The sequence below is a fragment of the Musa acuminata genome, chromosome BXJ3-1, assembly GCF_036884655.1.
Source record: "Musa acuminata AAA Group cultivar baxijiao chromosome BXJ3-1, Cavendish_Baxijiao_AAA, whole genome shotgun sequence".
NCBI lineage: Eukaryota > Viridiplantae > Streptophyta > Magnoliopsida > Zingiberales > Musaceae > Musa > Musa acuminata.
Genome location: NC_088349.1, coordinates 1,219,547 through 1,500,508, shown reverse-complemented (window position 1 = coordinate 1,500,508; position 280,962 = coordinate 1,219,547). Strand labels below are relative to the sequence as shown.

The 280,962-nt window shown below is 39.9% G+C and overlaps 33 protein-coding genes and 1 long non-coding RNA gene across 50 annotated transcripts in view; 19 read left to right on the top strand and 15 right to left on the bottom strand.

Annotated features, from left to right (window-relative positions):
• Positions 1–5,832: 5,832 nt before the first annotated feature.
• Positions 5,833–6,974, top strand: LOC135628601 (squamosa promoter-binding protein 1-like). The gene is made up of 2 exons (XM_065135353.1): positions 5,833–6,296; positions 6,498–6,974. The coding sequence occupies exons 1-2, from the start codon at positions 5,941–5,943 to the stop codon at positions 6,697–6,699; spliced, it is 558 nt and encodes a 185-aa protein (XP_064991425.1). The 5' UTR covers positions 5,833–5,940; the 3' UTR covers positions 6,700–6,974.
• Positions 6,975–7,823: 849 nt separating this feature from the next.
• On the bottom strand, positions 7,824–11,993 carry LOC135628560 (probable sodium/metabolite cotransporter BASS1, chloroplastic). The gene is made up of 8 exons (XM_065135306.1): positions 11,232–11,993; positions 11,068–11,156; positions 9,158–9,251; positions 9,039–9,072; positions 8,902–8,956; positions 8,729–8,812; positions 8,365–8,652; positions 7,824–8,285 (listed from the first exon to the last, which is right to left on the bottom strand). Exons 1-8 carry the CDS (start codon positions 11,797–11,799, stop codon positions 8,130–8,132), a joined length of 1,368 nt encoding a protein of 455 aa, XP_064991378.1. The 5' UTR covers positions 11,800–11,993; the 3' UTR covers positions 7,824–8,129.
• A 3-nt stretch (positions 11,994–11,996) lies between these two features.
• Positions 11,997–41,535, top strand: LOC135628559 (transmembrane E3 ubiquitin-protein ligase FLY2-like). 2 transcript variants are annotated; one of them, XM_065135304.1, is made up of 16 exons: positions 11,997–12,084; positions 12,251–12,422; positions 12,952–13,024; positions 15,494–15,621; positions 17,711–17,826; positions 21,955–22,015; positions 24,053–24,116; positions 24,199–24,276; positions 26,646–26,803; positions 26,894–26,953; positions 27,083–27,176; positions 34,819–34,986; positions 36,333–36,661; positions 40,716–40,829; positions 40,928–41,045; positions 41,159–41,535. In XM_065135304.1, exons 2-15 carry the CDS (start codon positions 12,282–12,284, stop codon positions 41,027–41,029), a joined length of 1,686 nt encoding a protein of 561 aa, XP_064991376.1. In that variant the 5' UTR covers positions 11,997–12,084; positions 12,251–12,281; the 3' UTR covers positions 41,030–41,045; positions 41,159–41,535. The 2 variants fall into 2 exon arrangements, with proteins under 2 accessions (XP_064991376.1, XP_064991377.1); XM_065135305.1 differs by having other exon boundaries at positions 12,037–12,422; positions 12,955–13,024.
• Positions 41,536–42,161: 626 nt separating this feature from the next.
• On the top strand, positions 42,162–47,519 carry LOC135628561 (GTPase activating protein 1-like). The gene is made up of 3 exons (XM_065135308.1): positions 42,162–42,374; positions 44,520–44,615; positions 47,052–47,519. The coding sequence occupies exons 1-3, from the start codon at positions 42,234–42,236 to the stop codon at positions 47,364–47,366; spliced, it is 552 nt and encodes a 183-aa protein (XP_064991380.1). The 5' UTR covers positions 42,162–42,233; the 3' UTR covers positions 47,367–47,519.
• Positions 47,520–48,399: 880 nt separating this feature from the next.
• On the top strand, positions 48,400–49,086 carry LOC135628296 (uncharacterized). The gene has a single exon (XM_065134899.1). The coding sequence runs from the start codon at positions 48,400–48,402 to the stop codon at positions 49,084–49,086; it is 687 nt and encodes a 228-aa protein (XP_064990971.1).
• Positions 49,087–52,534: 3,448 nt separating this feature from the next.
• Positions 52,535–54,337, top strand: LOC135628573 (organic cation/carnitine transporter 2-like). Its single transcript, XM_065135320.1, has one exon. It carries the CDS (start codon positions 52,639–52,641, stop codon positions 54,172–54,174), a length of 1,536 nt encoding a protein of 511 aa, XP_064991392.1. The 5' UTR covers positions 52,535–52,638; the 3' UTR covers positions 54,175–54,337.
• Positions 54,338–57,729: 3,392 nt separating this feature from the next.
• On the top strand, positions 57,730–58,567 carry LOC135629051 (copper transporter 6-like). Its single transcript, XM_065136188.1, has one exon. It carries the CDS (start codon positions 57,754–57,756, stop codon positions 58,336–58,338), a length of 585 nt encoding a protein of 194 aa, XP_064992260.1. The 5' UTR covers positions 57,730–57,753; the 3' UTR covers positions 58,339–58,567.
• Positions 58,568–59,545: 978 nt separating this feature from the next.
• Positions 59,546–63,929, bottom strand: LOC135629052 (sulfiredoxin, chloroplastic/mitochondrial-like). The gene is made up of 5 exons (XM_065136189.1): positions 63,751–63,929; positions 63,485–63,639; positions 60,049–60,082; positions 59,881–59,974; positions 59,546–59,776 (listed from the first exon to the last, which is right to left on the bottom strand). The coding sequence occupies exons 1-5, from the start codon at positions 63,824–63,826 to the stop codon at positions 59,761–59,763; spliced, it is 375 nt and encodes a 124-aa protein (XP_064992261.1). The 5' UTR covers positions 63,827–63,929; the 3' UTR covers positions 59,546–59,760.
• Positions 63,930–64,084: 155 nt separating this feature from the next.
• On the top strand, positions 64,085–66,323 carry LOC135629050 (F-box protein SKIP23-like). Its single transcript, XM_065136184.1, has one exon. It carries the CDS (start codon positions 64,773–64,775, stop codon positions 66,009–66,011), a length of 1,239 nt encoding a protein of 412 aa, XP_064992256.1. The 5' UTR covers positions 64,085–64,772; the 3' UTR covers positions 66,012–66,323.
• A 1,508-nt stretch (positions 66,324–67,831) lies between these two features.
• On the top strand, positions 67,832–77,603 carry LOC103978733 (uncharacterized). Of its 4 annotated transcripts, none has more exons than XM_065136187.1 (9): positions 67,832–68,029; positions 68,221–68,278; positions 70,030–70,135; positions 71,863–72,042; positions 75,647–76,126; positions 76,228–76,311; positions 76,409–76,501; positions 76,751–76,858; positions 77,098–77,603. In XM_065136187.1, the coding sequence occupies exons 2-7, from the start codon at positions 68,231–68,233 to the stop codon at positions 76,471–76,473; spliced, it is 963 nt and encodes a 320-aa protein (XP_064992259.1). In that variant the 5' UTR covers positions 67,832–68,029; positions 68,221–68,230; the 3' UTR covers positions 76,474–76,501; positions 76,751–76,858; positions 77,098–77,603. The 4 variants fall into 4 exon arrangements, with proteins under 4 accessions (XP_064992259.1, XP_064992258.1, XP_064992257.1 ...); XM_065136185.1 differs by having other exon boundaries at positions 67,834–68,029; positions 68,115–68,278; XM_065136186.1 differs by lacking the exon at positions 76,751–76,858 and having other exon boundaries at positions 67,833–68,029; positions 68,115–68,278.
• A 2,792-nt stretch (positions 77,604–80,395) lies between these two features.
• Positions 80,396–99,513, bottom strand: LOC103978755 (uncharacterized). Of its 2 annotated transcripts, XR_010493322.1 has the most exons (17): positions 99,373–99,513; positions 97,680–98,088; positions 97,342–97,567; positions 96,993–97,241; positions 96,776–96,891; positions 96,344–96,439; positions 96,174–96,261; positions 88,364–88,593; positions 86,772–86,956; positions 86,352–86,551; positions 84,068–84,400; positions 83,784–83,885; positions 82,490–82,787; positions 81,864–82,012; positions 81,693–81,794; positions 81,510–81,607; positions 80,788–80,926 (listed from the first exon to the last, which is right to left on the bottom strand). XR_010493322.1 is itself a non-coding variant. In XM_009394676.3 (16 exons), the coding sequence occupies exons 2-16, from the start codon at positions 98,021–98,023 to the stop codon at positions 80,732–80,734; spliced, it is 3,096 nt and encodes a 1,031-aa protein (XP_009392951.2). In that variant the 5' UTR covers positions 98,024–98,088; positions 99,373–99,513; the 3' UTR covers positions 80,396–80,731. The 2 variants fall into 2 exon arrangements, 1 of the variants encoding a protein (XP_009392951.2); XM_009394676.3 differs by having other exon boundaries at positions 80,396–80,926; positions 81,510–81,794.
• Positions 99,514–104,755: 5,242 nt separating this feature from the next.
• On the top strand, positions 104,756–108,263 carry LOC135628656 (outer envelope pore protein 24, chloroplastic-like). Its single transcript, XM_065135461.1, has 3 exons — positions 104,756–105,024; positions 105,109–105,471; positions 108,049–108,263. The coding sequence occupies exons 1-3, from the start codon at positions 104,827–104,829 to the stop codon at positions 108,127–108,129; spliced, it is 642 nt and encodes a 213-aa protein (XP_064991533.1). The 5' UTR covers positions 104,756–104,826; the 3' UTR covers positions 108,130–108,263.
• Positions 108,264–111,812: 3,549 nt separating this feature from the next.
• Positions 111,813–117,732, bottom strand: LOC135629704 (uncharacterized). 2 transcript variants are annotated; one of them, XM_065137504.1, is made up of 5 exons: positions 117,489–117,732; positions 117,104–117,257; positions 113,948–114,571; positions 112,753–112,928; positions 111,813–112,619 (listed from the first exon to the last, which is right to left on the bottom strand). In XM_065137504.1, the coding sequence occupies exons 2-5, from the start codon at positions 117,115–117,117 to the stop codon at positions 111,997–111,999; spliced, it is 1,437 nt and encodes a 478-aa protein (XP_064993576.1). In that variant the 5' UTR covers positions 117,118–117,257; positions 117,489–117,732; the 3' UTR covers positions 111,813–111,996. The 2 variants fall into 2 exon arrangements, with proteins under 2 accessions (XP_064993576.1, XP_064993575.1); XM_065137503.1 differs by lacking the exon at positions 117,104–117,257.
• A 3,651-nt stretch (positions 117,733–121,383) lies between these two features.
• On the bottom strand, positions 121,384–123,460 carry LOC103978792 (AT-hook motif nuclear-localized protein 22-like). Its single transcript, XM_009394727.3, has one exon. It carries the CDS (start codon positions 122,822–122,824, stop codon positions 121,901–121,903), a length of 924 nt encoding a protein of 307 aa, XP_009393002.2. The 5' UTR covers positions 122,825–123,460; the 3' UTR covers positions 121,384–121,900.
• An 8,586-nt stretch (positions 123,461–132,046) lies between these two features.
• On the top strand, positions 132,047–135,119 carry LOC135628461 (ACT domain-containing protein ACR8-like). The gene is made up of 6 exons (XM_065135104.1): positions 132,047–133,019; positions 133,164–133,209; positions 133,325–133,507; positions 133,595–134,173; positions 134,272–134,376; positions 134,459–135,119. Exons 1-6 carry the CDS (start codon positions 132,925–132,927, stop codon positions 134,831–134,833), a joined length of 1,383 nt encoding a protein of 460 aa, XP_064991176.1. The 5' UTR covers positions 132,047–132,924; the 3' UTR covers positions 134,834–135,119.
• A 1,340-nt stretch (positions 135,120–136,459) lies between these two features.
• LOC135628162 (enolase-like) lies at positions 136,460–142,512 on the bottom strand. The gene is made up of 17 exons (XM_065134688.1): positions 142,356–142,512; positions 142,072–142,135; positions 141,257–141,321; positions 140,112–140,159; positions 139,916–140,002; positions 139,724–139,804; positions 139,548–139,649; positions 139,395–139,475; positions 139,241–139,315; positions 138,411–138,473; positions 138,239–138,319; positions 137,849–138,043; positions 137,720–137,770; positions 137,419–137,507; positions 137,302–137,353; positions 137,138–137,194; positions 136,460–136,790 (listed from the first exon to the last, which is right to left on the bottom strand). Exons 1-17 carry the CDS (start codon positions 142,419–142,421, stop codon positions 136,710–136,712), a joined length of 1,338 nt encoding a protein of 445 aa, XP_064990760.1. The 5' UTR covers positions 142,422–142,512; the 3' UTR covers positions 136,460–136,709.
• A 3,847-nt stretch (positions 142,513–146,359) lies between these two features.
• Positions 146,360–152,562, top strand: LOC135628533 (ATP-dependent Clp protease proteolytic subunit-related protein 2, chloroplastic-like). The gene is made up of 9 exons (XM_065135256.1): positions 146,360–146,514; positions 146,638–146,681; positions 146,776–146,848; positions 148,773–148,893; positions 148,999–149,136; positions 150,415–150,531; positions 150,646–150,714; positions 151,458–151,553; positions 152,202–152,562. Exons 1-9 carry the CDS (start codon positions 146,450–146,452, stop codon positions 152,340–152,342), a joined length of 864 nt encoding a protein of 287 aa, XP_064991328.1. The 5' UTR covers positions 146,360–146,449; the 3' UTR covers positions 152,343–152,562.
• Positions 152,563–154,314: 1,752 nt separating this feature from the next.
• LOC103978826 (cysteine--tRNA ligase, chloroplastic/mitochondrial) lies at positions 154,315–161,826 on the top strand. The gene is made up of 9 exons (XM_009394773.3): positions 154,315–154,568; positions 156,097–156,160; positions 158,991–159,152; positions 159,872–160,048; positions 160,142–160,423; positions 160,510–160,635; positions 160,757–160,960; positions 161,172–161,276; positions 161,353–161,826. The coding sequence occupies exons 1-9, from the start codon at positions 154,402–154,404 to the stop codon at positions 161,560–161,562; spliced, it is 1,497 nt and encodes a 498-aa protein (XP_009393048.2). The 5' UTR covers positions 154,315–154,401; the 3' UTR covers positions 161,563–161,826.
• Positions 161,827–162,601: 775 nt separating this feature from the next.
• LOC135628159 (uncharacterized) lies at positions 162,602–169,406 on the top strand. Its single transcript, XM_065134685.1, has 7 exons — positions 162,602–162,789; positions 163,228–163,653; positions 163,763–163,926; positions 164,043–164,123; positions 164,244–164,319; positions 164,400–164,483; positions 169,075–169,406. Exons 2-7 carry the CDS (start codon positions 163,245–163,247, stop codon positions 169,194–169,196), a joined length of 936 nt encoding a protein of 311 aa, XP_064990757.1. The 5' UTR covers positions 162,602–162,789; positions 163,228–163,244; the 3' UTR covers positions 169,197–169,406.
• Positions 169,407–169,950: 544 nt separating this feature from the next.
• LOC135628158 (auxin response factor 6-like) lies at positions 169,951–174,336 on the top strand. The gene is made up of 12 exons (XM_065134684.1): positions 169,951–170,572; positions 171,011–171,099; positions 171,158–171,253; positions 171,337–171,393; positions 171,479–171,628; positions 171,728–171,812; positions 172,508–172,598; positions 172,685–172,828; positions 172,924–173,046; positions 173,138–173,213; positions 173,289–173,436; positions 173,511–174,336. The coding sequence occupies exons 1-12, from the start codon at positions 170,092–170,094 to the stop codon at positions 174,209–174,211; spliced, it is 2,241 nt and encodes a 746-aa protein (XP_064990756.1). The 5' UTR covers positions 169,951–170,091; the 3' UTR covers positions 174,212–174,336.
• Positions 174,337–177,247: 2,911 nt separating this feature from the next.
• On the bottom strand, positions 177,248–179,195 carry LOC135628160 (protein LPA2-like). The gene is made up of 2 exons (XM_065134686.1): positions 178,680–179,195; positions 177,248–177,507 (listed from the first exon to the last, which is right to left on the bottom strand). The coding sequence occupies exons 1-2, from the start codon at positions 179,161–179,163 to the stop codon at positions 177,368–177,370; spliced, it is 624 nt and encodes a 207-aa protein (XP_064990758.1). The 5' UTR covers positions 179,164–179,195; the 3' UTR covers positions 177,248–177,367.
• Positions 179,196–179,890: 695 nt separating this feature from the next.
• Positions 179,891–185,139, bottom strand: LOC135628161 (ER membrane protein complex subunit 8/9 homolog). Its single transcript, XM_065134687.1, has 5 exons — positions 184,842–185,139; positions 184,583–184,729; positions 184,416–184,475; positions 180,236–180,402; positions 179,891–180,122 (listed from the first exon to the last, which is right to left on the bottom strand). Exons 1-5 carry the CDS (start codon positions 185,055–185,057, stop codon positions 180,092–180,094), a joined length of 621 nt encoding a protein of 206 aa, XP_064990759.1. The 5' UTR covers positions 185,058–185,139; the 3' UTR covers positions 179,891–180,091.
• Positions 185,140–186,273: 1,134 nt separating this feature from the next.
• Positions 186,274–191,370, bottom strand: LOC135629565 (granule-bound starch synthase 1, chloroplastic/amyloplastic-like). Of its 2 annotated transcripts, none has more exons than XM_065137105.1 (14): positions 191,286–191,370; positions 190,288–190,660; positions 190,052–190,132; positions 189,853–189,951; positions 189,645–189,734; positions 188,849–188,912; positions 188,661–188,761; positions 188,452–188,561; positions 188,110–188,353; positions 187,860–188,036; positions 187,580–187,771; positions 186,936–187,022; positions 186,727–186,855; positions 186,274–186,575 (listed from the first exon to the last, which is right to left on the bottom strand). In XM_065137105.1, exons 2-14 carry the CDS (start codon positions 190,645–190,647, stop codon positions 186,459–186,461), a joined length of 1,851 nt encoding a protein of 616 aa, XP_064993177.1. In that variant the 5' UTR covers positions 190,648–190,660; positions 191,286–191,370; the 3' UTR covers positions 186,274–186,458. The 2 variants fall into 2 exon arrangements, with proteins under 2 accessions (XP_064993177.1, XP_064993178.1); XM_065137106.1 differs by having other exon boundaries at positions 191,244–191,346.
• A 1,336-nt stretch (positions 191,371–192,706) lies between these two features.
• Positions 192,707–199,051, top strand: LOC135628216 (polyadenylate-binding protein-interacting protein 12-like). 2 transcript variants are annotated; one of them, XM_065134779.1, is made up of 10 exons: positions 192,707–193,453; positions 193,545–193,655; positions 195,637–195,681; positions 195,758–195,830; positions 195,922–196,034; positions 196,165–196,224; positions 196,329–196,376; positions 196,509–196,577; positions 198,558–198,619; positions 198,726–199,051. In XM_065134779.1, exons 1-10 carry the CDS (start codon positions 192,998–193,000, stop codon positions 198,781–198,783), a joined length of 1,095 nt encoding a protein of 364 aa, XP_064990851.1. In that variant the 5' UTR covers positions 192,707–192,997; the 3' UTR covers positions 198,784–199,051. The 2 variants fall into 2 exon arrangements, with proteins under 2 accessions (XP_064990851.1, XP_064990852.1); XM_065134780.1 differs by having other exon boundaries at positions 192,708–193,453; positions 193,548–193,655.
• A 500-nt stretch (positions 199,052–199,551) lies between these two features.
• Positions 199,552–201,835, bottom strand: LOC135628981 (endoglucanase 1-like). Its single transcript, XM_065136032.1, has 8 exons — positions 201,573–201,835; positions 201,286–201,495; positions 201,011–201,211; positions 200,834–200,926; positions 200,585–200,746; positions 200,383–200,494; positions 200,141–200,304; positions 199,552–200,049 (listed from the first exon to the last, which is right to left on the bottom strand). The coding sequence occupies exons 1-8, from the start codon at positions 201,774–201,776 to the stop codon at positions 199,723–199,725; spliced, it is 1,473 nt and encodes a 490-aa protein (XP_064992104.1). The 5' UTR covers positions 201,777–201,835; the 3' UTR covers positions 199,552–199,722.
• A 1,320-nt stretch (positions 201,836–203,155) lies between these two features.
• Positions 203,156–206,504, bottom strand: LOC135629363 (uncharacterized). Its single transcript, XM_065136607.1, has 2 exons — positions 206,314–206,504; positions 203,156–203,541 (listed from the first exon to the last, which is right to left on the bottom strand). Exons 1-2 carry the CDS (start codon positions 206,434–206,436, stop codon positions 203,425–203,427), a joined length of 240 nt encoding a protein of 79 aa, XP_064992679.1. The 5' UTR covers positions 206,437–206,504; the 3' UTR covers positions 203,156–203,424.
• On the top strand, positions 206,494–214,438 carry LOC135629365 (uncharacterized). Of its 3 annotated transcripts, none has more exons than XR_010493212.1 (6): positions 206,549–206,609; positions 207,588–207,811; positions 212,538–212,649; positions 212,748–212,879; positions 212,984–213,127; positions 213,917–214,438. It is a non-coding gene; the product is annotated as an uncharacterized LOC135629365 (long non-coding RNA). The 3 variants fall into 3 exon arrangements; XR_010493211.1 differs by having other exon boundaries at positions 207,588–207,852; XR_010493210.1 differs by lacking the exon at positions 207,588–207,811 and having other exon boundaries at positions 206,494–206,609.
• A 729-nt stretch (positions 214,439–215,167) lies between these two features.
• Positions 215,168–226,699, bottom strand: LOC135629362 (uncharacterized). 2 transcript variants are annotated; one of them, XM_065136606.1, is made up of 9 exons: positions 226,351–226,691; positions 226,067–226,211; positions 222,963–223,131; positions 222,632–222,887; positions 221,280–221,368; positions 220,112–220,294; positions 219,930–220,015; positions 219,781–219,865; positions 215,168–219,660 (listed from the first exon to the last, which is right to left on the bottom strand). In XM_065136606.1, exons 1-9 carry the CDS (start codon positions 226,565–226,567, stop codon positions 219,526–219,528), a joined length of 1,365 nt encoding a protein of 454 aa, XP_064992678.1. In that variant the 5' UTR covers positions 226,568–226,691; the 3' UTR covers positions 215,168–219,525. The 2 variants fall into 2 exon arrangements, 1 of the variants encoding a protein (XP_064992678.1); XR_010493209.1 differs by having other exon boundaries at positions 219,521–219,660; positions 219,781–219,869; positions 226,351–226,699.
• Positions 226,700–230,633: 3,934 nt separating this feature from the next.
• LOC135628430 (transcription factor MYC1-like) lies at positions 230,634–232,071 on the bottom strand. Its single transcript, XM_065135065.1, has one exon. It carries the CDS (start codon positions 232,019–232,021, stop codon positions 230,753–230,755), a length of 1,269 nt encoding a protein of 422 aa, XP_064991137.1. The 5' UTR covers positions 232,022–232,071; the 3' UTR covers positions 230,634–230,752.
• A 1,632-nt stretch (positions 232,072–233,703) lies between these two features.
• Positions 233,704–241,808, bottom strand: LOC135628774 (uncharacterized). The gene is made up of 10 exons (XM_065135679.1): positions 241,631–241,808; positions 239,024–239,061; positions 237,964–238,041; positions 236,153–236,177; positions 236,018–236,050; positions 235,785–235,906; positions 235,548–235,678; positions 235,209–235,432; positions 234,225–234,481; positions 233,704–234,003 (listed from the first exon to the last, which is right to left on the bottom strand). Exons 1-10 carry the CDS (start codon positions 241,764–241,766, stop codon positions 233,911–233,913), a joined length of 1,137 nt encoding a protein of 378 aa, XP_064991751.1. The 5' UTR covers positions 241,767–241,808; the 3' UTR covers positions 233,704–233,910.
• Positions 241,809–245,219: 3,411 nt separating this feature from the next.
• LOC103978949 (arginine decarboxylase) lies at positions 245,220–248,091 on the top strand. Its single transcript, XM_009394926.3, has 2 exons — positions 245,220–247,830; positions 247,931–248,091. The coding sequence occupies exon 1, from the start codon at positions 245,643–245,645 to the stop codon at positions 247,809–247,811; it is 2,169 nt and encodes a 722-aa protein (XP_009393201.2). The 5' UTR covers positions 245,220–245,642; the 3' UTR covers positions 247,812–247,830; positions 247,931–248,091.
• Positions 248,092–252,595: 4,504 nt separating this feature from the next.
• LOC135629687 (aldehyde oxidase GLOX-like) lies at positions 252,596–254,717 on the top strand. Its single transcript, XM_065137463.1, has one exon. It carries the CDS (start codon positions 252,596–252,598, stop codon positions 254,222–254,224), a length of 1,629 nt encoding a protein of 542 aa, XP_064993535.1. The 3' UTR covers positions 254,225–254,717.
• Positions 254,718–256,593: 1,876 nt separating this feature from the next.
• Positions 256,594–273,068, bottom strand: LOC103978970 (bZIP transcription factor 29). The gene is made up of 4 exons (XM_009394949.3): positions 271,772–273,068; positions 271,552–271,684; positions 271,362–271,446; positions 256,594–256,993 (listed from the first exon to the last, which is right to left on the bottom strand). The coding sequence occupies exons 1-4, from the start codon at positions 272,827–272,829 to the stop codon at positions 256,746–256,748; spliced, it is 1,524 nt and encodes a 507-aa protein (XP_009393224.2). The 5' UTR covers positions 272,830–273,068; the 3' UTR covers positions 256,594–256,745.
• A 6,344-nt stretch (positions 273,069–279,412) lies between these two features.
• Positions 279,413–280,962, top strand: part of LOC135628926 (protein TPX2-like) — a 10,561-nt gene continuing 9,011 nt past the window's right edge. For all 6 annotated transcript variants that reach the window (XM_065135929.1, XM_065135927.1, XM_065135926.1 and 3 more), the window contains exon 1: positions 279,413–279,785. In XM_065135929.1, coding sequence (XP_064992001.1) covers positions 279,614–279,785 — 172 coding nt within the window. In that variant the 5' untranslated portion in view covers positions 279,413–279,613. The remainder of the gene's footprint in view (positions 279,786–280,962) is intronic.

Sequence of the window (280,962 nt, the reverse complement as noted above, 5' to 3'; positions counted from 1 at the left end):
GGTTCGTCAATTTATTAAGCTCAAATCATTAATTAAAAAATATTTAAATTTAAACTACTAATAAAATTATTAATTTTTCTCGCTTTCTATACGAGATTATAATTTTTATAGACATTTTCGTCAAATACAAGTAGCTTAATATTGTCTCTAGTCTCGTTAATGAATGATTTTTTATTCAAATCTCTATCGATACTAAGTTGACTCTAATATAATTTGTTATGATTCGATAGAATGATGAACTAAATAATTAATTGATCCTAAATCATTAATCTAAAATTAATTGTATATACATAACTTTTCACCACCAACTACAGAATTAATAAATTCAGTCAAATATCATTATATTCATGATGGTCAAATATTGGCTTTGTAATTCGGGAAGATATCACAATGAATGGATCCAATCAATGATAAAAGAACAAAACTAAAAATCAAATCGGAAGAACTTCATGATCTACTAAATTTATGGTCACATTAATCGATTTGATAAATGCATCAAATGCCACCATTACTCTCTCTCTCTCTCTCTCTCTCTCACACACACACACACACAAATGCCACCATTACTCTCTTTCTCTCTCTCTCTCTCTCTCTCACACACACACACACCAATCCCACTCACTTTTGTACCTTTCATGGACCACTCGACAGTGCCTTCTTCCCTTCTCTTAGCTCTTAGAGAGAGATTGTGATCTCACAATGACATATGACACTTAAAACAACATGCTTTTGATCCCCAATAGGATGAAGCACACTTACAATGACTAAAATGTAATGTCTTCATCGCAAACCACAGTAGCCGAACGACTAATGATTCATGTGATCAAAGTAATTAGGTAATCCATCACAATGCCGCTCACAACCCAAGTAGAGAATGAATTCTACTTGCTCTCCTGAAAGCGAAAGAAGTTGAAGACTCTTCTGTCCAAAGAAAAACCAAATGTGAGAATGATCGGTCGCATGCACTATTTTCTCTTCAAAATAAAAATCACTTTGGTTAAAATAGAGAAAATTTTATTCTTTTTTTTGGTGCATGAAAAAAAAAGGTAATCCATCTTAAACTCCGCTCGAACTGAATTATCGAGTCTCGATCGCCTTTCTCATGCTTACAAACAACTATTAACGTGACACAGAATCAAATTCTAGCAATGATAAGTTCATGTTCTACTCGACAAAAAAATTATCTGAATTCTAATATTTAATATTAAGTCAACTTTGGTATCACTTACCGGTACCCATAATCGACTTATGTAAGTCTTCAACTTTCAATATTACAATACATGTCGAAGAGACGATAGATTAAGAAGGATGGTGTCACTTATAATAATGTAGTTGTTGGATCTATCAGCTTCCGATAGATTGATGAATCATTACAATTCGTAGGAGATGGTTCTGGAGGAGGATTGTGGTACTTTTAAAGAGAGAGAGAGAGAGAGAGAGAGAGAGAGAGAGAGATACGAGGAGAGTGGTCCTAAGATCATCTTCACCAACACATTGGGTTGATCCATCAATTCCACGGTCCCTCGCCGACTGATCACAAAAGCATCGGCCTTCATCTTCATGTTACGTTGTCTGCTCTCGTACTAGCAACTATTCATTTGGACTCCATCCAACGATCTTATTCGTATACGTCGTATGATCTTCCAATTCATCCTCTTCAATTCTCTACATGTGTCTTTGTCGGAGAAATGGTTAAGAACAATACAATATTATCCTTCCATCATCCATTGAGAACATAATTAAGCACTAAATTGTATGGATTAATTAACACCGAGTGATTAATCAATATTATTTATTTTATTTTTTTCCAAAAGAGAAAGATGGTATATTGTTGACTATATAAGCATCAAAAGCTATAATAATAATAATAATAATAATAATAATAATAATAATAATAAATTACATTCAAAAAATTCCAAGATGGAGGACTGGATTGAGTTTGCAGCTTGTAATCGGAGCATCATGCGACAGGATACTTCTTCTTCCCAAGGAACATATGGAATGAGCTCTCTCATTTGTAGTAAGTAATAAGAGCACTTAAAAATCTCAAACTCTACATAATACGAGGAGAAATCTCAATCTACTTACTAATAAAGTTGAAAGCAAAGCTTAAGGTTCACAATCGAACACATCACTCGAAAGCAATTCCCTCTCTACACGGCACTCACTCTATGGGTTCATGAAACGAAGGTACTGCATCTCTCCAGGACATGTTGGCCAACTCCATGGACCCACAGAGTTTGATGCACTCGATGAACTCTTCAGTAACTCCATGTTGGCTAATTATGCGAGTTCGCATGGATTTCTAATGCTATCTTTCTAATTTTATGTTATGTTTAGGGGAAATGAGATTTATGACTGTCGATCAAATCGAAGAAAAGATAAGCGATGAAGATGAGATTTGATTCCAAAATTTTATTATTGATAAAGTATATTTTGGGTGAAAGAAACGTCACAATCGATAGTTATTGATCAACACCTCGTCGCGAGGGTCCGGCCTATCTCGACATCTAACTCAATCAACAAAAGACTCTCGACATCGACCCGTTAATCAAGTCGTGATGACTCATCAGTCACGACACATCTGTTCACCAACGGTTATGATACCAAAAATACTAAATAATAGTCACAAATTTGTATCTATTTTTTATGATATTATGTATGGATTAAATATTTTATGATCCAATTTCTTAGAAGATAAGTGAGATTAAGGATTTATAGAAAATAAGAAAATATTTATATAAAAAATTATGAGATGAGAAATTGAGCATTAGTGATAACAAAATCATCAAATTATGTATGGTATAATCGAAGGAAAATAAATGGAGAGCACATTACTGGAAATAGATTGCAGCTAAAAGGCTTTTTGGAGAAGACCGACGCGACTTCACTTCACTTCATCATCACATAAACCATCGGCAACACTGAATGAATGAATGAATGACACGAGTCGGTAACGAAAAGATGATCTCGTCGTCCTGCATGAGACGTAGCCGTCGTCCCCGCAGAGTAATACGCATCGCCCTCGTCCGCTTCTCATGGGGGGTACGTCGTCGAGGCCCACACGGTTCCTGTGTGCCCGACGCCAACCCGTCACGCCGGATAAGCTGCCAAACTCCATTCACTGACCAGGGACAAGGAAGTGGGACAAATCCTCAAGAGCGTGCAGCTCAGCTTCAACAGCGGACTCTGTGTGTGTGCGAGAGAGAGAGAGAGAGAGAGAGAGAGAGAAGCGGCGCGGAGTCGGTCCTCGTACGCCATCGACGCCCTCCGCACATGATCGGATCGCGTGCGGTGCAGCTGTCGCGGTCCTGCTGTCGTGGGTGGCTTAGAGGAGGAGGAGAGCGGCGGAGACGGGGTAAAGAGACGTTTCGAGGGGACGACGGGCCCCGCGACGCGTGCGCTCGGCGGTGGAGTTAACGATTCATCACGGTCGCGTCCGACCCGGTGGTCCCCGGCGGTGCCACTCACCGCCCCCCCTCCCATTATTTCCACCCTTTTCCTCAGCCCCACCCATACCTTCTCCTTCTCATCCTAATACTAATAATAATAATAATAATAATAATAATAATTAATATGAATAATATTTTGGATCATTATTAGTCAGCCAAACTCATCCATGTAGCCTAAACTAAAGAGAAAAATAATTTTTTATTATATTTTACGATTCTAAATAGAAAAAACTCATCGACAATATCAAATATACTTTGGATGCTAGTTTTATAGATGATACTTATGATCATAAAAACTTAACTTGAGAGAGACACGATGATCTAATAATAACATTAATAATTATTTTTATTAATCTCATAAAATAAATAATAATAATAATAATAATAATAATCATCGTCATCATCATCATCAATTTTTTTTTTTACCCTGGGATAGCAAACAAGCATCGAAAGTTTAGGGTAGGAAGGAGAGTGGTCCAATTTGACTTCATTAGGCATCATATATTCTAATCTTTCATTGCTAAATTGTTGGATGTGACAATAAAACTACGAGATCACTAAGGAGAGCATCTAAAAAATCAACGGTTCAAATTAAAGAAAATAAAATAAAATAAATTATTAAAATGATCACTATTGAATCGATAATGTCCTATAGACGATTAGTTCATGTTCCACTGGAAGTTATTAAAAAGTAGCCTTATCCTTATATTATGCATATCGAATTTGATATATTTCTCATTAACTTATATATATATATATATATATATATATATATATATATATTAGATTTTTAACATAATTTTATCATAAAGCGCATCTCATAGATATTTGAGTAGCCTCCAAATCTATCACCTTCAATTCTAGAATTAATGGTTTTGATACTACTAAATTTGGATTCGAATTATATATTTTGATTGATACAAAAATTAAATTACTATACCAAGATTCAAACCCATTCATTTGATTTGTTAACCACTACATCATGAAATTTATTTATATATTAATTTTTTTATCGAATCGTCATATCGATTTATTGATTGCATTTCATTTCAATTTAGAATAGTCGATCAATTGATCAAAGAACTATAAATATATAATTTTTGCAGTAGATGCAAATAAAAGTTATTAGATGAAACAATTATATGGTTATAATTAAAAATATTACTAATAATATAAAAAAAGACATATGTACAATTGAGGTAAGACAAAAAAAAAGACATATGTACATTGCACAACCCATTTGAAGAAAAGTTGTACCTTTTAGTCTTATCTTCATTATAAAATATCAAATAAGTTTAATTAGCCTTATCTCAATATATACAATCAAATCATAATATAATGAGTCACATTTGATACTTAACTCTAAAGTAAATGGCCAACATAAACATAATTGAGTTTATAATATTATCATCAATATAACTCATCAAATTTGATACTTAGCCATTGAGGAAGAATCAAAAGTCCTCAATTGACAAGCCCAATAAGAAAGAAAATTCCCAACTTATATAGACTTATATTCTCTTCATTAAAGTGACAATCCCTCCCCAAGGAAAGATGCTTTTGTGTTGCCTCTTGCAAATGGGCCAACCCCTCTCGCTATCTTTATCACTTATTCTTCACCTCTCCATCACTCTTCTCTCTCTCTCTCTCTTGATTTCCTTTCTCACGTCTTCCTAACTCTCACCCTATTCACATTCACTCCATCCATCGGTTTCAATGGACCAAAAAATACCCAAGCAAGAAGTATATTTTTCCTTAATTGTATTGCAAATTGTTGTGCTAAAGGTGGAAATTTAATCCTCGAAAAAGGGTAGATTAATCAATTATATTATCAATATGTTAGATGGTGTGGTGTAAAATATGGTAAATAATTTTGCAAAGATATGGATTTTCCTTTTTTACTTTATATTTTATATAATAATTACTTTTTCTTTATTTATATTATACTTTACACACATATTACCTATTTAATTATAATTAAAATATAAAATAGCATTTGTTTTTTATTTAGAAGATAAAGTAAATCTTTTTTTCTATTTTTATGAAAAATTTAGAGGATAGTTTTGTTGATATATTACCATATACTAAAATCTAATTTTTATTAAAATAAGTGATGTAGATAGGATTAATTTTTTCTTTAAAAAGTAGGTGATTATGAGTTAAAAAACATTTATTATTATTATTATTATTGAATATTTATGTTTGTTTCACCTTCAATTATTTTATGAACGTAAAATATTATATATATATATATATATATATATATATATATATTAAATAGGACCCACCAATAATTATTCTAAAATGTGAAAATTGAGTATGTAAATATCCCACAAAATAAAGGTTGGGTTATTGTGGTCCTCACAACCCTCCGACTACCTTTTCTCCTCTCCTTTTTTGCCTTTTTCTTCCTCTCCATCTCTTCTTCCCCTCTCAACAATCCCACTAATTCTCCCTCCTCCTCCTCCTCCCTCTACCTCTTGCTCTCATGGAGCACCGGAGGCCGTCGACCGAGCCCTCAAGGAAGAGCACGAAGGAGAAGACGAGGAAGGACACGGCGGTCGCCACGGGCAACGACGAGGACGAGGAGGAGCAGGAGGAAGCCGCGGCGGAGGCGGACAAGAAGCGAAGGCCGCCCTCCTCCTCCTCAGCTGCTCGCAGAGGAGTGAGCGGCGGCGGCGGAGGAGGAGCGCCGCAACCCTGCTGTCAGGCCGAGAATTGCACCGCTGACCTCACCGAGGCGAAGCGCTACCACCGCCGGCACAAGGTCTGCGAGGCCCACTCCAAGGCCGCCGTCGTCATGGTCGCCGGCCTCCGCCAGAGGTTCTGCCAGCAATGCAGCAGGTAAAAGAATACACGACATCAGACGCACAGCACTCGTAGTCGACGATTTGAAGGGGAAAGGAGACTCACTTCAGACGAGCAACGAGTGGAATCCGCTTGTGCTTGTTCGGATCGACGAGTTAACGACTCTCGAGTCTTCGCGGAAGGCTTTGTTCTGCCTCTCCGTTTCTTGCTCCTCGTCCGCTGACATGCTCCGTGCAGGTTCCACGAGCTAGCCGAGTTCGACGACTCCAAGCGGAGCTGCCGCCGCCGCCTGGCCGGCCACAACGAGCGGCGCCGGAAGAGCTCCTCCGACGCGCAGGCCGGCGAAGGCTCGAACCGGTGCAGGCAGGCAGATCAAGACGGGAGGATGCAGATAAGCCTCCCCGGGAAGCCCACGTACAAGCACTTCCAGATCAGATGAGATGGTTGCCATCCCCATCGAAACATGCTCTCTCTCTTCTGTCACGCCATGCCTTTCTTCCTTCCTTCCTTCCGCACCGAGTAATGTCAAACTTTCTCTACCATGTATTATGTCAAAGACGTGTATTCAAGCCGTGCGTTGTTAGTGTTATGGTTTGAGGGGTAAATGTAAATGCAGATTGCCACATATGGCTGCTTCGATACTCTTTTTCTTAGCACTTTGTTCTTGGAGCTCTGTGAAGGGTATTTTATTATTACTGCTTATTTGTACTGCGATCTTAAGCTTCCATGTCATGTGACCATTGTGCAGTTTATTTGCAGATACTGGAATTATATTTCAATTTAATCAGTCAAAAAATCAAATTTGTACTTTATTCTTCTGCCTTAATATATATATATATATATATATATAGGGTTTGTCTGCCATTGAATAATAGATATGATTTGTTAGTAGTAGTCATTCACGCTACTGTTCTATCAGAGAATTCAGGATAAGCAGTTACCCTTTTCGTTGATTATTTATTATTATTATTATTATTGTTTGGATGAGTACAATATTTAATTAGCTGTGATTATTGATTGAAAGCACATTTCTTTTTATCCAATGATTTGAATTTTCACGGTACAATTAATTCTTCTCCCTCAACAAATAAATTCTTTCTTTTTTTTTAATAAAAAAATAAAAAAAATATATATTTAACTATTTACCAATGGTTTTTATATTAATATAAACAGCAAAATAATTGTATAAATTACACATTAAAGTTAATAAATGGACAAATGATGTTAAATGGTCTTAAATTTTCTGACACAATTTTTTTGCAAGTGGAGCAAAAGGCAAACAGCTAGCATTTAATAGCTTTAAATGAAGTAAATTAAAATTATTTTCTTCTTCAATACTATGCCCATAGTAACTCTTGGGATGGATGGTCCTCTTTTACACTTCCCCTGGGATCACATAGAACACATGCAGCCCTAGAAATGCAAGAAGCCTAACGACCACTAAAATGTCAAAACCCATTTAGTTTATTTTTTCTATAAAATATAATAAAAACCAGATTTAAACTGATAAGTGTTTTAGAACCTCAACCAGCAATTAGGAAAGCTGCAAAAAGAAAAAAAAAGTCAAAGTGGGCATTCAGGTCAACTTTGCTCAGGGAAATTAGAGGAGCACATTACATCAACGTTACTAAGACTTAATGGTCTTTCACAAAAAAGAAGTTTCTTTTGGTACAAGACCGCATCAAAAAGCTGCTAAGAGAAAAATGATTCCAGTTCAGACAACATGCAAAAGTTCTTAATGTTTTTTCACTATGACTAAATAGCCTTTGCGGAAAAGAATTTTCCTTTGGGAATGCATTGACTTCTAGGGCTACAACATAAGTTGGTACAACATGCATGACTTCCTAATTTTTTTTGGGCATAGAAAAGTTAATCCTTCGCTTGGGTCGTGGGAGTCATCCGACGCCAGATTCCAGCTAATATACTGCCGTAGACTGACTGGCAGATGCTAGAAACGGCACAAGGAACTGAAGTCAAGGGATTGGCAAAATGCTGACCAGCAAGCACTACTCCAAGCACTGAATTCTACATGTTGAAAAAGGGATGTCAAACTTGTTGCTGTGAAAAGGATGCAGAGGCTAATCATAAGCGTTAACCAGATTACCTGCATCCCAACCTCGATGGAGATGGTGCGGGAAGAAGACACATCGATTCCCAGCATCCTTGATAATACATAACCGAAGAAAAAGCCCGAGCCATGAAGACAACAAACGGATATCACCACTTGCAATCCAGATGAAAGGATAGCAGAGGCATTGTGGGCGATTGCACTACCACAAAGCAGTGCAACACTTCCAACAGCAACTAATGGCATCAAGGGGGAAACAAACTCGACCAGACTGTTGCAATACTGGTTCAGAAGAGCACCCAGTAGTACAGGGGCAAGAACAACCTGTAACGACAAGGTGTAAAGTGATTCAAACGGTCGGAACGTGTCGAGCAAGTTAAAGAAATGACTGCAGATGTACCTGGACAGTAGACAAGAAGAGCCCAACTGGATCAACTGCAACAAATTGTCCAGCAAGTTTGGACGTAAGAAAAGGTGTCATTATCTGCAATCAACAAACCTTAGGAGGTCAACTACGAGATGGAAGCCATTAAGCATTAAAAAACAAGGGTGAAATGGAGAAGGTTTCATTACCATGGCAGTAAAGGTGCTTGCCGCCGTCATCAACACTGAGAGGGCAACGTTTCCCCTGGAGCACAACAAAATCATTTAAGCAACTTTCTTTACACTAATGAAGATGCGCGATGAGGTTCCATTCCCTAGTTATCTACCTTGCAAGATAAGTAACAATGTTACTTGCTGTGCCTGCAGAAACAGTGGTACATACTTAGCTTTAACAATTGAACAGAAACAGATTACAGATAAGGAAGCGGAGAACGTGTAGGCACACCTCCAGGGCAGCAAGCAACCAATATCAAACCAGCAGCATAATGAGAAGGCAAATCTAACAGCTTGCTGACAAAAAACCCTGACAAAGGCATCACCTACAGCAAATCACACAAGATGACTAGGTTTGTTTCTGATAACTTCTAAATAAACGAAAGCAAAGTATTAAGTTTGGGCATAGGAGAATAGAACTGAATCATGGACTTCTGTGTTATAAAAAACCTGAAAGATAGAAGAATCTATCCACATAAGACTTGACAATCATAATTTACATGTATCGAAAGCCATATTCCATTATAGAGAGTATTACAGAGGGTGTTATCATGCATATATAAATGACCATCCAGAAGTGTTTCATCCAGGACAAAAAAAATGCACTAGCAAAAGAATGTTGACCGCATGCATTATAGAATAATCTTAATAGTATTTGTGAAACAAGTACAACTAGAAAAAAATTGGAACAAACAAGGGACACAGGATCATGTGACTTGCATGACAGAGATGGTTATGTATAGTGGTACATTATACATGAATTATGACTGTGCAGAACCTGTCGATATGTAGTCTCAGTATCTTATGGTTGAATCTAGCATTGATCAGAAGAAAATTTTACATACTATGTGAAAAACAAGGATGTCAGCTAGATATCATCATCAACTATTTCAGTAGAATGTCATTTGACATTCAAAACATAATTCTGTAATTGGAATTATCCAGCCTTTGTGTATAAATTCAACTTACAAGTATCTGAATTTAGGCTTAAATACCACAGAGTAAATATTTGAGAAAATCATACAAATGTTTCTTTATTGATAGCAAAGATCCACCAAATATAGCATGTAATGGAAACGAAAAAAGACATTTTTCACAACCCAGCCAGATCTGGACAGTCTTCTATTTGTAACTTTCATATATAAGTTGACAACAGAGAACAAAGGTTTAGGTTACAAATGGTCAGGCCTGACTAAATCTTCAATTACTTATCAGAGGAATACAACACATTTAATGTTGGACAGACTACATTTCACTCTTCAAGTTACTTGTTTACTTCACAAAGCAGGACCTTTGTGTTACCGTCCTTAGATAGATCATAACTCCACAGAAACAAGGCAAGAGCCGGAGGCTAATGCTTTTACCAGCCTTTTTGACGGCTACTAATCTAGAATCTCTCTGCATATGCTATGCACCTCTATGGTCAAATCGCCCATAATTAATACTTGGAATTTGGAAACAAGTTTTCTAAAGATTGTCGAATTTGAAAAATAATTTATTGCTCTATGTTGCTGCTCCATATATTATGTAGAAAGGAGCCTCACTAATTAGGAAGCTGTTGTTCGCTGCCATAATAATTTCTGTTCAGATTTAATAACAGAGAATAACAAAGTTTTAGATGAAAGATAAAGAACTGATTTAGAAGGTCTGTTCAGTGGTATAGTTATTTTCATCCTCAAGTTAGTTATTTGGTCCAATGAATTCCATGCTTACAACTAAAAGTAAGGTAACAAGATCGATTGTGACATCCTTTGTGAAACAAGGAAATATCTGAAAAGCCTAACAGAAATATATCCACACGAGACCTAATATAGGTTTATTAATTATCTCAAAGTTCATCCAACAAACAAAATTGTAATGTGTAGTTAATGCATAAATTAAGTGCAATTGCATCGAAGGGGAGTCTGTTTGTGGCAGGCAACGAATCCAAACTGCACTTAGCTAGAAAGTGGTAGCTTCTGGGGGCAAAACTAGCAGAAAAATATTGTCAAAGACCAACAAATTAACATACAGCAGTAGAAAGGAGGAGCTGCAGAAATTAGAAGAAAGGAACTGATCTAAATTCGATCGTACTACCAAAAACCGACAAAGCGAAATAAACTAGCTAAGGATAGCTAAGAAGAGAGGGGTAGCAATGGAGACCGTGTATTGGAGAACGAAACCCGCAGCCAACTCCTTGGGCATCAGTAGCGCACCTCTCAGATCTTGGAGCGTCAGCGTCATGCCCATACCTGCACGAACCCAACCAACAAAAAAAATTAATCCACCATCTCCCTCGAACTACAAAATGATGAACAGAGAGAGACCGAGCATGGTGAGGGTGAGGCCGAGGATCTGCCAGTTCTTGTGCGCCCAGAGGAACGATGACGGCTTCCAGAGGGCAAGGACGCACGCAGACCCCACCCACAAAGGGAAAGCCAACGACAGCACTTCTCCAGCTCGTACGATGACCTCTCGCAGGCTACGCTCGCTTTCTCCATCGGCGCCGCTGTCCGCGAGAGGATTGCTCGCGGCACGGGCGGGAGCCAACAGCCGCTTCGCCGCCGCCGCCATCGTTGACCTTCTCCTGCATCTCTCGAAGCCGCGTTCGTCGACATCGTCGGGTCTCCGCGGGCCACTGCCGCATGGGCGTGTGAAGAGGGCGATGCGGCGGCGGGAGAGTAGGACGGTTGGATCGGTATAGAAGGGCCGGACCGTTCGGCATTGGGGAGGAGAGAGGGCGGCAGACGGCGAACACGGCGGCGAGCGGAGGATCGTCATTGTCGTCTCCCCTCCCGCCCTAGAATGCAGTCTTCCGGGTAGTCTTGGTATCGAGGCGGAGGAGGTTCGGGACTGATACAACCCGGGCAAGAGTTCATCACCGGGCCTATTCATGGATTGGGTCGTGGGATGGAACTCACGGACGGTGGTGATCAGTTTTGGGCCGAGACTTGGGCTTCATGGAACAAACAACTCATCCATGTGAATGACCAACAACTCATACTATAAGTTCGAGCTTACAACTCATTTGGACCGTAGATTCTCTAACATGCGTATGCATAGACGTTTCCGCACTTAATTCCCAATATATAGTCGTCTTAGTATACTTTTCCACGCTGCTTCTCTCTTTTGACCCCCGCAACCACGAGCCCCGCATGGTGGCCATCCTTTTCTCCACAGGTAGATTGCCATCTCGTGTGGTTTCAGCTATAACGCTTTGACGACGATGACTTGTGCTCTTCTGGAACCCGGTTTGACGCCACTTCGTCTTCGATCGGACTGTTTTGAGGTGTAATCTAGGAGGTATCATCTGTGTTTTTTGATCTTGACTACCTTGGGGATTAAGTTATTTTGGCTAGTCTGGTGCGGCGGCTGCCATGGTGAGGAGGGGAGGACGAAAGGGGCTTCTCTGGGGTACTGCGGTGTTCTTGCTGCTTCTTGGGTTTGTGAGACCCTTCGTGGCTCTGAGGCCTCTCAAGGAGAGGGTTTCGTCTGCCGCCGATTCTTGGGGTGAAGAGGTTTGTGTTTTTGCTCTCTCCGGACTTTTTATTTCTTGAACTTGAAATTATAGTTGGATTGTATCTGTGGGAGAACCCTAGGTGATGATCTTTCAGATCACAGGACACTTGTAGCTACGTGGCAATGTTGTCAATCTTTAACGACCGCTGGTTCTACCTAATTATCTTAAGTTGTTTCTTGGAACTTGGTTGAAAAACTGGTTCTTGGTTTAGGTTTTTTCGTGATGTAGAACTTTTTTTGGAATATCCAACCCTAGATGGATTACTCAATGATGTTGGTCCTTTAGAGGAATGGGATAACTGTGCCAGAAACCTGTTCTATTTCTTTTATTTGGTTGTACTAGAGGAGTGAGATTACTTCTATGTCCATGCTGATTTTTCCTTTTTCAAATTTGTGCATTATTTCTGGAGTTATACTTCATAATTGCTTTTGGGTGCTATAACTTGGTGTCATTGTTACCTTTCTTAATACAATTATCAGTTGTTTGGTGTTTTTTTTTTTTTTGACATTAATGGTTTCTCCATACAGCAGCTTTTCCTTAGGAGAGATGAAAATGATTTGATTTCCTATTCTGCCTGGAATATTACTGGGACTTATAGAGGTTTGTTCCTACCATTTTTTTTCCCAGTTAAATTAGTAATTCGTAAAATCAAGCAGGAAATTATTTGTTATTTCAAGTTTTTTCCTTCTCAGTTTAGTTGACTTCTTGGGATTATTTCAAGTTAGCATACATTTTCTTATGTTCCTTTTTGTTTTTGTTTCTTGTAAATTTATCTGTTTAGTTGACTTCTTGGGATTATTTTAATAGCAAAAATATGTTATTATCTAGATATTTGATCTCTCCATTTCATTCTTTTATTTTATTTTTTGTTAATACCATTTTATTCTGAGTCACTGTCGTGTGGCATGATCAAATACCCAATAATTGTGGATACTGTTAAATACCAGAACTACTATTTTAACTCGACGTCACAATATCTTTAATTAGGACACTATAATAGTTCCTGTGAGAAGGTTTATGCATTCTATACAAATGTAATTAGCTTGAAGATATAAGTTGATAAAAAAGTTACTGACTTATACATCGAAGGTCAGCATTCCTGCTAGAAAGAATATGGTTTAAATAATTTATGTGAACTTAAATTTTTTTATAAATATTTGGAAAGGGTGCTGGAAGGTGGTCCTTATGCAGCAAGAGGACACCACTGGCAACATTTTCAACTTCTCCTCTCCCATGAATAAAATATACAAGAAAAAGAAAGATAATGAAACTAATCCCTGCTTTTATAATGTTCCTTTGAAGTTTAACAATCATCCTTGCTTTTTTGTACTAAAAGGCAAATACTTTTCATGCTTTATTATTTAGTATGATGTTTAAACAGGTTACAAAATTCTTTTCGTGAACTACATGGGAAACCCATGAATCTCAAATCTTAGTTCCATTGAAAAACCGACACATTCGTGGAGTTGGTTAAATGCCCTTAAGCTACTTTATGGTTTAGTCAAGGAACTTAGTGAAATTATTAGCATAATATGTTGTGAAGTTTGATATTTATTTGTACAAGTGACTTAGATGATGTCTTCTGTATTGTTTTAATTTTCTTTTAAATCTACCATTTGGTAGATTGAACCAATAAATTACCAATATCAACCAATCTTGAGCTTTAGAATATGTTGTTGAACATTTGTTTTAGTAATAATTGAATTCTGTCTATTTGTTCAAGGTTTGAACTTTGAGTTGAAGACCCATTGTCATACGCCTGCTATTACTCTATTTAATTGACCAAATAGGTTAATATGCTCAATGGTTTATTTCTTAGCTGACCATGCTTGATTAGTAGTGGAGTTATTAATTATTATTATATAGGAAGTTCGTAATTGAGTTAATCTAGGATCGAAACCTGTAAATCTTCCTACAAGTATATTGTGAGATGTTGTTGCATGTGGTAGTTGTTGATGGACAATAGAGGTCATGAGAAGGTTGTTGATGTATGCCGATGATTGAGAGTGAGATTATTAATAAGCTCTGGGGACTGCTGACAATGACTGGTGGGCATCATCTAGATTGTCATTTCTCAGATTTGGAAATCTAGTGGAGATGTGGTACCTCCTAATTATGAGACAGTCAATTGTATCCTTTGTTTCCTGCACTGTAGATCCTCTGGGTGGGCACAAAATTGGATGGTGGTGTCATGAATTAATTGTAGATCGAGAAGAAGAAAGTGGTGGAAAATGAACTATACCCAATATGACCCCAACTCTTATAACTGAGACACATCAATGTCAAACATGAACTATTTCCAATTAGGAGAATTGTACAATCATGTTAAAGGGAAGAAGAATGTGAATAATTGGCTGGTTTCTTTGAGGAATCCTACCTCACTTGCTTTCCAAGTCCAAGAGATACAGTCAAGATGGCACTCTTTGATCGTTGTTGGCTATCTCCAGCACTTATCGATGACTCATTCCCTTTCCATGACATTCTATAATGGCCTCTCCTGTGACCATTGTTGTCCTTCAATGAATCTTGCAAAGGAGAAGAAATAAAGAGGGAGAAATGAGGATTGGAGTGGGTTCAACATCATGGGATTAGGCGAGATTTTTTAGGTTCTAAAATCAAACTTGCAGTATTTTCTACATTTGAATTTGAATGTTTACACCAAAAGTTAAAAATAATCATTTCCTCCTATTATTCAAGAAGTTTAGATATACAGTCAATGTGAACGTATATACTCTGATTGTTGACCTAATCTTTCCATGTTTGTTTCATGGAAGAAGAACTTGAAGCTATATATAGTTGTGTAATTTACATGTATTCTATTTCAGATGGTATTGTTGCAATATTATGCCAGTATTTCCTAAACCCCCATCATATGCTAAAGCTTATTTCTTGAATCTTAGATGAGTAGAAAGTGCACAAAAGTGACCATTTTGTATGAAGTTAAATTGAAGATACCATTTTAGCATGTGTTGTTTCTAATTAAACCAATGAAGGAAGAAATTCATTTACTAAATATGTTTTTCTGATGAGAAAGGTACCTGAAGTTATGTGCTGATTTTTGGTTTGTAGGAAGGTGGAGCTTTTTAGATGCTACAAATGGTTCCACTAGATTTCTAGATTTTGGTAAGTCTAGTGGTGTATCAGTTGTGGAGTTGGTGAGTAGTCCAACAAGAATACATGGTGTACATTACATTCAGGTATGGGTGAAGATCCTTCTAATTTATTCGTCATTATATAAATGTTCAGTATCAAGTTTTAGAAATTTCATAAAATTATTTTGTTGTTTGATCATTGATGTATAATATTAACATCCTACTCTGCTCTACTTTTTGGCAATGTAGTAAAAAGTGCTAGGCATCAAAAGACACCATGGTACAAAATGACCGAGTTGGTTGCCTAGGCGCTAGCCTGAGTATAGTGAGGCCCTCTTGAATATTATAATTTAAAAATTATATATTATGATTAATAAAAATAAACAGTTGCTGTTAATTATTATAAACAGGGTTGCTCAAGCCCCACTAGAGAGCTCCCAGGTAACTTAACCTGGAGGTAGTTGTTGTTCTCACAAACTTAGACAAACAGCAAAGCAGGCAACTTGTCTTTCAAACTTAGACAAAAATAATCAATTTTGATTTATCTAAAAATTGAAACATAGCTGTAAAAAAATGACAAACAGCAAAGAAGGCAGCAGTGAACGGGGAATGGGGAAGAGCGACTGAGGAAGGGGGGCCTACGAGGCCTGGGGGGTGGGGGGGGAGATGGGGGATTGTGGTGAACGGGGCAAAGGTTAGGAGGGAGGGGAAGATGATGTCATAGTTGCCATCATTCGTCGATGGGAAGAACTCTGTCGCCATGCAGAAACGCAGTGTGAAAGAGGGATTCCTGCGTTAGAGCACGACTCGCGCATGGAAAAGAGGGATTTCTAGGTCAGATAACTGGTTCAATCAAACTAGATATTATTGTTTTGATCTGGCTCAGGCTCGACCTGCCTAAGTTGAACCAGGTGGGCTCCCGGCCTGCCCAGCACTTGGGCCCAAGCGAGCGCCTTGGTCGTGCCTAAGTGAACTCGCCCACCCAGCCCAATAGGCAGGCACTTGGGCCTTACCTCGCCTGGGTGCTTTATGACTTCCACTGCTCTTCGGAAATAAATATATTATGCATTCCTCAGCCACATTTACTTTTAGATTTAATCATTGAGCTTCCTTTCCTATATGATCTAGCAAATGATATGCTTTTAAATATAAACCTATCCTAATCATGACATAAGCCATATTGATAGGCTTTCATGTTTTACCTATTGGCTTTTTGAATAGAAACTGTACCATTTCAGGCGGTACAGCAATCCCTGCTCCTGACAACTTAATTTTTATAATGTCTTGCTTAATTTTTTGAGTTTAGAAAATAATGCACTAAATAGCTTAACTATTTAGGTTTTACGCGTAAAAAACCTTTATAGTTAAACATTTGTCCAATCAAACAGGCTTGACTGTTTCTAATTTTTATATATATTTGCAAAAGTTGTTAATTCTGGTTCAAAATTAATCGAAATTTTAGAGTAGTGCTTGTCAACATTCAATTTACAAGTTTAGGCTGGGATCACTTCTTCCACTGGAAGACACTGAATTAGTTGAAACTAATTACATAGTTTGAAGAAAGGGGAAAAAGAAAAGAAAAGACTGTTGAAACTCTAGTAATATTTCATCTTTAGCAAAAACCATCACTTTTTGGCTGAAGAATCAAATCTTGTTTGCTGCACATTGGAGAAGCTGATGACCACTGTTGCCTTTTGTATGGTCATTTCAGGATATCATTATCTTTGTAATACACATCGTAGTGATTGTAGTCTTTATTTTATGTCGGCTCCAATAGTTTATGAAAAGGGGGACGAAACTAGTAAGCTATTGTTTAATCCCAAACTTTGCAATAGTTGTATCATTCATTGATATAATCACATTTCTGAAATTGGGAGAAATTATTCTCTTAGAATTTTTTATGGCTTCATTTTGTAGAAGCTTATATTTACATTATGAAATAAATTAAAATGTTCTATTTTGAGATAACCTTAATATTCTTAGTGTAAAATGTCAGTTTTTGATTTAAATGTGCAATAGCTTTTTATAATTCTTAGTAGTAAATGTCCATGAAACAAGAGCAAATTGTATCATTTAGTACTATTTTTGTCTATATGATAGTTCTTTCTATTGAATTTTTTCCTTTTTGCTATCTTAATGTTCTAATTTGACATCTTATCTTCTCAAAAAATATTGACATCTTTCCTCTTGACAGGGAGCAGTTACATTCCATGATGTATTTGACAATGAGCATGATCATGGAGTTGCTCAGATGAGACTTGAAGGTGTATATATTTGGCCTTTTCAAAAGCTTCGGATGGTAGCAAACAGGTAAAAGTCCCTAGCTTCTGTCTTTTATTTTTTTCTGGCCATGTTATTTGCTTTGCATATTTATATTGCTATAAAATCGTTTGGTTTATTTATGATTGGTACATGCTATATAGGATTATGAATATTGATTATGGTTGTTTCTATTTAATTTTTTGTTTCTCTTATTTACAATGTTTTAAAAAACGCTAGGCGTCAAAAGGCGTCAAGGTCCGAAAATGCCCAAGGCGCCAGGTGCTCGCTTGAGCAAAGCGAGACACTATGAAATATTAAAATATAAAAATATATAACACAATTAATAAATATGATTATACAAATAAAAATATGATAAATTGAAAAGATCTAAAGTACCAAGTTATATTATCCATCTTCTAATAACAAAAAAGTCAAAAGACTCAAAATAAATAGAGATTAATAGTTCTAAATAAATAGAGATTAGTAATGCTAAATAGGGACTATTATATGGTAACAATAGTTAACACTTTAACAGTAATTTTAATATTATTTAAGGATTAACAATCTACCGTTAACTTATTTAATCCACTGTTAACAGTAGTTAGATGAGAGAAAGAGTCACCGATGGTGGAAAGTGGGGAAGGAGAGGACGGCGGTGATGGAGGAACTTTCAGACAATAGTGGTAGCGGAGGAAGCTGTAGTCCTCTCTCTTGACGGTGGAAGGAGCTGAACACGGAAGCATCGACGGCGGAGGGAACTGCTACGAAAGCTAGACCTTCGGACGTGTTCGTCGACGACAGAGGAAGCATTGATCCTGTGCTCGGCGATGGAGCCAACGATTGCGCATGAAGTGGGGTTGGTTTATGGGTTGAGGTCGTGTAGGGAGGGGGAGGGGGAGGGGCGGGGGGTTGCGCAGCTTTAGTAAAACTATTTAGCTTAGTTGGTTCAATTGAACCAACTAAGCTACTGTTCAACCAAACCAGATTATCAAGTTTGGTTCAGATGCTTTGCTTCAACCCGGCGCTTGCCTGAGCAAGCCTTGAGGCGCTCGGGCCTCGCCTCAGCTGAGCGCCTAGGCGAGCGCCCGGGCACCTATTTAAAGTTTTAAACCATTGCTTATTCATGTATAATTTTGTTAATTCACAAGTTTTCCATCTGTTCAGTGCTGAAGAGTTGAAATCTGCATTAATTGCTGCTGGAATTGCCAAATATATGTTTCTGATTTTTAATCTGAAGATGATAGTGCATCTCTTATTTTTATGGGAACTTTTATTTGCTGCAAGGTCATTGCTGCTGGAATTGTCAAATATATGTTTCTGATTTTTAATCTGAAGATGATAGTGCATCTCTTATTTTTATTGGAATTGTTGTTGCAATACTTTTATAATCTTCATTAAAAAGATGTTTTATATAAACCACATACCTTCTGTCAGACACTGACTTGAGTTGATTTTTTTTGTTTTGTCATTCTGTCCAGCACTTGTTTCTTGATAGTTTTGTCCTAGATAACTCATGACAGTAAAAGATGGTAATTCTGCTGTTACCACTGTGCTTATCATGTGCATGCTATGGGAGAATTAGGATCTATCACTACTGAGTTGTAAATAGTATCTAAGTATCTTATATTATTCTTTAATAGTAGGCATTGTAGTGAGTTAGGAGCTAATCTACTTTTGGGGTTGGCAAGCAAATATAAAATCATTGTTGAAAGTAAAGTATATTGGAATGTTTACTGAGGAAAGGACATAAATCTGTGGTCTTATTTTATCAAGAGAGTGAAACACAAATAAAGGGTGGAGTAGAGAAAAAGAAACAATAAGGAAGAAAAGAAAAGGGAAGAATGGAAAAAAAGGGAAACAACACTTAATCTCTCTAACTAGGAAAGGGAAAAAGAAAAGGGTTTATGAAGTCCTTAATGATGAGCTAATTAATCCTGATTTCAAGAGGAAAAAATCTTCTAATAGTGCTTATCGGCATATCGGAGACACCAAATGGACATCTGTTTCTTTCTTTCCATAAGCTCCATGTTAAAATGAATAATCCATCTCAATACTAGATTACCTTTATCTTCAGTAAAAGATTTCTCCAATTAATCATACCTTTGGGATTAAGTTCGGAGAACCTTTCAATTAGAGGAAACATGGCACCAGGCGTGCCTAGCAAAATTCTTCGTATTAGAAACTAGAAAGAATTCAATTGTTATGATCTGACTGCTGCAGAGATTTTTAAGAATAATCTGAAATCCACCCTTTAAAGAATTTCTCTATTGTCTTTTTTCTGAAGCTAGCCACATGAACAACTTTGCTTTAGGAATGCTTGGATGTTGTGTCAAATTAAAGTACCTGCAGATACATTCAAGATTGTCAAATTTTAAAAACATAGAAAGTAGAAAGATTTACTTGAAGCCCATCTTCTTGATTATGAGTTTTTCATTGCTTGGAGGTTAACAAGTCTATCTTTATTAAAAATCATCGACAAATCGAGGTGCTGAATAGTACATGGGGCCAATCTTTGCTAGCAGAATTCAATAGGTTATTAACTCCACTACCCAGAAGAAAGACAGAGACTCTTGAGGCGTTTTATGTTGTTAAACAGGTGAGGCGAAGTAGCATCTAGTGGACATTGGTAAGCAATGAATCTTTCCTGAATCTGACATTTTCATCTCATCAGTCATGTATTCTGATGACTATCAACACTCCCCCACTTAACAAAATTTCTCTGCAGATAGGTGGTCGTTTCTTTTTTCTTTTTTCTGTTTCATGGGGAATGTTTCATGGGGAATTCTTCATAAATACTTGAAGAAAGGTAAGCCTCATGTAAAAGGTATATCTGCTGAAATAACTCTCCAATGACCTTGTTGAGTATGGCTTGATTAAAATCCTTCAAATTAATGACTCCACCATCCACATGGTGTTTGACACTAAACGAGCTAACCAAGCAAGCTCCATCCCCCTTCATCATACATGGTAATGCTGACATCATATTCTTCATTATTTAATTGGCCATTTTGGTCAATGAGACACCAATAGGACGTGTAATGGGAGACCAGTTAAAACTGCATTGATCAGCATTCCTTTTTGTAAAAGAAAGGGATTTGTTCTTAATTCAAGTCAAAATCTCTGGATTATATGGTAGGAAGCAAATTAGAATGTGCGAGGTGGGTAAGTCTAAGAGGGAGACTGAGATACTCTGCATAGGAGACTTCAGGAGAGTATAATTAAGTATCCAGGTACACTTTTTTTCCCTTTAGCTCTATGTTGACCCATATAAATCACTTTACTTTTTGGGAACATTAATAGAGTACATGAAGGACATTTGATCAAGGTATGCAATTTCGAATAATACCATCTGATATGGGCGATACGTACTATGGGCGATACGTACTGGTCCGTCAGCTAATCGGTACACGGACCGTCCGTTATCGGACGGAACAGAATATATATATATATATTTTTATTTATATATAAATATTTTTATAAAAGGCAACACGATGTCAACGTCGCTTTTTATAAGAATATTTATATATAAATATATAATCTTTTATATATATATATATACCGAGCGGTATACCGTTTGGTATACCGCTCGGTGTACAGTATCGTACCGTACCGAGCGAGCATCGAAACTCCGATACGATAAGGTATGATATTTCAATTCTTGTGTTTGATTGTCAAATGTGGATGGTGACACCAACCAAACAGCTGGTATGTGCCTTTTGGTTGTTGCCTATTTATTTTATTTATGTCCAAAGCAGCAAATACATTCCCCTTCTCTTCTTTCAGTACACACAATTGGATTCTATTGAGCAGATAAATGTTGAAAATTTTCTCCCTTGGGCTTCAGAAATATGTGAATAATTTTTAGTTTTGCTTCTAATACTGAATACAACATCTTATTTGATTTAGATTTTGTCACCAACTCATCATATTTGCTGCCTGATCTGTTGTGTGGTATCTTATTTTGAATTTTCTTCATCCTTTTTAAATTATAATCCTTACCATAATAAGTTGGCAATACTATCTAAATATTGCCATACTCTGATTATGTTTTACCTTGTATTCCCATTGTTGTGTGTAAACTGGAAAAAGCTAACATATATCTGTATTATGCCGTATTGAGGGTTTTTCAGTCACTCTTGTACAAAAACTAATACAGTTTAACTTCGTGTCCTGTAGTGTTGCAAATGATGAATCAATTCAAGAGGAAGATTACTTCTTCTCCAATCCATATAATCTGGTAAGCAATTAGCAACGTATATAGTTGACCTTATTCTGCTTCTTTTAGATTCTATTGAGTTCCGTTTTGTATGCTTTGAGGGACTTTATGTGGCTCGAATCTTATCTACCGTCAAACTGTGTTTTGGGTAATAGGTTTATGATCAATCACTAAATTTGAACTTACATGGAAGCACTAATCTGGTGCTATCTACATTATGTTGAGCTAGATATAGTGTATGATGTTCAACTAAACAATCCATATTCAGTTCAATGATCATGACATGTGAGATGCAATTGCCTAATGCTTCTTAACGGCTTTGCTTCATTGACATTTGTGGTTCACATATATAGTGCAAATTTCCTGTTATGTACTTAAATAATTACATTATCAACTTGGCATAACCTCGTTGATTTGATGGTTACACTTGCTGACCATTATTCATTTCATATATTTTTGGGCTGAATGGACTGGAACCTATGAGACTGAGATTTAAAGAGAAATTTAAGTGTTGGAGTAGAATAAGAACAGAAGCTGGGTATTTCTCAAATATAACTGCCTTGAATTTCATCCTTTTTATCAGTCATACATATGCTTTATAAGTATATCAGAATTATTATCCACATGCATGTTACTTAGGATGACAACTATAAGGGAAAAAGGAGGAGAAGAAATAGATATACAGCTACTTATCACTTAACCAATTTAGAATAATCAGGAGTTGTTTCAGTCTTCTGACGAGACTTTTATACTTCCAGGCAATTTCCCTTTTATTTCAATAGTCAGACATCAGTTACACCCTTCTATTGGCTCTTTGGTGGCGGACAATTGTCTGACTGTTTGAGTAAAATACTTAAATGATAACGACCACTTGATTTTTCCAAATTGGATTCTTATGGATACTCAATTACCAACCTGTAGCGTACAATCTTGATGTATGATTAATTCCGTAAAACTCTAATTTCTGTCCCATGCCCTTGTTTGACAGAGAACTGGTTGAAGGTCCCCAAATGTGATTGTCTAAAAAGAGAATGAGCTCAGTGGACTACTGAACAATATTTGTTGGGACTTTTCTAGGATTTGTAGCATCTGATGGAAGCATTTATATTGACAAACAATCACAGCCTTAATCACATCAACATCCTAAAACTCGATTAGAATACATTATTTAACATCTGTATCAGGTGCTACATATCGCTTGACTGAGGACTATGTTGTGGATTGCCTGGCTTCCACCACTATCATATAACATAACTGAACTATCTTAATTGGATAGTCTTGGTTGACATTTAAAGTTTCAGCAGGCTCACATTTTGAAACTCAAATGAATTGATGAATAAAATAAAGTCAGTCAGCAAGCAAGCTCAAGGCTGCAAGTAACTTCTTGATCTTTTGTGACTTTTGAAGGAAATCCGAGGTGGTTCACTGATACTGATTCTGGAATTTTTATATTTTCAATACTGTAGGCACAATTTAGCTTCATAAGCCAAGACAAGATATTTTTAGAACAGAGGTTAAAAATGTAAAAACCTTTTGGATATCAAGAACCATGATGCTTTGTGAAACTAGCTCCATTAATGTCGCTTGCTAAGCTGTTGCTGATGTTCTGGAGAACTTTTGTCAAGACAAACTCGCTATATTTTTAAGTTAAATCATAGGGTTCATCTTGCTATATTTTTCAAAGGAGCTTAATAATTGTGCACTTGAGCGTTAGTGTTATGAGTTATTGCTTTTACTGAACTCTGTGTTGCATGAATTTTGTTTTCATTAATCATTCTCCTTTTTCTCATCTGAGAAATGGTTTTTTGCATCATCAGTTTCTGTTTACAAAATGACACTCTACTCCTGATACACATTTGCATAAAGACTACAATTTGAATGAAACCCACTTTTTAGCTAGAAATCTGGAAAATGGAATTGTGTCGCCATATTTGATTGTCACTTGGTCAACATAAAATTGTATACTCAAATTCTCAATTCTCCAATATAGATATAGGCATAGTTACTCTTCAGTTCATGGTGATTAGCTTAGTTTTATATTGTGGCTTTCCCTGACAGCTTGGAGTCTTCTCTTCACAAGTTTTTCAAGAATCTACTCGAGATAAAATCCGAAGAAATAAATGTAAGATTACTTTTAGTTTTTCTAATCTGCTTCAATTTTTGGATTGAAAAATCTTTGTCACACTGTTATCTTATCTTATCAGCTCTCACTTATGACATGGAGAAGCACTGTCACGTAGAGATAGCTGCCCAGGTTTCACGTATATCGTCTAACCAAAATGGTATCTTAATTCAATGATATCTTCTATTACTATTCATGATATTGTTTCAAGTTTGTTACTTATAAGGTGTGAGGTTTTTGTGCAAATGAAAAACTATCGTGCTTGAATTATTTTTTAAAACAATAATGTTGGTGGTGATCCACCAGCTAGTGAATTAATTTTACTGTATCTCAAGGACAGGTCATTCTGTTCTCTTGAGACTAAACATGCCCTTAAATTGTTAGCTCTCCAATTTCAAGACAAAGGATACCTATCGAAGAACAATTTGAAAAGCTCTAGGATGGGTTAAGAACACAATTGTCTTCCCAACATTTACCTCAATAAACTAACATTTCTTTATACACTCTTGTTTTGGTCTCTATATTTTCTAATAATCATTTAGTGACTCTTATACTTGCAAGGTTCGCCTTATCGGTCCACACCGGTGTACCGACTGGCTAGCGATATGGTACGTACCGCTCCATACCGATGTACCATGTGTCAGTATAACGAGGCATATTGACGACATGAAAAATTGATCGAAAATAGCTCTAAAATTTTTTTTAAAATAGGAAAAAATTAGATTACGGTTTTTAAGTTGAAAATAAATATAAATTTAGTATAATTTTTCCAAAAATAATCTAAATTAGGAAAGAGGCACATGTCTTTTCCTAACTTTGAGGAGATCCTTTGTGGTATGTTTCAAATCGTCCTTCTGTTGATATTGAATTATGTACAAAGAAATGATTTGAGTTGTTAGATTATTTGTTAAATAACTTAAACTTTAAGATCCAAATGAATCAAGTAATTGATCAATGGATATACTTAGTTCTATCACAAAAAAGAACAACGGGACTCCACGAGCGATGGATCGGGGTTCTCGATCCTATGTATTCATATATCAATTTGATATGTTTGTCATACCCAATTTTGAAATTGATCTCACGATATAATATACTGATACATCTTATGCTATTGGTGCATTAATATGGTGATGGTCATAGTCTGATCGTTGTGAACCAGACACATCTAAGGTGGCTCCTGAGGCAAGTATGATTGTAGCGTATATTGGTGGGAGAATGTTGGAACTTCTATTTTCGTCATTGATCTGCTGCTCTATATCATAAGATCGATCACCGTACTATTGCTTGGAGAATAATGTCCAACTATCACGTCGAGTTTTATGGTCTGAATCTTGGGTGGCATGCGTAAAAAACTACTCATCAGTCCATGCACCACCCTCAAATTGTGTAGACAAGGCCATCGACTCTCCGACGTCGTTACCATCATCGGTCGAGGCACTATTGTTCACATCGTTGCCATGTCTCCGAACCGAGCGGGTTGCTAAATGCGATTGCGAAATTGTCTACATACCTTTGAATAGAGACCTCTTCCTTTAACTTAGGTATTAATCCTCTCTAATTAGCCTCCCTAGCTTGATCCAATCTACAAATGGTAGCCTTGTGGAGTTCACGAGAGTGCAAATGAGATAATGAGATAACTACGTGATTGAGAGAGTAAATGAGTTAGAGAGAGTGAAAGGGAAGAGAATGAAGGGGTAAAAAGGGTTTTAAAAACCCTTAGATCTGGTTCAAATGGCCAAATGGACCGTTTGAATTCAACAAATCCCAGCCATTGATCGGTATCAGTCGAAATCCGATCGTTATCGATTGGTATAGGTTAGTATGATCGGATTTCGACCATTCCGACCTATATAGACCCCGTATTGGACGATATAGTGTCCCTTGTTATGGACCGCTCAGTACAAGGTGGTCCGCGTGCCGATCTCCTATCGAACTGATACGTACCGCCCGGTGTAGGTCGGCACGACGAACCATGTGTCCATTGTAAGGTTGCTCCCCCATGACTTGGATGACTGGTTCGACTCACAGAAATAGGTTTTTTGCATATTCAGATTATGTTGGTGACACAAGAAGGCTTCATAGTTGATGTTGGTGGCACGTAAGTGTTTGCTTGGGCAAATCAGATCCCACCTGTGGGTGGTTGATTGTCACTCAGGATGAAGGAGCAACATGCCCATAAGATACCATATCAAGGATTAGTTTGAACCCTCAATCTGTGGGAAAGGGACCTGATCACAATTCACATGCCACCAGACTAGCTGGTTGGTTTGCTTCCATGTACTGTTTGAAAAGCTTGTTTGGAGTATTAAATTTTGCGAACAAGGAGTTCTTATCTTAACAAATTTATAATAGTTAAAAACTATATTTCATTTGTCTTTCTGAAGCATATGGATATGCTTTTTTTTTCTTTTTATGAAAGTTACCAGTACTTTTCCTGCATATGATCTTGGTCTATCTTCTTGTTTTCGAATAATATGCTTAAGAGGCATACCAGCTATCACTTATAAGCAAATTTTTTGCTATTAGATGGGAATCATGATCTTTACCATCTAGAGGGGTTAATGGAGGGTCCAGCAACAGATGGTGATGGAGAGTGCTTCTCCTCCATTTTGTTAAATGCAACTTCTGTGAATATTGAGGTCTACTACAACAAAGCAGTTAACTATACATTGATGGTTACTTTTGTATCCTATTATTAAATAATAACTCATATTCTTATCCATCTTTTATTTCATTATACTTTTCTTGGAATCCTTAATGTATTAATACACCAGATATCATTTCTCCAAGTTCTTCTGCTGATTAGACAAATGGAGCATAGCAATACTCAATCTGTGAGTTTTTGTTTTGTTTTGTTCTATTTACAGAGAAGTCTTATATCATCTCTAGATTTAGGAAGTAAATCAAAATATGCTTGTATTTCTTTTAATATTTCTTCTGAGTAGATTTTTTTTTTCCCATAGGGTGCTGCTAAAGTTTCTATTATAATGATTGGACAACAAGCTGTTATGGATGCATATCTGTGCCTTCTGAATTTAACTGCTGGAATATTAGTAGGTATGTCTTATATGTAGTTTCTATTCTTGCCTTCAGCTTTGTATTTCTGGATGAACAAGGGAATATTCTGCTGTTGGAAAATTCTCTTGCCCTGTGCTAGGAGCAACTTTTAGGAATGCCATGATGTGAAGTTTATAGGCAAATTTTCTTAAGTTAGTGTTTCATGAGCAAAATTTGTCATAATATTTATTATGTATCCTTGATGCAAAGCTGTATCATATGATGCAATATCATTTTCGTCATCAAATTATTTGAAATTTTATGGTAAACTATGTTAATCTTCATTATTCCCCTAAAGGATATGGCATCATTTTTGTTAGCAGACTCAATCCTAGTACCTCTAAACATGTAACTTATGCAGCTCTGCCTGATACTTACCCTCCTACGGTATTGTTTGCAATTTGTACCTGCTGATTGATCTTTGTCAATTGTATATCTTCTTTGTTTGATTCATGTATCTGGTGATTATGTTGTTACACATCCACCTTTGCTTTCCTAATTTTTCCAGATGTTGCCTTAAAATATCATCTCTACCATTTCCTTTTTTTTATGCTTCTCATTGCTCAACAGATCCTTTGCAATGTGGTTATCATCTGGAATCATTTGCAATCAAATTTTGTTTATGGCCTTGTTGTTTTCTTGAAGTAGATAACAGCCATCTTGCATTATAAATGCTTACTCTAAAGTCTTTATGTTAGTTTCTTCTTATTTTATGTAAGACCACTTGCAAATAACTAACTCCTGTTACTGCTTGAAATGCATCAGTTATGATGGTTATAATGATGTGCTGTCTGGTAGATTTTGTCCATGCTTTAAACCTCAAGGGACTGTATTCAATGAAAGTAGTAGAAGAATCAACTTTACAGCAACCTGTGTGTGATTCGGAGGGGCCTGTCAGATATAAAATTTGTTCTGCAACATTAATAATAAGATTCTTTAGTATGTTTTACAGGACATTTTTGTATTAAAGTTTATACTTATTACAGATATGGAGTATAAATCATAGTGAAAATTTTAGATGGTTTGCTTTGTCACGTCCAAAGGCTGAAAGTCTCATTTGGGTGTCCATACCAGTTGGTGGCCTGACTGGTATTTGCTTTGTCACGTCCAAAGGCTTAAAGTCTCATTTGGGTGTCCATACCAGTTGGTGGCCTGACTGGTATGGTTTCGATACAGCCTGATGTACCAACATTCAGGAGGAGAGAGGAGGAGGAGAAGGAAGCGGATAATCAGTGGAGGAGAAGGCAAAAGAGGAGAATTGGTGGAACAAGGGATAGAAGAGGAAGAGGAGATGGTTTCAATACAGCCTGATGTACCAACATTCAGGAGGAGAGAGGAGGAGGAGAAGGAAGCGGATAATTAGTGGAGGAGAAGGCAAAAGAGGAAAAGAGGAGAATTGGTGGAACAAGGGGTGGAAGAGGAAGAGGAGACAGTGGTGATGCGGCAGGGTGGAGGTGTTTGTGGCGACATGGTGAGAAAGAGGAAGAGGTGGCAATTGGAGGAGGGGGATGGAGAGAATGCATGAGAAAAAGAGAACGAGATAGCATGACGGGGGGATCTGGGAAAAAGGAAAAAAGATACAGCTGGCCTGTCAATACAACTAGTAAAAATTTAGAAAAAAATACATGTACTGGTGGGAGGCTTGCCACTCGGTATTGACCTACACAAAGCTATTTACGCTCAGTAAACCTTACTGAGCAGTACAGGCCATATCAGACTGAACCGGACGAAATTGCTTTGCTCATGTCCTAATGACTGTTGGACTGATAAACTCCAGACCATACCAACTGGTACTGGTGGTGTTTGATACCTTGGTTATAACTATTATTCATACAAGAATCAAGTATTAGTTAGAACTGAATTGAGACACTTTAGCGCTAAGCTTGGTTCTATTTGGTTTAGATCTAGCATTATAATTGTATATTTCTCTGTTTTCACTATTGTTGTTGAATTTTTATCATATCCTGAAGAGATCAATTTGAGGATCAATTTGTATTCAGAGTTCAGACAGCCCCCAGTCTAATAATATTTTAGTTGGAAATTACAGCTTTGTTGATGTTGTGTTGTAGTCATACAAGGTGGTACAAGTTGGTATATTGAACAACGTATTGGGTACCATCCCAATCCTACAAGGTGTTGAAATCAGTAGCAGATCGAGATTTTAAACCTTGATATGAAAGATTTCTTCAAGGCTTCTTATTAAGCCTAATGTACAAAATGATACATCCAGTGAAATGGTAAACACACAAGAAGTTCTCAAAGGCCTAGACTACAAAAGAGATTAGAAGGGTCAAGTAGATGGAAAGATGGCAACCAAACAAGGATGATTGTATTATTTTGATAATTTGCTTATTTGCTTGAGCACAATAGTTCTACTTATGTTTTCATGCCCTCTCTCTACTTGAGCTCTGTTGTATTATCACGGACAAACTTCTAAACAAGGTGTTTGATGTAATGCTTATATCTGTCCGTGTCTGTTGGCATGTTCATGCCTTGTACAGCATGTAAAGGGGCGGCCGAAGGCTTAATAGTCTCATTTTAGTTGGGTTGGTGGCCTCTTTAGGCTTGTAAATAAAGGTTGTGTCATGTGGACACGTGCGAGAGATTTTCGGTCTATAATGGACCATTTTACCCTTTGTTGTGCCACTGTTCAGAGCTTGTAAAGTCTGTTTGTAATTTGCATTGTCTATGAAGTGTTTTTCGGACATATTTGCTTGTGGATCCCGATTGAGGCGTTCTCTTTAACCCGTTCTCTCTTTTGTTGGTCCTAAGGGACAATGGGAGGCTTCTGGGAGGCTGACCTTTGCGGACGGACGCGCGAGGGTGCCGCACGACTTAGGCAAAACCAGCTAAGTCCGTGACACATGGTATCAGAGCCGGACAAGCACTCATAGAAACACTTGACATGCAAACGTGGGGGACCTAGCGGGGCTGCGTTGAGGGCAGTCAGCAACGCGCGACCGTTTAAGGGAAAACGGGCATGGAGATGTAGGGAAAAGAGTCGCTCAGAGGAGCGAGCATCTAACATTGGTATTCAGAGGAATGGCCAACCCTTCGCACAAGAGGCACCACGAGAACAGACAAGCTTGGAAGAATGCGGAGCGCACAAAGGTTGGGATGGCTGAGTTTGAGCTACGGCTCAACGTTGACAACTTTACTTGATGATGCTCAAGGCAAGCGAGGCGCTTGGCAAAGGACGAGACCATGCAAAGTGGAATGAGTTGCTCAGCGACCGAAAGAGTTGTGCAAAGCTCACAGAGGTGAGGGGAATTGCTAACTCGAAGAATTCGGTACTCATGCATGGGCTTGTATGCGGACGATGGAATGTTCGTGGCCATCCCAAGGCGGCCGAGACTCGGTGCCATGGAGCATTGAAACTTTCTCTTCGGCATGCAAAGGATACGTCCGGAGGAAGTTGAAGTGTGCAACGAGTTCAGCATGTTGCTAGGCCTTGAGGGGTGCAGCGGTGGCTGTATTGACGTGGAGGCGCAATCCAGCAAGTGCGTTTGCAAGAGGCAGAACAATTTACAGTTTGTTCAGCAGATCGGAGTAGTCCAAGGGGATGGTGGTCTCCGAAACGAAGAGAGATGTTTCTCCAACGGGACAGTTGTCCAGGAGGGATAAGTCTCGGCTCTCCAGAGGGAGAATCATGTGAGACGGACTTCACATGTTGAGGAGGAGTACCTCACAAACAACAACTCAACGAAGCTCAATGGACTGAGCAAGCAGCGAGGAGTTGTCGCATGATCTCGCTCGAGAGAATGCATTGGTGGATGCATTGCGAGATCAAGTGGGGGAGCGACCTGAAGCAACTTAAATGAAGGTACACTGAGAACAATTTACAGTTTGTTCAGCAGATCGGAGTAGTCCAAGGGGATGGTGGTCTCCGAAACGAAGAGAGATGTTGCTCCAACGGGACAGTTGTCCAGGAGGGATAAGTCTCGGCTCTCCAGAGGGAGAATCATGTGAGACGGACTTCACATGTTGAGGAGGAGTACCTCACAAACAACAACTCAACGAAGCTCAATGGACTGAGCAAGCAGCGAGGAGTTGTCGCATGATCTCGCTCGAGAGAATGCATTGGTGGATGCATTGCGAGATCAAGTGGGGGAGCGACCTGAAGCAACTTAAATGAAGGTACACTTAGAGTCGATATGGAGATCGGACTCAAGGGAGGGCTGACCCGTGGAATGGTGGGCACGAGGGCCACCATCGACTCAATGCGAAAACGAGGAGCGGAGCAACTTGGGTGTAACTTGGCGAAGTACCAAAGCCGCATGAAGGGAACCAGCAAAGAAGTTGGAACATAGAGCAGAAGCACAGTGCTTTCCTTAGACAGAGGTCAAAGACATGAACTCTTGCAGAGGCAAGGGTAGGATCATGTTGTTCCATGGGTCCTTCATTCTGACGGAGCGGACTCATCTTGCATGGTGCCAAAGACGAAGGGAGCTTCTGGGCACATGCACCTTATCTCGGAGGAGCATTTGATGGAGGAACTAAGGCGACTCAATTTGCGGAGGTGAAGTTGGGTTCAGAAGGCCTTAGCACGGGGCAAGAGGACGCAGAGGCGGGTACTCTTGAAGAATATGCCACAGTGTTGCCATTCAAGTTGCCATGAAGGAAGCGGTGCGCAGCGGAGATTGTGCTGGTAGGGGCAGAGGCCCAGGATCCAGGCAATGGTGCACAATTTACAGCGAAGTCTGTGGACTTCGGGAGCTACTAGGCGACGGACTGTCCTAGAGCGGTGCTTCATCTAGGTGTGACCCAAGAGTGGGTGGATGAAGGTCGATTGTCAAAGGAGCGAACAAAATCGAAGGTGGAAGAGACCCTGCGATGTATTGGCAGAGGCCACACATGGAGGGTTCACAATTCAAGTTTATTCCACAAGGATCAGAATGCAATGGAGATGTCACCAGGAGGCGACATGGTGCAGCGGATCGTGGTGGAACAGTTCGTAGCAATGCGATACACACGACTGTCCCGGGAGGGACTTGATCATATGGAGGTATGATCGGGAGCTACTGGAAGCTCCACTTCGGTGAACAACACGACGGCAAGAAGGGCTATGGATTCAAGGAGCGAAGGCCATGGTACCGCAGAGGCGGGTCTTCCGGGCGTGCATCGAATTTTGCATCGGATGAAAACCTTGGTCATCAGCATATAGGGGCTGTGTTCCACCAAGGGAAAAGTTCGAATGCAAGTACCAGTGAGTTCCATGGGAGGAATTTGATCATGCAGAGGTATGATCGAAGCAGCTGGAGAGTTGGACTGCTCCAGAGCTCATATTCGCTTAAGGGAGCCCGGCAAGTCAGAGGACAAGGCCGAGTAAGCGAACGTTGCTACCAAGGAAGCTAAGGAGAACAAAATCGGTGCAAACCCTACAACGTGATGGCAGAGGCCATGCATGGGAGTTGCAATCTGTCTTTCCATCGACCAAACGGACTGCTTGGAGAACACAGAGGTGTTGAAGCAGGGGGTCGAAAGGGGCGAGGAAGCGACGACGAGTCCACAGGGACTTAGCTACCCAAAATCAAGCATCAGTTAGAATGGAGGTGAACTCAGAGGAGTGCCACGGAGACATTTCTACTGATCGTGAAGAAAAGGGATGTAGATGCGAGGCAACGGATAGTAGGGCCATGGGCATGGCAGCGCCATGGTATCGCTGAGGCGGGACTTCCGTGAAAGTCATTGATCCCTTGCTCTCATGGAGGGAGAGCGCTTGGTCGTAAAAGTGGCCGAGGAGGTGGAGCATACAGAGGCAATCTCCAAGTACCGAGACAAGGCTGAAGGGCAGAGGCCGAGGAACTTCGTAAGACCGGTGTCAACAAGTTTCTCATCAAGATAGCTGTAAGTGAAGGACTTCGGGTCATGCAAGAGTGCACGACCAAGGAACGAAGCAAGCAGTACGCGGTGTTGTACCTTTGCTACTCAGTGGAGTAGGCGGCAGGGTTGATGGAGAAAACGGTACAATCCCAGAGGCGACCTCATCTATCAGAGAATTACTCCAAGTTTGGGTGAAAACTTCCCGCATTCCAGAAGTTCGATGGCATTGAGAAGGTGAATCACAGTAGCTAACTCAACGCAAGGAGTGCAAACACTTCAAGTGCTTCAGAAGTGTGAGCAAAGAGCAGGCGAAGGCCAGTAACCAGCTCGATGCATGAAGTACAACCTCGAGGAGGCGGGCGAAGTCAAGTAACCTTTGCCTTCTCAACTCTTAAGAGGATGGGCGAAACCGAGTACCCCAATTCTCTTATCTATCTAGCAGAGGAGCTCTGCACAAGTTCAAAGACCCTTCGAAGATAATGGAAGACAATAGTTGTCAAATCCTCACCAACGGTGATCAGTGCTACTGAGAGTAGATTGTCCGCTTCATTTCCCAACGAAATGCCAATCAAAAGCGGAAGTGATGCGAACCTACTTGGATGTGACAACTAACTGAAAGAAGAGTCAATGAGCAGATTTTGTGGAGGAAGGACCCAAAACTTCAGAAGTTTGCGAGACGATGCTCGTTAAAGCTCCAACAAGCATCCACCCAGTTCAAGCAGCATGTGGAATTTCTGAGAGACTGGCGCAGTAAGGATGGTTTTTTCCTTCATCTAAGAGATCCGCAGGAATCAACAAGGATCAACACAACTCAGCCAACCCCACACCAGAGTCAGAGTCATTGGCGAGTTGAAGCAGCATGGCGGATCAAAGGTTCGACTACTCAAAAACAGCAGCGGAGAGCAGCTGGGAGCCAGGAGGCGCATTGCAGCTGGAGCGGAAGATTGAAGACTCAGCAAAGGTAAGGAGTTGCAGTGTCGGCAAAGGCTTCGACGAGGACGTCGAAGGAATAAGTGGGGGAGAATGTCACGGACAAACTTCTAAACAAGGTGTTTGATGTAATGCTTATGTATGTCCGTGTCTTTTGACATGTTCATGCCTTGTACAACATATAGAGGGGCGGCCGAAGGCATAATAGTCCCATTTTAGTTGGGTTGGTGGCCTCTTTAGGCTTGTAAATAAAGGTTGTGTCATGTGGACACGTGCGAGAGCTTTTCGTCTGTAATGGACCATTTTACCCTTTGTTGTGCCACTGTTCAAAGCTTGTAAAGTCTGTTTGTAATTTGCATTGTCTATGAAGTGTTTTTCGGACATGTTTGCTTGTGGATCCCGATTGAGGCGTTTTCTTTAACCCGTCCTCTCTTTTGTTGGTCCTAAGGGCCAATGGGAGGCTTCGAGGAGGCTGACCTTTGCGGACGGACGCGCGAGGGTGCCGCACGACTTAGGCAAAACCAGCTAAGTCCGTGACAGTATGGTATAATGCCAGGCAACAATCTGTCATACATCTAGCATTAGGAAATACATGACTCACGGATGAAGTTTTCGCGACCCCTCCATGAATTTATGTTGCATTTCTGTTTCTTTAGGACTGATATTAACTAGTCAATACTCTCTATATCTTGAGTTGTCACTCGATGGCGCAATCAAACATTGTTAATTATTTTGACATTTATATGTTGATAATTTCTGTTGTTACCGTTTTCATTTATTTTTTGAACAAATAAAATAAACTGAAGGATCTTTGTGAATCTATGACTACATTATCGAACCACTGAATGTCGTAGTCTTATTTGGAATTTGGGATGCTTTTTTGTTGCAGAGTCCCTATTCAATGCTTTTGCGACAGCAGCTTTCTTCAAGTTTGTTGTTTTTTCGATTTTCGAGATGAGATATCTTCTTGCTATATGGAAGGCGAGTAGACCTATGCATAATGGTGAAAACTGGGAAACTATGAGGCGTGAGCTATCTGTTCTTTATAGCCGTTTCTGTAAGTTCTCAGTATGCACTTTTTTTGTCGATGGTTATTAGCAATTGAAATATACATTCAGATTTTCCTTGATTGTGCTCATGCAGATGCTTGCATAACAATGTGCCTCTATTCATTTCTTCTTTCATATTCACTATGATTGAATCATAACATTATGCTGTTTAATATTGAGACGTTTTAGGTATTTCTTTTTCCCTTTCAAAGAGCTGAAGAAGAAAAGTAACTTGTTTGTAGTCTGCTGTGCTCTCTGGAGACTTTCCTGTGTTATTGACCCAGTACCACATTGAAACCAAGTAAAACTATCATTCTTCTACTTTCGGTTCTAATAATTATCTGTGGGACTGGATTTTTTTCCTTTCGAAATGTCTCAGAAAATTGAAAATTTTGTATTCCATGGAGAAGACTTTCCTTCTCTTCTCCTAGGTAAAAGTTATCCTATTTTCCATTTTCTATGGATTTCTTCCATTGATGTGGCGATAAGCAAACACATATGTTGAATATCACACAAGACAACCAAGATTGATGTTAATATTGTCTGGAAAAAACTGATAACTAATATACATAATTTTGTAAATTTTGAAAACCTATCTGACAAAGAATTATTAAAAGAACATATTCAGGTTTGTCAGTTTTGTGCTTGCAATCTGGAGTTCCCTATATACCATGATATGCAAGTGTCACATTGCCCCTCCTGAATGGCCCATGGTGACGTAAAGCATTTTACTCTTGGATCTTGTGTGAAAATAAGGGGATGAGCCTAGTGCACCAGACTCTTACAGTCTTACCAATGTGGGGTCTGTGGAGGGTCAACACATGTAGCCTCACCCTTACAATTAAAGAGACTATTCTCATGACTTAAATCCTGATTACCCAAGCCATAAAAAGGGAAACCTACCATTGTACCAAGGCTTGCCCCTTATCTTGGATTCAATGTGGTACTGAATAATTTGATAAATTTATCAGGCTGATGTATGGTCATAATAATTTGATGTATTGATTATAATGTGTCTGATGACTATCTTATATAAGATATTCAAGTTTTTTTTTCTATTAGTGCCTTGGTTAAATTTGTGATATTACTTAAGTAAGCAGCTTTTCCCAGTTTTTTTTCTTTTGCACAAAATAATGGCAGTTATGTGGATACATAAACTTAAGAGATTAAGGGCCTTCTTTCTTCTAATATTTCAATTTTAGTCTCGGTACTAAATTTATTGATGTGGATTTATCTGATGTGTATTACTGAATTCTCTCATAGAAGTTCTACTCTTGCAGATATTTACTATGAACTTAATATTCAGGTGTATTTTATTCTCATACGCGCCTAACCAAATTTTGCTACTTTGCAGATGGCATTCTTTTAGGAGGCATTCTGGTACTATACCAAATGCACAATTTCTTGCGTCCTATTCTCCTCATTATGTATTCATTTTGGATACCACAAATAGTAACTAATGTTATTCGGGATACAAGAAAACCCCTGCACCCACATTATATAGTCGGGATGACTCTCACTCGCCTTGCTATACCATTGTACATATTTGGTTGCCCAAGCAACTTTTTGCGTATTGAGGTTGATGAATATTGGTGCATATATTTGGGAGTATTTATGGGTTTGCAAGCATCAGTTCTACTACTGCAGCATTATCTTGGATCTCGATGCTTCATTCCTCGACAGGTTTGAGTTCTCTATCTTTCATTATATTCACAAGAAGACAAGACAAAACAGGATTCTTTTTGTTCTTGCATGATAGTTTTTTCAAATAATTGTTAATATGAATGCTCAGTAAACTTCATCACTATTGGCAAATACTTCATCTAAAGGAAAATAATTAGGTTTTGAGACAGGAACTATGTTATTAACTTTTGGATATAGTAAGCAGTTAAGTACATGAAAAAGGGTTTGAAACATCAAAATGTCAAGAGGATAGATGACTTGTGTCTCTTACACCTCACAGATAGATGTAAATGAAGATATTACATTAACATTTAATCTGCTTTTTATGTTGAATTCTTCTTAGTTTCAGTTTTCTATTTCTGTAAGTACAAGAAATTCTCCTTTTCATCACAGTTGATGGAAAGTTAACATGATTAACTTTTATTTCGTGTTTTGTCGAGTGTTGGACCATGCTGCCTGTAGTTGTGTAGTTTCTGTATCGGTTTCTCAAATATTCCTTTTTGCATAAGTACATATATTCTTGTTATTTACTTCAATCCCTAAGTTCTTGTTAACTTGTGCACATCTGTCCTTTTGGTTAATATCAGTAAATTATTTTGCAAATTTGCTAGAAACAGCATTAGTTCACTGCTAGCAGAAAATATTGGGACACTCCTTGTTATGACCCTTTCCAACCTTTTTGCTCAATTCTAGTTACTAAGTGTTACCATTTTTCTTCTAGCGCTTCTCTCTTTACAAAGGTCAATGTTTAAAAAAGAGAATAGGCACCATCATGATGCTTTGTGTCGTCATGGCTTATTCTCTAAAACTTTCGTAGTCTCTTTAGTTTTTCCTTTCTTTTTTCCTGCTCAAGAATTATTCTATTGTCAGTGGTGCACTTGTGAATAATGTAGGGTACAATTTGATTGTACACTAAATACATGCAAATTTGTTGAAGAAAAGTCCATTGTATTTTTAGCACTAGAAGAAATTATCGCTATGCAGTATAGCATAAAAATTGAAGTTCAGAACTTGGTCAATATTTGATATGATCAAAGACAAGCAAATTGCAATCCGTTCCACAACAAGAACAATGAAGCAAAAATAAAGAAGACATGCTTGTAACAAGAGCAGAAGGATTGAATTAAACGACACAATACTAAAGAAATCAGTAGATCATTTTCTTAGCGATGTCTTTGTTCCATTTCCTTATTTTTTTTTGGAAACACAACCTTTCTTTCAGGCAATCAGAGAGAGGCCTCACTGAAATTGTTGCTTTAAAATTTGTTTGTTGGATAACTAATGCTTCTAAATAGAGTAAGTTTGACCATGTGAAACAATCCATGCAGAGCAACAAGATAAAAGATTGAAATTTAAATGAATTCAGCATGACAATTAATATAATGCCTTATGGTTAGATGCTAGGTCAGATGATCAATTCTCGTTTTGTATCTTTGAAAACTTGTTCTTGAAGTGTTTATAAAAAGTTGATCATGATTTATTCCAAAGTAGAATCTTGAAGGTAGAATATTTCTATGATTGTGATACCAATAAGCTTTTTTCTCTGATTTTAAGATGCCACTTTATGATCATTCAAAGCTATGAAACGGAGGAACTCATAGCTGTAGAATGTTACTAAATGGAATAACATAGATGACAAGTGGGGAACTGTAGGCCCCTTTTTTAAATCTCTAATTTTGTACCTGTAGTGGAAATATTCCCATGAGTTTAGTGACTATACACTTCCTCCCATCTGTCATATCAGTCAAAGGACAACTTGGACAAGAATCAAGGAAAATTTGAATGGCTTTGGGTGCTTGCTGATGATGTGGAGAGGGAGTTGCAAGCTAGCAACTGTACCTTTCTGATGAAATATCAGGAGGTTTCCAGCAGAGGAAATTAAGGGAAGAAGCAAAAACCTAGCTCCAAAATTCTAGGATTAGCCCAAGCTGAAGGGAACTGGTGGACACTTGGACTTCAGTTGGACTAATTCCAGACTTTCGTTCCTTAAAATTAACTGATTCAAGTTATAAAAATGTGTTGGACTAACATGCAAGATGAAAAAAGAATCAAGGGCAATCTTATGTATGACAAGAATAGATAACATATATACAACAGAAAGAAGATTGAAGCGATTAATAAACAAAAAGCCTTCCATCGTGGAGTATACTGGAGGAGATCCAGCATGACCTACCTTCAACTTGCAGAGAGTAAGTCACTTGTTAGATAATAGCATCTAAGACATCTAAGAAAAGCATTCATGTAACCATAGACAAAAAACTATTTGGACAAAAACTTTTACCTGAGATTAAAATTGTTTCAAACATTCAAAGATATATGTATAACAGATTGCTTTGTACAATTTCAGAAAGTAAATGGGTACTTAAGTATGTCCAAGGTGTTAATGGCTAATAACCCTTTAGAGTTTGTGAATGATTAGGTCTACAGATTGCACCATTCTACTCCTTGTTGACTACAGTGTCTAATGCTAACATGAACCTGTGCCATGACTCCACTCACCAGTTCATAATTGTTCAATACAGTTTTTTGTTTCATTGTCTAAGTTGGCAATGAGATGCAGCACTCATTTTTCCCCATTTAGCTACTGCCAGGATAAATCATGGTGAAAGCTCTTTTGTCTTTTTAATTTCTCCCTACCAATTGCTCTACTCACCACCACAATTTATCCTCTATGCGCCACTGCATGCTTGTGCTGTCACTGCAGCAGAATGGGCACATGGTGATGACAGTTATCGTGCTAGAAAGTAGCAATAATGCAGTCTTTTTGCTGAAGGTTTCAAGAAATGTTTGAATAGTTAAAAAATGTGGTAGCCAGTGAATTAGCATAAACAATAATTTAGGATCTTCAAGGGCATAGTTTTTGAACCTCATGCATAACCATTGATAAACAAATATTATCCAGCAAACCCGGACGTACCTATCATATCATTTACACTGCAAATAGACACCGTGTGTTCATTAATCTTGAAAACCGAAGCTTTAGGAAAGTTTGTGTTACAAATGAGAAATGCAAAAGATGAAAAACAAAGAGATTGTGTTATACATGACGATGTTTAATTTTGGAACTTTGAATTGGATAAATTCACATGCTTAAATTTTAATGCCCACAAGATGTCCAATAGTTGTAAGAGAAGTTCCTTTACACCTGAGATGGGTGTAATGATCACACAAGACTTTGTAGACAAGCGGACATGTCTGTCACTTGTATTTGCTCCCGGCATTGTGGTATGCACCATTGTGCAATATATCATTTACACTTTGGTTAATGGCAATCTGTGATTCTGTATTGGCTTTTGATAATCTAATACAATTATGAATATCTTCTTGATGTTTACCAGATGGACTTGGGATTATTTTTTTGGGAGAACGCACCAAGAAAATGGATAGCTTAATTTCATTTTGCATATTTAATTATTCTAAACACAATTAAAGTAGCATATTTTCTCATTTTTCACCTCTTCCTAAAGATTATATCTTTTCTGGATTGCTTTAATCACTGTCTTTTTATATAGATATTTTCTGTAATTTTTTATTCCCTTTAATCATTTTGATATCGGCTAAGTAGTAAATTTTTTTTTGTTTACCCTCTGCATATGGTCTAAAGGTTTTAATACCTTTTCTTGAAAGGAGTTTTGTCAATCAGATAGAAGGGCTATTATCTTCTTCAAGAAAACAAAAAATTCTGGAGAAAACCACATTTAAAGGTTTAAGACCTTAGATGAGTGTCCAAAGACCTTTTTATTTAAGATAAAGACAAGTGTATATATGGCATGCTTGATCCCAGTACTAAAAAACATGTCCTAGTTTTCTGGTATTTTTCTTGCAGATGTTGGCCTTTTATATTAGGAATAAATCATCAGATGCATCAGACTTAAGTATAATTAGTCTATTTAGCTTAGGAATGTTAGAAATTACTTTATTTAATATTCATGCAGCACTGGTAGCACAGATTCGTGCACTTATTACCTTTTATGCGAACAGTTTGCTTTTGGCTGACAGGTTATTACTACTAGTTAATCATTTTAAGTTCTTACGGTTGTTTGGTTATTGACAGATCCTCCCTGAAAAATATTGCTATTATAGAAAATTTGAGAATGCATCTCAAGAGACAGATTGTGTCATTTGCATGACTGCCATTGACTTCACACAGCATTTGAATGGCTATATGGTAATAATGAATATCTAGCCTGAGTTTTACTTTTGTACAAGATATAAAATCTATGGATTTGTTTTTTTATAAAAACTAATTATGACATGGTCCTGCAGGTGACACCTTGTGATCATTGCTTCCACTCTGGATGCTTACAGAGATGGATGGATATAAAGATGGAATGCCCAACTTGCAGGCGCTCTCTGCCCCCAGCATAGAACTCGCGCTGTTCAAGTTAGGACCAAATACATTGCTCAAGTTGCAAGGAACTTTATGATTTATGGTTGTAGATGTGGCAAAAGCTCCACTGTAAATGGTTTTCTTACCTGACGAAGTTTTTATTTCAGGTTCCATGAGTAACTCTCAGATCTTGCATGACATCATCCTGTGGACCAGTTGGCAAATGAGGCCTTCCTCCTGTATGTAACAATAAGAATGTGGAAAACAGAGCCATTATTTCCATTGGAAAAAGGAAAAAAAATTAAGAAATGTAGCAGTGTGTAGTCCAACTATAGAGCAGAGAGAGACAGAGAGACAGAGAGAGAGCTAAATTATATGTGCATTTATTTTCTAAAGTTTACTGTTGAAGACTTGGAAGATCAAGATTATGGTTAGCCCCCTGAAATGTACAGATCTTTCACCATGGTGTCAAAGATAATTGTATGACATCTTTTTTCCCTTGTCATCATGATATTGTTCAATTATATATACAACATTGCTCTGACTCCCTTTTAAAATTCAGTAAATTTACAACTTTTCGAAGGCCATTTACATCAAAGTCCAAAATTCTGGTTCAAATGCATAAGCATTATTTCCTCTTTAAGTATCAATTCAGGGAAATAGTCTTTCTTGTCGAGTGAGGTTGATAAGTCTTAACACGATGTCTTATGTCACTCGACTTGTCTCATTGTTTGGTGTTGGGGTCGAGACACGTCGCTTTTCTCTCATATCAAATCGGACCATGCCCTATAGGATCCGATTTGAGTATTTTAATTAAATTAATATTGGTTCTAGCTACGAAGGATCCGAACCCGATTTAAGTGGACCGAATAGATTAAAGGATGTCGTTCCATAAAAGGGGCACAGGTTAGACAAGTCACCATCATGGTGGGACAGGGAAGGATATTGATTGAAATCCAACCCGACCCGCTTCGAAGGATCCGATCCAAATCAAATTGAACTGGACCAGGATCTGGATCGGATCAAACCAACCCTTGGGTCGATCGATCCAGTTTGAATCAGATTGACTTGTTCTCATTAGGGTATTTTTGAAATTTTAAATAAAAGAGACATATATAAATTGGCCATGGAGTTACTCGATCCGTCTTCGTGTATATATACGATTGATGTGGCACTGTTGGGTGGACGCGGTAAGAGGTCGCTCCGTCTCTCCGATCGCTCCATCCCTCCGTGGTTGGAGAGATGGATTCGAGGAGGAGGAAAGCCGAAAGAGTGGAGCATCTACTGGGGCTTCTCAAGGTGCGCGTGCTACGTGGGGTCAACCTCGCCTATCGCGACGCCAGGGGCAGCGATCCTTACGTCGTCCTTCGCATGGGCTCCCAGGTCGTCGTCTTCCTTCTTCCTCCTCCTTTGATAACATTGCGATCGGTTGTTCGTGTTTCTTGAGGATCAATAGAATATGGCATATGTGAGAGTTGGAGATCGATCATGGAAAGAAAAAGAGACGAAAAGATCGAGCATCTGTTGGGGATCAAAGGAAGAAATGGATTGGTTGTCAACGTTTACTCATGAAATCCGATTAATTCAACGTGTCAAATTTGTTTATTAGTATCTAGAGGTGAAAAGATAGACCTTTTTAGTTATGATTTTGATTTACTTGTGGGCTGTTTGGACGCAGAGAAGCGGAGAGAAGAGAACCGAATCGGAGATGAGGGACCCGAATTCTCTTGTTTGGATACGATAATTAAACGACAGAAGTGGGAGATAGTAATTTTATCTTGAGAGAGAAGTGAAGATAATTGGGGAGAACAGATGATCCTTTCTCTTCTATCCTATTGATTAAAAAAATTGAAGGGAAAATAACATGTTATTTCTTTTCACCTAATCTTGACTTATTTTCCCTTTTCTTCCTTTGTCTTCTTTCTCTTACCTTCTACTGTTCCTCTTCCCTTGTGTATTTACCTTAGTGTCCAAAAATTATTGTCCTTTCTGCTGCATGACCACTAATTAGCTAGAATATCCTTCATGGCACACAGCAACGCTTTGGAAGGAACTGTAATATGTTCATGAGAGAGTTTCAATTTTGTTGCTCAATTTTTTTCTTTTCGGATCATCATCTTTTTTAATATTGAATTACACATCATTTTGGTGGATGAGAGGCTTCACTCTGGAGCATTCTTCCTGTTCCTGACCTGGAATTTTTCTGTTCTATTTCTAGTTTATATAATCACCACTATTGATGTGACATCTCCAAAAGCATTTTTTTAAAGTAAACATAGGAGCACTTCCGAGCAAAAACTTTGTGATTTTTTATATATCCTAAATCTTCACATAGTAATTTGTTTAACATTTGGATTGACCTAACATACCTGATGTTAAGTGAATTAGGCTTTCGTTTCTGTGTCCCAGTGTCTTTCAGTTGCTGAAGACTCATGAAGTTCTGTTTTATGTTACCAACTTTGGCTTTATAATTTCAGTTTTTTAATTATCTTAACTGAACGTGGACTTAATGAGCCATATTTGTGATTTATTAGAATCAGATATAGGCCCTATTGAGTGCTATGTTTATTAGTTAAGCTTATTGATTATGTGCTCAATCAGGAAAAACAATAAAGTCCTTTGATAATATAACGGGTCCTTCACCATCATTTCTACACAATATGATATCATGATTTCTGTAGAGTTCTTCAGATTACATTATGTCTTTGTTTTGTACGTTTATGTGAATTAAAATTATGTTGCCGAATTTAAGATACTATAAATATCATGTTATTGTACACTCAAACAGAATGATTGACCAACTAGTCGTATTGCAAAATGGCATCTGACACTTGCATGGTCATGGTTGTCTGGCACACTAACTGGATTGAATGAGCAAAACTAATTGTTTCTTCCTTAACAAGATGACACGTCATTTCCTAATGAGCTAGGTGCAAAATTCTGTTTCAGGGCAGGCCATTAGAGTGGTATAATATCAAGGCAAATTCAGAGAATAAGGAAATAAAGGGGTTACCAAAGAAAGCAGATGGGATTAATTAGACAGATGGGTACCTTTCTAGAGACTCATTTATTATGAAGGAAAATTAGACAGCTTCTCTCCAACCAATTTGAAGTTATTTAGTTTCAATTATTGGACTGATTCATTTGGTGCAATGAATCTTCTTACAATTTTAGCTGACCCCAAATAGTTGGGAATTACAGCTTTGTTGTTGTTGTTGTGTAATCTTCTTACAATTTCAAAATTTTCAAGTGGCAAAATTGTCAGGATCAAGTCTCTTTTGAGGCAAAACAGAGGTCAAAATAATTTTTTTTTGAAGTTCATCCAGTTCACAATAGAGACAGTAATGTATACATTTTCATGGGTATCTATATGAAGTTCCTTAGAAACAGAAATTCATCTAGCATCTCATCACCTCTTTGTTGAGGTTTCTATTTTAGATCTTTTATTAAACCTTTCATATTCTGATCTCGCATTAGTGACAAAAATTTAGTATTTAAGTGTTATGTTTTGTAATTCTTTCGTGCCAGAAAGTGAAGACTGGTGTGAAAAAGAAGAATGTCAATCCAGAGTGGAATGAGGAGTTGACTCTCTCTGTTTCAGATCATATTCAACCAATTAAGCTTGTAAGTTTTATCCTTCCTTATTTTAATAATGTAAATATCCACACCCAATAAGATCTCATAGTATTTATATATTTTCTTGTCTTAAACAAGGAATGAATGTAGAATAATCTCTTTTTTTTTCTAGACATACAAGTTAGACTTGTACGCAACATGTAATTGATTCTTATATTAGTGTCTGATAATCTAAGCTAAAGTCAACATAGAGAGGTAACAGTACAGATAGAGCATGTCTATGAATGACACCAAAGGTAAGTCTACCTAAATAGTGTCTGCTATCAGTCCTGTAACTGGTTTGTACTGTAAGACCCCAAATGCCAGTGAGATTCATGAGACTTGGTTCCTACTGTCAGTAGGATTTTCAGTATTTACAAATAACGAGTCAAGGCTACTTTTTTTAAGGATTGTTGCTTAATTAGCTGCATTTATTTTATCTTCTTTAAATTTTACTTGAATTTGTAATATCTGCAATTCTGTATTCTATGATAAGTGTTTTGAAAGCCTCGGAAATGTACAAGTCAATAGTTTGTGCACTTCAATTATGTTTCTTTAGTGATTCTTACTAATTCTTGGCCTCTTATCACATATATATTTTGTTGCCTCGCATATGGTTAATCTAATTAGAACAAGTTTCTGGCACTTAACGCCATCTATTGGCATATGTAGGTGCATCTATGTTGTTGCCTATTTCACACTGTCTATTGGCATATGTCTTTATTCAGGGCATATGGATCTCATAAACTAATCAAAGATCCAACTCTTGGACTTTTGAATCTGAAATAAATACCTGAGAAAAGATAGAGAAATCAAATTAAATGTAAAAAAATTTGCAGCAGATTAATATTTTTCAATCATTGACTTGAACCTGACCCAAGTCTGAACTTTTAGTTTCAGGTTTTCAGTAATCAATTATGTTGCATCTGTACATGTGTTTATGATCGTTCCAAATTAACTTGAGTCATCATGGTTGTGTGACAATAAGCGTTAGATACCATTGTTTAATCATCATGCTTATGATTGCAACATCACAGAGAACGGATCCTTTGCTTTTTGAATGTTGCATTTATAACCAACTGAATTAGTATATTTTATGTTAGATGGTGTTTTTTCTGCGATCTTTTTTTGCTAAACTTTCTGAAACAGCTTCAGTTTGGTGAAATGAATCTCCAATCATTATATTAGTGTGCTATGTTTTTTATTAAGTATTAAAAAATCTTCTAAATTGTTGTTTTCCCTTTTCTAGATTGGTAGAGCATCTCTCTCTTTAATGAGAGGTTAGAGGTTGGATCCTAGGTGTCCATCTTGCCTGCCATGGACATTCTCCAACCATTATGGTGGCTGATGTCCTATCAACTTTGGTGCTTCAGTTAGCTCTAACGAGTCTTGTACTATACTCTTGGTCTTGAGGCTTGTGGCCTATGATGCAGGATCTTATGTTGCTTCTAACATAAAAAAGAAAAGATAATAGTTTCTAAATCCTGCATTTTTTTGCGTCTTTTTACTCCAAGAACCTCTTCACATTCTTGATGTTTGGTAAACAACGAGTTCATTTGAGTCTCAACATTAGTATTCTTTTTCTCAAAGCAGAGAGATTGCTTTTCAAAATATTGGTTAGATGCGTTAAGATTTTTGGTTCACTCTTTATGTTGCAGTAACTTGTCACTATCAGCATGTATGACTGTACAGACAAAAGTCATCTGGTTCTGAAATGTTGTTTATGTTATTTATTTATTTCTCTGGTATCATAATAATAATTCATCGAGAGACACATTGAAAGTACACAGGTAAAGAAGAAATGTAAAAAGTGCGTCCATATGAAGCCACTAATATTTCACTGAAACATTCTTTCATGCCTTAGTTAATCCATAGGATTCTATATGTTAAATAGTCATATTAGATGGTAGAGACCCCAAATAGCTGGGACTTACGGTTTTATTGTTGTTGTTGCATATTAGATAATAGAGAAAAAAACACAAAGAACTCCAGCAGAAATCACTGACTGGAATAGGGAACTCATACCCACAAACCAAATCTTGACATCAGATCCAATAACTGGGATTTATTTTCTTAATTCTAGATCAATTTGAACTTGTACAGCCCTAACCAAAATTTACATGCGTCATATCATGTGATTATTGATTCATCTTGTTTACGGACACCGTGGGAAAGGACCTTATGCCCCTCAAACTACAACTGCCATCGAATGAACTCCAACAAGTCTGAAATTAAAACCAATCAGCCTAGTACTACTATATATTACTTTTTAGAAGTATCCTGATGTTTCACTTTTTGCTTATGCATGGTGCTGAATTTTTACCTGGTTAGCACTCCAGAATGCTATTTTGCCAGTAGCGAAAAACCATAGTTAACTTATCCAGTAATGCACAAATCGATACCATTGCTTAAATTTCCATATTACTTACATGATGCATTGCGCAGGAAGTTTATGACAAGGACACATTCAGTCGAGATGATCAAATGGGCGAGGCTGAGCTTGGCATCCTGCCACTTCTGGAGGCTGCCAAGATGGATTTGTCAGGTGTTCCAGACAGCAGCATTATAACGACTGTGAAGCCAGGCAGGCAAAATTGCTTGGTGGGTGAGAGCCATATCAAATGGATGGGTGGCAAGCTGGTGCAGGATATTATTCTCAGGCTCAGAAATGTGGAGTGCGGCGAAGTCGAACTGCAGCTGACATGGGTGAAAAATTCAGGTGGTTCAAGCTATGGGAATAAATCTTTTATGCACCAATAATTGCATACTTGTTGCATGAAGCATCATCATCATGTCTGCCCTCACGCTTGCTTCCTTTATGTAGTACACAATATATATTATGTAGCATGCTTCATGGTGTATGTATGTATATGAGTTGCATCCCCAATAAATATGCTTCAGGCTTTCTTCTCACTTTTAACACCACTGATCTGATCTTTTACCTGTTTCTTCCTGTAAGAGCAATTTAGTTGATTCATTAATAAAAATAAATTTGAGATATTTTTATATGTGTAATAAGTTGTAATATCAGCAGCATCTATTCAACAATGAGAAAAAGGAATATCAGGGAAAGATTATTTTTCAGATCAACTTAAAAATATTAGTTCTTTCATCATCCTATGTGTTTGATGTGATTTAATTCTTTCATCATCTACCTGTGAGACATTTATAAGTTGGCTTTATTTTTTTATGGAACTAATGCTAGGGTTGGACATTATTGAAACATCAGTATAGTCTTACCCTTAAATTTTGGGAAATTATTTGGGGTATCTTTTGTCTTTATTTTTCTGTGTGTTGAAGGAGTAATATTGCTGGTTTGTTCTTAACGAAAAATAAGAAAATATTTCAGACAAAGGTTATATAAAATGCAACATATTCACCAATAATTATTTGGTGTCTCCCACTCCACTACTAGATTTGCTGCTACTTTTCTGGATATTATTTTGACAGCAGATGATCCAATGACCTAAAATCCTTGTCATAGGAAGCGTATCTTATCTCGCTCGAGCAGCATTCGCATGTTTCTTTATTGCTTCTCTTTTTGTATTCGGTCATCGTTGCAGGCCAGTCATGGTGTTTTGTAGTGCTCGTGATACATCATTACGTTGGCGGAGGAGCGAGGAAGAACATGTAGAACACTACCTGTGCTTCGTGCTTGCAACGCGCTCTCCATAATAATCATATTCTACACCTTCAAATGCATTCAACCACCCCATCTTCTTCTCACCCATTTTGCCCGTGAAACCCACCGTGCCAGCGTGCAAAGACGAACGAGCCACAGGAGTCTCTCTCGATGCCCAAATCTCCCGAGTGTCTCAGCTGCAGCCTTCCATGTTCGACCACGAGCTGCAAGACTCGCCCAAACACACACGCCTCACCCTCGCACACAGTCTCCCTGAGCAACTGCGTGGGGCGACCTTGCGCGATCCAGCGGCAGCGTGACGATGGAGATCTCGTTGTCGACGATGTCGGCCACGGCGAGAGGTTCCGGTGTGGGTGCTTGTTCTTGCTTGCTTTATCCCACAAGAAGAAGCATGCATTGCCGCATGTCAGCCGATCACAAGTTGCAACGGAGGCCAACCAAGACGGACAAGAATCAACAGGCACTGCCTCGAGAGCAGCCTCTCTCGAGAAGTTCGAGTGCGAGTCGTGGTCTTCATCCGCCATACTGGATGGCGACGGCGACGACGTGCAGTCCTACTTCGACCTACCATTGGAGCTGATCAGGAGTAGCCGGAACGGGGCGAATTCGCCGGTCAAGGCGGCCTTCGTGTTCGAGAGCGACCGGAAGGGGTCGCTGAAGAGGAGCACGTCGAAGTTGGCCCCGCGGAAGTCGCACGAGCTGTCGAATCGCCATGTCAAGTTCTCTACGTCGCCGGCTTCGTATCCGGCGTCGCCATCCTCTTATTGCACCATCAGTCCGCGAATGCAGAAGGCCAGAGAGGAATTCCATGCGTTCTTGGAAGCACGCAATGCATAATAAATTCTCTACGCAACTCGTTTTCACGGACCATACGAGATGGTGTAGGATTTCTGCTGCTGCTTCTTCTTCTTGGGATACTGACACATTCTCACTGCATGTCTTTGGGTGCAACCAAAGTAGCAATTGCTTCCTCCTCTTGCAGAAAGGGATTTGAATGGATGCTTAGCTATGAAATATTTTGAATGTTTGATAAGTAATAGATAAATAGTATATTTTAAATATTTATTCAAAATTAAATATTTTTTATTTAAATTGGTAAGTAAATAAATAGAAATATGTAATCTTACAAAAAAAAATTGTATAGCCAAGATATAATAATAAATAAATAATATTAAAATATATATAATAAATATAATTTAAAAATAAATAAAAAAAGTGATAACTTTATAATTTTATATAATGTTATTGAGTATTTTGAAAAAAAATTTATTAGTATCCCACAAATGTTGAATGCAAAATGTTAATGCTACATCTAAATTTTGACGATTAAAAAAAAATATTAAACATCAATTTATCATCTTCATGTGTGCGAGATAAATAGAGATAAAGACTCAAAGAGGATAATCTCATATCCCTAAAAATTAAAATAATTAAATTATATATACTAAATTTGATCCATAAAGCTAGAGAGTTATTAATTCTAATCGATTTGACTAAAGCTCGTCGCTATTAGATATTGACAATATTGAAGATGAGATATCAGTAAAATATTTTTTATCATAGAGTAGAAGCAAATTGGAGAACACCTCAGTAATATGAAACTAATTTTGTGACCTTCTTTTAATCTTCAAAAATATAATGCGTTGAATCGATTGTCATCTCCCACCTTTCTTTTCTGCCATGGAAACTATGCAATTTAAAGTTAAGCCTGCTGATGACGACTCTTAAGGAACGCTTATCCATGTCCTGCCTTGGATCATGGAGAGACACGTCATCTTGATTGACCTCACGTTTGACACGACTAGAGTTGTGCCATGTGGCTGCTCTGAATCCAGTAAGACAATATCCCACGATGAGTTGATCGTTATGCACGCAATGGATAGATATCCTTTGGATACACAATGCTTGTTTAGTTAATGTGGTTCAGAACTAGCTGGATTCTGTGCAGGAATAGTCAGCATAATTCGGGAACCTTCTTCCCGGATGCTTCCATCATAACAATGTTTTATCGGACATGATATACTCACTCTATCTACTTGTCAATCGTATCCTAGTCAGCAAGTACAATTAGTCTTCGGGCACAACTGGTGCAGCTTATAGCCATCAACGCCAAGCTGTCCTCCCATCATTCTTATCCTATCTCGATTTCCACGTGCCATTACAGAGTGAGCCCGCAGGTTGGCGCTTCGGATCTCTCACTTATGTCCAAAATCCAAATCCCGTGACATCTAAGTGGTAACACAGCCACACCGAACCATGTGCAATCTAATGAGAATCTATAAACAGGATATTAGATTTTACTGCGCACAACGTGGTCTCACCAGCACGGATCCCCAAGACAGGAACATGCTCACTTATCACCCTGCATTTTTCATTGAACAGAAAGCAAGCTCATTGGCGACATCACAAGTCTTACCTCTTTGGTTTTGATGTAATGATCATATAGAATTTTCGACAAATAGAACATGAGCTCACTAAACACGTTGTGGCCATGAACATTATCAGGCATGGACTTTGGGTTTTGGAATCCATGGACATCCCCCAGACTCAAAGAAGGTATAGAGAGAGAGAGAGAGAGAGAGAGAGAGAGAGAGAGAGGGAGGGAGCCCATAGATGCATGCGGCGGAAAGAATGGATGGGGATCACGAGAGAGCGTCCGCGTGCATGGTCCCTCCTCCCACCTAATGCATTTTTTGTTGCCATGCAATAACGCGAGCAGCATACGACCGGGAAAGTAGTCAGCCTCGTACGTTGGTTCATGTGGGAGAACAGCCACAATGTTCTTTGTCTTTGGCAGGAATACATTAATGTCTGTAAATGCATGTCCTCCCAAAGACCGGGATGGTAATAACGATGGCCGAGTCTTCATGTGCATCTCACTGACAACCAAAGACCGTGCTTCTCACGCCACAACTCATCTCGATCATCTCCCAAGGCACCAGCTGTGTGTGATACGCAGGCAGTGACGACATGTTTTGCATCCCATCCCATCCCCAAAATCTACCTTGTCGACGTCTTCATACCCTGTCTTGTCATACTCTCATCTCCTTCGTGCTACTTTGTTTTCTTCTTCGAGTCGTGAACCCAATCGGAATCGAGCAATCGAATCGAATGGTATCATTATTATATTTGATGGGATACTAATTATGATAGGACTCGACTGACGTCAGATGACGTCTCACGTCTCGATCGACATGATAGTATCGGATCAAATAGACCATAACGTCGGTCGAGACACATTAACGTCTGCTCAGGCTCGGTTCTTCAAGTCACGCCAACACCAATGTCAGACGCTACCAGCCTGCCCCTGCAAGCGGGCACATCAAGAAACAGTAAGCTTCCCTATAAATACCCTCGCATTCCGAACAAGGTGGATGAAAAAAGGGACGTCTTCATCCGAATCCCCCTATATTAACTAACTTGATCGTCGGAGGGGTCGGGTCGAGCACCCCGACCCGACCTTTGTGCAGGAGCGAAGCCGAGAGTCCTCACGAGACGCGAAGACAAAGAGTTCTTACTCGGAGGAGACAACGACCACCGCACTCAACCACCTCGGTGGATTCGAAGACCGTCTTAGGAAGATCCCCCGTCATCCAGACCCGAATCGAGCTGCGTCGACCCCGAGGCCACGGCTCAAGGTTGTTCCCACGGCACTACCTAAAATGAGATTAACGAAAGTATAATAAAATGGTATCATTCATAAGATATTAGAACTGTCAACATGTTTTCTCTTTCTTATTCGAACTTTTTTCTCAGAAATTAAGTGGTAAATAGGAGTTTTAATCTACATCAGATGTGGTGGAAAAATTATTCCATTTATAATTTACACTGATATAATTCATGGAATTTATTTGGCATCACTCGAAAGCAAAGGCATTAACCCCACACATAAGGTGACAATCGGCCTACTATACATATGCAGCACATCTGTACCATACAAAAATGCATTAAAATTCGTGTTGATGGAAATACCGTCGCGATCACCACACATCCGTCCAGCGTCAGTCTGACATGGATATGCCAAGCCTCGTGACATAGCAAATCAACGACCTCATGAGGCCATATATCAATCCATCGAATGGCTGTCACTGTTCCTAATACGATGGGATGAACAAAAGGAATCTTTCCTTCCACGAGAGACAAAGCTGATGATAGATCTACGACAAAGATCGAACCACAGATGCCTCCGCGAGAAGCAGAGTAGATCTTGAGACCTCTTACTAAAGCGAAGATGGTTGATGGGTTAAAAGGTTGGAGCTGTGAATGTTGAATTGAGATTCTGCCACCACCATCTACCGCAGATGTCGCTTGTATAAATCCCGTCTTCTTGGTAGTCCTATCCTACCGACCTTCTGACTACTCTCTTCGATCCCTCGCTGCATCAGAACGATGGTTGACCCCGCACCACTTCTTCCTCACTATAGCCCTTCTGGAGCAGCAAGGAAGCCGCCGGCAACGTCGGTCGGCGACACCCTCGAGAGTTACATCGGCGGCAACTGCGTGCTCCAGCTTCTACAAGCGTTCTTCGTCTCCTTCGCTTGGTGTTTCGATGCGCAGCAGACGTTCATCAACGTCTTCACGGACGCAGAGCCCGCGTGGCACTGCACCGGCACCGACGACGCCGCGTGCGCCACGGCTTCCAGCCCCTGCGGCCTTGCTCCCGGCTCCTGGGCCTGGGACCTCCCCATGCACGCCTCGGTGGTGTCGGAGTGGAGCCTTCAGTGCTCGGGCCCGGCCGTCGTCGGCCTGCCAGCCTCGTCCTACTTCGCCGGCTGCCTCGCCGGGGGGTTGCTGCTCGCGACGCTCGCGGACTCCGTGCTCGGCCGGAAGAACATGCTCTTCCTCTCCTGCCTCACCATGTCTCTCTCCGCCACCCTGACGGTGGTGTCCCCTAACCTGTGGGCCTACTCGGTCTTGAGATTTCTCTGCGGGTTCGGTCGGGCCACAGTCGGCACCTCCTCCCTCGTCCTGTCGACCGAGCTCGTCGGCAAGAGATGGCGGGAAAAGATAAGCATCGTCGGCTTCTTTTGCTTCACCATGGGATTCTTATCTTTGCCCGCCATGGCCTACATCAACCGTGGATCATCTTGGAGGGCGCTCTATCTGTGGACCTCTGTTCCTTCCGCCTGCTATTCCGTTCTCCTCTTCTTCCTGATCAAAGAATCCCCGAGGTGGCTCCTGGTGCGCGGCCGGCGGGATGAGGCCATTCAGACGCTCAAGAGCATTGCATCGACGAACGACGACGTGATCAACTCAAGCTTCTCGAAACTGATCGTTGCAGAAGATACAGGGATTGTGGACATCTTCTCGGCGATGAAGATCCTCTGGCAGAAAAAGTGGGCGTTACGGCGGCTTATGGCGACCATGATAGCCGGATTCGGGATCGGCATGGTCTACTACGGGATGCCGCTGAACGTGGGGAACTTGGGATCCAACCTCTATCTGAGCGTCACATTCAACGCTTTGGCCGAGCTGCCCTCGTCGCTGATCACCCTCTTCCTCATCGGCAAGCTGAACCGGCGGTGCTCAACGCTCACGTTCACCACGATGGGCGGGGCGTTCAGCGTGCTGTGCGTGCTCGTGACCTCCAAGCTGTGGCAGATGGCGGCGGAGGTGGTCTCCTTCTTCAGCGCCTGCACCGCCTTCAACGTCCTGCTGATCTACAGCATCGAGCTGTTCCCGACGTGCGTGAGGAACTCAGCGATCTCGATGGTCAGGCAGGCGCTCGTCCTCGGCGGGGTCTTCGCCCCCGTGCTGGTGGCCGAGGGGCGGAAGCGGAGCTTCCTGTCGTTCGGCGTGTTCGGGTTCGTCATCGGCTGCTGCGGCCTGTTCATTGTCAGCCTGCCGGAGACCAGAGGGAGAAGCATATGCGACACCATGGAGGAAGAGGAAGTGAAGCAGAACGCATCGTCGGACACTCCCTGAGCGTGTGCATCCATTAGGTCGGCTCATAGGTCAATTAATCCGTGGGCTATTCACTCGCTGGCCGCGGAAGAGTCCACCGAGCACATATGGTTTCGTTCCTCTTTAGATCGATGAAAGTGATTCCAAGCAGCCTTAATCTTATTTAATGTGTGGTTTCTATGTAGTGGATCGTCTCGGTTCGACTGTAGCAGGTTCTGTGAACGCTGGTTGGGCTTGGTTTGTGCATCACCCCGTGACATCGAGCCATTCCGTACATGAAATGTGAGTGATTGGCCAAACTGAAGATGGCTAATTATATTATTTAATATGATAATTGGCACTAACGTGTTGCTTTTAAATGCCACGTGTGTAATCCTGAATCGAAACAAAACATTCCGGTGAATGGAGAAGGTTCAGAACCGCGGTGTCCAAATCAAGTTGTATACCTCTAGGCCACGTGTCTTAGATTTTATGGCTTATCTAGTTAGGTAAAAATATATTATAGATCCGATTAAATTTTAATCTTAGTAATTACTAATTAATAAAAAAAAATTATATATGATAAGATTGTTTTAGGAGATGAATTTGATAAGAGACACTTCTAATTATTTTTGTAAACTCTTTGTTTTCATCTATAAAATAATACGATCTCTTAGGGATGAACCATAAAAAAAAATTGAGATTATAGATCCGTTCTTAATTTTTTTTAGTTTTTATTCAATCACTCAGAGTGATCATGTAAAGGATAAAAATAGAGGAGAATGCGAGTCTAGTTATGCATCCGTATCACTTTAGTTTCCGAATTCGACAATAGATAAATATTTTTTTGAATGACATCTATGTAATCTTTATCTTGATATATTGTTATTTGATTTTGATTCTACATTAAAAATTTTTATATAATAATAATATAATTATAGTTTTTTATGCTTATAATTAGTATCAAAGTCATGGAATCAAATATCTTATATCATAAAATCTATTTTGTATGTAGATTTATTTATTAGCACTCTTCTCTTGTAAAAAAGGTATTATTCAGTTTTGATTATATGATGTTTAAACAATCCATATGTGTTGTTGATTTGCTTTATTATCTGGTCGTCGTATCGTTTGCTTGCGAGCGATGTGAGGTTTCTCATGTTTGATTAATAGACTATCATTGACAACTTGCTATTGATAATAGCATTATTAAGGATGATGACCTCCGGTGGTCGTCGGCCCTATCGTAGGCAACGACTACGTACAAGTGCTACTGTATATAGCGGAAGTGTAATGGGATGCAATAGTTGACGGCGATCACATGCATGATTGCCTACCTGCAGCAACCCTATAAAGACCAGCTTGCATTGGTCGCAGGCAACAATACATACAGTAGTGCCACTACTTATGATAGTTAAGACACTGCCTTTGACAAGTGGTTGTGACAATGTCGTTGTGGTGGTGTATACGGGTCATGATTAGCATCGCCTATATGTCGAAGGTCACGGTTCCAATAGTTGTGTGGCAGACAAGAACATCACAATCGCACATCATGATAACCATTGGGGTTGGCCGACGAGCCATGGCCATGGATGTGTTCCATTAGTGAGAAACCGGTGCACAGTGAGAATAGCCATATATGGGTGCAGCAGCACGATGCGACGACTGGTGGGGTCATCGATTAATAATGAGAGAACTGTTACACCACGACGACCATAGGAGGCACACAGGCAACAGTCACATGCATTGCGTAGCCGAGAAGAAAAGAAGAAGAAAAAAAAAGATTTCATCCATTAAAATTATAGTTTTACACTTATAAATCTTTTTAATTTCATTATGTGTCTCTTTGATAGTTCTACCCTTCACAAATCATATATTTATATTGTATATCGTGAGAAAAAATATAATTTTACCCTTCAGAAATTATTTTTTTTCTTGTCTTTAATCATATAATTAACTAATTTAATTTATTTTAATTAGATATTTTGATTGGACTTGATTATGATTGTATTTTGATTGCTGGATTTAGATTTGATCGATAATATTTTGATCAAATTCAGGAAAAATCACATTTTGATCAATTTTTTTTACTTTGGTCAACATTAATTTTGATTAATCTAATTGGATCAATGTTTAGCATAATTTTAAACTTACCTAATTAAATAAGATTGACTAATCTAATTCAATGTTCCATACAAAATTAAAAAATATAAATTATGATTTTTTTATAATTTTCTTATATGACATATTGATAAAATTTTTGTATGTGATAATTAAATTTTAATTATTATTCTCAGATATTTGTTTAGTTATTTACATGTTTATGTTTAAAACTACAAAATAATTTTTATTTTAACATAAAGTTATTATTTATATTTTATTATGATTATAGTTATCATATGAGTTTTTTTTCTTTTATATTAATTAATACTAATGATTATCATGGTTATTATTTTATTATTATTAAATTATTTCTGCATAAATTAGATCAAAATATATTTAGCGAATATTATTTATAATTTATATCCTTATATTTTATCCTTATATTATAATAAATATTTTTATCATTTATAATGTATACATATTATAGTTGAATATGATAATCAAAATATCTTAACAAAATAAATTATAAAGGTCATTATGGATTACATTAGAAAAAACTAATAGTGTTGTAGTATATAAAAGAAAGTATAACATACAACTGTTATGGCTCTTAGTAGTTAGATTTAATATAGTATTATTATACTTATTGACTTATTTTTAAAATCCAAATATAAAATACTTTTTAAAAAATTTAAAATCTAATTAAGTAAAATTATTTTTTAAAAAAATTTAATTTTATTTATTTTAATTTTAAATTTTTTTTATATCTTACTAATTAATGGGTCAAGTGAGAGAATATTAGATTATGTAATCCTATTTAATTAGGTAAGATATATTATATATTTGAATGGATTCTAAGTATGATTATCGATCAATAGAAAAAATATCCAATTATAATAAAATTTCTTAAAAAATAACCTTTGGGAGGAATTCTTTTAATTACCATCCTAAATCATTTGCTCTTGCTTATAAAAGGACATAATCTCCTAAGGACGATACATAAAAAATTAAAATTATAAATCTATTCTCAATCTCCCTTAATTCATATTTCATCGTCGAAAGATAGAAAAAGAGGATAAAACTGAGTCTAATTATCCTTACATATCGATATCGTTGCTACCTTTAGATCTTATCGACAGTATATTTATAAATTAGATAAATATTTTTTAAATAACATCGAAAGATATACTATCTTCATATTAATCTATTATTTTTTTTTATTTTGATTATGACATTAAAAATTTTCACATAATAATAACGCAATTATAATTTTTCATACTAACAACATATTCTTATCACAACCATATTCTATTAGCTAGATATTAATTGAATCTCTTTAGGAATGTTTAAGTAAATTATTAAATATGTTATAAGTTTTTATTGGTTGACGAAGAAAATTTCAGCTTGCCATTTTCTTGAACTAAATTGTATTGAAAAGACTCGACAAATTATTTCACATCATCTTGTTATAAATCTTCCACACGTAGAATGATACCAAAGTAGCCATTCTTTCCGGCAATGTACTATCAACGCCCGGTCTTTATCTGTACTGCATGCAAAGTACTCTTCTCTCGTCTTCCCGAGAGTGCACAAAGTCTTCCCTTCCTCCTCCGCTTCTCCTCAAACGCTGATACTTCCCAAGACAGGAACTCGGAGATGGATCACGGCGGGATGAGCGAGACGGGCATGAACGCCTCCTCCATGGCCGAGACGCACTACACCCACATGACCTTCTTCTGGGGCAAGAACTCGGAGATCCTCTTCACGGGCTGGCCCGGCACCAGGGGCGGCATGTACGCCCTCGCTCTCGTCGTCGTCTTCGCCTTCTCCTTCTTCCTCGAGTGGCTCCACCACTGCCGCCTCGTCAGGCCGGGAGCCGGCCGCATCGCCACGGGTCTCGCCCAGACGGCGCTACACGCGCTGCGCGTCGGCCTCGCCTACCTCGTGATGCTCGCGGTCATGTCGTTCAACGGCGGCGTGCTGATCGTCGCCGTCGCCGGGCACGCCCTCGGGTTCTTGCTCTTCGGCAGCGCGGCGTGTCGGAAGACGCCGCTGCAGCCGGCTTGCGCCGGCAAGGGCGATCTTCCGCCTATGGCTTGCTGATCGTTTTATGCGTGGTGTGAGTTTGAAGTCTCGTGTGAAGTCTTGCATCCTAATAAGCCTTACTTGTATAAGCTGTGACAGAAGGCATTTGAATTCACCTGTCAGAAATCTCTTTGCAACCATCATGCATTTGTGATGAAGAAGAATGGTTGGTGGCTTGTGACCAATCAAGACTGCAACAACATTCTTGCGTGATTCTGAAATAACACACAGGCTATTATTTATATTTTGTTGAAATCTGTAAATATTGCGATTGCTTTAGAATTAAACATTTTGCTACTGTTTGTCTGAAAAAACACACAAGGATGCTAATCTCCCTTTGGTTCACAGTAGATTCCTAACACTGGATGGATTATGTTCCATGTCCTGTAGTCCAATCAAGAGAAGTAGTCAATGTCACTTTCGAGATGATTCTATCACTCACTTTTTAGCTTTAACTGCGCATCGAACAAGCCAGGTTTTGTCTGTGGATTGCTTTTTGGTTTGTTAGAAGCTATTCTTAGGCTTAAAGTGAACTCAATGATCGAACACTTGTTAAAAGATTACACACCATGCATGATCTCTAAATTTCTCCTTGTGGAGGACTACATTTCAAGAACCAACCAGTAAGCTTGTTTAACAAAAAGCTAGCAGACTAACTTTATCTGGACCAATTACGTAACTCTCTGTTTCAGGTTCCAGTGAATGCTTCTGCCTGTAGAATACTTCTCATCAACATTGAAGTATACTGTTCCTACCATATCCATCAAAACCAGAATCAAAGAGCTGACTTCAAGCCTCTCTAACGTTACAGACGGTCTGAATCATGCCGATGGGTTGGTCAACTCCTTCAAGCACATCAACATGAATATAAAGAAAGATAGCTGATGCCAAAGACTATCCAAACAAATGAAGTCAACTTGATACAAATGTGTACTACCAGTTATATCTACATGGGAAGTACGACCAAGTATCTACTCACAGGTCTAAACCTGCTTTCATGTATGATATAGAATCACCATCACAGTCGCAGCATCTCACATGGAGAGGGCACAACATCGTGCTGATAGTTGCAGCTTCTCATCCCATAAAGCCTAGATTGCCATGGTCAGTAGTTACCACAACACAACCATAATAATTTTATTCAACCTCTCGACAAAGAACAATGTTGAAGAACATATCAATTGAATTCAGAGTTTTGCTCAGAGATTCACCTTCATAAGCAATATAGTAGCACAAAGATTGACTATATAAATATTGATATATACAACAATAACAAGTTGTAATATTCCAACAATTTGAGGCCAATAATATGAATTTTTTTCAGTCATTGAGCTTTGTGTAGATCAATATCTGTAGATTTGATGATTCAAGTACATTGAAGGAGTAGTTTATGACTTATCTTGAAAAATAAAGAGAAAAGCAGTGATTTGCCACAGATTCTCATCGCATGTGATGCCTGAAAGAGAAAGGCAAATGCAATCCAGTTCAAATTGTCATCGGGGGGGGGGGGGGGGTGGGTTGGGGGCATGGAAATAGCGTGATCGTGAAGGAGCAACTAACCTTAATGTTTCCTTTGTTCCTCGTCGGACTTTACAGCGAATTGTTGGGAGACCGAGGCGCTGATGAGCCTCGAAACGGTGACATCCAGAAAAACCTACAAACAGATTATCTCTTTTAGATATGCTGGAGTTATAGGAAGATCAGTATGTCTCTTGGTAGTATGAGTACCATAGTAAACTCCATCCACCTCCAGCACATCAATCTGCAAGTTTTCATGAATTCGATAAGCGAGCATTTAAGCATATGTGATAGTTGAATTATTTGTCTACAAAAACTGAAAGAAAATTGAACAAGAGGATTCATTTTGTGTAAAGCACCATCTGACATTGGATCAATATCTGTGCATTGAACATTCAGAAACTAGATGATTCATCTTACCATTCCAAGGAGAATTGTCACACTATATAGCTCCAAAATCCAAAGGAGGTTGATCCAATTTGCAAGTTCATTTATTCTTTGGAATCTTAAACCAAACATCACAAGGAACTTCATAATCATTTTAACAACCATAATGTTACAATCTTTTTAGAAGTATATATAAATTGGATATAAAGGGCCACGAGAAGGAAATTTCTTTTACAAATCTAAGCCTACTGAATATGATTGTGCAAGCAACAAACCTATGCTGAGTTGTGTTAGCGTTTATAGCTGACAAACTTTGGAGTTGAACATATTGTTGTGTCAACATCATAGCACATTCTTGAAAAATATAGGACTATTCGTGATAACGACCACGTTTGCCCCTTAAGAAATTTTCAGGATGCCACATATATGGAATCTACATATTGAATTATAGTAGACCACCTTTGCCTTACGTATGGAATCTTCAAAGTAATGCTAGCTATTTGCCATTTGTCAGTATATGCATCTCACCCAAAAAGAGGCTCTTGTCCTTAATGGATCATTTCATCTACTAAATTCTTTTTTTAGATTAAATATTTTTTTATTTTTTCTTCCCATCCTTTCTGAAGATTTTTGAAAGAATGAGCCAAACTCAAAAAACTTTTAATCAAATATAGGTCTGTCTCAGATTATTTATATTGAAATGCATACACGGATTTGTAAATTTATCTATATATACTTATGTATACGGAAATATATGCATATGTCCAGATATGTAATAGATATATATGAGACACCACTTGAACTGGGGTTACATAGCTATTTTCCTTATCACCCATGCTAGCGCTAATTTCATTCATCACTCGGCTGAATTCTTTGGCATATAATCACAAGGGATTACAAATTCCTAACGACATTGTCACAAGCATATTGTAATCATGAATCAGAAACTATTTTAAAAAAGCTGTATTGTAGATAAAAGTTATAAGATCTACAAAAGGTTGTGCTAGCACAATGATACGAAAATTTTGACATTTGCATTTCGTTTATGAAGTACAACATCATAAGGTATTGGTTCGCACCCAAAATTTTGGAGCACTATTAACTACTTTTTACAGCCATTCTTTTATATCTAGAATTTTCCCCACTAGATCCATATGCTAACAATCAATCATAGGCTGATTCCTGATTCCATATTATTTTAGAGCCATTTTTGTTGGTTTGGGACCATTGAACCTCTTTTGTCCATAAATTGGGTAAACCTTGATGGTGTCTTATGTTCAGTCCAGGAAGTTACTGGAACCCACTATAGAGAAAATGATGCTACAAGAGCATAGGTCTAGATTGTATAAAAACTTCTTATGATAAACACTTTCTATTTTGAAACTTGGGACCTTAACAAACAAGAAGAATCCTCTATGCTTCAAGGGACATCACTAGCATAGAAATTCAGACCTCATGTATGGCGTCATACAAATCTTGGAGAAAAGTAATTGAGCTGTCCATCCACTTCATTTTTAATCTCTCTTTTAGTTTTCCACTCTTAGGAGACTTAACTTCAGTGAAATCGTACTCAAAGTCCTGTTTGATTAGATTAAATATACTCAAATGTAAATCCCCCAAAAAACTAGATTATTTAGTAATAAGTTATAAGCAACACTATATCCTCTCCTAAACCGAAATCAAATTCACCGTTTTCTTGCTTGAGAAAACATAAAATCCTGGACCAGATGCATTCACACTTGCACCCTTCCAACCAGCTTCGTCTATTTTTAATAACAGTTTCATATTTCTGTTTAACTTTTTCTTTGTAGAGGATACTAATTTGCAAAAGATCAAATGCACTTCTATTAAATTTATACCCCAAGGAGGAGAAAGCTACCACAAATAATTTTTAGTCTGATTGCTTGGTACGTCCAATCATATCAATCTCCTAAATCCTTGCAAACAAAATCAAGGCCATTCTACATGAGGTCATTAACGGCAGTCAAAACAGTTTTTATCATAAAAGTCTCATCCTGAAGTATTACATGAGTGTAAATAATTTCCTAAATAGCGACATAAGAATGATAAACACGGAGCCATGCTTAAGCTTGATTTTGGAAAGAGATTTCATGTTATTGAGTGGGAAAACCTTGTTGGACATCCTAAAACATCCAGATTTTGGACTTAAATGGATGATCTGGGTCAAACACATGATCTGTGATGCTATAAAATCATATCCTGACTATTAATTTCATAGTAGGCACATCAAGGGTATGATCGAATGGATCTTTAAGCATGAAGTAGCAACCATTGCATCAAAGGATTGATTCAAAAATAATGAAGCATCCAAATTTTCCAGTATGCTAATGGCATAGTATTTACTATTCAGGATAAACAGATAAGGCATAAATGGTTAGGCTCAAGGTACTCCTAACTGGACTAAGATAAACTAAGCCAAAAGGACTTTTTTCTACAGTGATTCCAACTTCACCAAAGGTGAAATGATTGAATAGATCATCGGTAGCACCACACAAAGCCTACCCAAAGCCTATCATTCAAGCATCTCGGCCTTCTACTTCATATCATCAGATGACGACAAACAAAATGTGTTAGGATTAGTAAGTATTTTAGAAGTACTAATTAGATGCGAACTTCTTAGAGGATTAGGATTCGGACTAGGAATTCAAGTAGGAGAAAGAGTCATTAATGAATTAAGGTTTATTGATATAAATATGCTATGTATCTAAAGACCGAGAGGAAGAAACATAGAGAAAACAATTTGAATGTCTCGGGATTTTCTCTAGTGGATATAGGAGATTGAGATAAACGTGATGATGTACAAGAGATCCAAGGATTGGATTTGGGTTAACTCAAGACACATATTTTTTATATTTATTTTTCTCATATAGTAAAGAATTTGATTTTGTTGGGACTTACTGTTTTATTATCGTTGTAGTAGTAGTAAAGAATTTGATTTTCTCCGTGTATGTAAGTCTAGAGTGTCGAGCCATATAAATATTTTGATAGCTTTACGATTATTTATTTATTTATTGGTATCTGAGATTTCTATTTTGGTTCCGAAGTCTTCTCTCCCCCAACAAAATGGCTATACCTACAAGTTGAATTCAGTCTAGACCTTTGGAAAGTAAAGCAACTTAGAGGTTCCTTATATGCTTTACCAATTTGCATCAAGTAGCAAAAGAACAACAATTGATAATCCTAAAACAGTGCTTTTGAAGAAATATATATCTATAAGAACCGAAGGAAGTTTCCTTACAGGTTCCTGGAGCCCAATTTGTCTAATGCTCTCCATGAGCTCCTTCACCTTTTCGGGGTCGTTCGCCCGTGTCCGCATCAGCGGCCGCCGAATCTTGTTAAGAGGTAGCTCCAGAATCGCCGGTCCTCCAGATTTAGGCTTCGAGAATGGAACCCCTGAAATGAAATCCATACAGGAGCACGCTTAAAAGAAAAATAACGGTTCACAAAAAGCGAAACAATAGACGACGCTCTCGATCAAAGGAGCTGCAAGGGCAGAGAGGGAACCATTGGAGGAAGCTCTAATCGGACGCGAGGAGTAGCTGCAGAGGGCCGTATGGGTAAGCGACACTAGGTTCGCCATTTTTGGTTCTCTCCTCCTCACATCACACGAAAGAAGGAATTAGACGGGCTCGAGGAACTCGAAGCCCCCAAAAGAGCGATACTTTCACTAAATTTAGGCCCAAAAAATCTACCCACAAGCTTATTCGATGGATAGTACGGGTCATTGTGAGCCCCGATGTACACCATCTATATTCTTCAAGGTAAATGGACGAGTACTCTTTGGTCAGTGACACGTTTACTTTTAACCGGTTCATATTGATCGTCGTCCTTTTGGGGACGAAACCCTTTTACCCACTTGTTCGAGACGACGATCTACCCGCGATTTTATTGGATGAGGTACGTGGGTCATAGCGTTGCCCATCGAAGTTGTAGACGGGGTGGCGAAAAATAATTCCGCGGGCGTAAATGGACGGTTCTGTTGGACTCCGGTTGGGTAGTCTTGGCGGCATCAACGGTTCACACCGGTTCATCTTTTATGGTTCGGCCGCGAATGCGTGCGGCGATTGACTACTCCTTGAAGGAGATATCTTCCACATCGAATCGACATCTAGATCGATTTAGGTGATGCCACCTCTGCTGTCGCGTTTGAAGAGATTAAGGCAAGCCGCAACATCCGACGGTGGGCTGCGGCCGCGCACGCGGGACGTGGTCGCAATCTACTCCGCTTTTCCCTATTCCGCTGGCGACCCGCATCCTGTGTCGCGCTCCGCCGACCCTGAAATGGCACTGCCCCGCCGAGCACGTCGCCTCCTTTCCCCCGCAACAGTAAGCCGCACACGGGTCCACCCTGCAAAACATGTGGGCCGCAGCTGCTTCGCCCCCGTTACCTCCTTTATAAACCTCACAAGTCGGCGACACCCGCACCGGCTTCCGCAGACAACAGCTCGTTGTCTTCCAGCTTCCGCCAATTCCACCATCTCAACAAGACAACCTGTCGTTGTCTTCTGCTTGCTATCTGCGGGCCCATGAATGCTTGGTCCGACCTCCCGATGGAGCTTCTCGGCTCCATCCTCGAACGCCTCCCCGTTGCAGACCGAATCCGCTTCGCCGCCGTCTGCTCCTCTTGGCGCTCCGCCTCCGGCGCCCCCCTCGGCTGCCCGCCCCCGCCACAGTCCCCCTGGCTCATGCTCCCCTTCAACCCCACCTGCACTCCCACCGGCTCCGCCGCCGCCTTCTTCAGCATCGCTGACCGCAAGGCCTACAGGCTCCCCCTCCCCGACCCGCCCGTTTCCGACCGCCTCGTCGTCGGCTCCTCCCACGGTTGGCTCGTCACCGCCGACGCAGACTCCGAGCTCCAGCTCCTGAACCCATTGATGGGAGAGCAAGTCCGGCTCCCTTCCATCACCACCTTCCCCTTCGTCGACGCCGTCCGTGACGAGCGCGGCCGTGTCACCCGCTACTCACTCTGCTTCGGGGACGACATCCCGCCCGAGCCGTTCGAGCCGGACAGGCTGAGGTACTTCTTCTACGAGAAAGCCGTCCTCTCCTCACCTCCGTCTCGCTCCTCTTGCTCCTCTTCTTGGGGAGGCTACACCGTGATGCTAATTCACAACCCCCTGTTCGGGCTGGCCTTTGCGAGGGCCGGCGACGAGTCGTGGACGCTCATCGACACCCCGTCGCTATACTGGGTAGACGCCATCTGTTCTTCCAGCGGGCAGTTCCTGACGCTGGAGTCCATGGGCAGGGTCGAGACTTGGGAGCTGGACGGCGGACCCCTCCCCGCTTCCACCCTGGTCGCCCCCAGGTTGGGCATCTACGACTGCTCCAAGTACCTGGTGGAGCTGCCGCGGGGGCAGCTGTTGCAGGTCTACCGATGGAAGGACCCGGTGCAGTCCAATTGCAAGTGGGAGCCTCGCCCGCTCTACGTGGAGTGCGTCACTACCAGGGTGAAGGTGTTCAGGTTGAAGGTAGACGATGTCAAGGGATGCGTCTGGGTTGAGAACGAGGGCGAGAATTTGCAGGAATTCGCGTTGTTCTTGGGGAAGAACAGCTCGATGTGCGTCAAGGTGAGGGAGTGCCCTGAGCTGAGAGGGAACTGCATCTATCTCACGGATGATGGCTCGTGGTCGTATGAGAAGTGCCATGAAGTGCTTCCAGATGTGGGGGTGTTCGACCTGAAGGAGAAGAGCCTCAAGCCCTGTGGTGGCTATAATTTCCAGTGGATATGGCCTCCTCCCGCTTGGATAATTCCCACTGTGACCTAAAAAGAACATGATTAAGTAGTACCTTTATATTTCTTTCTTATGCAATTGGAAGTGTGACTGCAAGTTCAAGTGCAATTGGAAGGATTCCAAAATCATGTTCTGGTTGTTGATCTTCATCGCCGAGAACATGTCGACAGTCCCTGTATCTTCTGCACCGGGCTGGTCGACCGACGTTGTGTCGCCGGTGAGGCAATGTAGATCATGAGTCAAATACTCCATACCGTTCCTTACACATCAAGCTTTAGCTGAATACAATGTGGGATCATTGTAACCAATCATAGTAGCAATAAGATACAGGTGTTTTGACCTCTATTTGCAATGAATATAATGGATGGTATTTTATAATTGTAATTGATAGATAATAATGAAATCAGTAAATTATGTTATTATTTTTATTAGGTGCTTTTACATATACCTCTCTTAAAACAACATATTTTTCTTATAGAATGTAGCATATATGTTTATCTAAATATTAAGATCCTTATAGCTACCAATAATTTATTTTAGTTTAAAATCTATATATGAATATAAAATATCTAAAATACTTGTATTTCTTCTTACCATGACATCACAACAATTTTTAGTATAGTAAATTTAATTAGAACCATGGTATGCAATACCGAATGGTACCGCCCGATACGGACGGTACGTATCGGTCCGATGACATACCGCGGACCGCTCGGTACCGGATGGAATGTGCTATAGTGTTACACTGTAGCAGTGCTACAGTAATATATATATATATATATATATATATATAACTATTCGATACGTCCTGGTATACCGTATCGAGCCAACCTCGAAACATCGATACAATACGGTATTATATATCTTGATTAGTACTTCAACTAACAATTAACAAAGAATATATGGTTTTTAGGAATATATTCTGAACTAGAATTTAGAGAGATGAATACAAAATTAATGAATTTTAAGAAAATTTTGTCTTTTTTTTTTTGACAATTTCATGAATAAAAGTATATTATCATTATTTCTATGCCACCCATTATTGAGAATGCAATTATAATGTAAACATGAACTAGAACTCCTAATCAGTAATTAAGAGGTTTGGATTCACATTTTTGCTCAAGCTTGATCCTCATAGGCATTTTAGATGTCTTGGCTAAAGCTTCATCCTCTATGTTAAACTTAAAATTTTATGTTGCTCTCAAGTTCCTTTAATTTTATGGATTTTTTTCTTCTAATTATCAGTTGTTATCTAAATAACATATTCCTTGACACTATTTATGGTCACAAGATGTTTAGGTTTCAAGTTTCATGAGCTTCAATAGTTTTAATCTAAATCAAGTAATAAAGAGATTAATAAACATAACATAATATAAATATTTGATAAAAACATAGTTATCAGAATCAAATCGGAGATAAAAATTTAAAAATAGAATAAATTTACGTATTATGTTAAATAAACACTAAAAAAACATACAAATAATATAAATTTAAAAAATTTAAAAATATAATCGTTTAATTGATTTTATTATAAAATTGTTAAATAAAATAGCATAATATAAAACCAACAAAAACGTCAACAAAAACTATAATTACTAACTTAAATAACAAACATGGTCAATTCTTAGATGAAAATACGAGATTACCACAAGCCATTATTTGACCGTTCATACGTTACCCGTTTCTCTACCTACTCTCTTAGTGGAAACTTTCTGTGGGACTTACCTACGGTGCCATTGCTAATAGCAATGGCAAAGTGGGTAACGACGGTGGGAAGTCACAAAAGGGGATAATATGTTTTCAGGTACCTAAGTTGCTTACATCATCAGCCGTCGATCAAAACCGCTGTGTTTATCATCTTCCTCTTTTGGATGGGCACTCCCGACTCGGGAAGCTTCGTCCCACTTTCTCGCCTTCGCCGTTCCCCCTCTTCGTTCCACCGCTGCTAGAAGCCCTACACATTTCCGATTCCGACGCATATATCGTCGCCATGAATTCGAAGCCACAAATTGGCCGTGTTCACATGAAGAATTCCGCTCTTTCGCCCAGAGGTAAGGCGATGATCCCTCATGGATCACGCACCATGGTGTGTTTCATCTGCTATCTGATCATGTTCCTGCTTGATTCTTTCATTAGGTTGTCCTTCATGAACGATCATCCGAGTTAGCGATCGTGCGCATAGTGGGATAGTGTTAAGTTAGGAGGTTTTGAATTCCTGAAGCCGTTGGATTTTTCTGCGTAGGGGAGGGGATATGTCGAGTGGAGAAGTCAGGAAGGTCTCCCGTCAGGATATACAACTGGTAAGGAAGCTATTCTTGATTTTGTTCATCTTCTAATATGGGGTTCTCGGTTTCCTGTTATCTTAGTTTGTAGCTGTTAATGCTTATTCGAGCATTATTTGGTTATACGGTATTTAAATTGCTCCATCTGAATAATAATCCTAATTTTATAACCTGGTGCTATGTGAACTGCGGTTTCATTTAAACAGCAGATTATTGATTGTGTGCTGAAGTACTGCTTTTCATCGCATTCTTCTTATCGTCTGAATTATAAATGTGTTAGGTCAGATGACTTGATGTAGGACAAACATAAAATGTGCGTGTTTCACCTTTTGTTTGTTATTGTACTAAATTTCTACGCAATGTTTCTGTTTAAATTATTTTATCATTTGTGGATTGAAGGAGCTCTCAAATACTTAGGATTAGTGAATCCATCAACAGTAATTAACATTTGGAGCAGAACTTTGTATCCGCTGTCTCTGGACTAGTACAGTAGACTAGGGCGAAACACTTCTTTGGTATTAGCAGCCAAGCACTCGAGTCCTTTAAGACCATGTAAACTTGATAAAGCTTAAGATATATGATTGCAGTCAATTTGTCTTGATGGTTCAGCATTGTTATATCTTTTTAAAGCCATACAACTTTGGAGCTTCGAGGGATTGTTTGGTGCGAACAAGTGGTCTATGTAAAAAAGATCCTTTTGAGTTGCTTGTTGTATTTTTATTGAATGTGTTGTTGGACATGGTACTCATAAGATAATGGTAGGAAATATGTGGGATACTTCTCAAACTATCCTGATATTGTTAAAAATGATACTCTTAAGATATTTGGAGATGCTTTAGGATACTTCTTCAGAGAACTATGTTTCTAAAATGTTGATCTTTTGACTCTAGGCCAGAGTGTGAAAGAGAAAGCGTTGTCAGTTTGCTTTTGTTGGCGTGTGTTCGGAGTTTGTATTGGTAGAACAACACATATCACATACCCTTGTTCAATGTTACACATGCTTTGGAATGCTAAATACCAAGTTGTTCTCTATTTTTTTTTCCCATTAAAAAATCTGTATTAATGTTGAACTAAAGCACACAAGATCTAAGAGATCATCAGTGTCTCATATGCTTGGTTATGCTACGTGTTTCATGTGGAATTTGCCATTATCTATTCATGCTTGACTCACTATGTTGGAATTTGACTGCCTCGAGCAATATTTGCTAGTATCTGGGGCCAGGAACATGTCTTGCTAATATACTGTGGTTGATGTAAAAAGGTTATTTTAACCAAGCCTTGGCTGTGCTCCATCTCTCCGAGCATCACTGACATCACTACTTCTAATTAATGCCTCTCATCATATCGGTGCACTAGCATATCTTCTCCAGAAACATTCAAAACCACCATTAACCTGAGATTCTGAATAGAATTTTATGCTTCTCTATTAATCATCATCAGCAAATGTGATTTTGCTGGACTGCTATGATGCCATATGTGACTCTTATCCATCTTTTCTAGTGTTAGTTCATATACTTGATGCCCAAATGCATGAGTGTCATAATCTTTTAACTTTGTTTTGTTGGTTTTTTAAGTTCGTGTTGCATTTCTTCTTTTCTGTTTTTAAGATGATAAGGGCATTTAGCTCCTTATAGAAATATCTGCTTTAATTACAATAGGAATGCCAACATACCCTTTTAAGGGTTATTATGCTAGATAATCTATTGCCTGTTTATTTTTTACTGAAACAGGGACATAATATTCTTTCCAATGTTTTTATAAATTTTCAGGTTCAGAATCTTATTGAAAGGTGCCTGCAGCTGTATATGAACCAGAAAGAAGTAGTTGACACTTTGTCTTTCCAGGCAAAGATAGAGCCTAGTTTCACTGAACTTGGTAATTTCACAGCATATCATCTCTATCTATTGAGATTCACCACGTTGATAATTTCTTATTAAATCATCTTTATCTAATCCAAATTCTTTAATGTGGATTCAAAACAATATATTGAATATACAAGTATGCCATAGAAGTCAGTTGACTGACTCACAAGCAATCCAATATATATTGACATTTTATGTCCATGCAGACTTATCATACATATGCTCATAAGACATTAATTTACATTCTACATGCTCTCATGATTTTATATTAAGATCGGTGTTTCTAATATTTAAATCTTGTAAAGTTGCATGATTGTGTATTAGATTGCCCTTTTGGCTCTTGTTGGATGCATTAAGCTCTATGCTTCTCTCCTTTTTATTGCTCATGTTAACTACATCAACAAGAAAATCATGAAATGAGTTGAATATATATCTCTAGACATTTCAGGTGCATTAGATCACACTCAATGTTGCTTATTTTTCATTAAAGTTCTACTTTATTCAGGGTTAGAAAAAACCAGTCATACTGACCAGTATTTACTGGTTGACTGCCTACTCTGCTTTCTCCTCAGTCTCCTCCGCTTCTCTTTTTATCCTTCGCCTTCTCTTCCTCCTGCTCTTCCCCCCTTCTTTCCCTCTTTCTTTTTGGTCCTTGCTGACTGGTTCACTGATATAATCCTGTGTCTATGTGTTGGTATCTATAAGAAGCATACCGAGGACCGGTATGGGACTCAAATTGAAACTTGAAACTGTGACTATTTCTCTTGATTGGAATATATCTAGAGTAGAATGTTGAAAAAATTGTACCAACTCAATGATATATACCAAAAATGGTGGCATGTGAATATATGTTTCTTGGAAAACTATAATTTTGCATGCATAGCAAGTTGCCAATATGGTTGAATCAAGGTTTTAAATACTGACTTCAACAACTTATTGGACCAGTATGGTACTAAGATAATGAGCAGCATACCAGGAGGGTTATAGTTATACCACCTCATATCACTGGATGACATGATAAAGAAATTGTATAGCAAGATTTTTGAGTTATATGCTCCATTTTATATCGTGGGTCAATATTTTATAGTTTATGCCATGGGTCAATAAGTTGACTGATTCTTGTTAGGACCAATCTACAATCTTTGAACAAGAAGTAGAAATTTGGATGCTTAACAGAAAACCATGACCATTGTTAGGGGGTTGGATGTGGCTGCAGAAAAACTAATCAGATTAACTGCAACAGTTAGTTGTAATATTATATTTTCTGATTTTTCATTGTATTGCAAGTCTTTTCTTTCAATGCAAGGAAACTTTTAAGTCGTATGATATAATTCTGCATGCTGATCGCATTTCATCATACAGATTTTTAACCGCGAACTAATGGAATAAATTCTCATGACTTTGAAACTGCTTATTTTGATGAGTCTTTTTTTTTTTTTTTGACATTGTTAGTTGATAGCGCATTTGATGCATTTGCATGCTGGTATATGCTAGTATCTCTTAATCTTATATGACTAGATTAATATGCCTAATCAGAATTAACTAATTTATGAAGTGACCACTATGTTATACGTGTTCTGTAGATATTCCTCAAAATTTGCATACCAAACTGCTGGTAAGAAGAATTTTGAAATTACACCCAGGAAGCCTATGGATCTGTAGTCAAAAATCTTATTTACATTTTATTCAAATTTTAATAGTTATTCCTTCTAATGATTGTCATCTTTGGTTGTTTTACAGTTTGGCAAAAACTTGAGGAGGAGAACCGGGAATTTTTCAAAGCATATCATATTAGACTGATCCTTAAAAACCAAATACTGCTTTTTAATAAGCTCCTTGAGAAACAGGTTGAGCTTATGCAGAAAGCATGTCCATCTGGAGTTGCTATCTTACCAATTCCAAATGCCTCCCATTCTCCTTGTATGTGCATTTTAAAATTTTGCTGCCATTACCTTCATTTTATTAGTGTCCTTCAATTCTATTAATTATTGTCTGGATTTTGCTTATATTTCATAGGTATCATCGCTATATGCAATTAGATTATATAACTTTTTAAATACATGTTGAAAGCCAATATGTAACTTTAATAACATACTTTGTAACCTCGAGGCCTAGAAAACAATTTGATACTAGGTAAAATGGTACTGTTTATAATAATATTTAGGAAAAAGAATTATTTTATGCAGTGTTTTTAAAAACATTATGCGCTAGGTTCCCAAAACGCTCGAGACACTAGGCGCCTGCCCAAGTGAAGCGAGACGCTCCCAAATATTAAAAATTATATATATATATATATATATATATATATATATATATATATATACTGTTATGTTCTAAGCAATGTTTTAAAAGGGTGTGAAATTTGAGGTGGGTGATAACTGCCAAGTAGTGTTTTTTAACCATCGTTATATTCTAAGCATCGTTTTCATATTAATGTGATGTTCCTACCTAGATGAACTATCTCTTAAAAGTGCACCACCTCAAGTTGGTGTAGCAACTTAATCGATGAAAGACTATTCCTTATAAAATGAGAAAGAGAGGATTGAGGAGATGGAGAAGTAATCGACAAGGCTGTGGAGGAAGGTGGGCGATGAAGGTTTAGCGGCAAACTAAGTTGCAGATGGCGGCAGACGAGTGATAGGGTTTCTTTTGTTGCGTCTGGCATGTGTTTTAGTTGAACCTAGGCTCGAAGTTGACCCGAGTTGGCTCGGGCGCATGCCCAGGTGAAGCTTTATTGAAATGTCTTGTCCTGAGGTGTTGAAAGGCACTCAGGTCTCTCTTCATCCGAGCATCTTTTGAAAACACTGATTTTATGAACATATATCGATATGAATAGCAAAATATCCATTACCAGATTGGAATTTGATGTAGATTTCCATCTGTTGTTAGTTATATTTGTATCTTCCGAAACAGAATAGATATTGCAGTAGACATTTATTTTACTAACAAAATATGTTTGTGGTCATTACTCTATGAATAATCTTTTATTGCACCAACTCACTCATTAATAGCATATCCCAGATAGTGCTGACCAACCAGATTTATTGGTTGGTTACCCTCTCCATCTTGAATGGGTACTATGGTCCAGTAATATGGAGGTTTATGACCCACTATATGACCCATCAAATTGTCTAGGTGGGAGATTACCCTCGTAATTTTTCCCAAAACAAATATAAGATATGACCCTTCCATCAGCATGTTCTCCATTCTGAGGAAAAGGACCTCCCAAGGAAGAACAAAAGAGAATGAGGGACTATCTAATCTAGTCTGATTTATTAGGTATATCAAGTAGGATAATCAACCTTGAGTATAGTCTCTGGGACTTACAGTCTCATATATTTATAAGACTTTTAAGAAGCCTTGTGGAGGAATTCTGTTTTTTTGTTGAGAAATCTTGTTACTTCATAAAATTATATCTAAAAATACCTCTGGAAGTTTCAAAACAACTCCTAGTAGCCTAATGTCTTATTTAATGCTATTTATTAGTATCACCGTAAGTAGAACAATGAAACTCTAAAACAACATTTAGAAAAACAAGATAAAATGAAAAGAAAATATGGACCAAAATCATTAGAAAATAGAAAATCCAACTGAAAGATCCTTGTCTAGTGTTAGTCAAGGTGGGGCCTTTATGACAAGGGCTGGGGATTAGTTCTGTAATTCTCATAATCTGTCTTTTCTTCTGTGCACGCTGAGGTAGTGTGCATATTCACGATCATGGCTTTAAAATTGATGAAATCATCTTTGGTGCATAAATTATCAAATCCAAGTCTACAAAGTGGTTCATATAGGGATGAAAATCGACAAATCAATGTCTTTTTTGTGTAGTCAGTCTAATGAAAATATTTCAACTGTTGAAGATATTTTAGTGAGATGCCGATACAGTTGAACAAAATGCTGTTTTAAAGGCTATTCTTCACTAAGCTAAAATTTTCATCATACTTGAGAATTCTTCAGATTGATCTAGGGGTTGTTGGGGGCTTCAGGATATAATTAAGAGCAAGGAGAAGGTAGATGAATGGGCATTGATGCTTGTTTGAATGATGCAGAAAGGGCAGTTTGCTGATTGAGCAAATCGATTGAAGATTATTGCATGGTAGCGATGATGCATCAGGCTATCTCGAGCTTCTCAAGCTGCTCGTTGATTTTTCCAATTAATTGAGTCTGCTTTATGATGTTCCATGTATCTCTTCTAGGTATGTATTCTTCATCAATTTGGGCTACTGTAGAAGATGTTGGCGTCATGAATTGTCATTGGTCATTGGAATTGCCTCACTATGAGATGCAGGTTAGCGGACAGGTGCTACAATAAAGACTGATGGAGGAATGGAGTAGAGGTGTTATCATAGCAAAGAGGTGCCTTGAAAAATTGTGTTGCCATTGTCATAGAAAACAGTGATTTCAATAGGCGCTCGGGCGTGGCGAGGCAAGGCCCGAGCGCCTCGCTTCAAAGAGGCGCCGCGCCGTCGGAGCGCTCGCCCGAGCCCGGGCGCCAAGCGCTTTGGGCGAGTGCCTGGGTTAAACTAGGTGACCGAACCAGATTTTTAGGCCTGGTTGGTCTCCGATGCTTTAGTTGGTTCAATCGAACCAACTAAATCACCGATATCAGGCTCCCTCTCGCAATTTCCTTGACTTCCCCAACATTACACACCATTGACATTTATGTTAGTATAATACCTTTCCTCCAAAACTTTTAAATCCAAAGATTTATACCTGAGGTTTTTTCTTTGTTTGTGATCTTCTTCCTTTCATGAATGTTGATCTGTCTACCAATCCATTTTGAAAAGTTTTCAGTAATCCATCATCCAAACTTTTACATTTTAAAGCAGTTGGCTCTTCAAACTTTTCAAATTACATCTTGAAAGTACTTGTCTGATGAATGAAACAAGATTATTTAGTAGAAGAATAAGATTGAAACTTCATCATGGTCTGAAGAATTACAGGGGAATTAATGATTTAGGGTGGGTTTGGAAGTGAAATTAGGTTTTGCAAAAAATAAGGACCAAAAAGGACTAGAAGATTATTTTTTAAACTGTGTGTGTGAACTAATATGCATGTACCAGATATTTTAGAATATGAACGATCCTACCTCACATACTTTGGACTTTGGAGTTTAAACAGCAACCATGTACACTGAGTGTATGATAATACTCATGTATCAAGTTTCCATAGTGAATCTTATCCAATATTCATATCCATAGCCATTGTTATTCCAGATAGCAAACGCTGATTCAAATATGAACATGTGACAATAACTATGCAACTCGATTTGATACAAACGTGATTTCTAAAGGATGACTAATGCTACATAGTGGCATGAGAAACAAGTGCAATGCGGCTGTGTATAAGGGGATCATATACAGAACAGAAGTTAGATTATAATCTGACTTGAAGAGATTTTTCTATCCTCTTTCAAAATTTACATAATTTGTTAAACCATTTGGTTTTGTTGATGAGTATTGAACCATCAGTGTTATGATATTATATTCCTATAGATATATCTTACTGCTATAACCTGTTCCAGTGCTTCAAACTCCATCATGCTATATGTCTCAACATGCGTCCACATCTTCACGGCCAGATGGCATGTTTTATAATGGAGATTTTTCAAGTGCTCTTGTAAATGGTAGGTCATCAGAACATCAGGGGAACTATCTTGAAAGTGATTCATCAATTGTTGCTGGAATTATGCATGCTTCGACAAGTGTGTTATCTGCACATAACTCCAACATGGGAAGGATTTCTGGACTGAGTGAGACAATAATAAAGTCAGAGCCTAACTATTTAAACAATTCTGAGTTTCCATTCGTTAGTGATAACATCATCTTGGAAGCACACCGACCAATTGGAGATGCTTCAGGTGGATCCTTTAGTAACTCAGAATTGACTGGACAACCGGCAAACAGCACTCTCCCGGATGTTGATACACCTTCACTTGGATTTAGTCAGATTCCCCGAAATTTCAGCTTTTCAGATTTATCAGATGACTTTACTCACTGTGCTGGTCTGTTTTAGTCACCTGACTTCTAAGTGCAATCTTTTTGCGCTTTTTTGTGCTTTGTTTTTCTAAAGGTATATATTAATGTTGTATTCTTTTGTTCAAAGATATACTAGAGAATTATGATAAATCTCCTTATCTTCCACCTGATTCAATGAACTTTCTGGACTCTCCAGCAACAGAATTTAAAGGTATTACTTCGCTGTTCTTTTATCTGTCTCTTTGCCATATTTATTGAATTTTTCCATGTTGAATTGAGATTTCTATATTTTTCTTACACTTGTTTAGAGGACACTAGGAAACTAGACACTATATCTGAAGGGGTTAGTTATGACGGCTTTCGAAGTGACTAACCGAACATATAATGTGTTTTCCTCCAAGGTAACTTTCTACAGCCTTTGGTTTTTTCATCTCCTTTTCTTCTCTCTTTTTTTCTCAAAGAGGAGAGACAAAAAAGAGGCACTTTTATCACATCAATACTGCATGAAACTTCAGATAACTGCCTATGGTTTCATATTCTCTATCGTGTAACCACTGCAAATTTGTGGCGGTTCCCTTGTTAAAAAACAAAATTTATTTATATTGAGTGTATGGGACAAGCATCTGACTTTTCTGTGATTGATTATATAGGATTGCACAATGCTGGAGTCTACAGTCACAAATTACTATATCGTGGCTATATCTTCCTGTTCACGCTTGATTACATCATTTTAAATGACACTACCAATGTTGTTAGTGGTACCCTCTTTTCTCTCATATGCAGTATTGTGTGTTCCTATCAGATATACTGTTTCTCACAACATGCAAGTACATCTTATGGCAACAGTGAATTATTTAGAGTCCATGTATAATTAGGTCCGTCCCACGAGGATATATATTTAATCTAATGCTATTTGCTGATGTGACTATGATCATGGGATTATGTCAGGAGCTATACTGTATTTTAGTTCTTACACATTTGTCAAATTCTGCTGTAGGTTGACTGGGCATCTGTATATATGGGATTGACAGGCTCCTTATTCTTCAAATTTCAGTGGATCCTTCTCAAGTAGTTTACTTCACGCGTTTTGCACAGTCGCTAATGTTTTCTGCCATTGGAACTTTCTGTAATGATATTTGTAGTTGAGCAACAAGTTAATTTGTTTCATACACATCATGCTATCGATGCATTGTTCTGGTCCATAAGGGAGGCACTCTGATGTTGTCTTTGCATTGCGAAAGACCTGGGTGTTAATTTCCGTGTGACAACATATCGTGTGTCCTGTTTGTTTTATTTAAAATGCTCTATAAATCTCTGTAACACTGCTGCCACAGGGTAAAATTGCCAGAAAGAACAAGGCTGGTAGTCTCAGACTGGAAGACACTGGTATCACTACTGCATAAATCTCTGTAACCAGCCCTATTCGAGTAATCATCGCTTCTGACTTAGATTATTGTTTCTCATTCTTACCTACATTTCTAGTAAAATTGAAATTTGGATGAATGGTTAAATTTTCATTGGTTGATGCAATTTCATCGAGATATATTGGTCCTTCAGCTTTTACATTTTTTTTTCTGTATAATTGCCAACATGATGTCTTGACAGAAAATTCTATCTGTACTCTGTGTCTGCTTCATCCAATGACTTGATTATGGGGAAGATGGAATCCGAACTAGATCAACTCGAGCCGGTATTTGCGGAAGTTGGAAATGGAACTAGATTGACTCGAGGTGGTTTTGGTTTCAGTTATTTAACTGTTGGTTCGATAGTTCTGGTTCCTAATTGGAATTGATTTTTTTATTAATATTTAATATTGAATTTTCAATTTCCATCAAAGTTTATTTAAAACCAAATAAATTTTTATTACCTTCCGTTTGTTCATTTGTTCTGATTTGATTCAATCATCAATAAATGGATCTCAATTGGTTTAGGAGTTATGCATGAATTGGTTTCATCCAATATATATCAAAAAAAAAAAAAAGAGACAGACCAAAAGAAATGATTTGATAAATATTAAGATTGGAGTTCCAGCGATCGCTTAGGTCCTTTGTCCTTATAAGTCAAGGTATGTCGTATCGAAGCGTACCACCTGTATCGGGCGGTACGTACCGGTCCGACAGGTTACCGGTACGCGGATCGTCCGCTATCGGACGGTACGCCCCAAAAACCCCCGTATCGGACGATACGAGGTAAAATAAGGCGATAACGGTTGAAATTTTGATCGTTATTGTCCGGCACCACTCGGTAACAGTCGAATTCGACCGTTACCACACAGTAGTAGCGCTACAGTGTTCCAACGGTCAATTTGATCGTTGGAGCTTTTTCTCCTTCTATTTAAACCATTCTTCTCTCCCATATTTCATTATACTCTTTTAAACTCTCTCTCAAACTTTCTTTTTCTCTCCTAAACTCTATAAAACAATGATTTGTGAATTCAATCGAAGCTAATTTAGGAAGATTAAGAGGAAGATATGTATTCGTTTTTTTATAATTAGAGAGTAATTAAGACTATCCTAACTTTTCTAATCAAGAGGTATGTATTCGTTTTCTAATCAAGAAGTATGTATTTGTAACTTGACAACACTATCCTAATTTTTTTTTCTAATTTTCAGATATTTTGGAGGGATAAATCGATAAAATCAGGTGTATCGCTCGGTACACCTCGGTATACCGATCGGTACACCCGTACTGTACCGTACCGAGCCCGGGTCGAAACTCCAGTACGGTACGGTATGGCGGACCTTGCTTATAACAATAATTATTGTCCTCTATTAATTCGATCACATTCATCAACTTAATTCATAAATTAAGAATTGGGGAGCGATTGCCTATTATAAATGATACAATAATGATCATATTAGTTAATGAATGTTTTTCTAATTTTTCTCATTTTTCACTAATATCAATGTTTAAATATAAATAATCATAAGTACCCAATTAATCGTGTAAACTATCTACGAATACAAAAAAATAGAAACAAACAAGATAAATAGGTAGAATAAATTTAAAATAGTTAAGTTTCATATTCTTCATTACCCTAATAGTCAATTTAAAATAGGGAGATAAATAAACAGGTAGAATTATTTATTTTAAACATTTTAAAATAAGTAGGTAGTCTTCATTACCTTAATAGTTAACTTCAACTCATTATGGAGCGATGAAAGTATTGCTCGACAACTGCATTGGTGCTAATGCAAATGTAGAGTAATCCTTTTGTCGCTTGACAACTGTCAACGTCCAGTTGCCAAGCGACGAAAGAGCCACTCATAATGTTAGTGTCAACGAAAGCGCTGATATAGATGCCGAGTAGCCCTTTCGCTGCTCGACAACCGTATCGACGATGATGTAGTAAGCGATTCTTTCGTCGCTTTTTATTTATGTCAGCATTGACGCAGTTGTCGAGCGATGCTACTCTATATCTACGTCGATGTCAACGTACTTACCGAGCGATGTCACTCTGCATCTGCATCAGTGTCGACGTAGTTGTCAAGCGACGAAAGGGCCGCTCAGCATCTGCATCGATGCCAATGTAGTTACCGAGCAACACTACTCTATATATGCGTCAGTGTCAATGCAAATGTTGAGCAGCTCTTTCGCTACTTAGCAACTACATCGATCTTCTCTTATCGTAGCTTTTCTCATCTACAGAAGCCACCCGTGGCTCCAACAACGTTGTCATCCATCAACACCGATGTTGTTTGACACCACCAACTAGAATGTTGAAAATATCTTTTTGTCTATTGTTTTCGTGTTTCTGTCGATAAAACTAACAACATTAGGGTAAATGGATTTAGATACCAAGATACTAATTAGTCCACTTAGCCCACAAATAGTAATATGTTCCTCAAAAGACCAAATTAATTTTAACTTTTTTAAAAGAACTTTTGAACAGTGCATGGGTGAGAAGTTAGGGAACATGTTTCCAAGTAAGATTTAAATTATTTTGATAATAATAAACTAAACATAATTTTTTTTACCAAAATTGAAAGGGAGATATTCAATGGAAACAAATTTTACTAGCTGCTTTGTTTTTAAACAGAAAAATAAAATATTTAAAAAGTGTTTTTTAAAAAAAAATTCAAAACACCTTCCATCTAGTTATTATTTAACTATTAGAATCGATAAAATTATCTTTTCAAAAATTTATAATTTATTTTTTTATAATATTAAAGTTATGAAAATATCCTTTCTACCTTATTTTCAATAACAAATAGTTCAATAACAATAAATCATGCTCCACTTGGAGTTGTCAACGAGTAGTATTCCCCATCACGAACAATAAATCAAGTACAAAGGAGTCTCAAGCAGCGAGGAAATCGAATTTGCATCTAAAACATTTCCGAGTTCAATAATCAGTAACAAGAATTATCTATAAAGACTTCTTGTATCCTAATGCCTACTTACTAGGTCAGCTGGCTTAATGTTTGCACTTCCAAAAACAGAAATCAATTTGACAGGGAGGAATTCAGTCTGCCCATGGAGCAATCACGCTCACACAACAAGAATAGAAAAGAATGGAACAAGTGGTGTAAAACCCTGAATCATGTGAGCTCCAACCTATCTGGAAATTTACTATACAGTTGCCAATATGCAGGGGTATCAGCAAACAACTAATTGAGAAGATCAACAAGTCACATAGGCCGCCGAGGAGATTTATTTGGCTTGGTTCTTTCGATGACAAAATGATCGACCACCCTCACTGAGTTGATGGGTTCTGGGCCTGAGGCAGCTTTCCATTTGCTAGGAAACCGCCTGTGATGGCTGAGTTGTTGCGGCAGTCTCACTTCTGCATCCCATTCAGGATCCAGCTTCCAACTTTTCGGAACCTAATAATCCAAAATATGGTCATATGTCATTCTGAAATGCACATTGGATGGTGGCTCTTCATGCCCATCTAGAAAATAGGGAATTGAAATAATTTCTTTAGGAACATATAGAAGTATGCTAACTGCAGATATGGTAATGTGGAATGTAACCAAAATTTGATTATAATAAAGAACTATTCAGAGCGTGGTAATCTCAAAGGGAAGAAAAGTCTCATGAGAACACCGATGTAAAATGATTGCGAATCTTTATCATCATCTAGCTAGAAACATGCTGCAATATGCAGATAATGCAAATTTTGGTATGATAGAAAAGATCTCTTGGAAAGCAGAAATCAGATGTCCAGAATCTTACTATCTTGACCTGAACACACCATAAATTACTTTCTCAAAAAATCTGAGAGGTAATTTCCTTTTTTATATTTCGATGTTTTATTCTTTTGTGTGTGTTGGTTGAGTTTAGCAAAAGTAATTTAAGAATCAAGGCAAGATTTGATCCCAGGACTTCCTACACTTGATATTTTTATTACCATAGCTAGCCAACACCTTCATTCTATGTTATTATATGAGAGCCTGATTTAAATACCTTGTCAACTGCAAGGGTGAAGACCTCAAGATCGCCATCAACAGTAATGTGAAAGCGGGTGAATGCCTTGTAATTTGCTATCCGAAGTGAAGAAAAGGCTTCATCAAAGTGTATGTGGAACCAATTGATACAGATGTACAAATAGCTCCCAAATATAAGAGATACGACAGGAGTTGAAAATACCCAGAAATAAAGGAACACAGAAGCATAGTAGATGATGGCACTGCCACGGGACAAGGATTCCATACCACTATTGCATATGTTACCTCTAGTGACAGCCATAACCTGTAAAAATGGACAGCAAAATTATAATGATGAAGCATGAAAGGTGCCCTAGTAAATAATTGATATTACCTCCGGAATATCAAAGGCAGACATAAGGTACTTTACGCATGCAGGATACAAACCAAATGTCCATTTCTCCATGCGAGCACGAAGTCCAGTGGGATCTGGAAAGTGCTCAATTTCCATAGCCCGATACCATTCATAAAGTGTGTGATAACCTACAAGAAGGATGTTCAGAAAAGCCGATAGTTAAATAGACAACTCAAAGAATTGCATTACATGTCATTTCTCTCATCCTACATCGGCTGCCTGATTACTTGAATGGTTATTATGATAGAGACCACTATGCACACTGATTTTGAGAGCTTGCCAAAATTACCATAGTTAATCTTTAGGCAGAGAAATAATTAATAACTATGTTTTATTTGTAATAACAGCATTCAGGGACATTATATTTTGCAATCTGAAGGCCATAATGAATGTACTGAAAGGAGCAAGTGCTTCCGTCTGGCAACTGGTTACAACTTGTAGATCTTCGAATCATCACGCATTAATTTATAGGCCACTGTTTTTATAACAATATGGCTTCCCATCAACACTATGTTCATTTCATATATACACTTAATTTTTGTCAATCAAATGATTTATATATGGATGATGCTACTCGCAAAGAAAAGGAAAGAATATTTCGGCACCTGAAGTCGCTAGAAGATTATTACGAATACATATCTCGATTCCCAACTCTAACAGCAACATTAGGATAAATGAAGCAACCATATGTGCAAGAACATGAAGAACTCCAATTAGAGCACGTCTCTTTCGTGACAATTTTGAAGGAACAAATGAATATGATGACATCATCAATATCAAAGTTCCTGCTGAAGAAACATATGAATATTGCAACATGTAAACAAAAGCATCGCACAGTGTAGTCAAGAAGCTTTTCAGGCGACCCAGCCAAGAATCTTCTTGCAAGATCCGGATGACATTACACTGCAATGTGAAACATTGAACGATGAGTTCAAAAGATCTCATGTAGCTACTATGTTGATATGGTCAGTAGAAAATGCTGAATCTGGAAAATACAACTGCAAAGATCTGTACATATAAACAGACTAGAAGATCATGTGATGAATACGGATATATCATTCATAGCTCTCCAAAATTTCTTCAGGAACCTCACAACATAAGATTTTCTAAAACCTGTTTAAGAATTTTGCATACTTGCCTTTGGTACATGGAACTAAATAAATCTGACTAGATTTAACTTTCTACGATAGGCATATAACTGTGCAACCACAACTTTTTAATGTTTCATCATAACTTTTTTTCAGGTTACCTGCCACAGTGTGGGATGAGCTTAGATGTCAAAATATATTAGTGACATATAGTCCCATATCTTTAATCAGTAACAAGTTGCTATAAATTTTAGAAAGATAGTCTATGGTACAAAAAGAAATATTTTAACTCCAAGTCCAAGGAAAATAATCATAAACTATTATGAGCATACCAACTGCAAGATATTATTGAAATTACATGAAGCTGAACCGACTAAAGAAACAAATATTTGATGACAACTACTCATTATGAAATTCGAATTGTTGATTTCTTCACTCAAGTATACCGACTATCTGCTGAGATGATGAAACTGATGGTACTTTGTAGAGTCAAACATGTTCTGATTATTCAACAGAAATGGAAGACTAATTATTTTCATGCTGTTGATTACCATAAATTCAGTACCTGCACCAAGCATCTTCCATTAAGAAGATAAATCACTTGGTCATATTGCTTATTCAAATGCCGTAAGATAATTTTTAAAGAAAATCGCACGTCTTAAAGATGCCACTATCTCATTCGGTGTACAGGTTACTTTATGCAATCAACAGAGACGTAGTTGTGTGAAATATGCTGTTTGGAATAACAATGATAACAAGATTCACAATTCAATATTGCTCAAATTAAAAAAAGATAGCGAGACAACAGCACCTGTGGGAACATGGAGAAGACCAATACGAAATAGATAACACCACCAATTATATCAAATTGCCAATTCTTCTTGCGGAATTTTAAAATGTTACCCAGTGCTATCTGAAAACAGATAGTCAAGTAAATCACACAATACAGTTCCAAAGAAATAACATAATGTTCAAAAAAGACTGCAGCACAACAAGAGGCAACATACTGGCAAAGTGGCAATTGTATAAGGAGGGGAAGGTTGAAAATCTTTTGACAAAATAAATGTAAAAGCTAAAAGAAAATTTTTGTTTTACCTTACTGGAATCATCGAAAGATGGGTATGTAGCCTTGCTGTCATATGCTGCACCATGAAATTTGCTGAAATTTTTAAAAACATGTGTAGGATGCAAAAAGGCCCCACCACAACCATTTACAAGAAGGTGTTGCACATGAACAGGCTTCTCTGATGGCACGATAGAATGGCGCATGTAATGATGCAAGTCTCCTGCTATTCGAAGTTTACATCTTCCCTTCAGGTAGTCGCATATTAAATGAGAAGCATTATTCCCAGTAGTCTCATTCCAGTACCAATCAAGGAGCCAATTTGGTTCATGTGTCATGACAATAACAGAGTCATTCTCACCAATCTATGGAGACCTTGGCAGAAATAGAAGATCAAAAATAATAAATCAACTTTAATAAGCAGAAAATGTTTCATGTTCATAAAACAAATTATAGAAAGATCTTAAAGCAGCACTTCATCAGGAACACAAGTAGGCAAATTTGTAATATGGTTTTTGTTTGCATGATACAAACAGGTTAAGCATTTATAAAACTATTCAAGGTGACTTCAGCATGTCAAAAGAAGATTATTAAATGTATCAGTAAAAAGAGGAACAAATCTATAACACCCTGATTAGTCCCATATCGGAAGTGGGTAAGATTAAGATTGACTTATAAAGGTCTAATGAGTGTACTATTATCAACTTCAGCTTAAACAATTTGGTCAGTGGTTAAGGCCAAACAAAGTTGATAGGCCAGTTAGCCCATCAGACTCGAGTTGTGACATTTGATATCAAAGTCGACCTAATATTTGGGCATGGTGAGGAAGCTCAAGTAGAAAAGGGCTACCCATGGATGGAGTCAGAGGACTCGTTACGACATAGAGACACCATTGGGCTACACCTCACATACTTCATGCTAGGGTTTGATCTGGGATGTTGGGCTTGACGAGGGCGTCAAGTTCTTGAGTAGGGGAGATTATAACACCCCAATTAGTTCTATATCAAAAGTGGGCAAGATTAAGATTGGCTTATAAGGGTCTGATGAGTGTACTATTATCAATTTCAGTTTGAGCATTTTGGCCAGTAGTTTAAGCTAAATAAAGTTGGCCAATTAGCCTATCAAGTCCGGGTCATGACATTTGATGTCAGAGCCGATTAGGCATGGTAAGGGAATCAAATAGGAAAGGGCTACCAGTGGATCGATTCAGATGACTCATCATAATGTGGAGCCGCTATTGGGCTACGCTTCACATGCGCTATGATAAGATTTGATCTGGGCTATGTTGGGCCTTAACGAGGACATCAAGCCCTTGAGTGAGGGGATTGTAACACACTTGATTAGTCCCACATCGGAAATTGGCAAGACTAAGATTGACTTATAAAGGTCTGATGAGTGTACTACTATTAACCTCAGCTTAAGCATTTTGACCAGTGATTTAGGCCAAACAAAATTGCTAGGCTAGTTAGCCCATCAGGCACAAGTCGTGACATTTGGTATCAGAGCCAACCTGTATTTGAGCATGGTGAGGAGGCTCGAGTAAGAAAGGGCTACTCGTGCATGGAGTCAGAGGGCTCACCACAGTATGGAGCCACCACTGGGCTACGCCTCACATGCACCATGCTAGGTCTTGATATAGGCTATATTGGTTCTTGACGGGGACATCAAGCTCTTGAGTGAGAGAGATTATAATACCCCGATTAATCCCATATCGAAAGTGGACAAGATTAAGATTGGCTTATAAGGGTCTGATGAGTATACTACTATCAACTTCGGCTAGCCTATCAAAGTTGATAAGCCAGTTAACCTATCAGAGCCGAGTCATGACAAAATCAGCATAAAAACATATGTATATATGCATATATGTATATAACTTAACTAGTACCATTGGACTAGCAATTCCATGTTTAGTCCATTACACTACAGATAGCTTTCATTGGACTTGGCTGGTTGCAACCTAGATTAGATTAACCCCCAAGTCAAAATAGGAAAAATTTGTATATTTACACACCTAATAGTATGAGCCCAGGGACACAGGACAAAATGTAAGATTAAGGTAGCACATTATCCTTAGGTTTCCACCCACACAATCTCGTGTTTGTCATTGGTAGCTCTTGAGGTAGGAACAATGAGTAATTTCTTAAAACTAAAAAAATTGTTAGCTAACTAACTTCAATTGGAGTTTCTGCAAGCAAATCATACATCAAACCCTTTAGTAATTTTATATAAACCATTAAGTCCCACATGTAAGATATCATAACAGAAATGACAACAATAAAAAGTATACCATAGGTGAAAATTGGAAGAAAAATGCACCTTGTCTTTACACAGCTCTGCAAAAAACTTGAATTGGTACACATCAATGTCACAATGGAGAGCCAGATCAAGACCAAATATCCACCATCCCTTTGGAAGTTGCAAGGCAAAATAACTTTTCTTCTGAGGCAAAAGCCACCCACCTAACCAGCTCTTGTGACATATGTATCTCATGAAAGTATGCAGACCATCAAACCAGTCTGTAAAAAGAAATGTAAATCTAACATCAATTTTGGTGTCCCTTGGCAAGACGACATAGTGCTAAATAAGATGCATTTTTGGTAGCTAAATCAAAACCTCATGTGGAAATAAAATAACATTCCTATATGTTTTCTTATGAAATAACAAAATGCCAGATGTGAATGATGTTTAGCAATTTTTTTGGAACTCATGTGATATATGGTTTTATTTAAAAAGTACCATGATTTCCAGGAATTATGAAGCACTGAGGTCCATCATACTGATGCAAGTCTGTTATTCCAAAAGGAATCTCTGGCTTAATTAGTGCTATATGATCAGCCTTATACCAGGGTGGAGGCTGCAGAGCACTCTCGAATGGACAGAAAAAACGCTTCTCATATGTAAACATGGAAGGGTTAGGGTACCTGTACAATAACCAAATTAATTACACAAAGCTTGAAAAACTTAAAAAATTCTTGAAAACTGAAACCATTAGTAGGAACTAAATATTTTCAAAGATTCCAACCAATTAAGTGATCTACCTTTCAGCTTTTTTTTATCTCAGATACGGCTCTAATATTTACTCACTGGCATGAGAAATATTTATCAATGCAAATGCGACAATTATAAAGACAATAAGTATGGAGACATTCTTGTTCTATCATGAAAAGTTGGACAACCAACATTCTATGTGCTTTTCATGCACAGAAAATGGATATATTTTCCAAATCAGAGAAATTAGCATCAAGCATCCACCATAGCTCAACAGAATGATTATAACTTTGGATTCAGTATTGGTTTAATGCTTATAGTTTTTTTACTCTACAATTGTGATAAACAAAAAGAAATTTTATGCACATCACTACATGCAATGTAGTTAAAAAAATCATACGCAACATCTCTCAAGATGAGTCTATTTACAGCAGCATGAAGCTTCCAAGTCTGAAGCAAAGAGTGGCTCAAGTTTGATTATCACAATAGCACCAATCTTGGACTGAGGCTGCAATTTAAATCTTTTAACCATTAATTCTTATAATATTCTTCATCCATGGTATCATGACCAATAACAGTTTAACCACCGTTAAAACTGCATACTCAGGACCAAGAACATTGACATAAAAGTTGTTATTAACTTGTGTGGAATGGTGTGGGTGTACCACTAATTGTACTTAAAACTTCAAAGACAATAAAGGTGGCAATTATAACTAAAATAGAAAAGTTTTCCACTGTTAGTTTTTCTAACTTGACAATTCATTTCCATGTGGTGAAATGGTCCGCTTCATCTGCTACTCCCTTATACTCTGCAACTCGTGTATCATTTCTAGTTAAAAAAGTCACCCAGGACAATCGATGCAAAAGTTGTTGTTGCTGACTAACCTTAATTTTATTCATCACTGTGTAACACATCTATTATAGATGTTTTAACAGTCAGTTTTTAGCCACACAAACTGATTTGTATTCAGCATCAGAAGTTAATTCGAGTCACTGAAGAAACACAAATCATTACAAGTATGAATAATATATCAATATTCAAAAAAACTTTGACACTTCTATTGCTTAACTTTTGAGGCCAATATCAGACCATAATGTTTGCCTATTGCTTTCAAGTAGAAAATCCTGCTACAATTCGAAGAGTGCAAATGAACAACATAAGTTTGGGTATTTGATATAGAATTTCTGACAGGCTTTCGGGGTTCATAATACTAAAGTCATAATCTCTAAAATTTGTCTTCAGTTGATATTCAGATGGTTTCACTTAATAAGTGGATCTCTTCCGATAAATGGAAATTTTTTGACTTAAAGATCATAAGACAAAGATTAGACCAGCTTACGCTAAATCTCCTCCAATAAGAAGCAAGTCTCCACGTGGAAGAGCATACATGGGACTATCAGTCTTAAGCTGAATGGAAGGTTGGGCTAATAATCGAGCCACTGCATATGACGAATTTCCACCATCCCCTGTGTCTGCAACAAAATCAAACCATAGCTCATCTCTTTCATTAAGGTGGTCGTACAGCAGATCACCATCTTTAGCCTCATCAGGAACTTTGTTCATTGCAGCCTGGTTCCATCATAATGCATAAACTTGTGAGAAAGAAAAGAGTTTTAACAAGCACGGAGCTCAGATTCAAGAAGAACATTTTTAAAGGGAAAATTGCATACATACTAAATTAAAAAATAATGAACTAATCATGAGAAGTAGATTAAGACAAGAACAAAAAATTTGTGATGTCATAATCTGTTATAGAAGTTGTAGTTTACTTGAAACTTGGTCAAGTTGACCCAATTAGTTGATTCATATGAGTATATCCCATTGGACTCATTACCAACCCAATCAGTCTTTGCATTATACTATAAACATTGATCCCAGGAGTAGCAGTCAACTGCAAAACATAAAATAATGCACTTGACGTCACATCAATTTGAAAGTTGAAGAGTTATAAATTTCTCAAAAGTCAAACCTTAAAATGAAGACTGATAATTCAAATTAATGGATATGAGAGTATACTGCTCGATTATATTCTAGTAATTTGGTTTCCAATCACTTACTTGGTCACCTCTGTCATTTAATCTATCTGCAAAGGTTTAAACACTGATATCAAATTTGTTGTTTGCCGAAATAATTTTTCTGACATAGTTTTATGCATTATGTTACCCAATCTACATGCCACTGCTACACGTTTAAAAAAAATAGATGAATCGATGCACATGGCTTTCACCAATGCATTTAGCCGAGGTTTCTTCCGCAATTTCAAACTTTGCCACCCAGCTAGCAGTGGATATTTGCATCATGGTTCACCTTACCGGTCCGTACTAGTGTATCAACCAGAGCCATCGATATGGTAAATGTCGTACCGATATACCGATATATGACACGGTAGGACATACCAACAAACTGATATGTACTGCTCGTACCAATCTCTTATCGGACTGGTACATAACGCCCATACCGAGCTGTCACGACCTTAGCTGGAATTGCCTAAGGCGTGCGGCACCCTTACGGCCAAAGACGCGAACTTAGCTTGCGTTTCCTAAGTCGCGAGTCACTCTTGTGGCAAAGACGCGAACTTAGCTTGCGTTGCCTAAGTCGCGCTTCGCCCTTGCGATCTTGCTCCGCAAGGATCAGCCCACTTTGTAACCTCTCGCAGGTCCCGAAGGACCTGTAAAAGAGAAAGAAGTTAGTTCGAAAGAACGAGCAACGGACAAGTCCCGAAGTCTCGCGAAAAGGGAAGCTTTACAAGCAATTCGACGAACACCTTGTGTGCACAAGAGAAAAGAGGGAGAGGGAGAAAAACAAGGCTTTCAAGGATGAACGAACAGCTGCAAGCCCACAAACAGCCGCTCACCTGGTCCCGGGCGCAAAACCAAGTTCCCGTAAAGGTCACGTGCGAACTTGCGAAAGAGTGTTCAACGCCCGGTATATAACCGAAGCCCCATTCAGCCATGTGCCACCCGGGGGGTTCCTGGGGTCTGAGCTGGCTGACATTTTGGTGAGCGAAGGCAGCCTCCGCTCACCTCCCGCGGCACGCGAAAACGGAGCTGTTTTGGGCTATTTTGGGGTTGTTTTGCTCGGTTCGGTGAGCGGTCGCTTTGCAACGCTGCAGCTTGTTCGAACTTATATATTTACAAGCAAAATGACCCAAAACCATGAGAAAACATGCTGTCAAGCAGCTGTACATGCGGGTGTGAGCGACGAACGGTTCGTTGAACGGAGATGTTGCGGGCGCGCGACGACCGTTCGTGACATTCTCCCCCACTTAAACTGTCGACGCCCTCGTCGACGCTTGTTGATAGTTGTTGATGACTTCTTCTTCATGTCGCAGGGTGTCTTCAGGCTCCCAACTGGCTTCAGTTCGGGGAAGCTTTCGCCACTTCATCAAGTACTCTGTCTGCTCCGCTCCGCTAGGTAGCTTTATCTTACGATCCGCCAGAATGGTTTCCACTCGCTTCTCGTAGGAGGCTGTGATTGGAGGAAGCCGAGTTGGAACACTTCGAGAAGTATCTTGCGGATCCGAATGGTAGGCCTTCAGGTTGCTGGCGTGAAGAATGTTGTGAATTTTGAACCACGCCGGCAGCTACAACTTGTAAGACACATTGCCTACCCTGCTGATAATTGGGAAGGGCCCTTCATACTTACGCACCAATCCTTTGTGAACTCTGTTCCCGAAGAATTGGAGTGATGCTGGTTGGAGCTTTACCAACACCAAATCGCCAACTTTGAACTCTTGTGGTCGCCTTCCCAAGTCTGCCCACTTCTTCATCCGTTTTGCCGCCTTCTCCAAGTAAGCTCGCGCAATATCAGCATTTCGATGCCACTCCTTTGCGAAACGATAGGCTGATGGACTACTCCCAGTATACCCAATTGCCATTGTGTGCAGAGTCGACGGTTGATGTCCTGTGATAATTTCGAAGGGGCTCTTGTTGGATGCAGAGCTCCGCTGCAAGTTGTAGGAGAATTGGGCGATGTCCAACAGCTTCACCCAATCTCGTTGATTGGCACACACGTAGTGCCGGAGATACTGCTCCAAGAGCGAATTTATTCTTTCAGTCTGGCCATCCGTCTGGGGGTGGAGGCTTGTAGAGAAATATAACTTTGACCCCAACAATTTGAATAGCTCGGTCCAGAATCGTCCCAGGAACCGAGCGTCTCGATCACTAATGATATTGTGTGGGACTCCCCAATACTTCACTACGCCCTTCATCATCAGTCTGGCCGCCTCTTCAGCTGAACAGTGTAGGGGAGCAGCAATGAAAGTTGCATACTTTGAAAACCGATCGACCACCACGAGTATCGATCCAAGTCCCCCTACAGGTAGCAAGCTTGATATGAAGTCTAAGGAAATGCTCTCCCATGGCCTTTCTGGTACGGGCAACGGCTCCAAAAGTCCCACCGGCTTCCGCTGCTCCACCTTGTCTTGTTGGCAAGTAAGGCATGTTCGAACATACTCCTCCACATCAATCCCCATCTTTGGCCAGTAGAAGGCCCTCTCCACGAGAGCCAACGTTCTGTGAATGCCGGGGTGTCCAGCCCAAAGGGAATCGTGACACTCTTTTAAGAGTTCACGCCTTAAATTATCCACTCGGGGAACATAAACCCTATTCCCTTTTGTGTAAACAAGTCCCTCCTGGACCCAAAATCGTCGTGCCTTGCCTTCTTTGATGAGCTGCATCAGGATAACTGCCTGGGGATCACTATACAGTCCATCTCTGATTCGGGAAAGGAAGTTGGAGTGCAACTGACTTGCTTGGCCTCTGCCCTCCAGTTGTGCAGCATTCACGCATTCCACTTTCCGACTCAGCGCATCGGCCACGACATTCGCCTTCCCGGGCTTGTATTCCATTGCCATATCAAATTCAGCCAGGAAGTCCTGCCATCGTGCTTGCTTTGGGGAGAGCTTCTTCTGAGTTTGGAAATAACTCAGGGCGATGTTGTCTGTCCTCAGCACAAATCGCGACCCGAGAAGGTAGTGTCGCCAAACTCGTAGACAGTGGATCACTGCTGTCATCTCCTTCTCATGCACTGGATACCGCCTCTCGGTCTCGTTGAGTTTGCGGCTCTCGTAGGCCACCGGATGACCTTCCTGCATGAGTACTCCTCCAATAGCGAAGTCCGAAGCATCTGTGTGGACTTCAAAGGGCTCTCCATAGTTTGGCAATTTGAGCACTGGTTCTTCTAGGACAGCAGCCTTCAGGTCTTGGAATGCTATCTCACATTTGTCCGACCACTTCCAAGGCTGCTCCTTCTTCAGCAACTCCGTCAGTGGGGTTGCCCGCTTCGAATATCCGGCAATGAAGCGTCGAAAGTAGTTGACGAAACCAAGGAAGGATCTCAACTCTGGCACCTTCTTTGGAGTTCGCCATTCCGCAACTGCTTGCACCTTCGACTTATCCATCCGAATGGAGCCATCACCGATTCGATGCCCCAAGAATAGGATCTCAGTTTGAGCAAAGTAGCATTTCTCCCTTTTTACGAACAACGTGTTCTCCGTGAGAACCTTGAAAATCGTCCGAAGGTGCTTGACATGCTCCTCGAGCGTTTGGCTGTAGACGACGATATCGTCCAAGTAGACGACCACGAACTTATCCAAATACTCCTTGAATAGCTGGTTCATGAGAGTACAGAATGTGGCCGGAGCGTTGGTTAAGCCAAAAGGCATCACCAAGAACTCAAACGCTCCATATCTGGTCACACAAGTAGTCTTTGCTTCGTCGCCTTCAGCAATGCGCACCTGCCAATATCCCGACCGAAGGTCGAGTTTTGAGAAATACTTCGCCTTGCCCAATTGATCGAACAAATCCGCAATGAGCGGAATGGGATACTTGTTCTTCACTGTTACTTTGTTGAGGGCTCGGTAGTCGACGCACAATCGGAGGCTCCCATCTTGTTTCTTCTGGAAGAGAACTGGAGCTCCGAAAGATGCTTTTGAGCTGCGGTTGAGACCACCGCTTAGCAGTTCACCTAACTGCTTCCTGAGTTCGGCCAACTCTGGTGGAGGCATGCGGTAGGGTGGTCTTGCTGGAGGCTTCACTCCTGGCTCCAGCTCGATACTGTGATCCACGCCTCTGCGTGGTGGAAGAGTCTTCGGCAACTCGGGTGGCATAACGTCTTTGAACTCCTTCAGGACGTTCGCCACCACAGCAGGTTCTTGAATGGCCTCCTCGTTGAGTGGCTCTAGCTTCATAGCAGCCACGAATGTCAGTTCGCCTTTTCGCACCCCTTTCTTCAATTGTAATGCCGAAATATGTTGGGGCTCCTTGGTTCCTCTCCGAGAGACGGGAACCACGCAGGGGTCATCGCCTCCCATCATACATAGGGAGTTCAAGAACGGCATCGGCACCAACTTTGCCGCGTGCATAAACTCCATTCCAAGAATCACTTGGAAGTCGTCCAGTGGCACGGCCATCATGTTGGTGTTTCCGCTCCAAGTCCCGATTTTGATAGGAACACCCTTCGCCAACCCGGAGATTCGCCTGGCCTCCGAGTTCACCGCTTTCATTCGGCTTGGGCTCTTCTCCAAGGTCAACCCAAGTCGCTGTGCTTCGCGATCAGCTATGAAGTTGTGGGTAGCGCCCGTATCCACCATTGCACGGGTCGTTTGGCCATTTAGCTTGATGTCCACATGCATCAGCTCGCTACTTCCTGCTTTTTGAGCCTTCGTCTTCAGGTTCTCCCCCACTTGACCCCGCATAGCGTTCAACAAACGCATTACTCCCATTCGGGGTCCTTGCGACTCCTCATCGTCGCTGCTGGATTCTGAACTGCTCGAACTAAGAGCAACAGCTTTGCCCTTGTCCGATCGGGGAGGGTGGATGGAAGCCGTCAAGGCATTGAGTGCCTGTTTCTGTGGGCACTCCCTTACCATGTGCGGTCCTCCGCACAAGAAGCATCCTCCAGGTTTTGAGGCCTTGCCTTTCGAGTTCGGTCCTTTGTGAGAGCTCTTCTTCTTATGTTCGCCCCCGAGCTCCTTCCCTCGAGAATGTTTTGGAGGGCGATTGCCTGAAGATTGTTTCCTTCTCGCTGGGTCTTCCGAGGAAACAAAGTCAGTGAGACTTTCTGCAGCTGCAATTGCCCCGACCACATCGGTAACATTCCTTCGATTTAGCTCCTGTTGAGCCCATGGTTTCAAACTATCAAGGACGCTGAACAACTTGTCCTTCTCGGGCATGTCCTGTATGTCCAGCATTAGTGCAGAAAATTGCTTCACGTAGTCTCGGATGGTGGTACTTTGGCGGAGTTGTCTTAACTTCCTTCTTGCGACGAACTCTGTGTTCTCCGGTAGGAACTGAGTTCTCAACTCCCGCTTCAAGTCTTCCCATATGTCGACTCGACACCGACCTTGTTGGATCTCCTCCCAACGAGTTCGCCACCAAAGTTTCGCATCTCCGTTCAGATACATTGTTGCTATAGAAACTTTGGTATCTTCAGAATCGGGCCTCGTAGCTCGGAAGTATTGCTCCATGTCGAACAGAAAGTTCTCGAGCTCCTTGGCATCTCTAGCCCCTCCGTATCCATGGGGCTCAGGTGCCCTCAAGTTTTGTGGCGGTGCAACGCGGGTGTTGCCTCCTCCCGCATTTAGCGTTCTTGTGAGCATAGCCACCTTTGCCGTGAGTTCCGCCACAACATCCTGTAAGTGCTGCACGGAGTCCTTGGTGTCATCAGACAATCGGTCGACTAGGGCCTCGACCTTATCGATCCTGGACTCCGCTTCCTCTTGCGAGCTCTCTACCCCAACAAGTCTTTGTTGGCTATGGTAGAGTTCCTCCATGCTCGCTTCCAAAACATCCAGGCGGGTTTCCGCCGTCGTGAGTCTCTCCTTATGACTCTTTTTCCCAGTTAGCACACCAGATTGCGCTTCCTCCGCTCGCGGAGAGTTGCCAACTTCTCGCTCATCCTGTTCGCTGTCGCGATCCTCGTGAGCGGCTCCAACAGCATGAGAGCGAGTGTGCACATGCAGCCCACCTGCGGCTGCTTGGGGCAAGGTTCCGGCTTGCCCCGTCTTGCTTGATTCGCCACGATGCTTTGCCATGGAGAAGTTGCGAAGTTCGTTCGCTGTTCGATCGAAGAGCTTGCCCGCTCTGATACCACAATGTCACGACCTTAGCTGGAATTGCCTAAGGCGTGCGACACACTTGCGGCCAAAGACGCGAACTTAGCTTGCGTTGCCTAAGTCGCGAGTCACTCTTGTGGCAAAGACGCGAACTTAGCTTGCGTTGCCTAAGTCGCGCTTCGCCCTTGCGATCTTGCTCCGCAAGGATCAGCCCACTTTGTAACCTCTCGTAGGTCCCGAAGGACCTGTAAAAGAGAAAGAAGTTAGTTCGAAAGAACGAGCAACGGACAAGTCCCGAAGTCTCGCGAAAAGGGAAGCTTTACAAGCAATTCGACGAACACCTTGTGTGCACAAGAGAAAAGAGGGAGAGGGAGAAAAACAAGGCTTTCAAGGATGAACGAACAGCTGCAAGCCCACAAACAGCCGCTCACCTGGTCCCGGGCGCAAAACCAAGTTCCCGTAAAGGTCACGTGCGAACTTGCGAAAGAGTGTTCAACGCCCGGTATATAACCGAAGCCCCATCCAACCATGTGCCACCCGAGGGGTTCCTGGGGTCTGAGCTGGCTGACATTTTGGTGAGCGGAGGCAGCACTCCGCTCACCTCCCGCGGCACACGAAAACGGAGCTGTTTTGGGCTGTTTTGGGGCTGTTTTGCTCGGTTCGGTGAGCGATCGCTTTGCAACTCTGCAACTTGTTCGAACTTACATATTTACAAGCAAAATGACCCAAAACCATGAGAAAACATGCTGTCAAGCAGCTGTACATGCGGGTGTGAGCGACGAACGGTTCGTTGAACGGAGATGCTGCGGGCGCGCGACGACCGTTCGTGACAGAGCGGTATGCTGAGGTACAGCAAACATTGCTTTGCATATCATTTAACATTTTTCTTGGAAATGATGGCTTCAAATAAGTCAATACAACCACATGTGCTCCAAAGTTTCTTTTCTCAATTTTCAGACTGTGGTACAAAGTAAACTTAGTGAAGTATAGCATACCACATTTGGGAGAAACAGTAAAGGCCAAGTCTCATCTGAATCTAATAAATTTGGCAGAAAACAGATACTGTGAAATCATATATCACTTGTAAGCTAACCTGCATCATGCGCATATCAAATCGACCAACAAAAAGGGTTACAGATACCAATAGATCAAACATTGTCTTGAATAAATCTGCTGATGTCCTGTAAAATGCATCAATAACCAAGGTAACATCTTTGTTAGGATCTCAAATCGGAAAATCTTTCATATTTAAGAAAATCTCACCCTGAATACCAAGGAACCATATCCAAGAAATCAGGTTTCATCTGTTTTTTCAACCTTTCATACTCCGAAAGTGACAGAGGATGAGTTAAAGCCCATCTGTTAAGCATGGATGTTGTGTTAGTATAAGCTAAGAAAGAATAGTGAAACCAAAAAGGTAGCATCAACACTTAAGTAACAAAAGTTGTCCAGCATCAAATGGCCATGACAACCACCAGCTTAAGATAGTTTGATAAATATGGGTCAATGAGCACAATGACTAATGGAGATCAAGGAGTCAAGCAAGTTTCAATATACTCATTAGGCAATTCATATATTTCTGGATCAAGAGTAGACCTAATCTGAGAAAGATTCTATTAATGCAAGGCCAAGATCCTGTAGACTAAATTTGTTCCTCCAGAACTTTCTAGAGATAACAGATACATTAAGACATACCCAGTTGATCGCTCCACAACATAGTTAGCTATGTAGAGGCCAATGAATGTTGCCCATAAAGAATATAAAGGGGAAATTTCATCTGAGGGACCAGCACATGATCCACTGCAAACTAACTGGAGAAATGCATGATTAGTGCAATTGGAAGTTGAAACAACAGAAATATTTGAAGTTTGAACTAAAAGTTGAGCATATTTTTCACATAAAATCATTATACCTCCCCATAAATTACCCACTTCGATAGAAGAGGGTAATCACTGGCAGATCCAACTGGAGCAAACCAAGATGAGCATATTTGATCTTTTAACTCATATATATGGAGAAAGTTTGAAAGCCAGCTGTTCCCATCTTCACTTTTCATAAATAACATGGAATACAAAGAATTTCTTTGGTCCAAATATTTGTCTCTTTGAATAGCACGATTACCACAATGGCTATAAAAAACACAGCACGCGATACTTATAACCTGTACTAGGGAAAGAGGCAACACCAACCAAGTTTATGTCATGCAGAATTTTAAATAGAACACTTCACAAGTTGCTGACTAGAATATGAAAAGTACATACGGCACAGTTTTGGATAATGGTGAAAAATTCAGGTCTCTTTCCTGCTACACGAGCAACAATCCCAACATACCAAAGGCCAAGAAAAATAATATGGAAGGCAGTAAGGAATACAACTGATGAAACATATATTGTGAGAAATAAAGAGAGATTCATTCTCAAATCCACTCCCATAGACTGAAAACTAGGAAGATGGTAAAGAGCTGCAACAAATGTCCAAACAACATACCTGCAGCATGATTAGATTGCTAAAGTGTAAGACACTCGAATATATAAAGCTATGTTACAAATCAATCAAAAGATGAAAAGCAAATTTTGCCCAAGAAGAAAAAACTACATACCAACGGCTAAAGTTGGAGTAACTTGGTTTAATTGTCTTCCCAATAAATGGGGATGAAAAGAAATAGAAGAACCCAATCAAACAGAGGTACATAGACCACCACTTAACATTACTATCCAGTTTCTGTATGAGGGTATGCATGTTATCGGACGAGATGAAGAATAGACATCCCACAACTACTGCCATAATAGTATGCCTTGAATGTTCATGTGGATAAGGATATGCTGGATTCAAGATTGTACTAACTCTCTCCATTTTAAGTGTATCCAGCAATGGGCTCATAGATTGCTTATTATTTCCCATCAGATAATCATTTTGCACTTCAAATTTCTCCAAACACTTCATACATTTGCCAACAAATAAAGAGAATGCAACATCTTCCACAAAATCACCAAACAGCAAGTTTAGTCCTGTACAGAGAATACCCAAATAAATGATAAATACATGGCAACAAGGAAATAAACCAAGAAGTATAAACTCTATCTATTTCCTCCAGAAAATATAATTTTACCAACAAAATACTATTCCAAATAATAACAAATGCATAAGCATTTATGTCATAGAAGGTGAATTATTAAAAAAATAAAATCCTAATTTCTTGATGCATGTCAGACTGTTCTTAAGACCTGCACAATAAGCAGCTTCAGAATGTTTTGTATTCCACTGTTATACTGGTCATAACACGTTTCGGAAATGACAGTGGTTCAGTCAGCAATAAACAGCAAGCAAAACTGCCTTTGACCGATAGATGAAACCACATTTGCCAGAAACTGACAAAACTGCAGAATAACATGTCCTAAGGAGCACAGAACTCGAGCTATAAAAAGGAAAGTAAAGTATGAATTACAGAATCAAACACTGATGAGGAAACTGTTGATTGTACTTAGAGAGCATCAGTTTTGATTTCGTCACGATCTTACTGAGGGAGATAGAGCTTTCAACTCCTGTAGCATGCTCAATCGAGTGCCTTACACTCATGTTCTAAGATCAATAGACACCCTTACAACCATGAAGTATGCAACAAAACTATGATTTAAGGAAAGCTTCCAATTGAAGGTTTTCCATGCCAGGTGCTTCAGAGAACTAAAGGAAGCTTCTCTTTACTTGGGAGTTTTGGACATACACCAAAATCGTCAAAGAGAAAAATGGCCTGCAATCGAATCCAAGATGCACAATTCTTCAAAGACCATCTGCCACTAAATATATTATTCTAGCCTCCTAGACTACCAGAACAATGACTAACTTGCATCAGCAATAAGCAAGCACACTCCAAGCTCAACCAATCCAAGTGAGATGCATAAAAAAGAACACAAAATTTTTAACATGCTCCTCGATCTCCAAAATAAAAAGAGCATTCTGCCTCCTGACGCTAAACACGTTAAAAACTGCTTAACTAGATGATCTAATTGAATTTTGGCAAGAAAAGAACCAACCACCAAGATTAAGGAAAAGCAATCATGACTCTCTTGTTGAACGTAATGCCAAAACTCATCCAATAATAACAAATCCCTATAAAGAAGCGCGACGCCTTGCATCGTCTCATCCATAAAAAGAAAAATGCATGCGGAATGCGTCATCTACACGCTTGATCAAGAATACTAAACAGAAACCGATCGAGAATACAAGAATGACCCCAAAAAAAGCGAGAAAAGGGACAGATTCTAATTTTTGAGAGCAGGGGCAGGGAAGAATACCAGAGAGAAGGGAACGGAGATGGAGATGGAGACGGAGGAGGAGAGGCGGTGGGAACGAGAGGGCGTCCGGTTTGGGAATCACGCGAATAGTTGGGGGTGGGAGGGAACTGCAAGCGGCATATGCTCCAATACATACGCGGCCATAAAGTACCGATGCCTTATGCCAACCCAAACACCAGTCGCCGGTTCAAACCCCCCTTTTCCATTTCTATCCTCACACAAGCCTTGAAATACCATATCTGCCCTGTAACTTGTAATATTAACATTAAAAAATATCTCATGTAAATACCAACCCATCATAATTAAGTAATTTGATTTTTACTACTATAATAATAATAATTATTATTATTATTATAAGTCACAATGTTCTAATTATTTAATTATATAAAAATAAGGTTATTTAAATAATTTGAAATTTCCTAGTACAATACTAAAATATTCTTTAATAGTATCAACCAAAGTCTCTTATCAACTGGTGAAGTTTAATTGTCATTTAAATAATTTGGATTTTAATAGCATAACACTAAAATATTCTTTAATTGTAGTAACCAAAGTCTCAATTTTTAATTTTTTAAATTATTATATATATAATGTAAAATTCAGTAATTTGGAAGGGATATATAGATATATTCAATTTTATTGTTATTATTATTATTATTAATGAAAAGGAAGGGGGGAAACAGAAAAGGGTAACATGGTGCACATGTTCTGAGATCCATAACAAGAGCTTCTTGGACCAAGTCATCACATATCTCATCTCCTCTTTTATTTTCTCCCTTTTCCTCTCCTCTTTGTTTATTCACTATATTTATATTTATATATCATTTCATAAGTATCCATGCCTCTCATGGTGCCTATAGCTAGCAATACATAGATAGGGAATGATGAATTGCTCTCAAAACATGCAGTCAATAAATACCTTCTAAGGGAGATGGGTGTATCAAACTAATAATATCCATAACCAAAAAATGTGCATGGCAACAAGGAAAAGAAGCTGAAGAGTCTAAATCATCCTGACAAAATGAAGCCGGATTAGGTTACCCGACGCAACCAAATTAGTGGAAGTGGTCAGTTGATTTGATTTGATTGAAGACTCTGTGGCAGCAAGATATGTGTGGTTGGGCTTCAAAACGTGAGTTGTGTTGGTCTCGGATTCTTTACTTACATGGCCAAACCATGTACCAGAGTTGGATGAAACAATGGGTGCCGCTGTAAGGAGTAATAGTACTTACTGGGTTTGCAGGAGTGATCTCACTAAAAATACTTGTGTGACCACTTCAGTCCTCAGGAATATGTTCCTCGGAGAATGTGGCATTGAATGTGAACAAAGTGTTAATTTTAGAACAGATGAAGTTCTTAGTTGTCTAATGGATTTCTATATGAATCTATAAATATAAATTAAGTGAAGGATGAAAGAAATTATATGATAATTATATAATTTTTAATTAATGATAAGTATAAAATATTTATCTAAATCATTTCACATAATGGAAGATATCACGTTGAGATCATGATCCTTATTATTGATATAATCATGATAATATTTTATCATAATTTTTATGATTTAAATTTATTATAATATATTATCAAAATATCGAGAGGATCATGATAATCTTAGTATAATTTATTTTCCTCAATAATATCCTTCTTATTATGCTCCCGTAAGATTGTGCTATGATAAGGGAAATCGATTTTGGACCAAATAGAAGGAATTGCTGGTGAGATAAAGACTTGATAAGAGCATTTGTAATTTGATCAGATGAGATATGAGAGATATGTACCTCATCATTTTTGAATTTTGTCATGAATAAAATGAAAATCGATAGTTATGTGCTTCATTCGAAAGTGAAATACATGAGTAGCATATAGATATATTGTCCCGATATTATCACAATATATAGATAGAGGATCATAGAATATAACAAATAATTCATATGACAATGATTGAATCCAACAAAGTTCATCCATTATAAGAGCAACCGCTCGATATTTAACCTTTGCAGAAGATCTTGTAATAAAGCATTATTTCTTAAAACTCAAAGAGATTAGATTATGACTATGAAGTATAACATAAGCACTAGTTGATGTCTTGTTAACCTTAGTATCTGCCTATATAAAAATGCATGAAGCAACAAAAAAATCTTTCAAAGAAATAAGTCATGATCAATAATACTCTTTAAGTACCGGAGAAGATGTTTAACGGTTGTCCAATAGTTGATAATATGCTTTTATATAAATTGAGATAATTTATTTACTACATATGTAATGTTAGAATGAGTGAATATCAAATATTATAGACTATTAATAATTTGACGATACTCAGTGGCGTCATTGAGATTAACACTATTAGATAAGAGGAATACTTGTAAAGATTAGTATACAAATAGATTAGCTTTAGAATTTTGGGGCAAATATACTTTTGTTGGAAAAGAAAAAAAGACCATTTGTCATGTGGATGACTTGAATACCAAGAAAATAGATAAGAGATCCAAGATCTTTGATAAAAAAACACTTATTTTAAAATTATTATTAGTTTATTACTATTAATAATTAAGTCATCTACGTAAACTAATAGAAATATGATTATACTCTCATAAGAATAAATGAATTATTATATTAAGAAATAAAATCCAATTAAGACTAGTTACGAGATTAAATATGTTCAAAGTTTATGATATCAAGTACGAGGTGTCTACTTGAGACTATAAAGAGCCTTGCGTAATATTCTAATCAATAATTTGATGATGATACAAATTATTGTTTGAACTAAAAGTGTCATTGTACTCTAGGCCTTTAGATATTAATGAAATTCTTTTACAATAAGTCTTATTTTATATTTATTAATAGACCCATTAAGATTTCATTTGATATGAAAAAATCATTTGCATGATATAAAATTTTGACTTTGATGAGATGAGATTAAGTCTCATATATCATTTCGTAATAAAGCATTATATTTTTCAACCATTATTGCTCACTATTTTAAAATTTTTAAAGCTTGGTTGATTGTATAAGGCTCAAAAATAATATTTTGAGGCAATTTTATGAAAATAAAAAATATATATTTGATTTAAAGATTTAATTTTTTGGATCTAATAATCATCAAATTAATTGGTATAAAGTCAATGACATCTTTAGGATGTGTTGGACAACAAGAACTTAAAATATGAGATAGTAAAATCAAATTTTGCTATGAATTTTCTTGATATGTGACACTGTTAAGAGACAACCGAATAGATAAGGTAATATGTTGTTCATTATACACCATTAAGGAAGGACCGTTACAAAATTAACATAATGAGAAATAAAAATTCTTTTGGTTAATAGATCAAAATATTCAATGACACTTTGATTACTAGAATATCTAAGAAAAACACATGATTTGATCGGGCATTCAATTCATTTTGGGTATAAGGTTTTAACTATAGATAATATAGACACCCAAAAACATAAATTTCTATAACTATGAGTGAATCTAAATAATTTTTTAAATTATAAAACTATATAGAGAATTAGAGTAGGTTGTGATTAATAAGATAAGTTGATGTAACAAATGTAAAAGATTAAAATTGAAGAGTTAATGAAGCTTGAGTAAGGAGTGTATGACGATGTGCTAATGATGACATTCCACGGTTCTATTATTTTCAAATCCCTCCATGAGATGTGCTCCCGTGTTGATATCTTTTACAGTAAATAAAGAGGATAAGAATTTAATAAAAATATTATTAGAATAATATAATTTTAAGATAAATATTAGATTTTTCTTCATATTAGGAACACAAATAATATCATAGAGTAAAAAAGATTTTGATAAAAGGTTTGTAGAATCAGTATGAGTTATTTTGAGACATTTTCCGTCACATATCATTTAAACCATCATAATGTAAAAGAGAAGAAAGATTATTAAGTCAATCAGTATGACATGATAAGAAACCCCATAATCAACTGGCTAGTTTGATGAAGGTTGAAATGATTGAAGAGCAAATGACAATGGTAATAAAAACTGAGCATATAGTACGGTAGGATATATAGAATATGATAGGTGTAAAGGTTGAAACATTAATTGAATAGAAGCTTACAAACGATGATATTTCTTAGTAACATGGCCTTACATGTTACATATTTGATAATTAATTTTATTATTTAATTATGATATTGTTCATATCATCTCCATAATTATTGTTTAGATGATTGTTTTACTAGTTGTAGATTTTGTTTTTGTTGTTAGAATTAGTTTTGTTAATAGAATGTGATGACTTTCACTTAAGATTAAGATTCATAAAGCTTATTATTAAGTTGTTCAAAAGATACAGGACTATCATAAACACGAATTACATTCAAGATCTTCTTGTAATATGAATCAAGACCATTTTAATATATAAAAATAATATTTTTATTATCAAGATATCCATCAACCATAGCAAATATATCTATTTGAGTTTTAATAGTCTGCATATAGTCAAAAATAAATTTTATACCCTTAGAAATTTTTAAACTTGCATCACATCTTATGAGAGGCTTTCATAGAGGTTAAGTAGGAAATGATTTGAGAAGAGAAAGGTAATGATAATACTTCTAAGAAATTGATCTTGATGGATCCAAAAAAACACGTTAAGGATTGATAATTTTGAGATTATTCTCTCTGAACATTTATGAAAGATAAATGATGGTATCATCTATATAACCCATAAGATCATTAAAAGAGAATAAAATTGAGTATACGAAGGGATATAGTTTATGAGCATGAGTTTGAGATGATGTTGAACTTTTAAAGTTAATGGAGATAAAAATATTTTCAATAGCATACAAATTAAGAATGACATGACATGAGTGATTAATTAAAGAAGTATTACTAATCATGTCAAAAAAATATTAAAAAATCCAAAACAACTTTTTTAAAAAAATTTGATTTATTAGAGTATAAAGTTGGATGAATTGGTGCATAATGGTCCATTGTCGATTGAGATAATCTCTATTGTTCCTTGGATAGTTTTCAAAGAGAATACACTTAAAAGGACAATATCTATGCGCCTATATATATATATTTTAAGATGTTAAATAATTTAATCGGTAAAAACCTTATAGAAAGAACGGCAAAATCTTAATGAACACAAATTAATTATATACAATTTCAAAGAAATATTGTATACGACCTCGTGGTATCCACTGTGTGGTAATAGTCGTAGAGATCACCTGTCTCAGTCAAGGCGGGAAACAATGTTTTCGACTAGCGTGGTTGGACGCGTGCATCTAAATTTCGACTCCTGCACTGGGAGTGTGACGTGGATTTTGTTGGAGAGCGGTAAAATATCCTGGCGCCTGTCTTCCACGAGACATGCAAGCCCCACCAACCAATGTGTTGAGGGGAGAGCCCCGCCGCCGCCGTCGCCTCCTAATTCTTCTCCTTACATCTCGCAATCCCGATTTCCAGTTCCAGCAATAGATAGGGCAAAGATGAAGGCGACGGTGAAGGGCCGGTACGAGGTCGACAAGAGCGTCGCCACCGCCACCCTCGCCGTGCATGCCGGCGACGCCCGCCTCAAGACCTCCTTCACCGACGCCACCTTCGCCGGCGGCCCCTCCCTCGAAGGCCTCGTCCTCTCCGTCGAGAAGCCCGGCGCCTTCATCGTCGACTACAACGTCCCCAACAAGGCAACGACTCTCGCCCCCTCCGACGATTTAAGATCGCCATTTCTTGAACCTATTGACCGGATTTATGTTGCTTTCCCCGATCAGGATGTGAGGTTTCAGTTCATGAACTCGTTCAAGGCGGTCGACAAGACGGTGAACTTGACCTACACGCATGCGAGAGCGGCTAACCGGACGGCGCTGGACGGGTCGCTGGTGTTCGATCCGGCGAACAAGGTATCGATGAACTATGCGTTCGGGTCGGGGAACTGCAAGGTGAAATATTGGTACGCGCACGGCGAGCTGAGACGCTTGGTGTTGGAGCCGTGCTATGATGTGTCGAAGAACGCGTGGGATTTCGCCTTGACCAGGAAGTTCGAGGGTGGTGATTCCCTCAAGGCGACCTACCAGACCACGACTAAGAATCTCGGATTGGAGTGGAATAGGGACTCCAAGGACAGCTCATTCAAGGTAATCTATGACCAACTTACCAAGTTTTTATGCTGGTTTAGTTGTTCTTGGAAGTGGAATTGATAAATACATTTGATCTTTGCATAAACTAATTTGTATGATTCAAATGTTGCCATATTATCTGAATTATAGACCATACTTCTATGACATATTATATCTGCGTTGTTTGATCATTGTTGATGTCCTTTATCGTCACTAAAGCTTTAGCAGCTTCTTTGCTGGTGCCAAGCTCCCTTTCAAACCTGAATTCAGTAATTCAGTTAATACTGGATTTGAAATTTTATTTTACTTGTTGAAAAGACTAATCGAAACCTGAATTCAGTGCTTCAGTTAACACTGGATTTGAAATTTGATTTTACTCGTTGAAAAGACTAACCAAGATTATCAAATGGAGCTCTTTTTTTAATCCAGTAAAATTTAAACTAATTCCTTTATATTTCTTTGGTGCATCTAATTGTTTCCTTGTGAATTGACTTGTTTTTCAGCTTTATCAATAGGATTCATTAGCTTCAGAGCCTACTTATAGATCCACTCTGTCTTATTTCAACAAAGTTGTCATCATGCTTGTTTCAATCTTTGGTTCCCATCATCATAATTCTCATCCCTTTATGTGGGTGTTTGGTCTTCCTTGCTTTGTTTTTACGTCTGCTAATTTAAGCATTTGACCTTTTGCACCTTGTCTAACATGGATGATTGTAGTTTCCTTCTTAAGGGCTCCTTTCCTTGAAGAACAAATATGGGTGATATGTTGATTAACACTTAAACAATTTGATATTCTGAAGGGTTTTACATCAAAGAATCCCTGAGGGAATCTAGATTGATAGTAACAACAGATTTGTCTTTAGTTGAGGTCCTGAGGGAGGTGCTAATTGCAACCATTGGTTATGACTTCTTGTTTCAGTTCAACATAGGTAAAATTGGCAAGCTTTATAATCAGACAATGGTTCTTCAAGGGCTTTTAGTGGCATGTTCTAAAATACTCATGGTTTTCATTTCAGTTATACTGCTGCATACTTTTTGGCTCAACTTAACTTAGCATTTCTTCTATCCAATTTGTCGTCAGTCTTAATGCTTTGTGATTGATCTGGTCCAACATTCATATGTTTGTTTCACCAATTCATTTTAAATGTATAATTTCACCTATGCTTAGTACCTTGATGCGATATAATTAGCTTCATATGTTCTCAATTAAGTGTCAACTTGAAGATCTTCTCAACTAGGCTATATTATATATCACCTCTTTGTTATAACAAATGGTCAAAAAAATAGAAGTGTCTTTATAGCCAAACTGGTAATGATCAATTCCTCAAATATATTTTCATGTCAACACTGCATTACAACATGACCTTGACTTTGTTTCTTGCAATTTGCTTCACTAAATTATGGCCTGCTTCGGTCAGTTTTGCCTCAATAAAATGAAAGCCTGTTTAAGCACTAATGGAAATATTAATTACAGTAATATTGTACCTTATCATGGTCCCTTGTCCTTGATCCTAACCTTGGTCTTAGTCTTGACACCAACACTGATCAACCTTTGGTTGATTCTGACACATGTTGTTGGATGGTAAACTTTAAAACTTAGTATAGTTCTTTATGTTATTACTTTATAACATGAATTGTGTTCTCTCTTGTATTTTGAGTCTTGAGGCAGTTCTGAATTCAAAATCTTATGGTCATAGAAGGCTCTGTATATTGCTCTGTATGTGTCTATGATGTAGGCTCTGATACTGATATGATGTAGGAGGAAAGCATAGATGACAATGATAAAAAAATAACTATTAGATCCATTCTAGCTCAAGGATTAAATCTCATGGGTTAAAGGTGTTGCACCTTCATACGTTACACATGTACGATGAGCTCACACTATCAGGAATGTGATCTTTCTTATTGATATATTAAGTATATTAATTATTTCTTACATTCCTTTTCTGGGGTGTATTTTCATATTTGTCTTTTTAATTAATCTTTCTTATTGATAAGATATTTGATTGGTAGCCTTCATTTTTTGCAAATTCTTCAATTATGATAAGACTTTATTTTATGAATGGAACCTTTAAACAACCTTTGTGATCTCCAATTAAGCCTATGATTTGTCTCCTTTTTTTGTTTGTCTTCTTTTTTCTTCTCCATAGGCAATCACGGTAGCAAATGCAAAATCAAGAAGTTGTTTCCAATCAGCAACTTGTCACATTTGCAAAAGATAAGTTAAATTAGTTAAATTTATTAAAGAAAAAATAAATTAAAATGGTCTCGCATCAGTATTCTTTTTCACTTTTTTTTTTTATCTTGTATTACTGGTAGCTAAGCATTTGTTTATGGCAATAGTAATAGGATCAGAGATGGGTATAGCTATGGTCATAATTCAGAAAATCATTCAGTTGACTTGAAACTCAACTTGCTAAGATTTCTAGTTGACTCATGGTGAGACGATCAGCTTCTTGAGACTCGTCCAAGTAATCTATATTGGTTGAATGCATTAGAATTGCATCATGCAAGGGTTTTTCTTTTTCTTATTTATGTTTGAGGAGTAATATTTTTCTTTGATGCAATATTTCACTGTCATTTTTTTTCCTGCAGATTTCAGCATCATTCAATTTGGCAGAGCAACAGAAGTATCCAAAATTAATGGCTGAGAGCACATGGAATTATGAAATATGAGCTTGTAGCAGTGGTTTCTCTCGTGTCGTACTTTCTATTGTTTTTTACAGTCAAATAACAGTAGTTATACAACTCATTATGTTTAATTCTGTAACTTTATTTCGATCAGGTAACATTTGGATGAGCAATCAAAATTACTGCAACAATTCTGAAACTGGTAACAATCAATTTTTGTTACCAGTTTTGTTATCAATTGGTAAATTATCTTGTATATTGTCTATACTATAAAAAGTTATTAATGTTATTTACTTTCATAGGGTAAAAGCATTGCTATGGTTACTCAATCCCGGTAATATGTATGTTATTACTGTGGTTGAAGAACAGCAGCAATACATGGACTACTACTATGGTTGTCTTTTACAGGATAAAAATATTGAATAATTATATTAATAATTGAATTATTACTGTGATTTTTATTACTATGCTTAGTAATCAAGGTGATATATGAACTATTGTTGTGATTTTCATTTACGGGGAAAAACGTTTATTGTTGTGTTTTGTGTTATTGCAATAATATATATATATATATATATATATATATATATATATATATATATATATATATATATATATATATATATATATATATATATATATACTATGGGTATAAAATCTATAGTAATATCTTTTTGAGGTCTAATTATATTTTATTTCTTTTAGTTAGTTACCACTAGCATTTTGATTCTTATAATTAAAAAAATTACATCGGCATCTTTATAATTACGAAAGTAAAACATCTAGGTTCATTTATCGTAACGACATTAGTTTTATCGATGAAAATATGAAAACAGAGGGTAAAAAGATAATTTTAATGTTCGGTGACGGACGGTGTCGGAGGTGGTGGTGGACGATGGTGTCGTTGACACCAATGCAGATGGTGGTTGCATCGTTATTGACTCGTTAGGCAGATCCCAGCCTTAACCCAAAGTTGGGGTCGTTGGAGCTTCGGTCGCTCCCCTCACTATTGCATCAATTCCGGTATCACCTCTCATCGAGCGACTCTTTCGTTGTTTTGCATCTGTGTCGGTGCAGTTATCGAGCGACAAAAGGCCCGTTTGAAATTTGCATCAATATCGACACAAATGCAAAGCAGTACCACTCGACGACTACACTAGTGTCGACACAAATGAAGTGCCAACGCAGATGCAGATGTCAAGTGATGTCGCTCTATATCTACGTCGATGTTGATGCAGATGCCAAGCAGTCCTTTCGCTATTTAGCAATTACATCGACGAAAGCGTCACTCGGTATCTGCATCGACATCGACGCAGATGCAAAGGGGGAGGGGTCGAGGTTGGAATTTATCCAACAGGTTAGTGACAAGGTAGCCATCATCTTCGTCGTAAACACTGTGGTGGCCACCACCATCTGTGTCGACGTCGATGTAATTGTCGCTCGACAAATGCGTCGACACGCTCCTCGTGAATGCAAGTGGCATCACGGTGAGAGCAAACTTTATCATTATCGGAGGCAGTCATGCAACTATATCGACATCGACGTTGTCTGCCACCGTCGACGCCAGTGGTATGGTCGTCCATCACCATAATTTCTTTTCTTCATCATTGACATCTCATTTTCTCTTCTCCACACTGCCCAAAGATTCTCAGTTAATTCATGACATATTTCTTCTCCTACGAAGTAACCTAAAAGAATCTGTTTTGTCTATTTTTAGGGGAATTAAATAAATATTTTCTTATCTTAGATTAGGAATAAATATTTTCTTATCTTATATTTTGACTTCGAATTATCTATTTGTCTTGGGAAGACTTTCTTTGAGTATGTACGGTGAAGCAAGATCATGAACTACGATGATATATCTTACTTGAAAAGCGGAATAGGTCAAATCAAAATCGACATAAGATTGACCTCACGATAAAGGATATCGTCCACCCAGTAAAATCCCAGTGCAAAAATGAATCTGCGAATCCAAGATTCAGATTCTAGAGAAGATTGATTCAGAAGAAGAAGAAGAAGTAGTTTCAGACGACCAGTCTTAATAAGATCTCCCTCAAGCTTGACGAGATGAGCCCGGTAAACTACAATGATATATCTTACTTGGAAAGTGGATTAGGTTGGATCAAAATCGACCACACGAGAGGAAGGAGGATATCACTCATTCAATGCAATCTTACATCCCATGGAAAACAGAACCATTAAGTTCCAAAAAAATCCAAAAATAAATATGCGAATCCAAAGATTCAGATTCAGGTGAGCACTATGAAAACTTACTGCCTATCACTCGAATTAACATCAGAATAGATAAGAATTACTTTGATTGGACGGCAGTGCAATTTGTTCCCTTTTCTCGTGTTGATCGGACAGCAGTGCACTGAGCCCTTATTGGTGCGAATATGCAGCAATGTATGATGCCCTTGCGATAAGGCATCGACAGCACACGACAATTGATGGAATGAGTTGACTCAAGATTTGACTACAGAAGCGTGGATTCGGAAGCAAATCATTCATCGTACCACCATCATCACCATATCAGGGAAGAATCCACTGGGAATCCATAGAATAGTTTATTCCTTTGATTCATACGTACATTGATGCCTTGCTTACCGCAAGCGCAAGATATAAGCCTTCCATTTCGTGGAGAAACTCAGGCTCCGATCTCTGCAGCTGGTCATGGCATGGACACTGGAGGAGGAGGTGCGGCTGCTGCGGGCGGCGCTGGAGATCGCGGAGGAGCCGGTGGAGTCCTTCGACCCCTCGGTTTCGTTAGTGGGGAGGATCAGGAGGGCGGTGAAGAGGTCGTTCACCGACGACGAGATCCTCGCGAAGGTCAAGCAGCTGAGGAGGAGCTACGAGGAGCGCTGCTCCGTGATCCGGAGCGGGATGGCCGTCGGAGTTGGCGACGCGGCCGTGTTCGAGATCAGCGGCAGGATTTGGGGTGGAGCGCGCGACACGGCCGCGACGACGACGACGACTGTTGCGAAGAAGATGGTGACCAGCTCGATAGTGATGTATTATAGGAGGAGACTTAAGAAGCCGAACATGAAACAACAGTGTTGATGCTACGGTTTTCTCTCTCTCTCTTCCTTTCTCTCTCTCCGTAGTGATGAAGAAACTGGTGGAATTCTGTACGTATCAGAGAAGTTTTGGGCTCGGATTCAATCTCAGGCCATGGATTTCCTTGCAAACATGAAAATTTCATACTCATTTGGACTTCATCCTGCAACAAAATGCACACAGATTCAATTCAAAAGTTGAGAGTTTCACTTTCATTGATGTATCTATCTGTATCGGCATGGAAGAAGAAATGGAACAGCAATGTGTAGGGCGTAATCCATAAACATACAGCCTCTGTTATACAATTACAACTAAAGAATATTATTGCCCAGCTGAGGCTGTCCTAAGTCATCATGCCAAGATGATCAACCTGCTTAGAAGAGGATCAAAAATGTTGCGTGCAACATTTATGCTGGTCTGGATTCAATAATACAACACAGGATGAACAAATAAATACAAGAACCCACCGTTGAATTAACCATCTTTTACGACTCTCAAGATATGAAGCAACTAGTAGTCGGCAGTCACTCATTTGTTGGAAATGAGGGCCAAACATGGTGCTTTAGATGGTTGTTGTTTAAAATTTCTGATGCATGCATGAGAACCTGCAACTCAGATGAATGCATGATTACAACAATGGATCCAACTGAAGAATTCCCACGACATTTAAATGAGTTCACCGATAAGGGCAGCTTTCTTCAACAACAATCTCTATATGTTTAATAAGTTGATCTGAAGACAAGCAGAGAACATACATAAGTTGCTAGGTCGGATATTCTTCGTATCAAATAAACCCCCTACCAATATGCCAGACGCTATGCGTTCTACTTGCCACTATGCTATAAGTTGTGGCTATCACCTGCCTACAAAATCAATTTCTGATGATAGTTGTTGCTCCTTTGAAGAAACCAGTTTGGCGCTTTCTCGGTCTCGCCTAAATACAATGTAAAGGGGACTGTAAAACAAGCAGCACAAACCAAAAGGAACGATGGTCATCATAAATAGACCCCTCGAGAGTGCCAATGCTCCTTCAGCAGAGCCACCAACTGACTTGAGCGACTTTGAATCGTAGCCATAAATCTTCTCAGTAAGGATACCTACTGCTGGTGCTGCAAATGAGGAGAATGATCCTTCAAATGCACGGTCGAAAGCATAAATCATGGTACGGTGCTTCGGGGGGACAACCTCGGCAAACATGGGGTTGTTGGCACAGGAAGCACACCAGCTGATTGTGAGGCCCATGAGGAGTAGGGTGGCAGCAAAAGCGTTCCAGTTGTTCACAGATGGCCGGATCCCAGTAAGAAGAATCCATGAAAAGGGAATACCCATGAAGGCACTGAACTGAGCACACATAACTCGGCCTGAGTCTGGATAGTACTTCGACAATCGATCAGCTATCATCCCCCCAAGGAAGGAACCCATAGCACATCCAATGGCGAAAAGACTGTTTAAGGCAGCTGAGCTGTTATTATCAAACCCTGAAAGATAAGATTAAGATGTATAGGATTAGAAAGTAACAAGTTATCTTGTCAAAAATTCAAAATTCATATAGTCAACAAAGTTCTAAGGGATACTTAGAATAACAGATCATATGTAAATATTTTATTATACCTATCAGTTCAAACCACATTGTGAAAAAAACCATTGCTGTCCAAGGTAGTGAACCAACAATTCCCTGCAAGACAATGATTTGAAATGTCTTGACTTTCATTACAGATCTCATTGCCAACCAGGAATTGCTCCAGATCGAGGATGGAGGTACAGTACTTTTCATTACCAGGTTAGCCCTGGAAAAACGAGCATAGATTACACACAATTAGAAGATCAACTAGTAAACCAGTTTGATGCACTAGTTAAGTCCAGTGTATTTAGAATCACTAGTAATCATCAAAATGTTGGTAGAATTGGTGTGAAATATATGCAGATCATTCAGAAAATAATCACTACAATCTTAGATTCAAATGACAAGGAGACATAAACTAATCATAAAATTGATTATTAATACTCCAAGTGTGAACAATATATGAATATTATCAGAGAATGGGTCAAAAGATGGATCAACAAGAATTATGTTCTCAAATGTCTTAGGAACCAGGCAGAAGAACAGAAAAATATATATGAACCATGTTTAAATATTAAGGCAAATCACCTGTTTCAGGATCAGAAAAGGTCATATTTAAATTTAGGTTAGTTATTGAAGTAGTAGTAGCCCCTCCTATAAATGGGAATATAAATAAAAGTAATAACACCCTGTTTGTTTTAACTTTTTCACTTTACACCATTTTAACAGACTTTGCCCTCCTTAAACATGAGATATTTCTTAGGCTGTCCAGGCAGCATTAACTGTATTAGCACAGGACTGAAACACCATGTTTTGGTTGCAGACTTTATCCTTTATCCACATATTGATTTATCAGATCTTTAGGTTAACTCACAGCAGTCACTTTATATCTAGTTAAAATATGCCAAAAAAATTAGATGCTATTCAAGCTGGCTTCATGCCATGATTAAGGTCTCTAAAGTTGGCTCATGTTTTAAAATACAAGCACCCAAACAAAAATCTCATTAGTGACAGTGTGCAGAGAAAGCTTCAACAAAGATCCTTAACTGACTAAATTTATCTGCTGCATTATAATCATGCCTTGACTTGCATTGCACATAATGAATTGCAATTCTAAATTCTAATATATGATTGGACATAATAAAATCAGATAGTGAAGTGTAAACCACAACAAAATTTCAAGTCTAGAGGAATCAGAATAACAATATCTAAACACAATATTGAAGCCTGAAAAATGATAGTTACCTTTCGGTGTCATCATCAGCACCGACAGCAACTAAAGGGTCTCTCCTAGGGTCAACAACAAAAAGAAACACAAGAACTCCAATTAGCAAGCTCAATGATGCCATCATGATGAAAGCACAACGCCACCCTGGTATTCCCCAGTACTCATGTCCTGCCATGATTGTAGCCAAAACACCACCTCCAATGCCCCCTACCGAACCAATAAGATTTAGTAATCCAAATCCCGTACCACGCAAACCATCCATGTAACTATCTGCAATGAACGATTGGAGTGCAGGGATGACAATGGCCAAACCCAAGCCATTTATTGCTCTCCAGAAAGCAACCTGATTAAAATGCTGGCTTACACCAACTGCAGCTGTTGATAAAGCCCAGCATGCAGTACCCATAGCAAGAACTACAGGACGGTCATGATGAAGGGCTAGAACTCCTGCCATGGGTGATGATACTGATTGCACAAAGTTACGTATAAAGGTAAGATATCCAAGTTCGATGGGTCCAGCATTAAAGGCCTCGCTAACTTCTTTATAAACAGCTGGTAAGAGATTCTCATCAGCACGCTCCATTATAGAAGCCATGTTGATGAGAATAAGAGATAGAGAGAACCCAAATATTCTCCTTGATCTGTCAAAAGAAACAATAATAACTAGGCTCAAAAAACTGTTAATGTCATTCTATATTAATCTTGTGACATGCATATGACATCAAGAAACAGTCGATACAAGGAACAAGAATAACATGAATGGTTTGTACAAATTCATTTTTGAAAGTCATGCAACAAAATATTTTCCCCTGAAATGGCATTTTAACAATAAAGTGCAATAAGATATACCTCTGAGTATGAACGATCGTCAAAGAAAAGAAAGTCACTACAACCATCTTCTATCAGGTATATCACTACTATGGATGGCTACAATGCCTCTTAAACTTACTGTGTAAATAAATGACACATGAAAAAACATAAACTACCAAACCCTGGACTTTCTCATGTTGAAATAATGCTTCTAAAAGGTACTAACACAATAGCCAGGAGTCAGATTAAATGACTCTGTCCTATATAGATAGACCATTATATAGCACAAATGGAATATGATGCCAAAAGTTGCAATATGATGCTGGATACTGAAGCATACATGTACAGCAAGGGATTGGTGTGACACTGAGATGAATCGAGATGACATGTCCATTAAATACACACTGAAGTTTGAATATGGATCTATATAAATTATTCACAATGGATGATATTTAGAAATATTAATTCATAATCTGATTCTTGTACTGGTAGGAAGTAGGCATGTTATGACAAAGTACATGTTTGTGGTAAAGGCAGCAACTCAATATCAAACTACTAAGCAGAATTGGTGAACCAGCTATCAGGACAGTAGTCAATTGCGTCAACCACTCATCCCTGCAATTCTAAAAAGCCTCAAGCAATTCAACTTTGAGTTCAATAAAACCAATAAAAGTATGATCTTTTGAAACCACTAGCAGACAAATTCAGTCATTAAAATGCAAATAGAAGCCTGCTAGAAAACACACAATCATAGTTCCAAAAACAGGATTACACCAATCATAGACCTGCAAACATGAATTCTTTTACAATAAATTTAAGTAGCAAGATATGATATTCACATCACAACTAGTATATCATCTTCCGCTAACCAACTTATCTACTGTATAAAATCTAGTCTAAATTATTCAAGACTTCCAAGTTACATCCACCAGAGAGAGAGACGAGTAGTTGCTGACTTCATTTCATCTTAAATCAGCTGGTGAGAGGTGTGGATCCATTTTCTTTCGATGATAGTAAGTTCGGAGGACTTGGAATGAGTCTAAGATATCCATTCTTCTCACCTACTTCTTCATTCATCATACTCTAGCTTCCCTTTTCTGCTCTTTTACAAACATCTAAGCTCCATAAACTTAGAGTACAACTTATTTCATTTTATTATTCAACTTCACTTACACTCATTTTTTTAATATATGCCTCAACTTCTTTTAACAGTTTGTAGAACAAGTACAACTTCTACTACATTAGATGCAAATGGAGTAGCTATAGAAACCATTCAAATTCCAGGTACTTCTATATTTTGATTAGGCTTTAAATGTACTTCGATATCTTGTAAATGTTCTCCTACAAGTCAGGCATTCTTGAAACAAATTCGATTATGTTTTGTTCCGTTCAACTTATTCATTTTCCATATACCAATTAAATCTCATGTTCCCTTGTCCAGTGACAGTTAGAACATATAAGAGGGATTAGTTCCACATGGTGAAAAGATTAAATGGGCCCAGATATATTTGTAACATATTAGCTTAAGCTCTTAAGTTTAATCATGTTCACTTCCATATTGATGCCCTAACTTAATTGGCGCATTCCTCATTTTTAAATATAAATCTACCTGCCAGAGGTATTAGAGCACAGGGATGGGCTGATTTGATGAGTGGCAGACTACCATGAATATATAGGTTTGATATGTTTTTGTCACGTTATGCAGTTAAACCTCAATGCAATGCTTGCTAATGCTGGATAACCTGCAATTTAAAAGGCTAGCATGGACTAGCGAGAAGATGTGTTTGATTCTCGATCCAAGTTTGCAAGATTTAATTGATGCCATGTTGGTCTGTGTGGTTAATCGTGTAATAGCATGGTCGATTCATGGAGGAAGACTAGTTATTGGATGCGCTGTGGAACTCTTGTATAAGGCTGAGATTATTAAGACATGTGAGAGGTGTTAGCAGTACAAAGTGAAAAGATTAAAGAATATGGCTAGATATACTGGTGTTAACCAATAACTTATCATCTTAAAACTTTGGGATTGGATGAATGTCCAATTACCATACTGATGCACCAGTTAGTTCTCAGACACTTCCGACACAGTAAGATATCCCCGCAACACCTTTATAGGTTGTCCTACCTAGCCAGCCATATTGTTGAGTTCACCCAGATGTTTAACTCATATCATGGTTATAATATGGGCAACCTCGTTACACATTTCTATGTATTCCAAGATAAATGTGATCAAGGTCGGGTAGTTCATATCTTATTCTAGTCATCATGGAATATTTGATCAGAATCAAGATCAGAAAGAGAACCAATTTTTAGTACCATCAGAGTCTACTCCTACAATAAAGAAAACCGACGAAAACACTCACAAAATTCCAGCCATTCGAGTTTGCTTTGTTATGGGATCGGATATACGGTTAAAACCAGCCCAGTTGGTTCTTCTATCTCAGTTGTCCCAGTATGCATTTGCTTCCCTTCCTCAGACCACAAAGAAGGAAAGAGCAATATAGGAAAATAATCAAGCTGTAGATGGCATCAAAGAATAATATTTCAGCAGTAGTTACCAAATTTTATCAGAGAAATTACCACAAGCTTGTCATATCAAGGAAAGCCCCGAATCAATTAAACATTCTAATGTTTCGAACGCCAACCAAATCCTCAGCGCAAAAGAATATATAATGATAACAATAGAGCATCATAAACAAACTGAATCGGAAAAATAAGAGCAGATGGAGAAGATTTAGAGAAGCTTACCTCATTTTGCCTCGAGAAGTCAAGGAGGAGGTCCCATGAGGAGAGGAGGCGGCCCTGTGTCTCATAAGAAACAAATATAGCCCAGATGGAGGAGACGGAGACGAAGGCGAAGCCTAAACAACCGCTCTCCTAGATCTGCAATCTGTCCGCGTCAAGCGATTGGGACCTTGAGATCGGGGCGCGTCGGAGAAACCAGCGGACGAATTGAACCATTGACTCAGGAAAAGAAAAGTATTCGTGCAAGGGGAGAGCGTGCGGACGAAGGCAGGGCAACACGCTCTCGGCCCTCCAACTCTTAATTGCAGCAGTATTTCTACCCTGTCTGCCCAGTTCCCTACCGGCGATACCATTGGAGATTAGAGTCCCATCTGTGGAGCCCACGAACTAGTTTAGACTGAGGAACGGAGGGGTAGATGGCGTGCGTAGGTTGGGTTAGATGGAAAAGGAATCGCTATTATGGTGTGCGCTGCCGGTGAACCCGGTTGAATATACCCATGTGTTGATTGGATGATCGTCGTCTGATGCAAAAGGGACCCACAGCGTCGCGTATTCTATCATCAAGGAGTGGACGGTCCAGATCTGAGGCGGCCCCACCCCACCGGCCCGCAATAACTGGGACCCACGGGCGGCAGTTCGCGGAGAAAGGACGTGGCGCGGCCCCCTGGCCACGACTGACGAAGCGACTGGTCTATCGACGTCAGAATCGGGCGCGCGAAGTGCTGTGATCTCGAGTGCCCGTGACCGTGGACCGATTGGGATGGCTACATTTCCTGGACGGTGTCTCGGTCAACACAGGTGAGCCAAGGCCCACAACGATGGGACCCACCAATCTTCTCACAGACAGCTACGCTACCGGGAGATCGGAGACTTCGGGCGTGCGTGTAGGAGAATGAAGACTGCCGAAGCGACGTCAACGGTAAGGCGTCGAAGCAAGCCTGCATAACTACCGCGACGCTCCCAGAACCGGACCCACTTCCACAGCCAAAGAAAACGTGGGGCCCGGTTGAGTCAGAACCCATCAGACCGAGGTTTGTGACTGATGTTAATGAAACGATAGACAGAACTACCGAAGGATGATTGCAACCAAGACTCAGCTGCTTCTCATTGGCATACCTGATTGATCCGATCGATTCAAAAGGATGACACAGAATTCTGATGGAACCTCGTTTGGTATTAGACTTTGTTTTGCCTCATCAAAAGATTTCTCTAGTCACAATTGACCAAGTAGACAGCGGCCAAAAACATCCCTTGTGAATGGAGCCTCTCCCAGTAGGGTTCTCATGGATAACAACATCTGCCGAGCCTCAGCCTCCTTCACAGCAACTGTGTTCCAAGGTATTGCTGGGGAGGCTCTAACAATCTTGATTCCAAGGGAATCATGGTTTATAGAGGAATATGATCTCCACAGCAATCAGAAATAGGTAAGAGGGGAACATTTTGCTTCAAAAATTGTATGAGACTCCTAATTTCAAAGTGATAAAAAGGTTTTTTTTTGTTAAAACCTTCAAAAACCAAATAAAATAAAAAAATATCACATTCTCAATCATAAAAAAGAGTGACTATAAAGTATCTTCTCATGGTCTAAATTTAGTTTGTAATCCAAACCTTCTCCAGATGTAGGAGATACATCCAATAACATAGTCTTATGTTAATGACAGAATGATTTGTTTTTACACTCTATATAAATATATTCATCATTCCTGCAATTGTAACATATCTTTACCAATTAATTTGTCAATTCTCCAGGATAAAGTTGTCTACTGTTTTGTTGACTGCTTGATCCTAAATAGCTAAACTTCCAATCCATTACAGTGTCATAATTCTAACATATTTCAAGGTTTCCAGTAGCATTCATAAATATCTATTTAGATGAAGACAATATATCTTCCAATTTTCATTCATCATTTGAAGGTTATTTATTGTGTTTGAAGTTGAATTAGATTCTGTCTTATAAAAGCTTTTGTTAATTTACTCACTCTCTGGACACATTTATCTTTATTACTAATGCATCGTAAAGATTGGATGTCATTTGTATCTGAGTATAATTAATTATAACCATGCTATTCTTATGCATATATATTTTTTTTATCAAAAAAACTCTCCAAATAGTTTCAAATTATTTCCATAAACTTAATTCATTGATTAATTTTTTTATGCAGTATGACCCTTTTATATAGGCTCGAGTATACGAAAAAAATATAATTATATTTCAGTCTTAATTTGAAAAATAATCTTCCTCTTATAATGATTTTTTTGATTTGTAAGCTTCCATGGATGAAAATTTAATATTTCCAATCAAAATTTACAATGATCAATGAAAGATCAAATCTGACTTTTTCTTTCTGCATTTGTTTCCTTCTTAGTAAATATTGTTACATCACAACTTGTGATATATGCAAAATACCTCTAAACTAATTAAATTTATTCACTAAGAGATAAACTAAATTGGTTTCACATCAAAAACTGAACTTATGTTCATGATCTCATATTTTTTAGATAATCCACAACATAATATCCTTAAAACACTGAACTTGATAGTTGATAATTCTTCATCTTACTTTCCAACTGACATTTTCTTTTAATTTTCCTCCCCTTTAGAATCCAAAATATTTGACTTCATCTACAGCTTCAAGTGGCATATTTAATCCTTTGCTCTTCTGGTGTAACAATCTCTTAATTTTTAGGGTTTCTACTTTCTCTTACTCTCAGTTCTAATAGTATATGTTGTTCTGTCAGGTAATGGTGATGAGTTTTATTTTGTAAATGTTATGAACATAACCTCAAAGTAATGTCAGTCAACCAAATAACAAATGAAGTATATAAGCACTACAGATCAGAACATGTGAGAATTCAGTTCTACTTGCATTTGGTGTCCCATTGAAGAAGATGAAGCTTTTGCTCAGGTTGACTATTAAACCCTAAAATGTCCTAAGATCATATGCAACCCTCAAAGCTTCCACCTAGGAAAGTCATAAAAGATGTTTTCTTGTGAAGACCAAGGAGTTTAGTTAAAGTCAACACCCACCTAAGAATCATTCATCCTCAAAATCCCATACTCAAGAGAGTAGTATCTAAATCTTAATCTGATCCAAGTTATAGAACAGTTTGACATGGAAACTTCATCAAGCTAAACCCCCTAATAGATCCAACTCCTATCTCTCTTGCACTATATCCTTGCCTTCAAATCATTCATGGAAATTTCAAAGTCCATTATACACAAATAAATCCCCCAACTTTTGACTCGAGAAAATCTTAAAATGTGAAATTGTCATATCAGATGGGGACTTAAAAAAGTATAAAAAATGATCTAAATTCAACACAAGTTGCAACCTGAACGTAAATGATGATGAAGAAGACCTCTTAGTCATGGATGCAACCAAAAGAGAGGAAAACGAAATCCAAAATGGAGTAAAGCCTCCAAGGAAACGGCACGAAGAAAGAGGCTGCCACTGGGACTTGATGAGGACAAGAAGAGTAGTTAAACTAAGAGATCATCAGCTTTTCCTTCTCTCTCTCCACTCATTCTCCTACATTTCCTTCCGGGTGATGAGAAGCTCAAGACGCATAACGCCTGTCGTAGTTTTCGCTGCACTGTGAAGCTGTTGGCCTCGGGAAACAGCTTCCTCAGAACAGGACGACACCCCTCATTTACTCCCTCTCTTCGGGACTCAGCTCCGATTCCTCCGACTGTCTGCTTAAAGAGCTTACAGACCCGTAACTACAGGCTTCTGTCTGCGCCACGACCACCTTCTTCGTCACAACAGCACAAACAGACAGACTAACCAGAAAGAAAGAAGTGCACAAAGTAGTAAGATTCAGTGTTCCTTTTCTGAAAGAAAGACTGTAAGAATTTGGCAAGAGCATGTGTGCGTGATGATGGAGGACTCGAATCGAGTAATAGAATTAGTAGCTTTCAAGAAGATACTCATATTGGAGTAGCATACAAGAAACCTATGCAGCAGCATAATTATGATTCGAAGACTTCAAATTGACAATAAGAGTGGAAGTACATTGCTGAACCTCTTTTTCCGGGGTTAACTTGCAGATCTCCTCCTTCCTTCCCTTTCCCTTGCAAGCATACCAGATAAGAAGCGACGGCGCATCACTCTTTCGGTCTCTTCTTCCACCGTGCATGCATGCCTTTTGCACATAAGCTTATCTTCTGCCATCGAAGTCGAAACTCCGAGAACTCATGGTTTTGTACAACGCTTCTCCAAATCAGAAGAAAGATGAGGATGATGATCCTATGCCGAACCGAAATAAGGAAACGAAGAAAGCAGCAAAAGAAGATTAAGTTGAGAGAAAGAAGAGAGAGAAGAATTCCTGAATCTTCCGAATTGAGGCTAAAGCTGGCATCAGCATGAGCTCCTGCGGGGTTTCTTCACAAAGTGGGTGGTGAATTGCTGTTAGGATCAGAAGGAGGCGCGCCCTCCTGCGCCGGTGGCCCAGCTGTATGCATCGGCTGGCAACTGGAGATTATTGAGGAGGTTTGGCGGGAGGCCGTGGAGGAGCGGATTGTTGGGGTCGAGTAGCTGCTGCTGCTGGGGCTGCTGCGGTGGAGTCGACTGTCCTACCAGTCCAGGCGACCCGAGAGCACCCTGCTGAGCTTGTAGAGGTTCCTCCTCGTCGAGCGGCAGCCTCTCGTAAGCTGCGTTTCCGAAGGATGCGGCCATTATAATTACTGGTCCTGATGCTATTAGAGCCCCGACGACGCTACCCCCGACAATCTGGCCCTGCCCGCCGGCTAGGTATATGGTGAGGCCACTGGCGGCAGGTGGTGCAGGCGGCGGAAGAAAAGATCCGGAGAGAGAAAGAATCTCGAAGCGGCCACGAAGGTTGACGACAGCGCTGGAAGAGGCAGGCTGGCGCAGGTTGACGTTGGTGACGGTGCCGCTGCCGCTGAGGATGCAGACGCCCCGCTGCCGGCGGCAGGCAAAGCTGGCGACGCTCTCGACGATATCGCACCCGCCCGCGATCTCCATCACGTGCGACCGCAGCGCGTTGGCGCTGTCCCTGGTGATGATGATCGGCGGCTTCGGCTTGTTCTTGGACCCGGCTGGGCGGCCGCGCGGCCGGCGCATGATCTCCCCCTCTCCGCCGGCGGAGAAAGTTGCTGGAGCCAGCTCCTTGCCGTCGCCGCCGCTGGAATTGTTATTCTCGTCGTTGTTACTGTCGTCATGGTCGCGCTTCGTGCCACGGCGGAGGCCGCTGTGTTCTTCCTCGACCTTGAGCTGCTGCTGTTGCTGAAGGTGCTGAAAGTGGAGGGGATGGAACTCTTGGCCATGGAAGGGAGGAGGGAGATGGTGGCCATGCGTGGATGCTGAAATTGGATCCATCAATTCCTTAAACGCCGTTCCTCTCTCTTTTTTTATCCTTTGCTTATAAAAAACGAAACTAGCTGGTGTGCACCCTCAGGAAGTGCAACTGTGCGGATCAAACAAATAGGAGGTCTAGTTCTTGAAACCAAGATCGAAGGTGGACGCTTTGATGAGGAGTAGTAAAAGGTAATCTAGACGGGAAAAGGAAGGCGGCGGTCTGTCTCTCCTTCCTTGCTTTTCTAATACCAATCTTTCTAGGAATCGAAAGCTGCAAAAATGGAAGTGAAGAGCTCCATCAACCGATTCATCTTTCCCGCGGAGGGGAGGGGGTTGTTTTGGGGAGGAGGAAGGGGCGGAAGGGATTGCTTTAGGAGGCGCTTGGATTAGGGTTTGGGCAAGTCAAGGGGAGGGAGGGAGGAAGGAAGGAGAGAGTGGGGGGAAGGGATGGCTGTGGCCGGGGTTTGGTGTTGGCGGTGGGTGGGCCTCAACTCTTGATATGCTATTCTTTTTTGTTTCCCCTTTGTCCCCTCCCCACGTTCTTGAACTCATCTCCCCACTCCATTTCTTCTCCTCATTAATCTCTCCGTCAACAGCTCTCCCCATCCATATCCGCTGCCTCCTCTCTCTCTCTCTCTCTCTCTCTCTCTCTTCATTTCTCGATCTGATCTTCCCTCTGTATTGTTTGTTACAGTGGATCGAACCACGGCATTAATTATGCTTCTCTCTCAGAGCTCTCTTAGTCAAGGTCAGCTTAAATTTAGATGTAGTTGCTAAAGAAGACACTACCTTCGTAGTTATCCTTGTGATTACACTCTGCACAGAGTCACTGGAAACGACGGACCCAGTTCACTGAATCCCACCAATCATCGCCCATCATCGAACGGGATCGTGATGCCGATCGGTTGAGTTAGCTGGACCGCGCATGTTGCGGGACACCGGATCCGACACTACAGTGATTACCACCTCGATTTGGACTTTGGAGGAACAGCGTGGCTCCCACGTTATGGAATCCATCACGCATGACACAGTTGGGGGCAATAGCACGCCCACGCGTTGATTCTGTACTCGCTTGACTACCTGCCATGTGAGAGATTTCGCACACGTTGGGTCCCACTGCTATCACCCGCATTGCAAATCACAGGTTAGATTCGAAACGGGTAAGACAGAACGGGTCGAGAAACATGGAGCCACGTACAAGGGGTAAGAGAATCTAGTGAGGGTGCGTGTGTGTCTCTCTCTTCCATGTGGAGAAATATTTCCAGCGAGGTCAGAGGCTGTCGTGACAGAGCAGGAGAGGAGGGGAGGAGGGAAAGGGGCTCGAATCTCGAGGACGCATCGGTGACTGGGCGTCGACATGTGGCATTCGAGGACATCGCGCCCGGGTCCTAAGTCGTGGTCCCCGGCGTCTGACCAGCGTGCGGGCCCCATGACGGCCCCACTATCGACGTGATGTCTCGATCACAGCCGTCCGACAGCTCACAAGCGGAGAGGGCCGGCCGACGCGTCCCGGACTCACTCAGCTTCCGTATTCGTGGTGGTTGCGCCAACACTGGGACTCGCAGCACTGTTGGTTTATTCAGCGGGTCCCATTGTGGTTCCCACTTTTTTGTCCAATCGAGAAACAAGCTTTCCTGGACGGGGGAGCCTTGCACGGCGCCACCAACCCGTCCACGCAGCAGTAGAACCGTAGATGGGTGTCGTCGCGGGGCCTCGCGGGTTGGCCGGCCGCTGACCCACTGTGGCAATGGCGCCCACGCTCTCCGAGGCGGCCGTGCGCTCCATCTCCTCGTCGTCAACGTCACCTCACCACGGTAAGAGATCTTCCGTTTCCTCGATGGACGGGTGAAGTACGTCTGCCACTTCACTGCCTCTTCACCGAAAGAACGCACCCAGCTCAAGTTGATGTCAGCCATCTACATGATAGAGACGGGCAAATCAGAGAGAGAGAGAGAGAAGGGGCTGGATTACGTATACACTAAGCCATGCATGGAAGACTGGGAGAAAATACTGAATCGATTTGTCTTTTTGTCATCTATGAAGGGAGAAGAACGAGAACAAGGCAGTCGAAATCGATGATTGGATGTGTTGACATACTTCTGCAGTTTGAATGCGATCGGCAATGGCTGCTTCCCCCACCGAACTAAGCACGGAGACAAGGCAGCAATTAGAACAGGAACTAAAACGTGTTCTTTTGGTCGTCGGAGACGTGTTTAGTGTTCGACGTATATCGTTTTGATATCATTTATGGAGAGGGTTTAGTCGTTGCGTACACACATTCGCAGATCATCACACAGCTTGACTTGCATGTTCGTCAAGTTAATATAACAAATACGTTGGATTTCTTCATGAGATATTTGAATAATGGAGAAAATAATATAACAAATTCGAGTCATGCATTTCTTAGAGCATCAAATGTGATACTTTACGTATGGTGGACGCTTTCATCGATATCGATATAGGGTTCGATAAAGATTAGTTGAATGTGTTGGAATGCTTTATTCTTATTTTTGGCAAGCTTGTATGGCAACCAAAAGCTAGTTGTTGTTTATGGTCTTTGATTGAAGAATGTTTCCGAATATTTTTGTACAAATCTCGATTAGTGTGAATATTTTGATTAGTTTATGTAGCCAAAAGATCACTCTGAAGCATTATGATGTCTTGTGATTAATGGTTGATGGGCTATTTATTAGCTGTACCTACTAAAACATCTCTTGAGAGAGTTACTTACCACTCGCAAAGAAGGATCCCTAAAGGACAAAATCTAAGTGATTATATTAGTAAACCTTGTATTACTTGTTTAGCGAATGTACGTAGAAGGATAAGCATGCATTGACGCAGGCTGTCGGAGTCTCAATCATGATGACATTGGTTGGGTCATACGATTCATAGTCCTCCCAAAGCATCCCTTCTTTTTGTCCTTTGATGGAACTATTACCTTGTTTGCGAGTTTGGTACATTCCAAGAACTTATTCTGATCACTGTGTCTTACAGGAATAATTAGGATGCTATCGAATTTGATGTAGGTGATTGATCCGTCACATGGTTTTACAGTGCTAGAAATGCATGATAGTTTCGCTTCATCTCGCCACATTTGATGCATGTAGCTAAAAGAATGGAGTAAATTTTGATTTATTGTTTATTGTTTGGATATATTAGTAACCGATAATGACAAGTGCAGCATATGATTAACAATTTCGATACAATGAATAACTATATAATGCGAGACTTTGATCCAAAAATAGGATGTAATTATTGTGTTGCTTGAAATCATTTGTAAAGTTGGTATTATGGAAAAACAAAAAATTTGCCTCAAGAACAATTGCTCAAAAGCAATATGTAAGAAAACATCTAAATGCTACTTGACATCACCATAGATGGCCTAACGAAAAATTTAGGATAATTTTTTATTACATGGTTGATAAACTCTTCAAGCTGAATCAGATCCAATCTAATTTCTTTTTTAAGCCAAATCAAGACAATTTGATGGATGTGTCTGATCTAAAGATAATCTACATCACGTACTTTCGATAATATCCCTTCGATGCCTAAATCAATAGATCAATCAAACAAGTTAGATCTAAGTGCTCGGTGGTATGAGATATACCTATGAATCTTTTTTTATAGTGACGCTCGAAACGTTCGTCTAATGCATAGTCTATGTGATTGTGGGGCTGAAAAATCTAACCATAACTATCGCTAACCTACGATACTTTTCGGATTGCGTAGTTTTCAGACATATAGTATTGATCAAGCACATCCATCTATGTGTCGGTCACATAGAACCAAGATGTCAATAAGGCAACTCCTCCGTGTTGACCACATGGTGAAGAGGCATCGATGGGTCGACATATCAATCGCATAAAACTAAGGTGTCGAACACATTGAATCCACGTGTTGGATATATAGTGCTGACATATCGATCACATCAATATTTATTTATTTTTCATACCACACATAAAATCATTATATGTCGACACAAAGATCTCATAGAGGGCAAACTCAGCATGCAAAGCAAACGTGTAATCAAACACATGGGAGTGGCTGCTGACGAAGAAGCCAAAGGTTCGAAGTTTGACGCCACGATATGAGATCCTCGTCAAGTATACGACAGATTAGCAATTTTGAACCCTTAAAAGTTCTTGAAGCTTGTGCGGATGATGGAGGAGACTGACCACTTCTCCACCGGCGCTGTCGCCGAGAAATTCCCCCATGGACTTCGTTCCACCTCACCGAAGAACGATGAAGCTGTATTTGCCAACGAGTATAATCTCGGACGTGAATATAATCTGATGAATATTTTTATGTTTACAGAAGAATAGTCTCTATGTTTTTTGTATTTTTAATCTGAAAACTTTCTCCTTAGGAAATTATATATTTTTTTATAGTATTATATATTTATTTAACTAGTTTTTTCTCGAGAAGCATCTTTGATTCTCAAAGTGTCCTTTTTTTTAATCTAATATCTAAAATATGAATTGATTTTACTGTGTTATAATATTTTTCAATAATATCAAAAATTATTATAACATAATATAAGAATACTAAGTTACAGTATTTTTATAAAGATATTATATTTATAATATATTCAAAAATACTTATATAAGAGGCATGCATGGGCGAGCGGTCTCCCAGTTGTGCTTTGCCTGTGGATCCATTTGACCAGGGGAAGAGATCGAGGGGGTGGTGATGAAGAGAGGGCCTGCGTGCTGCAAGCTCTAAGAACGAAGAGCTCCGTGCTGACAGCAGCACGCCACGAGCCATTGCCGTAGCATCGGCCTCTTCGTGTTCCCCGAGAAGCTCCATCACGACGGACTGGCAGTGATCGCACACGCCCACATGCAGATGCCCCACTGTCGTGTACATTACGAGGCACTCTCGAGGACTTGGCGGCATGGCCGCCTCAGAAACTGCATGCACATGCGTTTGCATTGCTGCTCCACCCCTCACCCTCCTCTCTCTCTCGCTCGGTCGCTCTCTCTGTGTAGCCTTTTTGATTGATGTGTCGAAGAGATTCTTAGGGCGAGCATGGTGACTGACTGTGACTGCTTGCTGGAACTAGATAAACTTGAACTTGTATGAGAGAACGATCGGCATGTGTGCTTTAGGTGTGGCATTCTTGGATTACATGACAGCAGATGGAACTCATCAGACTCCACACTGCAGCAGCCTGTAGCTTTTATGAGCATACAAGTCGTGACTTCCAAAGTCATCAGCTTGATTGATTCCTCCCCCCTTCATTCACGTATATTATACTCTTCGCCAACTGATGATTAACATCTCCACTAAACATGTACATCATCCACGTCCATGTGACCGGCACTAACAGCTGCACCGCGTCGGTAAAACACCAAAGCTTTCGCTTTCATAGGAGTCCATTCTTTGAGCCAAGAGTAAGCAACGATAGGTGCTCCTCATCCTCCAGGAGAGGACTTGCACCGAGCCTAAACTAATGCTCATGGCAGCGAGCATCTTGGGGACTATTTTATTTGGTAATGCCGGCGCGGCCGACCAGAGAGAGAGAGAGAGAGAGAGAGAGAGAAAGAGCGTTCATGTGAGTGATGGCGATTGCTTTGGACTCGTCTGCTGTCCTCTTCCCACACTTGCTTGCATGTCCTCATCCCACGCGAAGTGGCATCACCATCCGTTTGTACAGCGTTAGCAAGCAGCTTTCATGCTCACCCATAAATGTCTGATGATTGTTATACACTAAAAGACCAATCAACTTTCTATGGTTATTTGAATGTATCTTTTTCGCAACACCAAATGTGTTTTCAGAACAAAGTGATATATAGTAAAAGAACATTTTTGTTTTTTTATTGTCCTAATCTTTGGTATAGATTTCTTTTTATGTTCCTCTTTCCTGTTAGTAGAGTATGGAACACCGAACAGTGTGCAATGGCTCACAGACAATGTGGCTTCAAGAGATAAGATCTCCACAATGGAAGTCAACCTGCAGAAACATGATCAAATGATTAATGAAAGGCCCTTTTGATTTGAACTTGTGGTAACTCTACAGAACATGAGAGAAATGGGCCAAAGGCCGGTCAATGTTGTCCGGCCCAATTAGGGCCCGTCTGCTGAACCGATTCGGTCCACATCACATCACCGGTGGACCAAAACGCTGTCTTCTTCTGCTGTATTCTTCGTCTATCACAAGGCTCGGTGGAGCCACCACCACTGTAACGCATACTTCATCGGACGTCCCCAAACAGGCTCATGAAACCAGCAGCTTGTCTCCACGGCTTCATCGCTTCCAACCAGTCTTCCTGTGGCCACTGATCTCCGCATCTGACACCTCCATCTTCCACTCCACCCCACCGTGATGCAACATGGTCTGCAGTTGAATCAACCAGGTCGGCAAAGAGCAGCCGATCCAGAAAGTTGAGGTTAGTAGCTCATCTTCCTTGCCACTGTGGAACATGTATTGTCTGTCTGTCGAAGCTGCAGAGTCCTTGGACTTGAGCACCATGTTGGCTCGCTCATCATTGCATCAAGTTTGTTTGGTAATCTCACTCGGAGATCTTCTTGTCGAGTAATTACTTGATTTGTTTGCATGGGGAAAGAAAGGGGAGAAACGTCCTAATTGATGCTTCGATTGACCTCAGTGTAGGCTAGCATGAAGGATTTATTGAGCACCACGGTGATGGCCAATGCAGATGGAGCTATGACTGCTCCAGATCACAAAGATTTAGGGGCCAGTGTGCCATGGCACATCCAGCAGCAGAGTTCTGTGCCCGGATGCAGTGGTCCTGAATGATCCAGTGCTGTGATTCTTATCAGTTCTTGTAATGACTCTCCGCTAGCTTTCATTATGACTGCGGCCAGAACTCTTCATCATCACCTTAATTTTTGTGAGGCTGAGACACTGAAATCTCGTGACGAAGGAGTGATCCTAAAGAACAGAGTGCAGGCCACTCACTGTGCCTACATATGATCTGAATCGACTGCCTTCCAACACTAAATTATCCAGCTTAGAAGAATAATAATTGATGCAACTGTCGTGAGCATTAATACCAGTCTCCCATATGGACCCAACACAGCAGTATCCAAGAACTGCTGAGTTGCAGCTCTCATGTGATTGGCAGGACCCATACCACCGATGGTCCCTTCTCACCAGATGCAAAATGGATGACAAGATTTATTGTACTGTTGTTGTTGGGGAATCTAAATTTGAAGATCGAAGACAAGACATGGGGTGGTTTCTAACAAGAACATCCTCCTCAAATTCATGGAGTCACCATTGCCTCCTCAACATGCTGTTCTCTGAAGCTACCATCTCCTCTGAAGCTACCGGAAAACCCGGGTCTGCTGGTTCGCCATTGATGAGGAGTTACTGGGACACCAAGCTGGCCATGGCTCATGCGAATGGCATGCGCAGGGGAGCGTCGACTACTCCTGCTACCGAGGGTTTTGTGGGACACCGGTGTGGAAGAAAGGGTTCCGAAAAAGGCTCCACCACTGTTTTGAATCGTGACACCTTCTCCGAGGAGGTCTTCTTCTCACCTGATCGCTCATCTCTTGCCTGCTAAGAAGATCTAAACACAAAGATCTGATATTTATGTTATGGTTATCTTTTGGCAGCACAAAATCCGCAAATTGGGACATGTACGTGCTTCACTGTTTCTCTGACCTCGAGAAACTCCAGATTTGAAAGCAGGACCACTCGGTGTATAAATCTCTTTGAATTTGGTGACACTGAACTTGCTTTTATTCTCAGGAAAACAACATAATTTAAGGGGGGGAAAAATCCAACTTTTCTAGCAGATTTGAGTCGCCTTGTGTATTCTCTGGCGTAGATTCTTAGTAACTATGAACAGATCATATGAGAAGGAAAACAAGAACGATTCAATACGATATACCGTAGCTTTTGGAAGTCAAGCAACGTATGCCGCATTGTGGCGAAAAGCTTGTGTTCATCGAATGGCAGCGACCGCACCTCCTCTGGTTTGCTGCGACTGTGACACGGCAATTAAGACAATGCCTCCGTGTCCGGTAGCTGTCTCCTCATGCGTTCATGGGATCAACACAATACAAAAGAAAGACGAGTAAAAGATTCAAAGCCATCGATTTGCTCGCCGCCTCCTCAGCTTTCTCTTCTTTTATTGAGCTTAGTTTGGGTTGGACGCAGTACACTACCGTTACTGACGTGGCAGGAACAGCGTGGCGAGCGGCAGACTTGGCGGGAACAAGCCCGCCACCGCTTTCCTTCGTTTCCCGCCATTCCCTTTCCCTCTCTTTCGTTTGACATCCGACTTTAGGGTTACGGTTTGCTGACAGAATCTCGGGATGGATTTGGTCGCGGTGATGACTCACTCCAAACTTATGTCTCTTTCTGTAACGGTTAATTATATATTATCCTCTATAATTATTTTTTTAATATTTTTATATTTTTAAAAGTTAGATTAAGATTTTTGTATTTATAAAAATAAACTATTTTTTCTCTCTTAATTTTTAATCCTGTAAAATTATCTTTTTAATTCTATACAAAAATTTTAATATTTGACTTTCGTACGTATGTATAAGGATCCCAATATAACTTAATTACATAGATAATTTATAATTAATCCATTTTATGATCAATTCTTAATGAAAACATGCTATGAAGATATTTTGCAACAGATATCGATAAATGTAACGATTTAAGGATACATTAATCTTCGAACATACAAATTATTTCCTATATTTTTATGTTATTTTAAGATTCCTTTCAGTTGATTAAATTAGGTTGTATGATCATCACAGAAGGGCATGAATCATGATTGATATTGTTTGGGTGAAATGAGCCATGTTTTAGAGCATGTTTAATCACATACACATCTCTATGCTAATTGTCTGATTGAGAAGTATCTGATCTACATTGGTAATCTATGCGCTGACTTTTGATGAACAGCTTGATATGTAACGGTTGACTTTTGATGCAGGCCTTGAGATTTAGCAGGCAAGTTTCAGCACGTCGCCCAGGGGTTGACCGATCATGCGGAGGTTTGATGCACAGCCGCTTCTCTCTCTCTCTCTCTCTCTCTCTCTACACATCATTGCCGACAAGGTGTGGCGCACGACGAAGGCATTGAATGCCTGCGTCTCCGACATGGCGAGGTCATGCGGGAAACACATGGAATCATGCATTACATCCACGCCAAACTACGTGACTTGAGCCGATATAATATCATAGCCGTGTTTTGTTGTGCTAATGGTTAGAGAAATCAGACTCGGTTACGGTAGAGGAAGAGAAAGGTAGGAGATGATGGAGAAGTCGTGGAGTGGCATGACCTTGCGATGACGCTCGTCGTCGTCTTTAATGGAGGACATGTGATCACAGTTTGCATGCTTTCTCCTTCCACCTGTGGCAGCTGTTCAACACGCATGCGGATGACCTAATCATTGTTTGTCTCGCTTCTACTGACAATGACCACAGTTAGCCATTAAAAAGCATGCAGAGTGAGTTGTGTTGGGATGCCTGCATGTCATCCAACCCATTTAACCTACGAATGTGCAACAGTAACGCCACAGCAAACAACAAATCTGCAGGATTGCTGATCTAAACAACACCCCCTTCGGCATAGATTTGTAGCAAACAGTAACATCCTACCAAAGAGAGAGAGAGAGAGAGAGACTGATGGGTGTAGCATTCTAAGATTTAGGGCGAGCGGCGGCAACCCACGTTCGACCACGGTGTCCCCGATCGGTGGTATCGGCACGCGAGGACCCGACACAGGCTTGTCCCCAAGGAAAGCGAAGATCCCGTCGACATGTCGCGGAGTGGGCCCCAGCGGCCGGTGAAGTGGAGGGTGGATGGGTTGTGAGGACCGTTCCGGTTTACCGTGACCCGCCGCGGGTTCCCGCTTTAAATATGCCGCTGCCGCGCACAGCCGTCGGCCTCCGCTGTCGTTTCTTGAAGTGGTAGAGACAGAGTCGAGAGAGAGAGAAGGGGGCGATTGGTTGCAGGAAAGAGCGGGGTTTGGACCAAAGCAATCATAGGCGAGTAAGAGAAGGCAGACCTTTGCTGCTGCGGCCTTTCTGTGTGAGGATCACAACAAAGATCAGAGGTGGAGGCAGGAAGGGCTGTGGGTGAGGGAGAAGAGCTCTGGCTCTGTGAGCTGAAGAGGTACTCAGCCGGAATGGAGCGAGGAGGCGCAGAGAAAGCGGCGGAGATGGAATGGCCGGCGTACTTGAATGAGTACGAGAAGCTCGTCATTCGGATGAACAACCCGAGGTGATTTGTAAGCTCTGCTTTAGTTAGGTTTAGCTTTGCCGCTTCAGATCTGTCGATTTTGTTCTGCCGGTATCGAGAGCTTTCCATCTTCTTCCTTTAGAAGCTCTGCCTGACGTTCCTCTGTTTTCTGGCTCTCTGTTGCAGGGTTGTCATCGACAATGCCGTCTGCCCCACCGCGACTCTCGTCAAGGTAAGCCAAAAGAAAGTTTTCGTTCCAAGCCGTCATTTTTTTTTTCTTTCTGTTCTATGGAGCGGAAAGAGTAACAGAGCTCTCCCTGACGGTGTGTTATGGCAATCAACCCAAGGTGGACAGTGCCAGGAAGCATGGAATCCTCCTCGAGGCCGTCCAGGTCCTCACCGACCTCAATCTTTCCGTCAAGAAGGCCTACATCTCCTCTGACGGCCGCTGGTTCATGGACGTCTTCCACGTCACCGATCAGTTTGGCCGCAAGCTCGCCGACGACAGCGTCATCTCCTACCTCGAACAGGTGCCGATCCATCTCTGTCTTGCGTGATTGACGCCAAAGATTTGCCCTTTCGGTTCGGCATTTGCTCACCCACTGCTATAAACGCAGTCTTTGGACACGGAGGACCATGGGCTCCACCGGTCCTGCGCCGAGGAGGGCCTCACCACCCTGGAGCTCACCGGCGCCGACCGCCCGGGCCTCCTTTCCGAGGTTTTCGCCGTGCTCGCCGATCTCGGGTGCGGGGTGGTGGAGGCCAAGGTGTGGACGCACAACGGCCGAATCGCCTGCCTCGTCTCCGTCAAGGACGAGCTCTCCGGCTCCCCCATCGACGCCGACGCGCGGCGGATTCACCACATCGAGTCCCGTCTCCGCCACGTCCTCAAGTGCGACCACGGCGTCTGCGGCGCCCGAACCGCTGTCTCCTCCATGGCCGTCGCCCAGACCGACCGCCGCCTCCACCAGATGATGTTCGCGGACCGCGACTACGAGCGGACGCCTCCATCGCCACCGGCGTCCACGCGGCCCTCCGTCTCGATCCAAAACTGGGTCGAAAGGGGGTACTCCGTCGTCACCGTACAGTGCCGCGACCGGCCCAAGCTGTTGTTCGACATCGTGTGCACTCTCACGGACATGGAATACGTCGTGTTCCACGGCACCATCGACACCGACGGCGATTTAGCTCATCAGGTTTGACCTTTTTCTCGCCAAGTTTCACCAGATTCCAAAAAGTTGCGATCTTTCTCTGTTTGCCGCCCTAATTTTTTCGATCTGTTGGATCAATTCAGGAGTTCTACGTGAGGCACAAAGATGGCAGCCCCGTCAGCTCAGAAGCAGAGAGACAAAGGGTGATCCAATGCTTGCAAGCAGCAATCGAGAGGAGATCATCAGAGGTAATCGATCGCAAAAGTTCCAATTAATTCCGCCATGGAAGAAGCATTCTTGTTCAGATTTTGACCCTGTAATCGACAACAGGGGATAAGATTAGAGCTCTGCATCGAGGACAGGCCAGGGCTCCTCTCGGAGGTGACGCGGACGTTCCGAGAGAACAGCCTGTTGGTCACGAGAGCCGAGGTCTCGACGAAGGGTGACATGGCCTCCAACGTGTTCTACGTGACCGACGCCGCCGGGCGACCGGCGGATCCCAAGGCGATCGACGCCGTCCGGCTGAGGATCGGCCCGGATTGTCTTACGGTGAAGGAGGAACAGCGGCCGCAGTTCCGCCGCAAGGCGGCCGCTCCCGACGACCAGGGTGGTGGTGGTGGTGCCGTTGGCATCGGCCTGTTCTACCTGGGAAATCTGTTCAGGAGAAACCTGTACAATCTGGGGTTGATCAAGTCCTGTTCTTGAGGTCTACCTCTGTGTCTGTGTATAGACACTAAACTCAAACTCTGCTTCCATTGCCTCCAAATTGTGTCTGTGTACATAACAGATGGCGGGAGGGAAAGGATATAGTGAAGCAATCGGAATAGATGTTACTGTGGGAGGGAGAAGAAGAAAGATAGTAGCGGCGGCGGTGGCGGTGTGTGATTGCCGGACTGTATTCATAGCTTTGTCTTTTGCAATGTTAGGGACACTTTTGTGTATATGGAATTGATGTTTAGTACGGACTTTTGACGACGGAAACTTTGGTCAATTGGCTTCCCACTTTGGTGAACTTTATGGTCTTTGTTGTTTGAAATTTCTACATCAACTATGGAGCTTTTTGTATCATTAAAGTGGATGATAGGTTAGATTCTCCTTTGTCCATTTCAGTTATTCTTTTCCTATTTAGGGCCAAAGATACTTGGAAAATGTTTAGATCTGAGGTTTAGGTTAGCTCAAGAGAAATTTTTTTTATTTATTACTCTTAATAAGAAATCTAAATTATATTATAAAATAATAATCTCAATAATATAATTATATTTTAAATTATAGTTTTATTATTTTTCTTATTTCTCATAAATAGTCATTAAAAATATTTAATTTAAGTACCAGATAAATATAATTGTATATATTTTCTGATATTAAATACAAGAATTTAATATTTAAAACTTCCTGATTTTTCCTTATAAAATTTAAATATATTATTCGAATTATATCATAAAATGAAGATAATATATCTTAATATTAAGATATGAGATGCGAGAGACATAAAAAATATTAAGAAAGTTACATCCAAGCTGATGAAGATAAAGTTTACATCCATAAATATAAGAAAAACTGCACCAACATATTTCACCCTTTATATCTTTCAATCAAATTTTCACCTTTAAATCTCCAATTACAATCAACATCTCACCCTCCTACACCAAAATTGATAGATGAAAATATTTAAAAAAGAGTTATGGTTTCATAATAGAAAACCATATGATTATATAAATAGGAATCTGATATATAATTAAAATGATTTTGAATGACTAAAATAATTATATAAATAAGTTCAAGATATTTATTATATTTCTTTTCCCATAAGAATTCAGAAATAATAAATTCTTGCATTATCTTATTTACTTCACAGAAAATAACACAATAAAAATATGTTAGTTTTCTTGCTTGATAACAGTGTTTGAATTAATAATACTGAGTGTTTTCTAGGTATTATGAATATATCAATTCCCACCAACAATTGTTAATCCCACGTTGCTAATGATCAGATAATAAATGTTGGGGACAGCCAATAACATAAGAGTATCAGTTATTGGATTGTGATGATATAATCTCTTTATATGGCAGATTTGTCATTTTGACTAAAAATACTTGAGATTTTGTAAAAATATTAATTGGATAAAAGTTTGATTAGAGTGAATCAAAATTTTGAAAAACAAAAAATCAAGTTAGTTATGATTATGTTAAATATATATGATCAGATATCCTCAAAAACAAAAAGACAAATCATATCTCCCCATCCCTCTCTCTCTCTCTCTCTCTCTCTCTCTCTCTCTCTCTCAGCAGTCAAACAGAAATCACAAATGGCACCAATATGCAAGCACGGTAGAAGGCAAATGACTCAGTAAATAAGATGTAATCTCTACGGAAAGAGAGATTTCTACAAACTTCAACTAGATGAGATACGATCAAAGTCCCAACCCACGATAACGCTGTCATTGTCGACCATATACCAAAACAATCACTTATTCTGCCAACTGCTAAAACACAGATGACATACTTCCGACATACCCACCCAAACTGGGACACACCAAAATCACAGAACTCAGCAACGAGTGTCTTAGTTTAGCAGCTCCATCTAATAAGGCTCCACGGGTGCCCTAAATTTGACCCCGGCATAGACTGCAGCATCGCCGAGCTCCTCTTCGATCCTAAGCAGCTGCATCCAGCAAAATACTGTTCAAATACTGCATACCTACCATAATCTTGCCACTTGTGTGATAAAACTGAATGCAAAATACTGAGACTAAAAAAATTCTGATATGTGCCGAAGAAGGATTTTGACAATAATGTTAAAAAAAATAGTTTAATAAAAAGAGCAAATAACAATTTCAGGATTAATAGTAATATCTTACTAAAAACATGGTTTTCATTCATCTCTAGTGGTCTTCTCTAGCTATCATACCAAAGATGAATCAAACTGCATCACTCCAGTGTTTCTCTAGTGTTCTTAAGAATATACAGCAAAACAAACTTAAATTTGCCCACATCATACAAGTGACTTGCCTGGTTATACTTGGCAAGGCGCTCTGAGCGGCATGGAGCTCCGGTCTTGATCTGTCCCTGTTAGGGTGGGAGATTAAGATGGGTTTAGTAGGACTAATGTCCGAAAGCTTAAATATTACAGTCATTTGAATGATACGCAACAAAAACAAGAAACAGAAACTTACAGTTGCTAAACCGACAGAGAGATCAGCAATAAATGTATCCTCTGTTTCACCACTGAAGTAGGTAAAAGAAAGTTAGATCAAAACCACATACAATCCAAATGCATCGCATGTCAGTACCTTCGGTGGCTTGCCATTACACCCCAGCCAGCACGCTTAGACATTTTCACAGCTTCTATACTCTCTGTAACAGTTCCTATTTGATTAACCTGTCCACAACGGGGATTAACCTCATCAGCAGTGGACTAAAACAAAAACCCTGAGAATTATGGGTACCACAATAAATATAACTATGACTTGGCACAAAATAAATCTCAAGCATAGCACTTGGTGAAGAAGTAGATCCCTAAACAACTGCAACCAATTTGAAGGATGGAGATTAATAATATGCTTTTGTAAAAGATAAGGAATCCAATACTACCTTCAAGAGAAGGGCATTGCATGCGTTTTCGTTGATTGCCTTGGACACCCTCTGAAACAGTTTATCAAAAGGCAAGGATTATAATCACAATCTTTAAAGCTGCAACTTGCATCACCTATCAAAATTTACCGTGGGGTTTGTGACAAGAAGATCATCCCCTACAATCTGGACCTGCTGCCCAATTTCTTCAGTCATCTTGGCATAATGGGTCCAATCATCCTGATCAAATGGATCTTCGATGGACACAATTGGATATTCGGATACGAAAGACTTGTAGACATCTTTCAATTTGTCGCCTGATATTTTTTGTGAACCATCATTGTTCTGCAGTGAAAAAATCTAGCCTTTGGTTGGTACTACTGGAGGCCCAGTGGCGTTCAAAAAATCTAATGTAACAAATCACTCTAAACATTAGAATCAAAAAATAAAACACAGCAAGACAAGGTCCACGTAGCCATCTCATCACAAATACCAATTTCAATTTAGTAGAGATCTCTCAGAAGCAAAACTAGACATTACCTCCTCCTTGAAGTTAAGGTCATAAGTCTTATCACCATCACTATAAAATTCTGAAGCAGCAACATCCATCCCAATAACAACCTGAAATCCCCAAGCAAAGTGTTTCCTTGAGCAGGCACAGACGTTGCTGAGAAAATCAAGAACTGCATGGAAATAAAGATACTTATGTTACCTTGCCAGTGTATCCAGCTTTCGCTATCGCAGTCTTCAAAAGTTCAAGGCCTTCTTTGTTTTCCTGTTAAATTCAGGAGGAAACAACATGCCCAGACCATTAAAGAAGCTGATCAAAATTCCATTACTTTAGACAAACAAGTTCCACTGATGACAGCATATTTTATCATTAGATTCATATTCTAACTGTAAACAATAATAGAAGAGGGGCAGGAAAAAACAAAGGTAGTGCAGTATGGATATTGCAATTATGAAGAGCAAGATTGTTATATGAAATGATATATTGTTTTATAATGGTTCTATCAGTGCCAATTTACCATGTCCGTGGTAGAGGTGTGTTTAATATAAAGATTGTAAAGTCTATCACAATGCAGTGTCTGCAGTTTGTATCAAAGTACATAGTGGGAGAATAACCAGCAAGCACTACGATGGAACACAGAACCTCAATCTTTCCAAAACTAGTACTTCTACTGAGTGTGATATTTCCTACTCTACCTATGATAATGGTAGCCATACAAAGCAAAAGATGCAAGTCAGCTAATAAAACAAGTCAGAGGTGTTGAAGCAAGGAAAAGAAATTGAAATATGATTTTAAGTTCTCGAGCATTTGCTTTAATTCATCTAATGCATTAATTTGAAGGAACTCCACTACTCTAATGTTCCCTGGCATATTTTAGGAACTATAAGGGTCTAAAGTTAAGTCAAAAATTGCATCCTGAAATTCGTTCAATAAAGGTACTTGTTTCAGAATTTGGGTAATGAACATGTGTGCCTATCAAAGAAGGCCAAGTTGCAATAGACATACTAATTTCCACTAATAATCGGTCCCACCTGAATGTTTGGAGCGAAGCCCCCTTCATCACCAACATTAGTAGCATCCTGTCCATACTTTTTCTTGATTACACCCTGAGGAACAAGAAAACAAATAATGATGCACCGAGAAAGAAAAGCAAAATCAAAGACCGTAAATCCATAATATCTTTACCTTCAAATTATGATAAACTTCCACACCCATTTTCATGGCCTCTTTAAATGAGGATGCCCCAATAGGAAGAATCATAAACTCCTAAAAGAAGCCAAGAATGAGAAAAAAGAGGACTGGCTGTTTACTCAACAACAGATGGCAATGGAGCATTACCTGCATGGCAAGCTTATTTCCAGCATGTGATCCACCATTAATAACATTAAAAGCTGGTACAGGCAACACCAAGTTCTTGTTTCCAGCAATGTTAGCAATATGCTGAAGTGAAATAATAGCATATATTAGAAATGGACATCAGTTTGCCAAGAACGATGAAACTAGGTTTCACAAACCTGGTAAAGAGGTATCTTCTTCACACTGGCTCCAGCTTTGCACACAGCAAGAGAAACAGCCAGTATAGCATTTGCCCCTAGCTGCAATATGCAACCAAAAATAAAGTCAGAATGTGAATCAAAGTAAAACAATGCATCCTTTTGCAGCACTATAGAAAAAATATGAAAGTTACTAACAAATTGTAATTGTACCTTTTGTTTGCACCAACCCCACTCATTTGAGGTTCCATCAAGCTGTTGGACCATGAAATTATCAATCTCAACCTGTTCTGTTGGATCCTGCAAGACAAATAGCAGAGGTCAAGTTTTTTAATAGTTTACAAAGTTAATCACTACTTTCCAAGACTGAATCCTACGCAGCTATCATGTAAAATCTTGTAGCACTCACCTTGCCAATAAGAGCAGGTCCTATGATAGCATTAACATTTGCAACAGCCTAAATCAGAAAATGCCAGATATATAATCAGTTAAATCATTTCAAGAAAATTAGTTAACAGAGAACCTTAAAAAAATATAATTGAAATTTGAAATAATGCATATCACTTGATATATTCAAAATCTTCTATGCAAAGAAGAAATGTCAAAGACCCGCACACTGAAAAACACTAAAACAAATAACAGTTCAGTTACATCTGATAACTAAAATGAATAAGAACGTTTGAAGAAAAGAAAACAAAGGAAGACATCTTTCACAGGCAATTCAGAATCAGTACATAATGCAGGAATTATATTGGAGAACAATCAAACTGATACTTAAATATGGAATAGTTCTGAAGTATCATACTGACAATAGAGGTAGAAGAGTATAAACCATTAAAAAATAACATATGAATCCAAAATACATCTAAAGGTGATCACAAAACTAGAAGTCTACTTAATTACATAGTGGGAAGATGTAAGATCATGAATCATCTCTTAGAATCAACATCTACTTGTCACTTAAGAAGAGCTGAAGCTCTGCCTTATTACAAAAAGTTAGTCAATGTTCAATATGAAGCATGGCCAATCAATACATAAGTTAGATTGAAAACTCAATAAATGCTTTAACAACAGAAGTGCTGTAAGACAAAAGAACAAAAAGATATGTGACCTTTATGCATGCATTTCGAGTGTTTCGGATGTTCAAAAGTTACATGATCTAGGCTCATGTTGATCAAAATTTCTATCCATCTTGTTTCCTACACATATTACGAGTGTAATATCCAATAACTGTTATATTTGAAACAACAAATATTAAATTTTCAGTGGAGAACCACAACTTGCTCATGGACATTTCACAAATAGTCAACTTCAGAAATTTTCACATCAACAGTTTACTTCCTAGTCCAAATTGATTGTTTATCTCCCATCTTGGAATATCAGACCATTCAAGTAAAAGTGTGCGTTTCTTCTGTCTATCATTGTTTGGCTAGTCTAGACATTTGCTATCACAAGAAGCAAAAAACAGAGCACACTTTTGTAAGAAGCCAACACGAGGAATGTTTAAAAAGGTAGTTAAACACATAAGCTAGAATAACAAAGATAGGTACTCACCTTGAGGACACCCTTCCCAAGATAATGTGATCCTCCATCTCTTAATTCTAGAGCTTCATATACACCTAAACAACCAATAAGGTACAGATGAAAGTTAGCATACAATAGGAATTAACAATGTAAATGCAACTAAGCATACGATAAATTACCATGAGAAGAAAATTAAATAAGCTGTATTTTCATGGTCACAAAAGCAATGACACGAACACTCTAAAAGGGTGCCATCATTTTGAAGTTAGTTTTTGCTTATAATATCGTTGCATTACTTTCTCCATGCTGAGTTCATGTAACCACTTACTCACATATGTCAACTTATGGAAGCCTGAACGGAACCAACTTCCATTACGATGGTTCGAAGTCGTACTCTCATAAAAAAGAAGTCCTCTTTGCAATTTTAAAAATCCACAAGAGAACAACAGTTAACAAATCTCCATTCACATATTTGTCCGCATCAGAAAGCCAATAGCATTACTTGATGGCTTATTAAAAAGATAAGAAATGAAAAAAAAATGACGTTCATACTGATAGATGATAGGAGAACCGGAAACCAAGCCAGAATCATTATTTTTTATCGCACGACAGCATGGAAATTAGCACAGCAAGCAAAACAAGGCATAATCCTCCAAGCTGTTTGGTGCTGGCTAAATGAAAATTAACCATATACCAAATTTTCATACAACATACATATATTGCACCAGAGGTTGGATCATCCACGAAGCAAGCATTTCAAGCTCAACATGTGAAAAATCAGAACAAGATGCGATGAACACAGATATAGAAACAACATTGTAGGTGAACGAATCGTCATCTTTTACCTGTTGAAGCACCGCTGGGGACAGCGGCCCTTGCGCACGTCCCATCAGTTAGGCAAACATCCACCTGAGGCAAATCATATATGCATTCAGAGATTACATCCTTCCATCATGTATCCACTGACCAATATTATATGAAAAGCAAACTAAATCATTATCCAAGAGAGACAAACCCTAATGCCGGAGGATCAGTGTGATCAACCAGCACAAGTGTTCATCTGGATCATCGTTTTGAACTAGTAATTGCCAGATCTACCAAAAAAAGGTCGATTCAATGGAAGAATCACCTCAACGGTGGGATTGCCACGGCTATCAAAGATCTGACGGGCCTTGACGCTAGCGATCGCCGCCATACCTCGCTGATCTCTCTCTCTCTCTCTCCCTCTACAACTGGACTAGAAATCCACTACCTGTTCGGCACCACCAAATGAGGTTGAAGTGTTTTTGTGGTGTATTTATAGGGCGGAGGAAGCCGTGGGTCATGGAAAACCAATCGCGGCCGTCGGATTCCTTAAGTGGGATCGAGAAACATTCGACGGTTTTCCCGTGGCCTTTCCCTCCCCTTCTTGGGCATCACGAAAAGAGCCAATGCTTTCTCTACGTACTGTACGTTACCCAATCTCACAACTGCCCTATGATTGGACTATATATGGGCCCCATGAGAACCCATTCGGCTCCTTCTCTGAGGTCGGCTATTTCTTGTAGTTCAAACAATCGGGCGGTCTCGAGGAAAGGTATCAACCGTAACCCCACCGTCACTAACCGGCCGACAAGCTTACCTTTGAGTCCATCTGGGGCCCGCAAGGAAAGTCAAAATCGATCCAATTAACGGACAAGTAGACGTAGTGGTACATCACGATCAGGTGTTGAAAGTACTTGTGTATTTAATTGTATATTTAATTGTACATCACATTATATATATATATATATATACCCCTAACAGTTGAAGCTGTAGTTTGTTATATCAAATTTAATTATGATGCTTAGGATATCAAGAATATTTTAAATATTGTTATGTAATTATAATTAAATTATTAATATTAATTATAATAGTAACTGATTCGCTTAGGTTTTCTAGATGAAATTTATTAACTTATTAATATAAACATAAATATTATACATGCAAAGCCCCTAATTAATTTATGGGATGCATGACATAAGTGGAGGTTGAAGAGGATAGCAATGATAAAAATATCATTGGGTTAGGTCAGAAGGTATAAGGGACATGAATTGCATCACTATTATAGAGTATTGATGCTTTCCTTAGCATTATATTAAGTGGAAAGACTCTTACTGAAGGGTTAAGAACACAAGAGTGCTTGTCTTTTGGACTCCTTAACGTAATATATCTTGCAAAAGAGGAATCTAAACCTAAAATATAATTCCTTTTTTGGTTTCCTTTTGTTAGAGAAGTGCAACTTTTCTTCTTCTTCTTCTTTACATGCAAATGGCAAGCAAGCAAGTGTAAGAATTCCAGTTAAACGGCAGACGAATGAATAGCTTCCATCATCTTCCATGCTCGATTGCCAGCAACATTGTGTTGGTGTTGGATAGATTAATGGTTCGGTATGTTTCCAATTATTACTTAACTAGGTCATGCTTAAGGGTATCAGCACGATTCATGCTTGATGGAACGGATTGAAGAACAACAATATTATTAATAAATAATATTTTTATATTAAAAATATATAAAATTATGTTGAGAGTCATAATCAAGGTGATAGAAGATGAGATTTTCCCAACTATATAAGAAAATCTTTTTTCCTAATTTATATAAATAGGAGATAAAACATATTAATATATTGAAGCATTTTTATTTCTTCAATAAATTTTTTTAATAATTATTCTTATCTTTTATTATTTTCTATACAAGGACGATCAACTCAAGTTTGAATCAAACTTCAAATCGATTTCGATCTAATCGGACTATATTCGATAACGAATGCGAGTTCAATGATCAGAAAAAGAAGAGATCGACTTCTTCAACTTCCAACAACCACAATAATCTCTCTCTCTCTTTTCCTTTTTCCACAGCAAGGAAAAATATGTAGCAACAGCTCGGACAGAAATTATATCTCTAGAAAAATCAAAGAAAAGTAATGTCGATTGAAAATAAATGAGAGGAAGAGAGAAAAGATCAACAAGTTGTGACTTCTTCGACTTATACTTATGCATAAGAAGTTTGATGTTGTTGCTTGAGAAACATCTAATTAGTTTTCTATTTTAGATATTTTATTTCTAATTAAAGTAGATCAATCTTTCTTTTCAAATTTTTGTTTATAGTAGTAAAAATATAACTCCTTTGCAAAGTCATAAATTCATTCGAGTTAAACGTCATACATACATACGTGTATATATATATATATATATATATATATATATATATATATATATATATATATATATATATATATCTTTATTATAGTATTAGTAGTAATAATAGTATGAGTTTAAATCATATATTTATCTCTTTTAGTTTTATATCTTTATTATAGTATTAGTAGTAATAATAGTATGAGTTTAAATCATATATTTATCTCTTTTAGTTTTCTATCCTTTCCTAATAGCTTAAACTAATAAGGTTTTTGATAATATATTTGAGAAAATTTATTAGCTTAAAATATATTTTATTATTTTATAATTTTCTAATATTTTATTGTTATTTATATAAATCCATTCTCTCGAATATTTAATTGGTGTATACCATGCACTTAAGTTTAATTTAAAATAAACATTATTTGCTTGTAAGTGGGGAAATGAGAACTTAATATATATTACATGTTACGTAATTTATTATGCGCTTAATTATTCAGAATTAATAGTCTTTTTGATACAAAATATCTATCAAAATATGACCATGATTATGGGAAATGATACCAATAATAATTTTTTTAAAGTAATTAATATATATTTTTAAATAATTTTTTATTTTTTTTATATAGTATTCATAATTCATAAAACTCCAAACTATCTCTCATTCTCCACTACCCCTCCATTGTCACATTGTCGCTAGTGGAGACGGAAGGAGGGGGAGAAAAGGATGAAGAGAGGGTAAGCAATAGAAAAGAATGAGAGAAAAATACAAGCGATAATGAAGGAGATGATAAGAGGAGGAGGAGAGAGTGAGGTAACAGAAGGAAGAAGAGAGAATGAGAGACTCGAAATAATGAAGAACGAGAAAAGATTGGACATTACGAAAGAAGGGGAGATGAGAAGGAAAAGAAGGATGAGTAAGAGGGGGGACGAAGGGTAAGGGAGAAAGAGGTGTTGTAGAGGAGACGAGGGAGACTGATATTTTTAGGAGTATTTAAATGATGAGCATTATTTAAGAAAAACAAAAATAGGATACTATTTGAAAATAACCTACATATAAGTATTTTTTAGGAAAATCACCATAATACTATATAAATATATATTTCAATTTATATCATTTATTTGTGTTAATCGTTACAAAAAATTCTATCTTAATCCACTACTTTTTTTATAATTAAACATTAATGAGCTTTCCTTAAATTATGTTTCTTCACTTAAACCTATTAACATATGAACTAATTTTAACATAAAATAATTTCAGATAAATAATTATGTAACAATAAACATGATTCTTTATGCTCCATATATATCTTCAAAATATTAAATAATTTTGAAATTTTCTATTTTCTCAATTTTAACACAAATAGTTAATCTTCTTATTATTTATTGATATCCATATGACTTATTTTTACACATTTGTTAATCATTTCCTCATTACATGTTAATCACAATCCTAACAACTCAATTAAACAGACATCCTTATCAATTTGGACCAAAAAAAAAATGATAAAAACAATTCTTTTCATATTTATATTCCAACTAACAAAAGATGGTATGCAAGTACATATTTTTTTGCTGAGAAATAATGTTCATTATCTTTCTTAATAATGGTGAAAGATGCTATAAAGAAAACAAATCAACATTGAAGAAAATTTCAGTGAATAAATCATAAAAATAAATTTATACTTTTAGCGGTTGAAAATTAATAAATATTTTTTATTCTTAGGATTTTTTGAAACATTGCAGAAAAAAAGTTATAATTCCCTATTTCGCTTTCAGTTTTGCATCTTGATCGTCGATCTTTCATTTTCTTCAATCTCATCCGTCCATTTCCACAACATTGCTCGTAGTGTGGTTGACGGTCGTGATGTGAGGACAAACGGGATGAAGGATGGAGAATGCGGAATTGGAAGGGAACTGGATCCATGCGACTTGGAGAGGATCCGACCTCCACGCCAAGTTACTCCGGTTGAGCTTTCCCTCTATCCATGCTTCGTCCGCCGCTTGGCCACTCCCAAACCGCTTCCAAACACTCGTCCACAACCGAGGGAGCGGAGCAACACCATCGATGGCGGTCTCCCTGCAATCCACCAGCCTACGCCCTCTAGCCCTCGATCCGAAACCTTCCCTCAGGTGAAACCCCCTCCCAATCCCTCACGTTTGGGTCGTCGTACTCGTGCTCGATTTGTCTGTCTTGATTCATCTCTGCTGTTAATCGGTTTATTTTTTGCCCCTTGTTCTTGTTATTCATGGCAGCTTAACTAGCAAGAGCTTTGTCGGGCTCAAGTCGCAGTCATCTGGTACGTATTCTCCCAATCGTTAGGGTTAGAATGATGGTTGGGTGGAGAATTGTGTCTGTTGGTCTTTTTCATTGGTTTCGATTCGATGGAGCAGGTGCTTTTGGGTATGGGCCGCCTAATGTCAGCGCTGGATTTCACTGTAGGGTTCATCAAAGCCTCTTTTTGAGGTAATCGTTGCTCATTATTCGCATCGGATTCTTTTCTTGTTCTTAGAGATTTTAAAATCTGTCCTTATGATCATGATTATTATTTTTTCAGCACCATTCATGATGTTTAATATAAACTTGTGTAGCAACTATGCACTAGTATTGTTGTTTTATTGCCATATATTCCAATTTGTCTTTCCAGAGCATTATGCTAACTTTGGGAGTAAAATTTAGTATTAAAATTAGACTAAAAAGAAATGATGTATATTGATTTCATTCGACACAAATTTCACTTACCTTACTACTAATTTTTTCTTTAATAAAAATGTTCTTCAGCAATGTTAAGTAAATTAATTGACTAAGAGTTATTCAACTTGTGGCTCTTTTTCTTCTTCTGACTGCTTCGCAATGTTAGGTTGGCACCAACAAGTATGCTGCTAACATCATATCTGTGGTCATTTCACTTTATTTGTTATGGAAAAAAAGGAGCGTGCAGTCCTCTCTCGATGAAGTAATTTAGTGGCAGTATCGACAGCTGACCTGCCGAGTGACGGACTGATGGAGAGTTCATTGGATTGGTAGTGAAGTGGGGGCAGAACAGTCATCAGCCTGTCTTCACCACTTCTTGCTGTCTGATAACCTCGACTCTTAATGGTGGATTAGCATTGAGAGAAGGGTAACATAAGAACCTTCTATGAAAAGACCAAGTTGCGAGATTTAAGATAGAAAACAAAAAAGAACTTGAAATGGCTTGATTATGGATTGGTTGATTCTCAGCTACAATTGTCCCTCTTTAAAGTGGCTCACATAAGCTTTGTTTGTCCTGAACAGTAATGAATGGTTTTGAAATATTATGTACTTTTAACTCATTCAAGTTGGGCATCCTTTATGATTCATGATTCTTTTGATAATTTTATCAAATGAATGATTCTTAGGATCTATGTTCTAATACACTCTTGATCTTCACAATATAAAACTCATTGCTATAACATAATCCTATGCAGTTTTGATGGAAATTTTTGGGCAACAAGAAGGATCAAAAGCAGTGCATTAACTGTAGCTGGGATCATAGACATCCCTTTTAAGTCCATAGAATATTGTGTAATGATCATTGAAAAACTTACTTCCAAGAGGGCGAACCTTGGCACAACACTAGGTTTGCTCTTTTAACCTGTGTGACTGAGCTTGAGTTTCAAAAAATGAAACCCTCTACTTGTAGGGATAAATTTGTACACGTTGACCTTCCCTAGATCATGTATTCGCGATAACCTAGTCCTAGACCACTCTTTTTAATAAACTTGTTAAATTGATGTATGTATGTGGATTAAAATGAATATGTCAGTGCAGAGAGGTATTTCCCAAGTCAGAACCTACATTTTGTTATCGAATCATGTAATGAAAATTTTCTTATTAGATATTGCTTAGTGGTGGGAAAAATTCCATATAGGTGGCCCTGAATAATTGCGACATGGTGGCTTCTTGTTATGATTGTTGTTGTTAAAGTTTTTTGTGTATCTTATAAATAAACTTTTCTGATACAAATAGTTTACAAATCTTTATATGACTTAACTAAGTTTAGCATTTGCATATTGATGAATTTTGAAGAGACGAATGTGGTAAAGATTTGCAAATTAAAAACAAGGAGCTTTCTTGCCTAGAGCTTTGTTAAGTTTTGATGTATTTCCTATATTTAGTATATCAAATTGAATCGCAATGATCTCTAAAGTGAATCTAGTTGATGCTTCAGAAGGAACATGTTATATTTTGTTTAGTTTTGATGACTGATGATCACAAAACTAATATAACTAGCTCTCTGATTGCATTCTAATATAACTAAAAAAACTTATTTACTTGGTTTTTTGCTATGTATTTAACTTTAAGCTCTTTTTTAATCATGTTATTCACATGTCAATTTTCTTTATTGTATCTTTCTGATGTACTTTAGGCATCGTACAAAAAGAGGTTCACAAGGACGCATATTTATGATGCCCATTGGTACTCCAAGAGTGCCATACAGAACTCCAGGTGAAGGAACTTGGCAATGGGTTGATCTGTGGAATGCTCTAGTAAGAAGAACAAGTCTATCTTGATTCATATATTCAATGTACTTGTCTTCCAACGAGTTCCATTATTGTATTACTATGAATTCAATCTAATTTATTAAATTGTAGTACCGAGAACGTGTTATCTTTATTGGGGAACATATAGATGAAGAATTCTGCAACCAAGTCTTGGCAACGATGTTATATCTTGACAGCATCGAGTCTTCCAAAAAGATGTACCTCTACATTAATGGCCCAGGTGGAGATGTGAGTACTTAATAGATTATTTGTTTCCTTTTTTGACTATGCACCTTACCCAAATCAAAGCTCTCTAGTTAATTTATTTAAAATTGTAATGTTCAATTGAATTACTTTTTACATATACAAATCTCACGCATATAAATTTGCGTATCTTTAATTTGAACAAGGATGTACTCTCTATTTCAAGGCTAAGAGAAGTAGGATTTTGTGGTATTTAGATCCAAGGTCACTTGAGCCATTGGAAACAGTGTAGTTTGGCATCAAGAAATATATACCTTACATATTGACTTTGTAACAGACATGTTTATATATATATATATATATATATATACACACACACACACACATATATATATATACATATATATATATATAATGTTTTAATGTGACATAGTCTTGTTGGTGGATGAATGTAATTTCTATTTAAGATGTTTGTATTTACTTGTAAAAATATTTTAATTATCAGTTTATTTTAGAAAAAGTCCTAGCTTAATCTTTCAATTCCAAGCTTATGGTAGATGTTTGACTTATCATTGTAATTCACATCAAACTCATATATTGTGCTTGCATCATTTTTTTGTCAATGCATTGGACACATTTGTCTTATCTTAGAGGTTTGAATACGTCCTCCTTGGTTTTGGTGTTTCGTATTTAAGACATCAAGGGATATTTAATTGGAACAAATTTCTAGTCAGCAAGGATTCTATGAGAGAGTGTAAACTTAAATACCTATTAACATACTATCACTAATATGACTTCAAATCTTAAGTTTGATATGTTTCTTCTTTTTAAATTTTCTTTGATGTTATTAGTATTTGAAGTTTTTGAACCAGGAAAAGGGCTAACTGGGAAACATCTGACAAGAGATTGTTTTACTACCATTACTTTTTTTTTAAAATGGTTGGCAATAGATTGTCAGTCTTTTGCTTCTTTGCTTGTTTCGTGACTAATATAACTTCATTAATATCATATTTATAGATAACTAACAGCAAATCTTGTCTGCTGTATAGAAGATTCTTGTGCAATAAGGATTTTTGGAGTCTCTTCTATTCGCCGAAATTTAAACTTTCTCATGTTTTATTATAGCCTACAATCTTCTGATATATCTTAGCAACATATCACTGCTTGAAACAGAAAAGAACCTAGCCCAGTGCATGTTGCTCATGCCGACATTGGTGTGGCAGCCTTGGCAAGTCTATCCGAGATAACTAGTCACAATTGCATATGTAACTGTTGTCATCTTCACTTCATTCTTACTTGCTTAATGACTAGCTTGTTTTGCAGCTTACTCCAAGCATGGCTATATATGACACTATGCAAAGCTTAAAAAGTCCAGTTGCGACACACTGTATAGGCCATGCATATAACATGGCAGGGTTTCTTCTTGCGGCTGGAGAGAAGGTTTGGCTGTTTTTCTTGGTTCATCTATGAGTAAATGATGCTATTGTGCTGTCATCACGGTTGTTTTTTGTCAACTTCTATTTGTATATTGTCAATTTCTTTGTTGTTATGTAGGGTAGCCGTGTTGGTATGCCTCTTTGTCGTGTTACCCTTCAACCACCTGCCGGAGCAGCTCGTGGCCAGGTCTTTATTCCTTTTAACAACTTTTAATGGAGCACAATTTTTTATGTTTAACCAACAAGGTTTTACATCATAATTTTTTTTTTGGTAATTTAATAATCATTTTATTTCTACAATCAAAATGATACAAATAACTCAGTGCCTTAAGCTTAAGCAAGAAAAGAAATGGTATAAGCATTTTACATTTAATCTACATCAGTAATCAAAGAAATCTGCTGACTCCAATACGAGAAACAATTAAATTTTACAACAAAAATACATCAGCATTAACAACTATCAAACAAACTTATACACACTGACCTATATTGTCCAGAATTGGTCCTTGGTAGGATCAGTAAATACCGGTCAATATACGTCGATCTGATTGGTATTTGACTCTTTTATCTGAAATACCAGGATTCAAGAAAATCATCTTTAGATTTTGAATTGTTCTGCATCTACAGATAATACACCTAATTCTTTCGAGTTTCTTGTTTATTATATACTCCTAGTTGCTGACTGCACCAAGTCAATCTGGTCTTTGAATATCAAATCATGCATGTTAATTTGCTTATGTAAGTCCCTATTAGTAAAGTGCTAAGTTTTAAATCCATACTATTGTCAGCATTGCCTGCTTTTTCTATTGGATTGAAATCTTAAAGAAGAATTGATGTCATGTGGCAAAAGACAATTGATCTCTGCCCTGTAGCTCCATTCTTTCAACTCCAGAATTAAAACCATAAATAATAAAATTATTTGTTTTGCAGGCTGATGATATTCGTAATGAAGCAAATGAACTCCTTCGAATTAGGGATTACCTATTCGGAGAATTGGCTAAAAAGACAGGGCAACCTGTTGAAAAGGTACGTGTTCCCTTTTGAATTTTACAGTGAATCTTTTTAGGATGCATGTAATATATTATTATCGAACCTATTGAACTTGATATGTATTGAGCTTTGTGGTGCGCAATTGTTGGACTTGAATACTCAAAAGTAGGTGGGGTTGTTTCAGACCAGATTGATTTCCACTTTCAAGAGAGTGAACGCATGTAACTGGTTTTGGTCGAATTTGACCTTCTAAGATTAGATTGTTTCTGGGCCATGTCACATCAGTTCTAGTTGATCTTTTAACAAAAGAAGTCTGTTATAAACCCCACCTGATCAGACTTGTTAATTCGTTGACTGAAAAGTGACTGACCCATAAACAAATGGTTGGATCCAGTACATGAAGATATGCATTGGATTACCGATTAACAATTGGTGACCATTTCTGAGGCTTGATGCATGATTTGGTCAAAAGCATGAAGATATGCATTGGATTACCGTTAATTTCATGGTAATTCAGTCATCTAGAAGCACACATGAAAGTAACTACTGGCTGCAATTTATTTCCGTTAGGAAATTTCTTTATTAGCTTTGTGGAACAGAGATAGAAATCTCATGTGGGAATGTCTGTTATCTGGTTTTTCTTTTCTACTTGTCTTTGATTGACATAGTATTTGACTTCTGCAGATTAACAAGGATCTGAGTTATGTGAAGCGCTTCAATGCCCAAGAAGCTCTGGAGTATGGACTCATCGACCGAATCCTCAGACCAGCACGTATCAAGGCTGATGCCCCTCGTAAAGAAACAGCACAGCAGGGTCAGGCCTAGGCTAAGTGCCTGCTGCTGCAGATTGCTCGTTCACTTGGACATGCAAAAACTTCTGGGAAAGTTGGATCCGAAAGATCAATTATTAGTTCCATTAGCTGCACCAAATAATTCTGAGTTACTTTACCAGACTGTGTGGAAATTGTTTAGTGTTCTTAGTTTCAGTTTAATTGTACCTAATAACTATTTCCGCAAAAGATCCAATCCAAATACTTATGATTTACGATTTTGTTGTTATTATTAAACTATTTTTCCTAAGAGAATACGGTCCAGCTATTGCAGTTTGTCAATGTGGGGTCTGAGCAGCCGTACTCTAAACATATTAATTTTTTCTGTCTCTTTAATTTTCTCATAAGATCAAGAAGAAAGAATCTCACTGACAGTATATTTAATGGAAACAAGAAATGTATTGTGTTTTTTGAATTAATGCAAAACAATCATAAAACAGTATTTGGTTTCTTCTTCTATTTTTTAACCTTCTGAAGTATCAGCATGATATTACTTCAGTTAGATAATTGAACAGCATTTCTATTTCATTTTGTATGTGAATGTGTAATTTAAATTTTCAGAAAAAAGATCAAAAACTTGGATAACATTTGAAATGGATCACATCCTGTAGCATATCAACCCGTGCATTTGCATTAGAATCCCAATCTTTATTATATCTTTGCATCATCTCTTTAACTCTGCACTCTCTTTTTCACAGTAGAGGATCCATTTGGCATGGAAGAATCCACACCCTGAAATTATAATACAAATTGCCACGGCTATTACGGATAGCGTCCATCGTCGCATGTTACATCAATACAATGGAAGCCAATGCACAAAGGCGTAGTCGTGCTTCCTTCGTACTATTATTGTTTCCTGCCTTGGCAATTTGTGTGATTGATTGATTACCTTCAATTGTAACAAAAGCCAATTCAAATATCGTGAGCTATTTTTACCTCAATTTTCTTTTTTCACGAAAAAAAAAGGAACAAAGTATATTGCTTTCAAATTTGAAAAATCCAAATCACAACTTTTCTCACCGATTTTTTTTGTCCTTTTTTCTAAACTAGTTTTTAACTATTACAGTGTTTTTATTTGACTTGTTTATAATATTTTTTTAACAATTTTTTTTATAATATTTAATTAATAAATTATAAAAAAAATACTGTAAGTGATATTATATTACTTATAGATTATTATATTATCATATTTTTAGATTTATAATTAGTTTAGTTAAGAATAAGAGTCTATTCAAATTATTTACAGTGATCTCAAATAAACTTTATAGTGTTTTTGTTGTGATGAACGCTCGATATAAAAAAAAAAAATAGAATGGAGGGTTTTTGTACAAAGAAAAAAAAAAGAAAGGGTGATTTTGCTAAAAAATATCCTCATTTTCGATATTTCTAATCTGTATCTCTCATTTTGCTTTTTTCCAAATAGTATTCCTTAACTATTAAAATATTTAAATTATACCTTCAAAATTTTTTCTTTTGTTATAGTGTTATGGTCCATTATGGTGTTCTTGACCTATTATAATAATGTTCTGACCATCACAATAAGAACATTGTAAAGTCTACTTAAAAATACTATAAGTGAACTAAACAAATTTTAATCTCAATCAAGCTAATTAGAAACTTAAAATATCTTATGTTATAATGATCTATAAATAATGATAACTAGAAACATGCAATAATATCACTTACAGTGTTTTTCAATAATGTTTTATCATTTTCAATACATAAATAAAATATTATAAATATTATTTATAAATTAAAAATATTATAACAATTAAAGATTAACAAAAAATGAGTAAATTTTACCAGAAAAACTGTTAAGGGATATTATATATATATATATATATATATATTAAATTAGGGATATTGCTTGAAAAAATAAAAAAAATAAAAGAGGAAGCATCTTTTGAAAAACATCTGAATATTTTATAGGGAAGAAATATAAGGAATATAAGGAACGCACACGCTGTTGTCGCCGTCGCCGTCGCCGTCGCCGTGAGTTAGGGTTTTTAGGTCCTTGGGAAGAGGGGAAAGAGACATCGAAAGGGGGGCGAAGGATGGGGAATCCGGAACTGGTGCTGTTCAATTCGATGTCGAAGCAGAAGGAGGTGTTCAAGACTCGCGTGGAAGGCCAGGTCTCCATGTACGTCTGCGGCGTCACGCCCTACGATTTCAGCCACATCGGCCACGCCCGTGCTTACGTCGCTTTCGACGTACTCTATAGGTCTGCCTCATTCCCTTTTTTCGTCCTTCGCTACTTGATTTTGTTTTCCGCTTCAAATTTGCGATTTGTTCGTAAATTTTCTGTCTTGGGATGCATATGATTTTGTCTTCTTTTTTATGCGTTTTGGGAATATGTGGGCGACCTGATGCTTCGCTGTTAATGTCGTTTAGTTGAAGGTATCGAAGTGATGCATGATGAAAGCTTGATTTTTCATTTTTTGGGGCGGGGGGCGGCGCGACGCTTCATTGAAGCGCATTGCTTGGCTTCTGTGCGAGGCGCTCGAGCGCCTGTGTGAGCGCCCAGGCGCCTTTTTAAATCACTGGGTCAAAAGGCTCGGATGATTATATGTGAAACCATTTAAACCTGATGATCACAGTCCATTTGCGTTGAATTTTAGGTCAGCTCAGTCCTTTAGATATATTCCTTGATTGGACATGTCTTTTTTGTATGAGAAGGCTGGTTTGACCTTATTTAATGAGTTGGCTTGGTTTGTAAAACATTATTGTCAAGTTTGATAGCAAGCGACAGTGTGCCACAGAAACAAGAAATCAACAAAAGAGGAAAGAAAACAATGAAAAACACAGAGCAAAAAAGGAAAATCTGTCTGATGATCTTCCAACCATTTTTTGTCACATCAAGTCTTACCTTTATCCTTCAATAATGAGGCCTGGAAGCGCGACCGTTGGTTTGAGAATTGCTAAACCAGTTAAAACCGATGGCCACTGACCCACTCTGCTTGATTTCTTGGGATGGTTCAGTCCTTTAGTTAATTTCTTATACTGGATTAGTTCGGTTTGTCTTATTGTGGAGAATGAAAAAGTGTAGAGAAGTAGTTAGTTTCTTGAATTGTTGGAGGAGAGACTGAAGATGATAAATTGGTTGAAGAATTGACAGGCATTGATATCTCTATTTTGTATATCTTGTTTTCTTATCTTCCCTGAATGTCTCTATTTTGGCAGTGGCTGCACTATCTATTCTGACTGCAGGTGCTTACCATTTACTAAGTTACACACGCAACTGTTGTGCAAAGAAAATCCTTGGTGGTTGATCCATGAACCAGAAAACTTAAAACCATTCAGATTGTTTTAAGTTGTCGATAACTGGCTTAACTTTTGAGTGTTCCAGAAACTTCTGTTGGTGGTGCTAGTTACATGATCTAGCTATCAATCATGTTGTTCTTGGTGATGGTCAGTCCAAGCCATCCATACATTTTGGGAGTACCATTGGCTAACCAGTTAACCATGAAGATTCTGAGATGTTCGAGACACCCTTTGAGCATATATCGGCAAATTTGTGTGAGCTAGAATCTAGTGAAAAATGTTAGATTCATAAGTTAGTAACATGTGTCTATGCTATTTACAAAATTTGACTGCTTTCATGTTGTGTAAATTATGATGCATGTAACATAGGTGTTTTGTTTCTTGACTGTATATTTCACTTTTGCAAGTATATTTCCATGAATTTTATGCAGATCTAATGCAATGAAAATATCTTGTCAAAACTTATGTATCAGTTTGTCAATTAGCAGGTACTTGAAACACTTGGGTTATGAAGTTAAATACGTGCGGAACTTCACCGACATTGATGATAAGGTTAGATGCTTTTTCACATTGAATAGTTGATGGCGGATAATTACATTCTTGAGATGTAGCAGATGATGGGTCTCTATAGTATGTCTAATTTTTACTTAAAGAGAGTTTTTTCTTTATCATATTACCTGTTTCATTGTTTTCAAACAGAGGTTTCTGTTCAGTTTTTTTATTTTATGTTTCTGTGATGAGAAAGATAAAATTGCCACTTAAAAGAAGCTTTGGTCATATAGTTTATCATAGATTTTGCATTCATGGGATACAAATACTGATCATTGACTTGGTGGATGACATTTCTTTTAGTTGTTGGCGTGTAGAAATTTCTACAACATTAATGCTTCTCCTTCAGTTAAAATTTGCTTTATAAAGCATTTCAGATTGGGGTTGACTTTCTTAAGAATGTCATAGTATAAAATTATGCGATAATTATTTGACTACTGTACAGCCATGTATGCCCTCTGGGAGCCTAACTTCTTGCCTCCATATATATTTTAGGTCAGTGGTCTTTGCACCCTTTCAACTTGGTGGTAAATCATGGACCATTGAGTAGCTCACATGCAAATTACATTCAGCTAATTTGCTGACTGTCCAATGATTTTAATCAATTAAAATACTTGACAGTGAATTTTCTATCATGGGAATCTGCAGTCTGTGAGAGTATGAAAATAGAAGCTTGTCAGAAGAGTTTTGGTCAAAGTCTAAGAGTTTAATCCTTTCAGTGATTGATTGTCAGTTCTTTAATATAATGGTGGCAAGGATGATCCAAATGGCAGATGATTTCTTCACTGATGTATGGTCTTACTAGTTTAAAAATAGTGACAGAAGTGGAAGATCTGTAAAAATAGTGACTGATGTATCGTCATTTTTCTAGGGTTTTATCCAAAACTCGTAAATTAAATGTTTGGTAATTTAGGGTGTATCTTTAGCCAAACTGAGTTTTGGAGCTCCAAAGGGAAAAAGGACTTACTATGAGCATAAGCACTCTAGAATGCTTGACACCCGTGTTAGACACCAAGACTTGTCAAACACTTCTTGATGCATGTTGGAACACTTATTGATGCTTGTTTGTAGTTCACAACATTTAGAAGTCTTGTACCATTAGCGCTTATTGTATTAAGTATGTGTATAACACTTAAAATTGTTCTTTTATAAGGCTTCTAGACATGTTTGAATATCAACAAATTTGTATGCCATTTGGCTTTTGATATATTTGTTAGTGTTACATATTGAAAGTACTTTTTGTGAGCAATTGGTAGTTGTATGTATGGTTAATATGTCTTCTAGAAGTTGTATATATGATAATCATAGATTGTTTATGTCATACAAAGTATTAAATTATAAGGCTTCTAGAGCACTTAAATTGTTTTTTATAAGGCTTCTAGCCATGTTGACTATCAACAAATATGTATGCCATTTGGATTTTGTTTTATTTATTAGTGTTACATATTGAAAGTATTTCTGTGAGCAATTGCTAGTTGTATGTATGATTTTTATGTCTTCTAGAAGTTGTACATATGATAATCATAGATTGTTTATGTTATACCAAGAATTAAATTAAAATAACATATGAAAATGTACAGTGTATAGTCCGTGTTGTGTTGTGCCCTAAACTTATAAGATTTGCCATGTTGTGTCCATAGCATATCACATCTATGACCATTCTTCACATCTGACATGAGATTAAGTTAATAAATATGCAATCTAGAACTGATTTTTCTCTCCTTATTTCTTCTTATTACATAGTTACTGTAAATGAATTTTATATTTTGCAAATCCCTAAACTTTGAGAAGTTATGCAATTTTGTCAGGACTTTGTGAGGGTTTACATTGAAACGCATCACAAATATCTTATCAAAATGTTGTTAGAACGATACTGCACATCATGCAGCCTAACAATTGTAAATCCATACTGTAGATTACTCTTTGAAGAAAAATCATAATAATTTAATCTTTTTTCATTTTTTTACTGATTTAGTGCCTAAGCTTGCAATTATTTTATTGTTTTCTTCAATTTTTTTTTTTGCTAAACTATCTACATTCAATAGAAGTCCATTTCTAGCTTATGCAAAATTGCAAGAACTGTAACTATTTAAAGGAAACCAGATTTATAACATTTTTAATTTCCATGTTGCTACACAAAGTGATGAACACTGTAATTTTTAGTACTTTTAAATGCTTTCACTTTCCATTCTTGTGTGCTGGTGGGTTGCTACCATCAGTGATCCAGGAAACACACATTTGAGGCCATGAATATTTTTGTTAGATTATACTTGCCTATAATTACAGCACTTGATGCTTCAACTCAAGTTAATTGGTGAATAGAGTTTCACTTTATAGATGACTTGTAATTAGCACTTGAATGGTTATTATTTTGTCAAAAGTTTCTATAATCAGAATAATCTAGTTGATTTCTCACCCAGAATGTTTGATCTTGCTACTTTGCATATCTCTTGAATTGTGTTGGGTACCCCAAATAGAAAAAGGATGACCCTTTGCACAGGGCTCCCACCAATGCTGGGCTTGAGGAGGATCAGACATCAAAATAGAGCTTAATAAGAACCTAAATAGAAATAAAACGTTAGTCACTTAAGTTTCTTTTTATCAATCTAGATTTTATTTCTCAAGTTGTTCATCTTTCATGATTTGTGTAAATTATAGCAAGGATACTGCAGAGAAAATATTGTAATAAACTATATTTCATGTTTCATTGGCACTTGATATTATTGTACATACAATCCAATTGGCCAAGATTTTTTTATTCTGCTGCCTCTGCCATTGATTTCTACATAGAAAGTAACATGTCAGTTATGTGATAATTCTATCCACTTTGCAGATAATTAAAAGAGCAAATGAATCAGGGGAAGATCCTTTAAGTTTGAGTCGTCGGTTCTCTGAAGCATTTTTGCATGATGTAGCTGAGCTTCAGTGCCTGCCTCCAACACTTGAACCACGTGTTTCTGATCATATAGAGCAGATAAAGGATATGATAACTAAGGTATTTGATGTAGTACTGTAAATATATGCTCGACTCAATTTGAAATTAAGAGATAAGTTTGTCTTTTGTCTTGTAGTTGATAAATCTGTCTTGTAGTTGATCTTGTTATGTCATTTGTGAATTATAGTTTTTAGTTCTTTATTGTTGGCACCATTGGAGGATTCCACATAAAAGATGCTAGCATTTAAAAGATTCCACATAAAAGACTTAGGTGCCCAATGACCTCTATTCTATAATAGCCTCTATTCTATAGATTTTGTGGCACCCCTAGAATGTTTCAATGCACTGAAATATAGTCCACCTTTATTCAGGACTTAAAAAAAAAAAAGTTATGGATCTTATAGTTTTTCTATTCATAAGCCATGAGAGAAGGAATCTTATACTATCTGAAGAGTGATGTTAAAGACTTGCAGAAGTATGCAGATATACTTGTGGCCTATGTTTGAAGCGTGAGCTCATACCCATTCTTTAAAATATCAAAGCAAAATACTGAACAAATACAGGCGTTATATAATGTAATTGTTTCATATTGTCTGAGCAGATGTCATAGACAAATGAAGTAAACTTTTGGGTACAATAATCATGTATGATACCTTGTTTTTGTTCTCTCCCTTATGTAATCTCAGATATTGAATTTAGACACTCAAGGACATCATTTGATAACATCCTAATTTTAATTTGATAAAAAACTTAACAGTTATTTATTTTTTTTATGTCAGATCATTGAGAATGGCTATGGCTATACCATAGAAGGAGATGTTTACTTTTCCATTGATAACTTTCCTGATTATTGCCAATTGTCTGGACGAAAGTTAGATGATAATCGTGCTGGTGGTGGTGGAAGAGTTTCTGTTGACTTGAGAAAGCGAAATCCAGGTGATTTTGCATTATGGAAGGTGAGGTCATGCGTTATCTAACTTTTCCTCACTGTCTTTCTAGACCTGGCCTTTGCTCATTCATCCATGCTCCAATTATTGTCTAATTTTCAGGCTGCTAAGCCTGGTGAACCAAGCTGGGAGAGTCCTTGGGGCCCTGGAAGACCAGGTTGGCATATTGAATGCAGCGCTATGAGTGCCCAATATTTAGGTGATGCTTTCGATATTCATGGTGGAGGAAAAGATTTGATTTTTCCTCATCATGAAAATGAGCTTGCTCAGAGCCGAGCTGCATGCCCAGAGCACAAAGTAAGCTATTGGATGCACAATGGCTTTGTGAACAAGGACAATCAGAAAATGTCAAAGTCTGATGACAATTTCTTCACGATCAGAGATGTAATGGTCAATGATGTCCTGTTTATTTTATTTCTTTTTGTTGTACCTTAATTTTCTATTATCTTATAATCAAACTTTTGCTATAGATTATTGCGAGGTATCATCCATTGGCTTTGAGGTTTTTCTTGATGCGTACACATTACCGTTCCGATGTCAATTATTCTGACAGGCAGCTTGAAACTGCATCTGATCGCGTCTTCTACATATATCAGGTGTTTACTTGTGACTTGTACATCTGTGATGGCTTTCTTTGTTATATATTATGATTATGCTTTCTATATGGTTTCTAAAGGCCACTTCCACTAATCTCATGGATTTGTTTGAAATGTGTAGACACTCTATGACTGCGAACAGGCTCTTTCTCCATTTCGTCAAGAAAATATCCAGGGCCAAGTCCCAGCTGATATCAAGGAATTAATTGACAAATTCCACTCAGATTTTTTAGCATCTATGTCGGATGATCTCCACACTGCTGTTGTATTAGATGATCTTATGGAGCCATTTAAGGCGATAAATAGCAACTTAAAGAAGTTCAAGGTATTCATAATATTTCTTTCCCCATCTGAATTCAGAAATAATGAATTCTTGCATTACCTTATTTACCTCGTAGAAAATAACACAGTAAGAATGTGCCGTCCTCAGGGTGAACATTTTTGTTCATTGTAAATGTTTTCTTGCTTCATAACCGTGTTTGAGTTAATCATACTGAGTTTTTTCTATGTAGTTTAATTTGCATTTATTTTTATAGGGAAAGAAGCAACAAAAGCCACTTATTCTTACTCTTTTTGCATTGGAGAAGGAAGTTAAGGATGTTCTTGGCATTTTGGGCCTCTTGGGTAGTTCTTGCGCCGAGGTAACCCAAGTTTTTTGTACCGTTGATTTGAACAGTTATTCACAGATTCAAGAACATTCTTTGTTTGCCTTGATAGGTTTTGCAGCAACTGAAGGATAAAGCGTTATCGAGGGCAGGGTTAATCGAGGAGCAAGTCCTGCAGCTGATTGAAGATAGGAACTTGGCAAGGAAAAATAAGGAGTATGAGAAATCAGACAAGATCAGAAAAGAGCTTTATGACAAGGGCATTGCTCTAATGGATGAACCAAAGGGGACTGTTTGGAGACCACGCGAGCCCCCTGAGTAGATTACAGAAGTCACCGATTCTAACACCGCCGATTGTCTATCACCTAATTTATGGGTGGTGAGATTTTGATAAAGAAACTTGCATATTATTGTGACATGTAAAAGTAATATATATTCGATAGATTGCTTGTATCATAATTTCGAAAGTATTGGACAAGAGGACAAGACTTTCCTCATTTAGCTGTCATACTCCATTTATGACATCAACTAGTTGATATCGAGCTTGAATTTAATCATGAGATTTGATATGATAAACCTTCCTCAATGTGTTGCTTTCCTTATAATTTTTCTTGTCAACAACATTGCAATTGACATCTACATTAATGTTTCTGATATGTTTTGCCCAGTGCTCATAGAACATAATCACAAGTTTCTCCCTGCATTGTTTTTGCATATTGAAGAGTTGAGAGCCAAGTTGGTCCAAAGCGATGCATCACTTCATATGCTCACCTACCTTCTCTTGTAGCTTTCATGCTCATAAATAGATATAGGTAGCTTGTTCATCTTAAAGAGCATTTGAAGTAGAAAGCATTTGTTGTATTAGCATATAATAGTATAATTAACATGGTCACATATTATGATGTAATAATTTAGCATATTATTAATTTCTATTATCATATTAACTAATTGTTGATGTTAATAAGATAAGTTGAAGGCATACTTAGTAAGATAAAATGATGGTAAAATTTATTGGTCATTTAAGTAATTATTCGAATTTAGTGAATCAGTATCAGACACTATAATGCAACAATGTGCGAATATCCACATATCAATTTTCATATATAACTAATCTAATAATAATAATATTATTATTATTATTATTTTATATTAATTTAATTAATATTAATATCATTATTAGTATTACTAATAATATATAATTATTAATAATATTAATGTACAATGTAAACCATGTTTTACTTGGTTAGGTTTGGTCAGCCGACCGACCCAAATGACGACGTGGAGGAGTCCTCTCTGGATGTTTCTACTCTATTCCCCATTATATTAAATATATGTGTGTGAAGGGGTATTCTCTCGGCGCTTCCATTGCGCGACTTTTGGGGAGTCCATCGTCCTCTGTCTTCTGCTCCTCTCTTGAGAAGAACCCTAGAAGAAGGCTTCGCCTCTTCGTCGTCCGTCGCCCCCAATTCTCCAGTTCGCACATCCGGCTCCTCCGATCGATTCGGCTGCCGCCGAGTCCACTGCTTCCCGGCTCGATCGCTCGTGTTCCGTAATTTTCTTGGATTTTTTTATTACTTTTTCTGCGCGCGTTTCCAGACGATTTTTGGATCCCGATGAATATGTTGATCGACGCTCTTACCCTCGATTTGGGACAGGGGGAGAGTTTTGTTACGATTGGGTGCCGCTACATGGGGTTTCTTGGCTGTTCTATTTCTGGCTAGAATTCGATTTGGTTTGGGGATTCAGTTTAGTTCTCTGTTGACGTGCTTGATTGGCGAGAAATGGGTTTGGTGAATTATATGTGGAGAATATCGATTGATTGGATACTTCCAGGAAAAAATTAAAACAATCCTTGCTTCATTTTTTTTTTTGTAATTACTGCGATTATTATTTTCTCGCTTTTGTGTAAGACATAGGATTTTTCTTGAACGGTAATTGGTTCTTACTGCTTGTTGATGCGTGATTAAGCTTTGATTGTCATGTACAGAGTTTTTTTCAGAGAAGATGCAGAGGGGAAGAGGCGGTAGAGATGACTTCTTTGGATTTGGGGATCCATTTGCTGGGTTTGGTGGCTTTGGCAGACCAGGGAGTCTGATTTCGAGCTTTTTTGGTGGGAGGGACCCCTTCGATGATCCTTTCTTCACGCAGCCATTTGGAAGCATGATGGGCCCGAGCATGCTTGGTCCCAGCATGTTTGCTGGTCGAGGAAGCCTCTTCGGAGAGACTAGCAATGCTGGGTTTTTGGAGCAGGCTCCCCCTGTCAATAAGTCGAAGGGTCCAATTATTCAGGAGCTCTCTGATGATGATGATGGAGGAGAAGGAGAAAAGGCTGACAAGGAGCTGAAAGAGAACCCAAGAAAACATTCTAGGACAACCAAAGAGCCATTTGTTCAGGATTCTGATGAAGTTGAAGGTGTAGATGCTGATCTGTTAGCTTCAGTATTTCATTATAGTTGGCACTGTGAACAACTTGATCGTTGTCAAGTGATGCAGGATTTCTTAGTTGGGTTGTATTTTTGCAGAAAAGAAGAGCAGGTACATGCAGTATAGGAACAATTATAACCAGTCTAATCCAATGCAACCACAAGGTCGTTCTTTTTCTTTCCAAAGCTCAACAGTCACTTATGGCGGTCCAAATGGAGCATATTACACTTCATCCACTGCAAGGAGAATGGGTGGTGACGGAGTGAGTAATCAGGATTGATGAACTAATGCACTTTTCTTAAAATAAAATGTTTAGAACATTACGTAAGTAATGATTGATGTTTGTCTTAATGCTATCACCCCATTTGTCTGTGACAGGTTATTATGGAGGAAAGCAAGGAGGCTGATACTACTACTGGTAGAGCTTCTCACAGGGTTTCTCGAGGGATCCGTGAGAAAGTATGTACTAACTTGATCATTTGTCCACATTAAATAATCTTTTAAGACTCTTAATTACATTTCAGTGGAATGTTTCGTGTACCTTGCTAATATTAGGCATCCTGGTCACTGTCTTTGTAGGGCCACTCAGTAACAAGAAAACTAAATTCTGATGGGAGAGTAGACACAGTGCAGATGTTACATAATCTGAATGAAGGTTTGTCACTTCATCGAGCTGAAACTTAGGATGATTTTTTTTTTAATTATTTCTTTTAACTGCAATTGGTTAAATATCAGATGAGATGCCTGTTTTTGAGGAAACTTGGAAAGGAAAGGCCAAACAACACTTACCTGGATGGAACCCGGGGCTTGATTTGCCTGGTAATGGCAAGTTTAGTTTGTTGTTATTTCTTTATTTAACACGATTTGAAACTGAACTATCTTCAATTGTGCATCTGCATTTATCTATATATCCAGCTATTACTGTGGAATGCTTTTTTCTAGATGGTTAATAATCATGGTGTATCCTTGCTAATAGCCTGCATAAAGTGGGGAGACAAGTATATTCACCTTTTATGTGAAAGTTTCCTCCTGAGTTATGTATCGGGTGCTATGTCGGATTGCATGACAAGTAACTAGTGCCCTCTAAGTTATTTTTGTTGAGTCGATAGCTATTCAGTTATGTTTGCGTACATATTTAACTTGTGCATTTGATACAAAGTGTTCTGTGTATCAATGATACATGTTATCAGAACCCGAAATTTTTGGAGATTGCCATGTAAGAAGTCTGAAAAACCAATAGTTCCTTTACATCTAGAAGTATGTGATGTAAAATTTTTTGCCAAGTATCTAACTAGCTCCTTTATATCTAGAAGTATGTGATGTAAATTTTTTTGCTAAGTATCTTACTAGCTAGGCGTGCAAACTGTTTCTTGTATGATTTTTAATCAGGCATTTGCATTGTTTGATTCGCTATTATATGGTGTTACTTGACAGTGTCCCTTTGGTTCCTTGAATTAGCATACCTTGGTTGAAGTCACAAATATAGTGTCTTTGCTTGTAGTTTTAAGGTTGCCTACACTGATCATATAGACCTCCATTGGAGGGAGACACATGCAATAGATTAGTGAGCTTAGGCTGAAGTCACAAAAATAGTGTCTTTGCTTGTAGGTGTAAGGTTGCATATGTTGACCATTCCTAGACTCTGCCTTGGAGGGAGCTACATGCAATATATTGCCTCTTTGTACCTTGGCTTCATAGGGTTTTGGCTACATAGCTTTTGTTTATATAAGAGGGATATCTTAAATGTAGTTGATATTCAATTAACTTCTAATACAAAATATCTTGATCAAGGCAACATTTATTATCAAGAAATAGTAGAAGTGGATAAGGAGAATAGTAGCGATAGCAGTAGTTGTAGTCAAAATTGAGAAAAATACAGGAAAGTAATGATATTAACCGATGAAAAGGGGGAACAGCAGTTGTAGGAAGAAGAGGAAGAACAAAAAAACAAAAAGAAAAGCAGATGCAGTGAAGACAAAATATGGTTTAGATTTATACCTAATTATTTGTAATGGAGACATAATTGTTTATGTTGATTTTTCCTACTTTCTATTGATTTAATATATTAAAAGGCCTTCGACATGCATCTTTATGTAGTTGGATGTCTTTCTCTAGTAGTATGACAAACTGTTCATCGAAGCCAACAAAAGTTATAATATTTGTCAGAAACTTGCTGAGACTTGTTGAAGAGATCAATATTTTAGTTCGCTACAAGTTTTCTCTTTCTAAATGGTAGTACTCCTAAGATTCTATTTGGTTACATTAGGAAAAATGGAAATATACTGTGGTAGATAAGTATAAATTGTTTGGATTGCAGTAAAATGGTTTGAAATTTGTTTTTGACTTAGTTTATTATTTGTGAAATATAGAACTTTCTTTCTTCTTTGAATGATGTTGAAAGTCACAGAAAGAAGAGTTTGAAAACAGTTGTATTTATTTTAGTTTTAATTAAATCAGAAAGAGAATTTGTAACGTGCGGTTGGTTGAAGGGAATAAAACTTCTTTTGTTTGATTGTCCTTTATAATGACTTTCTATGAATGCCATGCCTTTGGTTGTATAGAAGGGTTAATGTAATGAAGTTTTTGACGGAATTCATTTTAGGTCAAGTCCTCTTTGGGTGTGTATGCAGCTTATTTAACATTGAATCTCAATAGCATTTCTATGCCAAACTATGGAAAGATTGGTCTATCATAAACTAATAAGGCAAACATTCAATATGAATCTCATGTACACAACAGGTTTTTTAAATTGGTTTATACGTTTGCATTTTTTAGTACATCAAATTAACATATCTTGTTGACAATAATATAGCAATGCACATGGTTCATTGGTTTTGTTGAAGTGGGAATTACAGTATGTTCCACCATTAGTATGTGGTTTTAGTACCCTGTGCGTCAGTCAATGAATTACCACGTGAAATTCTGCCTACTATTTTTAGGTAATGTTGACCATAGAGGTCAATGCTGGACGTTAGAGATTTTAAACGAAGTAAAATGAACATTAAATTCCCAAAAGTAGATATTATAGGTTTCTAAGATGAGGTGGGTCGATTGTGAAATATGGGTGGAGGGCTAGAGAGTGAAGATTTGACCTGCTTTTAGTTTGAATAGTGAAATTGCACTAAATAAAGCTCCACAGCAAGTAATATACATGTAGTCAGTCTCAAATAGTTAGTTGGGATATTATAGCTTCTTGTTGTAGATTCTTGAAATGCATGTAGTCACTTAATAACAGCTTCTATAATTTGTTTTTAGGATGAAAAACTTCCTTTTGAGCAATGATTTAAATGGGCGCCCGGGTGCTCGCCTAGGCACTCGGGCGAGGCGAGGCAAGGCCCAAGCGCCTCAATAGTGACCCAGGCAACGCGCTTCAATGAGGTGTCACCTGGGCGCTCGCTCGAACCCAAGCGTTGGGCGACTCAGGTGAGCGCCCGGTTCAAATACTTGAACCGAACCACATTTTTTAAGTCTGGTTCGACCTCGAGCGATCCCCTTTCTTACTGGCAAAAGCCACCCCCGCACGCACACTCGACCTCGAGCGATCAACCCTAGCGAGCGCTCCTGCCTTCGCTGTCGACGCTTTCTGTCGTTGCCTCCGTCATAGACGTAGCGGGCCAAGGCCTCCTTTGTTGTCATCGAAGAGGTTCGACGGCTTAGCCTTCGTCCGTAGCTTCCTTCTGCCATCGCTGGTAGTTCCTTCTACTGTCGAGGGAGAGGATCGTAGCTTCCTCCGCGATTGATGTACACTTTGGAAGCTTCCTCCATCCATGACGTTGTTGTTCGTAGCTTCCGTCGGTGTCGCCAATGTCACTACTACTGTCTGTAGTTTACATCGCTCTCGCAGTTGTTGTCCGAAGCTTCCTCCGCTGTTGCGATTGTCATCCACAGCTTCCTCCATCACCGCTGGCTTCTCCTTCCCCACTGTCAACCATCAGTGACACTTTCCTCTTGGTTTTTTCACCCTCTGCTACTTTTAACGGTTTTTCCTTCCATCTTAACTATTGTTAACAATAAATAATATACTGTTAACAATAGATTGTTAAATCTTTAATCTTTATTGTCTTGAAATTATATATTAGGTTTTAGAATTAATAACAAGTGTACAAAGTAGTTTAACTCTTATATAGGTCTTCATAAACATGTTTAGCATATTTTTATTTAGTTGTATATTATTTTAATTATAATATTCGGGAGTGCCTCGTTTCGCTTGGGTAGACGCCTAGGCGAGTGCTTAGTGCCTTAGGCGTTGTGGGACTTTGGCGCCTTTTAGCGCTTAGTGCTTTTTAAATCACTGTTTTTGAGAATTATCTTGTATAGTGTTGAGGATGAACTTAGTTTAAATGGGAACGAGTTTGTTTAGGTTATGATGGCCTTTGCTTTCATGCATGTGGTGCAGGGAAGAGTCTATACAGTCTTGGTGTTGGAAGGTCGTATTTAGTTGATGTCTGATGGTTGATTGGTGGTTGTCCCATATGGTATCCTTACAATTTTGGTTTTGGTGAGAAAGTGACAGGCAATTAACAGTCAATAGTTTGTGTAATAAAATTTGTTGTTTCGTCATCATTGTGCCTAATATAGTTGTGTGTATGGTAATATCTCTATAGGCTTCCAATCAGGTGCTTGGGAAATGTATATGTGAGCCAAAGCCTCTTGTGCTGCACTAAGGCAAAGCCACTTTGTCCCTGCAGAGATAACAGTATTTAGGAACCATTAAAAACTAAATTCCCCTGGTAGACCATATGTGTCAAGCCATTCATCCGTTCTTGTTTCAAGCTCCAGAATATCCTATCCTGTACATGAGTAATAATTAACGGTCCATGATCTATTCCGTCACAGATTGCTTGCGGATGATTAATGGATAGCAACTTGGTTGACAAATAAGTTACGATTGACTAAATTTTCCTACTTTGTTTTACCCTTTAGTGTTCAGGATGCTAGTTGCTACCATTTTCCTCGGTAGCATCTCTAGCAGCTGCCACTACCAGTCTGGCCAACCATATGCAGTAGCTGCTCCTTTCTTTGCTGCAGCAGCAACTCTGCTTTAGCATGGTGACTGCTGTTGGTACTGCTCGTCTGGCCGTCAGCACGCCAAAATAGATCTCTTTTTCCCCTTCAATGTTTGAAAATATTACACCTCGCTTTGCAACAGTGGTCACCTTTCTTGTTGCCTCATGCATTCACGTGTATTGATTTGGAGACCTTGGATCAATGCAAATTCTACTCGTGACACATGACCCTTGGAAACTAACAATATCTTGTATATAATCTTCTTCTGTCGGTTTGCTTTTTAATGACAGGATAACAAGTTAATAATATTTTTCTGTGGTCTAGACTTGCATGACATGTTTGCGCTGCTCCCTTTTAACTTAATGCCATCTGACCTGACCCCCCCATGTTGTTGATTATGTAGGGAACCGGCAAGAGGAAACGAGAGGGTGGGCGCTTCCATCAACCCAGCAACCACACGAGTCGGGGAGGATGAGATCGCAGCCACGCACCAACCCTTTTAAGGCCGGAGGCTCCATGAAATGAGAACTTTGATAGGGCATCTGAGAGCTTTAAGTACATAACAAGCATGGTAGTTTGCCATCCTTGCACTAAATACAAGTTGGGCAGCCAGTCCCTATGATTTCTGTATGTGACATCACTAGGGCCATCGCTTTGGACCACCAATTTCATGTCACAAATATTATTACTATGGGTGTGCAGCATATTTTGGGTTCACGAACAATTTAGACTCTACTACTGCCTCGTTTAGGTTGCTAGCTTTGTGTCCAAGTGAACAGGTCTTGTGGGACAAGAAAATTTAACCTGGACTTGAGATCTAAGTTGTGGAGCAAAATAGGTGGCGTTTTCTCATGCGGTCCTGTCACTGTCTCTACTGCATGTTTGATGTGTCTTGCAACTTGTCCTTGCCATTTGCAGCCCGCAGGCATCTTGCGGTTCTTCATCTCCTTCCATTAATGCGGTGACCGGTGGCTCTACTCGTCGGGGGACCAATCTCGAGCCGAGCCGATCGATCCAATGTGGTCCTAAGAATTCCCTCACTCCCTGATTTAAAAGCTCAGACTTGTAAGTGTAAACGGCAAAGCTGCTCGTGTTCTCAAAACAGTCGGGTACGTTCTCGTCGCTTTTAAAGAGCTTGCAAGCTCACATCGCTTCTTCGAGTACAAGTGAGCGTGATGTGTTTGTGTCAAAAGCTTCGTTGCCTCTCTGACGAATGCTGACAACTACGTGCTATTATTATTTTCGTCTCACAGCCAGACCAGTCGAGAGCGTCGGGGTGGGAGTCAGGAATCCGGGCAAACTACAGTTGCTAGATCTTCTCTGTAGCCCATCTTCCCAGTAACCATCCAAAGCAGCAGCACCTAACCGCCATCAATAAGTATCTCACAAAAGAGTTTGCTGCACTGATGGGCACACCACAATGACAAGAACCCTAAAATCGATGTGGCAGGTCCCGTTACCGTCTCCACCTGCCGAAATTAGTCACGGATGGGTCCCGCCGGGGGACCCCTGTTTCCCTGCAGTCGCCTACTTGCCCGTTCAGGTGAGGGCGCCGAAACGGGTAAGGGTTGTAAGAAAAGAACTGCTCTTTACACGTATGCGACATTCCCTGCCCACAGTGAGACTGCAGCGAATCCTACGTGAAATAGAAGGTAGCTTTTCCTGTGCAGAGAGAAGAGAAGGTGGTGGTGCGGGTGCATTAACTCTCCGGGGGGGACGAATGGGAGCCAGGCGGTGCACCCTCGAAGCCGGTTTTAACTCCCTGCTCGCTCCCGTAGCTTCCGAGTCCGGTGATGATCTCCGTGAAATCGACTCCGAGAATCCCAATTGCTGTAATCTCTCTTGTGGAGACAAAAGGATGAGGCTCTCATCGTCCGGTCTCGGCCGTCTGCAGGAGGAAGGTGAGCTTTTCTTAGTCTGTTCAGCTCAACGATTTATTCCAACTCAAACCGCATCCCATCGGTTCTCTAATCTCCAACTTTCCATAACCGTGTTCGAGTTCCCCTCTGTCCAGCTTCTCCTTTTGCTTGTCCTTCCAAATCCATGAAACTTTGCTTGCTCGTTGCAAGAACCGGCCGCAGAGTCTTGGCTCACCAGCCATTCTTCTGCGGTGCAGGCATCTTAGAAGAATCTCCACCTGTCTTATGTTGGAACCTGCAGCTCGTTGATGTCAGGATAACAGCCAATACTCCAAACTATATTATTCGTTCCTGCAAATTCTTCACTTATCTCGAGTCTACCTGACGAGCCAATGCCTTACGAACATGATTAAGGCTCGATTTGCAATCTCCCATTTCTCTCATGTTGCTTCTCGTGATGAGCGTTGCGTCTGAATTCAGAGTTGTGGCATGCCTGCGCTGGACCGCTGGTGTCGTTGCCTCCTGTTGGAAGTCGGGTGGTGTACTTTCCGCAGGGCCACAGCGAGCTGGTAAGCTCTAATCCATTTGCTTTGAGCATTTGAGCTGCCACTTAGGTCGTCTCCGCAGGTGGCTGCATCAACCAACAGGGTGACCGGTTCCCTCCCCAGCTTCCCGAGCTTGCCTCCTCACCTGGTGTGTCAGCTGCATAATGTTACCATGCTTGTAAGTTCGTCCCAGACTTATCTCGTGATTGATCGATCATGTGCACACCCGCGAACACGAACGCTTGTTCTCTCTATCCACAGGCGGATGAAGAGACAGACGAAGTATATGCCCAGATGACACTGCAAGCCCTAAGTCCAGTAATGAACTCCATCTCTGCACTCTATTCCAACATTGTATATACGTGCATTTGATGGAGAAGTTTCCATGATTTGTAATGTGAAGCAAAACGACCTTCATCTGCCTACTGAACTGGGCACGCGAAGCAAACATCCGACCAATTACTTCCGCAAGACATTGACGGCAAGCGACACCAGCACGCACGGTTGCTGCTCCATTCCCCGTCGAGCCGCAGAGAAAGTGTTCCCTCCATTGGTATATATATAATATATATAATATGTTCAGCATTTGTTTCGAGGGGATGGGATGAGCAGCTCCATTCATTCTCTTTTACCTGTGCTGTTCTTCTTGCAGGATTTCTCACGGGACCCCCCTGTGCAGGAGCTGATCGCCAAGGACCTCCATGGCAATGAATGGAAGTTTCGGCACACCTTTCGAGGTACATTTCCCTTCTGCAGCATGGCATTGATCCCAACTCTCAGAGGCTAGTCGGAACAATCTTATGTTCTTGGTTAAACAGGAATTGAATTGCTTTGCTACTAAACTTAAAGCATCATCTTCTTTATGTTCATGTGAGAAATGATACAGTAACACCACCTCTCTTGTCCTTTGACAAAAGAAAGAGAAGAGTTTGGTGGTCCCTTTTTTTGTTTTCTTGGGAGGAAAAGCTTTTTTTATTATAACTCAAACTCATTTTGGTGGAAAAATAAGAAAGGAGAGATTGAGAAGAACTCAACCCAATTTGATAGAAAAATAAGAAAGGAAAGATTGAGATTGTGTGATGACAAAGAGGTAAGATTATTGTACATGGATGCTCTTTAGATCTTGCATTGATAGAAAATACACCATTTTTCATGCGTCATGATTTTTTTATGTACCATACTTTCAAACCAAATATATATAATATCTTTCTAGAAACATATCCCTTCTCAAGATATACTTACAAATTTGTGCATTGATGTTCTTACATTTCTGATGGGTTTCAATGTGTCTTGATCATTCATAAGGTGGGTTGAACAAAGTCATGTTTTTGGTTCATATGAAGTATAATCTCCCTTCATGGATCAATTTACATGTACTCATATTACATGCTAAAGTACGTGTAAGGAGGGGATGGTGTTTCTCCTGATACAGGCCAGCCAAAGAGGCATCTCCTCACCATAGGATGGACTCTCTTCGTGAACGCAAAGAGACTGGTCGCAGGAGACTCTGTGATCTTTATCTGGTATACATTACTGCACCTACGACTCGTCTGCCACTGTCAACTCGGCTTCGGCTTCTTCTTCGATCTCACTGGCTTTCTTTCAACAGGTACGGCTACAGTGAGTTGCTCCTGGGAGTTCGGCGCGCTCAGAGTCCGCAGCGAGTTGCTTCCGCCGACGCCGTGCACGTAGGCCTCGTCGCTGCTCATGCCGTTGCCACGAATAGCTCGTTCACCCTATCTTATTTCCCAAGGTGAAATGTGGGGCTTCACTCAAAGTGTTCGTTCCGATTCCTCAAAGAGAGAGAGATAGAGAGAGAGAGACTGATGTTTCATGGCATTCTTGCAGGGCGAGCCCATCTGAGTTCGTCATCCCACTGTCTAAGTACGTCAAAGCAGTCCTCCGCACGCGTTTGCTGGTGGGCATGCGCTTCCGGATGCTCTTCGAGACGTCAGAGTCAAGTGTTCGACGGTATGTCCGAGCTCGTTCCCTCAAACTCTTCGGTCCAACATCATGTAAGATTTCGACTCATGAAGGTTGCTCACTTCTTTGTTGGTGGTAGATACATGGGAAAGATTATAGGGATCGGTGATCTCGACCCTGTGCGTTGGCCCAACTCGCACTGGCGCTCCGTGAAGGTAACGAGTCTCTTTAGCTGTGCTTCTCTGCGTGCGCGTGTTGTTGTCTCAGTGACTTCTTGTGCACGGAGGCAGGTGAGTTGGGACGAGCACGCAGTTGGAGAGAGGCAGTTCAGGGTGTCACCATGGGAGATCGAGCCGCTGCCGACCTTTCCGATGTATCCATCTCCTTTTCCTTTGGGGATGAAGCACTCGTGGCCTACTGGAGTCCCCTGCCACCATGGTAACATCATCTACTTCGTCATCACTTGCTTTGTGTGTGATGTGTTCATCTTCCTGTGAGCTCCAAATGTTTAGGTGAAGATGACGATAACGTGGATTTGGCTTCACCGCTGATGTGCTTCCAGAACGGTGGAAACCTAGGGTTTCTATCACTGAATGCTCATAGCAGCGCTGCTGCACCGTGGATGCAGCCGAGGTTCGATGCTCCGATGCTGCAAGCGGAGATGTGGCCGATGACGGCGGCATCTGGGCTCCTGGAGAAGAGGGTTACCGATGCCGCAAAGCAGGCATCAGCTGCAACGCTGCAACCGCAGCAGACTCCAACACCGCTAGGTCAGAGTCTGGATCATGGTGGTCCACCTCAACCTCCACCTCCACCAGCCTTTCTTCAGATCGCTCAGCTGAATCTGGAGCAGATCCTGCATCAACAAGCACAACAGCGGTCGGCGGCCACCACCGCCGCAGTGGCTCCTCCGGTCCAGTCTCTTCTTCTTCCTCCTCCTCCTCCTCCAGTTGGATATGCTGACTTCAGCCCTAGTATTCCGCCACTGCAATCACCCTATGATACCTACACCATCTTGCACAACTCAACTGATGCCACTCTTCCTGCCTACTCTCTTACCTACCCTATCGATCTCACCTCGGAGGATATCCTTTCGCTGCACCCTTCCTTTCACTCCTCCTTGGAGTCTCTTCCGCCTCTTGAGGTTTGCATCCACCGTGACTCTGTTGGCGGCGAACTTATCACCAGAAATAACGAAAGATTCTTCTTTTAGATTCTCAAACCATTGATTTGCATATGATCCATCGTATGCATGCCGGTGGCAATCTTCGTAATCCATATTTAGTACGTCAGATCGAACATGAAACAAAGGATAATGTTCCCTCCGGAGAGTTGTATTGACAGTAGTACGTCGACGACTGATGCCTTTGATTTGTGTCATCATGTTAATCTAAGATGCTTTCTCCGTTGTAGCGATAGCAGATGGTCGCGCTCTTCATTAACAATATCAAAGGTAATTACATATTCCCCGTATAGTTAATTATGATTAGTATCTCAGTCCTTATACTTTAAAAAAAGTAGTATCGAGATTTCTACACTTACGAAAGTAAAATATTTAATCTCGATTATCCTTTCATCATTAACTTCTTCGACGAAAAAAATTACACGTGTTGTTACGTACAAAAAAGATAAAAATGTAATTTTATATAAACTTTTCACTGTAATCGATTTTTTTTCCTCCTCTTTCGAACCTACTCGCCTGTCGCTTGCCACACTATCTCACCTACCGATTTTGGTAAATGCCACATTTGTGTTGTTTTGAGCAATTGTGATAGAAATGCTGATGATGTCTTTTTTGTATTCAATCAAATTGATACAAAAATGTTTCGTGCTTGCAGCTTCCAAAGATCATAGAGTTAGTGGGACTTGGACACACTGATTGATTTGTATACCGCTACCTACTTTACAAGGTTAGGCTTAAGATCCAAATGTTCTCATCCATGTTCTTGTAAGACTCAAAACTTTCTTCATTAGATTTCTCAATTTCAGCCAGCATTAGTGAGTTGATGATCACAACTAGTAGAGATTAAGACATAGAAATGGATTCTTACTAAAACAAAATAGTCATAGGAATCATTTGTAGCAGCTGAAGTTTGAAGTATATGCACATTATCTCAACTTCGGTCTTTCCTTGAGAAGCTTCGCTTGTCATTCACAGGGATAGCAGAAAAGACTTTACCTCTTTTCAACCTGTTTGTTTGTCGTCTTATCTCGTCGTCGTAGTGAAACTTGTTACGTCTCTACTACTGCAAGAGTCGTGAAAAAAATGAAACCATTTCTACGTAAAACTTCCCTCTATGCCCTCAATCGCGACAGGCAAGTACGATCAAAAGCAGGTGCAACGAACGACAAGCAAAGGTTCGAAAGAGGAGAAGAAGAGAAAATCGATCAAAGCAAAAAGTTTATATAAAATTAATAATTTAAAAAATAATAAATTATGTTTTTATCATTACCATTTGCACTTGACATTTTTTTCGTCGACAAAATTAACGATGTAAGTATATTTAAAATTAAATATTTCACTTTTGTAAGTATAAGAATCGGAATGCTACTCTTTAAAATAGTAGTATGTAATTATCCCCCAATATCATCACAATTACTATTACCAATACCAACATCAACACCATTATGAACATCATTACCAATATAATATTAGTACTTATACTAAGACCTTTGCCAATATCAAATATCAATACGAATACCAGTGCTAGTGCTGATACAATACAAATACCAATAGCATTAACATTATTATTATCTTTACCAACACCAATACTATCACCAATATCAATATCATAGCCATTAACGATACCATTATCGTTGCCAATATCATTACCATTACTAACAGCATTACAAATTTCATTATAATTATCAATAATTTCCCATACAAATATCAATACCATTATCATTCAATATACCATTACCAATACCTTGTATTAATACCAATTTTGATACCAATACTGATATGAAAAATATTTATCCTCAATCTCTGCTCAACACGTGACAGTAAATTAGTAGGTGGAAACAAACCCAGTCAACAATTAAGCCACATAGATATCAGTTCAATATAAAATCTCAGAAGAATTATTTTGCTCATACCACATAATATTCCCTTGGGTCAAGCCCCGTATAAAAAAACCCATATGCCACAACGATTGAGTTATGTTATTGTTTACTCAAAACTCTCACTTTCTATCTCGAAATTAACTAGAGCTTCGGAGGGATCTCGTCGAGGACTTTACTAGACCTCATTCTTCATACAAGTTGGCAACTAAACGAATGCTCGAACCTTTCGTTTAACCAAGTCCGACTTCATGCGCATGTAGATCCAAACTGAGCCAAGTTGATCTGGACATAAACGAGATCCGCAACATCATTTTGGTACTCAAAGGAAGGCTCATGTTACAAGAACATCACTCCATCGACTCAATGAGCGCTTGGACGCTCCACCGTCGACAATGACATCCCTTGGCACTTCCATCTCGTTGCAAACCCCAATATTGTATTGACAGTTGTTCAACGACCCCGATTTCTCTCTACCATAGGGACCCCAACCCATATGGTGGTCTTGATCAAGGTCTTCTGAAACCTCACTAAGTAGGTTCAGACATTCATTGAGATGATGTAATTTATCATCTCCCTCCTCCCCTAGCTAGCTCAGTCGGTAGCAACACCAACCGTACAACAACCAACTGCTCCTCGAACACCTATCGAGGTGCCTTGACCAACCCCGACACCTATCACCTCAAAGCATCTATGATCGATAGGCGACCACTTGACGAATGGAATGTTGCCATTTCCCACAGTCGAGTTCAGCAAACTACATCGTCCACAATCAACGATACCTGAGTCAGAGGCCCAATCCATTGACTCTACCAGAGTACACCCTTAGAACAAAGCTGTAGTAGATGGACCAACACCTCAAGAACATGTGTTGAGAATTTTATATTGCTACTGGGGAGATTTAACTGACTTCGCCCCGACCAAATCCTTATTTATCTAGGCAATCCAAGATGAGCAAATCCCTGTGAGCCTTTGGCTACCAACCTAAGAGGTGTTTGATGGGGGCGCAAACCAGATGAAACATGTAGCAGCTTACTTTGTGCTAATGGTGCTATATGACATGACAAATGCCTCAATGTATTGCACCATCCTTAAAACACTGAGGGGTAGGCCCTGGCAGTGATCCACCCATCTTAAGCCACTCTCTGTTAGCTCCTTTGCTCATATGAAAAAGGAGTTTGAACACCTGTGGACATTGACTAAAATACATTGCAACAAAATTAACCAACAAGATCAGATGTAATAATCACAAATGACTCGTATGATACAACGACAGAACAACTCCCTGGTTTTACCATTTGTTCTCCACTTAGCTCTTCATTTTCTCAGCCTGAAAGTACTTGAAGACCCCATAAGCAACGGTACCACCAAGAAACAAGAGGACTGTTGGAGTGAAGGAAGGATAAATATATTTCACAAAAAAGCTATCCCACTCCTCTGGCAAGAAGCCTGCACGAGAGACAAGCAAAGGTCAATGTGGAATCAATCCAAGTATTTCTTATTGAGCTTTACAAGCTATGGAGAAGATGAAGTAGAGATAATATAACAAAAATTAAAGATGTAGCTAACTTTTATTTTAGGACGGAAGGTAGGAACTTAATTAATGCCAATTGACCAAGAAATTTCAGTGCTAAGCACAAATGCAACGCTGAACATTTCATAATGGTCCCAGCATGCCCTGTACAAGAAAATTAATGTAGTTGGATATGATCTGATAAGGAATCATAACTTGTCCAAGAATTATCGGAAGTTGACTCATTATGCACCAACCAAGATGGATGGAGTGATCATCTTCAGTAGAGAGATCAGAGATACCATATATGGCCTAGTGAAAAAGAACTGTCCATGAGTTAGGTTGCAAGTGACATCCACAGGAGATAGTGTGATGATAACCAGTAATTAAGAGTATGTATCGTTTTAAGCTCTCTTGCTTGGCTTACTAACAGATGATTAATTCACAATTAGTTCTGGCAATAACAAGAAGGGTCATTAATAGGTCAACAACTATAAAGACTAAAGCATCTTCCACAGCTTAAATCTCAAACATTTTAAACTTTCCATGCAGAGGCCGTAGAGAATCATTAGTCCCTCAAGTCTTGTAGCTACAGATAGACCAAGAAATAATGGCTGTGGTAGATGAACAATCAAATAATGCGATTGGAAACTTGCCATCAAATAAAGGCTTAAATGGACATTCAAACTCCACTTTCACCAGGGCCATAGAGAATGAATCCGATGTTAACAGAATTTTTATAATACCTTGGATCAGTCTAGGAGATTTGGATTGGTTTATAAGAATGAGATTAGTGATTCAAGCTCAACAAAACTAATAGGTCAACTATTCCATCAACATATTACTTTTCTTGGAACAACTAATTCGGGTCCTTTATTCAATTTTTTCCTCCAATTTTTCCATTAATTCATTTATGAATCAAAACTAAACCTCACAAAAATCCAATTTATCAGTTGTAATATCAGATAGTTTCAGAGGAAGAAAGAGCAAAAGAATCACCAGATCTTAGACTTGTAGCATTTGTTATTCATTGACTACTTAAGCACAAAAAGGGCTAGAAAGAACTGCTTAAGGAGCAACAACGTGAGCAGAAGCCACAGCGAAGTACCTGCCGCAGCCAACCCGAGGCCCTCAACGAGGATGATCACGCCCAGGCCCAACCAAGTGAGAAGGAAGGCACTCTCGTTCACAGCCGGCTGCTGCGACTGGTCCTCTTTACTCGCCGAATACACGAGAGAGCTCCTGTCTATGGGAGAGCGTCGAACAACCGAGCCCTTCTTCTTCCTCTTCTTCGATTCGGAAGCCGGCGATCCACCGAATCCGATCCCTTTTCCTTCGGGCTTTGTAGGTGTAGGAGATGGAGGCGGCGGAGAAGAGACGGGCAGAGGTGCTTCGCCGGCGCTCTGCCCGGTTCCGGCTTCTCGAGGTGGCAGCTCTGCTCGGGCGATAAGAGAGGATCCTCGGAGGTGGTAGGGGCGAGGAAGGAGGAGGACACATCTCCTGAGGCGGCGGTGGTGGTGCGGAAGAAGAGGTGGAGGACGAAGGCGAGAATGGCAGTGATGGTGGTTTCGGAGACGAAGTAGCGACGCCATTTCCCACCTTGTCTTTGTGATCCTATCGGCCATCGAACTTATCGGCGTCCACAACACTTTGCAGCACACGGTCGGCACGTGCGGATTGCAAGTACTGGTGAGGTAGGGTCTGTTTGGTCAACCTTCCTAATTGGGCCCTTAGTAGGCCGACTCAAGCTATCCGTACCCACCATTAAGCCCAATCATGTCGATTTTAATATGTAATTTACGTTATTGTTGGCATCTGTAAGCCTTAAAGCTCGCTAGTTTCTAATGCTTGGAAATTTTATCGCTATGGGTTCAAAGAAGGTTAATGCACAAATCCGATCACAAAAAAATGATATCTGAAGACTGCACGGACACTTACAGGTTACTACTAATTGCAATTTTGGCAATGGACGAGGCATATCCATCCACAATAAACAGAAGGTTACCAGAATAAACACCTAAGAAAGCATTTCACCATCAAAAAAGGACAGCACAGAATGCCAGAATAACAACTGAACGAACAAAGTGAACATAGGTTAATCTAGTTCGACAACCTAATGTGGCAGAAATGAAGCACAGGTCACAGGGACATCAGTGGGTTTGCAAATGTGCGATTAGATAGAGAAGCCTGTTTCTAGTTTCCATTTCTTCGATCTGAGTACCAACTACTAGAAGACTACAGTCAGTCCTTGGAGAAGAAGCAAGTAAAATGTCCATCACATGCAAAAATTACCAAGGTTTCAACAGCAACAGTGTCCCATATGAAGACATGACGGTCATGGCACTCGAGCTAGTTTAGTAAAAGCAGTTCTTTGTGCGTAAAGCAGAGCACGCATACATGTCTCAACAGCAGGAACCAATTTTTTTGGGGGGAAGATTAGCAAACAAAAATTTACTTTATGAAAATTGATGCTGGTGGTATGTCTAAAGATAACAAATAAGTAATAAATAACCACCCGAATTAATTGAACAAGCCCGGATTCAGCCAGTCCCTGCAAAACATTAAATGCAGATAATTTTAGGCTGAGTATGTTGTACCTTAGAAACAAAAGTAAAATTACTAAAACGAAATGGAATGCAGAACCTGACAAAATGATAATCTTACTTGCTAATATCATCAAGATGATCATCAAAGTCAACTATTTCTTGCCATTTTTCAGAGGAAATATAATCTAATAACACTACATTAGCTGCTGGCTCTTTCAAAGTCAACTGGTTACTTCCATCTGATCCAGTCTGACGCCAACTTTTTGATGAATCCCTTGTGTATAGCTGCATATAAGATGATAGTTAGCAATGAAGAATTAGGAAGTGTTAACTTCAGTACAATTGGTACATAATCAGTCCAGTTTGAGAATATAGTCAGGAGTCCATGGCTGCACTGATCTGAAGAGTCTATACTGCCAAGTTAATTGCCATGAAGGATCATTCTACTAAGTTATATTCATCATGAAGAATAAATAAATAATATAAACATAATCCTAATCATCTCCACTGTTGTTACTAAATGGATGTATACGAAGACAGCATACATGCATAAACAGGTCACACTGTAGTGATGCATGTGGTATATTGCTACTGACCTACTGTTATAAAACACTTGGCCCCACGTGATGGCTTCGTCACCCTCCCTCATCAAAAAATTTTGTCCATTCAACTAAAAAAAGTAACGTTTGGTCCACATGCAGCTATCTAGTACAAATAACCCATTTGCTGCATAAACATTTCTGCTGGCAATACAAAATATGCACAGTGCAAAATATCTTGTAATCAAATATATGGAATGAAAATTAAAACTGTATGTAGCTCTCACTTTCTGAAACTTGAAATTTGTATGTAATTTCCCTCTAAAACATAAAAAACAATCATAAATATCTCTCTTCCGATCAAATCATATATACCCATAAGGAAAATCAATTGACGATCTTTGAAATTTAGAAGGAGATACATATTTTTTTTAACTTTTCAATGGAGAAACATACAAACTTCATTCCTTGAAGGGACAAGAATAGTAGCTTGCCCCATAATAGAAAAGGTGTGTTCCCAAACCCAAACGGTAAGGCCATCAGATAAACTTCATCAACAAATGACAGGTACTGATACTGTTCATCCTAATCGATCTGAGCGCTTGTGAAACTGAAGAATCAGGAATCCAACTTATTAGAAAGGAACTGAGATCACTGTGACATTCCACCTAAACTATAGTGTTAAATGCTTAGACCCATCTCAACAGAAAAAACCAGTAAATCCTTTTCATTGCAACAAAAATATAAAGAATGCTCACATGGCATATCAATGACAAAAGTATGTGCAGTTTTGTTCTGGTCCGCAAGGACCAGGACAGCCCTATGTATAAGAATAAAATAGTATAGTAAGGCTTGAGGCAAAGCCTAACACACACTGATATACACCTACAAATGTGAACACAAGCCTAGCCACAATAAATCCTTGGTCGGTTCTGGGTCTTGAACTCTACTCAGCTTTTTAGTAGGTTCAAACCTATATTCTAACAACACACTATGCCGTTACAATTGTTAAAGCATATTTTGGTTGTCAAAGCTGGAAGCTGATTCAAATCCAACCTTGTTCTTCTTCGAACCAGTCTCAAAGTGAAACTCTTTGAGTTGGACATCTGAATCTTGCAAAACGGCATCGGAGGCGTTCCCAACAAGGCCCCTCCAGTACCTAAGTCAGTAATCTGGTCGAACAAGTCGGACTAAAATTATCTTGTGTGTAAACGTACCTGTGCACCCCCTTTTTATAGTGGGCATTCGACATTGTTACGCCCGCCCATTATGAGGTTCATGAAATAATGGGGATGTAATAACCACCATCCACTAGCGTTGGACCATTACACTTGCCTATCACACTCTCTGTGTAGTTATGGGAGCGCGAAGGTCGACCATAACCAATCTCTAGTTGGCGTCTACTGGATGCAACTACGTAATACTGAAGTGGTGACGAATAGTGGTCTAGGTGGCTTAGCCATGGCGACTACGCGAGGCTCATCGATTGGACACATGGATCTTGCCAGTAATACACGGGAAGTCGTGTCCTTTATGTGGATGGGCCCTCTGTGCCACCGCATCCGACCTTACCCTTTGTGCGTCATTGCGCCCGGCCTTACTGACCCTCTACACCACCACACCCGGTTATCGACTCTCTATGCGCCATCATGCCCAGCCTTACCAGCCCTCTACGTCACCGCACCCGATCTTACCGGCCCTTTGTGCGCCACCGCTCGACTTTACTAGCCCTCTACGCCACCACACTCAACCTTACCGGCCTTTTTGTGTGTCACCACGCTCGGCTTTACCAACCCTTCGCGCCACTGCACCCAACCTTACTGACCCTTTGTGCGCCGCTTAGCCTGACCTTATTTGCCCTTTGTGCGCTGCTGCGTCCAACCTTATCGGCCCTCTATGCCACCGCACCTGGCCATGTTGGCCCTTTATGCACAAGCACACCTGGCCGTGTCGGCCCATTGTGCGCCATCATATTTGGTAATAGTGTCAAACCACGATATACCATGTCAGCACTCGTTATGTTGGCCATTCTATTGCTTGTAACGTCGACAACAGAGATCGACCAAACAATACTTCTCGATCAGTTTCTGCTATACTCTCCGGCTCGGGAAGTTGGGGGCAGGGGTTATGGTACGAATGGTGTGGTTGACCTATTAGCATCACATATCGACCTATTAGCTCTATTTTTTGAGACCTTGGTTCCACATAAAAGACATAACGACTCCCTATGTACGACTGACAAGATCCACGTGTTAGCCCCGCATAGTCGCCATGGCCAAGCCACCTAGACCACCATTCGTCACCACGTTAGCATTACATAGCTACGTCTAGTAGATGCCAATTGGAGAATAGTTATGGCCGACCTTCGTGCTCCTATAATTGCATAGAGAGCATAATAGGCAAGTGGAACGATGCTAGTAGGCAGGTGTAATGGTTCTAATAGTAGGGTGTAACAGTCCAACGCTGGTGAATGGCAATTATGGCGCCCCCATTACTACACAAACCGCATAATGGGTGGGCGTAATGGTCTCAAATGCCCACCATAAAAAGGGGGCGCACAAGTACATTTACACACAAAAGTCAATTTTAGCCCGACTTGTCCAACTATATTACTAACTTAGGCATCGAAGAGGCCTTGTGAAGAATCCTCTCGACATCGTTTTACAATATTCAAATGTTCGACTCGAAGAGTTTCACTTTGAAATCAGCTTGAAGAAGAACAAGGTTGAATCCGAATCAACTTCCAGCTCGAACAACCAAGATATGATCTAACAACTACAATATCTAGTTAATTATATTGTAACATTTAACCCTGGCTTAGAGATAAACGCATTAAACAATTTGGTTTTACTTTTTAGGTCCAACCAAGCCTATTAGGCAAGAAAAGATTGCTCAAGCCCACCCAATAGACTATAATCTATGCAGAGTAAGGCAAGCTACCTAGCAATAACACCACACAACATACACCTGAGGCATTTGGAGGAACATGGTTCCAGATTGATGCACCAAGGAAAAATAAGCAGAACATTATTGATGAAGACAAATTAGAGTCCATTTCCAAAAATCAGGAACTCATGCCCCATATCCAGGAATATAACATCAAACATACAGCTTGTCACTCTCGTGACCTCATCCTTATGTTTGAGGGATATCATCTAGGCAATTAGTGAAATTGAGAACAAGGAACTGACATAACTCCCATCCTTGTGGGCTGTCTTATTTGTGTCATCTTCTGCCCTGATAAATTGCAGATGCTCAATAAATCTACCATTACAGCTAGAGGTGCAACTGGAATTAGGGGTAAAAATGATGAGATACTGCTCAGATATTGGAAAGAAAACATATTTGTAACTATACGGATATTAAACAGACAATAATACAGCTATATTTGTTTATAATAAATAAGAATATGACCCCAAAAGGCAATAAATAAAAAGGTGACATGGGCGAACTCAATGCATGAGGCTCCTGCCAATATGTAGTCTTGGAATTACCCCTATAAGTAAGAGGTTGTTTTCATAATTCCAACCCTCCTCACCCTTACTCTTGTACTAATACTCGTCCTTGAAATAGCATATGCAACAGATATGGACACAAAGATGAGGATCTGAATCCGATGTAATAGTAAATGTCACATTCAATGATCTTATAACACATTCACGAGTACAGATCATAGAGGAAAGCAAGAAACCTTCACACAGTCAATTATTATCATTTCATAAAACCTATACTAGACGGTGAAGATAAATGGGCGATTACCTGCACAACAGGGTCCCTGCCCTTCGATGATTGCAGCCTTTCCAGCTTCTTATTATCCAACTGGGCCATTTACATCAAAACATTGAAAACAATCAACATCCAGGAGGAAAGTAGAAAAAAAGCCAAGGACAACTTTAGAGGGATAAAAAATAGGGTATGAGACATGCCAGGAGAACGGCGGCCCGAGGGAAGTAACGGAAGATATGATCCCCGATCTTCTTGGCGGCGTTGCCGAGCTCCACGTCGTCGTGCCTCTCGTTGGCGTGGTAGTAACCGACCACGCTCAACCCCTGTGCCTCAAAATGCTCCTCGATCTACCCCAATCGGGCACGAACCGGCCAGATCACGGATGTAACAAACCCTAGATGAGAGAGAGAGAGAGAGAGATAGAGAGAGAAGTCAGTAGTTCCGTGGCGATCGGGGTACCTGGATGAGGGCGAGCTCGAGCGCGGGGAGGAGGCCGATCTGGGAGTGGGAGAGGGGGACGGTGTCGGCAATCTCGACCGTGGCGGTGGCGCCTCCGTCTTGGCGGAGGCGCCCGAGGAGGAGGCCGTTGACGGCGGAGGAACGGTGCTTGAGGGCGTGGAGGACGAGCTTTATGTAGGCGATCTGGGATACCTCGTAACAGCACTCCGCCCCCATCTCCGTCGCTCTCTCTCCCTCTCGCTCTGTAGCTCTCTTCGACACCTCGCCGGCTCGAGCGCGTGCTGTGACGACGAAGAGATGTCGGGAGAACGATAAATAGATCTGGGAAGATTGATCGGGCTGGGTTGGGGTTCGGTCAACTCGGGTCAGATTAACCTCAAGCCAAGTCAATTGCGGGTTGTGCTCGAGTGGGTCGATTAGGATAAGTGACTCGGATTTTTCCGGATGGCTTTGTCTAACCCGCCTCGCTTTACGGTTATTTTATCTTACCTATTAACAGACAGAGATTACTATTTACAATCTCTCCTAATTATTCTATTTTTTTAAAATATTAAAATATTATTTTTTATAAATAAATAGAGATATTTTCTCTCGTATTCTTTTTTCTCTTTTGTCATCTTTTCCTTTTTTTCTGAAAGGATGTTAATATCGAGGGGACGATGAGTGATGTTGGAGCGTAAGTTAGAAGATGACGATCGATGTTCGGAGGATGATGATTGATAACAAAGAGCATTTGACGATGATCATGAGATGTGAGGAAATAAGTAAAATAAAATAAATAATAAGCATGGATGATCATCAGATCGATTGACCTATTTAGGTCACATAAAATCAATAAAAATTTACCTATATTTCCTCAATAATTAAATTACATTAGCACACATAATTAAAATGTTGAAGAATGTATATTTTATATTTTATTATGCTTTGGAAAGTGAAAAATCATCTAAAATAAAGTTCATATATTTTGTGCCAAGAGGGTTGAAGCAAAGCATCATATTAGAGTTAATCAATGCAAATTGCTCTGAATTATTCTCTATGGACACTTTAATCACTCAGCTATGGATGCAATTAGTCTCATCTTTTGTCAATTATGAATTGAGTGCATTCAGCTCTGGAAATTAAAAGAGATCATCCATGGATCAAATTCAATTCATTAAGATTTTTACCCTTTTTTCTGTCAAGAACACTTCAAACTCTTTGACCTCCAATTTACCTATGTGATTCACAGGGTTCAACAAATAGTTTTGAATGATGATATCTTGAGGGAAATATCAGTGCATTTTTTTCTTTGAGATAAATATTATCACAAGTTTAGTCATTCAAGAATTAAAACCTCAGATCATAATGCATTGTATCACATGACATGGAAACAAACAGCAACAGAGAGAGTCAAAGCAGTAAATTGGACCTCCTCTCACATAAGCAATCGTTTAGAGTGAAATGTCATACTTTCTCTCAAGTAGCAGCACAAAACTATGTACAATAGTACTTCATTTACAATATTTATTCCTCGCTAGAGAGAAAACAGTCACTGACAGCACTAAACTTGGAGCATAATAGCAATTTATTCAGGAGGATCAAACTCAAACACTATAACATAGACAGTAGTCACTTTCAGGGAGTGGCCACATTTTCCTTTGCAAGAGGAGCTATTTCATCAGCATCGATGCCGGCTTCACTACCAGCAGCTCCTAAGCTTAGGAGAAATTGCTCCCACTTCTTAGCAGGTCCCTGGAGCATTATGTTAGTGTGAAGAAACATGAGTCTTGCAGTATTTGCATGCGGACGATACTGAAGAAAATGAAATTTTGCACTGCATTCTTCCGAACTTCCATATAACAGTGCACAACGAAATGGAACACTTCATTGTATTATGGCTTACCTTCCAGGAGAGGTCTTGAGTCATGCAGTTCTGTATCATCTCAGCAAATGCAGGTGTGCCGTAGACTTTAAGGGCCCTTTTCACTGTCTGAATGACTTTTTGTACATCATCTTTATCGACAACATCACACTAGAAAAAGAAACAGAACTGTTGCTCAGTCGAATGATATTAGTGCATCAAAGGGTGAGTTAATCAGAGAACATCCTTACATCAGCATTGAAGGGACCCATATGAAACCCTGTGATGCCTTCTATGACAGTGTCAGCAAGTCCACCAGTTGTTGCGCACATGGGGGGCTACAATACAATTTAGAAATGATTAGTTTTTCCCTTTGTAAGGGAATTAATGAGGACCTTAATTCTATTGCTATCTACAAATCAAAATGCTCATTTTTTTTCTCAGCGTACTAATACTAGAAGTTACTTCAAGTATTAGTATGCTGCTTCTCTGCTTCAAATACCAGCCAATACATACAGTGCCGCTTACGAGTCTGTCCATGGCACCATGCTGGTTCATGACAGGGCAGGTCAGAACATGCTATCTCATGAACTACACCTTTGGTCAGCTAGAAAAGGCTTCGTGTGAGAAAACTAAAACCTTGTATAAATGATAAACATGTGGAAACCAAGAAGAAGATAGTCCAGGTCAAAAAGTCCAGATAGCATGACCTTGTAAATGGTTCTAAACTGCAAATGAGTAAGTCGGGAGTTGGTGACTAAGGGAACAACAAAGAATTTGTTCCAGGACTAATAAAATATTTGCTGCTTCAATATGGGGACACTTTGATTATGGCAAAAGCTAAAGTCAAAGTTACTGATCAATATGATACTAAAGGGTGAAACAGAAGACATACAATTCCATATCGCATGCCCTGAAGCTGGATAAGGCCACAAGGTTCGAATCTGCTGGTAAGAGCAAGAAGATCTGCTCCAGCCATGATTTCATGAGCCAAAGGTGCATTAAACTTCATATGTGCTCTCACTTTATTGGGAAACATATCTTCAAGTTGTGCAAGCTGACGCTCCAGCAGCTTCTTCCCAGTACCCTGTAGATCAAACAAAGTAGAGTTTATGCTTTTCAAATAAATAATAGGTCAAACACAGCAAATTTTATTTGCAGATCTTCATACTTACAAGCACTATCACTTGAACATTTTCATCAATGAATTCAGGAATAGCTGCAGCGAGAATATCTGAGCCTTTCTGCTCTTCTAATCTCCCTATAAAGGCTATAACAGGGATGTTCCGGTCAACAGGCAAACCAAGTTCAGCTTGTAAGGCTTCCTTATTCAGAGGCTTTGCATCCATCACCTGAAATCATTTTTGATGAGTTTTATAATGAACACTGAATTAAGTAAGATAAAAAGTTTTGGAAGGTCCTCACATTTGTTGCATCATAATTGACAGAAATATATTTGTCGATCGAGGGATTCCACTCGTTAGTGTCCATCCCATTCACAATTCCAGTTATGCCTGTCATGCGCAGGGCATTCTCCAACTCAACCCCCCTTTCCACACCTGAAACAAGCTCTTGTGCATAATACGGACTCACTGTAACAACCCTATCTGATTCTATAATTCCTGCCTTCATCCAATTTATTTTCCTTCCTTTCACAGGCCTGTTAGACCTGCAAAATAAATTACATTTTCTTAGATTTTGCATCACCAGGATATTCATCTACATCCAGTTAATTGGTATGACTGTAAGAGAAACATGAGGGCATACCCATCAGTGAAATCAAATGAAGATTTAAATTTATCAGGGAGATTTAGCAGTGCAAAGTCTGAGAATGCAAAGCGGCCCTGGTAGGAAATGTTGTGAATGCAGAAAGCAACCTAACAATCAAGTCAAACCCTGTCTCAGTTATCACTTGCCTCCATCATTTGTAGTTCTTAGAGAAAGAAAAATGAAATTGAATTACACTGAGGTCTTACCCTGGCATTCTTGTATATCCCGTGAGATTGGTACATACTTTTTAAGTAGCATGGAAGAGGACCAGTGTGCCAATCATTCGCAACAAACACCACATCTTCCCCTGCTTGTAAGATAATGATGGTAACAGCATAATCACTGGTGTAAATGACCAAAGAAAGCCTGGGAAATTAATGAATGAAAATTGTACCATATGGTCCAGAATAGTATCTGCTGTTGTTAAGATCCAGAATCCTTGGAGCTTCCAAAGCTGCCTGGAAAATGGTGATCCATGGATTTGCATTGTTAAATTATGTTGTAGATGAAAACCCAAGAAGTAATTTCTGATTTAGCGCATAAGAAGGATAGATGATGATGACTAAGAAGTGGTGATATGGTGATAAAAAAAATCCATGTGTGCAGATTACTAATCTGACTGTGATATACTTCACACAATCTTGGAATTCCTTAAATCTTAGCTGTAAGTTAAGGATGCTCATGGGTTACATAGCAGGAGTTTTGCAAATGGTTAAGCACAGCAAGTAATCTTGCTTCAACCAGACCAGCAGATTGTTGGGCTACTCAAATTGAAATCCAGTAAGCATTAGAAAAGGCCTTTCTAATTCCTAATGGAGGATATCTGAGAACGTATACCATATTAGTGGTTATCAAATAAAGATAATCACTTGCAAGAATTCCATTGATTTAAGCAAGCACCAAATATAGCCTAAGCATTCATCAGAACTAATGACAAAACATGTAATGGTTAGACCACATTTGTCTCAGCAAAAAAGGATTGTCATATTAATTAGTTTCCATAGTGATAGATCAGAAAACAATAATATAGAAAACAGTGCAATACTGTTTCAGATATAGGGAGAAGACTTATGCCAAAAAAAAAAAAATCCTATGATTCATACAAACTTTTCATTCGAGTAACACAACAATAAAAATGTTATTGATCCAGAAAATAATCAAATTTCCCTGGCATTAGTAAAATCACTCACCTGGCACAAAAGGCTAAATCTTAGCTGGTTGTCTTCATAATCAGTTCCTGTGACAGGACCATATATCATTCCTCCAGTTTTTCCCCACACCTAATACATGCACATTCCCAGTGAGTTCTATGCCACTCAAACTGATAAGCCAAACAAAGTCTGCATCAGGAAAAAAAAAAAAGAGGGAAATGATCTCTATCATAGATATTAAACGAACCTTCTCAAGAAACAAAGGATGATCAATGAAAACCCTGTCAACTCCTCTTTTATAGCAGTGGAAGAAGCGGACTCTTTCAATTTCATTTCCAACTTTTAACTGCATATAACAACACACATCAATTATGATCTTCATAATATTGCCAAAAGCATTAACAAATGCAGCAGGATGAACCTGTGTCAATAACCTGGCAACATACCTCAGCCAGGACATTTGTATCCCACCCATCCTTGTACTGATCATAGCGTGGAGCTATAGTCATCACTCTGTGTCCATTTGCCTAAAGGAGGATCGAGGCCATCAAATTTAATCATAATACATGGAAATAAAAAAAAGATTACACAAGGTACCAAAAGAACATTATACACCAGAGCAGCATATGTAAAAACTTGCAAGAAAGAAACAATCTAATGGAGTATGGAATGAAAACTTTACAGCCATGGCCGGTGGCAGTCCTCCAAGAACATCACCGAGTCCTCCGGTTTTACTCCAGGGAGCCATCTCAGCGCCGACAAAGACTATGTTCATCCCTTTTCCACAAATGACAACAGCCCAAGGTCTACGACTAGGATTCTGAGTTCCCCTCACAGTTTTCCTTGAAATCACCTTGGCATTAGACGGCATCTGAATCAAATCAACCACATTTCGAGATCTCAATCCTTCGTAAGCGGTGGTTTGGTTCCTCAAGTGTAGAACCCTTCTGTTTAGGAAGGTCCTTGGCTCCGAGTCGACGACACCCCCATAGCCAGCGCATGAGCCTTTCGAGATGAATTGTGACTTTGTTACAGCAGCCATTGAGAATTGTCCACTGCAAAGAAAGATACTTTCAATCAGATAATTTCTGTATAATCTCAATAACATCTGCAATTCATTTTTCAAAAAAGAATCACTATATATAAACAACGGTATAGCTTAAGAAATTGTTTAACATCCACATGCATTGGACAATAGACCATTGAAGAATCCTCTGTGCAAACAATTATAAACCAACTGATCTATTCATTTGATACTTCACATTTAAATTCTGTTTAGGTTGATCGATAAAAATCATTGTTTATCTTTACTTCTTTTTTATTTTTCGAGGAAATCGTGGGAAGATGTAATCCATCTCCCTACCCAAAGACGTCACTGTATAACCTGAAGACAAATCATTCTTCGAAACAACACTACTACTTCGATCTATCGCCAACAAGAATTAAAGGTGAAACAAGAAGAAAAAAGAGGCCTTGAATTCTCGAATGTAGAAGAAGGAAAGGGATCTAACAACAGAGATCATGAAACAACCAACATGTAACACATATTACATGATTTCAACACGAAACCATGCAACCAAAGCCAGAGAGCCAAAACAAATCAGCTACCGCGGTAGCTCTTCTCGTAACAAAACTAACCAAAAATCACAAAGAAATTTCTCTCGATCTAATCGAAGTCACCTCACGTCACTTCAGCTATCTCTTTCCCTCACTCCCTCAGTTTGCAGTGGAGAGTCCTGGGAGAGAGCATGGGCGCATGGGTATTTGTACCCGGGGGCCTTGGAAGCTGCTCCGGGTGAGTTAATGGGCTGGTGTATGGGACCACGAGAAGGTGCGGGCCCCAGCTTCGGGGGTTCGCAGTGGTGGAAAAACCGGGTGGCATCCCGAGGGTGGCCGGAAGCATCCACTGCCCATCGTGCCACGTCACCGAACGATTCCTTTGGAGCCGTCGAGGACGACGACGACGAGGAACAGCCGTTGCCGCTCTGCCATCGCGACACGTGCCCATCCCTCGCCCAATAGCCAAAATTACTTTTCTACCCATAATCTCCGCCACGCTTGCGGTCAATCAGCGCTGCTTTTTCTGTGATCTAAGGGCATTTTAGTAATATCAAAAGTGAATAAAAAATCACAAGTGGACAAGTCTATTTGAACGAGTCAAGAAAAATGCAACGAGAAAACGAATCGTAATATTCATCGTATACACGTGGACAATTACTATAATCTTCCAATGGGATTGCAAGAATCGTAATATTCATCGTATACACGTTATTTTTATTGGGAGCAATTTACTTCTGGCAGTCAAAAAGAACACGAAAACGACACTGGGAATCAGGCTTTTTAACTGTCACTGGAAGAGATAATTGTGGAGTCGTTGAGGTTTTGGAGGCTGTAATCGCTGCTGTTTGTTGTGTGATGTTGACACCATGTCGAACTTAAGTAACCCGATATTAATCGCAATGCACATCATGATCACGTATAGGACATGTATCCATGAAAGCAGCGTCATTTATTGTAGACGCACGTAAAGTTACGAGATACGTTTCGAATTATCATTATGGTGGGTGGACCATATGATAGCCATTATTCCAGAGAGAAGTTTCGATGCATACGTGGAAATAAACGTTGGTTGTGTATTTGATTTAAATCGTAATAAATGAGTGTTTCTTGGCCAATATATTTGCACCATTTAACACGTGGCGCACATTCAACCCTCCTTCCTCCACGCGTCGCCCTTGGATACCGTCCTATGTCATCATCTCTTGCCCACACGACATCCTTGCATGCCATGGCATTCATTGCATAACCCAGAAGGAACAACTTTCCTTAGATCAACACGAAGCCTTACCCGCCTCTCTGGGCCTGAGTGGCGGTGGTGGCTCCTTGTGGGCCCAAAGTAGATTCTCCGATTGGTACTCCTACCCACGATTGCCGCCACGGTAGCTAAATTATTGCTTTTTTATCATAGGGCTTTTGGTGGTTGGACGCTACGGTAATGTACTCGGAAAGCTTCTCATCCGTCGGATTAAAGAGTTCGCGGATCCTAAAGCTTAATCCAACCGTCAATGTAAGACGGAAGCGAAAGAGAAAGAAGGTTGAGAGAGACTGTGGTGGTGGTAGGAGGAGAAGCAGAGTGAAGGGCCTGGAAAGGGAAGGGGGAAGAGGGATCCGGTGACCGCCCTGCTCCTCCTGTCTTACCAAAGAAAAGCCTTCTTCAGTCTCCCTTACCCGATCCCTCCTCGATGGGACTCATCCGATCCGATCGGTGAGGTTACCCTCCCCCTCCCTCCCCAGAACCCAACTACCTTCTCCTCTTCTCAGTATATAGTAAGCCAGAGCGGAAGGAGGAGATAAATATACAGAGAAGAAGCTGGTCGATCGGCATTGTGATCATGGCAGTGGTTGAGAACGCGAACGGCGTCGATCTGGCGGTCGCCGCGGGCCCCTCCATCACCGGCGGTGGAGCGGCGGACCCCCGCAGTGCCAAGGATCTGGTTTCCACTTCGGCCTCATCCGGACACCCCGCCTTCCGCCCCCACCGCGACCCTTCCGCGGCCGCCCCGGCGGCTTCCTCCTTCCACGCAAAGCCTCCGCTCGCCTTGGGACTGAATAGAGACGGACCGTCGGCCGCGGTGGTGGGGTCACAGGGGGAGGGGTTTAAGCGGGAGATGCGGGATTTGGAGGAGCTGCTCTCGAAGCTGAACCCGATGGCGGAGGAGTTCGTACCTCCGTCTCTCGCCGGGATGGGGAACAGGTACGGCGCCGCTGGTGGAGGGCTTTATGCGAGTGGTTTTGAGGTGAGCAACGGGGTTGGGGACGGCGGCGCTGTTGGGAATGGTGAGAGGCGGGTAAGGGTTTCGGATTAGAATCTATTTCCCCTCTCATTTCGATGTCTTACATTTTCGTTCTTTGCTGACACATTTTGGTGTTTCCAACTAGAAGAAGAACGGATATGGCCAGGGGAAGCGCAGGATGAACAGTCGGACGAGTTTGGCGCAGAGAGAGGAGGTGATAAGGAGAACCGTGTATGTCTCCGACATTGATCATCAGGTAAGGAGGATCATCCATTCATGTACTTTTGATTTGATATATGCCTTCTTTTACAGATGTGTGTTGTTCCATACTGTAAATGATCATACCATGTTTTTTTCATATCGTGATATCTTCTTTTTTTGCTGATGTGTTGATGGTCTTTAGGCATTCTGGTTTGGGGTGATTGTATATAGGCCAAGGCATAATATGATCAGCACGCATGTATATCATGTATTAATGTAATCTTAGATTGAAATGTTTGAATATGTGCCTACCTAAGACGGTGAAGAAAAGCAATGAACAGATGAATCATGCATGGTCGGCCATTTCAAATCACAGCTTTCTAAAGTCTTTGTGAGGATATTTTTCATATATTTCTTTGAGTCCATATACACATCTCAAACTTTTGTCTCTAGAGCTCTTCCCAATTCCGAAGAGCAAAAGGAAATATAGAGTGGTCCGCACCTCTGTGAGTGATGAGAGCTTCAGTGATGCAAAACTTTATTCTGTTCTTTGTTTCCACTAGTTTTCATCGTAGAAGATTATATTACTTTAAGGTGTCTTTTGTTTGCCCAGTTTTTGGTTTTACAATAATTGATTTAGTTTAATATTGATTGTGGGACTTAGTCAACTGACATGTCTAATGGAGTTATTATTATTGTTTTTTGGTTCAAGATAGTTTACTTTGCAACCCACTGGACTTTAACCTGATTTTAACTGTCAGATATTTAATTTATTTTTCAACTCACTTATCTATAACTTGATATTAACATTCGGAAACTCATGAATGACCATTATACATTTGTAGATAACTGATTGAAACTAAGAACTATTCTGTCACATGCATGTATGATTTCAATGTTGTAGAATGCAAAACATAAGTTTGATGGAGGGGATTAGTTAAGCTGGTTACAGGTGGAAGTCCACATTCTAGGCTTATTGAGCTGACATAGATATGGTTATTCTCACATTTATATAAATATTAGGTTCTTAAAAAGTGTACTTTGTTGTACAATGCCGTTTGGTGTTTGATTATGCAAAAGATATATTTTGAATCATTTTGGCATGTTGAACAACGATGATCATTTTCATAATACGAATGATTTATTTGTTTCTACATCTTAATAGGAAAAGGAAAAATATATATATGGTATTTGATTTTATAAATTTGGTAGCTCTTAAGGAATGATGACTTTCCAAATCTAATTGCACACAAAAATATAAATTTTCTAGGCAAAGACTGGTATTACCAAAGAATTTCTTTAGTTTCAGAATTGGATGCATGAACTTTTTTGATAATAGTTGTTTTCGTTGCCAAAAATTGGTAAATAAGAAAGTCTTCATGTTACAAGCTTTTGACACATAGTGCCACCTAAATTTGTTTTAAAAGTGAAGTTTATTTTTTCTTATTGTATTTGCAAATTCAACATTAAGATTCTTCAATAAATCTCTATATTTTGGTGGAATATTACCTGCTATTTTTGTTTGCAAAAGTAGCTACTCTCTCTAGCCTAGCTTACAAGTCAGTCGTGGATCATTGTTTGCAAAAAGTAACAACCATATGCATCAAATATTTCTACAGTAGGGTTCATCTCAGATCCATGTTGAACATGTTCCGGAAGAGCCCAACCTTCATCCAAGTCACCAAATCCACAGTGTTAGACTAAGTATTGCATCTAATATATGTGATTTGTGGATAGAGCCTTACTATCATAAGGAGAGTCCTGGATGCTCAGACGTAGCATTATTCAATGTTAATATATGACCTAATGCAATAGCTGGCTTTAAGTAATTGATAGATATTCTGTGCTTTTTTTTAATCAATTGTAGCCTTATGTGCTGCACTAGTTCAGAGTCCGAGACTCTTAAACAGGTATCATAAACAATATTATTTGGTAGAAGTAATATATTTATTAGATTGATGTGACTGTCATAGCACCAACTTAACCTTTCAAATCTTTCATAGTGGAATATTAATGTAGCTTCTGCTGATATTTAGGTTACTGAAGAACAGCTTGCGGCACTTTTCATCAACTGTGGACAGGTGCATTACCTTTATGTCCTTGTGTGTTTCGTCAGAGTGCTTAATGCTTCTAAATATATTACATGTATTGCTTCAGGTTGTTGACTGTCGCATGTGTGGTGACCCAAATACAGTTCTTCGCTTTGCTTTCATAGAGTTCACTGATGAGGGTAAGCCCTTCCTGCAAAGTTGGTCTCTCTCAAATTAAATGATTTTTTTTTTCACATCACTGGTCATTGCCATGGACTCATTCAAAAACAGAGGGTGCACGAGCTGCTTTAAATCTGTCAGGAACTGTTCTTGGGTATTACCCAGTAAAGGTGCTTCCTTCAAAAACTGCAATTGCACCTGTCAACCCAACATTTTTGCCTAGGGTAAGAGAACACTGAAAATATGAGCTTTTTCTTAGCTATGAATTCATCAGGTATATCTTTGGTGAATGACATTTAGGCCTTGTCTGAATTCTTCTCATCGATGTCTATCTGCTTATTTCTGTGCCTTAAGTCTGATGATGAACGGGAGATGTGCTCAAGGACTGTCTACTGTACAAATATTGACAAGAAGGTTGATGATAGTATTTATTATTCAATTCTATTATTGTTTGTGTCTAAATAAATTTCTTATCTCTTACTGCAATCTTCTTTCATAACTTTTTTTTTTCCCTATAGGTTTCTCAAGCAGATCTTAAACTCTTCTTTGAGTCTCTTTGTGGAGAGGTTGGTCGCACTTTTCATTGTTATTTCACTTCATCAGATTCTTCCATGTGGTCTAAGATACAAATTTATATCTTCTGATATAAGAAAGTAAATTTTGTAATATAAATTAACAGCGCAAATCATATGGTACAGGTTTATCGCCTAAGACTGCTTGGAGATTATCATCATTCCACAAGGATTGCTTTTGTTGAATTTGTGATGGTTAGAATCTTTAGCTCCATAAACTCATCTTAATTATGTCATATTTTCTTTAAATTTCCCTTCTTTTTATTGTTCATCATCTAGAAGAGGAGTTTCATTCAAAACAAATCAATAGGCACTCAGATCATCAGCATATACACACGATATTCATGCTAAGGTGGTTTGTCATCTCCAAAAAAATAATAAACATGTATCTTTGACAAAAAAGTTGCCTTCTAGTGTCTTTGTTTGTAGCACTCCTACTGTAGGCACCTTAGTTCACCTTTTGTCACATCAAACTAATCACTGCCATGCTGTCTACTAAGAATACTGTATACTTAATGGAGCCAATCCCTGTTAGGGTGTCTGTAATCTGGATATACACCTACCATTCTGGCAAATTTTCAGGAAGGATACATATGCTAGATTGAGGGTTATACCTGCTAAATGAGAAATCAGATGTTATTAACTTATTATGTGCATGCATCAAAAATGGAAAACCACATGGCGGCACATATAAAAATGTCTTTACTAGAGTCAGACAGTGGATTTGTAGGAAAATAAATGTGCAGTTTCTCTTGACCACTTAATATAAGATCATTATGGGAAACACAATTGTGAAAACCCTAAATGTAATGTGTTGTGTCCTTGTGCTGAACTTTCTTTTAGATATCTGATGTTGCTGCTATATTGTGTTCTTCCAATTTCCTTTGCATCTTTTTAGTTCATTTATCAAATGCTATTGTTTTTGTTGCTGTTTAAAAATTGAGCCCAAAGCAATAAAATATCACATCTTGAAGAGTTGCAGATAATCCATTTATTGCATTGCTATTTATGCTAATTTTTACCATTTACCATTCACTGATCCTGATCCCAGGTAGTATAACCTAAATTCTGATCACTATCCTGTGAACTTGATGTCAGCAGCGCAAAGGTACGGTGAGATATAAAAGGGTATTTGTCACACTTGATTACTTTAATCCGTCATATAAAGAGAAGTCATTGGAATAAAAGAGGTTGGACTAGCAGAGTGAGCCCAAGTAGTTCTTTGCTGATCAAACTTGTTCTTTGCATTTCCAAGACAAATTAGATACCTTGTATATGCTTGAATAGTACTGCATGGATGATAAGTAGCACATCTATTTTTGAAGTCCTGTTTCTAATGGAGCTATGAAAACTTACGCGATTCAGCATTATTTGTGCGAGATGTTGGCTGCAAGAAATCATTCTCTGAAAGGTTGACGGCAAAGAGTAGAGAACGTGTAATACTTTCTATTGTCAAGTTTAGCATGGTTTTTGTGTTGTCTGATAAATTCTTGGTGTGATAATTCGGACAGAGGTGGTCAGGTTATGTTTTGGTTGATTTCGGGTCAACATAAGCCTGCTCTACCTGAAAAATTTAGGTTCACCTGAGAAAAATTAATTATGAATGCACACTATTGTGTTATAAAAGATAAAATCGTTTAAAGGGGCTTGGAATTGATCGCAATGATAGCGAAATGGTGTTGGTTGAAGTTCTATGAAGCATGGATGCAAATATGAAATACTGATAATAAAAGATCACATTGGGTCTTGGAAAATTGGTATATGATACATAGATACAAACAGAAGATACTTCTGCAATGTATATGTATCACCATGTACATTTGACTGCAGTCTTACATATCATTCTACATATAACAACTAGCTATCATTTTTAACCTATTTATCATGAATGGAAACAATTAAACATTAACAGAATCTTCTAATGTACATGGAGCTAGAATTTACTGATTTATATTCTGTTGTTGGCCTTTCCTTTTCTTTTATTTTCTATCGCCAACATCATTGGTCTTTCTCTGATTATTCATTATCTTATCTCTTGTTTGCATAATATAAATGCCTAAATAATTGGGAAACTATGGCTTGTTGTAAACATGATAAATTACTACTATGTAAATTTAACTGCAACGCTGATTCCTGGGCATATCTGATTTCATTATGTGGAACTTGTAATTTCAGGCTGATAGTGCAACTGCTGCTCTGAACTGTAGTGGTGTGGTTTTAGGATCCTTGCCAATAAGGTACGCTTTATTTGATATTTTCATTCATTTTTTATACACTGTACATCATTTAATTTCCTTGAATATTTATTCGTAAATACAATGTTGTTCCTTTCTGTACTTTTAGGGTAAGCCCCTCGAAGACTCCTGTGCGTCCACGAGCACTTCGCGTGACCATGTATTAAGTCTTGAAGGTCCATGTGGTGACTTTTGACAGTATATACACACAACTACACAGGGATATTTAAGGTTTAGCTTTTGCTTTGTAAGTTCCATGTAGTTTTTACTCTTCCTACTTAAAAGAAAATTTAGCATCAACGCTGCTGGTTAGCACATTTTGGTGGTTGGAACTTAGGCTGACATTTTTCCGTGATTATCTAGTGTTTTGTCGAAGTAAACATGCATGTGTTTGGAGATCTCGATTAAACTTCAATTTGTATCTAATTTGAAGTATGAAGTGTCTTTTTTTGTTGTTATCAGTTAGATAAAGGCTTCCTTCATGCTCAGCCTATCAGCTTCCATCAAGCAGTTGGAGGTCTAAAATCTTCCTCCTGCCAAAGGCAAATTTTATTTTACTTCGTTAGTTCATATGATGCGTGGTTGCACAGAATGCTTTACGATAATTGACCTGACTGGTTTTGGCCATCTGTTCTCGGATCATACCGTTTGTGATGATTTCCATCATATGCTAGCTCTGAGTTTTATGATCAAATTAATTTGTACTGTTAAATGAGATGACAAGATGAATATCTATTTTGTCAGATGATGGAACTCGATTCTAAGGCCTTTGTTTGCTGATGGTAAAAACAATTAGATTTTTATTATCGGATGGTGTGTTGAACTCTCAATTTATTGTCAATATTTTAGGTGTATCTGATTCCATTAGTTATTAGTTACCAATTGTTTAACGATTAGGTTCGTATCACAAGTATTTAGGTACAACAACAGCGAAGTGCAGTGGGTCGTGAGTTGCAGTGATCATAATAAGATAACATAGTACAAGCATCTGGGTTATGTAGATGACAAGATAGCTAATTTGGTTGCATGGTCAGGGGAGCTTGACACTGCTAAATCCCACTCTACCATGCTGCATACTATCCACCGCCACGCCACGGCCAAGCCCACTACATCGGCGTCCCCGCGAAGAAGGCCAGAGCTCCCACCATCGGTGCATTGATATAAGTCGCCGGCTCCGATTGCTGGTAATTGTTCCTGTCGTCCGCGAAGTGGTCCTGGCTGTCCGGGCCGCCGAGGACGGCGCCGACGAGGACGTTCGGGTTCGGCGACCCCGAATACAGGTACTGGAACCCCTCGCTGCAGGCGATGCGGCCCGGGTGGGCGCGCACCGACGGCAGCGACGAGCCGCGGTGGTGGACGTGCTGCGGGTATCTGCTCCCGAACCCCACCATGTACGACATCTTCGCCGGGTTGTTTCCCAGTATGTAATCGACCTGCCATTTCGTAGTTGAGTACGTCAGCAAGCTGCATGGTTGCCGAAGCTTACATTTCTTGCTTCCAACTCCTGATCCTTGTTTAACGCACCTGTTTCTTGGCTACGGAGACGAGGTCGGCGGCGGCCACCTTCGACGTGCCGCATAAGACCGATCCCCCGTTAGAGTCGAGGTACTTGGCGTAGGTCAGAAGAAGGAAGGCGGTGGATGTCACGTACTGCAGGTTGCTCCCGCTTTCCTTGTAGAGGAGCCCCCCTAATCACAAGAACGTGATATGGTTAGTCTTGGCCTCGAGGACACGGCTTTGGAAGACGGGTGATGAGCAGCACCAACCTGGTGTGTACTGGGCTTGGAAGCTGCTCGTTCCTGGCACCAGTGAGCAGATGTAGTTGTCCGAATGCGCTTTGTACAACTGCAGCACTTCAATCCCGTTCTGCAAGAATCCCTGCGCAGATACCCAGACGGAGAACTCAAATCTCTTTACGCTGAGCTAGCAAGAAGGGAAGCTCTCCGAGGAAGACTTCATCGTCACTACCTTGGAAAGAAGAATTTTGGTGCCCACGCGCTTGTCGTCCCAGCTGAAGGAGTAGTCATCATCTTCTGCTCCCAGAGTGTGGCCGTTGGACTCGATGTACGACATGAAGGAGACGTCCTGCGACGCCTGGTGAAGCCAGGAAGCTCCCCATAGAAGTTCGTCCTGGTTGCACATCAAGTTTTAGTCAGCAGTTGCTGCAGAAGTCAATCGAGGCCAAGTTCGTAGCTTGCAGCAGATCAAGCCTCTTACGTTATAACCAGAATAGGAGCAGTAAAATGGGCACGCCACCGAGCTCAGTGAATCGCTGTATGACCCTCTGTACCGGTTAGCGAAATCGAAAACCTGCAGCGCGGGAATCGTTCACCGTCAGATGGAATCATGGAACTAAAAGGCAGATCGGAATCCGCCATGTCCTCGTACGCTTACTTGGGTGGCAGTGTGGAGTAACTTGGAAGAGTAAGCTGGGTCGGAATCCTTGAAGACAATGGAAGCCGCCGCCAGCGCCGCGGCGGTCTCGGCCGCGACGTCGGAGCCGGGGTTTTGGCTCGTCACCTTGTAAACGTTGCGAGGGGTGTCCATGTCTTCCGGTCTCTCCCAGCATCGGTGATCCTGGTTCGGGTCCGCCACCTGCAATGCACGGGAAAAGGAGTAAGACGCGGTGCTGCCGCAGCAACCCATGCCTCGACGTCTTCGTCGATCACCTGAACGTATAAAGCGTCGGGGGCGGCGGTGGCGGCCTTGAGGAGGTAGTCCGTGCCCCAGCGGAGCGCGGCCTTGGCGTTTCCGAGCTCACCATGCATCAGCCCACCGAACTCGATGATGCTCCACGCCAGCATCGTCGTCGTGAAGGCCATCGGGAGGCCGAACTTGACGTTGTCCCCGGCGTCGTAGTAGCCGCCGACCAGATCCACCTGCAACGCACGCCCATGCAAAGCCTTCGTAAGCACGGCAACGACAGGAACTCAAATGCACTGTCACGGGTGCAGACATTGCAAGAGGAGCCGTCAGAGAGGCCGGAGTCGCCTCGCCATGTGACGCGCTGGTTAGCGGGGAGCTTCCCGGAGCGCTGGCCCTCAAAGAAGAGGATAGACTTGGCGAGAGCGTCGGCATAGTTGAAGGCGGAGGCCGGAGAAGGGGAATGGAGCAAGCTGAGGCTCATCAGCGACAAGAACAGGAAGCCTTTGGCGGCCATTCTGTTTACGCTGAGTTGAGAGATGGTGGGGAGAGCATGGTGGCTACTGGGAGAAGCTTTATAGGGGAACGAGGAGGTGGGTCTCCGGCAGTTGTTCGTTGGAGGTAACAGAAAGACGGCGTCGGCATGGGGGAGGCGTTCATGGTCACGGGATTAGCTGCGTGAAACCGGAACACGGATTGACACGTTGAGAACGACGACACGACTCAAACCCAATTCGACGAATTAAGTAAGACTAATACCCACGTTTAAGGTAAGAAACTGGAAGAGAAAAGGACGGGTTAAGCCGAGTCGTCTTCCTCAGCGGACAACGCCCACATAAGATGGCGGTAACGAGGGCCGTCGAACGCCGTAATTTGAGGCTATCACGGCCATGATATGGCACACATTTCATCTCACTCTTTCTCCCCCTTCGCCCTTCCTTGTCCTCTACTTCCTCATACTTCCTTGTCCGGTAGTAGTAAGTCACGGACGAATAAAGGGGGGTGAAATCACATGCGAAAGATAAGGAAAGAAGAAAGAGCTCAGGCAATAGAGGAGCTCATGAACAGTGGCAAAGGAGAGGCTGCTGTGAATGTATGCGTAGTGCTGCAGCATAGGATTCCATGTGCTTTCGGGGGGTGTCACAGGCGAGGGAGACGCAGAGGTCCCAAGGAATGCTTCCGTGCCCGTGACATGTCGCCGCTCGGGTTGTGACTTTGGAGGGGCGGCTTAATGGAGCGGCACGGTGGGGTGCGAGCGTCACGAGCCACCGGGTGGCTCGTAATGTGGTTTGGGTTTGTCATGGCCTCCTCAATGGTAAATTGCTTGCATTGAGTAATGGATACAATGAATCACGTTGTGACCACTGTGAGGTTGGGTTGGAGTTTGAGGAAGCAAAATGTTGGGTCCGTTGACACTCTAAACTATCTGATCGACCGATTCGAGGCTCCAGTTATTAGGTTGGGGGATTGAGTTGAGCAAGCAAAATATTTGGGTTGGAGGCCATAAAGGTTGTTGTTCCCGTTGACAGGAACAGCAGATAGACAGATCGAAGAGTTAGATTTGGAGTCCGAGATTTCCGGTGTCTTTGAGTGTTGCTGCGTGAGCAGGTTGTGGCCCGTGACATGTGGAACGAAGAAAATTTTGTTGATTCTCTAAATTGTTCTTTTTGGCATCAAAGTCTTCTAAAAGGGAAAAAATCTAATTGTACTCTCAACTGCTATATCTTTTTCTTGCTGTTCAACTTTGTGTAGAATAATAACCCTAACAAAATCAAGAACATGTAATTAGTATGCATCATGCTCAACTAGAAAACAAGGACAGTGGAATTGGCATACAGCAGGAAGTATGATTTGAGAGTTGAAACCGGTGATTTCGATACCAAACTCACCGAAACACAGCGAAAACCCAATCTTCTTGGATGTATACATTACCGTGAGGTATGCGTCCGTCCGATAGCAATTATGACAGACAGCCATCCATGATTAGTTAAAATGGCTGCACCTTGTACAAAAATGGAAGAACACCAAAACAACATTGCGAAGTGCATGAATAAAATTTTTAAGACTTCTTTTACTTCCAACTCGAATCGAATGTTGTGATTTCTTCAGCATCGTTATCTTGGAGGAAGCAAAATGGCTGCTTGAAAAGCAACAAACATGTCTAGCTAGTCAAAAATCTCTGCAGGTTTTGTGGTCTCCGATTTCTTCTGATTTTCCAATGCCGTGACACGCTTGTTAAGAGATTCAAATCGTTCATCAAAATCTTCATAAACACCTTTAGCCTGGAGAAGCAAGTAACTATGAGTCACTATTACTAAAACAATTTATAAAACCATCTAAATAACAGGCAACATTAAAGTAAAATAATATAGATTGAGGGCGACTGCAATAAATAGATAAGCAAAAAGTAGCAGAACCTACAAAAGAAAACATGGTAAGAATTTGTTTCTAGCATATCACTGTGCACCATTTTAAGTCTGAACCTCCAAGCAAATTTGACATCACAAAAGCCATCTTTGACATATCAATTTCAAACTTCAGGTCTGTCACCAACTTGATCGATCAAAAAATATGGCCATAGTTAAGAATATGAACTAAGAGCCTTGGAAGCAGGATTTTGTAGTTTGGATTTAGGCCAAGTATGACAACCAGCTCATGTAAAGTAACAAGAAGAAACAAAAATGTGATACGGTCAACTACGAAAAACAGAAATTATTTTAACTGAAATGAAGTTAGACAGGGGCATCATAAAAGTATTTCTGCAAAATTGACCTCTCGCTACTGGTCATTGAGATTGGCCTTATTTGTGCTTTCTCATTTATTTTTCCTGAAGTAGTTTTTAACATGGGCATGGTGTTGGACTTGTAAATACATTTTCGATGTAAGTTCTAACTGTTTTGTCAATGATTCCTACTTCCTTACAACGTCATAGGACATAATAGCATTGAACCTTTGTGCATGTTACATATATGCAGGGTTCAACCATTATAGAAAGATGGTTTTGTAAATTAGAAAAAAATACTTAGAAACAACCTCCAATGAAGGCCTATACCCACGAAGCTGTCCATGCAAACTCGACAAGTACCTTATATCTTTGTAATCTCCAACAAAACATGATTATTTTATGAGCAAAAATACTTAATACCTTTGTTGTTGATCACTTCCAAAACATAGTATCTTGGCATGTAACTATGAGTTCCTTTAGGCAACAACGGAAGCATGTGACTTTGCTAGTGACCTTTTGGCGGACATATGCTTGTCCATAACAATCATTATTCCACTATGGCTGCTGATCGCTTGGAACCAAACCCATACAGTTTGTCAAATGATGCCATCTTCTTTATCCTTGTATAATTGTATCCAACTCTCATTCAGCTCATCTTGGGAGCTCCAATTATTTGTCATTAAGGATCTGAACCCTTTTTTTTTTCCTTATGACCAAACTAAGAAAATATGCGAAGCATAGGTTCCTCAAGATACTTGCCATATCAGTGTCATGTCGACATCGAAACTTCTCAAATACTTTTCAACACATATTGGGTTGCTCAAGACATATAACTCCTGTACCATCCATACTTATGCCCATGTCTTATACTTGGACTTTTGACTCATTCCTCAGTGTTATTTATTTTTGTTTGATGCACTTTTGTGAATTTTCTTCTTAGAGAATGGTTTGTTATTCTTATATTAGATTGTCTGTATTACATAAAGTATAAAATAAAATAAAAGACAGCATACATGTATTTAGATCATGGAATAATTATTTCAGATGAGCTATAAGGAAATCTCATTTTGTTTCCATTCATCCAATCCGATACGGTCGACTAGGAGGTCACGATAACTTTTCTCATTATCAACTTTTTGTATATGAAACAAAAATGTAAATACTAAAAAATAAACTTCTTTGACAGAAAGTATATCCTTCTCTGACCTGCTATACTAGACAGTTTACTAATCAAGCACAAAATGTAACAGTAAACAAACCCAATACATTCAAGCAAGAATAAGAGAGAATGCACCCCTTTGATTTGAGGATGTCTCTAAGAAAACAAGAAAGAAAAGGAGACAAGAGATTTTCCAATTTTGGAAACTTATGTCTGACAGATGAACAAGTAACTAAAATAGAACTGATATCAAAGTAGAATAATCATGAATAATAACTTGGATAGTACTTAATGGATTTAGAGACAGTGCTTAGAAAAAGAAACAAAGATAACCATGGAAAGCTCAAAGGGCTTAATTTTCCGTAAAGAAGTACAGAAAGTTATTGAACTTATTTCACATAGGATGAAAAAACTGTCTTTTGTTACTAAACATAATTATCTTTTGGCCATAAATATCATTCAGAGGAAATTCAGCAATTTAAAGCATCAAAGCAGAAAGATCGCATATCAGAATAGACAAGCTCGACGTTGACTATCCCTGTGTCACAGCTTATATCAGAAAATAAGGAACTCTCCAAACAAATTTCTCTATGTAATTATCTCAAGAAGACATGAAAGAACCAGAGCACAAAAGTGCATTACCACGAACACAATCACATCCATTTTGTATCAGACTAGGGATTTTTTGAAACAAATTTCTCTATGTAATTATCTCAGGAAGACATGAAAGGACCAGAGCATAAAAGGTGCATAACCAAGAACACAATCACACTCATTTTATATCAGATGAAAAGGGATCTCTCCAAACAAATTTCTCTAATGTAATCATCTCAAGAAGACATGAAAGAACCAATCACGAACACAATCACATTAAAGTACAATGGACTCGATTCACCAAGCACCAATCTCTTATATAAAGTAGACATCTTGTCAAAGTGATTCGGCATCTCCACAGTACAGGATCTCACGTCCCAAACATTTAGGCCTTTGCGAATGGATTCCCCTTTACATTAACCTCCTCTAGGCTTTCTAATTATATCCTGCTATCGGTCCAATTTCCCTATGTGAATCGATCGATCGATCGATCAACAAGCCATGGGATCGAAGAAAATGGTGCATCGTTCATAGAAGGCTTAGTGGATGTAAAGAAAGATAGGATGCAGGAGGAACCTGTTGGGCGATGGCGTCGTGGGCGAGCATGTAATCCTTGTAAAGGAGACAGAAGCCGGCAAGGGACGCCGCGGCGGCGCCCGCAAAGAAGGACGCCAACCTCACTCGGAAGAGGAACCCCATCTCTGTCTCTCTCTCTCTCTCACGCTGGCAGCTCAAAGTGGGTCGGGTTTCTTGAACCGGTATTCTAAACCAAACCGCGGGTTCTGTGGATCTATATGGATATCGAGCCGCTATTGGCTGCGTGTCCTCTGCCGCCTCCTGTGACCTCCGACCTTTGGCCATCCTTCCCCATGGTACCTCTCTCTCTCTCTCTCTCTCTCTCTCTCCATGTCTTTATCTCTGTTGCCATCACTAGGGTTTTTCTAGGGTTGCAAAGCCGTCGGCTTTTACTTGATTTATTTGTTCTGTAATATAGCAAATCGGATTTGCAATTTGTTAATTGTCTTCGCTCGTGTGATTTCTGTTGTTCTCCTGCAATTTTCATGCTTCCCATCTGAATTGTTGGAGCCTCTACTTAGTCATGATATCACACCATTGATTCAAAAATCAGAATCATGTGGATACGATGATCCAGACATGAGCATTCGAAGTAGAATAATCTGCAGGGATTTCTTGCGTGCCCCAACCCTCGTTTGATATCATGTAACAAAATCTTTCATCATTTATACATTTTTAGCGAACTTTAAACCATGTTATATTTGCAATCACTGTTTCTTTGTACTTTTTATCTCAAACTGTAGTTTCTTGTTAGTGTCAAGATCACTGCCTTTGGACTTCCTAGAATTTCTTCTGTTACCTTTGTATTGTTGTGTGTATCGACGTTCATGTAGTTTGCTGTGTTCTTTTCTTTTTCTTTTTTGTTTCGTGCTCTAAATTTGCTTCTGAGTTGTATAATATTTTCAACTTCTACTATTTAGTTATTGTTGTTACGACATCACCATTGTTTGTGGAGTAGGAAAACATTTAGAGTGACGTTTAATGTGATGGGAGAATTGGGTGGTAAGTAGGCCATAAGAGACAAAAAAAAAGGCCAAAATAGAGAGAGAGAGAGAGAGAGAGAGAGAGAAAGAGAGAGAGAGAGGAGACTAGAAAATCTGATTCACATAAATTTTAAATCCTGTAATAGAAAAAACAAGTACTGCAAATTCAACGTTTACCAATTTGGTCAGTGAGAAAAACCTTGAATCGTCCAATTGAATAGCTTGTGTTGTTGAGAAGTGGAACTGCAAGTCTTCATTGCAAGTTGGCTTAAGATGGTTGCGCTTCAACAGGGATGTAGATGATCTACTTTTCAGGAGCGGAGAGGAAGGAGGAGTGATTGGTCTTGGATCCCACTCCAAGTCCTGTATCTCACATCAGGGAAAATTATGGGGTCGCACCACTCATACATTATAAGGAAACTAAATTCCTATTCATTCAAGAGTCGATCATCTACATCTGCTCAAGCTCGACCATTATGGAGTATATTTGCAACTTCAACTTCTCATTAACACATGTGAGTTGGACGATTTAAGGCTTTCCTCTTTGACCGAATTGGTAAGTTTTGAATTTACAACATCCATTTTTTCTATTGCAAGAATTAAATCTTTTGTGAATTGTGTTTTCTCACTTCTCTATTTGTTTTGCCCCTTTGTTTATTATTACCTACTCCCCTCCCAATTCTCCCATCACATTAGAAAATTCACTCTTTAGGTTATCCAATATCATATTTGGTACCAAAGCTGGATCCTACCAACATGTCCACAGGAAGTGGATATCTTTTGTCTTCTTTAAAGAAGATAAGTTTCAGATTCATCTACTAAATATTTTTTTCTTCTTAGTGCTCGATGGTTTCTGTTGTGGGAAACAGCCTGGAGCCGTGGCCTCGGGGCCGACGTGGCTCGGTTCGGGTTCGGACGACGGGGATCTCCCTGGGGCATTCCTCGAGCCCGCCGAGGTGGTCGCGCTGAGGTGGTCCGATCGGGACGGGGTGGCCACTTCCTCCGGGCAAGAACTCCTCGCCTGCGCGTCCCGTGGGGACCTTCGGCTTCGCACCTGCACAAAGGTCGGGTCGGGAAGCTCGACCCGACCCCTCCGACGATCAAGTTAGATGATGAGAAGGGGATTTCAGACGAAGAAGTCTTTTTGGTGCGCCCCCCACCCCCCTTCTCCCTGATGAACGAGAGGGTATTTATAGGGAAGCTTACTGTTTCTTGATGTGCCCGCTTGTAGAGGGCAGGCTGGTAACGTCTGACCCTGGTGATGGCGTGGCGTGAAGAACCGAGCCTGAGCAGGCGTTAATGCGCCTCGGTCGGCGCTCCGGTTTGCGTTGACCAGGTGCTGTGAGGCGTCATTTGGGCCAGCTGACGTCGGCCGAGTCTTATCATAATTACTATCCTTATCATATTCCCCCCCGGAAAGAAGCTATGCGTCGGGAGTCCGAGGCATGGCTTCAGCTTTCAGGCGGGCTGGCCGCGAAGGCGCGGTCTCGGGGAGCATGGAGCCGAGGAGCACGACGCAGGCGGGCTGGCCGCGCAGGTGTGTCTCGGGGAGCATGGGGCCGAGGAGCACGACAGGCGGGCTGGCCGCGCAGGTGTGTCTCGGGAAGCATGGAGCCGAGGAGCACGACGCAGGCGGGCTGGCCGTGCAGGTGTGTCTTGGGGAGCATGGGGCCGAGGAGCACGACGCAGGTGGGCTGGCCACGCGGGTGTGTCTCGGGGGGCATGGAGCCGAGGAGCACGACGCAGGCGGGCTGGCCGCACAGGTGTGTCTCAGGAAGCATGGGGCCGAGGAGCACGACGCAAGTGGGTTGGCCGCGCAGGTGTGTCTAGGGGAGCATGGAGCCGAGGAGCACGACGCAAGCGGGCTGGCCGCGCAGGTGTGATCTCAGGGAGCATGGAGCCGAGGAGCACGACGTAGGCGGGCTGGCCGCGCAGGTGTGTCTCGGGGATCATGCGACTGAGGAGCACGACGCAGGCGGGCAGGCCGCGCAGGTGTGGTCTCGGGCAGTCTTCGGCCGAGGGACACGGCTCAAGCCGAGGGACACAGCTCAGGCGGGCAGGCCGTGCTGAGGTGGACTCGGGCAGTCTTCGGCCGAGGGACGTGGCTCAGGCCGAGGGACACAGCTCAGGCGGGCAGGGCGCGCTGAGGTGAACTCGGCAGTCTTCGGTCGAGGGACATGGCTCAGGCCGAGGGACACAGCTCGGGCGGGGAGGCCGCCCTGAGGTGGACTAGGGCAGTTTGCGGCCGAGGGACACGGCTCAGGCGGGCAAGCCGCACTGAGGTGAACTCGGCAGCCTTCGGCCGAGGGATACGGCTCGGGCCGAGGGACACGGCTCAGGCGGGGAGGCCACGCTGAGGTGAACTCGGCAGTTTACGGCCGAGGGATATGGCTCAGGCCGAGGGGCACGGCTCAGGCGGGCAGGCCGCACTGAGGTGGGACTAGGGCAGTCTGCGGCCGAGGGACACGGCTCAGGCGGGCAGGCCGCACTGAGGTGAACTCGGCAGTCTTCGGCCGAGCCGTGTAGATTCAGAAGGGTTTAAGTCGGGGCTAACCGCGAGCCGAGAGGGGGTCAGGCAGATACTGAACCTTCGCTCGGAAGAGACTGAGGCACGGCTTAGATTTATTTTCATGAGGACTACATCGGGTAGCCATCGCGGGTGCTTGACCTTTCTTATGGAGCCCGCGGTCGGAAGTCGTCCCTTCTCCTCACGATCGCCCAGGCCTCCGTTGTGATGTACCGGTCAGCCCGCTGAAGCATCTCTGGCACCGTGGTGGGAGGTCGCTCCGCGAGGGATCAGAGGAATCTGGAAGGTCGCAAGCCTATCATAAACGTCTGCACTAACAGAGAGGGGTGAGTGTCCGACAAACCCCGGATTTGCGTGGCAAAGCGATCCACAAAATGTGAAAGGGGCTCGTCCTCCCTTTGTTTGAGTCCGAGGAGCAGTACCGCGGAAGGCTTCGGCCGTGCATAGGCCACGAAGTGGAGCTCGAAGTCATTGACGAGCTGGTCGAAGGAAGCAATAGTCCCGGTCTTCAGGCCGCCATACCACGCGTGGGCCGGCCCTCTTAGAGTGGTGGGAAACGCTCTGCACATTAGAGCATCATAGGTACCGTATAGCGCCATCTGGGCGCGAAAAGCAACTGCATGGTCCGTCAGGTCGGTGGAGCCATCGTAAGCGTCCAGAGAGGGGAGCTGGAAATCCGGGGGGACTGTTTGATCCCGTATCTCGGGCGTGAAGGGAGACCCTTGGTGTGCGTCCTCCCCGAGCTCTCCCTTGGACCTGCGAACCTCTTTCTGCACCTCGTCGAGTCGCTGGCTGACGAAGCGCAACTGGGCCCGCAGGGAGTCCATAGAAACCGAAGAGAATGCCTCGAGTTCCAGGCGGCCGCTCGGGTTTGCCATCACTGGATCCCCGAGTGGGGCCGGTCGGACCCGAGGCGAAGCGGGCGCCTTGCGTTGTCGCAGTGGTTCGATCGCAGGCGGGTGCGCCGAACGAGAAACGAGCGGGATAATGGTTTGCACCTTATCCATCAGAGCTCGGACTTGATGGGCGAGGTCCTGAAAGGCCTCGGGTGACACGAGCGTCGAGTCAGCTGGGGTGCCGTCGGGCGGCGACAAGCCCGGGTCGTTGAATATTCGCCAATATCGTTCTGAGGTCGTGGCGGGGTGTTCGTCACGATGGTCTCCGTGCGGGGGATGTTCCCCCGAGGCTTCAATCGGGTGCGACCTCTCAGCCGTGGGCTCATCTGAGCCGCTCGGGTGATCACCCGACATTCCGGGCCCTCCTTCTAGCGCCAATCTGTTGTGGGAAACAGCCTGGAGCCGTGGTCTCGGGGCCGACGCGGCTCGGTTCGGGTCTGGACGACGGGGATCTCCCTGGGGCGTTCCTCGAGCCCGCCGAGGTGGTCGCGCTGAGGTGGTCCGATCGGGACGGGGTGGCCGCTTCCTTCGGGCAAGAACTCCTCGCCTGCGCGTCCCGCGGGGACCTTCGGCTTCGCACCTGCACAAAGGTCGGGTCGGGAAGCTCGACCCGACCCCTCCGACGATCAAGTTAGATGATGTGAAGGGGATTTCAAATGAAGAAGTCTTTTTGGTGCGTCCCCCACCCCCCCTCTCCCTGATGAACGAGAGGGTATTTATAGGGAAGCTTACTGTTTCCTAATGTGCCCGCTTGCAGGGGGCAGGCCGGTAACGTCTGACCCTGATGTTGGAGTGGCGTGAAGAACCGAGCCTAAGCAAGCGTTAATGCGCCTCGGTTGGTGCTCCGGTCTGCGTTGACCAGGTGCTGTGAGGCATCATTTGGGCCAGCTGACGTCAGCCGAGTCTTATCATAATTACTATCCTCATCAGTTTCTTTTTTCAGCCATATGATTCTTGTTCTCTTTTTCTTTATATACTTCTTTTTTTCTTTATAATTAATCTAGGAAATATAATTAAAAATATTCTAGATGTCGTCATGTGGCAACTTATAGAATTTGTAAAAGACCCTTTAAACTAATAGAAATTTTACTTAAAAATAAAAAAACAATGACGATGATCCCATATCACAGCCTTCATATGATAAGGCGGGTGCTAAGTGATACTTGATCAAGGAAGATTGAGATGTTCTCTGAAATCAAGAGCAGTGACAGGTGTCCTGCCAATTGTGATCCAATAACACTACAGGATTAACCAAAAATCTCCATTAAGAACAAGAGTCCTAAACTGAAAACCCAATTTAATCTGGATGATTCCAACTTCAGCGATAATATCTAAAATGTATTGGATCATTAGATTTAGTCATATGCACATCGATTTGATGTTGTTGGTTATCTGATCCAATTAAGAATTGTACAATCAGAACAGTATAACTGGATTGGACTGATAAACTATCGGATTAGTATTAAACCGTATGCAGTTTAACTTTGTTCATATCACATGGTGTCTGATTTGTTAGCTGGCCCTCTTTAGGGGATTGATATGTAGAACAAACTACATAGGGATTCAGAGACAAGATATCCCCATGCCATACATAATTCGTTGCAGAACAGCATATGCCTCTGATTGATATTCACAAATATGTATATATTCACAATTTGTGTGTAGGAACGACCGATGCTGTCGCTCCTTGCATTGTATGTTGTTGTGGTTCGTCAAGTCTAATGCACATATAAGCATGAATAAATGAGCTTTCGATGCATAATGATGAATTTCCTGTTTGCTAGCCTTCTGTTGTAATTGGTGAGTGTTTATCTGCAGATATTCTGATTCCACCAATCAAAATATCATAAGAATTTCCAAATGAAGAGAAATGCTCACAAGGTGAAATTGGCAAAGAAATATAGGTTATTTCATCAGAAGGATATGACAGGTTGGAGATTTTGATGTGATACTTCTCTGTGTTTCTTGTTTTAAGCTGAGAATATTCGATTACATGATCCACTATCTAATAACTCTTATCCGTATCAGGGACTCAACTGTCAAGTTCGAAAGGAAGCATAACAGGCCTGAAAGGTATGATAGGAACATCACATAGATGGCAACGGAGGCTATAAAGAAAGTTGCCAAAATCATAGTTAATAAGGAGGCTAGGCATGATTGGTATGTGCATGATTTGTCCCTCTTTCTTCTATCTGCACCACATCTTCTGATATGCTATTTGCACATTTTACAAGATGAAGGGTAAAAAATCTATTTTCTGGCAGACAGAAATTAAGGAGCTGGAGAAACAGTAGTGATTTGGACGAAGCACCTGCTGCCCTGCAACATGGTTCACAAATTACTCTTCCGAAGAGTAAAGTTAAGGTTTCTCAATCTCAGCTTGGAGGGGAGAGCATGGAAGGATAATGGTAATCTTGACAATTATTCATCTCTGATTTTAAAGAGCCATCTTAAGATTTGTTTTCTTTTGTGCTTGTCATGGTTGATGAATTTGCGGTTCCCTGAACAATCTGGCCACTAGGGAATACTTTGCTACGATTAGCTGAAATACGTTGGTCAAAAACATTTTGTGTTTGGTTATGCTAACCGTAGGGTTCTTTGCTTTTTTTTTTTTTGTTTTTGCATCTTATACAAACAGAGAGCTTCTAATATGACTCGAGACTTCCAACTAGTAAACTCAAGAAATTGTGTAATCTTCATGTTAAACAGAAATGTAAGCCATAGTTCCTTCGGACAACATCAATTTGTGTTTTGTGGTTAGTTTTGATGAAGATAGCTAGAGATTCCTGCATGCTTTGGTGAGTCCTGCATGCTTATCTCTCAAATTTCTTTTTCTTTTACTTTTTTGATGAAGATAGCTACAGATTCCTGCATGCTTTGGTGACATGAAAACAACCAAGCATGAGCTTCCACAAAACTGAATTTATGTTTTAGATGCTCGATTGCTTTCTCGCTTTGGAAAAGAAAAAACATGTAGATGGTGTTGAAAACATTGTAGGTGTTATATACACAATAGTCATCTCAAGATCTCATGTGGAATTATGATGGTTGAATTTTCTCCATGTTGTCAACGTGTGCCATCAGTAGCAACCCTTGTTGACTGTTTACATTGATGAGAACTTCATTTTGAAATAGAAACTATTTTCTGTCTTAATATGTAGGAAAAACATGATACTAATAGTTAAGGTGTTCTGCAGGGGAGTCGGGAGGTAAATTTGCAGCTACAGCGACGACAACAGCTTGTTCACACAGTGCTCATCGTGGAGTTTGTGGGCTCAGAGTTTGATGCTGTTTCAACTTCCACACAATCCAAATTCTCAATAAACACAAACCCAGATCGACAATCAAGTTGGTGTTGATCCAAACAAGTTGACAAACAGGAATTAGATGAAGACTCGGAACTTATGATGGTGATGTTGGTGCTGTGTGTCCCTTTCCAATCTGTATCAGCATTGAAGATGGAGGCGCCTCCCCCAGAAATGTCTGCTTTTCCACCCACCTTATTCTTTCAACTGCTCACGTCCGATTTCACTCAGTCGTCAATAAGTTGTCGTCGTTGTGAATCAAAGAAATCATTTTTGTTCAACCTTCATTCATTTGATACCGAAAAAGAGATTTTTGTTAGTATCACGGAGCAATATTATCGTCCGTCATAAATTAATTGTATGGATAGCGTCTCCTAAAATTTTAATTAATGATATTTCATTCAAAAATTTAAATTGCTGTTCCACTTGAATTGCATCCGAATATTTTTACCAATTCCATAAAACATAAAATTATGTTCATGCTTATTATTACGATGATCCATAGCATGCATCGGTTCAAGTAGGATGGTCACTCGAGGACCCATTTCCATGTCCTAAAAAGCGACGGGTGCAGCCCCGTCATGCTATTTTCTACCATGTTGCGTGTGCGTGCAACCACCGCTCCACACACCGGTATAGGTATATGTGTTCCCCCAAATGCTACCTCACCAGAGAAAATGACACACTTAGATGATGCTGCCCTACGCCGAAGCTTCCCTGGTTCATCACCTCCCCTGAGTAGCTCGTTCTTCGACAGTACCAAACATCCGAGGAACTAATGATTCGTACTCTATCATCCTCTCCAGCTTTGACCACTGTTGATCACTTCTACATCCAATATCCAAGGAAGCGAGTAAAGCTTCAATCGGCTTCTGCGCAATCAAGATCATGAACTAGCTTCCTATAGCTTCCTCAGAATCAACTCCTTCTTCTTCCAGTCGAAGATTGAGTCTAAATAGTTATCGTCACCCTATCGCAGGGGCTGCCATCACATGGGAAGTCTACGTGCTATGCTAAACCTACCATTGGCTGTGCGAGTGCAACCGGTGTTCCGGGTTGCTTAGATGCTTGGATGCAGCAATATGATGCATGAAAGACCCAATCATACCTTTTGCAGCAAGCATTTCTGAGTTCTCCACGAAGTAAGGAAGAATTGAGTGTAATGATATGCTTGTTCTTATGGAAGCATCAGGTAGAGAAGAAGAAGATGATGATACAGAGAGACAGAGAGAGAGGAGAGAGAGAGAGAGAGAGAGAGAGAGAGAGAGAGAGAGATATGTATATGTTGAGGATAACTGGCGAGTAGCTCACGCTATCATCTTTCTGGGTCGGGATCGGGCACCACGTCTGGCGACGTGCAATCGGAGGAGAGGGCGAAGCAGATCATGGCGGGCGTGCCGACCATGAGCAGGCCGAGGGGCACCATCCACAGCTGCTCGTTGCCCGGGTGGAAGACCGCAGTCCACCACACCAGTAGCGCAACGCCGAGAAGGATGATTAGGAGCAGACAAGCAGTGGCGGCCATCGGCATCGGCCGGTCGATATTGGCGGCAGCGGCGCAGGCTTTTCCGCGGCCGCTGGGGATCTTCCGGCGACCGGATTCCATGGTCTGCAACGTACTCGGGAGGGTTTCGATAATGGGATGTGTGGAATTGTGAGGAGCTCCTGCTGTTGGTCTCGGCATCGCATCTATTTGTAATGCGATCTCGGATCCATAGGGGCCTTCAAACATCTTCGTCGGTTCCTCGAACGTGTGGCATCCCTATAGCTTAATTCATTATCATCTTGACTAATTACATATTACCGCATATACTTTAAAAAATTATATTAACGTCCAGACTAATCATTCTGACCAATTATAAAAGTAAAACGTCTAAATCTATTTACCATAATAACGTCAATTTTACAAACAAAGATACGTAAATAAAGAATAATAATAATTTTAACGTTCAACGGTGGATGATGACGTCATTGGCATCAGTGTCGATGCAGTTGTTAGCCACCTTCGACGACGATAAGATCCACTCTCATCACGATGCCATCCGCCTCCATGAGCGCACCATCGACCTCATCGTCGCCCTTCCCGTGTTGCTTTGCATTTATGTCAATACTGATGTAGTTGCCAAGCAGCAACTACATCGGCGTCGAGGAAGATGGTGGTAGCTGTCCCGGTATCTACAGTGAAGATGGTTAAGAAAGTAAAATATCTAGGTCCATTTACTGTAATAACGTCAGTTGGCATCGATGGTGGACGGTGATGTCGTTGGCATCGATGTCAACACAGTTGTTGGCCATCTCCGACGACGAAAAGATCCGCTCTCACCGCAATGCCATCTACCTCCATGAGGAGCGCGTTGCTAACCTCATCGTCGCCCTGTGTCACTCTATATTTGCGTCAACACTGACGCAGTTGCCAAGCAACAACTGCATCAACATTGACGCAAATGGTGGCGGCCGCCTCATCGTAGACACTACGACGACCACTACCATCTGCTTCGATATCAATGCAATTGTCGCTCGACAACTGTGTTAGAGTCGACACAAATGCAAAGCAACACGGGGTGGGCGACGATGAGGTCAGTGGCATGCTCCTCATTGATGCGAGTGGCGTCACGGTGAGAGCAGACCTTATCATTATCAGAGGTGGCAAGGCAACTACGTCGACGTCGACGTCGGCGATGCCGCCATCTACCACCACCAACATCGTCCGCCAACGAATGTTAAAATTATCTTTTTGCCCATTGTTTTTATTTTTTCATCGATAAAACTGATGTGGTTAGGGTAAATAGATTTAAATATTTCACTTTCGTAACTATATGGATACCAAATGTAACTTTTTAAAGTGTAAGAATCGAAACGCTAAAGGTAGCTATAATGGGTAATCTATAATTAACCCTTATCATCTATATATATAAGAAGTAGAATGCGTTTTTGATATGCTACTTTGGGATCTAATGATATGCTACTTTGGGATCCGATGAGTCCGGCTAGGATGAATATAGGGCAATTTTGTTGAAATTTTTTTTAGACTTGTTTCAGAAGGTGTTTCCTTTTTTTTATTTTTTTTTGGTTTCCCATTTTTTGTAATAGTCGTAATGCCCCTCGTCATCACCCATCATTTTGTCACCTATGCCTTTGTTCTTGTTCGTCGCTGAGGCCCTCATTCGCCACTATCATTACCACCTTGCCCTCATCTACCAACTCCCCCCTCATCGTGCCTTCATCGTCCATCTTCTCTATCCTTGTCTTCGTTTGTCACCCTCATCCGTTGCTATCATTGTTATCACACCCTTGTCCATCGCCTTTGCCCTTGTCCACCACCCTCACCCTTGTCTGCTATTATCGAGGTATCGCTAAGGCCCCATCAGGAGGACTTCGCCCTCCGTGATGCCTCCACTATCAATGACGATGGAGGAAGGATGATGGTGAAACCGCCAACAAAGGTCAATAATGAAGGAGTCAAAGGAGGGCAAGACCGTCCAGGTGAGCCTTTGCAATACCTCAATAATGACGAAACGAACAAGGTTGAGAGCGAAGTCAATGAATGAAAGCACAATAATAACGACAACCATTGACGAGGACGAGGGTGGAGATAACAATGAGAACATAATAATAACAACAAAAGAGGGCCTTAATGGCGATAACTACAAACGAGAGCGAGGGCGAAAGTGACGGGCGACGATGATGGGCATTATAGGTATAACAGTAAATAGAAACACCATTTACGAAAAATAAAAATATGAGACACCTTCCAGAAGAAAAAAAAAACCAAAAAAGAGAGATTCCAAGAATATACTAACAGTAATATAAATGTAAGAATATTTATTTGAAGCCTACATCTCTCTTAGTCAAATTAGGTTTAACAAAAAAAAACAAATATTAGAGACGTTTGCATTGCAAGATCATTAACAGACTAATTAGGAGTGCACCAAAAGAAATACCTTTAGGAAACCTTGAGACAGCTATAATAGCACTTGTTAATCCACGTTGTCTTGTCATTGATTTCATGTCACTGAGGCACATCTTTGGGGTGAAGTGTGAAGTTTTTAGTGATCATATAGGACAAATATACTAAGTATATTAATTTTACTCATGCTGGCCAAGATTTCTTTTTTTTTTTTTTTGAATAGTGGCTTGGAAATTTGAGTACATAATCTTCCACTTTGATATCAAGTTAACTTATGAATATTATCATAGGGTTATTTTCTTTTACATTTTGTTCTAACACTATTAATTCATATTATAATCAGAATCAAGTTTGCTAAAACATAAATAGTGCGTGCGAGCTGGCTCACCTTCCTCAATGCATAGCATACATAATGGGTTTCAATAAGAGATTGCAAATGGGTTTTTTAACATATTAAAAATCATTTGGTAAAATGGATTTGTTCATTATCTACCATTTAAAAACTAACAAAAACAGGTCATTTGTTCATTTAGACTGATCCAACTTTTTTTCCTTAAAAAAATCGAAAATCGAAATAATATAAAGAAAATGTACAGACAATAAGAAAGACCATTGTATTTTGCACGAAAAAGTATACTTAATTCTGTATATTGTATTCACTCAACAATGCGCATCAACACATGGATTCTAACTTGTATATGCAAAAAGGAATTGATCCGATAAGATAAAACCCTCTGTGGTGGAAGGCTCAAGAAAACGACAACATAGAAAAAGTCCAATAAGTTGCTCTTGAGAAAGTCCAAAAGAAATCCAACAGCTGACGCAGAAAAAAAGGCTTACCTTTACCTTCTTATTCCTTGATTAATTCACCGATGGAGAAGCACTGATTCAGATACACCATTTCATGTAGCAGTGGCTGAAGCATAAACATTCAAATAGCAAAACCTGTGACACTATCATGTAACAGAAACACCAGCACTCCGGCCATGCAAGTCTAAATTATTATACGAATTACCATGTAGATCATATTAAACTTCAACTTTGGATATTTAAACCATGCATAAACCCGATCGATCATTCTAATACTTTGATAATTAGGTAATGGAACAATACGTTTTCTAACTTGAGATGTAACAGTCACTTTGCAATGTTGTTAAACAGAAATTAAACTTGCGCAAAAAAAAAAAAAAAAAAATTTGTACTGAGGGAACAAATAGAGGGGTGCTCGCTTGGGTTACCTTAGGATAGGCTCCTGTTGCAGAAGAAAGAAACAGCAACGCCCTTTCTACAGCTTTATTCTTTTTTTTTATCATGTTAGGACTCATCTTAGTAAATTCTTGTCCTCTGACATGCCAAAAATTGACTGGTACTGAGTCCCATTCCTACAACACCTCACTGTCTTTCAAATTCACTGCAAAACATTGATTAAAACAAACAATACTACGGTTGTCTCAGCCTCAACAAGATCCATGAAGGAATGCAAGATACAAGAATCGACAAACGGAAAGGAACCCTGGCTTTCTGTGCTTATGAGCATAGAACAAAAGACTATCTGAGATGTGCCTGATTAGCTCTTGGACTATTTTTATTGTGGTTATGTATAATGCCAGTCTTGACGGCACTGCTTTCGCCATGATCTCAGTTTATAAATGCAGCCAGCAGCAATTAATAGGCCAAAAGCAGAAAGAGCCATAATTGTAGAATTCGCAAGATTTTGATGATAACCACCCTAGCAATAATGAAATGTTCACACATCAAACTTTTTAAAATACTTCCAATCAGCTTACGTGACACATTTTACCATCAAGATTTTAAAGCTTTTTCTAAAGTTGCAAACACAGCTACATACCTTGAGCAGAAATAACAAAATTGCTACATTAGCCGGTGCTAGCGAGGAGCTTATCATCCCCCCACGAAGCTCATTAGGTAGGTACCTGCCTAGGGAGAATGAGAATTGAAATTGAATCATTTAAGAATTGATGAGCATTAATGACTCACATTGTCCTCAATCTTGCAAGTGAAGGCAAACTAAACCCGACACAAGCATGAAAGACACAAAATAGAATAACCAGAAATCCAATCTCCTGTCATCAAAAGATATTGAGATATTAGTAAAGAAAGCTAGAAAAATAAATCAAATAGAAAATTACCAAATAATGGAGCTTTTCCTCTTTCCTTACCTGGTAATCATAAGCGACAATGAACAAAGCTAAACCAGCAACCCCCAAAGCGGTTGTTAGGCAATCCTCATTTCCAAATGATTTTACCTCACTAAAATACCATGGAAAAACAGTGCTCCCAAGCATTCTTGAGCCAATAAAGCAAGGGTATATCATAGATAGATTCACCTCCCTTCCATCTGCCTGCAGTCACACATCGATGAATCCAATTAACAGTATATCCTGAGATAACATAAATAGCAAAAGTACTTCATCTGGAGTGCCTCCAATCATCAACTCCCAATTCATCTAATAAAGCAGGAGACTTTGCAGGATGCTAGTCTATATCACAGAATCAGAATTATTATAAATGGTTTCCAAGTGGGAGCATAAAACCATCACAATAACATGTATATATTAATATTAAAAAAAATGAAGAATCTGACAATGGGTCAGTTTGTGTTGTCACTGTGAAGCATATAGGTTCACAAAAGAATGACTGGACATTGGACAAACTAATCACATCCAAGTGCCCAAAAGGCCACAAGATTTAACAAATAGAACAACAAGAAAATTTCTGGCTATTTATTAGTTTTTCCTTTTTTTTTCTTTTTTAGTCTTTTAAGCCAAGACAAACTTCCATATTTTCAAGTATTTCAGAATCTTCATTTCAATATTCAGGAAATGTTCTTTTTACTATGAAAGGGGAAAGAAACAAATAACAAAACTAGCCAATTGACCATTTAAACAAAAAGCATGGTCTCATAAATTAAATTCAGCAAAGATTTTCAGATGTACCAAATTTCCTCTCCACAGGCATTTAACTTTCATTTTTACGAGCTTCACCTGAAACTTCAGGACATGCTAAGTTCTTTATATGGTTAACCAGTCTATTGGCCCATGCCAAAGTTTTCTTTCTTATTATGGTACAAACAACTCATCGGTTGATGACAAAAGTGTCTTTCTTCCTTGGCACTATCATAGCAGGCAAAAAAGAAAATCATGGATTTTGCATAATCCAATTGAAATACATAAAAATAGGTTCCTCAGGTGATTGATTGTGTAGAAAACTAGAAATAATTAAGTATAGAAGAACATCCTGAATTTTACATTGTGAACCTCAAAAATGCTGACTGATGTTTTCAGAACTTCCAAATAAAAATGAAATTGCATGGTAAACTGGGCCTACCACTAAGGTCGGTGCCCAAAGGATCCAAACAACTGACATGGAGAAATGGATACTTGCTTGAGTCCATGCTAGAGCCAAAATCTTTTTGTCTGGCTAGCAGGAAGAATCATTATAAGAAATGGTTAATAGAGATTATCACAATGATTTCAAGTATGTGAATAATCAATATAGAACAACCCAGAATAAGATGCTTAAAAATCAAGATAGATTCTAAACAAATACTAATAAGATGCTTAAAAATCAAGATAGACTCTAAACAAATACTATGATCAAGAAATTCTTCAGAAAAACATTATGATCAAGTCGTCTAACAAGTCACTAGTTGCTTAAGCCTAAAACTTAATGGTTTGTCAATTGTCTACAAAAGCATATAATCAAATGCCAAAATAACTTAAAAGAACCTATCCGCTCCATGTGATGAATCTAAAATAGCAGATATTGCAGGAAAGTGACAATAAATTGATCACATGTAAACTAGATAACCATGTCGAACCTGAGAAATCATTAAGCTATCTAGCTTGCTAATAATTTCTACAAAATTACAGTTTTCATTAACCACATAAAGAATATATGCTATGCAAGAAGCAAAGAGTTATTATCCACACCAATTGGTGTGTTTTACTGAATACAAGTATGGGAAAGGCACGGAGGAAGAAGACGAAGCTCGAGCATAATCTAAAAAGGCAGGATCAGTCTGATATGCATGACAGCATGTAGCACATTTTATCCTGAAATCCTTATCCACTCATGCAAAATGCTTTGGTTTTAGTAGAAAGAAAGACAAACGCATTCATGAATTACAGCTGTCAAACAACTAATGCACATTGCCGCTGAGCTTTTAAGGCATGATAAATTCATTGGATGAGAAGTATAAACTTCTACATAAACGACCAACTCAATGAAGTGCATGTCAAATTCAAAACACAGATGAATAGTATACTTCTCTCATTCATATATTCTGTGCACACAATGTGAATTCATAGTTTTCTTAGTCTTCAATACCATTGCATATTTTACTGCCAGAATGATCATATTACAGATATGTGATTTATAGAGTAAATTTCATTCTAGTTAGAGTATGTCATTTCATGCATAGATAGTATAGTGAATCGTTGGTTGACATCAAAAATATCCATGGCACCATACATGGAACAATTTGTTCTAAGCTTTGTCTTGCTAGGTAAACATCCAATGTACTTTAAGCTCTCAATTCTACAGATGTTTGGTTGAAGCAGAAAAAATATATCCATCAGTAAAACTTTCAATATTAAGATATAGCATTTGTTGCATTTAAAATTGTTGACTAAAATTATTGCATCCATAACTCAGATTGTGCTGTAAATGTTCCTCACCTCTAAGAACATGAGCTGAGAATGATTTTATATAACTGTCAACAGAAATTATATGATAACTTCTGCTCCATTGTTTCCTGATACAGAGAGCGCTTAAAATTGCCAATAAGGCAGCCAGAACATAAGGGGAAAGGGATCTTCTTTTAAGATCTTTAACTAACAAATTTGCCAGCCCTTGGCTGCCGATTAGAGATAGAGACTCAAAAAAGGTCATCAACCAAAATGTATCACTCAGAAGATCTTGCTTGTGACCTTGCTGCAAAAATGAAAGAAGAGACATCAGCCTGCTCCTGAGACAACATTAAGAAAAAAGCTGAAGCAGAAAACGAACCTTTTCATGTTCCATTACCATCCATGTCTCATAACAGAATGAAAACAAAGAAGAAGCAAGTGATAAGCATATACTTGATATCCAGACAGTTGGATGCCTGACCACACTCTTCAAGACACCAACAAAAAGATGAAGAATGCAAAATAACAGACAAGCCTTTCTTGGACCCCTACAAAAATCAGTTTAATGATTATATTATTAGTATACAATCAATAGAGCTTCATATGAAAGTAATGTTCAAACGGAGATGAATAGAGAGAAATGGAGTCATTTCAATGAGTGGAAAGTTATCAAATTAACATGTAAACCACTAGTGATATTAGTAGATTTTACATAGTATTTTTCCACCGCAACAGAGTCTCCATTACATTTTCTATATCATATCTCCACATCTTATCCCAAAAAAGTTTCATAAAGACTTAAAAGTATAATGATGAACCATCTGTTCTACAGATTCATGAATCCTTGAGCCAAGGTATAAAACTTGTCTGACCAATATGAAATGAAGACTCTAAGCAGTATAAAACTTGGTATCACCAAAAAAAGGGTACCAAAATGTATGATTTTTTATTAGTGTTTTGGTCAGACTTGTTAATACTAATCAATACCTATGGATCCAACCAGTAATTTAAACCACACAAGTGTGGATATAGAATGTACTAATAGGATGGGTTACATTACAGAAATATAGCAAGAAACATACCCTAGTTACATATTTTTACATAATTTGGAACAACTACTTGGTTACTCACAGATAGACCCAAATATTTTCCCAGCTCCCAGTTGCAATGGTTACTTATAAAATCAAGGTTGAATGCCTATATAGATAGGCATATCTACAGATATGATGTTCCTAACTTAAATATTATGCTAACATGAAAAGGATAAGAAACTGGAATAGCAAAGAGGGAAATGTGCTTCAATTTGAAATTATCAGGATACTACTAGAGTATGCATATCATAGCCTTGAATCTGCATGTACTAGAGTAGGATGAAGACAGACTGGCCTGTAACTTCACTGTCAAAAAAATTTTATTTGATTTGCAAATATCATAGCAAAATGATCATTTTAATATATGACATACTCGATTTCCAGAAAACTCGACAGCTACAACAAACCAGTGGCTTGACAATTTCTATCTGAAACCCCTTAACTAGCCTTAGAAGATAGGAAGTTAACATCGAAAAGATATCACTACATCCCACAGATCGAGTTATCCTAGAAAAAAAGTCTTCTTAAAGCATAACCATAATGGTTTATAGTAAGAATGTAGTTAGTAAGGAGGCGTGAGCCCGATGCTCTATTAGCAATACCTGACACAGGACATGACAATGTGCCACAGTCACAGTTTGCCAATCATGTACAAGTCATATGGCCAGCACATTCATATATAGAAATGTCTGAATTGATGCCTCATGATGCATGATTATAAATTATTTGAAAACCATCTAATATTTCCTAAATACAGAACGGTTGTAACCATCAGTAATCTACAAAATGGATCAAGGACTGATGTGGTAAGATCCTCAGGTGTTGGAGAATTATAAGCATATACGAGATACATGACGAAGGCAAAAATGAGTGCAAAAGCCTCAAATTTATCTTCTGTCATTGTCGAAGAGGAGAAAACCTATTTCGATGAAGATGGATGAGAGGAAAAGAATGATAATGATATGTTTGAGAATGACGATGTTGATTATGATGATAATTGAATTTGATGTAAAACTTTATTGTTTTGAGTCTTTTGACATTTTTTTTATTAGACGATGAATAATGTGACTTTGTACTTTAGATCTTTTAATTTAATATCATCTTTTTATTTATATAATCATATTTATCAATTATACTATATATTTTATTATTTTAATATTTCAATGCGTCTCGTTTCGCTCGAGTGATCACCTAACGCCTCGAGCATTTTGGGACCTTGGCGCCTAACATTTTTTAATTCACTGTGTACAAGTCATATGACCAACACACTGGCATGTCTAGATTGATGCCTCATGATGCATGATTATAAATGATTTGAGAACCACCTAATATTTTCTAAATACAGAACAATTGTAGCCATCAGTAATCTACAAAATGGATCAAGGACTGATGCAGAAACCTAGAGAACTGATCTTAAGGAGAGACAAATCTTGAAACCAAAACATGGCAAGAGCTCTAAAATCATTAGTGGCGTGGCAAGAAGTTGAACTTTAGCAATTAAACCCTTTGTGGTGATTAATAAGATATATAAATTACAAGAAACATTATATGACTTTAAAATGTAAAAAATAGAAAGAAAAAAAAAAGTAATTTAACGTTTTCCTAGTAATAGTAAGTAGTAACAAACCAGCTAACTAAATCAAAGAAAAAAAAACATGATATCATTACTTTTTTCCTAGTAATAGTTACAGACCAGCAAACTAAATCAACACATTTATTTAAAGATTCTTTTTAGCCCAAAAGTAGAGAGCTATCCTATGGCAAGTATCTTTTCCAAATAATCTCTACATTGATCCTATAAATTAAACCATGAATATACACACTACAGATAACCTATTCTGTAAGTTTCTTCTCAAAAAAATTCTCACCATAGAGCCTGCAACTACAGAAGTTCATTTGTCGATGAACTTAAGCGGGTTCTCTTCTTGATTTAATTCATCTTTCATCAAAGTCCATGACTTTCAAATCTCAATCTACCGAGTCCGATTCATATTCTAGAGTCTAAGGATTACAAGTGTTGCAGGTACACACTCCTCGCTAGGAGGCATTCTGCATTAACATGAATTCATCAAATAGTTGCCGAGTGTAACATACAATAGCTATGGAAGGATCATAATTTCACTTCTTCTGCAGTTGAAGTCACCTACAACCAAGAATTGTCGTACCAACTATACCAAGGCGTATCAAGCATTCCACCATCATACCAGACCTAAAGCCTAGTCAGACCAAGTCCTGCCCTCTGTAAGAACCTGATTCGTGTTCAATTTCACCTTTTCAGCCATCGAGTCGATTTGATTCCCAGACGAAGCTAAATATTTATCCTCCATCGAATAACAATCGTTAACTTGAGACGGACTACTAGAGAAATAGAAAGAGAAAAATGAGAACTTACACCATATCAAAAAGAACGCCGGAGAAAGTACCAAAAAGGAGAGCAGCCACAGCTCCTATGGAGAGATACCATGTCATCTGCTCACGGCTGATTCCGTATAGTGCGAACTCATACTCACCAAACATCGATTCAAGGCCGTCCATTACTGCAAATCGATGAATCCATATCAAGATCCAAAACTGTGGATGTCAATCCAAGAACCCGCTACCGATAAGCAAAGAAACCACGAAAACCCTAATCGTATTCATAAAACAAGAAATGACCAGGAAGGAAGGATCAAGGACCGGAAGCCAGCGAGTAGAGCAGCAAGAAGCCCCTCTGGAAGCGAAGAAAAGGGGACGTAGGGCCGAGATCGAGCAGAGAAGACGCCCCGGATCCCCTGGCGGCGTTGCTCTTGGAGAAGTAAGGGCGCAGAAAGACGGAAGCGAAGCAGGCGGCGGAGAGGACGATGAAGGCGGAGGGCTTCGGCTCCCATCGATCGCTCTCGATCACCACTCCCATGTCGCGGACGGCCGAGGGGGACGAGAGGAAGGTGCTGTTGTGTGCGCTCGACGGACGCGAAATCTGACCCTCTCTCTCTCTCTCTCTCTCTCTCTCTCTCCAATCCGACGGTGCCGATCTTTCCTCGACGCGATGATGATCGCACAGCGCCGCGTCTGTTTTGACGACGCATAGTTCTGTGGTAGATATGAACCCAATCAAGTTTTTGGCCATTGGATCGGTAGTCGAACCGGTGATGAACGGTCGGATCATAAACTTGATAATATTTAATATTATATATAATTTATATTATATAAAAAAATATAAATGGCATATATTTGAATTTTTGTTCAATAAAAGTGCTTGAAAAAGAGATTAATAAGTTAAGATAATAAATGAAACAAAATAAATAAACAAAATTGATGTAAGCCAATTTTGGTCTCATTTGGGCTTTGGTGTTGTGCGGTCAATCTTGTCACTACTGCTTCTCCATCTGCATGAATTACATCTTCTATCTCAACTATCGAAGTCCATCGTCTTATGTTTATGTATATATATATATATATATATATATGTATATATATATAAATATATAGGTATTTTTTTTAACATAAATAAGATATTGATGTTTTTTTTTTAACATCAATATTTTTTTAACATAAATAAGATAAAGTAAATAATAATAATAATAATTAAATATTGATTTGATGCTGACGTATCGAATCTATTTATTAATAATTAACGAGTCTTAATTAGTTGGTGAATAGAAATCTAACTTAATCCATTGTTAATTAATGTGACCCTTCGTCCGGTCGAAAGGTCGCCGACGTGGACACGACAAAGTGGCACGAATCACGTGGAGACGAAGGTGATGGTGATGAAGCGGTCCTGACCTGTCCGTCTCAGTCTCTGTCTCGTCAGTACGACGCTTGCCACGTCTCCACGTGCATGGTTTGCACGATGGTCAAAGCACCGCAACAGCCCGTCTCGTTCCACACGAGACCGCCTTCTGTCTCCACACGTCGCCTCCTACGGAGCATCCTACCGATTCGCCATGACATGCAGACGTTATGGTACGCCCCCATACTGACGTTAGTGACCGAGGGTTGGTGGATGATTATTATATTACACATATGACCGGCCATTAAATATCTTTATATTTACTTTTTCTTCCAAAAAAAACTCAAGAAAATATGATTAAAACAACACGAATCTGAATTTTCTTGAGGGTGACCTGAGAACTTGGAATCCTTCACGCAAGTCTCACCGGCCTTAATCTCGAGCTTCATTCGGGAACCCGTCATGACCTTGAATTCCAAATTCCAAGATGTCTTGTCTTATTGCCTCGGTGACGATTCAATCATCTCCTTACTTCGAATAGCAAAAAGCATTAGAATCGATGAAGATGGGAGATAAGGCTGAGATGAACAGTTTTGGAGGGACTCGTTGTACTACTTCCCTGAAGAGCCTCGTGAATCTAGAAAGATGGGTTGATGTTGAAGTTGCCAGGAAATATAATACCAAGTCAAGTAAGGGCGGAGACTTTTATTGAAGGAGCTAATGATGAATATAGATAGTAGGTTTGACCCACAGTCAACGTATTGAAACTCAAGTTTCTAGAATGAATTAACGTCGAATCACACGTAGTTTATTCTCTGAAAAGAGAGTCTTGTTTCATGTACTTAATTATTCTTATATAGGAAACGATTTAGCTTGTTTTTTGTGGATACAGAAAAGAGGTGTGGAATCAGAGAAATCTCTTTAGGTCTGTCTTCTCTTGTTCGTGACCATAAGCTCTTGTCATGACATGAGAATGTTTCATGTCAAGAACATGCACTGTTTTCCCTATGATCCTAGTGGAAATTTCCCAAACCCTAAAACAGCGAAAGTGGAACCAGCAAGAAGAGGACCGAAAGGTACACAGAAGCCGGTGGAGGTCATGTTCGCGTGGGGCAGAAGGAGGACGGTGACAGAGAAGCATGCAAGAAACAGCCACCTCTCGCTGCCTGTGGACGTAGCCATCTATCTCACTTCGATGGATGGTCCACCTCATTCGATTCGCCAACCACACTGTCTGTTGCCATGTCCTGCTGCTCCATCGTCGCAATAAAACGAGCGGAAGAAGGCCTGCTGCGTTCATCTGTGTACGTGAGAATAACGAGGCAGCAGGAAGCACACACGTACGTGTAGCAATTTGATGCAGGCCACCAATTGGGTAGGACCGTGCTACGACAATAAACTGGAGGATCTCTCTACAAGTTCATCAGTAAATGATCGTTCATTATCGGTGGGAGAACCATCCGAGTGTGGGATGTGCATGCAAGGAGAAGACATAAGGTGGTCTGAATGCGTCGCGAAAGCCTGTTGACATGTTATCCCTCTCGCCTGTGGAGGAAACCTCTCGGAGAAAGGGATGGAGCACCTGCAATGGTTTTGGAGTCGCATCCTCAACTGTGGGGGCAAATTTCCTTGGGTGACACCATCAGAAAGCGACCACAGATGATGGCATTAATCAGCACAGTATAATCTTCATCCGTCGAAAGAGATGGTGCAGGAAACCAAAACACAAGTCTGAGACAGATGGCTAGTTAGCATTTCCAATAGAAGAATAAAATACAATAAATCTTCATGAGATCTAATATAATTTGACAGTGGGAGTAAACTGTTTCTTGTCTCTGGTCTTTGGATCTATTTTAATGTTCAGAAAGGTGTCATCGTCTCACTCTCTATCTCATCCTTTTTTCCTCTGGTCAAATCATCTTGAATTATTTTGTCATTTTTAATTATTTTTATATCAAAATAATGTAGATGACCTACTCAGACCCACCATCTATCATTGTCCTATGAGATATGAAGAACAGGAGTATCAAACAACTAGTTTTCCTGCAGTCGTCATGTGATCCACCGAGAGCAATTTAGTAGTTTCTGCACACAGATTTGCTGGACTCGGCAAGGAGAAGATAAAGTTCACATGATGGGTGTCTTGTCCCATGTCTTCTATCATCTCCGAATATATGCAAGCCAAAGTGTACCAGTCACAACGCAAGGATGATTGATACACTTTAATGAAAACACTATTCACACAAGTCGGATGGGTCCAAAGCAATGTGCCAAATCAATCCACCCAATCGTCGAAGCATCAGAACACAAATCTGGTTTGATCGCCTGTCTCACTCTTAACCACGCTCACCGAACGCAGCTCACCGGAAACCTACCATCCGGTCGCCTCTGGTTAGGGACTCGAGACACGCCACCATCCCTCTTCAATGCCACTCCTCCACATAAGGATGAGTAATCTGCATCCAACCTGCCCGCTTTGATTGACGTTGTCCTGCCTGCATCCAAAGAAACCCACCTCACTGCCTCACCGTTTGCGTTGACCGGATTGACGCAACTCATCATCATGATGTTTTATATTGTTTATGTTTTCTTTTTCGAGAACGGATGACATTTGATTTCTCCCAACCATCCAACACATGATATTTGTGTCGTCAATAAAATATTTCTTGTCCTTAGAAATCGAAAATACTTGTAATTTAAAATTTTTTAGATTATATGAATTATGTGTATGATTTTTGAATAGTTTGATTCTGACTGCTATAGTGTAATTGGTCTGACTTTTCAACATTTCTCATCCGTTCTTTTTTATGTGTTCTCAACTAAAGTCTTGGATCCTTTATCCCAACTTTTCAGCCTCCATCCCACACCCCAAAAAACACAATAATAATAATAATAATAATAGTAGGAGTGAGAGAAAGAAATGTTGCATCACGACAAGCAATCTTCTTTTTTGTGTGTGACATGAGCTACGCAGCATGAGGGCGTACCGAACCTAAGCGGAGAGGCCTCCAAAAATGTTGACGCGAAGGTGGCATGCATGTTATCTTTATTTTCCATTTGGGTTTCACGGTGGTACCGACGCTGATAACGCCCATCTGACCCACATATTCTATCAAACACTGGTTGTTCCTCCTCCTCCTCTGCCATGGTGTTTCCTTCTCTGCTCACTCCAATTGTTTTGGGGGAAAACCTAAACCTTCTTCTCTACTTGTTTTAAGGTTGTGAGATGGTGGAAATCGAACAGCCATTTGGGGAAGAAAGTTGATGCATTGATGATGCCGATGGCTTATTCTGACAGGGAGAGGCCAAACATGATACACCCAGATTATTAACAGGAACTAAGTACGGTGTGGTGTGATTAGCAGCTCAGCTCTTGTGTAGGATGGCGAGGAGGGCAGCCCTGAGGGTGTCCTCCACTTGCAGCTCGGTCGGCACCTTCACCACCACGTCCTGCAGCACCACGTCCTTGAGGGTCGACACGCTCGCGTGGTGCACGCTGAGCTCCAGATCGCGCAGCGCGCACATCAGCCTCGCCGGTGGGTGGTTCTGGTCCTCCGACTGCACCCTTATTAGCGCGTCATTTCCGAGGAGCTTCACCTCCATCTCGATCGCCACCGTCACGGCGGTCGGGGGGCTGCCGGTCGTCGCCGAGGCGGCGTTGGTGATGGAGGTGGCGGCTTGGTCCGCGGCGGTCTCTTTCTTGGCCATCTTGGCTTCGGCCTCCAGGATCTCGACCTTGGCCTTGAGGTCCTCGATGTAGGTTACGGCGTCGGCCAGCAGCGACGCCTTGTCCATGCGCGACACGTTGGGCACCACCGAGCGGAGCGCGTAGAAGCGGTGGTTGAGCTTCTCGCGGCGCTGCCGCTCCGCTTCGACGTGGTTCGACGTGCAGTCGCGGGAGCCGCTCCCGGGCTTGCGCCCCCGCTTCTTGGGCCGGCGGCGCTCCACGGTCGTACCGCCCTCCGAGTCCGAGTGCTCCGAGTCGACCGACGACGAGAGGCCGGCGCCTTCCTTCCTCACCGCAGGCGAAGGGAATGCGACGGCCGCCAGTGCGGCTCCGGCGGTAGGGGATGCGTCGTTGGGACCCTCGGAGAAGACGGCCTTGGCCTGGTGCACCAGGACCCAGTTATCGCCGATGAGGTCAGGGGAGCCGAGCTCAAGCACGCCGCCGGGGACAGGCACGCACGCCAGGGTCTGGATCCCGTGGAGCTGGGCCTCGCGGCTCCGGTCGCACCCGCACGCCTGGAGGGCATGCGCGCCGGTCAGCCACAGGGGCTCCAGCGAGCCGTAGACCCGCGCGGGGATCGCCCCGCCCCCCACGAACGACCGGCTGAGCGACATGATGTAGAACCACTCGGCATCATCGACAGCATCGGCGCCGGCCTCATCGGCGGCGGAGCAACCACGGGGCCGGCGGTCGGTGAGGCAGCGGGCGCCGCGGAAGTGGCCGTCGCCGAAGGAGAGGACGCGATGGTCGGGGGAGGCGCGCCAGAAGATGGCGTAGGCCCACCACTCGGGGCGGGCTTGGAGGAGGCACTGCAGCCGGCGCTGGAGCTCTGTGGCGGGAGCCGGCTGGTGGAAGGAGAGGGTGGGGGGGGAGGAGGAGGAGGGCGAGATGACGGGCAGCTCCTCCATCGCTGTCTGCAGCGCTGCGATGCAGTCGTATGTGTGCTATGTCTGTGAGACGGAGGGTAGGGAGGGAGTTGGCAATATAATGAACGAGCATAGGGCGCAAGGAAGGGGTGGGTGGAAGAATGGCAGAAGTCTGGTACAATGATTGCAATCTTTGAGGTGGCAAGACGTAGATGGGGAGGAGGAGGAGAACGTGCCATGTCGAGAACGACAAATGCAGATACAATAATGGAGGGCCGCCGAGGAACGGGTGGCGAGCAGCCACGGACTCCCATCCCAGCAGAAACTTGTGTACCCTCTGGTGCAGTGCCGCCACGCCGCATACGCTTGCGGCCTCACCGCTGGGAGCTTTCCCGTCCCCTTCTCTCCCACATCCCCGCCGGGGCCACAACGGCGTGTGATCTCTAGATGGGGAAGGATATGCCAATGGCATATACCGGAGGAGCCGCAATCGTGGGGCGCGTCGGTCCGGATGCACGATGTGGTTGTGCTCACGGAGGCGTAATTGTCACGTGATGTAATTGTTTTATAAATGCGTATTATATCATTTGAACCAGCACGGTTCACTAATTAAATCGATCGACTGTTGGAACAACGAAAACACCATCGATTCTCTTTTTTATTTGATTTTTTTTCCCAATGCATTTAAGTTTTTTTTTTTGTTTTATAATAAGAATTAAAAGAGAATAAGATCGACGTGCATTTTTTTTTATAGGAGGAATGTTCTGTCGGTACTATCATTTTAATACGATATGCATTTCTCGAATCTATGACCAACATCGATCGATCGATCAATCGATTGGTGGCGATCGAGCGTTTCCACTTGGAGCATCGGAAGACCAGATGATCTCCATGAGCCCACATGACAAGGGAAGGATGATGGGGGCCTGCGGGGGGAAACCCCACACGGCGCCGCTTTACGATCGGTGCGACGGCAATACGTCGCTCCATTTTTTTATCGCGCGTGGAAAAGTCGCCGTCTTCGGACCATCGGCGCTGCTTTATGATACGTTCGACGGGAATCTGTCGCTCCATTTTCGTCACGTGTGTGGTGGACCACCGATTCGCCTTCGTTGTCACCTTCTCATTCGACACCGACCGCTTCTCGCTCGGGATTTCGTCACGTGAGGGATTCGTCGGTATCGGAGCACGGCGACAACCAGTTATGCGTTCGCATGTACCTCCGACTCGACCATAACGATCTAGCCGGGGATATCGACTCAGACGTTTTGCGTGGGCTAAAGAACAGCAACTAATTAAGGCGCACCAGCATTATTGGCAGTCGATGGCGAGGGTTTGGCAGATTGCAACGACAGGAATCCCTTAACCGATAAAATATGGTTCCTGTTGCTTTGTACCGATGTCGAGGAGACCACAAGCATCGACATCAAATTACCCACGAAAATTAACCATGGAAAGCTGCATTTTTTCTGCACGTTGTCTTCCATGATTCCCCACGGCCATGAACAGTTGATTTATACAGATCACGAGGTAGCACAGCCACTCTTTCAATAATTTGAGCAGAGGCCAAAAACTATTGTAGTGAAATTATGCTGCTGACATTTAAGAGAGGGAAATGGGGGGGTGGGGGGGGTGGGTTCAGGTTGACCTGTTCAAATGATAATTGATTGAGAATAAACCCTCAACCCCCCCAAGGGTTCATGGTCTCACACTATTCCTGAAACTATTGTAATAAAATGGTTTTATTAATGCAGTTGTTAGTGACAGAAGAAACAATCATAAAAGGAAAGAAGAAAATAATAAAGATGTAGCATTACAAGAAGGGGTAGAGGAAGATATAGTTCACACCCACTGATATTTGTATGATTACATGTAATCTAATATAGATTAAAAAAGAAAACTTTGAGGAACATCGGGGAAAGCACAACAGATCAATCCCTCAAGGAGTATTTCTTCCCGGTGAAGGCCTGGAATTTTGGTTCTTCATTCCTTGCAGCTTCTTCTTTCATTTCTTTAGGGGCATCCTGCAAATAACAAAACATTTTTCAGCTTAGATAAATTCAGAAAGAGTATCGCCATGAACGCATCTTTTATGGATTCACAAAAGCACATTACTTAAATCGGATCCCATATACCAGCAAGACTACTGGTACTATATCCTTAACATAGAAACCGGTTCGCATTATGTTCCTTTATTATCTATCAGATAACAGAGGCAATGACTAGGTAAGAACAAGTCATCCACCTTCTGTGCTTCTCTGGAAGCATGACTGGAATGTGAACCAAAGACGAGTTTTCCCATATTTTGACGGGAAGAACCACTCTGCGAAGTGGATGGTGTTGACTGCTTTCTGCTGTTCGCGGCTTCAGATTTCCGATCCTTCACTGAAGAAGTAATAGTTGGGGCATCGTCCTTCAGAGGCTTTCCGTCTAACCTTCTTCGGATGCCAGTAAATGGGGTGAACCTGTGTTCATCTTCAGCTTCATCTTGAGCATCCTGAACTGAAACATCAAAACAAGTACCTCTAAGCAGCAAAAGATGATAGAAACTTTAGCATCAACAAGCAACATTAGTTTTGGTCCCTGCATATTCAACTTATTCCAATTAATATAGAAATTGGCCAACTTGAACAAAATAAATGTCACGCTACAGATCAACCAACAATAGACATTAGGATGCTACATTGACTAACTGACAACCGACCTAATTGTAGGAAATATAGGAAACAGAAAACAAGAAAAGTAAAAGACAGGAAGCAATATCTTAAAATACAGGGGACGGTATCTCTCACACAACTACCATGTAGAAAAACTTAGAAGGACCAGGTAAAAGGGCTGCTGAAACCCCCCATCATAAAACCGGATACCTCGCTATGAAACAGAGTCCAAACCACACAGTCATGAAGGTACAATGCATGGAGCCTGAACAGATTCTCCCTGAACCGCGCTAAACCATCAATGCAATGGTATCACTACTATGCAGTCTTCACTTAGAACTAGCTCTACAATTGCTTTCTTGAAAGCAAACAGAACCTACAAAGAGTATGATAACAAAAAAGGTGACCATATAAAGCACTTACATTGAAATATTGCAATATTTACGGTATAACCACCAACGGCAATAGTCTTTTTATAAAATGATGTCGTAGATATGGATGAGTCTGACAGATAAGTGAAAAGCAGAATATTATTTTAAGAGGAAAAGGCCAGAGATAGCTTGAATTGAAACCTTGAGCCGGTGCTTTGCTTGTAAAGACAGAAGTTCGTTGTCGTTTAGGCTCTTTGTAATCAAGTGGAGGTGCAAAATCAACCTCGCAGTCTGTCTCAATAATGCTAACCGCAGAAGAAGGCTTTGTTTCCAGAATATCTATGTAATACTTCTTGTTGTTATACCCAACCATGATACTGTCACCAGTTGTTAAACATGAGTAGTTTCTTAATGTTGTTTCCAAGCTGCAACAAATACAAAAAAGATATTGTTAATTAGCACCTCCACTGTACCAGCGGTTAGTATTCCATAAAAAGTGCAGCAGATGCATCTAAATTGATCTGAAGCATGTTCACTAACATGGCCTTGGGATTTGAGATATCCAAAAAGTCTTGTGTGTGCGGCTGTAACTTCGCATATGTACCCTTGGGAAGAGTGGCATTTTTTACATGCACTATATCTCCCTCTTGTAGAAGTAAATTTTGCATCATCTACAAATGGAAGAGATGATTATTAAACAAACTTTTCTTCCAGAAAAAGCAGCATAAAAAATATATTATGAGCATAAACTAAAAAGATATTCTTAGTAGTACCCACCCAATATGGCATGTAAATCATGCCTTCCTCTGCAATGAACTCCAAAACACCACAATGTGAAACTCGCTCTGTGGCAACATTATGCAGCTCAAATAACATTGGGTAGTCAATATGCAGAGCAGCTGCAGAGTACAATTGTCAGCATGATATATCTAGCAAATAAATCATCCACTAGACAAAACATAAGCTGTTGCAGAAGCACAAAGTGACTAAATCAAAGAAGTTTAACATACCAAGACGATCGAGCGCAGAGGGAGGCATTATAACTGAAAGAACAGAAAGCAAATGAATCCATTAAAATCAGGAGGACATAAAGAAGAAAATTTCAGCCAATAATTCTAAAGAGAACAAGGTCACAAATGGCTTACTTTTATCACCAGTTTCCAGCTGTGGCTGCAGAGATACACAGAAATATCAATACTGGTGAAGGTAAAATCTAAACAACTTAAGTAAAACCTAAAATTAATCATAGTGTTTCAAACTATTAGGAACTCAAAATATTTGAAAGCATGTACATTGATATCCATGCATATTTGAAAGCATGTAATGAATGCATAAAAAAAATTCATGTGTTTTAAGTAAAATGCTTCTTTATGATAAATTTTGCCAGCATGTGAATCACGGTGCTTACTGAGTTGTGGTTGCTTATATAATCATTTCTTAATTTTTCAGATTCAAGGATTTCTCTCATTTTTGGATATGTCCAGAAGAACGATTTAAAGTTTTGGAAACTATTGTACATTCAAATTATTTTGTATATATGTTATTTGGATGTTAATATCATGAATTCTTAAGTGGCTATTGAATTTATTGAGATGTCTTGTGAGTGCATTGATTATTGATTGGATCATGTAATAAATTTTCTATGAAAGTTATCTGTTTTGGTTTAGCCTTGCATTCCTCAAGGGAAATATATAGGATTGCGGCATTGTACCATCCCTAACTTTCTGTTGGGCTGGCGGCATTACAGTTTATACGACGAAGGTGGGGGGAAAGGGAGGGGAAGATGCTGACGCCTACAACAGAGTGGCGATGGAGTGGGCAATGACAAAGGAGGAGAGAAAGATGTCGTTCGCTGATTAGGTTTCCAGGGGGTTGTTGTGTCATGTGCGTGCATTGGGGGTGTGTGAAGATTAGTTGATATGGTTTGATCAAACCAGATTTAGTGAACTAGGTCTGACCAATATCTAGTGATCTGGATCGCTCTTACCCGATTTAAATCAAACGACCACTTAGACCGCTTAACACCTGCATCTAGGCACTCGCCCACCTGGTCCACTTATTGAGCGCTCGAGTCGTGCCTCGCCTCGCCTCACCTAGGTGCTAAGGTAAGCGCCCAGTTGTTCGTTAACTTCACTAGGTAGGAGCCATGCCTAGCTTGGAGTAGTAATTCTTTGGTCAAAGGAGGACTTCCACGTGCTTTTAAAAAGAATAAGAATGCCAAATTAACTTTGGACAGTGGACAGTAATGGGTGGAGAAATCCCGTGTCTTTCCAAGTTAAGAAAGGAGAGAGCTAACAAAGCCTCATCACCACTTCTAGTAGTCATAGGGCAGACCTTTTTATGTTTCGATACTTTTCATACTAGACTTCAAAAATTTTTCAGTAACTAATTTTACTGCTCAAAGTTGTTCCATCTAGATCTAAACTCACGATGTGGACATAGTAAAATTATGCAATTTATTTTACTATTGAGATTCATATTATGAGTTATTGGTCTCTTTTAATGGTTTAGTATGATGACGAGATTATCTCTCTCTCTCTCTCTCTCTCTCTCTCTCTAACCCTCATACATATAGGAGGATCATAAACAAGGACTATGCTTAGATGTTATTTTCTTTTTTCTATGTAGTACAATTATTTTAATTAATAGTTTATTTCTTTAGTTGATAGCTTCGAAGGCAATTTCCCCTCGAACAGGAGAAGATCATGTTAGAGGTGTCACTTCAAACATAGGGTTTGCACAATGTACAAAAACAAAGGCAAATCCTCTTTGGAATCATCTTCCCAATGAATAGACTGATGTAATATTTTAATAAGGAATATATTTCCCTAATAAAGTTTATTTTCACTATTAAAATATGCCATGGTTCATCTGTTTTATGAATTTAAACATTTAATTTGTTAGACAAGCTGAATGAATAAAATAAATTATCTATTAGATGAAATAGATCTCAAACCTTATCAATAAAAGATGTAGGGTAGCATCGGTAGGTCTGCTCAAATGTATCTCTATGATAGCCAAACCCTTCAAAAAACTGATACAAAAAAAGAAAAACTGTCAAAACTAGTAAGGAAATGAAAAAAAAAACTAACTAAATATAAAATAAATTGCAAATGAAAATATGCAATGTCAATAATAGTTCCAAAAATAAGTAATAACCATACAAATTGAGCTAAACATGCAAGATGCTATAGAATAGATCTATGTCAGATATAGTTGCATCATAGTTACAGCAATAATAGTGATCAAATTTGGAAGGCTTGTGTGTAGAATAGGGTTGACATTCCATGTGCTTGGTGGAAATTCAATGTAGTTGACTGAATTCAGCTAAGGAAAAAAATCTGTTGCAACTCATAAGGGGAACTTGGACAGAAATTCTTCATACGTATGAACATTCTTAACCACTTAAGTCAAGTCTCTTGTTTTCTATCCTTTAATCCTACCCGGTAAATAAAATGCCATGAAGAATCAGACTAAAAGCTTATTAAGCATTGAAATAACTTGCATATGTATGATCTATAATGCTTTAAGGGTCTAAACTTTATTCTTTTTTTTTTTTTCATGACTTCAAACTCTGGTGGTGCATCATTAACGGTCAACATAAGCTAGCTACTAATAGCCAGCTTTACCAGTGAACTTGGGCACCTCATGTTAGCATCTGAGCATCGACTGTACTTAACTCATTTCAGCTAGTATCACCTGCAGCACTAGGCATGAAAGACAGGTGCAGAGGACATCCTTGCCAGAATATACGTATTAGTAATATAATCATCCATGTAGAACACATCATGATTTTGTCTAATACCTATTTTTTGGAATCCAGGAACTAAATAACATGTACAATGGATAAGAATTATTTAATGCAGCATAAGCCAATGGACAAAAGAAATGCTCTATCCTCAGCTGAGATTATACATAAGAGAATCTTGAGCAACATTTAAATAAATACTGAAAAGTTCGAGTACAATAGAAATGTTGAAAAGTTAGATCTGAAATTATCATAATGTGTGACATACCATTTTGTACAATCCAAATGCTGCACCCTTTAGATATCCTAAAAAAACCATTGAATCAGAATAATATTAGATCAGAAGACAGATTTGATATATCAAGTATGGTACACGGATAACAGCACGGATACATATATATGATATATATGTAGCTGTGGTTCATAATAAACCATAACACTAGTTAATAAACAACTCTAACTCCAACATTCAGGAAGAATTTACACATATGTTCAAAAAGTTGATAATAATTTAGAAAGAAAGAAATTTGATAGCAGTTGTCATTCTAAATCTAGCCATTGATTACAAACATGGTCTTAATCGATCAGATTTGAGCCTATGGTTTTCAGCAAGTTTTTGTTCAGTTCGTATGGTGTTCTCCTATTAGCTTGGGAATTCATCACAACTTCGATCCTTATTTCTAGTGGCTACTTCAGAAGACCAATATATTTCACCCCAAGAAAATCATGTAGAAACCACCCCTTTGAAATCCATAATTATAGAAATTCTTTTCATTAAATCCAATGTTCATTGTATTTACAATAAAATCTAACAATCGGAAAAAGTCTGCAACTCCTTGGCAGTGCTACTTAATGATGAAAAAGTCCCCTTTCAACCCAAACTTTAGATCTAATATAAGCCATTATGTTACTATGAAAATAAATATAAAATAAAAACATATGAGCAATCATGCTGAGTAGAAACCATTGAAAATCATAAAATCACTATTCAATACTCATGAAACACATTCAAATAATTTTCATTGGCATTTCATCTAACATGAAAATGTCTAAAATGAAAAAACATCAATTCATCATAAAGCTCATGAATCAAATAAACAATAGTAATTCTTATGCAGTAGACAAAATCATGCATCAGTCACATGCAACACTTCTCAATGACATATGATTTCCCACCTATGTTTTGTATTTGAGTGAGGAACTGTCATCTGTTTGAAGGAACTTTACAGATGATAAATAAATTGCTAATGACATATTAGTTTTTTTACTCTTTTCTAGTTGTTGTTAGATCATTATTGCAAGAATATGGTGGTTGTTACTGAAGACTACCACAAACTTTTTGGTAGATTTTGAGATTCTACAGGATTAATCTGACAATGAAAAGGTCAGGATCCATTAATGAATAAAGAACAGATAAATCCGGTTGTATGAGGTGCACATACCATACGTATCCTATAAGCGTCTGATTTTTTTACTAGGTATGTGCAAAATTGATTACTTGAAATAAGTATGAAACAAGTACCTAAATAGATGACATTGTTAGCCAGCACATATCCAATATAGGGAAGAACTTTCAGACTACCAATATTTAAGCCAACACTAGCAATCAATTAACTTCAGCATAACTCTGGTGTTTCGCAAGTAACATTCAAAGGTTGTAAAAATATAAGATACTCTGTTTTGTTCTCCACTGATAGTGCTATATACATAAAGATAAATATACATTTAGGACAGACATATTTATTACTTGTAAATGTACAATTTGGTATATAAAAAAGGCATATGATCCTACCATACTAAGCAATTTAATTCAATTCAGCAACTAAATACTGATATATTGCAAGTCACCACAGCCAAATTATTTTCTAAATAACTGTGTAACTGACTGTGACAAGTAATGCATGAGTCACCCATGAACCAACAGCCTGTGTCCACTTTTTCTCCTCAATCCTTCATGCTTCCCAACCAGTGCACCTCTAACCACACAAGCAAACCAAATTGAAGGCCTCAGTTGGCCAAACTTTAGTAAAATTTCCATCTGCTAAATTATCTTTCCCAGCATACAGTGGCCTCAAGAATATGCAAATTCTAAAAACCTTTGCGCATCTCAATACGACAATTCAAATGGTTCTTTTCTACCTGAAAACTCTCCCTTCGTTTCTCACCATGCAACATCAAAAAGACAAATGCCAAAACTATATATCAGAGGGCGTTAATAACATATTTTGCACATTAAAACCATAGCCTGACTAAAATTTACATAAAACCTAAAGGGATCTAGTACACTTCTAATCAGAATCCTCATGATCAAAGTGTACAAACACCTTAATCTACAATAAACAAGTGTCCATCGTCGTTGAGTAACTGTTAATGTTATGCGAATTCCAAGCCGAAGTAACAACGACCTATGCATAAGCATGAAAAATATCCACATATAGGCACCAACAATACGCAAACATATATCATATGAACCCTAAATGAAATGCTTTTCTGGTTCTGCAGTGGGAGATAGTAAGGCGTTGCTCTAGACGTAGTTGACATAAAGGGTTTTAGTTAGTAGATGAAAACGTGATTTCAAGATAAATCTCCCGATTCCACTGACTTCAACCTAATCGCAGGCTTATGCACCTAATTAGGTTTCATCTTGAATCACTTCCTCTACATGTCGCTTGTCACCGACGAAGCAAACATCTACCGAGACCTAACCCTAAATCAAGATAAAATCAAGAATCGGAGGCACCAAACTCTCGACCAAATACGTGATCTTCTAGCGAAAATTCGGGAATAGAAGAACACCAAATCGAAATCATCAGTAATCGGTACCCAACTTCGACGCAGGTGACGCACAGAGAGAGAGAGAGAGAGAGAGAGATACCGGAAACACAGCGGGAAGAGACGGGGGCGAGCGATGGAATGCATGGAGGGGAGGAGTAGGACAGATTATATATGGGTTGAAGCACGTCGAAACCGAGTCCGAGAAGGAAAGTTTCGCAACGAGTCGGGCTGGGCATCGACGGCCTCTTTCTCCTTGTCAGAGACGGAACCAAACAAAACAACATCAAGTATGACAAGAGACGCTTTTTCGAATGTCGATATAAACCCATTACCGGTCGGCTGCGGAGGAGGAGGAGCGACGCGGTTGAACCGGTAGTGTTCTAAATCGGTTCAATGAACCGGTTCACTGTTCTAAACCGGTTCAAGGAATTCTGAAATAAAAAAAAGCTCCTGAATAAATTCTCAATAAGATGGAACCATATAAACGAACTAAATAGTATACAATTTCGAATGGTACCATCTGATACAGCAGTATGTACCGGTCTGATGGTATACTGGTATGCGAACCTTTCACTGTCGGACGGATCGTACTACAGTGCTATAGTAATATACTATAGCAGTACAGTAATAAAAAATCGATCGATAAATCCCGGTGTATCACTCGGTAAATCGGTACTGTACCGAACCAATCTTGAAACACTGATACAGTATAATATTGCATATCTACTTTGTTAAATAGTAAGATTTTTTTTCTGGGTAAATTATCTTGATAATAAAAATAATTAAATATGAATATAATGATCTTAGATTAAACTTATGCAAAAGGGGTTTTCTAACATTTACAGGAGATTATTTGTATTATTGTACTTATTAGAACATTTACCATTTATAATAGATTCTTTTTATTATTGTACTTCTCATAGTATTAGCATATTCTTTGCTAGGTTAAACCCCAAATAAACCTGAGTTAAGTTATACAACTAGAGAATTAGTAATTAATACTTAGCCACATGCACTAATCAATCAACCTAACTTGGGTCATACTCAAAATTAAATTTTAATATATTTAGAAGTATCTTAAAATATTATAAAATAATAATTAACCCCAAAATTTTCTAATGAAATAACTAATTTAAATTCATGATTCTAAAATTAAAACTAATTAAATCATAAAAATGAAACATAAATATGTATAAATAATAAATTAAAATTATTATTAATATTAATTTAACTAATCATTCTAACATCATAATTCAATGATCATTATTTATTAATCATAAATTTTTAGAATTAAAATAATTATTATACATCATACAAATTATAATAATTCTAATATCAAATATTTTAAATAAAGCCATGTAAGTAAATAGCAGAGTATCATGTCTCTCATTGGGAAATCCTCTCCTCGATCGAGAACATGAGCTTTCTCCGAAAGATAAGTATTAATTTTATTTTTATTTTAAATTCATATTTATTTTGCTTGCACATATAAATATAGAATAATAACATTTATTTTGTATGGTTCACACACAAAAATAGAATTTAAGCTATTTACTTTCTAAAAATCATATCACACATTAGAAAATAAATAAATTAATTAATAAAAAAATTAACTTATTCGTATGATTAAGGAAATTGATTTTAATTATTTTCTTAATCATACTATATAAATAAGGAAGCTAATAATTTAAATAAAGTAATACATTATATATAAAAACATTAACCATTTATGATATATTCTTCTTATTATTGTACTTCCCAAATAAACCCGAGTCAAGTTACACAACTAGAGAACTAGTACTAGATCGATAGATAGTTTGGGTTTTGATTGCTAATTGGCTCCATTTATCTTCATTCCTTCTTCTTCGCTAGAAATGTGCCTCATCATAAAGTTAGAATCAAGATAAAGAATAAAGATGGGTGACCGACCAACCCTAGCCGAACTACGAGATACCCTCTACTTCCAATCAAATGCTTAGTTCCTAACCAAAAGGAAAATGTTCATAGATTGTGTTGGAATGGTACAAGTTTTCTTTTGTATAAAAAATATTCTACCTTTATTCCTTTAATATTTTATTAAAAGTATCAAAGCAAAGCATAAATATGGTGATGAAACTTAACTCGATCGGCTTCCGATAAAAGAATCAAAATATCAAATCCTTATTATAAGCCCACTTAATTTAGCTACGTGAGCTTTGGAAAACGAGGATGAAATTGAGTATGAGAATGGTTCGTAAGTCTGTTTGATCTCCCTTACTTTTAGAGATGTCATTTGGAGCTCACGAGCTCCGAAATCCAAATCACCTAAAGTGAACAATTCCTCGTACACCTATTGGCTGCGCCAAACGTTTATGATGTGCATGCCTTACTCTTATAAACAGTGATGCCTTACACTAAAAGACTTGCTCTTGTCCTTCTGGTTTATGGTGTATTGTCCCTTGGCGTCGAAGAAGAGCCCAACGATGGATAGGCGACCAGAACAAGGAAGCATCTGCATTCGGCCGCCGCTTGTCCATCCTCTTCACATGCATATATGCCTCTTTTCCTCTGGAGAGAGAGAGAGAGAGAGAGAGAGAGAGAGAGAAAGAGAGAGGTGTATCAGTCGGCGAGACGGTGAAAACACGTTCAGCGCTCAGCATCAAACTACGAAGGTAGACTCAATCCCGTCTTGTCTCAAGAGGAAAAGAAGGAATAGTAGATCCTCTTCTTGTCTCAAGATGGGCGAGAGATCAAAGATCCTTCACTCAGTAGCATGCTGGGCTATCATCTTCAGATGCAGCAGGAACAAGTAACACGAGTAAACTCACCTCTCGCCGCAACAGGAATAGAATAAGAGAGAGAGAGAATTCCTTCGTCCGACATATCACGCTCTCTTTCGGCTCTTCACATGCAGCAGGAAGAAGCTGCAAGACATAGACACTCTTCTCCTCTCCAAAGGAAAAGAACACGAGAGAGGAAGCAGCTTCTGGTGCAGGCTCCTCGCTAAAAAATTGAATAGGTCATGCATGCTATGGAGAGTACATGTGACTCCATGTAACCTTGTTGTGGGGGTTCCACATGTCATGCATGTGGGACTGTCTCGTCACTTTGACTAATCGTTGACTCAAGGAAATACATTCTTGAAATTATTCTTATTAGGATCATTAAAATCAAATTCATAATAAATTGTGCTAAAATCTATAGCCAATTTGATGGTATGGATCTCCTATGATTTTGATCATACGCCGCACAATTAATTGAGGAGGAGGGTAAGGGTACCGTCTCCACCACGAGAGAATGGGTGCCGTTGTTTTGTGACGTCCATCTTCGGATCGTGATGACATGGCGACATCAGGGCCGTCGAAGACCGCTTTTGTCTTACTCCCTGCTCGTCTCCGTCACGCTTTGGCGCGACGCCCACAACACACCGTGATATTTTCACAAGACGAACCCAGAAGGTCCCCCCTGGCCGGGCCCACCTCGCACGGACACGCGGCAACTCGACGCGGTCAGGCCCGAATCCGAGCTTGAGCGATATATCCCCCCGAGAAATTTGGATCAGGAAGCGTGCGTTACATCGGTCCTCGAGATTCCTCCACGTCACCACCGTTTCCTTTAGGCCACAATACAAAACGGAGACGGACTAAACCGTTATATTTCTCCGCCCGCCTATATAAACCCTTCTCGCATCGCCTTCAACCCTCGCCCCCCTTCCCCCTCCTATCTTTCTCTCTCTCCTGTTTGTATCGTCCCCCTCTTTCCCGCTAGGGTTCCGTCCCTCCTTCCCGCCCCCACCTTACCTCTTTGGCCTCCTCTTTGCCTCCCTTGATCCGTGGTTGCGGACGGATCGGCGGTGAGTGGTGCTGTGGATCTCTGCCTTGCTCCGACGCCTGCGTGCCCTTCGATCTTTGATCGGTTTCTTCTCCTCCGCCGTCTTCTGAAGGGCCGGCGTGGGGATTCCGGGATCGTCTGAGGGTGCGCTAGGTTTCTTATTCTCCGTACCCGATCCTTCTTGCTTCGTTTGGGGGGGTGGCCGGGGCTCCGGCCTCGGCGGCTTGCAAAGCCCCCATCCTGACATAGAGATCTGAGGAAGTAGGGCTTTCCCCTTTGTTTGTGGCCGCGACCGGGGAGAGATGCCGGCCCTGGCGTGCGTAGAAGCCGCAGCGCCACATCCTGGCTACGGCTTCGAGTGGGACGGCGCTCTTCCAGCGCCGGGAGCGTACCCCCGCGGTGCTTCGACGACGGAGGGCGGTGGCGACCTGACCGCTGCAGAGTACCCCTCCCCCTGGTCTGCCGACCTTTCCGCCGCACTCTACCGTATTGACGGATGGGGCGCGCCTTATTTCTGTGTCAACGCCGCCGGCGACATCGCCGTCCGCTCCTACGGTGCCGCCACCGTCTCCCACCAGGAGATAGACCTGATGAAGGTGGTGAAGAAGGCATCCGACCCCAAGGCCGCTGGCGGGCTCGGCCTCCGCCTCCCGCTGCTCGTCCGCTTTCCCGACATCCTGAAGCACCGTCTGGAGTCCCTGCATGCCGCCTTTGACTTTGCTATCCGGTCCAACAGCTATGGTGCCTGCTACCAGGGCGTCTATCCAGTCAAGTGCAACCAGGATCGGTATATCGTGGAGGACATCATGGAGTTTGGTTTGCCGTTCGACTTCGGCCTCGAGGCCGGATCGAAAGCCGAGCTCCTCCTTGCCATGAGCTGCCTTACGAGGGCGAGCCGGAAGGCATTGCTTATCTGCAATGGGTTCAAGGACGAAGAGTACATTGCTCTCGCCGTCGTAGCCCGGAGAATGGATATGAACACGGTGATTGTTCTGGAGCAGGCGGATGAGCTCGACACGGTGGTCGAGACCAGTCAGAGGCTCGGCATCCGGCCAGTGATTGGTCTTCGGGCCAAGCTTCGCACCAAACATTCTGGTCATTTCGGGGCCACCTCCGGCGAGAAGGGCAAGTTCGGGCTGACCACCGCGGAGATTCTATCTGTTGCTCAGAAGCTCCAGCGCCTCCAGATGCTCGATTGTCTCCAGCTTCTGCATTTTCATATTGGCTCTCAGATTCCATCCACGGCGCTGCTCTCCGATGGGGTTGGCGAGGCTGCTCAAATCTATTGCGAGCTCGCGAGGCTAGGAGCCGCGATGCGCGTCATCGACGTCGGCGGTGGGCTCGGCATTGATTACGATGGCTCTCGATCTGGTGGATCGGACATGTCGGTTGGCTACGGCCTCCATGACTATGCCAGCGCTGTAGTTCGGGCGGTGATGTTCGCCTGTGACAGGAAGCATGTGCGCCACCCGGTCATTTGCAGCGAGAGCGGTCGGGCTCTCGTGTCTCACCACTCGGTGCTTATCTTTGAAGCGGTGTCATCCACTACAACCAAGGCCGAGCCACTGTCGTCCATCGGCCCCAACTTTGCGTCCCTTCTGGAGGAGCTTGCGGATGATGCTCGTTCTGATTACCAAAACTTGAGGGCGGCTGCCTACCGCGGCGAGTACGAGACCTGTGCTCTGTATGCTGATCAGTTGAAGCGGACGTCCATCGACCATTTTAAGGACGGCATGCTTGGCCTCGAGCATCTGGCGGCTGTTGATGGTCTCTGCGATCTGGTTGGGCAGGAGCTGGGGGTTGCTGATCCGGTGAAGACGTACCATGTCAACCTCTCAATTTTCACCTCGATGCCTGATTTCTGGGCTATTGGACAGCTCTTCCCTATAATCCCAATCCATCATCTCGACCAGCGGCCAGGAGTCAAGGGGATTCTATCTGACCTGACATGCGACAGCGACGGGAAGGTCGACCGGTTCATCGGCGGGCAGTCGAGCCTCCCATTGCACGAGCTCGGGAGAGGAGGTGTCGGGGGTGGCGGATACTACCTGGGGATGTTTCTTGGCGGGGCTTACCAGGAGGCGCTCGGGGGGCTGCATAACCTGTTCGGGGGGCCGAGCGTTGTGCGGGTGTCGCACAGCGAGGGGCCACACGGCTTCGCGGTGACGCTGGCGGCGCCTGGCCCCTCGTGCGCGAACGTCCTGCGAGCGATGCAGCATGAGCCGGAAGTGATGTTCGAGTCGCTCAAGCACCGCGCGGAGGAGTGCTCGGCCGGGGACGCCGTGTCGTGCGCCCTCTCCCGCGCCTTTGACTCCATGCCGTACTTGGTCCGCTCCCGCGCCGACCCTGTCTGCGCTAGCGACGGGGATCGTACGGATGGGATGGGCGGCGACTCGGAAGGATGCGGCTGCTGCGTGTGCGGCGAGGAGGAAGGCGAGGAGTGGACGTTCATGCGGTGCTTGAGCGTGTGAAGGGGGCTTGGCGGACAAGGTAACGTCTACTACATGCTGCTGCCGTTCTATTCTATGCTTTTCTTTCCTTTATATCGTACTCGTCAGTGCATTAGATTCCAATATCAGCTACGATTTAGGTGATGGTGATGTCCTCTGCCCTCTCGAGAGTAGAGAAGGCGGGGGCGCATCCTCGTTTTATTGTTGCTGCTGCTGCTGCTACTTTTTTATTCGATCCAAATTAAGAGGTGCCTGACTTGTATTAGGTATGAGCATCTAGCTTTCTGCTGTTTCTGCTTTCCGCAGCCCTGTTAGACTTGGTTTTGTTTTGGTGGGGGACACTGTTGGTTTTATTCGAGCCATTCTATGGATTTGAAGGACCCAACTCTCCATAATTTGTCATCATTACGTAAACTGGGGTAGGATATAATCGATCAAATTTAAATTCAAAATGAAAAGATATTTGAGATAATTAACTAGAGTTCACTTTTTTTTTGGTCCAACTAAGAAGAAGATATAATTAAAGATAGCACAGCGAGTACAAGGTTCCCTAACAGCATCAGCGAGTACAAGTGGTTTGAGAGGTTATTGGTGTGGTTGACCATCAAATTGATAACCATGTTAGATTCTCTATAAGCATGCTTTACTCTGACAGCATAAAAAGAAAAAAACTGTTCTTCAAGGCTCTTCACAGTACTCCGCGGACTGCTTTACCATAGACCTACTGTAGCAATAGAACCAGTAGCATCTCGAATTAACATAGCTATCAATGTTTAGTTTAAACCATTTAGCTTTAGGTTTTGTCCACATAACACTATTGAATGTTGCCTCATTTCTAGCCTACCATAGTGTCGTGGGAAACAACTTTGAGCCGTGGCCTCGGGGCCGACGCGGCTCGGTTCGGGTTCGGATGACGGGGGATCTTCCCGAGACGGCCTTCGAATCCGTTGAGGTGGTCTGATGCGGTGATCGGGACGAGGTCGTTGTTTCCTCCGGGTAGGAACTCCTCGCCTTCACATCCGGTGGGGATCTTCTGCTTCGCACCTGCACAAAGGTTGGGTCGGGGTGCTCGGCCCGACCCCTCCGACGATCAAGTCAGATGATAGTCGTTAGGGAATCTCTCCCCCTCGTTTTCGATGATCGAGAGGGTATTTATAGGGAAGCTTATTGCTTCCTGAGCTGCCCGCTTGCAGGGGGCAGGTCGGTAGCGTCTGACACTTGTGTTGGCATGGCGTGAAGGATTGAGCTTGAGCAGGGTGTTAATGTGCCTCGGTCGACGTTCCGATCTGCGTTGACCAGGTGCTGTGAGGTGTTATTTGGGATGACTGACGTCATGCGAGTCTTATCGCAGTTATTATCCTCGTCACATAGTAGCCATAATCCAATGGCCATACAACCTCTTAAGGATCGTTGGCTTTGACCCCATCAAACTGTTTCCTTCTCCGACCCAACCTCCTTCCATCCACTTCCCCCACGCGTTGAAACTGGATGTTCAAACTATAGTCAACTTGTTGTGCCAGTAACTGGCAGCTTCGATTGGTGTACGTAGTGGGAAGAATGTAAAAAACAATAGGCTGAAAACTTACCAAATTAGACTGTCATGTGATTGTCGACCAAGCCCGATGTACCAGCTCACAATATAATGGCCTAGAGCAGGAAAATGAACACTTGGTTGGGCCGGGCTTGGGTGAAGAAGAAGCTTATGAGCTCCGCGCAGCTGATAACAAAGCAAGCCCAACCGGCCTTATGAAGATATAGAGCAATTCATGTGCGGTATGTATGTCCACTTATTACTTAAGCAGTATTACCGAAAGAAAGAGTAAACAGGCCTCTGTTCACAATCTGCCATAATGCTGGTACGTAAACAAATAAATTTAGCCAGTACTGATAATGGTATTAAATGGCCTATCATCACACCATTAAAATCAGTGGTCCAAAGGAGAGCAATGCTTTGTCGGAAGTTAGAATGTAGTTAGCATGTAAGGGATGCTACAATGTTGAGAAACACAATGGGTCTTCTCTTTCGTTCAGTGATCAATATTTTCATCTCAGGGAGTTACACAAGTTCTTGCTGCTTAGCTCAGCCAGTAGATGGGAACCCCCCCTTCTTAAATCGATTAGCATCATTTAGTTGACAACATCGATCACCACAGTGTGTGGTTTACTGAAACTTCCACTTCATCAAACTGTTCTACCATTTAGGGTCCCCATAAGAAAGAACAGTGGAGCAGTTGCATGCACCGTCATTTGGATTCATGACAGTGATTCGACATGGTCCCGGTGATAACAATGCCAGACAAAGCTCTCTACGCTCTGCATCTCACATCTATGATCTGTTGGACAGTAGCGTTGCCCCCCCCAGAATAATTAGCACATGGCTACAGACTTAACAGGAGCTTTGGATGGCGGCTTGACGGATATAAACAGATCCATTAATTGTTAGAGGAATCGATGAAAAGGAAAGAGAGGTTAATGTCACATGGCTTGGAAGATGGGAGTACAATAATTCAGTGCAATATGTTCAAAACAGGTAGGTAGGTGACGTGAATGGAGGATTGATATGTGCAAGTCTTTATGTGGAAGAAAGGTAATGATACTGATAGTCATAGGCATCTATCTTTAATCAACAGGGAATAATCTTTAACCATATGAATCTTTATAATAGTTATTCCACTGATTGAACAGAGTGTGTGTTTATTTATTTATTTTGCGGCAGAAATAATAAATCAGTGACGTTTTCTTTGGTGATTTTTCTATTTGAGAAAGTCCTCATCAGATTATAATCAATCAAGAACAATAATAATATGATAATTTTATCTTAAAATGCTAATCTGACATTTAATTCAAGTTGCTTTAGCAACGTAATCAAACATAAATAAATATGTATTTTTTTTTTTATTGCCGAGCAAGCATCCTATTTCATTTTAATTACAGGTTAGAACATTAAATAGGAAAAATCATAACTTATATGTTTACTTTTTTTTTTATCGTTTACTTTTTAGAATTATGAAAATGCCTCTTTAATGCCCCTTGGGTTACTCCTTCACTCAGACACAAGTGATGGTTTCGATTGGCTAGAAAACTTATAAATCAGTCCCTTTTTATATTTTTATACACAACACAATTTCATTGCTTTCTTATCTCTCTTTCAAGCTACATATCTTTGTTTGAATTTGTATATTCTTCTTGTGTTGGAGCATCCTCTTGGTTAGTTTTCTCACAAACACCAACATGAGACGAGAGATTATGCTTAGGATAGTGATCATGTGTGATTTTTTTTAAATATTTGTAAGTTATATTTTATTTTATAATATTTTGCCTATTTTTGTTAGAAGGAATAATAATGTTTAACCTTTAGTTACAATAAAAAATAGGTAAAATGATATAAAATGAAATAGAAGTTAGAAAAGAGAGGCAAGAGATGCTTAATTTAGGAGTATGATCATTGTCAAGAATATAAATTGTTTAACCTCGAGGAGTATGATCATTGTCCTAAGTATATTCTCTCCGTCTCATTGGTGATATTTGTGAAGGAAAATCGCTCGAGATATAATCGGGATATATATTCTTCCATAGGCATATTGTGGAAAATTAGGATACTTAATTTAGGAGTTGTAGCTGAAAAGAGAGACAAGAGAAAAAGAAAAAAAACACAATTGAGTTGTTTTTTTTGCCATTAAAAAAAAGAGGGTTACGGTAAACTTATATAATTTATGGTTTCCCATTTAATGCTTTAACAATCTCCAATAAACTTATAATGAAATAAAGATGATTCTATGTGTACTTTAAACCTGAAGAACTCAATGGAATAGGTTTTGCTATGGTGGCTTGAACAGTTATATCTGCAGTAGAAAATTACCTCCACTTCTTTGTTCTTCTCTGATAAATCTCTCCAGGAGAGATGGAGTACCTCTTTGTAGGTTTCCGTCGAATGGCGTATCTAAGAAATCTATAAGCATATATGATTTGTGTTGAGCACAAACAGATCTTAATCATCGTCCTTAATCTAGTTTGGCAACGTTAGCTAGCCTTCTTCTATATAAAGTTCTCAACTTGTTTGGTTTAAGCTTCAGTTGAATCAAGCTTGATTGGGCTCTAACAGTTATGTAGAAGACCACAAAGTTGACTCGTCATTACATTGACCTTTACCGTGTATGACACGACGTATGAACCATCAAATTAAGTGAAATAAAAGACTCGAGCTACGTACGTACATTTGTAGGTTTGGTGTCAAAACTCTTCTCTTATCTTAATGCTGCGTTCTGAGAAGTCAATGCATTCACATGCTGTACGAAGCACCACTTGCATCGTAGGAACCTTTCTTTATCGTGAAATGGGACCCAAATGTCCGATTTTTGTCTTAGCTTCAAACATCGTTATCATTCATGCTTTGTAGCCGAATTCCATCTCGTATGGAACCCAGATTTCACTGCAGTAGCTACAGAATCAATCTAGTCGACCTTTTCCTTTTAGCCAATCAATCTCATCTTGTTCGATCGATCGATCGGCATTGCCTGGTAGAAACTGGCTAATCCAGGCGGGACCATGTCTTTCCTTCCTCTCTTGTCCACCCTATCTATGCACTTTCCCCATCCTAATGAATTCCCTGCACCACCACAATCTTCATTGTTTTTACGACCAGTACGTGAACTCAACAACGTGTATGTCGTGCTCTCATCTCATGCAAATTCTAAGTTCGTGCATGTATGCATCTTATTCCCCTTTTAAAAAGGTTAGCGGGGAGGTAGCAAGACGGACCAGAGAGCAGTGAGCTGCTGGCTCGTACTTGCTTTGCTGTTGTAGACATGAATCGCTCGGTTGCATGTCCTTTCCTCCTCTTCTTCCTCTGCCTTGCTACCGCGTCCGGAGGAGGGCGATGGGAGCTTCTCCAACCCAGCATCGGCGTGTCGGCGATGCACATGCAGCTCTTGTCCAACGACCGCGTCATCGTCTTCGACCGCACCGACTTTGGCCCCTCCAACCTCTCCCTCCCCGGCGGCCGCTGCCGGAACGACCCCCGCGACTGGACCCTCACCGTCGACTGCACCGCCCACGCCGCCGAGTACGACGTGCCCTCCAACGCCGTCCGCCCGCTCACCGTCCTCACCGACCCCTGGTGCTCCTCCGGCACCGTCTCCCCCGACGGCCGCTTGATCCAGACCGGCGGCGCGAACGATGGCGAGCGCGCCGTCCGATACCTTGACCCCTGCCACGACCGCCTGTGCGACTGGGAGGAGGACGCGGCGGGCCTCGCGGCGCCGCGGTGGTACGCCACCAACCACGTCCTCCCCGACGGCCGCGCCGTCGTGGTCGGTGGCCGGTCGCAGCACAACTACGAGTTCGTTCCCAAGCTCGGCGCGGCCGACGCGGGCGCCGTCAGCCTGCCTTTCCTCCGAGAGACGCGCGACGCCGAGTACAACAACCTCTACCCCTTCGTCTACCTCAACGTCGACGGCAATCTCTTCGTCTTCGCCAACAACCGCGCCATCCTGCTCGACTACAAAACCAACAGCATCGTGAGGACGTACCCCACCGTGCCCGACGGTCACCCTCGCAACTACCCAAGCACCGGATCCTCCGTCCTCCTCCCGCTTCAGCCATCGGGCTCTGAAGCGGAGGTGCTGATCTGCGGTGGAGCACCCGAGGGCTCGTTCACGAAAGCCTCGACGCAGAAGGTGTTCGTGGGGGCTCTGAACACGTGCTTAAGGATCCGCATCAACGATCCCTCGCCGTCGTGGTCCGTGGAGACGATGCCGACGCCGAGGGTCATGGGCGACATGATCCTGCTCCCCAGCGGCGACGAGGTGCTCATCATCAACGGCGCAGCGGCTGGGAGCTCGGGGTGGGAACTCGGACGAGAGCCAGTCTTAACGCCGGTCAGCTACCGTCACGGCAGCCCGGCCGGCAGCCGCTTCGACGTGAAAACCCCGGCCACCATCCCCCGAATGTACCACTCCACCGCCATCCTGCTGCGCGATGGCCGGGTGCTCGTCGGCGGGAGCAACCCTCACGCGTTCTACAACTTCACCGGGGTCGACTTCCCGACGGACCTCAGCCTGGAGGCCTACTCACCGGCCTACCTGGAAGCAGCGAACTCTAACGCGCGACCCACGGTCACCTGGGCCGGTACTCCGGTAGAGTTGAACTACGGGAAGCCGTTCAGCCTGCGGTTCTCGGTGGCGGCCATGAGCGAGAAGGGCGTCCTGGTGACGATGGTGGCGCCGTCGTTCGCGACGCACTCCTTCTCCATGAACCAGAGGTTGCTGATCCTGGAGAGCGAACTGGCCGCGGCGGCCGACGCGGAGTCGTCACTGTACGTGGTGGACGCGATGGCGCCAAGCTCAACTTTCATGGCGCCGCCAGGCTATTATATGGTGTTCGTCGTCAACGGAGGGATCCCAAGCGAGGGAGTTTGGGTCCACATCCAACACTAGAAGGAAGCCATAGTGGTGGAACGTCTGGAGGTGCGACGTCTGTTACTGTGACATGAGTCGTCTTGTAGCCACCGACACTTGCGGATGGAATGCAGCGTCCGCTTGACGACGCCGGTGTTCTGGGCCGAGTTCTTCGTTGGACTCGAACGGGTCTTCATCTTTTGTCGCATTGGGGACAAGACCCCCCGAAACAGTGCATAAAGATTCGTGCGTCGTGGTTGATCCGTCTGCTGGGGCCTACAGGGACAGTTGCGTGCACACGGGGCCCCACAAAAATGCCTAAGCAACGATTGGACAGATTGATCCCGTAGATATTCCTCCGGTCGGGTCCTGCCGAAGGCACCCCCACCCGCGACCGCTACCACCGGGGACCCACGCCCTTCGTTCGTCCTAAGGGGCCCACAGGAAATGCAAACTGGGGATCTAATGACGGATTTAAAGAAAACGTATGTACATCTTAGACGATGCTAAGGAATATCCCTATATATTTCAATTATACATTTGAGTAGAATTAAGAGAAATCAAAGGACCTGAATGAATAATTAAAATTTATATTAATATATTAATATCAGAAGGAGGGTTTATGTGTTAAGAGAATTATATTGAAATTTGTTATGAATATCGTAACATCGATGTTAAACCTAAGATTTAAAGTCGGGAAACTCATTTTTTTTTCGATCCTTTGATCTTGTTTTGACATTCAAACATCATCTATTGAATTCGATCATCTTTGAACACCAAACTTTCGATAAATAGAGTTGGACTCAAAGATCGATCCCTTCACATATCATATTAGACATTCAAAATCTAACTTAACAAGCTATATTATACGAGAATTAAGCTAGAACTTCGTGCAATGGTTAGGAATACCCTACGTTATTGATGCGAAGCTCCACATACATGTTAGAATTAAAAAATATTTTTTTATTATCCTCAAATTTTTTATCATGATTTGAGAATAACCAAATGAGCTGATCATTATGTAACTGATCAAAATGCTTAAGCTGAAGTTAATAATAGACCCTTATAAGTCAATCTTAATCTTGCTCGATGTACAAAGGTTTGACATGACTCTGATGGGCTAACTAACTTATTAACTTCGTTTGATCGAAACAATTGACCAAAATAATTAAGCTAAATTTATTCTTAATAATATTCTTAACAATTGACAAATGGGATGTTACAACCTACCTTAGCTTTTTTGTCCATTCAACTGTTTGCTTGACTCTTAGCTTTTTTTTTTTTTGTCGATTCAACAAAAACATAGATGGTTGTGATTAGATGTAGAATATTAGGTGTAAGGGTTAATGTATGAATCATCAGATCAAATCAAATCAAATCGGATTTAGAAGTGCAACTGAGAAACTAACAAAGGTCGGATGACTGCAGATGACTATAAAGCATCTCTTTTATCTCTAATGAGAACGAATCGAATTATCCTTTTTATCTCATCTTTTATATCCCACAGGATCAAATATAATCATGAAACATCTTTTATCTCTTATATAGCTGAATCTGTTGATGATAAAGCATCCTTTATCTCTAACATGATTCAATCATTCCTATCTCATTCCAATTATACGACAAAACATGTGTCAAAACGTAATCATAGATAAATGTTAAGGAGATATAACTTACAAACTCATCGACACCTATGTAGACATTCCATCACCTTAACATGTCAACTCGGTATGACAGAGTTAATTGCAACTCTCGATCATTCGACCGATTAATTCTCTTCATAGATTAATTATTCACTTATTCTTGGCGACTCTTATCCAACTCTTGGAACCTTTGAATCTTATATTTCTTTTATTATTTTCTCGACTCTAACTTAAGGATCGAAAAGAATTTTCTTGGTCACCCCTAACTTAAATTTTGTTGAACGCAGATATTTTTTAATGCCAAGTTTATAAGAGGCTCAAATTCGACTGTAACTTATGCATCTAAAGAAATTTACTATGTTCATAATAAACTCAAATTCGAATGAAGGTGGGTGCAGTCAAAACCCTGTTCAAATGACACTATGTAGTCAACTACTTTTTGAATCACATAACACTTGATTCAATCAGCTTTGCATCAAAAACAAGAAAAAGGTTTATGGAGAAAGCAAATACCTAACAATTGTGATATATAAACAGTCCCAACCACTACAAATTTCTTGAAAGAGAAGATAAATATCATGTGAACAGGTCATAAGATAACAGACACGTTTTTCTATATATATTTTGTTCTACAACATAACATATCATTTACAAAACACATCGATATTCATCGAAACAATCCACCAGCTCACAATTAAGTTATATTTTTTAGTAGAATATATAGCAACTGTAGTCACATTGTTGTAGAGTCAAATGTAATATATATATATATATATATATATATATATATATATATATATATATATATATATATATATATATATCAAGTCGCATGATCACATCTCACTTCACGCAGCATCTTAAACGATGGAACACGAAGCAGACCAAAACGGCATGATTTCCTCTTTCGGTGAATGCTAGCATTTGCTTGATTCTAGCTTAGCAGAAACGTCGTTCTGTTGTTGCTGTGGTGCTGGCAATTGGAGAGAAGTCTCCGCAGTTTGCTGCTTCTGTTGTTGCTGATGCGGCTGCAACTGATGCAATTGAGACATCGGAGGATTCAGTTGCATCTGCCGATTTATGCTCTTTGAGAGCTGAGCCTCGCTGATCTCTCCAGTAGCGAGTTTTAGACGCTGGACTTCTGCACTCAGTGCCTCATTCAGGGCTGTATCATATGTGATTGTTATAGCAAGCACTAAAATGAACTAGCGAAAGATAAGCAAAGAGAGAAGAGCAGAACTAAGTTGGATCCAAACAGAATAAAACTTTGTAAAGATCTAAGTGGTCCTCTGAACATATTGGAAATCAATCGCAACATAGACCGGAGATCTCATAAGATGTATCAATATAAAACAACTAAAAAATGAAATAAAAAATAATTAGCTACCAATACCACTGTATGTCAGTAACAAATTCATTTACCAAGTGCAGGATCAAATTTTCATTGGATGTAGGTTTATGAAATCCTTGATGAACATAGAAGGAACAACTCGTGTTTAAGTAAAAGACACCAGTTCAAAATTAAAACACATTTTAGTAGAAAAGAAGTGACAGACCAATTTGCATGGACTGCCGTACCACCCAAAATTGTACAAAATAGAATGGTCTGATGGCTGGCTAAGACATGCACCAGCCTGTTTCGGCCCGTACACAGAAAATGTGTTCGACCATTACCAATCAGATTTTGACCGTACCAAGCTGAGATTCATCGACACCAGCCTCTCCAATTGAAGATATTTAGCTTCTGTGTTTTCTTTATCTAAGCATAAAGAATATTGATAAATATTGATTGATTAGGGACTAATTAATTAACTAAGACCTAACTATAGGTATTTAAGAAAAATATATTAGATTGACCATGTATTTGACTTCTTGCATTATTTACGAGCTAATTCTACCATGTTTGATGGATAAAACATGGATAATTGGATCTTACTAATTCATGCTTAGGTAGATTATGCATGATTTAGACCTAATGAGTGGTAATTAAAAAAATTAAGCATATTGCACCATGTTTCAACTTCATTCTACCATGTATTGCAGCTAATTAGAGGCTTATTATTGCATAATTAAGAAGTATAATCATAATTAACATGAAATTAGGATCATTCTCTTAAGTTAAGACCAAAATAGGGGTACATAGGGGTATTTATGAAATTTTTGGTGGATTAAGAGTTTATTCTTAATTAAAGGTGATTAAAGGCTAACTAGAGCTAATTAGTGTGATTTCTTACCTTTAGACCCAACTAGGAGCCATTAGGGATAATTTAGGGCTAATCACAGTATACTTATTGTTGTTTGATTATGATATTTATGATGGATTAAGGCTAATTAGAGCTAGGATCTTCTTCTTTGATTTAAACCAAATAGGCATAACTAAAGGTGACTTATTCTATTAAATCTTTTTGTAAGAAAATTACCCCAAACAGCAACCAAGTGATCCAACATAGTGTCACGGCCTTAGCTGGAATTGCCTAAGACGCGAGGCACCCTTGCGGCCAAGACGGGAACTTAGCTTTCGTTGCCTAAGTCGCGAGGCACCCTTGCGGCAAAGACGCGAACTTAGCTTGCCTTGCCTAAGTCGCGCTTCGCCCTTGCGATATTGCTCCGCATAGATCAACCCACTTGCAACCTCTCGCAGGTCTCGAAGGACCTGTAAAAGAGAAAGTTGATTAGTTCGAAGGAACGAGAGACAGACAAGTCCCGACGTCTAGCGAAAGGGGGAAGCTTTACAAGCAATTCAGCGAGCACCTTGTGTGCACAAGAGAAAAGAGGGAGAGGGGGAAAACAAGGACTTTAGAGGGTTGAACGAACAGCTACAAGTCCACAAACAGCTGCTCACCGGGTGCCGGGCGCGACAACAAGTTCCCGTCAAGATAACGTGTGAACTTGCGAAAGGTTGTTCAACGCCCAACACTATACCGAAGCCCCATCCAGCCCGGTGCCACCTGGGGGGTTCCAAGGGGCTGAGATGACTGACGTTTTGGTGAGCGGAAGCGGACTGCTGAAAACAGCCTGTGGCACACGAAAACGGAGTTGTTTTGGGCTGTTTTGGGGCTGTTTTGCTCGGTTCGGTGAGCGGTCGCTTTGTAGCGCTGCAACTTGTTCGAACTTACATTTTTACAAGCAAAATGACTCAAAACCAAGACAAAACATGCTGCCAAGCAGTTGTACATGTAGATGCGAGCGACGAACGGTTCGTTGAACGGAGTTGTTGCGGGTGCGCGACGACCGTTCGTGACATTCTCCCGCACTTAAGCTGTCGACGCCCTCATCGACGCTTGTTGGTAGTTGTTGATGATTGCTTCTTCATGTCGTAGAGCGTCTTCAGGCTCCCAACTGGCTTCAGTTCGAGGAAGCTTTCGCCACTTCACCAAGTACTCTATCTGCTCAGCTCCATTGGGTAGTTTTATCTTGCGGTCCGTCAGAATGGTTTCAACTCGCTTATCATAGGAGGCTATGATGGGGGGTAGCCGAGTTGGAACACTTCGGGAAGCATCTTGCGGATCCGAGTGGTAGGCTTTTAGGTTGCTGGCGTGAAGAACGTTATGAATTTTGAACCACACCGACAACTGCAACTTATAGGAGACGTTGCCTACCCTACTGATAATTGGGAAGGGCCCTTCATACTTGCGCACCAATCCTTTGTGGACTTTGTTCCTAAAGAATTCGAGTGATGCTGGTTGGAGCTTTACCAACACCAAATCGCCAACCTTGAACTCTTGTGGTCGCCTTCTCAAGTCTGCCCACTTCTTCATCCTTTTTGCCGCCTTCTCCAAGTAAGCCCGCGCAATATCTGCATTTCGGTGCCACTCCTTGGCGAAGTGGTAGGCTAACAGACTACTTCCAGTATACCCGATTGCCATGGTGTGAGGAGTTGATAGTTGTTGTCCTGTAATGATCTCGAAGGGGCTCTTGTTGGAAGCAGAGCTCCGCTGCAAGTTGTAGGAGAATTGGGCAATGTCCAACAACTTCACCCAATCTCGTTGGTTGGCACTCACGTAGTGTCGAAGATATTGCTCCAAGAGCGAGTTTATCCTTTCAGTTTGGCCATCCGTCTGGGGGTGGAAGCTTGTGGAGAAGTATATCTTTAACCCCAACAATTTGAATAGCTCGGTCCAGAATCGTCTCAAGAACCGAGCGTCTCGATCACTAATGATATTGTGCGGGACTCCCCAATACTTCACCACATCCTTAATCATCAGCTTGGCCGCCTCCTCTGCTTAACAGTGTAGGGGAGCAGCAATGAAAGTTGCATACTTTGAAAACCGATCGATCACCACGAGTATCGATCCGAGTCTCCCTACAAGTGGCAAACTTGATATGAAGTCCAAGGAAATGCTCTCCCACGGCCTTTCTGGTACGGGCAACGACTCCAAAAGTCCCACCGGCTTCCGTTACTTCGTCTTGTCTTGTTGGCAAGTGAGGCATGTTAGAACATATTCCTCCACATCAGTCCCCATCTTCGGCCAGTAGAAGGCCCTCTTCACGAGAACCAACATTTTGTGAATGCCTGGGTGTCCAGCCCAAAGGGAATCGTGACACTCTCAAGAGTTCACGCCTCAAATTGTCCACTCGGGAAATATAAACCATATTCCCTTTTGTGTAAACGAGTCCCTCTTGGACCCAAAATCGTCGTGCCTTGTCTTCTTTGATGAGCTGCATCAGGATAACTGCCTGGGGGTCACTATACAATCCATCCCTGATCCTGGAAAGGAAGTTGGAGTGCAACTGACTTGCTTGGCCTCCGACCTCCAATTGTACGACATTCACGCGCTCCACTTTCCGACTCAATGCATCGGCCACGACATTTGCCTTTCCAGGCTTGTACTCCATTGCCATATCAAATTCAGCCAGGAAGTCCTACCATCGTGCTTGCTTTGGGGAAAGTTTCTTCTGTGTTTGGAAATAGCTCAGAGCGATGTTGTTTGTCCTCAGCACAAATCGTGATCCGAGAAGGTAGTGTCGCCAAACTCGTAGACAATGGATCACCGCTGTCATCTCCTTCTCGTGTACTGGATACCACCGCTCGGTCTTGTTGAGCTTGCGGCTCTCGTAGGCCACCGAATGACCCTCCTGCATGAGTACTCCCCTAATAGCAAAGTCTGAAGCATCTGTATGGACTTCAAAAGGCTCTCCATAGTCCGACAGTTTGAGCACCGGTTCTTCCAGAACAGCAGCCTTCAAATCTTGGAATGCTATTTCACATTTGTCAAACCACTTCCAAGGCTGCTCCTTCAGCAACTCCACCAGTGGAGTTGCACGCTTCGAGTACCCCGCTATGAAGCGTCGATAGTAGTTGACGAAACCAAGGAAGGATCTCAACTCTAGCACATTCTTTGGAGTTCGCCATTCCGCAACCGCTTGCACTTTTGATTTGTCCATCCGAATGGAGCCATCATCGATTCGATGCCCTAAGAATAAAATCTCCGTTTGGGCAAAGTAGTATTTTTCCCTTTTCACGAACAAAGTGTTCTCCCTGAGAACCTTGAAAATTGTCTGAATGTGCTGGACATGCTCCTCGAGCGTTTAACTGTAGACGACGATATCGTCTAAGTAGACGACCACGAACTTATCCAAATACTCCTTGAATAGCTGGTTCATGAGAGTGCAGAACGTGGCTGGAGCGTTGGTTAAGCCGAAAGGCATCACCAAGAACTCCAACGCTCCATACCTGGTCACACAGGTAGTCTTTGCTTCGTCGCCTTCAACAATGCACACCTGCCAATACCCCGATCGAAGGTCGAGTTTTGAGAAATACTTGGATTTGCCCAACTGGTCGAACAAGTGCGCAATGAGCGAGATGGGATACTTGTTCTTCACCGTCACTTTGTTTAGGGCTCGGTAATCGACGCATAGTCGGAGGCTCCCATCTTGTTTCTTCTGAGAGAGAACTGGAGTTCCGAATGGTGCTTTAGAGCTGCGGATGAGACCACCACTTAGCAGTTCAGCTAACTGCTTTCTGAGTTCTGCCAACTCTGGCGGGGGCATGCGGTAGGGTGGTCTCGTTGGAGGCTTCACTCCTAGCTTCAGCTCGATGTTGTGATCCACGCCTCTACGTGGTGGAAGAGTCTTCGGCAACTCGAGTGGCATAACGTCATTGAACTCTTTCAGGACGTTCGTCACTACAGTAGGTTCTTGAATGGCCTTCTCGTCAAGTGGCAATAGCTTCATAGTAACCACGAATATTAATTCACCTTTTTGCACCCCTTTCTTCAGTTGCAATGCCGATATATGTTGGGGTTCCTTGGTTCCTCTCCGAGAGACGAGAACCACGCAGGGGTCGTCGCCTCCCATCATACACAGGGAGTTTAGGAACGGCATGGGCACCAACTTCGCCGCATGCATGAACTCCATTCCAAGAATCATTTGGAAGTCGTCCAGTGGCACTGCCATCATGTTGGTGTTCCCGCTCCATGTTCCGATCTTGATGGGAACTCCCTTTGCCAACCCGGAGATTCGCCTGGCCTCCGAGTTCACTGCCTTCATTCGACTTGGGCTCTTCTCCAAGATCAACCCAAGTCGCTTTGCTTCTAGATCGACAATGAAGTTGTGGGTAGCACCCGTGTCCACCATTGCACGGGTCGTTTGGCCATTTAGCTTGATGTCTACGTACATCAGCTCACCACTTCCTGCTTTTTGTAGCTTTGTCTTCGTGTTCTCCCCCACTTGACCCCGCATGGCATTCAACAAATGCATTGCCCCCATCCGGGGTCCTTGCGACTCCTCATCGTCGCTATTGGATTCAGAACTGCTCGAACTAAGAGCGACAACTTTGCCCTTGTCCGATCGAGGGGGGAGGGGGTGGATGGAAGATGTTAAAGCATTGAGTGCCTGCTTTTGTGGGCACTCCCTCACCATGTGCGGCCCTCCGCACAAGAAGCATCCTCCAGGTTTTGAGGCCTTGCCTTTCGGGTTTGGCCCTTTGTGGGAACTCTTCTTCTTTTGTTCGCCCCCGAGCTCCTTCCCTCGAGAATATTTTGGAGGGCGATTGTTTGAAGATTATTTCCTCCTTCCCGGGTCTTCAGAGGAAACAAAGTCGGTGAGTCTTTCTGCACCAGCAATTGCCCCGACCACATCAGTGACATTCCTTCGATTTAGTTCTTGTTGAGCCCATGGCTTCAGACCATCGATGAAGCTGAACAGCTTGTCCTTCTCGGACATGTCCTGTATGTCCAGCATTAGCGCAGAAAATTGTTTCACGTAGTCTCGGATGGAAGTACTCTGGCGGAATTGTCTCAACTTCCTTCTTGCGACGAATCTGTGTTCTCCGGTAGGAACTGAGTTCTCAACTCCCGCTTCAAGTCCTCCCATGTGTCAACCCGACACTGACCTTGTTGGATCTTCTCCCAACGGGTTCGCCACCAAAGTTTTGCATCTCCGTTCAAATACATTGTTGCTAGAGAAACTTTGGTATCTTCAGAATCGAGCCTCGTAGCTCAAAAGTATTGTTCCATGTCGAACAGAAAATTCTCAAGCTCTTTGGCATCTCTGGCCCCTCCATAACCATGAGGCTCAGGTGCCCTCAAGTTTTGTGGTGGTGCAACGCGGTTGTTGCTTCCTCCCGCATTTAGTGCTCTTGTGAGCATGGCCACCCTTGAAGTGAGTTCCGCCACAACTTCCTGCAGGTGTTGCACGGAGTCTTTGGTGTCATCTGACAGTCGGTTGACTAGGGCCTCGACCTTGTCGATCCTAGACTCTGCTTCCTCTTGCGAGTTCCTCCACGCTCGCTTCAAGAACATCCAAGCGGGTTTCCGCCGTTGTGAGTCTCTCCTTGTGACTCTTTTTCCCGGTTGGCGCTCCAGATTGCGCCTCCTCCGCTCGCGGAGAGTAGCCAACTTCTCGCTCATCATGTTCGCTACCGCGCTCCTCTTGAGCAGCTCCAACAGCATGAGAGCGAGTGTGCACATGCAGCCCTCCCGCGGCTGCTTGGGGCAAGGGTCCGACTTGCCCCGTCTTGCTTGATTCGCCACAATGCTTTGCCATGGCGAAGTTGTGAAGTTCCTTCGCTGCTCGCTCGAAGTACTTGCCTGCTCTGATACCACAATGTCACGGACTTAGCTCGAATTGCCTAAGACGTGAGGCACCATTGCGGCCAAGACGCAAACTTAGCTTGCGTTGCCTAAGTCGCCCTTCGCCCTTGCGATATTGCTCAGCAAAGATCAGCCCACTTGCAACCTCTCGCAGGTCCCGAAGGACCTGTAAAAGAGAAAGTTGATTAGTTCGAAAGAACGAGCGACGGACAAGTCCCGACGTCTCGCGAAAGGGGGAAGCTTTACAAGCAATTCAGCGAGCACCTTGCGTGCACAAGAGAAAAGAGGGAGAGGGGGAAAACAAGGACTTTAGAGGGTTGAACGAACAACTGCAAGTCCACAAACAGTTGCTCACCGGGTGCTGGGTGTGACAACAAGTTCCCGTCAAGGTAACGTGTGAACTTGCGAAAGGTTGTTCAACGCCCGACACTATACCGAAGCCCCATCCAGCCCGGTGCCATCTGGGGGGTTCCAAGGGGCTGAGATGGCTGACATTTTGGTGAGCGGAAGCGGACTGCTGAAAACAGCCCGTGGCACACGAAAACGAAGCTGTTTTGGGCTGTTTTGGGGCTGTTTTGCTCGGTTTGGTGAGCGGTTGCTTTGTAGCGCTGCAACTTGTTCAAACTTACATTTTTACAAACAAAATGACTCAAAACCAAGACAAAACATGCTGCCAAGCAGCTGTACATGTAGATGCGAGCAACAAATGGTTCGTTGAACGGAGTTGTTGCGGGTGCGCGACGACCGTTCGTGACAATAGGGATCCAGCTTAGCAACACGCTAGTCATTTAGAGAACTGCCATCATTGGTTTACAACTATCAGTTAGGGTGATGGAATAGCCTGTTTAAATCAACATATAGTCAACGGATTTCAAGATGAAATGAAGACAATTCCAATTTCCAAGATGAAATGAATAAGAAAAAAAATCGAGTCATTAATCTATGATTAATGAGAGTCACGACAATGATGTGATCTTCCAGCTCTTGTTCATGCCTCCTTGGAGCATCAGCCATATGTATATGAGGAGGCCATGGGAGGCCCTGGCTTTAGTTCGGAACCAACGGTTCCAGTTCCTAACTTTTGGGAACCAGAACTAAACTGCACAAGGCGGGTTCCGGTTCGAATCATTTTCGTTTCCCTTTTTTCACTTTTAATTTTTAATGAAAATAATTTAACTAAGCAAAAATCATAATTTATTTCTAAGTGTTGATCATAATGCCACTTTGAAAAGTTGATGTATTTCAATACATGTAATGAGTCTAGTGGCATAAAAATTGATATAAATTTGATAAAATTATAAAATTGTCAATCACTCAATACATGTATTTGTTGTCTTCATGGAGACTTCTTGTTTTCGTTTCCTGCCTTGATCTAATTGTCAATGCATGCTTGAGCCTCAACTAGTTATTTATATGACCATTGGGATGGGCAAACTAATCATTTGCCACTCTAGGCCTCAAATGATCGATCGTTGATCCAATGGGGCTCAAACAAACAGCCCAAATAGCCCCAAATGATCGGTCCACACTCAACAAAACAAAGAAGGATTAATGATGCATATATGAAGGAAAAGAACACATTGGCAAAGTCATTCCTAAAGATTTCAACTTCCACAAAATTTCAACCCAAGGTCCATAACACCAATTAACAAAGCATTATGTTGTCTATTCAAAGTGCTGGTCCTTCATCCAACCGCCTCCAGTGAAGGGGATACACGACATTTATCTCGATGAGGTTGCGGTTATCAAAACATTCAAGAAGTTACGGGACCCATATGGTGTGATATTGATGTATGATAGTTGGTTCAAACCCACCAAAATGAGCATCATTAACATCCCGATATATTGCAACAAAAAATTTTGCAGGCAAACTATATAGAGTGTTTGATGGACATGGTACTAAAGGAGATTGTTCTGAAGTATGTTGTCCATGTTATGATTTGGAGCAAATTTCAAGAAGAAGGTTAGAGTGCAAATGATGGAGCCTAAAGGAAACTTTTTAGGCACTATGTGTAAACATTGCATGGACTTGATGATGAATGATATTAGTGAACTGACAACAGTCATCGATCAGGAAAACAATGTCGAGGGCATAATCCATCACAAAATTCATCTATAACTATCACTAGGTGTTACTAGATATAAAAGTTCACAACAGAGAGATCTGCTGACCGATCATCACTCATTTGCCATGAACCTTATCACTTTAAAGTCCATTCAACAAGAAAAAGGATATTAAAGTCAATGTTCACATGGTCAGAATGGGTCGATTCTTGATATTCAAGTTCATTGCATGAAAATGAAAGTGGAAATGTACATCCTCTCTATTAGGTTGTGGGATTTAGTCTCTCAGATTATAATAGCAGTCGAGTCACTTTATGTCGTCCTTCCAAAAGTTGATATGGACAAGAGGCCACAAATTGATACCTGCCACAAATTGGCAGGCCACAATCATAGGCGTCCGCCCAGTGTGCGAAGGGAAAGGGGAAGGCAACAACATCATGTGTCCGCCTAACATTCGAAGGGAAAGGGGAAGGCAGCAACATCACATCCGTCCGCCGAACATACGAAGGGAAAGGGAAAGGCAGCAACATCATGAGCATCTACCCAAGGAGTAATAGTTTCAGCTCAATGATGAGACACTGTCTCCCTTGTATTCCATGCTTTGTGAGGTTCATGGAGTCACTAGCGATGTGAACAAGATTTCATCGGTCGATGTGGTGACAACAACAATCATTCAATTATTCCAATTGCTTAATCTCAAGATTCAAATCACTGAGCTCTAGGAACCACACATGGTCGGAAGGATAGAGGAAAGTAGAAGGCAGTCGCTGACTTTAAATAGATGCAACAGGACCACATCATATTTGCAACCTTCATATTACAAAGGATTTTATGACCAATATATATATGGTGATATATGCCCTTTTTTTCTAAGTCTGATCGTTCTTATGCCACAAAGCAAGTTAGTATTGATGGTCGAATTTCTAGTGCACACCAACTCCACAGCCTTTATGCCACAATCATACTTGTCTCGAGAGGCTCCTAGGACACATGTTGTTAATGACAATGAGACAACAACTACTAACATGTTCACCATACAACATGTTGTGGGAGCATTTCCAATATTACATCCGACAAACCTACCATATCGATAAACAATTTCAAAGGATAAGGACCCCGATCCATTGATCATAGAGTCCTATCATTTAGTAAATGACAATGGTACATGTATATATTAGTATAAGTGTATATATATATACACACACATATATACATATATATATATATATATATATATATTAATGTTACATCAATAGTTTATTTTGCTCAAATCTTGAAGTTTCGACCCCTAATCCAACATCTCAACTCTTTTCTTTGTAGGTAATTTAAAATCAGCGTGCATAACTTCAACGGATGATCGTGCAACAAAATTCTTCCTTCGTAGATCCAAAAGGAGAAGATTCTCATTTTTCAATCCTTATAGCCTAAAATTTCTATTCATTTATGAGAGATATATTTTATTCTTATTTAAATTTAACATATATGCCAAAAAATTAGGATAAAAATCCTGAAATAAGGTTTATTTTAACTATTTTTTCATTCTTCTATTTATTGATATGTACTTGTACTAACAAACAGCACATAGGTATCGATTGATTTGTATTGGTCTGAGACGATACAAGATGGCAATCCTTGCAAATATGAACAACATAAATGTTATTCTTAGAAATACAGTATCCGAATTGCAAATTCTACAATTAACTTGTAGAACTTAAAAGGATAAAAAAAAAGTATGGGTTCTTTATAAAGAGCTACCAAAATCTATCCAAAAAATACACAAAAATACTCATGATCCAAAATCATGCATGTCAACATGTGCAATTGATCACTTTTCAATTTTCAATACCATAAAATAAATTAGGTTATATACAATCACAAATCTCAATGGGCGCAAAAGATCCATGTAGCCAAGCACAAATAGATGACATACGGATTTGTTGTTGTTGTATACAATCACAAATTTTGGTTTTCATGCTAGAGTTTTATATATTTATTGTTAGAGGTGCACTATGAAATTGCTTATGGTACTATTTTTATTTGGAACAATCAAAAGATAAGATTTTTATAAGAGGAAGTCATTGTTTCTTTAAATGTGATCGCTTACCACTTTGTTCCTTTTTCATACATGTGAAGTGTTAAATATTTCATGATCACTCAATCCCTTATCTATAAATAAATTGACCAGACAAGTACACAACAAAATGTTTAAAATATAAAAACAATTAAAAATGAACCTGAGATAATCAAATTGCTAAAATTGATTAGAATTAATAAAGAATAGACATGCATTGCCTAAAATGGTTTGTTTTGAGCAAAAAACCAAAGCACCTTAAAGAAAAACTCAAATAACACAAAGCAAGCGACAAACATTATATATTGCTGAATACTTATTCTTCATGGTAATTAAAGCTGCCTGACCATAACCAGGAAGGTGTGTCAGAATTACCAGATGTTAGTAGTCACCAATGTTGAAAGGTAAGTTAGAGGAAACTAAAAACAGTTTATACATCAGATGTTGTCCTAAAATAACGAAACATACTGATGTTTATGTGGTTCATATGCATGAAGTGGTCATCCTGGGTATCTTCAGAGAATCACCATGCGTACATGTTACCACCATAAAGGCATACCAATATAAGTAATAAAATCTGCCTTTATACTTTAATGCCTCTTATTTGAATTAATTATAAACTTGAGTTATGGAGGCAATCCTTAGAAACTATAGGTTTTAGTTGGCAGGGAAGTCCATATTTTCTTGTGCAGGTCACATAATTACTTGAACTTTTATTGCCCTGTAAACCTACACTCATCACCTGTAGCTGATTCTACAAATAGATAGTAGACATAGATCTGTTCATTCTAAATTATTATCATTTATCTGAATGCATTTATGCAAATAAAAACTAGAAAGTTAATGAAGGTTATGCCGGTCAATGATCAATCAATGTAAAATGAATTGAATGTAATCAGATGAAATTTCCAACAGTATCAAATGATTAGCCATAATTGGAGCATTTATCATGGATTAAATACAAACTCGATCAATTAGGCATATATCAATGCCATATGGCATAGGACTAAAACTGAATATATGAGATGCAATTTTATTAATTCTAGGAACAAAGAGGAAAACATAGTTAAGTTGTATGGACAAGAAATATCTTGTATCAATTATTCAATAAGATGGATAGATCAATAAAAATATTATTCATAGAGTAAAAATAAGATAGTTAAAACGACGAGGGGAGTTAGGAGTCTTGTGTGGTCATCGGATATTTTTGAGACTAAAAGGAAAATTTTATATGATAATTGTGAGACCACAATGCTTTATGAGTCTAGATATTAGACAGTCAAAAAACAACATATACAAAAAGTTTGTGTTCTCAATATGTGAATACTAGAATGGATGTGTGGAGTTACTACGAAAGACAAGAAAAGAAACATTTATAGTCGTGAATAACTAGGTATCGTTTCAACTGCGGATAAGATGAGAGAAAATCGTTTAAAATGCTCTGTGCATATGCGTAGGAAACTTTCGTATGCAATAGTCATAAGAGGTGAAATGATTAATACTAGTGATACGATAAGAGAGTGAAAAACCTAAAAAGACTTTCATAGAAACTATAGATAAAGATTTAAATACTTTGAACTTAACACATGATTTTTTACAGATCTCAACGACGACAAAAGATTCATATAGCTGATCCCAAATGATTAGGACTTACAGCTTTGTTGTTTTTGTTGTATCAACCTTCCTATATTTACTGTAATCAGCTACAGTACTGCACAGACCAAACCATACTAAATGATGCATAAGGAATACTTACCAAAACATGCATTTTTACAGGTCTGACCAAGCATTTTAGATACTCCAGTTGCATTGTTGGGTGCATTGCACACGACTCTACCCTTTTTTACTTTTAACCAGAACTAGGAAGACAAAGAACTAGAACTGGCCATGAAGTCAACTGCCTAGTGCAGCAGCACAAAAATAAGATATAGGGGAAAGTACAAACGTTATTGGATTTACATATCGTATCTAGTATTTACATCTCAATTTTATAAAATTGTAAAATCTTAGATGAGTTATTAACAAGCCAGAACAACTTAGACTGTGAACCATGTTTGATATATATAACTAAATATCTAATAAGCACCCTAGTTGAGACTTAGCAACTAAATAAGAACTGAACACGAATAAGAAATTGGATCATATAGCAGCCAACCTATTTGGCTAATGTTCTAAACATAGAAATCTCATCCAACATCATCAGAATCCACTAACTTTGGGATCATTCTTCAAGTAAAGTAATTCTAAGGAATTTTCTTGGTCACAAATATATAATCATCCTTAGGGTGACCATCAGATCGATTGCCAGGCTATCACAGAATTTCTGCTTCCTGAAGCTTCCCTTCCCTAATATTGTTTGAGAATGGAAATTAAGACCAAATGCTAGAGTACTATGACATGATTAGTACTACATCAATCCTAGCATAGTAAGAGTTCCACCATAAAGAATAATAATGAGATAAGTTAAGCTAAAATGAAACTGTGATACAATACTTGTATGGATGGAAGTGTCTTGCCACTGCAGACTAGGTCACACAGTTCTGGCAAAAACTACAGATCAGTATATTAAATTTTAGTTCTAATTTTTCTTAAATACATAGTTATGTTTTTCTTTTCTTCTTTTAGGGCTTTAGAGAGTTAGGTTCTGACCTTTTATTGTAAGAAAAAGATTTTATTGCTTAAACCACAAAGCCTGTATAGACTGACTGCTACATTGCTATACAACTCATCACCAATAAGACTCAAACCAACTCGTAGATTAGGTGCATCAACCTTGAAGTCAAGTCACTTCCAACACATGCAAATTGAAGTTATTATTTTTCTTTTCAAAGAAGACAACATTTTTGACATAAGTTTTCATTCGAAGGCTTCAATTTTCAAAATTTTTGTCTAGTTGAACATTTTGAGGTGAGTTTGTCCAGCATAATTGAGATTTCAGATGGATATTTATGCAAAATTGCAAGGAACTGCAAATTGAAAGTGAAACATATAGTGTACAGTTGTGTTTCCATTTAAGTGCAGCAAACATGTTATAATGCAAAATCATGGGACTACTTTGTCGATGAGACATATACAAATTCTTGAATGTAAACATAATTTGACAAATATTGGGTCATGACAACAGATGCACAATATCCACAAATATAACTTGTACACAAGCAACAACAAAAGGGGCATTTAAAAGAATAGCCATGCTTAGTGAGTGTCTAAAACAAAGCATGAGTCATTCAGTAGGAAACATACCGCATGACACTACCTCAACAACTGCATATCTAGTCAGCATTCATCTTTCATGGGAAAGGCTTTTCAAAATTCTTTTTCTTTAATTTAAAATTAAGTCCAAAAGTTGTTGACAAGAAAATTACCATCTTTCAGCTGTGCTTGTTGCTCCATGGCTTGAAGACGGAATTTTAGTTCATTGTTCTGACTTGCCAGTCCAGCCGAATCCCTCTGCAAACAGGTTTCAGTAAAAGAGAAATAAACAGATGATTGTATTCCCCAACAAGCAACTAACAATAAATGCAGGCAGTCTGAAGAAAGTCCTAGGCAGCAAACCTGTAGCAAGGTCAATTGTGCTGACAGTGTAGTAGCTTCTGTTTGCAAGATCTGCACCTTATGTTCCAATTCTGTGATATACCGCATCTTGCGCTCCTTAGAACGGGCAGCTGACAGGCGGTTTGCCAAAATCCTTGCATCCAGAGCACAAATGTCAGTAAAAACAAAATCCACATTCACGACTCGTGCTTGAGCTTGGCATTCGAAGTAAAAAGAGCACCTTTTGACTTTTTTAGGATCTGCTAATGCCATCTCTGCGAGCTTCTCATCTGCCATAATCTTCTTCATCTCGGCACTGCTAAACTCGCCATTTCCAAACTCCAAGCTGAATGTATTCATTGTTTCATCCATTGAGCCACTTCGCGATAGTTGCCCCATCTGGTTTCCAGGTGAAGCTGGAAATTTGGGAGACTCATCCCCAAAATGGAGCTTGCCCATGAAACTACTATCCATGGAAAGACTCCTGCGGTGCCGTGGATTCATTGCCGTCAAATCCCCCACTGCGCTCCTCTTGTTTCCTTCCTTCCTCTCCCTACCGCAACTGCCATCACCGCCGCTCTCGTTGACGCTGCTCTCCGCCTCGTTCTCGCTGCTGTCGGCCCCGCTCGTCCTCGTGCCGCTCAGCCTGCTGCTCTCCACAACATCCTCCTGCTTCTCCTCCGTCCCTGAGTTCAACGTGTCGAAGCTATCCATGTAGGTGATGATCAGATCGTCCTCGACGCAGCTCGCCTCCGCCTGCTTGGGGGAGGGCGCGGGCCGCTGGTGAAGCGGAGGCTGCGCCGCCGGGGACGAGGGGAGGGGGAGGCCGAAGGGGATGTCGCTGTTTGAGCGGCGGTGGGCCCGGCGAGGGGGTAAGCCGTCGCGGGGGCCCGGTGTCCGGGCCACAGGCGGCCGGTCGTCGACCATCATGGGGTCGATGAGCAAGGGGAGAGGAGGAGGAGGAGGAGGGGTCAAGTGGGGCAAGGAGTCGAAGGCGAGGGGTTGAGAGAGGGAGCGGGAGTGAAACGGTGACGCGACGGCGGCAGCGGGGGAGGAGCTCGGGGAAGGGGGAATCGGCGGAATGCCCGGCCGTTTGGCAGCGGTGGAGGCGTCGGGGCTGAAGCTGGCAGAGAAGTGGCGGAACGGAAGAGCGAAATTTGGGAGATCCAAAGGGCTCGGCAGCCTCGAGGAAAAAGAGGAGCAGGAAGAAGACGGCAACGTTGGGGCAGCGGCGGCCGCGGCAGAGGAGCTGGAGGAGGACTGAAAGCGCTGCATCATGCCGCTGCGTCTATCTTCCATATCTTCCACTCCAGCTTCTATTGCTGCTGTAGGAGGTGTATATATAAAATACAGTAGAAGAACAACAAAACTACGAAGAATTGTGGAATGATGGCGATGGAGAGGATGGCCGGCGGGCCTGCGGGCAGCGGGCGGCAGAGGTGGAGTTGGGCCGAGATGACTTGGGGAGGCGGAAGAGCCGAAGCGAGGTCGGAGGCAGTTCTAATGTCGTCGTTGCTGTTGTCGCTGCCGCAGTCGTGTCGTTTACTTCGTGTGGGAAGCGGACGCCGACAGGGTTTAGCTAGCGAGCCACCACCTTCAACCGCATCCCGTCAACGTGGGCTTTGTCTATACGGCGATCGTAGCTAAAACCCTGTTCGACTCGAGGCAGCAACGCGAAAGTAGAGGAGATGGGGTCCTTGACTTACCCAACCAAAACTTGAAGATCAAGAATGGGTCCCGCAGTAAGTTCCAATCACAGCTCGGGTAATCGGCCACTTCACGTCCGGAAACCCCCGCGAGATGAAATTGCGCATTTACGTCTCATCCCGCGTGCATTTCGGAACCGTAATCTGATTCCGGAGATGAGTCCGTTGACATTAATGGACCGGTCCGGTCAAAATTCTTTTCTGAGAAGCAAACCGTTTAATATCCCGGCGTGGTTCGGTTCGGTTCGGTCCAATTTCGCCGCAGGTTACGGAGTGAGCACATGGTGAGCTGCCGGTTTTGTTCTCAACTAGCTAATAAAGAGTAAATAGGGGGGGCCGCAAGTCACGGAATGGCAATAGCATAAACGGGCAATCAAGCCCGTGATTCCATCCATGCAAGTTGGGGTCCATGGTGGATGAGATGGCACATTGATGACCCTTCATCACTGCTCTGATACGGTACAAGATTAGATCAGATTTGATCGTTCGTAATCATGTCTTCTTCCATGTCGATTTGTTTCCTTCTAAACATTGGGCGACGTCAGGCAATGGCAATGTCACGGTCGTTCATGAATCGTATGTGACAAGCTTACAGAAGAAGTCTCGATCACTCGTATGGGAGAAGAATAATACGTGAATTTATGATCTTGGAAATTTATAGTGGTTGGTATAGGATCGGATTGGGCTTTTGGTTGGTAATATCAAGCATTATTTTTGTAATTGATGTCACATGAATACTTGTGTACTATTTCGAGTGATCATGAATGAAATATTTTGTTCGTTGTGCAATTATAAGTTATAATTCAGCGACAATATGTGTTGTTTCTTTCGATATGTGACCCAGGGATCCTAGGAGCTTATGGAGAGTAATCAAAGATCATACAATTAATATTGTATGAAGACATAGATAAAGGATAAAAATTGCTTAAGGAATATATTAAAAAATTCTTTTATATTAAATATTGCATAAATTTGAAAAATATATTAAAATTTTAATTCTTAAAATCTTATATATTACTTTCGTTACTTATTTGATCATTTAGGTTTTTCGATGATTATGAAGCTATATTAAAGTCAAATTGAGTTTCAATGTATTATCATTATCATCGATTGATAAAGATAGATTAAAATAATATATTTATAATTTTTTTGACTTATATATATATTAATGTATGAGATTTTATCAATACGAGACCTAGTCAAGGTCAATGTATATAACCTTATCTCTAAGAAATTTTTTATTTAGATCTTTTCTATATTGATAATTCTTTTAAAATAATTAAAAAAATATATTTTATTATTTACAATCCTATTAATATTTATTTTATTTTTTTCTTCTCCACAATCCCTACGATCCTCACCCCACGCATCCTACCGTTGATGCTTCCCTAACTAATGCTCTACACTCACTATTATGATCGTTGTCCCATAATTTGCTAATACTCCCCTCCCATGCTCCCCACCATCTCATCTTTTCCTGACACTCCCCCCTCCATCGCTCCCTGCCACTTCGCACTTTGCTATTACTCCTTAGTTACATTGACCCTATTAGTTGTGGATGCCATCACTATCAACCTCCTTTGATGCCTCTTGGATGACTCATGCACAAGTAATCTTAATTAATCCCCATGAGCCTCGTTGGTCATATATCCTATCGAGCGAATTAATTCCAAGTGAAAGAAGAAGAAGAGAAGGAGGAGGTGAAAGAAAAAAATGAGGAAGAATTGAAAATAATTTTTATATTTATTTACAAAAGTGATAATATAGGAATATTATTTTTTAAAAATATAAATAGTTAAAATGGGTCATAAATAATAATTTCCTATCTCTAAATATTGGAAAGTTATTAATCACTATGATTAATTATGTTCCCTAAAAGATATATGACCATATATGTATATATAAGAGTTGCCAACGTGAAATCTGAATAAAGTTGATGTACATAATCTTATCTTTAAAAAAATTATTATTTAGAGTTATTTTTTATTATTATTAATTTTTAAAAATAATAAAATAATATTTTTATTATTTATAATCTTATTAATATTGATTTGACTTATTTTCTTCCCCACAACCCTTGTAATCCTCACCCCATGCATCCTTCTATCGATGCTCTCCTAACTAATGCTTCCTGTTCGTCCCATGTTTTGTCGATACTCTTTCATTGTGATCATTATCCCATATTTTACTGATGCCACCCTCTCTAGTGCTCCCCACCATCTCGTCTTTCACCGACGCTCTCCCTTTGTTACTTTCTACTATCTTGCACTTTGCTATTGATCCTCTTCGATCATCATCAACCCTACAACCAGTAGACGCCATCACCATCGACCTCTTTGATGTCTCTTTAGTAATTCGATGCACAAGTAATCTTAATTGATCTTTGCAGGTTTCATCGGTCAAATTCTGTTGAACGAATTAATTCCAAGAGGAAAAAAAAGAGGAGGAGGGAGAAGAAAAAGAAAGGATATTTATATTTATTTACAAAAATGATCATTTAAATATATTAAAATTTTAAAAATGATAAAATAATGAAAATGGGTCACAAATAGTAATTCCCTATCTCTAAATATTGAGAAGTTGTTTTCATCACTCAAACCTTACTTTCTTAGTTCTTAAAAGAGTCACTTTACTATTGTAGTCATATAAAATTTAAAAAAATAAAAATATTTTAAATTTTTTTCCTATGTTTGTATTATTAATCACTATGATTAAATTTTAAGTATGGAGATTCATATTCAGCTTGATCTAATCCTCCTATCAGATTAATTTTGCAAGTCTAATCTACCTGCAAATGGGTTTGGATCACATTCGATTGGATTAAATGGGTCAGATCAACCTAATCTACTTGCAAATTCAGCTTACTATTATTGCTTTAGTGAATCATTGATCTTATCTTAGTGCAGAGCCCTATTTTTTCAATGGTACGAAAATACCCTTCAAACTATATCATTTTTTTGGCAAAAAAAAAAGAGTTTTTTTTTTCTAAGGAACTCAGTCCATATGAGATTTTAATATTATGCTCTTTCTCTAGTTTTCTTGTCTCCTTTAATATTCTTATTCTCTGTCATAGTTTTTGGTAGGTTAATAACTCAAATTTTATTTTGATGTTTGTATTGGTTAATTGATGATTTTACAAATATTATTTTAATTACAATTAGCACTTATACTGCCTGCTGCATTAGTGTCATGGTCCTCCTTTCCTTATAATTGGTAGCTACAATATTGCTAAGATTTTGTAGGAGGTCATGAGCCAAATTGATGCCTCTAATGGATGTTGGAACTTTGGATCAATCTTGTCCTTCTCATGGGATAATCTTTGTAGCCAATATACTAATCCACCCTGTCCCCCATATAGTATAACCAATATGCATGTAGTATAGTATTTGTTTCATATAATGCATGTGAAATCTCTCTCTCTCTCTCTCTCTCTCTCTCTCTCTCTCTCTCTCTCTCTCTCTCCCCCTATGCATATACCACACAATGGATGGAATGATCCAGGAATCATGCACTAGGTCAGGAAATGATTAGTGCAAGTTATAAAGCATTGATAATTTTTGCTATGTGGGCTCAAACAAGATTAAAGATAAAAACCCCCAATCTATGTCATGCTCCAAAATAGTTCTAGGCCAAGGAATATAGTTGGAATGTGACACTTACATGTGGATGTTTCATACAAATATGGCTCATAAGGAACTATGTAAAGGCTTTATTAGCCAAGAAAGTTTGGAAGTGACTTCACTGCTGTGGGCTTCACCACCAATTTGGTAGATAAGATGAAGTCAGGGAAGATGAAAATGACTGTTTGTTTCACTTTGTTATCATTCAGATGTTGAGCATTCCCTCAGCCTTACAAAAAAAAACACACACACACACAAAAATATAAATATACTTATAAGGACAACAAATTAGGTGGAGTGTATGATGAAGTTTGCTGGAAAGGACTTGAAAGAATACATAATTTATATTGGCTTTTGACATGGATGTTATTGCCCAGCAATGTATCAATGTATTGATAATTGGATTATTGTTGAGCTTATCATAGATGTGCTCTTTGGATTAGGCTTATATGATGTTGATGAAATCATAAAGAAATTTCAGACTTAACTTTCTTTCCTTTATGTTTATTTAATTATCATAAGAGTAACATGAATTATATTGGACTAGTGTTATTTGCATAAATTTGAGCTTCAAGATTTCTTCATATGACTATTTTTACCTTTATTTTTCCCATCAAAATTACATATTTAAATCAGAAGGGGGGGGTGAATCAAATAATCACCATGCTATAAGAATTTGGGAAATCCTTATAGCCTTAGCAATGAAAATTTCAAACACAGGATGGGTATAAACAAAAATACATATTTCTATGGTAGTATAATTAATGGACCCATTATTTAATGTGCAAAATGTTCAAACAAATGTTTAAACAAAATCACTTTTTTAGACTCACATGTATTGAATAAATAATTCACAAGTGTTGTCACACCAACCAACCAACCAATCAACCACTAAAAGATAAATAAAATGTGTGACATCATGATGGCACAGTCAATTATGTTGCTAAAACTAAGAAATAAAGTCTGAATCCTTTACTCTCCATGAGCTAATTAAACATGACATCTTCTACACCTCTATTAAACTGAGCTACCTAATACCAACTCAGAAGATTCCAAGATAACATTGTCTGAAAAGGAGAACTTGAATCCAAGTTTATGGTTTTAATGAGGCTTAGTTTTCTTATGTTCCTAACTAAAATATTATAAGCAATCAATTTAATAAATAATCTGCTTAGATAAATAGTTATATCCATCACAACCTTTTTAATAGGTTCCTTTGGACAGTCAATACTAGTTCTTATACCATTTGATAAAGACATGACATATGAATGCAACACCATTTCAGAAAACACTGGTTGTTATGTTGAATTTAGTCCATTCTATTTTATATTTAACTATTTATTTTTAACTGTTACTATCAATTTTGATGTAGAGATTGCTTTGTTTATTGTTCAAAGGAACACTTTGAATTTAAGTTTAAAATGTAAGATATTTGTAATGTTATTAAAAAAACAAAATGGGGATATCACAAATCTACCTCTTCTAAGTTTGAAAATAACATATCTACAATTACAAATCTTGATAATGGCTTATGTATATCATTTAATTAATAAATTAATATACAATTTTAGCATATGTATATCATTCAAAGTTCAAACATTAAATTTTTTTTATAAATTATATAATTTTAAAAGATAAAGATGATCTTTGATCCTATGATCTCATAATTATCTAACAAAATTTTATTTGATCAAACCTTATTAAAATTATTTATAAGCTATCATATATGCTTTTAAAAATATTAGTGTCATTTAGGATTTTATTACTTATTAATATGTGTGTAGGGAAAGAAATTTGGATGAATTCTTGGAAAAAACTTTTACTTTGAAAATTTTTGATACAATGACCTGACCTTGACCGTGTAAAAAGATTATTTTGTTCGTTCTTTCATCGGATCTATTAGCATTTGCAGCCCATGAGGATCGTCTCTATTAACTCCACCTGTCTAGTCACTGTATATTTCGCTCGTAACCCTCACACGAGGTGATGACGATGAAGGCGTGCGCCCCTATTCTCCATTCTCCCGTATGACCAATAATAAAGGTACGAAGGAAGCCTACGACTAACGATGGGGGCGTATGGCTATCTCCTTTTCTTCCTCACCCATAGTTGATGGTGTGACGGGGGTTTCTAGACAATGATGAAAATCCATGGCTCCCCTCCTACTCCCCTATGGTCAATGAGAAGGGTTTGCCTATGATTGTTTGGGGCAAAAGGACGAGCGATAGTTGATAGGTATAAAAGGATTATTTAAAAAATTAATATTTTATAATTTTTTCAAATTAGAAGGTTCTCTATGAAAAATTTTAAAAAGTAAATGTTTTTTCGGAAAATTCGCCTAAGAAATTTTTATTTATGATTTAGAGCCCCTTCCGTTTTTTTTTGAAGGTTCAACTCTTCCTCGAAATGACCGACATGTCCCCATCAGAAACCTCGTTTCAAGGAGAAACCACGGGAGCCAGTGGCATTCCCGAGGCCAAGTGGGGGTAAATACGTCATTTAGTCTCCATCCTTCTTATCCTCCTCCCGACCCCGCATTCAAATTCCTCCGCCTCCGCATTTTACCAGGTGCCGCTCCCCGGACTTCTCCTCCGCGTTTCCCACACCCGTCCCTCAGCCGTTTCCCTGCGTTTCCCCCTCGCTCGCAGCCGCTCTCTCGGCGGTCTTCATCCAGACAAGCGGATCCCTACGTTGGCCGGTGTCAGTCCTCTATCTAGCCTCCTGCTATCCCTTCTTCCTTCCGCTCTTGGCGGAGCCATGGACCACGAGATGGCGGAAGCCACGGATGAAGTGTTTGTCTGCTTCGAGGTCGATCTAGACTACGAATTCGACGCGCCAAGGTACTTCGACCTCGGCCGGGAGGAGACGCCGGCGGAGGCCCGGGCGGCGGAGCTCTGGTTCGATACCGCTGGAAGCTACCCGCCCTCTCGTACGTATCGTTTACCGGATGTGCGAAACCCTCGTAGTTTGATCCGTTTCTCGTTTCTTGGCGGCTTTTGGTTCTTTCCATATGCTGCTTGGTCAGTTCTATCGATTGATGCGAATGACTCTCTTGCCAATGATGTGATGATAGCTGAAATAGCTTAATCTGGGAGTTGTAGGTTGTCAAGCTTCATCAGAGTTTGGCATGTATTGGGGGGTTTTCCTATTGATCCCAGCTTTTGATCTACTTAGAACATTTCAAGGATATCATAGATGCACTTAGGAAAACGTCCCTAATAGTTATGTTTAACATGACCAAGAGCCAGAGTGTAGATGGAACAATAGTTTTGCTTATGGCTTGAATCCCATTAGCATTATGAGAAGGATTTCTGTCTTTGTTTGTTGACATTTAGTTTACTTCCTAATGAACCCATCTAAATTGGATACAACGATAAACTTATCTGAGTGTTCCACTTTCAATATGACATGGTTATGTGTTTGAGTCGGTAATGGCACATTTATGTTTATGCTAGCTGAGTAACATGTAGGCTTCCTTCGAACAATAACCATATGTTTAATTTGTTTTTTATCGCAAATTTTTCATTTATATTTTTTGTGGCAGAAAGCAAGTGTAATTACATCTGGACAAAGATTTCTCATGTCTCTTCTTTGAAGATAAATTTGTTCAATGATTTCTCATGTCTGTTTGGTGCCAAGTTTAGCGATCATTTCCTAATCCTTATACCCGATGCTCAAAATCTAAAAGAGAGCCAATCTCTGGGAGAAGTTTACATCATCTGGTTCTATATTTCACAATTTACTGACATAGCATGAGAACAACTATCTGGATTAGCTTTGTCAATCCGTTTCCTCTTTTAAGTTCCAGGAGTCCATATGTTTGGTTAGTCCCACAAACATTATTTCATTATTTGATTCTGATTAAAGAAATATCGCCTTCACATGAATTTTTGTTTTCTTTGTTTACCTTTGTATTGCATTGCTCTTCATATGCATCATTCTTAGAGAAGCACTAGAGCATCCATCACTATCTTCAAAGTTGCAAAGGATAAGTTTTGACAGACAATAGTTGTTTATCATATTCAACTCTGTGTGGTATGATTATTATTTATTTTCAATAAATATATTATAATTATCTTTTGATGAATTAGACTTCATCATTTTCC

Excerpts from the sequence above, each read along its gene's own strand:
- LOC135628560 (XM_065135306.1), bottom strand. The coding sequence starts at position 11,799 with ATGAATAGGCCCGGTGATGAACTCTTGCCCGGGTTGTATCAGTCCCGA. Across the intron at positions 9,252-11,067 it reads GTTTCGTTCTCCAATACACG|GTGATGCCTTTGTCAGGGTT; the intron begins GTCTCCATTGCT and ends GATTTGCTGTAG. Across the intron at positions 9,073-9,157 it reads GGTTGCTTGCTGCCCTGGAG|GCACAGCAAGTAACATTGTT; the intron begins GTGTGCCTACAC and ends CTGTTTCTGCAG.
- LOC135629051 (XM_065136188.1), top strand. The coding sequence starts at position 57,754 with ATGTACTATCAACGCCCGGTCTTTATCTGTACTGCATGCAAAGTACTC.
- LOC103978949 (XM_009394926.3), top strand. The coding sequence starts at position 245,643 with ATGCCGGCCCTGGCGTGCGTAGAAGCCGCAGCGCCACATCCTGGCTAC.
- LOC103978970 (XM_009394949.3), bottom strand. The coding sequence starts at position 272,829 with ATGGAAGATAGACGCAGCGGCATGATGCAGCGCTTTCAGTCCTCCTCC. Across the intron at positions 271,685-271,771 it reads GATCCTAAAAAAGTCAAAAG|GATTTTGGCAAACCGCCTGT; the intron begins GTGCTCTTTTTA and ends TCTGGATGCAAG. Across the intron at positions 271,447-271,551 it reads CACAATTGACCTTGCTACAG|AGGGATTCGGCTGGACTGGC; the intron begins GTTTGCTGCCTA and ends ACCTGTTTGCAG.
- LOC103978733 (XM_065136187.1), top strand. The coding sequence starts at position 68,231 with ATGTCGAGTGGAGAAGTCAGGAAGGTCTCCCGTCAGGATATACAACTG. Across the intron at positions 70,136-71,862 it reads GCCTAGTTTCACTGAACTTG|TTTGGCAAAAACTTGAGGAG; the intron begins GTAATTTCACAG and ends GTTGTTTTACAG. Across the intron at positions 76,312-76,408 it reads TCCAGCAACAGAATTTAAAG|AGGACACTAGGAAACTAGAC; the intron begins GTATTACTTCGC and ends ACACTTGTTTAG.
- LOC135628159 (XM_065134685.1), top strand. The coding sequence starts at position 163,245 with ATGCAGAGGGGAAGAGGCGGTAGAGATGACTTCTTTGGATTTGGGGAT. Across the intron at positions 164,124-164,243 it reads CTCGAGGGATCCGTGAGAAA|GGCCACTCAGTAACAAGAAA; the intron begins GTATGTACTAAC and ends CTGTCTTTGTAG. Across the intron at positions 164,320-164,399 it reads GTTACATAATCTGAATGAAG|ATGAGATGCCTGTTTTTGAG; the intron begins GTTTGTCACTTC and ends GTTAAATATCAG.
- LOC135629704 (XM_065137503.1), bottom strand. The coding sequence starts at position 117,553 with ATGAGACACAGGGCCGCCTCCTCTCCTCATGGGACCTCCTCCTTGACT. Across the intron at positions 112,929-113,947 it reads GCTGATGATGACACCGAAAG|GGCTAACCTGGTAATGAAAA; the intron begins GTAACTATCATT and ends TCGTTTTTCCAG. Across the intron at positions 112,620-112,752 it reads AATGTGGTTTGAACTGATAG|GGTTTGATAATAACAGCTCA; the intron begins GTATAATAAAAT and ends CTTATCTTTCAG.
- LOC135628161 (XM_065134687.1), bottom strand. The coding sequence starts at position 185,057 with ATGGGGGCGGAGTGCTGTTACGAGGTATCCCAGATCGCCTACATAAAG. Across the intron at positions 184,476-184,582 it reads CTCGGGCCGCCGTTCTCCTG|TTGGATAATAAGAAGCTGGA; the intron begins GCATGTCTCATA and ends TAAATGGCCCAG. Across the intron at positions 180,123-180,235 it reads CATCTTGATGATATTAGCAA|GGACTGGCTGAATCCGGGCT; the intron begins GTAAGATTATCA and ends AATGTTTTGCAG.
- LOC135629362 (XM_065136606.1), bottom strand. The coding sequence starts at position 226,567 with ATGGGAGTGGTGATCGAGAGCGATCGATGGGAGCCGAAGCCCTCCGCC. Across the intron at positions 222,888-222,962 it reads TGGTAATGGAACATGAAAAG|CAAGGTCACAAGCAAGATCT; the intron begins GTTCGTTTTCTG and ends TCATTTTTGCAG. Across the intron at positions 219,661-219,780 it reads TTTTGTTATTTCTGCTCAAG|GGTGGTTATCATCAAAATCT; the intron begins GTATGTAGCTGT and ends CATTATTGCTAG.
- LOC135628656 (XM_065135461.1), top strand. The coding sequence starts at position 104,827 with ATGAAGGCGACGGTGAAGGGCCGGTACGAGGTCGACAAGAGCGTCGCC. Across the intron at positions 105,025-105,108 it reads ACTACAACGTCCCCAACAAG|GATGTGAGGTTTCAGTTCAT; the intron begins GCAACGACTCTC and ends TTCCCCGATCAG. Across the intron at positions 105,472-108,048 it reads CCAAGGACAGCTCATTCAAG|ATTTCAGCATCATTCAATTT; the intron begins GTAATCTATGAC and ends TTTTTCCTGCAG.
- LOC135628216 (XM_065134779.1), top strand. The coding sequence starts at position 192,998 with ATGGCAGTGGTTGAGAACGCGAACGGCGTCGATCTGGCGGTCGCCGCG. Across the intron at positions 196,225-196,328 it reads GTACAAATATTGACAAGAAG|GTTTCTCAAGCAGATCTTAA; the intron begins GTTGATGATAGT and ends TTTTCCCTATAG. Across the intron at positions 198,620-198,725 it reads TTAGGATCCTTGCCAATAAG|GGTAAGCCCCTCGAAGACTC; the intron begins GTACGCTTTATT and ends CTGTACTTTTAG.
- LOC135629052 (XM_065136189.1), bottom strand. The coding sequence starts at position 63,826 with ATGGCGAACCTAGTGTCGCTTACCCATACGGCCCTCTGCAGCTACTCC. Across the intron at positions 60,083-63,484 it reads AAATTGGGCTCCAGGAACCT|ATTGATGTGCTGGAGGTGGA; the intron begins GTAAGGAAACTT and ends GAAAACTTGCAG. Across the intron at positions 59,975-60,048 it reads GGTGGATGGAGTTTACTATG|GTTTTTCTGGATGTCACCGT; the intron begins GTACTCATACTA and ends ATCTGTTTGTAG.
- LOC103978792 (XM_009394727.3), bottom strand. The coding sequence starts at position 122,824 with ATGGATCCAATTTCAGCATCCACGCATGGCCACCATCTCCCTCCTCCC.
- LOC135628559 (XM_065135304.1), top strand. The coding sequence starts at position 12,282 with ATGGTGAGGAGGGGAGGACGAAAGGGGCTTCTCTGGGGTACTGCGGTG. Across the intron at positions 12,423-12,951 it reads CCGATTCTTGGGGTGAAGAG|CAGCTTTTCCTTAGGAGAGA; the intron begins GTTTGTGTTTTT and ends TTCTCCATACAG. Across the intron at positions 36,662-40,715 it reads GATGCTTCATTCCTCGACAG|ATCCTCCCTGAAAAATATTG; the intron begins GTTTGAGTTCTC and ends GGTTATTGACAG.
- LOC135628533 (XM_065135256.1), top strand. The coding sequence starts at position 146,450 with ATGGCGGTCTCCCTGCAATCCACCAGCCTACGCCCTCTAGCCCTCGAT. Across the intron at positions 148,894-148,998 it reads TTGATCTGTGGAATGCTCTA|TACCGAGAACGTGTTATCTT; the intron begins GTAAGAAGAACA and ends ATTAAATTGTAG. Across the intron at positions 149,137-150,414 it reads TTAATGGCCCAGGTGGAGAT|CTTACTCCAAGCATGGCTAT; the intron begins GTGAGTACTTAA and ends CTTGTTTTGCAG.
- LOC135628461 (XM_065135104.1), top strand. The coding sequence starts at position 132,925 with ATGGAGCGAGGAGGCGCAGAGAAAGCGGCGGAGATGGAATGGCCGGCG. Across the intron at positions 134,174-134,271 it reads ACGGCGATTTAGCTCATCAG|GAGTTCTACGTGAGGCACAA; the intron begins GTTTGACCTTTT and ends GGATCAATTCAG. Across the intron at positions 134,377-134,458 it reads TCGAGAGGAGATCATCAGAG|GGGATAAGATTAGAGCTCTG; the intron begins GTAATCGATCGC and ends AATCGACAACAG.
- LOC135628430 (XM_065135065.1), bottom strand. The coding sequence starts at position 232,021 with ATGGAGGAGCTGCCCGTCATCTCGCCCTCCTCCTCCTCCCCCCCCACC.
- LOC103978755 (XM_009394676.3), bottom strand. The coding sequence starts at position 98,023 with ATGAAGTGTTTGGAGAAATTTGAAGTGCAAAATGATTATCTGATGGGA. Across the intron at positions 88,594-96,173 it reads TTGATATGCGCATGATGCAG|GCTGCAATGAACAAAGTTCC; the intron begins GTTAGCTTACAA and ends TGATGGAACCAG. Across the intron at positions 81,795-81,863 it reads CTGCCTTTGATATTCCGGAG|GTTATGGCTGTCACTAGAGG; the intron begins GTAATATCAATT and ends CCATTTTTACAG.
- LOC135628160 (XM_065134686.1), bottom strand. The coding sequence starts at position 179,163 with ATGGCGTCGCTACTTCGTCTCCGAAACCACCATCACTGCCATTCTCGC. Across the intron at positions 177,508-178,679 it reads CCTCGGGTTGGCTGCGGCAG|GCTTCTTGCCAGAGGAGTGG; the intron begins GTACTTCGCTGT and ends TCTCTCGTGCAG.
- LOC135628158 (XM_065134684.1), top strand. The coding sequence starts at position 170,092 with ATGACAAGAACCCTAAAATCGATGTGGCAGGTCCCGTTACCGTCTCCA. Across the intron at positions 171,254-171,336 it reads TGCATAATGTTACCATGCTT|GCGGATGAAGAGACAGACGA; the intron begins GTAAGTTCGTCC and ends CTCTATCCACAG. Across the intron at positions 173,214-173,288 it reads CGCACTGGCGCTCCGTGAAG|GTGAGTTGGGACGAGCACGC; the intron begins GTAACGAGTCTC and ends GCACGGAGGCAG.
- LOC135628774 (XM_065135679.1), bottom strand. The coding sequence starts at position 241,766 with ATGCCCAGCCCGACTCGTTGCGAAACTTTCCTTCTCGGACTCGGTTTC. Across the intron at positions 238,042-239,023 it reads CATTTGGATTGTACAAAATG|TTTTTTGAAGGGTTTGGCTA; the intron begins GTATGTCACACA and ends TTTTTGTATCAG. Across the intron at positions 236,051-236,152 it reads GCTGGAAACTGGTGATAAAA|TTATAATGCCTCCCTCTGCG; the intron begins GTAAGCCATTTG and ends CTGTTCTTTCAG.
- LOC135628561 (XM_065135308.1), top strand. The coding sequence starts at position 42,234 with ATGGATTCGAGGAGGAGGAAAGCCGAAAGAGTGGAGCATCTACTGGGG. Across the intron at positions 42,375-44,519 it reads TCCTTCGCATGGGCTCCCAG|AAAGTGAAGACTGGTGTGAA; the intron begins GTCGTCGTCTTC and ends CTTTCGTGCCAG. Across the intron at positions 44,616-47,051 it reads ATATTCAACCAATTAAGCTT|GAAGTTTATGACAAGGACAC; the intron begins GTAAGTTTTATC and ends TGCATTGCGCAG.
- LOC135629363 (XM_065136607.1), bottom strand. The coding sequence starts at position 206,436 with ATGGGGTTCCTCTTCCGAGTGAGGTTGGCGTCCTTCTTTGCGGGCGCC. Across the intron at positions 203,542-206,313 it reads ACGACGCCATCGCCCAACAG|GCTAAAGGTGTTTATGAAGA; the intron begins GTTCCTCCTGCA and ends TTGCTTCTCCAG.
- LOC135629687 (XM_065137463.1), top strand. The coding sequence starts at position 252,596 with ATGAATCGCTCGGTTGCATGTCCTTTCCTCCTCTTCTTCCTCTGCCTT.
- LOC135628601 (XM_065135353.1), top strand. The coding sequence starts at position 5,941 with ATGGAGCACCGGAGGCCGTCGACCGAGCCCTCAAGGAAGAGCACGAAG. Across the intron at positions 6,297-6,497 it reads TTCTGCCAGCAATGCAGCAG|GTTCCACGAGCTAGCCGAGT; the intron begins GTAAAAGAATAC and ends TGCTCCGTGCAG.
- LOC135628162 (XM_065134688.1), bottom strand. The coding sequence starts at position 142,421 with ATGGCGGCGATCGCTAGCGTCAAGGCCCGTCAGATCTTTGATAGCCGT. Across the intron at positions 140,003-140,111 it reads GACCTGCTCTTATTGGCAAG|GATCCAACAGAACAGGTTGA; the intron begins GTGAGTGCTACA and ends TTTGTCTTGCAG. Across the intron at positions 139,650-139,723 it reads AGAAGATACCTCTTTACCAG|CATATTGCTAACATTGCTGG; the intron begins GTTTGTGAAACC and ends ATTTCACTTCAG.
- LOC135628981 (XM_065136032.1), bottom strand. The coding sequence starts at position 201,776 with ATGGCCGCCAAAGGCTTCCTGTTCTTGTCGCTGATGAGCCTCAGCTTG. Across the intron at positions 201,212-201,285 it reads CCGACGCTTTATACGTTCAG|GTGGCGGACCCGAACCAGGA; the intron begins GTGATCGACGAA and ends CGTGCATTGCAG. Across the intron at positions 200,050-200,140 it reads TCTCCGTAGCCAAGAAACAG|GTCGATTACATACTGGGAAA; the intron begins GTGCGTTAAACA and ends ACGAAATGGCAG.
- LOC135629565 (XM_065137105.1), bottom strand. The coding sequence starts at position 190,647 with ATGGCTGCTGTAACAAAGTCACAATTCATCTCGAAAGGCTCATGCGCT. Across the intron at positions 188,562-188,660 it reads GGATATACAAGAATGCCAGG|GTTGCTTTCTGCATTCACAA; the intron begins GTAAGACCTCAG and ends CTTGATTGTTAG. Across the intron at positions 188,037-188,109 it reads TCAATTATGATGCAACAAAT|GTGATGGATGCAAAGCCTCT; the intron begins GTGAGGACCTTC and ends AAATGATTTCAG.
- LOC103978826 (XM_009394773.3), top strand. The coding sequence starts at position 154,402 with ATGGGGAATCCGGAACTGGTGCTGTTCAATTCGATGTCGAAGCAGAAG. Across the intron at positions 154,569-156,096 it reads GCTTTCGACGTACTCTATAG|GTACTTGAAACACTTGGGTT; the intron begins GTCTGCCTCATT and ends GTCAATTAGCAG. Across the intron at positions 160,424-160,509 it reads ATTTCTTCACGATCAGAGAT|ATTATTGCGAGGTATCATCC; the intron begins GTAATGGTCAAT and ends CTTTTGCTATAG.
- LOC135628296 (XM_065134899.1), top strand. The coding sequence starts at position 48,400 with ATGCCCAAATCTCCCGAGTGTCTCAGCTGCAGCCTTCCATGTTCGACC.
- LOC135629050 (XM_065136184.1), top strand. The coding sequence starts at position 64,773 with ATGAATGCTTGGTCCGACCTCCCGATGGAGCTTCTCGGCTCCATCCTC.
- LOC135628573 (XM_065135320.1), top strand. The coding sequence starts at position 52,639 with ATGGTTGACCCCGCACCACTTCTTCCTCACTATAGCCCTTCTGGAGCA.